Source organism: Pleurodeles waltl, chromosome 2_2, assembly GCF_031143425.1.
Source record: "Pleurodeles waltl isolate 20211129_DDA chromosome 2_2, aPleWal1.hap1.20221129, whole genome shotgun sequence".
NCBI lineage: Eukaryota > Metazoa > Chordata > Amphibia > Caudata > Salamandridae > Pleurodeles > Pleurodeles waltl.
Genome location: NC_090439.1, coordinates 1,159,857,982 through 1,160,146,339, shown reverse-complemented (window position 1 = coordinate 1,160,146,339; position 288,358 = coordinate 1,159,857,982). Strand labels below are relative to the sequence as shown.

At 46.5% G+C, this 288,358-nt stretch overlaps 2 protein-coding genes across 3 annotated transcripts in view; both read left to right on the top strand.

The window, feature by feature from the left end:
- The window catches only part of LOC138278868 (E3 ubiquitin-protein ligase TRIM39-like), a 154,790-nt gene extending 151,206 nt beyond the window's left edge, over positions 1-3,584 (top strand). The window contains exon 5 of the mRNA XM_069219361.1: positions 1-3,584. This exon is cut by the window's left edge and continues 828 nt beyond it. The gene's annotated coding sequence lies outside the window, so the exon portion shown is untranslated.
- Positions 3,585-54,214: 50,630 nt separating this feature from the next.
- Positions 54,215-265,505, top strand: LOC138282996 (E3 ubiquitin-protein ligase TRIM39-like). 2 transcript variants are annotated; one of them, XM_069221091.1, is made up of 6 exons: positions 54,215-54,966; positions 111,784-111,879; positions 165,886-166,116; positions 168,075-168,097; positions 236,652-236,755; positions 264,969-265,505. In XM_069221091.1, the coding sequence occupies exons 1-6, from the start codon at positions 54,556-54,558 to the stop codon at positions 265,475-265,477; spliced, it is 1,374 nt and encodes a 457-aa protein (XP_069077192.1). In that variant the 5' UTR covers positions 54,215-54,555; the 3' UTR covers positions 265,478-265,505. The 2 variants fall into 2 exon arrangements, with proteins under 2 accessions (XP_069077192.1, XP_069077191.1); XM_069221090.1 differs by having other exon boundaries at positions 165,886-166,131.
- The last annotated feature ends 22,853 nt before the right edge of the window (positions 265,506-288,358 follow it).

The window sequence follows — 288,358 nt, the reverse complement described above, 5'->3', positions numbered from 1 at the left end:
GTCTAATTGGCAGCACTTCTACAAAACACAGACACTCTTCACTCAAGCGCAGTCACTTCTGATTTAAAACACACGCACTCCTGGCCCCAAGAACAAGCAGTCGCCATTCAAAACACTGGTTCTCCTGGCACTCCAAGTACAGCCACTCGTGATTGATTCTAATCAAAGGCACTACTGGCTCACTTATAGATGACCCTGACTCGAGGCACAACACTGCTGACTCCAGGCACAGATACTCTTGACTTCACCACCACTAATCCTCACTTAAAGCACAAAAATTACTGACTCCAGCACACTCAACTCTAACTCGACGCACATACATTCCTGACGCAGGCACTCCTGATTTCAAGCATTTCCATTCCTGATTCAAATAAAGTTAATACAAGCATAGGCAATGCTGACTCCAAACATGATCACTCCTGTCTGCAGTACAGCTAATCACGATTCCAATCACAGTCGCTCTTGACTCTAATGCAGCTAGTCCATCTCCCACCGTACACCTCTGAACCCAAGAAGATCACCTGCAGCGTCCCCGAATGACTATCCCTCAGCCCCACCCTCTTCAACACGTACATGACCCCCTGGCCAACATTGTCAGATAGCACAGACTCAACATCATTCCCTATGCCAACGAATCCCAGCTCATCTTCTCAGTGTCAGAAGACCCCTCCACCACCAGAGCCAACTTCCACAGATGTATAATAAACGTCACCAACTGGAGGAAGGACAACTGCCTCAAGCTGAACAGACAAGACGGAAGTGCTCATCCTTGGGAACAGCCCCTCACCACGGAACAACACATGGTGGCATGCGGACCTCAGCCCAACCCCGCCCGACAGACCATGCCCGCAACCTGGGCATCATCTTGGACAGCAAGTTATCTATGAAGCAACAGGTAAACACAATCTCATCCTCCTACACCCTACGCATGCTCCGCCAGATCTTCAGGTGGCTCTCAATCGACATCAGAAAGACTGTCACACAGGCCCTTATTACCAGCAGGTTGGACTACAGGAACTCTCTCTACGTAGGAATCACCACACACTACAGAAGAGACTACAGACAATACAAAACTCAGTGACAAGACTCATCCTCGAACTCCCCCTACCGACCCACATCATATCCCACCTTAAGAAGCTACGCTGGCTCCTGATCCAAAAGAGATGCCAGTAAATACATTGACCTACACATACAAAGCCATGCACAACATAGGACCAACATGCATCAACAAGCACATGACCTTCCACCAACCAACCAGACACTTACAATCCGCCTCCTTTTCCTCGCAGATGGCTCTGGGATCTGCTGAGCCAACAGCAGAGGACACTCTTTCTCTCATCTGGTGGCTAAAACTTGGAACAGCCCTCCCCTGCACCTCAGAATCACCACATTGCTCCAGCAATTCAGGAAAGGACTCAAGCCCTGGTTGTTGGAATGAACTGATCACTACGCAGCAGCTAGAAACTCCAGGGCACGTGATTTGCCGCGCTTTACAAATGACTGATTGAACTTATCTTTTCAAGCATGTGAACTCCTCTTTTTAAGTACATGAACTCTTCTGAAGCACATGAACTCTTGTTTGCAAGCATGTGAACTTGTCTTTTCAAGCAGGTGAAGTTGTGTTTTTCAAGTACATAAACTCTTCTTTTTAAGCACTTTTCAAGCACATGAACTCTTCTTTTAGAGCATCCTCTTTTCAAGCACTTTTCAAACATATGAACACCTTTTCAAGCATATGAACTCTGTTCAAGCTCATGAACTCCTCTTTCAATCACATGAAAACCAACCCAGGCCTCCTGAGGAGAAGTGTGAACAACTCCCAGGAAACCCTACAAAGGGCCTGCCAGTAGAGGAGGTGTTATCAGCGTCTGGCAGGAAAAGCCACACAGGGTGTGAGCCCAAAAGGTGAGCTTCAGAGGGGAATCTGCCTTTGAAGGGCAGATGGCAAGCACACACAAGAGCTGCTCCTTTATTTAGGTAGGCAGGTGGGCATCAGGGACAGACAGGGAAAAACATTGGTTAAATGTTTTTTTCTGTTGTGTAGCCCTCAAGTAACCACAGCTTAGGGTGGGCTACCAAGCTCCCCACACCAGGAGAGGGGGTCAGCCATCTTGGGAGTGGGAAAAATAGTGAACTCTGGGATAGCTAGATGCCACACTTAACACGAACGTGTCATCTGGTGGAAGGGATCCAAGCAGCCCATTAGTAGTGACCACAATATCCCCTGTGAGCCTCCCTCCCCCTCCAGCCCCCAGATCTCAAATCACATCAGGACCGGAGAGAGGACCAAAGAAAGACTGCGCTGCTGACCCTGGATCCAGCAAAGAGAGGCCGCACCGAAGATTGGACTGCACCTGCTGCGTGTGCTTGTGGCGCCTGGCTTGTGTAAAAGTTCTGTCTGATCCCCAGACAGAAGGGGTGAACTCTAATATTCAGTTGGCTGACTTCCTGTGGCATTACAGGGCTACAAAAACTGAGAAAGTATACCTGTGCAAGTTGGTAGCCCAGATCAATGGATCATGGCTCCTCGCAGCAGCCTAGGAGACCGAGCCCCGAAGCTGAAAAGTTACCCCAAATTCTGCTGCACCTGGGCGAGCCTGCCTGCTTGAAGCCACAGCTTCCCAGGGTTGAACTAAGGTTTGACAAACAAACCCCATTCGACCCAAGATGGTATTCTAAGTGTACCACAGGGTGAAGTCTTGCAACCACACCATATTATACAGCACATTTCCTCACAGCGGCTAAAAAGTAAGGGCTAGAATTCTCAAAGGCGACGCAAAACCTACGCAAGATTTATCAAGACATGCAATAATTTTAAGAATGGTGATTCAAGGTCTCAGTCTCTAATTCTCTAAGGATCTTTACTCTTAATTGTGTCTACCACTTTGAGAATTGGATACATAATTCATTATTGTTCTATATATGTTGGTTGGATTTAACATATTATTGATGGTTTTATTTGTTCTGTATATTTACTTTTATGCAAATCTGGTTCCCACACAGGCATTGGTGCACTAAATAACATGCCAGGATCGTTTTGGGGATATTAATTTTGCACGAGTAACGGTGCTGTACCTTTACGAGTTCTTTGCATTGTCTTTACAATCATGAATATCCTTTGACTAGTCCGAATGTTTTGTCTTGGTTTTAGGGTGAGACCCATTATATGTTATGTAGGTTATGTAATCAAAGAATATTTCTGAAAAATCCCTTGATTTGAGACATTAAGATATGCCACGAGTTGTTGAATAGAGGACCGAACACAGGCTGTGAAAGCACTTTTGTCTGGATTTTTAGGTTTGTGCCTTTTTTCCTAATTTTGTGGGAAACGCATTAGTTAAGATACGGGGTGTTATCCTACCAATCTGGCAGTCACGATCAAGGACACTGGTGCACCAAATAACATGCTTTGGATCATTTGGTGAATTTAAATGTGTGTCAGTAACGTTGTTGTACTGTAGGGGGCTGAAAACTGACTACAACCTATGATTGGCTGGAAATGTACAGTATATTGAAACAAAGCTGTTGCAGTACCGGATGATCATGAAAAGTAATGGAACTGGCCAAGAATAAAAACATCTTTGAGAAGATCTAAACTGTTTGAGGACTTTCTGTGAAAGTGGCGTGTGCCCTAAAAAGTGCACCTGACCTACATCAACTGATTTGTCCGGGTGTGGCCCCACCACGCACCCCCACATTTTTATTGCACATGGGCCTTGTTTACTGAAACGTAGTGGTGAGATATACTGCTCCCATTCTGCCATACGTGCCGAACATTCTACTGCGTTGTCTTCCTGCACCCTCGGGCAACCTAACGGCACAAGGGTTAGACCCATGGGGAGAGCGGGAATTGACACTGGCTTGTTGTTTTACGATGGCATGCTGATGTCCTACACTGACTTCACACGGACTCCCCAAGACCCTATTTTTAACCCATGCCAGTCTGATTCCCTGTGTGCATTGGTGCTGGGCACCAGATGGGAAAGAACCAGTTACACAATGTTAAACCAGTCTGCTCTTGGCGTGGTTTCCCCTGTACTTTCTGCTTCTGACCTCCTGTTTTTGACCCTGTGCTGAATTTCGTTTTTGCTGACTAGTGCTAAAGTGCACATGCTCTCTGTCTAAATTGTATTGGTGTTTGGTATTTCCATGATTGGCATATTTGATTTACTATTAAATCGCCAGTAAAGTGCACCAGAGATGCTACTAGTGGGCCTGCAGCATTGGTTGTGCCACCCACATGAGTAGAACTGTAAACATGTCTGAGAACTGTCACTGCAGTGTCTATGGGGGTCATTCTGACCCCGGCGGGCGGCGGGAGCCGCCCGCCTGGAGGGAACCGCCAGAATACCGCTGCGCGGTCAAAAGACCGCCGCGGGTATTCTGGGTTTCCCACTGGGCTGGCGGGCGACCGCCAAAAGGCCGCCCGCCAGCCCAGTGGGAAACACCCCTCCATGAGGATGCTGAGCAGACACTGAAATTCAAAGTGGGGCCCTCTTACGGGGGCCCCTGCAGTGCCCATGCCATTGGCATGGGCACTGCAGGGGCCCCCAGGCGCCCCATGACACCCCTCACCGCCATCCTGTTCCTGGCGGTCGGAAACGCCAGGAACAGGATGGCGGTGAGGGGGTCGGAATCCCCATGGCGGCGCAGCAAGCTGCGCCGCCATGGCGGATTCCCATGGGCAGCGGAAAGTCACCGCCGACTTTCCGTTTCTGGCCGCGGCTGTACCGCCGCGGTCAGAATGCCCGGCGGAGCACCGCCAGCCTGTTGGCGGTGCTACCGCCGACCCCGGCCCCGGCGGTCCTTGACCGCCGGGGTCGGAATGACCCCCTATGTGTGCAGTTTTTAACTGCCAGTTCGACCTGGCAAGCATACCCACTTGCCAGGCCCAATCCTTCAGTTTTTCTACAGGCAAGTCACCCCTAAGGTAGGCCCAAGGCAGCCCCATGGGCAGGGTGTAGTATATTTAAAAGATAGAACATGTACTGATGTGTTTTACATGTCCTGATAGTGAAATACTGCCAAATTCGTTTTTCACTATTGCAAGGCCTATCTCTCCCATAGGTTAACATGGGGATTGCCTTGAAACTTCTTTTAAGTGCAGTTTCCGATTGGGAGCAGATAGAGATTTAAAGTTTAGGGTCTCTGAACTCACAATTTAAAAATACATATTTTGTTGAAATTGGTTTTTAGATTCTAAGTTTGAAAAGGCCACTTTTAGAAAGTGGGCATTTTCTTGCTTAACCATTCTGTGCCTCTGCCTGGTGGTAGATTACACGTCTGAGTCAGACTGACAGATGGGCAGGTTGTGAATTCACCCTAGACAGGGACACAAAGGAAGCTGTGGTGTGTCCTGTATATCCTGATGAGTCTTCCTGGGCTACAGTGAGAGGTAGGAGCTGACACCTGGGCCTGAAAGGGCTGTGCCTGTACTTACACAAGACAGTCTTCAACCACCTAGAGTGTGTCTGAGGCAAGGCAAGGAAGAAGCAGGTTCTTGTGCACTACAAAGACTTTCCTTTGATGTTTGCCTACTCCAAATGCAGAAATGAGTATAACTGTTGGACTGCTGACCCCACATCTTTAGAACACTTCCGGACTGAGGACATTCTGCCAGGGAGAAGAGCTGATTGCTGTAGGAGGAATTGCCATTCTGTCTGTTGCTTTGCTGTGCTGTCCTGCTGCTTGCTACTTCTGCCCTGGGAGTGAAAGGACTGGACTTTGCTTTCTACATCCTACTTTCCAGGGTTCTCCAAGGGCTTGAACAGAGCTTGCCTCCTGTCGTGAAGTCTCAGGGACATCAAAGACTTCATCTGCCAGTGCCTGGGCTCTTCTGTTGAGAGTCCTGACTTGCTCAGTCGTACCAAATCCAGTCCCTGTGCCCCTAGAAGTGGAAGCTGGTAACCTGAGTGAAGAATCATGCACTTAGGCTGTTGTGGCAAAAAATCGATGCAGCGCCTGCACCATAGCTGACAAATTGTAGCAGCGCCTGTCTCGCAGCTGTAGAATCAATGCATCGCCTGCTTCAGCGCGGATCAATCTCTGCCATGCGTCTGGATTTTCCACAGAGCATCCCTGGGCATCATTTTCTTCATCAATGCTGCACAGCAGTAAGGAATTAACGCATCTCTGTTCCGGCTGGAGAAGAATCCATGAATCGCCAACTGGACAGAGAGAGGAATCGACGCATCACTAGTCGGGCGAGAAAATAATCCACCCATCGCTTGCCCAGCATGGAAATAATCGGCGCATCGCCTGCTCTGCATTAAAATATATAACACATTGCTTACCTTTTTCCACGCATCACTTTCTATGCCGCCTGCGTCATCTTTATTTTTAACGAATCCAAGGTACTGTGGCCTAGATTTAAGAGGGCCTGCCGCCATTCCAACGCCACATTAATGCCATTGTTTGGACGCTAATGTGGCGTTGGAAGGCCAAAAATGTCGCACCATACTTACAAAGTGGCGCAATGCATGCATTGTGCCTCTTTGTAACCCCTTGTATTATGTTTGCGCCAGGCATAATGTATGCACAGGGGGCGTTCCAGCTCTAGGGGGGGCGAAAAAGTGGTGCAAAGAAATCTAAAAGATTTCTTTGCGTCATTTTTCCAGAATTTCTAAGTCCTGCTCAGAACGTTAAAAGGAGGCTTCCAATGGTTTCAATGGGCCTCTGGATGTTTTCCAGGATTAGTGTTAACATTTTTGATGCTAGTCCTGCAAATCGCTTAACTAGCATAAAAATTATGATGCCAGTTCTCTAACTACCGCCATGGACCACCACATTTTAAATATGGCGCACACATGGTGGTGTTAGGGGAACACTAAGGGCACAAGAAAAGTGGTGCTGCACTAGGTGCAGTGCCACGTTTCATAAATCTGCCGCTGTCTGTTAAAAAGATTTTGTCATTCTGGTCTTGTTTTACTCAGATTAATATTGGCTTATTATTCTAAACTGGTGTGGAGAACTTGTCGTGTTTTCACTGTGTTACTATGCGTCTGTGTAGAAATACTTTACGCATTGCCTCCGACATAAGCCTGACTGCTTGTGCCAAGCTACCAAGGGGTTGAGCAGGGGTTATCTTGGTGTGTGACTCCCTTACCCTGACTAGAGTGAGGGTCCCTACTTGGACAAGGTGTAAACTGACTGCCAACTAGAGACCCCATTTCACACACAAACTGCTACAAGCATTACGTGCCATGGGAAACTACAGCAGACATCTGGTGCGTTGGCTTTACCGTGGGATCAGGGTATATCTTAAGACCTCACTCACCTCCCCCACTAACATTAAATGGGAAAGAAATCTCAATTGTGATCTCTCAGATCGGGACTGGGCCCGAATATTAGAATACCCCCATAAAAGTCTCCAGTAATGCAAGATTCAAATTTATACAATTCTCCATTTTACATAGAGCCTACTTAACGCCCCACAGAATCAATGGTATTTTTTACACCACCTCCTCCATGTGTCCGCGATGCAAGGCTTTGCATGCTGTCCTCCGCCATATGATATGGTCTTGCCCTAAAGTATACCAATACTGGGCAGGCATTTCAATGGATCTGTCGTCCCTTATCGGCCTGGACTGATGGAGCACTATGATCATTGTCTTCTGGGCTTACACCACAGGCCCAAAGGCTCCAGAGTAATCATTAAGTTTGCTGATTTAGCCATGCTACTGGCTAAACTAGTCATGGCACAACACTGGAAATCCCCAAGAGCCTCTAGGGAGGACCATTGGCGAGAGGAGGTTGAACGCTGGGGTCTGCGGAGAGCGAAGCTCTGCATAGGGAAGAATAAAGTGGGTCTTCATAAGAAACCTATCTCGCTCGAATGGGATGTCCTCTTGCAGGGATTTAAGGCACTGGGAACGTCCTCTGATGTAGACACATAAGGTATATGACCTTGCCCAATGGGAATGGCCAAGGTCCCCATTCCCAGCTCCCCATTATGCACCCCAAGCACGCTCTCACACATTACACATGCCTCCACTCATACAAGCTCTAATTTTGTAGGTGGCATGTTTGGTTTGTTGGTGTAGGGAAGGGAGGATTAAATGTGATACACTATACATATAAACATTTTATACGCCGTTATATGTTTTGAATTTCCTGCAATAGGCTATGATGCTACTTCTTTGTTTAATTGATACTCTTTGTCTGCTGATCTGTCAAATGGATGTGATAACAAGTTTACCAAAACATACAACAAAGTTTGTGTTAAAAAAAATGTTACCAATATAGGATACAAACACCATCTAACCCAGAGATAGGGAATTTGCCATGTAGTGAGACCCACTCCAGATTAAGACAACTCATTGTGAGCTACTAAAGGCTAAACAACCTATACATTTTTTGCACGTAACGATATGCACAGCTACTTTTTCTTCATGCCTATCCTTGTTTTGCACCACATACAGTGACTAAGGGCAGTATGGGAGGGCTGCCATGTGTCAGTGAGAGCAGGATTTTTGGTGAGGTATGAACAAGTGTGTGTATTGTAATGGGACATACTTGTATGATTGAGAGTCTGTGCCATTTAAACTGGCAGCACAGGAAATACCTTTCCCCATATGTGGCACCATGACATGTTTTAAAACATACAGATATTCCTGTTTCAAAATATGGACTGTACGTTCACTAGACAGAACAGCATCAGACAACTCCATAACATTGATGATTCTACTTGGACTTTACATTTCTCTCATTTCAACATGGGCTGCATGTTTCCACTTAAACTAGTGGTTGAGTGCCTACTAACCACTTGAAGTAAGCAGTGTGCGTTTTGTCTCATTAAACTTGGAATTGTTATCAACATGCACTGAAAACTCAGGTAATTCTCGCAGGTTAATTTTTATTTCAATGCACAGACATTTCTAACATCCTCAAATAACACCTGGTAGCCAGTTAAATCGTTCAGTTCGGTATCCTCCAATCACAACACTTCAGTCATGAACAAAAAGTGACCAAATAGCCTGTGTACAAAGAGGGAACAAGTAGCTTTGGCAAACATTTCTCACTCAAACATGTACCTGTTCCTCTGTGGCCTCATACAGCTGGCTGTACGGGCACAGGACGTCCCTGTTGAGGAGATCCAGCTCCTCAGGGAAGAAGGCACCTGTCACCTGCGTTGCCCGGCATCCTGGCTCCCAGAGGTCAGTAACAGCAGCAAAAAATGAGGAGTCTTGTTTGGCTGCAGTGTTAGGAGGCTGGTGAGCTGTTTTTCAATACTCCACGTACAAGTCCATGACGGAGACAGACACAACCATTGGCTTTCGTGCGTAGCCGTCACACACAATAGTCCATGGCAGGGTCTGTCACTGACTGTTCAACCTACTACACTGACAACTTCCGCCGACGACCGTTGGGTAGCCGATGTCCTGAGGACAAGGTCAAATAGCTCCCATTTTAGGGTGTGAAGCTGTGTATTTTTGAATTGTTAGTGTGTCACCAGCACTCATAATGGAGGCTGCTGTATCTACAAATGTTTGATATGAACAACATTGTTTTGGGCAAGATATGGCACATTAAAAAGTGAACTGTGACTGTGTTTGACATCGATAGTGCCGCGGGGAATTGACACCTCTGTTGACAGTATTTTGGAGATTTTTTTTTTTTTTTTTAATTATGTGCAAATAATGCATTTCAAATGTCTTATTTGCACAAAATAAAAAAATTGACACATATAAAAAGTGATTTTTGGAGTAAAAAATAATTTTATAACTGTATGCACATATATGACACAATGAGGTTCCTAATGTTACCGAGACATACGATGTGTGTTGATTATCAAAGAATGGTGTGACCATTTAGGCTGATAGTTTCTTTTCCCCACATGCAGACATTGAACCCAGGCATGGGAAGGAGACGACAGCCTCAGGTCTTCAGACCATTTCCAGACCCTGCAACTGTAGAGGAAAGTGATGGTATTAGGAAGTTTTGGTCGTGTCACCAGCTGGAGCCTGGCCTCCTGCCTCACAAAATGAATACAACAGCAATCCCACCAATAGTGAACCTCATGGCAGTACTTCATTTTGTGGCCACTGGCTCTTTTCAGTGCACTGTGGCATCATCTGGAGGCATGTCCCAACCAACCTTCAGCGGTGTGTTGCAAGGAGTCCTTTCTTCCAAGCTGAGACATATTAACAGCTACAAGCAGGCCCATACTTAAGAAAAGTTTGCGCTGCCTTTGTGTCATTTGTTTGATGCAAAAGCGGCACAAACTTAACTTCCTAATTATATTTTGTAAGTTTGCGCCGCTTTTGGGTAAAAAGATTACACAAAGGCAGCAACAACGTGGTTGGAGCAATAGATGGCACACATATTGCCTTGGTGCCACCACAGACAAGGGAGACAAGAGAGCAGGTCTACCTCAATGGAAAGAAAATCCATTCCATCAAAGTGCAAGTTGTCCGATTACTGGATTTATACAACTCAAGTGTGCGTGCCCGCCTTCATGGGTCATTACATGATTCCTTTGAACTACAGAACAGCCCTATACCCCAGCAAATGTCACAACTGGGACCTGGCTTTTTGGTAAGTACAATATGACTTGAGGATGTTGATACGATATTAATCGAGTGATATATTGCTTGCATGTAGGACACTCAACTTATCCTAACAGACCATGGTTGTTTGCACTGTTGAGGAATCCAGCAACACCAGGGGAATTCTGCTTCAGTGAGGCCCATGGAAGAGCACAGAGGCCAGTGGAACAAGCTTTTGGGCTCAAGGTCAAGTTTAGGTGCCTGGACAAGACTGGTGGAGCTTTCCTCTACTCACCCGATAAGGTGTGCCAAATCACAGTTGCCTACTGCATGTTGCACAACATTGTCCTGCGATGGAACATCCCAATCATCGCAGAGGATAGAGATCAGGAAGACACCGGGTGAGGATGTTGAAATGCCCAATGAAGATGACAGTGGTGAAGAAGAAGAACTTGACCTTCTCCTTCATCTGAGTGTATGTGCACTTTTACTTATTGTAATCTCCAATGTCAGAACAACTTGTGACATAGTGAATATATCAGTCTGTGATGGTAATTTGGTAGGCATGGTCAGTTCATGAAATCCAAGGCAAAGATGTTTTTGGATCAGAGTTTCCCTACATTGGCTACTGTGGTTATTAACACAGATCGACTTTACTTGTGCTAAGTGTAAGTATCCGCCTAACTTATTATTCAAGTTAAACTGCATATGTGAAATCATTAATTCACCCTTGTTACTCTGTTTCAGGGTCCGTCACCATGTCATCTTCATTTGGACATTTCAAAGTTGTGACATTTGCAGTGAGATGTTTCTGTTGGAAGGTACAAAGTGGCCATGTGTTGATCCTGGGACGGATGACTACTTGGGACGGAAAGATCCTGTACAGTGACAACGTGCACTGTGATTGAATGGAAATTCTTGAGGTTATATCAGGCCAGCTTTCTATGGGATGTTGTCATCAAAGCAATATGTGCTAATTAACATGCTCAAACCACATGTGTATGTCAAGCCATAGCATACTGTTCTTCCTTCACATTGGCTAAATCTTCAATTTGTGTTCAATGTAGGTAGCTGTTGATGTGCCTCCCCATAGTTGATAAATGTTTTTTTAGCACACCACGGAATGGGGATTGTGACATTGCACAGAATACTGCCACAGTGTCCTGCAATGGTCATGTGGTCTCAAATTGTATAACTGCCATGATGTGGACTATTGGTGTTATTGATGTAGGATTCCTATTGTGAGAGCAGGAGGTCTGGCTCCAGCTGAGGTCATGCGTCAATGATAGTTTACCTATTCGATTTGATCCCATGTAATATTCCCTTTCTTCCATGGTGTCAAGGTCATGAAGTGTCCACTCCTAAATAGCAAAAAGTATTGGGGTTATGCATGGTTTGTGAAACTCAGCTCTGATTCTGTCTAAGACTTGTTACCTACATATGTATAACACCAATATATTGGGATTGTGACATTGCACAGAATACTGCCACAGTGTCCTGCAATGGTCATGTGGTCTCAAATTGTATAACTGCCATGATGTGGACTATTGGTGTTATTGATGTAGGATTCCTATTGTGAGGGCAGGAGCTCTGGCTCCAGCTGAGGTCATGCGTCAATGATAGTTTACCTATTCGATTTGATCCCATGTAATATTCCCTTTCTTCCATGGTGTCAAGGTCATGAAGTGTCCACTCCTAAATAGCACAAAGTATTGGGGTTATGCATGGTTTGTGAAACTCAGCTCTGATTCTGTCTAAGACTTGTTACCTACATATGTATAACACCAATATATTGGGATTGGGATTTGTTTTGTTTCAATGACATATGTAATATATTATGTCTTTGTCATATCTAATTTTCCTTTGCAACTAATTGTTAAACAGATTTGACAAAAGACAGACATAAAAAATTAAATGCCACAATAAATCCAACAACAGTCTCATAGTTTGTGTCCTTATCATTTCTTTACATGACACATAGGAACTGAAAGTGTTCCAAACAATAAAATAAAGAACAAAACAAACAAATAGTCTCATCATCAAAATGAGCTTTATTTGATTTTTACGTAAAAACAGTACATAATACATATCATACAATTAAAAAACAGACCCCAATAAATGTATATAAACATATAGCAACACCTCAGTGCAAAATTACAATATTGAAACCTCACACTCATAATAAAAATAATACAGTGAATAAAACAATCAGCAAAACATGACATACGAAGATTATGCCTATTTTAGTTCCTACGTTGCACATATTATAAGAACTCTTGCATGAGTAGCTCTTGAAACCTCATCATACAAACCCATGTAGCCAAAAGCAGATACAATAGCCGAATAAACATTTTAAAAACACCCTATTTCCCCACTGCTCGCCTAAGGCAACCCGCTGCAGAAATATACTTCTAAATCATCAAACAGATAAACTCAGATTGCAAAAGCTGGAGGATAAAAAGTGCTGGTCTGCACTGCCAAATATTTAAAAACCTCAACAGAGGCAATAAAAAAGATTTTCTTGGCATAACATAGAGCTTACAAAAGAACATAAAATGTAGCAGGGACTGGCAGAGACCGAATCCCATGGAAAAAGGGTCTAAGCTTGAATCAAGAGGTGCACAACTCCCAATCTAAATTTGATTAAAACGCTGGGCATGGAGTAAGGGGAACAAAAGGTAGGGCTCCATATGGTGTGTCGTGACCAAGGGAAGGCCATTCGCCACTTCCTGTTTCCCCGTTTCCTTTCTGCACCTGGGCTTTTCCCTCAGCGCAAAAAAAATCGCTCCTTAGTTGTTTTTTAGAGATGTTACATATAGGCCCTCATTCCGAGCCTGGCGGGCGGCGGAGGCCGCCCGCCAGGCTTCCCCCCTCCGAAATACCGCTCCGCGGTCGTAAGACCGCGGAGGGTATTCCGAGTTTTCCCCTGGGCTGGCGGGCGGTCTTCACAAGACCGCCCGCCAGCCCAGGGGAAAACTCCCTTCCCACGATGACGCCGGCTCGTAATAGAGCCGGCGGAGTGGGAAGGTGCGACGGGTGCAGTTGCACCCGTCGCGTATTTCAGTGTCTGCTTTGCAGACACTGAAATACTTTTAGGGGCCCTCTTACGGGGGCCCCGCGACTCCCCCTCCCGCCATCCGGTTCCCGGCGGGAGAACCGCCAGGAACTGGATGGCGGGAGGGGGAGTCGGAATCCCCATGCCGGCGCAGCATGCTGCGCCGGCTTGGAGGATTCCTTTGGGGCAGCGGGAAACCGGCGGGAGACCGCCGGTTTCCCTTCTCTGACCGCGGCTGAGCCGCCGCGGTCAGAATGCCCCGCGGGGCACCGCCGGCCTGTCGGCGGTGCCACCGCGTCCCACGGCCCTGGCGGACTTGTTCCGCCAGGGTCGTAATGACCCCCATAGTTTTTTAGAGATGTTACTCTATAGTTTTAGAGACAATCTTCTCTCCCCAAAAGGGAAAGCTGTTCCTTCAGATAACTCAACCATTTAAAACTTGAGGCCAGGTCAGAAGACAAGGCATCATTTATTATAGATTGGTTGAGCTGAGTTTCTTCCTTCACCCAAATTGCTCTCCATAGCAGCAGAGGTGCTAGTTTAACATGATCCCTAAAAGGAACTATCCCCAATTCAGGGTGGCATATTGTACTAGGGAAGCTATTTGGAAGTGAGAGAAAAGAAATTAAAAACTAATTTTCCCATACCATTGCTGTTACTCTGTCATGAATCTGGGCCAGAAAATGAACCAGAGCCGGAGCAGAGCCCAAATCAAGCATGATGGACCACAGCTTTCCTCTATCCACCCAATCAAAAGCTGCTGTGGGATCCATGAAGCCCAGATGGATACTCCCTCTATTTCCCATGGTGTATTTTGATAAGATATGAAGATTGAGGCATTGATCTACCCTTCCCAGCCCTTGTCTGAACCTGCACTGGATATCTGAAAAACAACCCTTGTCCACCACTCACATCTCTAATCTCTCCAGAATGCTACTCATGCGTTTAAATGTGGAGTCGATCAATGAGATCAGACGGTAGCAGCAAGGATCTAATCTGTTACCCTTTTCAAAGATGGCTATTATATTTGCGCTGCACCACACCTTAGGGGGACCAACTTTAGCTACAGAACTCAAAACATTTACTATCCATGGGGCCCACAAATCTTGATTGTTTAAAAAAATATGAATAGGGACCCCATCTGGGCCAGGGACCTTGTTTCTCCTAGATGGGCTGAAGGCAGAAACCACCTCTCCGTAGGTTGGCAGATCTAGCAGCAATTTCTCAGGGTTACCCTCAAAGGTATCCCTAAAAAGAGGATTACTGACTTCCTTACTACTAGAATAAACGGTTAAAAAATGCTCAACCCACTTTTGGGGAAGGATATTAACATCCATAGGGGAGTTATGTACAAATGGGTCATATACTGTTTTCCAAAACATCAAGGTGTCTCTGCTCATGCTTACTCTATTAAATTTATCCCAGGCATCTCTCACAATGTCATTTTTCCTTTGAGTTATGGCTTGTTTATATTCAGGGCAAAGACGCACCACCTACCCCCCTATCCCACGGGACCTGCTTCAGTGAACCCAGAAAATTTCTAAGGGCCCTCATCAGGTGCTATCAAGCCACAGCTGGAGTTTAGTTTCAGTCACTTTCTCCTTTGAGGTCGAAAGTTCAGCAATTCATTTGCTCACTATATGAAATGCACTTAGGACTTCACTAGGGAGAGGGCATTGTTTAAACAATCTGATATTTGATCCCCTAGCTCCTTCAATAATACCGTTTGGACAAAGGAGGAGTCAACAGTGGCCCATTTACAGGTAATACCCTTGTTTTTTTAATAACTAGCCAAAGCAATTGCCATAGTAGGGGGTTGTGACAAAACCTTACCAGTCTCCACATGAAGAACAAAGGATAATGATCACTCAGCCTATTTGGTAAGATTCCAAACCTGGTTTCCTGGTGCTTATAAGAACATGACACCGCAATAAAATCTATCATGCTCCCTTTCCTTCTTCCCAGAAAGGATATATAGGCCCTCATTACAACCCTGGCGGTAAATCCTGCCGACCGCCGTGCTGACGGGCGCCAATATACCGTGGCCTTGACGGAAATCCGCTACAGGTATTACGATCCAAATCTCGTAATCCGCCACAATACAGACACCCACACAAGACCGCACACCAAAGGTCAGTGATAAACTGGCGATAGCAAAACCCACACCGTTACGCCAACAGAAATACGCCCACACTATCATGACCCACAAATTAACGCAGCGGTCATTCAACCGCAGTAAATTATTGGCGGTACACACCGCCGCTCTCAAAATACACACACATCTACAAAACACAACCACATTGGACAATTCAAAAGACACACACCTGACACACATACACACACCACACCCACACACCCACAACACTATAAAACACACACCCACATTACTACGACATTTTTGAAGAAGCAGAGATACAGAGGATAGCAAACACAACACCACCACCCACAGGCACACAACACCATCACTCATACAACAGCCACGCACCTCAAACAACATACCCCAACACAACACATCACACAGCACAACAAACATCACCTCACACATCACTCACCCCACATTATGGCACCTCAAAGACACCCCAGGTTTTCTGAGGAGGAACTAGGGGTCATGGTGGAGGAAATCATCTGGGTAGAGCCACAGCTATTCGGATCACAGGTGTAGCAGACATCCATTACAAGGAAGATGCAGCAATGGCGAAGAATTGTCAACAGGGTCAACGCAGTAGGACAGCATCCAAGAACATGAGATGACATCAGGAAGAGGTGGAACGACCTACGCCGTAAGGTGCGTTCTGTGGTATCCAGACACCAGGTAGCTGTACAGAGGACTGGCGGTGGACCCCCACCTCCTTCCCAACAACTAACAACATGGGAGGAGCAAGTCTTGGCAATAATGCATCCTGAGGGCTTTGCAGGAGTAGCAGGAGGACTGGACTCTGGTAAGTCATATCTTTACTACTATATCCCCCACCCTACCTGCATGCCATCACAAACTTCTCCCCCTACCCTCACCCCCATCACTCCACCACCTCACAAATACCCCACTATCACAACCCACCCAGCCCAATACCAAGCCCTGCATGTAACACCAATGCATAGATACCCATTACACACCTGCATGGACGCCCATCACCACAGCATGTCCAAGGGAGAGACACACCCACGGCACACAACCAACACTTACACAAGGGCCAAGGCGATAGTGCAAGCACAGTAATGAAGAGAAACACACCCATTGCACAAGATGGCACACACAAATACAATAACAATGCATCTACACCCCAACAGGACCTCTACCCAACGTCACCGGACAGGAGGTCCCAACTACATCCAGTCCCCCCACAGAAGAGGCCCACAGTGACGACAGCAGCTCTGCACACCTGGATCAAGATGACCAGCCCGGCCCATCAGGGACCTCTGGACAGTCAGTTCCCCTACCACAGTCACAAACCACCACAGAACCTCCTCCCTCAGGAAACACCAGCACAGCACCCACCCAGCGAGCCCATGCCACTGTCCCCAGGACACGTCAATCAGCAGTGTGTCCACCACTACAGGCACCCCAGGCAACCCCACAGGCACAGGATGATCAGGGACCTGGGGTCAGTGGCAGTGGGCACACGGTTAAGGGGACAGAGGCACAGAACAACAGGGAAGCTGGGAGGACTGCAGTGCGACAGGGGGAGGATAGCCCCAGGAAACCCACTCTCCACGAGGCTCTTGCACGGATCCTGGGAGCATACCACCATTCCCAGGAGACCATGGCCACGGTACTGGCCAAGTGCAGGAGACCCAGCGGCTGCAGGAGGGACAGTACCTGGGGGTCAGGGAGGACTTGAAGGACATCAACACCACCATGGTCCCCATTGCAGGAGTGCTGGCTGACATAGCCACCACCATGAGGGAGGCAGTGGCACAACAAAGGGCCCCTGACACTAGCCAAACCGAGGAACAGCCTTCCACCTCCGCCGGCGCTAGTGGACAGGCGGCCCCGCCACAGGACCAACAGGACACCAGCACCCCACCCCCTGCAGAAGGAGAACCACCCCGCAAATGGACCCTGCGATCCAAACACAAGACGGAGAATATTGCCAAGACCCCGCCAGGAAATAGGACCCTCCTGATTGTCACCCTTCTATCCCACTATGTCACCTTGTCAACATTGAACTGCCATTAGCCCCCTTCCTATGCCCCTTTGGACAATGCACCTGTGATACCAATAGACTGGAATCTACTATGGACCTTCCTCCATCATCACCCCAGCCCCTTCCACATACCTCTCTACTTATTAGCACTTAAATAAACACCCTTGAATCACAAAAAGATCTGGAGTCAGTCTGTACTTTCTCAAATGTGTTATTACAACTTCTTCAACAAATATCAATGGCAATGTTCATTTGCACATACAAATGTATAACAGTTGTTGGGCAGCAGTAAACATAACAGAAGGCAGAATGTGGTATCCAGATCTGTGAAAAGGAAAGCCAAAGGGAACTGTCAGGGTCCATACACGGAGGTAAAAAGGAAGTAGTAGTCACATATGAGATGAGCTGTGCCAGTCTCTTACCTGTGTCTCACTGGAAGTATTGCATGATGATGTTGTTTCTGTTGTCTATATCTTCTTCTTCTGCCTCCTCTTCTTCACTGTCCACAAGCTCCACAGCTGCCACAAGACCAGCATCAGGCCCATCCTCCTGCAGAAAAGGCACCTGGCGTTGCAATGCCAGGTTGTGCAACATACAGCATGTCACGATTATCTGGCATACCGTTTTTGGTGAGTAGTATAGGGAGCCACCTGTGAGATGGAGACACAGGAACCTGGCCTTCAGGAGGCTGAGTGTCCGCTCTATTACTCTCCTAGTTCGCCCATGCACCTCATTGTAGAGTTCCTCTACCCTTGTCCTGGAATTCCTCACTGGGGTCAGTAGCCATGACAGGTTGGGGTAACCAGAGTCACCTGCAAAGATCGAGGGACATCGTTTAGACATACACAAACCCTTAGGGACTACCCCATACCCAGACACCTATTCAAATTGTGGGGGGCCTTTGCCTCACCTATCAGCCACACACGGTGCCTCTGGAGTTGGCCCATCACATAAGGGATGCTGCTATTCCTCAAAATGTAGGCGTCATGCACTGATTCTGGAAACTTGACATTCACATGGGAGATGTACTGGTCTGCCAAACACACCATCTGCACATTCATGGAATGGTAGCTTTTGCGGTTTCTGTACACTTGTTCAGCGCTGCGGAGGGGTGTAAATGCCACATGTGTTCCATCAGTGGCACAAATGATGTTGGGGATATGTCCCAGGGCATAGAAGTCACCTTTCACTGTGGGCAAATCCTCCACCTGGGGGGAAATGATGTAGCTGCTCATGTGTTTCAGCAGGGCAGACAACACTCTGGCCAACACATTAGAGAACATTGGCTGAGACATCCGTGATGCCATGACCACTGTTGTCTGAAATGAACCACTGGCCAGGAAATGGAGCACTGACAGGACCTGCACTAGAGGGGGGATTCCTGTGGGCTGGCAGATAGCTGACATCAGGTCTGGCTCCAACTGGGCACACAGTTCTTGAATTGTGGCCCGATCTAGTCTGTAGGTGATTATGATGTGTCTGTCTTCCATTGTCAACAGGTCCACCAGGGGTCGGTACACCGGAGGATGACGCCATCTCATCAACGGCCCCAGCGGATGGGCCCTATGGAGGAGAAGGGTGAGCAGAGGGTTATACACCACATAGGTAGCACAAGGGTGTCTTGCACTATTGTCATGTAATCGGAGTGTGGCGCTTGCTGTCCGTATTCCTGCCGAAAAGTGCTGTGACGCAGTTAGGTGCCCTGCCATGTGCCACCATGAAATGGCGGCTGCCTGTCCTGTAAGGAGGGACAAGGGGAAATGAGGTAACTGCGCTGGCGTTGAGCAGCGGCGTGGTAGGCGGTCGAAGACCGCCGCTCTATTCAGCATTGGTTATCATTGGGCCCTATGGGTTCCAGGAGCCAATGACGATGTACGCTGGTGGTGACGGTACGCACCGCCGCGGATGTGACCTCCATTTTCTATCTGTTCACTCACTTGATACCTGACCTTCAACAGGAGAGGACCTACACTGCAAGTGCTGCTGTGACCTGAGTTTGGAAGCGACAATGGCTCGTGTGTCTGGGGAAAGGGCCCGGCCTTCACTGTGGAGGAGTTGGAGAGACTAGTGGATGGGGTCCTCCCCCAGTACACGCTACTCTACGGTCCTCCAGACAAACAGGTGAGTACACTGTGAGCACGATGCGTGGGACATGAATGTATGGAGTGGAGTGGATGTAAGACACATGTTGGGGGGGCTGAGGCCTGCATGTGAGGATGGTGAGTGTATGTGTGTCGGGCATGGGTGGGAAGTGGGGGCAATGAGTATGTAGAACCGGACGGGGGTGTAATTCCCTTTCCTCCTGTACCTTTCCTGTAGGTCAGCGCCCACCAGAAGAAGGCTATTTGGCGTGCCATCACCGAGGAACTGCGGACCCTGGGGGTCTATCATAGATCAAGCACCCACTGCCGCAAGCAATGGGAGGACCTGCACCGCTGGACCAAGAAGACAGTGGAGGCCCAGCTGGGGCTGGACTCCCAACGTGGAAGGGGTGCCCGTCACACCATGACCCCCCTGATGTTCCGGATCCTGGCGGTGGCATATCCAGAGTTGGATGGGCACTTAAGGGCATCACAGCAGCCAAAAGGGGGTGAGTACAGTCTCATTCAGCTGACTCTGCGCACTTTACAAGATGTCTGGGAGGGGGATGTGGGCTGTGGGTTCGCCTAGGCCAGGGTGAACTTGCCAGGGTAGGTCCCTTGTTAGGCCAGGCACCTCAGGCCCAGCCCAAGTCAGTCCTGCTGCCCTCAGTGAGCCAACCATTCTGAATGCCATCCAGGGTGTCGAGAGGCATTTGCTGCAAACAAATGCATACCTGGAGGGCATTCATTCTGGCGTGGCGGCCCAACAGAGAGCATTTCAGGCTCTGGCCTCAGCACTGATGGCAGCCATTGTCCCTGTGTCCAGCCTCCCCCTCCAACTTCCACTACCCATACCCAATCCCCTCTACCTCAGCCTATCCCCAGCACACCATCAGACCAGCATGCACACACATCAACACACAAAAGTGGCTCAGGCAAACATAAGCACCACACTTCCCACAGGCACTCACACAAGCACCATACCCATGCAGACACCACAACATCCACTGCCTCCACTGTGTCCCCCTCCTCCATGTCCTCCACCTCCCTCCCTGTCTCATCTCCACTCACACCTGCATGCACTACATCCTCAGCCACTACCTCCATTACCAGCACACCCATCAACACACACCGCTCACGTGCAATCACAACCCCCACTACCATGCGCACGTCCCCTGTGTCCTCTCCCAGTGTGTCTGTGAGCCCTCCTCCCAAAGTACACAAACGCAGGCACACACCCACTCAACATCCATCCACCTCACAACAGCCTCCAGCCCATGCACCTTCACCCAAGCTCAGCAGACGTACACCTCCTGCAACCACTACCTCTTCCTCCACTCCCAAACCCCCTCCATCCTCCCGTCCCAGTGTGTCTAAAAAACATTTCCTCGCTAACATTGACCTCTTCCCTACATCCCCATCCCCGTCCTTCCCCTAGGACCAGGATGTCTAGATCCCAGCCCAGCACCTCAGCCAAATAAACCACATCCAGTGTGGTCCCTGCAAGTCCGGGAACAGCGAAGGTGCCACCCATCAGGGCTCCCAGTGTGCCACCTAGTGAGGCCAAGGACCACCCTATTCTGCCACCTGCCAAGGTAAAGAAGGGCCCGCATGCCGCAGAGAAAAGCCACAACACCCACCCAGCAAGGCCTCTTCCAGGACCAAAGAGGACAGTGGCAAGGTCCCAGCATCTACATCCAAGGTGGGGAAGGGACACAAGGGCAAAGGGAAGTCAGCTGAGGGCACGGAGCATCCAGGTGAGCATCCAGGTGAGGGACTGGTGTCACCCCCGGTGCAGGAGAAACCAGCAACCTGTATGGCGGTGGCCACTGCTGCAAAGACCGCCACTCGACCGCCACCAGCACCGCCACCTGCACGTCTGCTGCCTCTACTACAGTCACCAGCATTATCCCCAGTGGGCAGTCTTCTGAGACTGCAGGAGACGGCCTGGTGTCTCCCTCGACAAGTACTGACACTTGCACCACCGCCAGCATCTCCGCCGCAGACACCGCCGCAGACACTGCCGCAGCCACCACCGAAGACCACGCCATTGCCACCGCCACCCGCCTCGCGACGTGCCCAGCCAGTGCCACTACAGCGGACATTAGCAGCATCCCCAGTGGGCAGCCGTCCAAGGCTGCTGGAGACATCCTGGACCCTGCACACACTACATGAGGCACCACAACCAGCAATGGCACTACCAGCAATTGGCAGGCTATGTCACCGCAGGGTGGAGTGTGTGTCTGCCTCCATGGAGTATAATGCTACCTGTTCCCTGGAAATCTCGTGGCTCAGACACCCAGGTGAGCGAATGGGAATTGCCACACCCCAGGTACAGCATCACTGGGCACCAAGCCCCCTCCAGAACCAGTGGAGAACAGCATCCACTAACACCATCCTTGGCAGGATGAAGCACTCTGGGCACCAAGCCCCCTCCAGAACCAGTGGAGAACAGCATCCACTAACACCGTCCTTGGCGGGATGAGGCACTTTGGGCACCAAGCCCCCTCCAGAACCAGTGGAGAACAGCACCCACTTGAGAGACTGTGGCTTTGCACTCCCAGGAGCAAGCAGTGGGCAACGCACCCACTTGAGAGACTGTGGCTTTGCACTCCACAGGAGCAAGCAGTGGGCAACCCACCCACTTGAGAGACTGTGGATTTGCACTCCCCAGGAGCAAGCAGTGGGCAACCCACCCACTTGAGAGACTGTGGCTTTGCACTCCCCAGGAGCAGGCAGTGGGCATGGAGCCCCCTCGAGGAGCAGTGGTGTCATCCCATCATCCGGCTGAGGTGCCCCCCTTCCCCCGAGGTGCCTGTGTTTTTTTCGACCTGATGCCCCTGCAGTGTTCTCCCTGTTTTGAGGCAGGTGTCATGTGTGGGCTTGGCCCATGTTTTTTTAGACCACTGGACCACGGACATTTGATGGGACAGTGTACGGACTTGTGTACTTGCTGTAAATATTTGTATATACTGATCATTTCAAGTTATCCTGCCCTCTCTGTATTTTGGATTATTACACTTGTTGAACTCATTTCCTTTTGTCCTTGCGTTCTTCCAGTGGTTTACAGGGTATATCTGTAATGTTGTTGGATATGTGTGTATGTATGGTGTTGGGAGCGAGGGTGGGTGTGGGGGTGTTGCGTGTGTGTGTCACTCTCTTTTTCCTCCCCTCTCCCCTGTGTGCTAGGTGCAGTACTCACAGTGGCCGTCGCCGCCTCCTTTGGTGCTCCTGGTAGATGAGGAGGTAGACCAGCATGGGCTGCACCTGTAGTTCGGGCCCCATGGCTTCCTGGTTCTTCGTTGAGTGTGGAAAGGTGAGTGGTTTCCCTTCTGTGTACTGTTTCTGCCGTGCTTTTGATGTCGTTGGTACCGCCCCGGAAAAGGTGGTGGATTGGCCTGTTGTAATACCGTGGGCGGTACATTGTCTTCCGCCTGTGTTGGTGGTTACCGCTGCGGTGTTTGTTGCTACCGCTGTGGCGGTCGGAGTGTTAAAGTGGCTGTCTATGTTGGCGGTTTCCGCCATGGGCGTGATCCCATTTTTTTTACCGCCGGCCTGTTGGCGGTATTACCGCCGCTTTAACACCGACCGCCAGGGTTGTAATGAGGGCCATAATCTTCTTTATGTTAGTCTCTCAAATCCACTGTAAGAGAAAGGGGCCGTCTGCACAACAATAAATTGTATAGATCACTGCAGGGAGAGTGGTCAAAATGGGCGGGGTCTTCAGTGTCCCAGTCAGGGATACCACATACATTTTAATCTCCAATACAACACAGTTTACAATTAAAATCTCCACTCCAAATAATAAAATAATGAGACTTAAGTTTGTCTAAAACAGAGCTCAGAGTACTATCAAGTGCAGTAACAATATCCACATTTATCTGTTATTATGATAAAAATTAACTATAGCAAGTACCAGCTTATCACCAAATGAGGTGGTGATAATTTGAAAACGGGGGGACTCTAAATGGGAGTGAAGAATCCTCCTAGCTGAGGTAGTAGATAGCAGAGTAAGGAGCCCCCCCTTGTTGTGGCCACCTCTTGAGGTTCCAGCAGTGTATAGACAGAATGGAACCCGTCAATGCAGACCCCCCTCTCTGGACCACCTCTCTTGGAGGCACACACTGTCATACCCTGTAACTAGGTTGAGCCAATCCTGATTGTCAACCTTGCTTGTGACGCTAGCCACATTCCAAAATAAATATTTAAAATCATACCACTCTAAAAAATCTGGTTGTTGAGGAGGCTTACTTGGTGCTAATAGTTTTGGCATAACTAACACCTTATTGGTATTCGTGCTAAATGCAGTATTGAAATGTGAGTGTGCTAAGATACAAGGATAGGGTTGTCCTGCCTTCCCCATAGTTGCGGTAGAAAACCTAGAAGAAAATAGTCTATCATGGTGGATGGAAGTATAGGAGTCCAATATACAAAATACAACTGTCCTCAAAGAAGGTAAACATGTCCCTGAAATAGACCACAGAGTGAATGCTGGACACACACTGGAGGAAATTAGGATCCGTGTCTCTTTGAGGTGGTGGTCTTGCTATCTTCTCCTGAAGGTCCAGATGACTGTCCCCTCTGGGGAGGAGGGAGCGGCACAGGAGCAGGGACTGGGGTGGAAAGAGCAGGCTTCTCATGTAGCAGGGCCTCCCTGTCTGTAGCTGTCAGGGGTGTACTTGGTCCAGATGTAGAAGGACCACAGACAGGAGCAGATGGTATGGGAAAACCCCTGCACATGTGTGGATAGATATCGAAAAGCACCCCAGTCAGGGTGTTAGTTTTCTCATTATGGTTGCATATTTCTAACATGAGCTCTCTCTGTACCTCCTTAATCTCCCAGAACTCAGTTACAACCTGGCCCATCACATCTTGGGACTCTTGCAATGCTCCAAAGACTTGATCAATGGTGGTCTGGCTGACAATGACACCAGTGGCCTCACTTTGCTGGCCCACAGATTCCCTTCCACAACCCCAAACCCTAGTACCTTGCAGGGAGTGTGCCCCATCCCACTGGGTCCTGGGACAACTGGAGGTGGTGTTGGTGGTGTCTCAACAGCAGCCAGGACAGGGGGCACAAAATTTGTGTGAAGTTCCTCTGTACACAGGAAGTGAAGGTATCCATAGGCTGAGATGTGGTTGCAGCTGGGGTGGGACGTGTAGGTGTGGACTGAGTGTGACTCACTGGAGCTGTCTGACCAGACGGACCAGATGGACCAGGCCGCTCCCAATCACTCGGACTTGCAGGAGTTCAGTCTTCATTGAAGAGTTGATCCTAGTCTGGAGTGGAGGTGACTTGAGTGGCAGACGGTGATCCAGTGGCCCGGGGTGTTGGATCTGAGAAGTATGCAGACAATATGATATGACATTATGACAGTAAGATCTGGTTTGAACCTCATATGTGTCTTTAACTACAAATGAGGCAACCTAACAAAAGTAGAATCAGACTGATAGAATGATTAGGCTGTTGTGTGATTTTCATTCTTCAACACAGTGGTGAACAGATTATAGGGTACAAGACCATTCCAAGGCCTAGCAGCCTAAAATACCATTAGACAAATGGTGGTTCAACATAATAGAAAAACTGGCACTGGTCATCATATGGACAGTGCAAAGTAAATTGTGTGTGGATATTACTTCTATTCAGCATGCCACATAACATAGTAGCAAATCTTGGATTCAACAGACTATGAATTATGTGAGCAATTACATCCATTCAACGTAGCTAAGAGAAGGTGTCAACATGCTTGCTCAACACAACTGACATTTTCACCCACTGTACCATTCTATACAGAGGCCCGCTTTATACTCCTCAGGGAGACAGCCCATCTAGAGAGGCACAGTGGGTTTAAAATGATGGGTTAGAATGCTACCCTGGGTGATTGACAGTGGTTTTGCAAGCCTTCCTCCAGTGACCTTTGTGTGTTTGAAAACATTTTCAACAAAGATGCTGACTTTAACTTCACTCTCCAGGAGCCTGTGTTGAGTTATTCATAAATATGTACTAAAGCAACTTGGGAGCGTGGCAACCTTTCAAAAGCTCTAATCAGTAAAGAGTTACAGTAGAAAATAATGAAAAAAATGACAAAGAGAAGATAAAAACATTCATCAAAACCAAGATGTCAGAAACCAACTGATATAATGTAGGATATTGTGAACATCGTTAATACGTCACAAAGGTCACCACAGGAAGGCGTCACACAATCCCAGTACAAAGTGGTGGACACAAGTAAAGGTGGAGCTTCACGTTGTGTCATCCTCGTGGCTCTCTTCAAGGCCTGGTTCAACAGTAGAGACCGAGTGAAGATACCCTATTTGTACTCTGAAGATCTCCAGCTGGATCCCAAACGTGAGCAGGCACTGGAATGACCAGAATGCTGCTACGGCGGCCCGACGGAGTAAGCACCATCGGAGAAATGGCTACATGTCCATCCATCGAATTAGGATAGGTGGACATGTTTTTTACTGTTTGTCACCGGCAGATGAACCCTGGCGAGAAGGGACTGTAAATAGCACAAAATGCCCCTCTCACCGTGGGAGATGCCCCTCCTGCCACTTTCATGATGACTTGTAGAGAACGCTAGATGCTTCAATAATAAGTGTATTATTAGAAGACCTGAACACAGATATCACATACTGTGTGTACATCATTGTTAGACCGTACAGCCTTAGGGTGGTCATCCCCCAACTTTTTGTCTGCCTCGCTCCAGCTTATTGACAGTGTTTTTGCTGGTTTTAGGACTCTGAACACTTTACCACTGCTAACCACTGCTAAAGTGCATATCCTCTCTCCCTTAAACATGGTAACATTGGTTCATTTCCAATTGGCATATTTGATTTACTTGTAAGTCCCTAGTAAAGTGCACTACATGTGCCCAGGGCCTGTAAATTAAATGCTACTAGTGGGCCTGCAGCATTGATTGTGCCACCCACTTAAGTAGCCCCTTAACCATGTCTCAGGCCTGCCATTGCAAGGCCTGCATGTGCAGTTTCACTGCCACTTCAACTTGGCATTTAAAAGTACTTGCCAAGCCTTAAACTCCTCTTTTTCTACATATAAGTCACCCCTAAAGTAAGCTCTGGGTAACCCAAATGGCAGGGTGCTATGTAGATAAAAGGCAGGACATGTAAATATGTGTTTTATATGTCCTGGTAGTGAAAAACTTCTAAAGTTGTTTTCCACTACTGTGAGGCCAGCTCTTTTCATAGGCTAGCATTCGGACTATCAGCATGTACTTTTTGAGTGGTAGATTCTGATCTGAAAGGAGTTATGTGGTGATTAGAATGTTATCAGCTGAATGTAACGTTCTAATAAGGATGAATGGAATGCAGAGGTAAAACTTTAGAAGAGACTGTGGCGGTTGTTGGTACATGTCAGGCCGGCACTGCTTCTTTCATGGAACCTTAGTAAAGGAAATAAAGGAAATATACTGAACCTTGAGTTCTGTTCTTCACAATGGCGACGAGGCGGGCAGGAGCAGTGTCGGTGTAGTTTCCAACCATTGGATGACTGAGATTTATCTAAGTTGCTGACAGCGATCGACGGCGGTTCTTATCGTTTTCCGGCGGAGAGAAGAAGGTCCAGTATTGTTACGGTTTTAATCGTTTTCCGACGCTGAAAAGAAGGTCCAGTATTGTTTTATCCGGCTGTGTGATTTCAGAGTGGCAGGCCGGTGCACGTGAGGAGGACCGCGCGTCTGGTTCACATGAGGAGGACCGCTCGCTTACTCTGGAAGGTTACCACGCGTTTGCTATGAATATTAACAGCGCGCATTTTGTGAGGTTGCCACCACGCTGTTGTTTATGGGTAAATTCAGGCTTTGCACTGATCATAAACCACTGGTAAATATTCTGAGGTCGGGTGGAAAAAAATCTTACTTCACGATTAGCTTCAAAATTGCAAATGTATCATTACGATACTTTGCATCTTTCTGGGAAGAATAATTGCGCAGCAGATGGGTTGTCTCCATTACGTTTGGAAAATGTGAATATTCAGGAGGCACATGATAGTGAAAGTGATGTGGCATTTACTTATGATGACGTGAGGTTCCTGCAAAATGATAAATTGGATTTGGACATATCTGAGGAAGAGTGGATGAAGGAAATGCAGAAAGATGAGATATTATTGAAAGTAAAGGAACTTATTATGAAGGGGTGGCCATCAGAGCGGCTATTGCAAGGTGAATGTAGTACATATTGTAAAGTTAAGGATGAATTGGCAATCTGTAATGGAATTGTTTGGAGATGTGACAAAATTGTACCTCCTTTGGAATGCGAGAAACTATTGTTAAGTTGGGACATGAAGGTCATGGTGGTATGGCAAGCACCAGGAGGAAAATAAAGGAACATTTTTGGTGGCCAGGTCTGGATGGTATGGTGGACCGTTGGTTAAGAGACTGCAATGCATGCAAGTTGAGTGATAAGACTGTCAAACCCTTGGTAGTACCGTTGCAAGTGGTTGAATTGTCCGAAGGACCATGGCAGAAGGTGGCAATTGATTTTATGGGACCATTTGTCACATTACGTGCCAAAGAATCATTTTCTATTATTCTAATTGATTATTTCTCCAAATGGCCGGAGGTTTGCATTGTTATCCTGGATTAATAAGTAAAGGAGCTAATCAGTGGTCGAGTCCTATGAAAATTGTGAAGGTTTTGGATGGTGCTGTCAAGCTAGAAGATGGGAGGATACGTAATTTGCGGCTTGTGAGTTTGTGTAAAGGTATCAATAAATATGAGGGGGAAGAGCACAGAGGACAAGATGATGTTAATGGGTATTTATGGGGTAATGATTTCATGTTGTAACCAGATGCAGTGCATTTTGATATTGGTAATGATAGTGGGTCCGGGTCAGGTACTAAAGATGGTACCGGGAATGTACCTATTCGATGTGAGTTTCGCAAAAGTCAAAGAGAAAATAAATTACCGAAATACTTGAATGAATACGTAATAGGAGGTTATTAATTTAAGTTCTTGGGAAATGCTATTTTGCTATGTATTTGCGTTTATCTACTCTTATGTGTTTAGAAAAATAGAGCATAATTTATGTGATTAAAATAAGGTCAAAACGACAAAGGTCCAATAAGTACAAGTTGAAATATGAATTTCAGAAGTTGTAGGATAGTCTCTTTTTAAAGAAATAAACAGTTAATGCTTGATTTCACAAAATATCTGGTGTGCGTCAAAAAATTAAACGCATGGGGACCGCAGAGGAGGAGATGCGAGGAAACGATAGGGTGTGCATCAGATTTTCCAGCGCAGCACAGATGTTGCATCGTTTCTTTCCACGCAGTACGGTGTTTGCGTTGATTTTTGGTGCGCAGTCCGGGTTCCTCACTGTGGTGCAGGGCTCTTCTTTGACGCTCAGGGACGATGCAGGGAAATCCTTGACGTGCTGGAGAAGGCACAGGTGCTGCGTTGATCTGGGAAGGCGATGCGTCAAATTTTATGTTGCGAGGCAGATGCTGCATCGATTTTTCACCTGGGGAATCTGGCTGCGTCATTCTAGTTCAGCTGTGCGTCATTCTGGTAGGGCAGTGCGTTGAATCTTCAGTCGCAAAGCAGGTGCTGCATGGAATCTCCACTCGGGGGACCGGGCTGTGTTGTTCTGGTTCGGCTTTGCGGCAATTTTTCGGTCGCAAAGCATGCTGTGTGGCTTTTCCAGCAGGCCGTGCGCCGTTTGTCTGTGCACAAAGAGTTTCTGGAGTTGTTGAAGTCTTTTTGACCCTGAGACTTCAGGAAACAGGAGGCAAGCTCAATCCAAGCCCTTGGAGAACACTTCTCGGCAAAGGTCAGGAAGGCAGCAGGGCAACAGCACAGCAGCAGTCCTACAGAGCAAAGCAGGCCAGTTGAGTCCTTTGGGCAGCCAGGCGGTACCTCAGGTCCAGATTGTATTGTATTGTATTGTAATAGTATTTTTATAGCGCTTACTGCCACTGATGAGGCGTCGAAGCGCTTTTCAGTGAGTAGCACGCTACTCTGGAACCCAAATAGATTTAGTGATGGATTAGTATCGGGAAATATGAGTATAGTTTTAGTATTATGAGCTAATTTGAGCTGCGCATATGAGAGTTTGTTAGTTAGATTGACTGTAGTAATGGAGGGGTAGAAGAGGAAAGAAATCCAGAAGTGTTAATTGGGAGTATATCCCTCATTTACTCATCCCAAAGGCTTGGGATGAGTAAAGGTGGATGGAGGAGGGAAGAGTCTGTGGAAGGGTTAGGGAGATCATAGTAGCAGGGTGAGATAAATGAGGGAGAATTTAGTAGGGTTGTTTGGGAGGTCATGGTAGTAAAGTGAGGTTTGGTGAGTTAGATGTGGAAGCGGAGGGAAGAGCTTAGGCAGAGTTATTTAGGAGATGAAAGTAGTAGAATGGATTTGGGATGAGTCAGAGTGGGAATGGAGGATAGATTGATAGAGACATGACATATGATACAGCCATTTAAGCCCATAGCAATGTATTCGAGGCTATTAAAGTCTCTGGCTAAAGGGCCCAGTCTAGACTACCTAAATACATTAAAAGGTCAGCCCCTAAAAAAGATGGTAACTCACGTTGGTGCTGGGTTCCAGCATGCTGTCCCCGTGCCAGCCGGAGATTGGCATGAATGCCACTGTGGCTGGGTTGTAACCAATTTTCTTGATGTAGGTGCTGACTTCCTTGGTGATTGCTTCGAAACGCTTATGGGTGTAAGGGGGTTCGGTGGAGTCCATCTTGTTCACACCAATGATCAGTTGCTTCACCCCGAGGGTGTAGGCTAGGAGGGCGTGCTCGCGGGTCTGTCTGTATAAACTTGTACTGGCACACATTGCTATCAATGCAAGTTAAATACAGAAACCTCATGACTGATATATTTCTCTCGATTTACATATTGTATATAGACAGCAATAGAGATTAGGAAAGTGATTTCTTGTATCTAAATGTGCTTTACAGTTTTCATGAATGATTGTTACACTCAGTTTAAGAAAGAATCTTGAATATATTTCGAATACTGGATCAGTGAAAGAATAAAGCTAGTTCCAAAGACTTTAGACCTTAAGGTCATAGATAATGTTTGTGTTTCAGTTCTCAGGAATTTCTGAGTTCCACAACAACATGGAGTCTCATAAACACAGTGATCTTTTGAAGGTATATAATATGTAACAGAACGTTATGGATGTTGCAATACTAGTGATAAGATCTTTATCTTGATTTTAGGTAAAAGCTATACCACATGGCCCAGTTAAAGAAGATAACACATAGTGTGGGGTTTTATCAGTAACCCTCGAATAAGTGCTCTCTGAGGGATAAATAAACAAAACATTTCATTTCTCGTAGAGACAAGTGGATTTGTGGTAAATTAATTGCCAATCCTCCATAATACATCATTTTCCCCTATTTTTGGTAACTCTTTTTCTTGGAAGAGAAAAACATATCCTCAATTTCTTTGCATGCTTTTTTAAATTTTTTCCATTTTAACATTAGATTTTCTAAAAAATCTGCATTATTTTGCATGCATAATACCAATTTGATGTTATATAAATATATGTTTGTGTACATATTTTACCTAGTGACAGTTGTGACTAGGTAGTTATAGTTAGAACCATGTTTCCACAGAAAAAGCATTTTTTTGACTTGCCTATATCTTTGGCACAGTTTGACAAATCTTCACAACATTTCCCCCCCCCCAAAAAAAGTGTGCCTGTGTTTCTTGTTGTGCATGGGAAGTTTTGAGGTGATCTGTCAAGCGGGGGCCGAGAACAAAACGGAGAGAGGGTCAAAAAACGTGTTTCCCATGTTAATTCCCATAGGAGTTTTGAACATGACCACAGCCCAAACTGCTGCACAAAATTACACCAATTTTGGCAGAAAGCTAGATTTTGTTCTGCAGATTGTGCATTTTGGTAATTTGGTGTAAATCCGTTCAGTAGTTTTTGAGATATTAAAAGGGAAAACACATTTGTATAGCTAGGGCCACGGATACTCCCAGACAACTTTGTGAATAATAATAAGCTTGTGCACAGAGTTACGGACCTCTGATTGGCTGCCCACACTTCAACCAGGAACTGTTGGCAGCCATCTTGGAACTCTGCTTCAGCCGAGTCCCACAAAAAGTAAACAAATAAGACAAAGAGCCAGGGTAGAGTCACCTTGACCTCTTAGCTTTGATGCTGGGGTCCCAGAGGGACCACCCGGCCAGGGATAAAAATCACTTTTTTTAAACGTTTTGCTGTGATTTCACGACAATGTCGCAAATTTGCAGGACTTTTTTATTTTTAAAAAACAAGCGCAGTCTGCTGTGCTTCTTTTTAAGAAGCCCCTGTGTGGGCCAGGTCTCGGATGCAGTGACATTTTGAACACGGGGTGGACTGCCACCTTCATAGGGCACAATTTCTCATCAAATGTGGGAGGAGAGGGGTGCCCACCGACCTCCCCCTCCAGACCCAGGGACTGCCAAATCCCCCGCTCCCCCCCTGCAGCCCTGGGGACCACCACCTCCCTGGACCTTTAAATTAAACACATGTGGGGGAGCCACCCAACCCCCCCCCCCCCACAGCCCCGGGAACTGCCACCTCCCCAGGCCACAACTTCTATTGTTCTGCGGGGGGACACAGCACCCTCCTCTCCCCCCGCACCCAATGACAACAACTCCGCAATGGCAGGGGAGCGTTGCCCCGCTGGCTTAGAGCCAACAGCAAAAAAAAAGGAAACAATATTTAACTATTGTTTTATTTTTCCGTTGCTGGCTGAGGCAGGGACGGACAGGGATGGGCCATGGGGGGGGAGGGTGGGGAGGAGCGAGTGCAGTTAACTACGCATGTCTACTTGGCCGGCCGTTCTAGGGCGGCCAAACCGACATGCGCAGCCAGGTTTCTGCAACTGCATTTGACAGCCCCGTTGGAGAAACAGCACAGACTCCCTGAGAGGCAAACCAGACCAATCCTCGCGCTGCTCTCATGGTCATAGCAGGACAGCAACGCGGGGACTGCATTAGGAGTCTTTGGGACCAGGAAGCAGAGGAGTGCGAGGCGGCCGGCACCACCAGGTAAGTGTTTTTTATTTTTATTAAACTGCCCCCGTGTGCTCCCCCACCCCTATCCACCCATCCCACCACTTTTATTTTGTGTTGCACGCCACTGCCAGCACCACTGGGGACCACCACCTCCCCAGAGCTTTAAACAAATTGAATGTGGACTGCCTGTCCTCCGCTCCCCCACCATAGCCCGTGGACTGCCGTCTCCCCGGGGCACTGCTGCTAATGAAATGCAGAGGGGCCGCCCAGTTCTCCTGCAGCCCAAGGGACTGCCACCTTCCCATGGCACATCTTTTAAATCTAAAGGGGGAGGCAATTGTCCACCCCTCCGCCCGGGCCCCATTGCTAATTTTGAAAAAGATAGGGGAGCCCTGCCTCCCCAGGGCTATTTACGTTGGAGAGGGCCATGTGGCCCCCCTCGAGGAGCCTCTGATGGCCCTGGTGACCACCCCCCCTCCCAGGGCTGGCTTTTGATATGTACTGGGGTGCCCATTCCCAGGAAATAGCTGTTTACTCTGACTTGGCAGGAGGTTTGACAGCTCCCGCCAAGTCAGATCAAACACTTCACTTTCTGCAAGTGAGAGCTGTCAAACAGCTGTCACTTGCAGAAAGTGAAGTGTTTATCAAATATATGTGCAGGGAAATAGATGAAAACATTGCTTCCACAAGCAGGGAGCCGCTATTTAAAGCAGCTCCCTGCTTATGAGAGCAATGGCGGCTCCCCCAGGATGCAGGGGAGCCACCTAGGACCGCGGGAGCCTTGAGGCTTTCCTCATGGCCCTGTCACTCTCCCTCTCTCTTCCGCCCCAAAAAGGAATGGAAAAGAGAGATTCTCACTGCAATGGCCTCGTCATACAATGACTTCAAAGAGTCAGACTAGCACTATGTTTGGCACCAATGTTACAATTACATTTGGATTCAGAACAGAGTCACTTCCGGCCTCATGGTCAAGGTCTTGTGCTGTCACTCAGTAGGCTAATGGATTCAATCCTAGTATTCCTTGGCAGTGTGTCTGTTTATTTTCTAGTGTTTTCACTATTAAACATTCCTAGTGATGGAACACTGAAGTCTTTTTACCCTAAAAATCTGTGGGTTTAATGTCATAGTTATGTCTGGACACTGCACAGTAACGAGTCACCTCTGGCCCAGTAAATAAGGTCTCAGACATGCACACTAAAGGTTAAGGGTTCTAGTCTAGGTGAGTCTGAGGTTATTTATTGCTTTAGTTTCTTTTCAATTATAAATATTTAAGCTACGTACTGAAAGGTGATTTCACTCTCTTTAATTGACAAACATTTTTCTTTTCTATTTGTCCAGAAATATCTCATTCTAAGTACATCATTCATCAAAGCCTAAATCACTCTCTCTGGCTCTTAATCTCTCACTTTCTGTCTCTTTCAGGGCTAGGTGGTTAGGGAGGTTGGCTGCAGGGCCAACCCTACCGCACATGGCCATAGGCCATGAGACGCCCAGGGTTGGTTGTTTATAGGGTGTTGGTCACAGGGTCTGGCTGCTGATTAGGCCCTGCAGCCAACGCCGCCACAAAGGTGGTTGGATTAACGTATAGTAATAAACATTACTATACGTAAAAAAAAAAATAGAAATTCACTTAAACAAATCTAAGATTACAGGGACGTTATAGTTAAGCTCACATTTTAAACATACAAAACCATAGAGATGTACCTGTCACAGCTAGAGTTATCTCAAGTAACTATAACCCATGCCCTAAGGTAACTAACTCGCGCCCTTGCCAGGCACTGCCAATTACCCTACAGATTACTGCACTCAAGACACCTTTGATATCAATACAATATCTGCAGTAAACAGTTGTGACGGTAGTTCATTGGATACTAGAGGTAGTGATCTCTACAACCTACTTCATGTCAGAGAATGTAAATGGGTGGATGGACTTGTTGGACCGCACAACAAGTGGTCTCAATGATCTGTAGATTATCGGTCATGCAGCGCTGAGATTGATTTTCCTGGGGACTTCTGTTGAAGTGCATAATGAGTACATAGTTAACAATCTGATAGGGGATGTACCTCTATATATGTGTAAAGTTGGGATACTGACACCTACTGGATTTGGCGCTGCTCTATGTTCATCTTGCATTTCCCACACTGATCTGAGAAAACAATTTGGTTGTATTCAATTCCGTCTGCTCTGACTGAACAATGGCGATATATGTGGGATTAGGATCATCTGTCAGCACATATTGCTGAGTGGCTCCTAGACGCTGTGAGGGCCTTCTGTTGCATTAGCGCGATGGTGAGGAGTCACCAAGAGCTATGATTATTGATAACATTAGGACATTTATTGGAGACTGCATGTATTGGTTCCAACTTGCATACCTACACCTTTTGATTTGTTTATTTTAACCATGTAGTATTTGATGTTTTTGTCTATACAATATTAATTGGTTATTTGAGAGGGTGAGTGTATCAAGCTACTCATACACTGAGTGTTGAGTAGAGTGATCTTGGTTTAAACACTGTCATACTTGATAGGATATAGGGCTACGGATTGAGGTTTTCTTCTTTCTTCATGCAGGTGCGTTAATCAGATTAAAATGTCCTGATGAGACCATATCAGTCTTTCTGAAGCTATTGTTCACTGTACTGGGGACTGTACAGTGCCTTGTAATATATGTTACACATATATGTTCAGTAATTGAGCACTGTGTCACTTGATCAATGTTCTCATTGTAGATCATCGCACCGTGCCTTCAGACAGAAATTATTTAAACAAAAAAGTGTCCTGTACTTGTTAACAAGTGTTGTCATTTATTAACTAAACAGTGAATTGATTTGATTAGCTTAGAAGCTTTCAGTGAGGTATCTGACTGAGTTCCACAATACTACTGTTGCATTGTGACATCCTGCAGTTTGAGCAGCCCCACCTCTCTGCCAAACTGCAAACCCATCATCCCCCACAGGGCCATGCATAACGTTTTCGTACAATTTGTTTTGTTATGGACTTTTTCTAGGCAATAAAACTTACTTTGAATCCCCATTCCATCCACATAACATGCTCATGGTAAAACTGCCTGGCAAGCTCTAGCGACCTTAAATTGTAGAATTGGAGCAGCAGACACATCCTCCTATTGCTTTGCGTCCCATCTGCTCATTATCAATGAATGGTGGTGAGCCGACCCGGCATATGTTGCTGAGAGTGGGTGACAGGGCGCACAACTAGAGGGATGAAGGAAGTGGGACATGATAGGTATATCTACTCCGGGAGATGCAATGTAGGACACGGTCCTGAAATCCTTCCAAGAGCTTCAGCCGGACTTCTGCCTTCATCACATCCAATTCCATCGCTACCTGCAAATGTGTCATGCACTCGCCTCTTACATAGACAACCTTGACTCTCTTCCTGACTACAATCCCCAGGAAGGTGACCTTCTTGCAGAGGAATTAGGCGATCATACATTAGACACATTATATCATACACTACTCATACACAGCTCACAAACACTCTCAGCCGTCCAACTAACCTGGGGGACGGACCTTGGAACTCACGACAAGGACAGCTGGTCTGACGCTCTAAGATTGCCTCAGGTGGCGGCCATTTTGGCATGCCAGTGACTCATATACCTCACACCTGCGACTACAGGGTCTATTACACCGGATATTGCTTATGGCGCATGGGAGTGGTGGACCCTCCATTATGCCTATGCTGTCGTGCGGGGGACAGTTCCTTCCTCCACACAGCAAGGGATGCACTGTCTTGAGCAATTTCTGGGACAGGGCAACTTCCTGTCTTGGCAGGGGACTCTCCAGGGCAATACCTGTAAACCCAAAGTTGACCTTCCTGTATGTTACAGATGGCCTTGGGGGCAACAGGTTCTAAAGGGCGCTCCTGTTTTTAGGTCTGACCTTGGAAATAGAGATATTGCAAGAGAGTGGAAAGCCAAGGCCCCTCCATCCTTGGCAGTATGGAAGAGAGGTCTAGTTCACAGCATGGGCCTGAAGGTCATGGTATATTAAGACAGGGTTTGCCCTCAAAAGCGCAGCAAGGTCTGGCAGAGTTGGGAGGACTATGGGACTATTATTCTGCAGCCTGTCTGCATGGAAACCCTCCTTATTGAATGAAAGATTGGCTAGTACAGACATGTGAGTTGGAGAAACAAAGCAACAACACTAATAATATCTGAAATGCATACCACTGCTTACTGTTGGGTGGCGGGGTGGGGTGGGGTCGGATGGTTTCTCTGTTCATTTTGTGTTATTGTGGATATAATTTTGAGTTTCCCTCCTTTTTCTACACCTGCCGGCTAGTTTGCTATGATAAAACTCAATAAAATTTGTCATGAAAAAAAACACTTGGCAAAATCTTTAAAACATTCAACAAATACACATATACTGGGGGGAATCTAAGATCCCATGCGAGCAAATAATCGTTCACTTTTGCTTAATGTCCAAAAAAATCAACTGCCAAATGTGGCTGCACTAGACCTGAATGTGTATCCTTGGAAACACAACATCAGGGGGAAGAAAAACACAATGAAACTTTGGGGCACATGAACAATAGTTCACCAATCAATTTCAACCCTTTTTATTTGTGCATCTGTTCATTAACTGGGTAATCTCCGTATCAAACCAAAGGTGAAGTCCTACCAGTTCAAAGTTTAAAAGCCTTACATTCTTATGCTACTATCAGCTTAATGCATGTAAAAAACATACATCTACCTCTCCCATAAGATCGTGTTATTGAAAAGAGCCTGCGAGTTTTCCGAATGATGCGGGTGCCAAGGCTCTGTCACCACCTCTTTAAGATGACATTTATGAGGGATTAACAGTTAAAATGAACCGGTCATGTCTGTACATACGGAGGATCACCTGGCTTTCTGAATGTGTCAACACTGATAACAAACACAGTCCATTGGTTTGGCTGATCAGCCTTCTCAATTTGTTTCTAATCTCCATTTAGCTGCCCCTTTGTTTTCTGTACCTCCAAGAAGCTGACAAGCTTATCCACTCAGTTTGTGTAACTCACTCAACTGGCAAGATGGATACAAGGGGCGATATATATGAACACATTTTCCCATAGACACAGAATGGGTAAAACCCTTTGCTACATCTGGCCCAAGGTGTCATTTCAATCATGTAGCACGTGACAGAAGATCAAATATATTTGTTTTTGATTATTGCAACTGTGTGCATTACTTGAACACTTTAGTAAAGAAGAAAGGGCATACATAAAGAAAGCAGGGCCTTCTGCTCATACAATATTTTTATACAACATAACACTGGCACTTGACTGCTGAGAGCGAATCCTCAGCATCAGTTGGGCTCCGATTTCATCTCCTGAATATGTGAGTGACACAGCACATGTTGGTTGGACTCATGACGTATCGATGATTTGAGAAATGCTTTTGCTCTTTAGGGTTCAATTACAAAGGTAAGGAAACTGCGTGCAACCTGCAATATGCATTGCTTCCTGCTACACACTGTCAAACTTTACAGGTGTTTTAGCTATGTAAGTACTTCCCTGCGCTACACAAGCATGAATCATGGACTTCACAATTATGTGAGAATAAATGTTGCATTGAGGTAAACTGCTAATCTGGACGCATTTTCCCAACACTACATGTGCATACGCCGTGCATTGTGTATTGTACACGTGGGTTACAAAATTAGGAATGCTGTATTTTAACCACTTTATTTTTCCTTCCCTGAAGATCTTAACACAATAAATGCCTCCATTTACTACACACACACGCTGTGCACTCTAGAGCACTTCTCCTGCCTGAATCTTTCTGTGCATGTTGTAAGAGGGTGGACACTTCTAACTTCATTCTCACTGAAGCAGCATGGATGTTGAATAAAGACAGACTTTATGCTGAACCTTATGGAAGGAGACACAGGAGGACGCAGAGAGAACACATAAAATGATTAGATACAAAGGATTAAAAAAGATGTAGATCCAGGAGGTGTCTGAGTTGGTGGGGTTTTATGTCCAAAAATGCCTTTGAAGTTGGGGAGACTTCAAAGAGTGGTTTTGAAGTGCACCAGGTCCCCTTTCAGTAGAACCCTGTGTGCCAGGGTCCCAGTAGGAGGTTTGGCATTCCATTGTGTGAGGGCAGGACACTAACATTTGAAATGTAAGTGTCAGGCTCTCCATCCTTGCAGCCCAGGAAGACCCATCCAATATGCAGATGAGTGCAGGTGTGGCTGAGTGTCCTGTGTCTGTGGTTGAAAGGGTGAAATACACAAGGAAGCTGCCAACCAGCCCAGCCCAGACGTGGATTGCACAGAGGCTGTGAGGCACAGGATTTGAGTGCAGAGAACTGCTCACTTTCTAAAAGTGGCATTTCTAAAATAGTAATATAAAATCCAACCTCACCAATAAATAGGATTTTCTATTACCATTCTGGCCATACTAAATATGACCTGGTTACCCCTTTTAGATCAGGATTTACCACTCAAAATGTGTATGAGGGCCGTCCAAATGCTACTGTATGAAAGGGGCAGGCCTCACAGTAGTGGAAAACTAATTTGGGAGTTTTCCCCTACCAGGACATATAAAACACATTCGTACATGTCCTGCCTTTTGCCTACATTGCACCCTGCCCTACGGGATACCCAGGGCGTACCTTATGGGTGAATTATATGTAGAAAAAGGGAAGTTTAAGGCTTGGCAAGTACTTTTAAATGGCAAGTTGCATTGACAGTGAAACTGCACAAATAGGCCTTGAAATGTCCAGCCTGAGACATGGTTAAGGGGCTATATATGTGGGTGGCACAATCAGTGCTGCAGGCCCACTAGTAGCATTTAATTTACAGGCCCCAGGCACATGTAGTGCACTCTACTAGGGACTTACAAGTAGATTAAATATGTCAGTTGGGTATGAGCCATTGTTACCATGTTTTAGGGAGAGAGTACGTGTACTCTAGCACTGGTTCGCAGTGGTAAAGTGTCCAGAGTCCTCAAGCCAGCAAAAATTAGATCAGAAAGAATAGGAGGAACTGCGGCCACTGGTGCTGTTGGGCATCTGCACAGTCAAGTGCCGTTAGCTCTTCCTTCAAGTGGGCCTGACTGCTGCGCATATCGCAGAGTACTCCAGAGTGCTTAAATATGAAGATGCCATAGATATTTGCCTTGAAGGCTTCCACAGGGTGGTCGAGTGGTTACAGAGCCAGTATTTATTTCAAAATATTCCACTATTGCAGCACGTAATTTGGAGTGGAATACCTCATCATGCAGCGCCATGGCGGGGTAACACCATTGACTCCTTTGCCCCCCCAATCTGGATCAGCAATAGCAGTGGGGCTGGTGCATTGTCCAAGAGCATGAGCGCAAGATGTGAGATCGAGCGTTACTATGTGGTGAATGTGGTTGAGAAAAGCCAATATTCTATACGATTCCAGGTTTCATGTGGAGTGAAATAATGAGTACATGCTGGGGAAGAAGCATGCCTCAGACACCAGGGGTTGCAGAGGATATATGTGTAACGGAGCCCGCGAAGAATATGCAGTGAGCGTGGCTTGCATGCTGGGATAGTCACTGTAGGGTCTAAACGAGGGTCAATTAGCATTCTGAAGTCACGCCCCCTTTATGATATGGTCAGCCTCCATGTGTCCCACTAGTGACATAATCTTTTGAAAAAAGTTGTGTGCGTCAACGTTCAGGCGTAGATATTGACTAAGAGGACTTTCAGGCCGACCAATATTCTCGCCACATGGATATATCTTCCACCATCATACAGGACACTTGCGGTGAGGTGAAAGGAAAGGATTTATGTATCAATGTGCTAACACCTCTGGAGTAGGAGCTATAATTATAGAAGACTAGGCCCTATGTAGAGGCAAAGGTGTGGTCCTTTCCAGGAGTGAGGTGCATCTCTTGCAGAACGGCAATCTGTGTACTATAACGTGCAAGGTACTGTAATACTTGTTTTCCTTTGCAAGTGCTGTTCAAACCCTAATATTCCAGGTGAGGAATGCAAAGTCTATCTTCTGCTGCACCTTACAATGGGTCCCCATTAGGTTAAATCATACATATGTACTGCAAAATAGTATGAGTGTGTGCAGTGTCCTCAGACAATAAAAGATGCAGACTTTCATAACCAAACAACAGTTCCCTCTTCTCCCCACTCCCACACTGGGTGTTAAAGTATCCAGTGAGACTCAAAGAACATACCGAAACCAAACAAAACCTCATGGATACATTAGAGCGGTGTATACCACCCGGATGGAAAAACTGTGGCGGACGTGCCTCGCCATGTAGTACCGTAGAACAACAAGGGTGTAGGGATGGGTCCAACCCTGCATAGGTATGATGCATCAGTTCAGGTGTGTAGAATGCCTCTGTATGAGACGTATGTGGCTTCACTCTGGGGAGCAGAAGGGAATGCAAAGCTGTTCTTCAATCTGGAGAGACAGTTCAGCACCAGCCTCTAGGTGAAAGTCTAGTGGGGCGCACTCAGGTGTGGTACGTGTGTGGGAGTAGCGCTCTCTGAATTGCTGCTTGCAGAAAGTCATTGCATCTGTCAGGTTGTCAAAAAAACAAGCCCTACCATTGTTATCCACTCAGAGGCATGCTGGGTAGAGCATGCTGTAGCATAGTCCCAGTTTCCATAGGAATGACTTCAAGTCTGTGAATTTTCAGCATGCCTCCTGGACCGCAAGACTGAAGCACATGAAGATGGATATTGAAGCTCCCTAATAGAGGAGTGGGCCATGCTCACGGGCAGGTCGCAAGGCAGTGTCACGATCCCAAATGTTCAACAGCCTGGCCATGATTGACCGTGGAGATGCGCCTGGAGCAGTGGAATAACAAGGGCCCTGCAGCCATGTGGTGTGGGGGGTCTCCGACCTCAAGAGGTTCCCTTCAGCAAAGCACCCAGTGCATGGGTGGCAGGCCCCTGACTGGGTCCAGGGTGGAGGGCGCCCCCTCCAGGTACTTTGCAGGGGGCCCCCCTCAAGTTTCATTATGCCACTGGCCTGGAGGAGAGCATGGGTCGAGGAACCTATGAGCCCGTTCAACAATAAAAGTACAGGTAAAGTCCAGGTGATCAAAAAGTTCTGAGAGCATGCATTCTACAAACAAATCCATTCGATCTGTGGCGGTTGTTCCCACAACCCCCACTATGTGAAGATTGTTATGACGTCCCCGTGCCTCCAGATCCTCATTGTTAATGCCCACCATTCTGAGGCATGATTCCAGCTTTTCCAGTCTCTTGGGCAAAGTCGCAGAACCGTTCACCAGGCCAGATATACATTCCTCTGCGTTGTCAAGGCAAGTGCCCTGCCTGTGCAAGGGCTGCCCCCATACGATCAAGGCGGCCATTCAGGTATCATATCTAGCACTAATGACTTGGAAACCTGCCCTGAGTTCTGCCAGTATGGTATCAGAACCAACCAGGTGCAGGGCGGCGCAGACCACAACCACACCCTTCTCCATTGTAGATGCTGTCTCCGAAATGTCAGCGGCCTTATGTTTCTTAAATGGCAACTTTCTTTTTTTGGGTCCCCCCATACCATTGCTGTGCAAGAGACCCCGGTGCCAAGTGGGAGAGCAGTCGTAGGTGGAAGAAGGGCGACAGCGATGATGGTGCTGCAGGGCGTGTGACCGAAGCCGACCTAACAAATGACAATGATGGGGGAGCAAAGGTAGCTTGTCAACAGGTGTTAGAAGAGAGAAAAAGGCAGTTATGCTGCAATCAGGCCATGCAGATGAGGTATGACTGACAGTATCCTTCAGAGTGGTAACAACACCCGCAGACCCCATTATAGGCCAATGAGTGTCCACCCAGCAGACCAAGGCATATCCATGAGCAGAAAACCACACTGGGCGCAGTTCAAAATGTGCTGATCAAGCAGGAGGTAGCAGTCTAGGCCAGGGTAGTATGTGGCATGGCAGCACCACCGAAGTAGCTGAAACAAGCACCCCTTACTGTTGGTCGTTGAAGGTAGTACCGCAACTGCAGTGATGTCAGGTGGTTAGTGTGGTGAAGTAGCCCGTCTAGCCCAGATGTTCAATGCTGGCTCAACTCAAACTGTCTTCCCAAGCCTTCTCAGGGCAGCAGGGATATGGGCTGTGGTATAGTGGTTATGCACCCCGGGCAGCCCAACAGGGCCTGATGGCACTCGCCTCAGGCTCACCTGTAGCCCCTGTCACTGCAGAGCCTCGGAGTCATGGCTGGGCCACTGGGAGCAACAATCAGGAGGAGGTTGGTGTGATGGCCGTAGGCACCAGGCTCTTTGCCCACAGCAGGAGAGATCACCACCCAAGTGGTGGGAGCATGGATATCCTTGGTGGCATAGTCCAGCCCAGTCGGCCTTTGGGGTCTAGCGTGTTCACATCCTCCGTCACAGCAGGAGCATCCAAGGTGCAGCCAGGCCACCTGGCAGCCAGCATGTGGAGGTTCGTCAAGGTGGGCCTTAAGGAGTCCAAAACAGAACATATGCAGCCAACGCTGCCGCAGGATTGCTGAAGGCCATTCGGGATAGTCAGGGATGGCAGATGGGACCCATCTCAGCTGTGTCAGGGCCTGATTCGCCAGAGCTTCAGCACAGCGTCGCCATCTTGGTCGCCGGCATGGCCACGCCCCCAGCTTTTTGAGAAGTTGATATCGGACATGTAGGTTGAAAGGGTGGGAGAGGAGCCTCCTGTACCAGACAGACTAGACTAATATTACATCTAAGGTTGCACAGAGCATTCTGCATTGTTTAGCGCTTTGAAACTGGGAGGTTTACCTGCTCCCAGAGAACATCGATCCCTGATTGGTCCATTTGGTAGGAACTGATATAGAGTCTTCTAGAAGTTACTTTGCCTGCTTTAATTAAGTGTTCCTTAGTTTAGTTCAGTAGACTCTTCACTGAGAGAGGACTTCTTCTCTACTTCTCTACTCTGCTCATTCACTTCCCCAGAGTGTTGAGCGTCATGCTTGAGCTCTCATGCATTCCCCCTGAACCTTAATCTTTGTTCATCTGATGCTGACACTGTCTTCCTTATAGAAATCCCCTTGCCACTTTTGCTGCCTTATTTAGAATAGGCAAGCTTCTTTATGGAATAATTATTTTGGATATTTTCTCCCTCTTGTGATTATATTATTCATCTCTTTCCTTATAACTGTCAAATTTTGATTGCTTGATCATTTTATTATGTATGATTTGATGATATAATTAAATAACGTTTGCTAAATGGTTTGCATTGCATTATGGTTTGACTAATTTGCTCATAAATCTTTAGTGGTTTGGACACCGTCCTCTCTGTCATTTCTGTGGAGACACATTGGTTTCACTGTAATTGAAATGTATTGCTGATGTTAGCTCCTTTCTTACACTTCAGGTCGACAATCAAAGGTCCATCTGACCAGTAGGGTAACCTTTTTGATGACTTATCCCCACTCCAGCAAGTGTTAGCAAACCGAGGATCGTTTGTCATGAAAGTGTAGGGAGCTACAATACTCTAGAAAAGATCTCCTAAAGTCCTAAAGTCCATGGCCCAAGATGGGTGGTGTTTCAGGGGTCCTGAAGGTGCTCACTGTGGCTGAGTGTTAGAAATGGGGTCTTTGGTTGGCAGTCAGGTTACCCCCTGTCCAAGCAAGGACCCTCACTCTAGTCTGGGTAAAAGAGAATCACCCTTAGCTAACTCCTGCTTACCCCCTTGGTAGCTTGACACGAGCAATAGGCTTAACTTCAGAGTGCTAGGTGTAAAGTATTTGTACCAACACACACAGTAAGTTAATGAAAACACTACAAAATGGCACAACACAGGTTTAGAAAAATAGGAAATATTTGTCCAAACAAAACAAGACCAAAACGACAAATATCCACAATACACAAGTCAAGTTATCAACACAAATGCAAAAAGAGTCTTCATGTAATTTTAAACACACACTAACACCATTAGCGTGAAAATGTACCTTGAATGCGTCAAAAATAACCCTTCGTGGGCGAGTGTGCGTCAAAATCAGCTTGCAATGCGTTGATTTCACTCACGAGCGAGACCTTGCGTCATTTCTCTTTTCGTCGGGTCAGGGCGCATCGTTTCTTCTCTTCGCACGAGAGCGGTGCGTTGATCTGGTAAGAACTCTCGAGTCAGGGCAGGCCTTGCATTGTTTTTACATGCCCAGTGGTACTTGCGTCAGAAATCCAGCTGCACGATGATCTGAAAACCACACAGCGCAGGTTGCGATCTCACCAGCCTCCGTCAGCGATGCTGTGCGATGTTTTCTCCAGCTCTGTGCGTCGATTCTTCAGTCGCGTTGCAGGCGAGTGCCGATTTTCAGCCGTGAAGCCGGCAGTGCATGGATTTTTCAGCTGCAGATCGGAGTTGCGTCGATGTTTTCCACGCACGGAGTTCTGTGCGTGGATTTCTTCCTCTTAGGCTGCCAGCTTCTCCTTTGAGGGTCCCAGGAACTGGATGGGCACGACTTGGCAGAGTAGGTGTCTCTCTAGAGACTCCAGGTGCTGGCAGAGACAAGTCTTTTCTGTCCCTGAGACTTCAAACAACAGGAGGCACACTCTAAATCAAGCGCTAGGACATCTCCACAAGATGGAAGGCACACAGAGTCCAGTCTTTGCCCTGTTACTCTGGCAGAAGCAGCAACTGCAGGATAGCTCCACAAAGCACAGTCACAGGCAGGGCAGCTCTTCTTCCTCAGTTCTTCAGCTCTTCTCCAGGCAGAGGTTCCTCTTGGTTTCCAGAAGGGTTCTAAAGTCTGTGGTTTTGAGTGCCCTTCTTATACCCATTTTCTCCTTTGAAGTGAGCCTACGTCAAAGCAAAGTCTCTCTTGATTGTGAAATCTTGCCTTGCCCAGGCCAGGCCCCAGACACTCACCAGCGGTTGGAGGCTGCATTGTGTGAGGGCAGGCACAGCCCTTTCAGGTGTGAATAACCACTCCTCCCCTCCCTCTTAGCACAGATGGCTCATCAGGATATGCAGGCTACACAACAGCTCCCTTTGTGTAACTGTCTAGTGTGAGGTGCAACCAGCCCAACTGTCAAACTGACCCAGACAGGGAATCCACAAACAGAGTCACAGAAATGGTATAAGCAAGAAAAGGCTCACTTTCTAAAAGTGGCATTTTCAAACATACACTCTTAAAATCAACTTTACTAAAAGATGTATTTTTAAATTGTGAGCTCAGAGACCCCAAACTCCACATGTCCATCCACTCCCAAAGGGAATCTACACTTTAATCAGATTTAAAGGTAGCCCCCATGTTAACCTATGAGAGGGACAGGCCTTGCAACAGTGAAAAACTAATTTAGCAATATTTGACTGTCAGGACATATAAAACACATTACTATATGTCCTACCTCAACCATACACTGCACCCTGCCCTTGGGGCTACCTAGGCCTACCTGAGGGGTGTCTGACATGTAAGAAAAGGGAAGGTTTAGCCCTGGCAAGTGGGTACACTTACCAAGTCGAATTTACAGTTACAACTGCACCCACAGAGACTGCAGTGGCAGGTCTGAGACGTGATTACAGAGCTACCTATGTGGGTGGCACAACCAGTGCTGAAGGCCTACTAGCAGCATTTGATTTACAGGCCCTGGCACCTCTAGTGCACTGTACTAGGGACTTACTAGTAAATCAAATATGCCAATCATGGAAAGCCAATTACACATACATTTTACACAGGGAGCACTTGCACAGATTTAGCCTGTTTGATGCACTCATTCCACAATCTGTCACAGAGAAGAATGAGTTGCTGGATCCGCATCACAAAGGTGCGGGCCTAACAACAGCACTTTTCATTTTTGATGCTGCGTTGTTGCTCTGCTGCAGAAATACAATGTATCAGTGACACACTGGTCACCATAGCAACAGGCCTAGGCTGGCAGCAGAAAAGTAAATTCCCTGTTAACAACTTACTCTGCAAACTGATGCGTGGCCAGGATTTTTTTAATTAGTGCAGTTCCTCATGGTATTTGAAGTCAGATGAGCTGTAATGCGGGACTAATTCTTTTTTGTGCAATGATGCAGACACCAGCACTAAAATGTGTTAGTGTAGCGCAAGATGTGTGGTATGTGGCACGGCTGCAAAGACCAACAAAGGTTAGTAATAGCTGGAGTACTCATTCTTACTATTATAGTCATGGCCGCTTTGCTACTAGAGTTAAGTTCCCCTGATAACACTGCTCCCGTTAGGTTCACCCCTACACCCACTACACCCACTACACCCTGTAGAGGATGACAACAGCTTTGATGTTAGGATTTCACATCAGGATGCTTCAGGGGAAGACTTCATCACAAATGCTTTTTCTACCCTGCTTTACGGGTACACACATTCTATGCAAGCTAAGGACTGCTGTGTCTGTGCCCTCCTGCCTGCTTCAGTGGCTGAAGGCATAACATACCACTACATACCCCTTACTTATGGAAGCACATGTACTATATTGCTTAGCTTTTTATATAGGTACGTATGCCTTGAATATTTTTTTGATTAATGACCTAATACTTTCTGAATTTCCCCTTAAAAGACATATGAATCCCCATCCTCAGGCAGATGAGATGGGCACCACTAGGGATTTCTTTCAACCCCCTGTTAGGATTGCCACTGCGCATGCCAATAGATTGAACCTGACATGTCCCATGAGTCCTGTAGAGAACCAATTAGTTTGTGCTCCACGGGAGTGGAGAGCCAATGTGTACCGCGCATCCATGGGAGGAGAGGATGCCATGAAGAACATGCGGAAAAGGGAGGACACTTTAACATGAAACCGAACTGGCAGCCAAAGAGGACATTCTTTGTATACAAATGAACAATGTGCAAACAGGAATACACTAATGAGAGGAGGTGAGTTTGAAATAGTTTGAATAAGTTTGAAATTTTAGGCGGCTCAGCTCACATTCTTACGGGAGAAGATGAGGTGATTCCTGGAGTTTAGTTTGTGTATGGACGGGACGCTTATTTTAAGTTGCCAGCATGGGGCAAGTACTTGCTATCCTGCCTTGGTGTTCCTAGAGATCTATCATGTAGATAAAATAGATCCACCGGATCGCAGATCATCTAGTAGATCTAGACCGGGATGTCACGACCCCCGCTCCATCAGCGGGGTGAGGTTGTTACTGGGCTCATGATACCCCAGTGAATCAGGTCACACACACTGCAGTAGTCTCTCTGCAGTCCCTGCTTGCTCTGCAGGTCTGAATCCTCCTTAAAAAGAAGACTAAAATGAGTGCAATACTTTTTACAAGAAGCCCAAAATGAGTCCGCTGTCAAAAATCAACAAAAATACCATTAACAATAAAAAACGTATTTTCATGAGTGAATAAAACCTTTACATGACCTGCTTTAACACCATACTCATTATTCTTTGCAGACAGCCAAATACTCCTAGACGGCGGCACAGAATGTCTGTGCCACATCCTGAAGCCCCTGAAACTGAAGTTTTGATTCCTACATGGTTTATTTTAATATTAAAATAGCATAAATGTTTTAATCAAAATAGATGGCAGTGTTTTTGATCTGTAAACAACCTTAGTTCATGCACTTACTGTTGGACATACTTTTGTTCATGTGTGTATGTAAGGAAATGCCTCCTTGGCATGGTTACCCCCTGACTTTTTGCCTATGCTGATGCTATGTTTTGAATTGAAAGTGTGCTGAGGCCTGCTAACCAGGCCCCAGCACCAGTGTTCTTTCCCTAACCTGTACTTTTGATTCCACAATTGCAACACCCTGGCATCCAGATAAGTCCCTTGTAACTGGTACCTCTGGTACCAAGGGCCCTGATGCCAGGGAAGGTCTCTAAGGGGTGCAGCATGTATTATGCCACCCTGGAGACCCCTCACTCAGCACAGACACACTGCTTACAAGCTTGTGTGTGCTAGTGAGAACAAAATGAGTAAGTCGACATGGCACTCCCCTCAGGGTGCCATGCCAGCCTCTCACTGCCTATGCAGTATAGGTAAGACACCCCTCTAGCAGGCCTTACAGCCCTAAGGCAGGGTGCACTATACCATAGGTGAGGGTACCAGTGCATGAGCACTATACCCCTACAGTGTCTAAGCAAAACCTTAGACATTGTAAGTGCAGGGTAGCCATAAGAGTATATGGTCTGGGAGTCTGTTTTACACGAACTCCACAGCACCATAATGGCTACACTGAAAACTGGGAAGTTTGGTATCAAACTTCTCAGCACAATAAATGCACACTGATGCCAGTGTACATTTTATTGTAAAATACACCCCAGAGGGCACCTTAGAGGTGCCCCCTGAAACTTAACCGACTATCTGTGTAGGCTGACTGGTTCCAGCAGCCTGCCACACTAGAGACATGTTGCTGGCCCCATGGGGAGAGTGCCTTTGTCACTCTGAGGCCAGTAACAAAGCCTGCACTGGGTGGAGATGCTAACACCTCCCCCAGGCAGGAGCTGTAACACCTGGCGGTGAGCCTCAAAGGCTCACCCCTTTGTCACAGCCCAGCAGGACACTCCAGCTAGTGGAGTTGCCCGCCCCCTCCGGCCACGGCCCCCACTTTTGGCGGCAAGGCCGGAGGAAACAAAGAAAACAACAAGGAGGAGTCACTGGCCAGTCAGGACAGCCCCTAAGGTGTCCTGAGCTGAAGTGACTCTAACTTTTAGAAATCCTCCATCTTGCAGATGGAGGATTCCCCCAATAGGATTAGGGATGTGACCCCCTCCCCTTGGGAGGAGGCACAAAGAGGGTGTACTCACCCTCAGGGCTAGTAGCCATTGGCTACTAACCCCCCAAACCTAAACACGCCCTTAAATTTAGTATTTAAGGGCTCTCCCTGAACCTAGAAACTAGATTCCTGCAACTACAAGAAGAAGGACTGCAAAGCTGAAAACCCCTGCAGAGGAAGAACAGAAGACACCAACTGCCTTGGCCCCAGACCCACCGGCCTGTCTCCTGCCTTCCAAAGAACCCTGCTCCAGCTACGCTTTCCAAGGGACCAGCGACCTCTGAATCCTCTGAGGACTGCCCCGCTTCGAAGAAGACAAGAAACTCCAGAGGACAGCGGCACTGCTCCAAAAGAACTGCAACTTTGTTACAAGGAGCAGATTTAAAGACCCCTGCAACTCCCCGCAAGAAGCGTGAGACTTGCAACACTGCACCCGGCGACCCCGACTCGACTGGTGGAGAACAAACAGCTCAGGGAGGACCCTCCGGCGACTCTACGACTGTGAGTAACCAAAGTTGTCCCCCTGGGCCCCCACAGCGACGCCTGCAGAGGGAATCCCCAGGCTCCCCCTGACCGCGACTGTCTTAACTCCAATTCCTGACGGCTGGAAAAGACCCTGCACCCGCAGCCCCCAGCGCCTAAAGGAACGGAACTTCTGTGCAGGAGTGACCCCCAGGAGGCCCTCTCCCTTGCCCAGGTGGTGGCTACCCCGAGGAGCCTCCCCCTTGCCTGCCTGCATCGCTGAAGAGACCTCTTGGTCTCCCATTGAAAACTGAAGGAAACCAGACGCTTGTTCCCACACTGCACCCGGCCGCCCCCGCGCTGCTGAGGGTGTACTTTCTGTGCTAACTTGTGTCCCCCCCGGTGCCCTACAAAACCCCCCTGGTCTGCCCTCCGAAGACGCGGGTACTTACCTGCAGGCAGACTGGAACCGGGGCACCCCCTTCTCTCCATTGAAGCCTATGTGTTTTGGGCACCTCTTTGACCTTTGCACCTGACCGGCCCTGAGCTGCTGGTGTGATAACTTTGGGGTTGCTCTGAACCCCCAACGGTGGGCTACCTTGGACCAAAAACTGAAACCTGTAAGTGACTTACTTACCTGTTAAAACTAACAATATCTTACCTCCCCCAGGAACTGTGAAAATTGCACTGTGTCCACTTTTAAAACAGCTTATTGTGTTTTATGACAAAAGTATACATGCTAAAGTAATGATTCAAAGTTCCCAGAGTACTTACCTGCAATACCTTTCAAATGAGTTATTACATGTAAAATTTGAACCTGTGGTTCTTAAAATAAACTAAGAAAAGATATTTTTCTATAACAAAACCTATTGGCTGGATTTGTCTCTGAGTGTGTGTACCTCATTTATTGTCTATGTGTATGTACAACAAATGCTTAACACTACTCCTTGGATAAGCCTACTGCTCGACCACACTACCACAAAATAGAGCATTAGTATTATCTCTTTTTACCACTATTTTACCTCTAAGGGGAGCCCTTGGACTCTGTGCATGCTATTCCTTACTTTGAAATAGCGCATACAGAGCCAACTTGCTACAGTGTACATGTACTTTCTAATCCTTCTCTGACTTCCCTGCGCTCCCGTTACAAGATGGCCCCCGCCCTACCCTCGCCTGGAGTCCCTTTTCCATCATGTCCAGCAAAATCAAGACCTCCTTCACGCTATTTATCAAATAGAACATCATAACTATTATTTAGTCTGCAGCTGGATAAACAGTGAAATTTCAGATGGTTAGGAGGCCACTGGGTAAATAGCAGAGATTATGTACTATTTTGCTGGCCACTGGGTAAATAGCAGACATTATGTACTATTTTGCTGGCCGCTGGGTAAATAGCAGAGATTATGTACTATTTTGCTGGCCGCTGGGTAAATAGCAGACATTATGTACTATTTTGCTGGCCACTGGGTAAATAGCAGACATTATGTACTATTTTGCTGGCCGCTGGGTAAATAGCAGACATTATGTACTATTTTGCTGGCCGCTGGGTAAATAGCAGACATTATGTACTATTTTGCTGGCCGCTGGGTAAATAGCAGACATTATGTACTATTTTGCTGGCCGCTGTGTGCTGGAAATGGCCCCTCTGAAGGGTCACCCCCAAACTTTTTGCCTTCCTCCTCTTCTTTTTTTGACCTCATTTTTGCTGGCTTTAGGACTCTGGACACTTTACCACTGATAACCAGTGCTAAAGTGTATGTACTCTCACATGATAACATTGGCTCAAACATTCCCAAATGGCATATTTAATTTACTTACTTGTAAGTACATAGGAAAGTGCACTACATGTGCCCAGGGCCTGTAAATTGAATGCTACTACTGGACCTGAAGCACTGATTGTGCCACAAATATAAGTAGCCACATAGACATATACCAGGCCGGCCATTGCAAGGCCTGTGTGTGCAGTTTCAGTGTCACTTCAACTTGGCATTTAAAAGTACTTACCAAGCCTTAAACACCCCTTTTTGTACATATAAGTCACCCCTAAGGTAGGCCCTAGGTAACCCATAGGACAGGGTGCTATGTATGTAAAAGGCAGGCAATGACCTCGGCCTGCAACACAAGTCCGAAGGTGCTTCGACTCCGCTGACGTCACACAGGGTCATCACAACACTGCGAAGTCAACACATCATGTCTTGGTGGACCAGAACCAGAAACCCCGCTGGGTCACAAAAGATCACCGCATCGTGGATGACGCCGCTTCATCTCCCCCTGCCTCCGGACTGGATCGATGCGTCAGTTCCTCCTGCTTCACAGCACGGAACCAACGCCTCCTTCCTCTGACGCCGCAATGGACTGACGCCGCTCCGACTCCAGCTATGCCGCGCTCCGACTCTGTGCGGCACACTTGTTCTTCATTCGCTTCAATTTCACAAGGTTCTGTACCTGGGAGTCGGTGCGACTCTTTGCCCGACGCCCGTGGCATCGGATTTTTGAAAACTACTCTGTTAGCGACGCCGTGATAGCCCTAGATAGAGCTATTGTGTTTTCTCAGTGCTGTAGTTGGATTTAAATCTCAAATAACTCATAATTTGATTCCTGTACATTGATTTTGCATCTTTTCATCAATAATTTAACTAGATAAATATAATATTTTTTTTTAGCCTGTGTGGTGTATTTTTGAGGTATTTTCACTGTGTTACTGTTCGATTTATTGCACAAATACTTTAGACATTGCCTTCTAAATTAAGCCTGACTGCTCAGTGCCAAGCTACCAGAGGGTGGGCACAGAATAATTTAGATTGTGTGTGACTTACCCTGACTAGGATTGTGGTCCCTACTTGGACAAGTATGTATACCTCTGCCAACTAGAGACCCCATTTCTAACAGTGTGTAAATAGCAGACATTATGTACTATTTTGCTGGCTGCTGTGTAAATAGCAGACATTATGTACTATTTGCCTGGTGCCGGATAAATAGACACTAAAAGCTAAAGACACAACCTTTTAAAAGAACACTACACTACATTGTGATGCAATAAAGAGCACTGAAGCTCCGAGCCCAGCGGCCCCTGCACTGATGGTAACTTTGCCTTTGACCTGGACAGCTCGACGCTACATTCCGCCGGGTGTGCGCTGTACAAAGACCACACACATACATATAGATCTAGGCGGAGCTTTGATTTAGTAATGTTATGGTTCCCTTCGGTTTGGTATGTGACTAACCTGGGTGCCCTAGGCGGTTGCCTTGGTTGTTGCTGTCTGTACCTGTGATCCGTGACAGTCATTGTTCTGCGCATGAGCGGTGCTTGTACTGTTGCTGTCTGTGCTGTGCCCACCCCGTGTGACTGAGGGAAGCTTGCACAGCTGTTGTCCATACTCCCCCCGCACCTGCCAGGGGTCGATGCCATGGGTGACACCTCCAAGCAGACAAAAGGTGATGCGACGAATGCTTGTAATGTGTCTAACCATCAGCAATCGCTCGGGCGCACCCAACCCACCCTTCGTTTGTGCACTGTGCCACTGGAACCAAGCTGCACCCGACTGAAGACCCCGTCGGTGCGGGACCGGCCCTGGTACTTGTGTTCTGGTTCAGGGAGGACCTGGCTTGGCAGCTCGGGCTGGACTCTTCCTACCTGAACAGGGTCATGGCTGATGTGCACACGCTGGGGCCAAACTGAGGGGGCATCAGTGCAAAGGAGCATGGATTGGGTTAGATAAAGTGCACTCATTCCTCCCATCACTCCCATCACCCTCTGCGTGTCTGGCACCTCCAAGCAGTTCTGGCCTGTTAGCCAAGAGCTCTTACTGGCCATGAGGTTTGAGAGACTACTCATAATCTATAAAGATAAACTACAAGTCCCAGAATGCACTATGCCCGAAAAAAGAGCCATAGGCGCGCCTGTCTGTGCATCAAAGGACCCTTCTGTGGTAATGGACCGGTTTAGGGTCAGTTAATGGAACTTTGTGAAACTTTCAATTATGAAAAAACTGAGGCGTTTTCTATTCCTCGTCCTTCTCGTTTCTCCACCTCTGTTGCCTTTTCTCCTCTGACATGCTTTCCCCCCTCTCTCTGCCTTTATGACCGTGTGTCCTTGTCTTCCCCGTGATTCTTCACCCCCCCTTTGTTCCTCCCTCCCCCGCCCTATCCCTTGTTCTCTTGGACTGAAAGTCCTGGGGTCACTTGTAATTTCCTGTATTTCTCTCACCCTTCTTCCCAGAAATAAACCCCCCGGGGCCCAGTCTGGGGTTATTTACCGGCTCTGGGGCCGAGGCTGCTGCAGTCAGAGCTGAACTTGCACATTAGCGCTGCGATGCCTCGTCCTGGGCAGTAAGCGCTGTAGCCATGCAATTACAGTACAATTAGCGGCCTTATTTAGTGGAGCAAAGAGGAAAGGACAGCAGTGTTTGAGGGTGTTCACCTGTTCAGCAGCGACCAGGGAGCAACTTAGACAAAAAAAACTCAGATAAACTTGAAATAGGGAATCCGGGGACATTCAAGAGAAGACACAGAGACACCCCCACTTTATATAGAGATTGAACAAGGAGGTCCCAACACACACAGGAGGACGGGACACACAGACACCCCCACTTTACACTCAGAGAGAACCAGCAAGTCCCAGCACACACAGGAGACACACAGACCCGCCCACTTTACAAACAGAGAAACGAAACTTTCCTTCCCCTCCCTGCGTTTCCGGGCTCATGGCCGCAGCTCAGCTCACGGGTCTCAGAGATGAGGCCACTTGTTCCATCTGTTTGGAATATTTCACGGACCCGGTGTCCACGGAATGTGGACACGTCTTCTGCCGCTCCTGCATCACACAGAGCTGGGAGGGGAGAGATGGAAACTCCCCCTGTCCACAGTGCAGAGAGATATCTCCTGGGAGAAGCCTCCGACCCAACAGGCAACTGGGAAACATGGTGGAAATGTTAAAACAGCTTCACCTGCCCCCCGTGAAGCCCCCGGAGGAGAATCTTTGCGAGAAACACGAGGAGAGACTGAGGCTGTTCTGTGAAGAGGACCAGAGGATGATATGTGTGGTCTGCCGAGAGTCCAAGGACCATAAATCTCACACAGTGAGTCCCATCGAGGAGGCTGCAGAGGAGTGCAAGGTATGTCAGCGGGTGTTACGGGATCACAAGTTAAGTCACTCCCTGAGAATTATAGGAAAGCAGGCCTGGTCCTAGAGGTGAAGACAGGTGGGCCTGTCCCACCCAAGGAAGTGACTTGGTCCACCCTAGGCCATTCAGATCTGGAAATTCACTGTTTGTTGTTTGGTCACCGATTGTGTACTTAGGACTACAGTGAGAAGGTTGTCCATGAGTAGAAAGGTATGTCACAGCCCTGGAATCACAACCCCACATTGATCCCCCTAGAAGGGGCTGCAGATGTACAAGGTTTGTCTGTATCTATCCAGGTATAAGTTATTACTTACTAAGGGCTCCATGGAGATTTCTTCCCAGGAGCACAGAGTTGGTCTGGAGGAATTAAGAGATCGATTATTTCACTGCAAGTACACCATAAAGAATTCAGCACCAAGTGTGAACCCCATAGAAGAGGCTTCAGAAGAGAAGAAGGGATGGTATGTCTGTCACAACCCTGTGGTCACATGTCCCACACCTTGAGCCCCACAGACAGAAGATGCTTCAGAAGTGTACAAAGTATGTCTGTGGGTGTTTACGGTTTACCGGTGAAGTCACCCGGCGAGTCCCATAGATAATGCTGCAAAGCATGACAAGTTTTGTGCTTAGATGACTGGAAATACAAGGCATTCCTGAAATTCAATAGAGAGGGGTGACAAAGATCACAAGGTTTGTGAGTGGGTGTTCAGGGTTCATATATGAAGAGACACTTTGTGAGTTCATACAAAAGGCTGCAGAAGAACACAAGGTGTGTTGGCAGGAGTGCAGTGATCAGTCATTGCGTTCTGAGGGCTACAGAAAAAAGGCAACCCAACAGCAAAAGGCATGTGCGTCACATCTTTGAGGTCACAAGGCTCCCACCCCAAATCCCAAAGAAGAGGCTGCAAAAGGGCACAAGTTATGAATATTATAGACCTGGAATCACACATCCCACACCTCGAGTCTCATAGGTATGTCTTAAGGATGCCAAAGAGTACACTGAATGTCAGTGAGCTTTCAGGGATCCTGAGTGGTTCTATGAGCTTTATAGAGAAGAACGTCCAAGACCTCTGTCTATGACTCTTTTGGTTTCTCGAGCAGTGGTCAAAAGTCTATTAAGAAGGTGGCCCAGGTGTGCATAGTATGTGTACCCCAGGATTTCAAGCACTGTGGGTGCTTAGAGGTTTAAAGTGGTCCTGCCTGCTCTATAGAGAAGGAGTCCTGAGAGTACACATTGGGCCTTATTACAACTTTGGAGGAGGTGTTAATCTCTCCCAAAAGTGACGGTAAAGTGACGGATATACCACCAGCCGTATTACGAGTCCATTATATCCTATGGAACTCGTAATACGGCTGGTGGTATATCCGTCACTTTACCGTCACTTTTGGGACAGATTAACACCTCCTCCAAAGTTGTAATAAGGCCCAATATGTCTAACTTAAGCGGTGCTCTGTGCTCTGTAGAGAAGAAGGCTCAAGAGAACACGATGTGTCTTTGTGAGACCTCAAGGGCGCTGTGGGCTCTGTAGTGAAGGAGGTACAATAGTACACATAAGATGTTCTGGGATCTCGGACAGTTCCGGGGGCTCTATACACAGAGAGAGCCAGGAGTACAGGTTACGACTAAGTCCGATTCAGGATAACAGGTCTCAGACAGAGATCACAATTGAAGAAAGTGCAGAAGAACACAATGTATGGCTGTTGCAGCCCAGGGCCACTATCCACAAACTGGCCTCTGGCAAACCAACCCCCCATACACCCAACTCCACACTGTGCATGGCCTTTGGCCCTACGCGGTGGGAGTTTGGTGTTTGAATGGGTGTATTTTGTTTCCTAGTGGGCTTCAAATCTGCAGATCCATTGTGGATTTACACCAGGAGTCGCACTGGGTGTGAGGAGAGGCCTCTTTTTGACATGGTTAGCCCTGCACTTTTTGCTTGATGTATGATGTAGCCTAAAATTGCCCTGCTATTCAGGTGCCCTGGGTCAGAGCTCTTTCCCTAAAACTGTTGTGGTGCCCTGGCACCTTTAGCTACCACTATAAGTCCCTGGTAAATAGTACTTGGGTACCCAGGGCATGGAGTTCTAAGGGTAGGCCCCTCAGGGCAGCAGCACTGATTGTGCCACCCTCTAGAGCCATGCATTCCAGTACACCCAGCACTGCCATTGCAGGCTGTGTGCCGTGATGCAAACCTAAAAAGTAAACTCGACATGGCACACTGCCTGTGTGCCCTGCCAACTACACACTGCAAACATTATGGGTAACTCACCCCTCTGGCAGGCCTTCTAGACCTAATGCAGGGCACACCATACTGTATGTGAGGGCATAGCTGCATGAGCAATATGCCTCCACTATGTCCTTGTCAAATCTTAGGCATAGTGAGTGGACAGCGTAGCCATTTTAATACATGTGCTGGACACTGGTCAACACGGGTTTCTCAGCTACATGATGGCCACTCTGAACCCTGGGTTGTTTGGTATCAAACAATTCAGAATGATAAATCCAAACTGGTACCAGTATGTGATTTATCTCTAAGTGTACCCAGGGGTCACCTTAGAGTTGGCCCCTGCAAAAGCTAGCTATCCTGGCATGGTTGCCGACTGGTTCTATTCAGCTTGCCACCTCCAGACAGCCAATTTACAACCGTGGGGTGAGAGATTCTTCTCTCTCGGTTGCAAACAAAGCCTTCCTGGGTAGAGGTGCTTACGCCCCCTACCTCAGGAATGTTCACTGTCCTGGCAGAGAGCTGCAGAGGGCCTACCGCCTTTGAAACTCGACCCTGGGCCTGCTGCTAGCATCAGATGGCTGCCCCCATTGCAAACCCCCATTGCAAATCCCCACTTTTGGCAGGAAAAACAGTGGGAAACCACACCACACAAAGGACAGGAGGAGTGGCCCCACCTGGCATGCACCACCCCTAACGTGTTGCCTGTGAGGCAGAGCCTTCATTTCGTTTTTCCTCCATTTTGGATGGAAGGAAAATAGCCAGTCAGGTGTAGGGAAGTGACCTCTGCCCACCGGAAGTGGTCACTTAGTGGGTGTTATAACCAGGTTCTCCCTAAAACGCCTATTAAATCCAGTATCTAATGGGCATCCCTAGACCAGGAAATCAGATTCGACAGACAAAAATAGACCAGCACCAAGATGATCCAAAGCACAAGAACTGTTTTAGGAAAGTACCCTCTTTTTGACATGTTACCCCCAATTTCTGCCTGATGTCAGTGTGTTTGACTGTGTCACTGGGATCCTGCTAACCAGGACTCCAGTGCTTATGCGCTCTCTCCTCTCAAATCTGTCACTGCACACTGGTAACCCAGTAGTTCATCCCAAATTGGCATACTGGTGCCCCCTTGAGGGCATCAAGTTTCCAGGGGATCCCTATGGGCTGCAGAATTACTTTTGCTACCCATAGGGAGCCCATACAAAGGTGTCTGCAGGACTGCCAATACAGCCTGCATGAAATGGTGCATGCACCCTTTCACAGCCATTTTTCACTGCACCAGGTCACTTATAAGTCACCTATATGTCAGGCCTTCCAACCCTGAAGGCTGGGTGCAAAGTACCTGTGTGTGAAGGCACCCCTGCACTAGCAGAGGGGCCCCCATGTTGTCCAGGACCATTTTCCTGGACTTCGTGAGTTCGGGGACGCCATTTTACGCGTGCACTGGACATAGGTCAATACCTATGTCCAGCTTCACAACACAATGGTAACTCCGAATATGGCCCTGTAAGGTGTCTAACACCTGGGAATTGTATGCCAATACTGATTCTAGTATTGGTTGAACAATTCCATGCTGTAGGAAAGTACCATCTTGCCTGGCATGTTAGCCCCATTTTTACTTATATGTATGTTTGTTTTTGCCTGTGTCACTGGGATCCTGCTAGCCAGGACCCCTGTGCTCATAAAGTATGCCCTGTATGTGTTCCCTGTGTGGTGCCTAACTGTATCACTGAGGCTCTGCTAACCAGAACCTCAGTGTTTATGCTCTCTCTGCTTTTAAAATTGTCACTGCAGGCTAGTGACTAATTTTACCAATTCACATTGGCACACTCAAACACCCTTATAATTCCCTAGTATATGGTACCTAGGTACCCAGGGTATTGGGGTTCCAGGAGATCCCTATCGGCTACAGCATTTCTTTTGCCACCAATACAGATCTCAGACAATTCTTACACAGGACTGCCACTGCAGCCTGCGTGAAATAACATCCACGTTATTTCACAGCCATTTTCACTGCACTTAAGTAACTTATAAGTCACCTATATGTCTAACCCTCACTTGGTGAAGGTTAGGTGCAAAGTTACTAAGTGTGAGGGCACCCTGGCAATAGCCAAGGTGCCCCCACATCGTTCAGGGCAATTTCCCAGGAATTTGTGAGTGCGGGGACACCATTACACACGTGCACTACATATAGGTCAATACCTATGTGTAGCGTCACAATGGTAACCCTGAACATGGCCATGTAACCTGTCTAGGATCATGGAATTGTCCCCCCAATACCATTCTGGCAGCCCAGTCCCAGGAAGGCAGAACAAAGGATTTCCTCTGAGAGAGGGTGTTACACCCTCTCCTTTTGGAAATAGGTGTTAAGGGCCTGAGAGTAGTAGCCTCTCCTGGCCTCTGGAAATGCTTTGAAGGGCACAGATGGTGCCCTCCTTGCATAAGCCAGTCTACTCTGGGGCCCCCAGCCCTGCTCTGGCGTGAAACTGGACAACTGACCTGCACCTCCCCAGGCGAGGTGCCCAGAGCTCCTCCAGTGTGTCCCAGACCTGTGCCATCTTGGATGCAGAGGTGTGAGGGCACAATGGAGACCTCTGAGTGGCCACCTCCTGATAGGTGCTTACCTCTCTCTGTAGCCAATCTTCCTCTGAGGGCTATTTAGGGTCTCTGCTGTGGGTTTCTCTTCAGATAACGAATGCAAGAGCTCACCAGAGTTCCTCTACATCTCCCTCTTCAACTTCTACCAAGGATCGACCGCTGACTGCTCTAGGACGCCTGCAAAACTGCAACAAAGTAGCAAGACGACTACCAGCAACAGTGTAGCGCCTAATCCTGCCGGCTTTCTCAACTGCTTCCTGGTGGTGCATGCTCTGAGGGCTGTCTGCCTTCACCCTGCACTGGAAATCCTGAAGAAATCTCCTGTGGGTTGACGGAGTCTTCCCCCTGCTACCGCAGGCACCAAACGTCTGCTTCACCTTTCCTCTGGGTCTCCTCTCATCTTGACGAGCCTGGTCCCTGGAACACAGGAGCTGGATCCAAGTGACCCCCACAGTCCAGTGGTCCTTCTGTCCAAATTTGGTGGAGGTAAGTCCTGGCCTCCACACGCCAGACAGTAATCCTGTGTACTGCGTGAACTGCAGCTGCTAGGGCTTCTGTGTACTCTTGCAGGGATTCCTTCGTGCACAGCACAGCCCAGGTCCCCAGCACTCCGTCCTGCATTGCTCCACTCGCTGAGTTGACCTCCGACTTCGTGGGACCCTCTTTTGTGTTGCTGAGTCGACCGTCATGCTCAGATTTCTTGAACGCCTGTTCAAGTGCTTCTGCTGGTCCTGCCTGCTTCTGCGTGGGCTCCCTGTGTTGCTGGGCGCCCCCTCTGTCTCCTCCTCCAAGTGGCGACCTCCTGGTCCTTCCTGGGCCCGGGCAGCACCCTTTATCCTCAACCGCGACTCTTGCAGCTAGCAAGGCTTGTTGGCAGTCTTCCTGCGTGGAAACAACTCTGCATCCTCCAGCACGCCGTGGGACATCTGACCAAAGGAGAAGTTCCTGGCACCTTCCGTTGTTGCAGAATCTTTGGCTTCTTCCACTCGGAGGCAGCCCTTTTGCACTTTCATCTGGGGTTTAGTGGGCTCCTGCCCCACCTGGACGCTTTTGTGACTCTTGGACTTGGTCCCCTTCCTTTACAGGCCCTCAGGTCCAGGAATCCATCTTCAATGCTTTGCAGTCAGTTGTTGTCTTTGCAGGATCCCCAATCTCGACTTTACTGTCTTTTTGGAGTAGTAGGGTAACTTTACTCCTACTTTTCAGGATCTTGGGGTGGGGTATCTTGGACAGCCTTAGTGTTTTCTTACAGTCCCAGCGACCCTCTACACACTACACTAGGCCTAGTGTCTCTTCATGGTTCGCATTCCACTTTCAGAGTATATGGTTTGTGTTGCCCCTATGCCTATTGTCTCCTATTGCATTCTATTGTGTTCTACAGTGTTTGCACTACTTTTCTAAGTGTTTTACTTACCTGATTTTGGTTTGTGTATATATATTGTGTATTTTACTTACCCCCTAAGGGAGTATATCCTCTGAGATACTTTTGGCATATTGTCACCAAAATAAAGTACCTTTATTTTTAGTAACTCTGAGGATTGTGTTTCTTATGATATAGTGCTATATGATATAAGTGGTATAGTAGGAGCTTTGCATGTCTCCTAGTTCAACCTAAGCTGCTCTGCTACAGCTACCTCTATCAGCCTAAGCTGCTAGAACACTACTGATCTACTAATAAGGGATAACTGGACCTGGCACAGGGTGTAAGTACCATTCGGTACCCACTATAAGCCAGGCCAGCCTCCTACACATGCACTCTGGGGGCTCCACAGTGGACCCCCAGTAGTGCCATACCAGCCCTCTGAGGCTTTCCAGGCAGCCCTAGCTGCTACCACCTCACAGACAGGTTTCTACCCTTCTGTTTCTCTAGCAGCTTGAGCTCAGGAAGGCAGAACAATGTATTTATTTTGGGAGAGGGGTGTTACACCCTCTCCCTTTGGAAATAGGTGTTACAGGCATTTTGTAGCCTCCCAGAACCTCTGTAAATGCTTTGAAGGGTCACAGAGGGTGCCCTCCTGTCATAATCCAGTCTACACCGGTTCAGGGACCCCCAGGCCCTGCTCTGGCAACAAACTGGACAAAGGAAAGGGGATTGACCACTCCCTTGTCAATCACCACTCCAGAGGTGGTGCCCCGAGCTCCTCCAGAGTGTTCCTGGGTTTTGCCATCTTGGATTCCAAGGTGGTGGACCACTCTGGGAGCATCTGAGTGGCCAGTGCCAGCAGGTGACGTCACAGCCCTTCCCTGATAGGTGCTTACCTGTGTAGCTGACCAATCCCCTTTCAGGGCTATTTAGGGTCTCTCTCCTGGGTTCAGATTCGGATTGCATGACTCCAGCAGGAATCCTCTGTAGGAGGCCGGCATGGCTTGTAGTGGGTACCAGAGGTACTTACACTTTGTGCCAGGTCCTGTTATCCCTTATTAGTGTAGAAGAGGTGTTTCTAGCAGCTTAGGCTGATAGAAGGTAGCTATGGCAAAGCAGCTTAGGCTGAACTAGGAGACATGCAAAGCTCCTACTATACCACTGGTGTCTTATGCACAATATCATAAGAAAACACAATACACAGAAGTACTAAAAATAAAGGTACTTTATTTTTATGACAATATGCCAAAAGTATCTCAGTGAGTACCCTCAGTATGAGGATAAGTTATATTCACAAGATATATGTACACAAACCAAAATTAGGTAAGTAATAGCAAGAAAAGTAATGCAAACAATGTAAAGTTACAGTAGATTGCAATAGGAGCACATAGGTATAGGGGCAACACAAACCGTATACTCCAAAAGTGGAATACGAACCACGAATGGACCCTAAACCTATGTGAGCTTGTAGAGGGTCGCTGGGACTGTAAGAAAACAGTGAGGGTTAAAAAAAATAGCCCACCCCAAGACCCTGAAAGGTAGGTGTAAAGTGCACCTACTACCCCCAGAGAGCACAGAAGTCGTGATAGGGGGTTTCTGCAGGAGGAAAAACACCAGCAATGCAACAACAGTGGATTTCCGGACCTGAGTACCTGTAAGAGAAGGGGACCAAGTCCAAGAGTCGCAACAGTGTCGAGAGTGGGCAGGAGCCCAGGAAATGCCAGCTGAGGGTGCAAGGAAGCTGCCATCTGTTGGAAGAAGCTTGGAGTTCTGCAAGAACGAAGAGGACTAGGAACTTCCCCTTTGGAGGATGGATGTCCCACGTCGTGAAGAAGCTTGCAGCTGTGTTCACACGCAGAAAGACCGCAAACAAGCCTTGCTAGGTGCAAGGGTCGCGGTAGAGGTTTTTGGTTGCTGCTGTGGCCCAGGAGGGACCAGGATGTCGCCACTTAGAAGAGGAGACAGAGGGGGCACCCAGCAAGTCAGGGAGCCCTCACAGAAGCAGGCAGCTCCCGCAGAAGTACTTAAACAGGCATTTGGAAGGGGAGTGAACCGGAGTCCACCCGAAGTCACAAAAGGGAGTCCCACGACGCCGGAGGACAACTCAGAAGGTTGTGCACTGCAGGAAGGAGTGTCGGGGACCCAGGCTTGGCTGTGCACAAAGGAAATTCTGGAAGAGTGCACAGGAGCCGGAGCAGCTGCAAATCATGCAGTACCCAGCAATGCAGTCTAGCGTGGGGAGGCTAGGACTTACCTCCACCAAACTTGGACTGAAGAGTCACTGGACTGTGGGAGTCACTTGGACAGAGCTGCTGAGTTCCAGGGACCACGCTCATCGTGCTGAGAGGGGACCTATAGGACCAGTGATGCAGTCTTTTGGTGCCTGCGGTTGCAGGGGAAAGATTCCGTCGACCCACGGGAGATTTCTTCAGAGCTCCTGGTGCAGAGAGGAGGCAGGCTACCCCCAGAGCATGCACTACCTGGAAATAGTCAAGAAAGCCAGCAGGATGAAGCGATACAAGGTTACTAGTAGTAGTCTTGCTACTTTGTTGAGGTTTGCAGGCGTCCTGAGCAGTCAGCGGTCGATCCGTTGGCAGAAGGTGAAGAGGGAGATGTAGAGGAACTCTGATGAGCTCTTGCATTCGTTATCTGGTGAGATCCCCAAAGCAGAGACCCTAAATAGCCAGAAAAGGAGGTTTGGCTACCTAGGAAGGAGGATTGGCTACCAAGAGAGGTAAGAGCCTATCAGAAGGAGCCTCTGACGTCACCTGCTGGCACTGGCCACTCAGAGCAGTCCAGTGTGCCAGCAACAACTCTGAATTCAAGATGGCAGAGGTCTGGGGCACACTGGAGGAGCTCTGGGCACCTCCCATGGGAGGTGCAGGTCAGGGGAGTGGTCACTCCCCTTTCCTTTGTCCAGTTTCGCGCCAGAGCAGGGCTGGGGGATCCCTGAAACGGTGTAGACTGGCTTATGCAGCGATGGGCAGCATCTGTGCCCATCAAAGCATTTCCAGAGGCTGGGGGAGGCTACTCCTCCCCAGCCTTTCTCACCTTTTCCAAAGGGAGAGGGTGTAACACCCTTTCTCTGAGGAAGTCCTTTGTTCTGCCATCCTGGGCCAGGGCTGCCTGGACCCCAGGGGGGCAGAAACCTGTCTGAGGGGTTGGCAGCAGCTGCAGGGAAACCCCGGAAAGGCAGTTTGGCGGTACCCGGGTTCTGTGCTAGAGACCCGGGGGATCATGGAATTGTCACCCCAACACCAGAATGGTATTGGGGTGACAATTCCATGATTTTAGACGTGTTACATGGCCATGTTCGGAGTTACCATTGTGACACTACACATAGGTGGTGCCCTATGTGTAGGGCACGCCTGTAATGGTGTCCCCACACTCACAAAGTCCGGGGAATTTGCCCTGAACAATGTGGGGGCACCTTGGCTAGTACCAGGGTGCCCACACACTAAGTAACTTGGCACCCAACCTTCACCAGGTGAAGGCTAGACATATAGGTGACTTATAAGTTACTTATGTGCAGTGAAAAATGGCTGTGAAATAATGTGTGCATTATTTCACTCAGGCTGCAGTGGCAGGCCTGTGTAAGAATTGTCAGAGCTCCCTATGGGTGGCAAAAGAAATGCTGCAGCCCATAGGGATCTCCTGGAACCCCAATACCCTGGGTACCTCAGTACCATATACTAGGGAATTATATGGGTGTTCCAGTATGCCAATGTAAATTGGTAAATTTAGTCACTAGCCTGTTAGTGACAAATTTGGAAGTAAAGAGAGAGCATAACCACTGAGGTTCTGGTTAGCAGAGCCTCAGTGAGACAGTTAGGCATCACACAGGGAACACATACAGGGCACATACTTATGAGCACTGGGGCCCTGCCTGGCAGGGTCCCAGTGACACATGGACTAAAACAACATACACACAGTGAAATATGGTGGTAACATGCCAGGCAAGATGGTACTTTCCTACATCCTCTGCATCCTTTACTTCATATTCTACCGACGAAACTGCTTCTGGACCCTCCAGGAACTTTACAAACTGCAACAGAGAAGCAAAGATGACTTCTGCCACATTGTATCTTCAGCTTCTGCCAGCAACTGCAACTGTTTCTAGGTTGTGCACCCTCCGAGGACTGCCTGTCTTCAGCCACCACCAGAAGAAGCAAAGTAATCTCCCTAGAAGTGAAGGAGTCACTTCCCTGCTTCAGCAGGCACCCCTTTGCAGCGACGATCAGTGGTGTGGGTCCCCTCTCCTGACGACAAGCATTGATCCAGCAACACAGGTGGTGGACTAAAGTGACGCCTACCATTGACTTTGTGTTGCAAAACTTTGCACCTGGATTAGCTGTCCAGTGTTCACCAGTTACAGATTACATTTTGTATTCAGTTTAGCCTTAGATTCATTCTGCCTATTGACTTTATCGTAGTATTAGACACTGCCATGTTAAAGGCTGCACGTGATTTTCCACATTGTAAACTGTGCATTCTGTCTTGTTTCTGTCCTTTTTCTCACTCGGGGCTTTGGTTGATAAGGATGTACTCAGATGGCATGGAACGCCCTTGTTTATATTTGTCAATTTGGGATTATGGCCAAACCCCAACGTGTTATTTTGAAAGCATACCTAAACTAGCCAGCATGTTTGAATTGCGAAATGAGGGGTTTTTCCAGAAAGCTCCTTTTGATTTTTTAGGATATAAAAAGACCCAGTGCGACAGTGAGAGGGTCAATTGCCTTAATCAGGATTCTAGGCGTCAGATGCCTGATATCTTTCCAGTGAGTGTAGAGATCTCTTGCTGGCATGAGAAAGATGAAGCACCTGACAGGCCCTACGGTGATGCATTTTTAATTAATTACTTGCTTTGCATTAAAAAATAGATACATATATTTGCTATGTATATTGCAGTGGAGAATCATTTTGGTATGTTTTCCTTTCATTGCTGTGACTATTTTTAAACGTGTGCTTTCAACATGCTAATCTCCTTTTAGGAACCTCGTGGTGAAATAATAAATGTCTTCTTTGGATTAAGAAGTGCATTCCAGAGATTGTTTTCAGCTGGGTAATTAGTGAAAAGCAAAACACTTGGTCCCCTTCTTCCATAGGTCTTCAGGTCCAGGAATCCATTGATGGTGTCTTGCAGTCTCTTCTGGTTCTTGCATTATCTTCTATCACATGTTCTTGTGTGTTCCAGGAAATTTACTGTGATTTACTCCTGCTTTCCTGGGCTCTGGGGTGGGTTCTATTACTTACTTTTGATGTTTTCTTACACTCGCAGGGCCCCTCTATACACTACATTTGCCTTCTACTAATTTAGTGTATGGTTTGTGTTCACCCTAGGCGCATTCCTACCTATTGTGATTTTCACTATTTGCACTGTTTTCTAACTGTTTGTACAGCTATTTCTGCACTCGCGTTGTTGCCGGCACATTGTTTGGAGGGCAGGAGCCCTTGAAATCTTTCTCACGCTCCCGCCGTCGCGGGAAGCGCGTTGTTGCCGGGACATTGTTTGGAGGGAAGGAGCCCTTTAAATCTTTCTCGCTCTCCCGCCGTCGCGGGAAGCGCGTTGTTGCCGGGACATTGTTTGGAGGGCAGGAGCCCTTTAAATCTTTCTCGCGCTCCCGCTGCGCGGGACGCGCGCGGGCGGCGCCCGGGCCAAGGGCGGGCCCGTCCTTGCCCGTCCTTGCCCGTCCTTGCCCGTCATTGCCAGGAAGAGGCAGGGCAGGGCCACCCCCCTGACATTTTTCCAAAAAACCTTTTGGACATCGGGATTAGGCACCTTACAAGTGTTTGGTTGCCTGAAGGTACTGTGTTGATGCTCTGCCTGTTCCCCCTTGTTTTAAATATTTTAGTATTGAAGTAATCGTTTTTATGTACTTAAATATAGCCCCTTGAGTAATCCTGCCATTAAATTAATTAAATAAATTACATTACATTTTACAAGCATGGGTAAAAGGAAACACTCAAAACTGAACAACCCAATTTTAAAAGACAGTTCATCTATATTAAAATATATCTCTGGGGCGATGGGAATGATAGATAAGGAAATCGCTACTGTTGAAGGGAAAATGTCATCATCTAAAGAGCGCTCCCATGAATCACTAGGGTCCACACCATCGCAACACAACTCCCCATCCAGCGAACATGGGGATGGACATTCAAGAGTAAGGCTTACAAATGGCTGCGTTAAAGACTCTTCGAACCTAATTTACTCCATGGATGAAATATCCCCTGTCGCCAAGCGACCAAGAAAACCAGAGGTAACTCCGGTGGACAAGACCGCCAAAACAATGCCAGTGATAGACCCAAGAACTACCCCAACTAAAAAATATTCAAGAAAATCAACGCGGAAGAAATCCCTAACCTCAGCTGGAGACACTGTTCGGACTCTCCTTATAAATCTTCACGACACAGTGAACCAGTTGAAATCATCTATCGGAACCACCTTGGACTCTGTCGGAGCGCCTAAAGGGGGTGGAGTCTAGGCTTGAGGCAGGTCTTGTAATAATAAAATCCCTACAACAGGAACACATGATTACTCAAAGCAAGGACCCCAGAAGAACATCGCGCTCCCTAGAACGCGAGAACACCAGACACCGTATTCCACACAATAGGCCAATCAGTTCACACCAAACTATTCATCCTCAGACCGAACTTCATACTCAATCAATACCTCCCTCGCTGTATCACTCTATCCAAGCCTCCTTTCTATCTACTACACCACATAATCTTTCTCCAGATAACAAAATTCTAAACCCCACACTTCGCAAGACAGCAAGTAGTGCTACGCATAGGGCAGCAACTACCTATCACCACTCAAATCCAGGGAGAAACACAACTAGTAGGAACAAACCCCCGAATCATATCTTCCTCCCTAGCGACTTGCTACATCTCCCCCCGGAGGTCACACCATATGTTGTGGTCTTGGCTAATGTCCCACCGATAGACGATCAACAACATGAAACATGGTCGGCCTTGAGAAACAAGGCCCTCAATTGGATTGGGACCCGAATGGACCCTGGCTCAGTGAGGACCCTTTTTGATGACATAAAAATGGTCAGAAGAATTAAATGGATAGGGAACAGCATGAAAGTACTAACTGGAGATTGTGTGGTCCTTTCTTTTGGTTCACCAAACCTAGTGAATAGAATTATCCATGACTTAGGAGCCAGACAAGTTACCCTACAAGGAATCTCGCTACTACCCCTGGGTTATTTCTATCAAAGACCAACGGGGAATAACTTCATCCACCCACAGCGAGCTGTAGCATCCTCACCCAGCCCAGACTTATCTATAACATGCAATAGATTTTACCCCCTTTCAACGTTGGAAAATATAGATTGACTGGATATGAAACAGTCAGCCCTCCCTGAAAGAGCAGCCAAAACAACTTATATACCAGGGACGGACCCACATAAGGGAGCCATATCACACACTATGGTTCCTGTAAGAAATGAGAGTTTACCTTACCTAAGCCAGGCGATGATCCCAAACGTATACTAAACTCAACCAACAGCATTACCCCCCCTTCCCCCCCAAAGGACCAGCACTGTAACCCTAAGCAGTACCCTAATCAGAAACCGGAACTAGCTTTACTATTCTGGAATATTGCAGGCCTAGCCAATAAGCTAGACAATGAGATTTGGGCCAATTTTTTAGTAGATTACTCATGTGTTTGTCTACAAGAGACGTGGCTCCTAACTCCCGCCCATATAAATGGCTATAAAACATTTCATACTCCTGCCGAGCAGTCAAGGCATGGTAGACCTAAAGGGGGACTGTGCACATATATTTCCAACAAATTACCCCTACAGAATTTAGAGATGCAATTTACAAGTCCATATTACCAATTGATTGAGAGTAACCTGGACCACAAGACCCACTTAGTCATTATCAAGTTTTATAATAATGCTGTTCCAGGAGAATTCTCCAATATTTTAGTGGGAATGGAAAATGATTTAAAAAAAATATTCGGAAAAAACAATCGAGAGATCCTATTGATATGGGGGGGTGATTTTAACGTCCATCCGTGTGAAGAAATTTCAGATAAGATATGTGTTTGGGACTCGGAAGGCATAGGTACAAGCCTCCACTTCTCTCATAACGCTCAAGGAGAGGAAATGAACTTACTGGCTCAAACCTATAACCTCTAATTTGTAAATGAATTAGTTTTGGCCGATCCACAGTTTAAACCAACGTATAACGGAAGGGGCGCAAATACAGTGATCGATTATGTCCTAATGTCTACTCACTTCGCTCACTATCTTACAAACTACTCATTGCATGACATCGCAATTAGCGATCACTATCCTCAGAGTATGAATCTCTTAATATCTCCCCTTTTAGTAGCTAGGGAAGATAGTATTATACTGGCAGATGATATTGAACTGGCACCGCGCAATGGATACACTATGAAGTGGGCCCAGACAAACCCCAAGTCTTTATTGAAACAGGTAATACGCCAATGTAAACATGCCTTCGCAGACTGTCTAAGAGAGAACCCACATCCAGGGCAATGTCTAAGTGCGTTTACAACGATTACACAAACCATAAAAGAAGCCCTCATTATTAAAAGCAGTAAGGTAGAGAAAAAAAGGATGTGTGGATGGTTTGACCATAACTGCACCCAAGCACATAAGAGACTGAAAAAGGCCCTTAATGCCCCAAAAAGGTGCTGGAGTGATATATGCAAACGCAGACAGGAATATAAGACAGCAATAAAGAAAAGGAAATTGACTATAAAAACAAACTTGTGGGAAACCCTCCATCTAGCAAGTCGTAAGAAAGATAACATACTCTTCTGGCAGACAATAAATTCCCCCATGCTAGGGGACAGTGACATTCCTAGGATGGAAATTGCCATCTCCGAAGAAGACTGGGTAGCACATTTCTCTAATATATATTCCCTGTTGAGTGACACACTAGACCATACCCACGACCACGATGCACAGGAAAGTCCGCGCCTAATCATAACCCCCCAATTTAGCCTTCAGGAGGTAGAGGAAGCTATAATAGAAAGTAAATCAGGGAAAGCGCCAGGCCCTGATGGCGTTCCGATGGATATATTCAAGGCCAATGTTGAGCTGTGGGGGCCTGTACTGACGCAGACACTGAGGGCTATCTGCATATGCGGACCCCTACCATCTTGGAGAGACTCTAACATAATCCCAATATACAAAAAGGGTGACCGCCTTAATCCAGCCTGTTACAGGCCAATCTCCCTGCTGGACACAACAGCTAAAATAGCAGGGAGAATAATTCTGAACAGGCTACAAACATGGGCAGAGGAAAATAATGTTCTAACCCCGGTCCAGTATGGATTCCGAAAAGGAATCGGAACAGTGGAACAAAGTCTAAATCTAAGTCTTATTATTGCAAAGTATACTAAGATCAGAGCAGGCAACCTGTACCTGGCCTTTATTGACTTATCATCAGCCTTCGACTGTGTAATTCATGATAAATTATGGGATATTTTAAACAGCATGGGGGTGGAACCGGCCATAATTCAATTTATTCGTGAAATGTACACAGGGAGCAGAGCAAGAGTGAGGTATGGCCTAAAAGGGGAATGCACTCGCCCCTTTGGTCTATACAGAGGAGTGCGCCAAGGCTGCGTTCTTGCTCCGTTCCTGTTCTCAATGTACATAAACAACCTAGACAAAGAAGTGGCCACTAAATGTAAAGATCTACCCCAAATAGATAACCGACCTGTCCCAGCATTACTTTATGCAGACGACACAGTACTAATGGCCAGGACCCCAATAGCTCTCCAGAAACTCTTAACAACCTGCATTACATACATGTCACAGCTGGGTCTTACTGTCAACCGCTCCAAAACGTTTATCATGAACTGCGGTGGGAAGCGCGGCAAGTCTTATAACATCACTATTGCAGATAGCAAGGTCGAAACCGCACAATTTTTTTTCAAACCTGGGCATAACTCTTCATAAGTTGGGTTCCTGGGCCAACTGCAGGAAGATGAAGAGAGTGCACTTGATCAAAACAACAATGGCACTATGACACTTCTCCAAAAGGCTTGGGGGATTACACCAGCTAACATGGTAAAGATCTACAAAGCCAAGTGTATTCCAGCTGTTACGTACAGGGCAGGAATTTGGGGTCATACAAACTGTGATCTAGTTCAGACTGTGGAGAATGATTTCCTACGACATCTGTTGAGGGTACCAAAAGGCACTTCATCGTACGTCACGCACTCGGAACTTGGGGTTCCTTTTATTGCAGACCTGATAAAGATACAGCCATTGCTATTATGGCATAAAGTCTGGACCTCGGAGCACACCAGTTTTAATAAGGCCATTCTTACCGATTGTACGAAGTCATTATACACATCAAGGGTACCATGGTTAAAATACATCACGACCTTTTTTGAAAAATTGGGCAACAAAGACTACTACTCAAATCCAGCCTTGTTGCAGAAGATATCTAGGAAGGACCTGAGCAAACTGGCATTAAAACACCTAGAAGACATACGCTGGGGTGTGGAATCAAAAAAAACTTCAGTCATTCACAACCAAATAATTTTGACGGCGGAGGGCATGCAGCCTTACTTGGCAAATATGGTACTCCCTTGCCACCGTTATGTCCTTACTAGACTTAGGCTAGATACGTTTCATCGCCTAGTTTCATTTCCAACTATGAATGATTGGTCCATCTTGTTAAAACCATGCCCCTGTGATGCAAAAACACCGCAATCGACAATTCATGTGGTCTTATTTTGTAATTTTTACGCCTACCAGAGGAAACGTCTAGTTGTTCCACTTTTAAGGAAAATTAATCTCCCCCAATGTCGCACAGCCTACGCCTGTCTCCAGTCACTATCTTCCTTAGAGACGTGTGGAATTTTAGCAATTTTTTTATGTTCGGTATTAAAGATAAGGAAATCCATGGGGGAGGTGTTCAAAATATAATCTACTGTGATAGGTTTCTTTCATTGTTGTGTTTTTTTTTTGTATACATTTTTATCGTTTTATCTATTTGACTTTTATTCTTTATTGAAACACATGTATTATAACCAGAGATCTTTTTTATGACTGTTATGTCTTTTATGACTTGGTGAAAGTCGAATAAAGATTTTGTACTACTACTACTACTACTATTTCTGCACTCTAGTGTATATACTGTGAATATTACTTACCTCCTAAGGGAGTATAGTCTCTAAGGTATTTTTGGCATTTTGTCACTAAAAATAAAGTACCTTTATTTTTGTAACACTGAGTATTTTCTTTCATGTGTGTGAGTACTGTGTGACTACAGTGGTATTGCATGAGCTTTGCATGTCTCCTAGATAAGCCTTGGCTGCTCGGCAGCAGCTACCCCCAGACAGCCTGTCTTCTAGACCCTGACTACATTTCACTAATAAGGGATACCTGGACCTGGTATAAGGTGTAAGTTCCCTTGGTACCCACTACACACCAGGCCGGCCTCCTACATTGCTGGTGCAGCGGTGGGATAAGTACTTGCAATTGCCTTATCACTCTGTCACCGGTGCTTTCCACAGGAAAGTGTACTCTATAACTAGAGCTATACAAATATATACATAGTACAGGATCTAGTCTTTTACTTTCTTTTCTAAATGACTAGGGGTTAGGTGGAGTAGGTATTTTCTTACCTCTCACTCTACTCTAACACTCACTACGCTATGTCTTCCTCTGAGGCCACCCCTGGAGTCATGGGAACTCTCTATGAGAGCATGACTTTCAAAGAACTAAGGGGGCTTTGCTCAGAGAGAAGATTAGAGGTAGGGAAGAATCCAAACAAGAATTTCATTTTGAGTCTCCTTCTCCAGGATTACTAGTAGCAGTCTGGTAATCAGGAGGAGGAGAGGGAGATTCTAGCCCCTTAGGGTCAGGGAATCACCCTGTAGATTCAGGGGAGGGCTCTTTCTATGATCTTCCACCTAGCAGACCTACTAGAGTAGCTGGCAGTGGGAGGAGTGCACACACAAGTAGGGCTCCCTTGACACCTAGAGGTCAGGTCACTAGAGTCCGCTAAGCTAGGGAAAGATCTACCTCTGCCAATTCTCATTTCACCTCAGTTTCTGAGGGGTCCCACACTTCCACTCCAGGTGATGACTCCATAGACAGGGAGCTCAGAAAGCTGAGGTTGGACGAGGCCAAGCTGACGCTGCAGCAGCAAAAGCTAGCCCTCAATAGGGAGGCCTTGGCAGTGGAGAGAGAAAGGCAGAGGTTGGGGTTAGTTCTCCCTGGTGGCAGCAGTTTCAGGAATTATGGTGCTAGAGAGAATACATTTGATCCCAGGAACTTGCACAAAATTGTTCCCCCTTACAAGGAGGGGGATGACATCTACAAGTGGTTTGCTGCACTTGAGAGGGCCTGTAAAGTAGTACAGAGGGTCCCTCAGATGCACTGGGCTGCTATTATGTGGTTGTCCTTTTCTGGCAAGGGGAGGGATAGACTTCTCACTGTCAGGGAGGAATATTCAAATAATTACAATGTTTTGACGACAACACTCTTGGATGGATTGGCTTAACCACTGAACAATACAGAATTAAGTTCAGAGAGACCAGAAAAGAGTCTTTACAAGATTGGACATACTTTGTGGACTGTTCTGTGAAGGTTGGTTACATGGCAGCAAAGTGTCTGACTATGAGGGTCTTTATAATCTGATTTTGAGAGAGCATATTCTTAACAATTGGGTGTCTGACTTGTTGCATCAGTACTTGGTAGACTCAGATCTGACCTCTCCCCAAGAATTGGGAAAGAGGGCAGACAAATGGGTCAGAACAAGGGTGAGCAGAAACGCTCATACAAGGGGTGACAAGGACAAGAAGAAGGATGGTAAGTCACATGACAAAGGTGGGGACAGAGATAAAAAGTCCAAGTCTTCATCAGGCCCACAAAAATCCGCTGGGGGTGGGCATAAATACTCTTCCAACCAGCAGAAAAAGCCTTGGTGTTACATGTGTAAAAACAAAGGCTATTGGGCAAGTGACCCCACTTGTCCCAAGAAAAACACCGAATCTCCCACCACCACCACAATCCCCACTGCTTCCACTAGTGCCCCTAGTAATAGCTGTGGTGGTGGGAACAATACTACAAATAACCAGTCCAAGGGTGTAGCAGGGCTCACTCTGGGTTATGTAGTGGGGGTTGGTTTAGTTAGAAAAACCACTGAGGCTGTTTTAGTCTCTGATGGTGGCATTGATTTTGCCACCCTTGTTGCTTGTCACCGTAACATGGATAAGTACAAGCAACAACCCCTTATCAATGGTGTCCAGGTTGAGGCCTACAGGGACACAGGTGCCAGTGTCACTACGGTGATGGAAAAACTGGTAGCCCCTGAGCAACACCTACTTGGTCATCAGAACCAAGTGACTGACGCCCATAATAACACTGTTAGCCACCCCATGGCTGTTATCAATCTCAACTGGGGGAGGGGGGTTATGTGTTCAAAGAAAGTTGTGGTATCCACTGACCTACCTTTAGAATGTCTACTGGGCAATGATTTGGAGACTTCAGCTTGTGCTGAAGTAGAATTGGAGGTTTATGCAGCAATGCTAGGCATTCCTGGGGACATATTTGCCCTCACAAGGGCTCAGGCCAAGAAGCAAGGAGGACAGGGAAACTTGGGTCCTGGAACAGTGGACCAAGTACTCCCAAATACAAGGGGTAGAAAGGGTAGACCCTTATCCACTATCCCCCCCTCCACTGAAGATTCCCCTTTTGATGAGGAGGAGTCTACTCCCTGTGCAGAACCTACACCAGAGGAGCTCCAGGCTGACACAGCTGAGCTTTTGGGTGCAGAGGGGCCTGCCAGGGAGGGGTTGAGTGTGGCAAAGCAGACCTGTCCCACACTAGAGGGTTTGAGACAGCAAGCTGTCAAACAAGAAGCAGGGGATGTCAGTGACTCTCACAAAGTGCATTGGGAAAACAATCTCCTTTACAAAGAGGCAAGGGACCCAAAACCTGGTGCTACCAGGAGACTAGTCATTCCCTTGCATTATTGGGAGTTTATTCTCACACTGGCACATGACATTCCCCTTGCTGGACATTTGGGGCAAAACGAGACCTGGGACAGACTAGTCCCTCACTTTCACTGGCCTCATATGTCTGAAGACACAAGAGTTCTGTTGCTCTTGTGTCACTTGCCAAGCCAGTGGTAAGACTGGTGGCACCCCAAAGGCCCCCTTGATCCCACTGTCTGTGGTTGGGGTACCCTTTGAAAGGGTAGGGGTTGACATAGTTGACCCCCTTGACCCTCCTACTGCTTCTGGCAATAGGTTTATCTTGGTGGTAGTGGACCATGCCACTAGATATCCAGAAGCAATTTCTCTAAGGACCACTACAGCTCCTGCAGTGGCAAAGCCCTCCTAGGAATATTTTCCAGGGTGGGCTTCCCTAAAGAGCTAGTATCAGTCAGGGGTAGTAACTTCATGTCTGCATACTTAAAAGAAATGTGGAAAGAGTGTGGTATAACTTAGTAATTCACCACACCTTACCACCCCCTAGACAAATGGGTTGTTTGAGAGGTTTATTAAAACTCTCAAAGGTATGATCATCTGAAATGCTGAGCAGGAGAAGGGATGTCCTATTGCCATGCCTCCTTTTTGCCTACAGGTAAGTACCCTAGAAGGGAGTGGGCTACAGCCCATTTTAATTCCTTTTTGGTCACCCTGTTAGGGGTACACTTGCACTTGTGAAGGAGGGGTGGGAGCAACCCTTAAAGCCCCCCAAATAAGATATAGTGTACTGTGTACTTGGGCTAAGATCTAGAATGGCTGAGTATATGGAAAAGGGCCACCAAAAACCTTCAGGCAAGCCAAGAGTTGCAAAAACAATGGCATGAGTAGAAGGCTGTCCTGACTGAGTACCACGCAGGACAGAAGGTGTGGGTACTAAAGCCTGTGGCACCCAGACCACTCCAGGACAAATGCAATGGCCCACATCTGATAGTGGAGAAAAAGGGTGAGGTCACTTATTTAGTGGACCTAGGCACTTGCAGAAGTCCTCTAAGAGCACTTCATGTGAACCTCCTGAAACCCTACTATGGTAGGGCAGACTTAACCCTACTCATGGTCACTGATGAGGTACAGGAAGAAAAGAGTGACCCTCTTCCTGATCTCTTCTTCAACACTGCACCTGATGGCTCAGTGAAAGGAGTTGTTCTTGAAGATTGACTTTCAGAAGAGCAAAAGGAGGACTGCAAGAACCTCTTAGGCCAGTTTTCTGAGCTCCTCTCTATGACACCTGGTCAGACCACTTGGTGTGAACACACCATAGATACTGGATACAGTTTACCTGTCAAAAGTAAGATGTATAGACAGCCTGACCATGTCAGGGACTGCATTAAATCAGCTGTTCAGAAAATGTTGGACATAGGAGTGATTGACCACTCAGATAGCCCATGGGCCAGCCCAGTGGTGCTAGTACCCAAGCCTCATTCTCAGAATGGATAAAGGGAGATGAGGTTTTGTATAGAATATAGAGGGCTCAAAGCAGTCACAAAGACTGATGCTTACCCTATACCCAGGGCAGATGAGCTGATGGGTACGCTGGCATCTGCCAAGTACCTAAGCACTTTAACTTGACTGCAGGGTATTGCCAGATCAAGCTATCAGAAGAGGCTAAACCAAAGACTGCATTCTCTACCATTGGAGGGCATTATCAGTTTACTGTTATGCCCTTTGGCTTGAAGAATGCACCTGCCACTTTCCAGAGGCGGGTGAACACAGTCCTCCAAGGTCTGGAAGCTTTCAGTGCAGCATATCTAGATGATATTGCTATATTAAGCTCCCATCTGGGATGACCACCTGGTCCACCTATGGAACATTTTGGAGGCCCTGCAAAAAGCAGGCCTCACTATCAAGGCTTCAAAGTACCAGAGAGGATAGGCAAAGGTGGTTTATCTGGGACACCTAGTTGTTGGGGAACAAATTGGACCACTACAGGGGAAGATCCAGACTATTTTAGACTGGGCTCCCCCTACAACACAGACCCACGTCAGAGCCTTTCTTGGTCTCACTGGGTATTACAGGAGGTTCATTAAGAACTATAGCTCCATTGTTGCCCCTCTTAATGACCTCACTTCCAAGAAAATGCCTAAGAAGGTATTGTGGACAGCTAGCTGTCAGAAAGCTTTTGAGGAGCTTACGCAGGCTATGTGTACTGCACCTGTCCTAAAAAGCCCAAACTATTCAAATAATTTTATTGTCCAAAGAGATGCTTCAGAGGTAGGGGTTGGGGCAGTGCTATCACAACTCAATTCAGAGGGCCGGGATCAACCTGTTGCTTTTATTATTAGAAGGTTGACCCCTAGAGAAAAGTGTTGGTCAGCCATAGAGAGGGAGGCCTTTGCTGTGGTCTGGACACTGAAGAAGCTGAGATCATTCTTATTTGGGACTCACTCCATAGTTCGTACAGACCACAAACCTCTCTTATGGTTAAAACAAATGAAAGGTGAAAACCCTAAATTGTTGAGGTGGTCAATTTCCCTACAGGGGATGGACTTTACAGTTGAACATAGACCTGGGAGTAACCACCCCAATAGAGATGGACTCTCCAGATATTTCCACTTAGACAATGAAGACTCATCTGGGCAAGGTTCGCCTTATTGTCCCTCGTTTGTGGGAGGAGGGGGAGAGGATTTGTGTAGGAAAGCACCTTCTTTTTGGCATGTTACCCCAATTTCTGCCTGATGTCAGTGTGTTTGACTGTGTCACTGGGATCCTGCTAACCGGGACCCCAGTGCTTATGCCCTCTCTCCTCTCAAATTTGTCACTACATACTGGTAACCCAGTATTTCCTCCCAAATGTGCATACTGGTGTCCCCTCATAAGTCCCTAGTATATGGTACTTAGTTACCCAGGGCACTGGGGTTCCAGGTGATCCCTATGGGCTGGAGCATTACGTTTGCCACCCACAGGGAGCCCATACAAAGGCTTCTGCAGGACTGCCACTGCAGTCTGCGTGAAATGGTGCATGCACTCTTTCACAGACATTTTTCACTGCACCAGGTCACTTATAAGTCACCTATATGTTAGGCCTTCCAACCCTGAAGGCTGGGTGCAAAGTACCTGTGTGTGAGGGCACCCCTGCACTAGCAAAGGTGCCCCCACGTCATCCAGGACCATTTGCCCAGACTTCGTGAGTGCGGGACCGCCATTTTACGCGTACACTGGACATAGGTCAATACCTATGTCCAGCTTCACAATGGTAACTCTGAATATGGCCATGTAAGGTGTCTAGCACCTGGGGATTGTACCCCAATACTGATTCTAGAATTGGTTTTACAATTGCATGCACTCTGGGGGCTCCACAGTGGACCCCCAGTACTGCCATACCAGCCTTCTGAGGTTTTCCAGGCAGCCCCAGCTGCTGCCACCTCACAGATAGATTTCTGCCCTCCCGTTGCTCAAGCAGGTCAAGCTCAGGAATGTAGAACAAAGCATTTCCTTTGGGAGAGGGGTGTTACACCCTCTCCTTTTGGGAATAGGTGTTACAGGCATGGGACGATTAGCCTCCCAGAGCCTCTGGAAATGCTTTGAAGGGCACAGATGGTGCCCTGCTTGCATAATACAGTCTACACCAGTTCAGGGACCCCAGTCCCTGCTCTGGCGCGAAAATGGACACAGGAAAGGGGAGTGACCACTCCCCTGTCCATCACCATCCCAGGGGTGGTGCCCAGAGCTCCTCCAGAGTGTCCCTGGGTTTTGCCATCTTGGATTCGCAGGTGGTGGGGCACTCTGGGAGCATCTGAGTGGCCAGTGCCAGCAGGTGACGTCAGAGCCCTCCCCTAATAGGTGCTTACCTGTGTAGCTGACCAATCCCCTTTCAGGGTTATTCAGGGTCGCTCTCCTGGGTGTTTCCTCAGATTCAGATTACAAGACTCCAGCAGGAATCCTCTGCATCCTTTACTCCATCTTCTACCGACGAAACTGCATCTGGACCCTCCAGGAGGTGTACAAACTGCAACAAAGAAGCAAAGACGACTTCTGCAACATTATATCTTCAGCTCCTTCCGCAACTACAACTGTTTCCAGGTCGTGCATTCTCCGAGGACTGCCTGTCTTCAGCCTGCACCAGAAGAAGCGAAAGATTCACTTCCCTGCTTCATCAGGCACCCCTCTGCAGCGACGACCTGTGGCGTGGGTCCCCTCTCCTGACAACGAGTGTGGATTCAGCAACACGGGTGGTGGACTGAAGTGACCCCAACTGTCCCAAGGTGCAGCTGTCCAACTTTGCTGTAGGTAAGAGCTTGCCTCCCAACGCAAGACAGTACTCTCGTGCACAGCGTGATTTGCAGTTGTCAAGGTTTGTGTGCGACCTTCCAAGAAGTTCTTCGTGCACAGCAAAGCTCAGGCCTCCAGCACTCCTTCCTGTGATGCACAGCTTCCTGAGTGGTTCTCTGGCGGTGTGGGAATTCCTTTGTGTTGTGCTGCATGGGCCTCCATCTGCACCTTCTTTGTCCCCGTGCTGTGGGACTCCTGTGCGCACTGCCTGGTCTTCTGAGGCCTCTCTGAGTTGCTGAGAGACCCTTTTGTCTCCCCCTCCTGGGTAGAGGCCACCAGGTCCACCCTGGTGCCGGGTAGTGACATTTTCTGCTAACCGCGTGCTTTGCGTGTGCTAAGGCTTGTTGGCGGAATCCAGTGACGCAAACCAGACTGCAATCATCCATCTGGCGTGGGACATCATCTGCACCAACCAGGACTCCGTATCCATCTTCTTGGGTGCAGTACTGACTGTTGTTCTTCACCATTGGTTCTTCTTTTGCACCTTCATCCGGGGTAGCAGGGGCTCCTGTTCTCCCTGGACTCTTCTGTGCTTCCTGGACTTGGTCCCCTTCTTCCACAGGTCCTCAGGTCCAGGAATCCACTGTTTGGGTCTTGCTGTCTCTTCTGGTTCTTGCATAATCTTCTTTCTCATGTTTCTGTGTGTTCTGGTAAAGTTCTTATGTTTTACTCCTGCTTTCCTGGGCACCGGGGTGGGTTCTAGTACTTACCTTTGTTGTTTTCTAGTACTCCCAGCGACCCTCTACACTCTACACTTGCCTAGGTGGGAAACTGACTTTCGCATTCCACTATTTTAGTGTATGGTTTGTGTTCCCCCTAGGCCCTTTGCAACCTATTGTGATTTTCACTATTTGCACTGTTTTCTGTTTTCACAACTATTTCTGCATTCTAGTGTGTATATACTGTGTATATTACTTACCTCCTAAGGGAGTATAGTATCTAAGGTATTTTTGGCATAGTGTCACTAAAACTAAAGTACCTTTATTTTTGTAAAACACTGAGGTGGTCATTACAACCCTGGCGGTCGGTGTTAAAGCGGTGGTAAGACCGCCAACAGGCCGGCGGTACAAAAATTGCAATTACGACCATGGCCAACAAAGACAGCCACTTTAACACTCCGACCGCCACAGTGGTACAAACAAACAGCTTGGTGGTCACCGGCAACAGACAGGCGGAGGACAATGTACCGCCCACAGTATCACAACCTACCAATCTGCCACCTTTTCCGGGGCAGATTCACCGCGGACAAAAACACGGCGGAAACAGGACTCCGAAGGGAAAACGGTCACCTATACACACCCCACGAGGAATCCGGACTCCATGGAACCCGAGCACCAGATCCTGCCAGCCCTCATCTTCTTGCTCCTCTACAAGGAGCACGAACGCCGGAGGCGAAGACAACGGTGAGTACTGTACCTATGACACAGGGGAGGGGGGAGGGAAAAAACAGGGACACACACACACACACACAACACCCCCACCCTCACCCACTACAACACACACACACTAATACAGCATGATACATTACAGTTACACCCCCCAGACCCCCCAGAAGAATGCAAAGACAAAAGCAAATGAGTGTAACCAATGTAATCTATTAAAATCCAGGACGCAAAAATATATATACACCATTAACAAATATATACACCAAGAATAGTAGTCCAGGTAGTGCTCCATTGAAGTCCGTGGAACACTGGGCCCACACGGCATGGGCGAGTCCCACACTCAATCCCCGAACATGATGGAGAGAACACTGCAGGGGCATCAGATAGCAATAAAACAGGCACCTCAGGGGGTAAGGGAAAGGGGGGGCACCTCAGCCGGTTGAGTGCATGATGCCAAATCCACGAGGGGGCCACATGCCCACTGTTCAATCCTGGGGAGTGCAAAGCCACAGTCTCTCAGGTGGATGCCTTTCTCCACTGGTTCTGGAGGGGGCTTTGTGCCCAGAGTGCTTCATCCTGCCAAGGACAGAGGTAGTGGATGCCTTTCTCCACTGGGTCTGGAGGGGGCTTTGTGCCCAGAGTGCTTCATCCTGCCAAGGACAGAGGTAGTGGATGTCTTTCTCCACTGGTTCTGGAGAGGGCCTTGTGCCCAGAGTGCTTCATCCTGCTTGTGACGGACTCAGTAGCATCAGTGCCCTTGGCGCTCATGGGCCAGCGGTGCTTGTTGCGGCGGTGTCCTTGGCAGTGACTCAGTTGATGGCAGTCCTTCATGGCCCAGCGGGGCTGGTGCTGGCGGTCCTGTCTGTCCCAGCAGGGCTGGTGCTGGCCTCCTGGGCAGCAGGGCTGGTGCTGGCGGTGGCCTCCTGGGCAGCAGGGATGATGGCGGTGGCCACCTGGGCAGAGGGGATGATGGCAGTGGCCTCCTGCGCAGCGGGGATGATGCTGGCGGTGGCCTCCTGGGCAGGAGGGCTGGTGCTGGCGGTGGCCTCCTGGGCAGGAGGGCTGGTGCTGGCGGTGGCCTCCTGGGCAGCTGGGCTGGTGCTGGCGGTGGACTCCTGGGCAGCAGGGCTGGTGCTGGTGGTGGCCTCCTGGGCAGCGGGGATGATGGCGGTGGCCTCCTGGGCAGCGGGGATGATGGCGGTGGCCTCCTGGGCAGCTGGTCTTCTCCGCCATGCTGCTCTTCCCAGGCTTGCAGACTTTCTTGTGGCCCTTCCCCACCTTGGAAGGTGTCGCAGATGACTCCACACTCCCACCTGTACCCGTGGGAGCGGCATTGGTGGCTGGAGTCTTCCCCCTCTCCCGCCGGGCACTGGCCAACTTTTGATGTTTGACAGGAGGGGGGCTGTCCGTATTGTGGCTCCGTGCCACACTGGCTGCCCTGGTGGCCGGTGCACTCCAGGTTCCGGTGACTACAGGCACCACTGGTCCCGGAGATGTTGTGGCTGAGATGCTAGGTTGGGACCTGCAGAGTCGGGCCCTAGGAGACTGACTGGGTGGGGGAGGTGAGGGAAAGAGGTCATGGTTGGACAGGAAAGGTTTCTTGGGAACACTGGGACGGGTAGCTGGAGGGGGTTTAGAAGTGGAGGAAGGGGATGTGGTTGTAGGAGGTGTTCGTTTGGTGACTTTGGGTGAAGGTGCATGCACTGGAGGCTGTCGTGAGGTGGCTGGCTGTTGGGTGGGTGTGTGCCTGCGTTTGTGTATCTTAGGAGGTGGCGTCACAGACACACTGGGAGAGGACACAGGGGACGTGTGAATGGCAGTGGGGGTGGTGACTGTATGTGAGCGGGGTGTGGTGTTGTGTGTGCTGGTGATGGACGTAGTGGCTGTAGATGTAGTGCATGCAGGTGTGAGTGGATACGAGACTGGGAGGGAGGAGGGAGACGAGGAGGAGGGGGACACAATGGAGGCAGTGGATGTTGGTGTGTCTGCATGTGTGTGATGCTTGCGTGAATGCCTATGGGATGGTGGTGCTTATGTTTGCCAGAGCTTCCCTTGTGTGTTGAGGTGTGTGCATGCTGGTCTGAAGGTGTGCTTGAGATAGGCTGAGGTAGAGGGAATTGGGTCTGGGTGGAGGAAGTTGGAGGGGGGAGGCTAGACACAGGGACAATGGCTGCCATCAGTGCTGAGGCCAGAGTCTGAAAAGCTCGCTGAAGGGCCCCCTGACCAGAATGAATGCCCTCCAGGAATGCATTTGTTTGTTGCAACTGCCTCTCTGCACCCTGGATGGCATTCAAAATGGTAGACTGCCCAACAGTGAGGGACCTTAGGAGGTCAATGGCCTCCACACTGAGGGCAGCAGGGGTGACTGGGGCAGGGCCTGAGGTGCCTGGGGCGAAGGTGAGGCCCACCCTCCTGGGTGAGCAGGCACGGGGCAAAGGCTGAGGGGCTGCTGGGAGGGCGGTGCTGGTAGGGGGGGTGGCGGCTGTACCTGTAGATGCGGGGGGCACAGATGTTGCCGCCACCACAAGGGAGCTCCCATCAGAGGACGAGTCAGTATCACTGGTCTCAGCTCCTGTCCCCGCCGCGGAGCTCCCCTCGTCCTCCGTCCCACTTGTGAACTCTGAGTCCGTTGTCTCGCCCTCCAGGGCCATGTGGGATGCAGCTCCCTCCTGCTCTGGTGCCACTGCTCCTCCGCCTGATGATGCTAATGCACACAAGAACAGGGAGACCACAAAAAGGGGGGCGACAGAAGAAAGACATGTTGAGTGCATGCATTACCACTTACGTTGGCGGACACAACAGACACAGAAGCCCCCTGCAATACGCCGCACACTTGGAGTCCACTGTTCAATCCCTGGGACATGGCCTACAAGGCTATGGCCGACATCTGCACACATGGATGACAAAGGAGCCTGACTAGGTGTACTTGGCACTGTACACAGGTGGTGTGGGGTGCCACAGGGTCTGCCAGAAGAAGGGGACCTAACTAGCACACTCGCCCTGGCCTAGGGAAACCCACAGCCCACCTCCCCCACCCAGATACCTCCACTGCGTGCAAAATCAGCAGAATGAAAGTGTACTCACCCCCTTGTGGTTGCTGTGAGGCCCTTAAGCGCCCATCCAACTCCGGGTACGCCACCGCCAGGATCCTGAACATCAGGGGGGTCTTGGTGCGACGGGCACCCCTCCCACGTTGGGAGGCCATCCCCAGCTGGGCCTCTGCCGTCTTCTTGCTCCAGCAGCGAATGTCCTCCCATCTCTTACGGCAGTGGGTGCTCCGTCTGTGGTAGACCCCCAGGGTCCGGACGTCCTTGGCGATGGCACGCCAAATATCCTTCTTCTGGTGGGCGCTGACCTACATGAATTGTACATCCACCCCACTCCACACAGGCATAGCCGATACAGCATGCTCCCAGTGTACTTACCTGTTTGTCTGGAGGACTATAGAGTAGCGTGTACTGGGGGAGGACCCCATCCATGAGTTTCTCCAACTCCTCCGATGTGAAGGCAGGGGCCCTTTCCCCAGACGCACGAGCCATTGTCTCTTCCAGACTGAGGTCACAGCAGCACTTGCAGTGTAGGTCCTCTCCTGTCGAAGATCAGTTATCGAGTGATTGAACAGATAGAAAATGGCGGTCACATCTGCGGCGGTGCGTACCGTCACCGCCGGCATACATCCTCATTGGCCCCTGGGACCCATAGGGTCCAATGTTAACCAATGCAGAATTGTGCCGCGGTCTTCGACTGCCTACCGCGACGGTGTACAACACCAGCACAGTTACCTCACATCCCATTGTCCCACTTTACAGGTCAGGCAGCCGCCATTTCAGGGGCCCACATGGCTTAATTTCTAACTGCGTCACACTTACCTAGGCCTTGCCTCAACACTCATACAGGCCACATTTCGGGTTATGATTCGTGTTCTGTGTAAGCTGTGGGTACGTACCTCTGAGTTGTTTGAGTCTGTGCTCGCTGTTGTCCTTCATAGGCACCGTCCGCTGGGACATGTGAGGAGATGGCGGCATCCTCCGGTGTACAGACCGCTGCTGGTCCTGTCGACAATGGAGGAAAGATATGTGATTATCACCTACAGGCTTGATCGTGCCAAAATCCTCGCACTGTGTGCCCAGCTGGAGCCAGACCTGATGTCAGCTATCCGCCATCCCACAGGAATACCCCCTCAAGTGCAGTTTTTATCAGTACTCCATTTCCTTGCAAGTGGGTCATTTCAAACAACAGTGGCCATAGCATCAGGGATGTCCCAGCCTACGTTTTCCAACGTTTTGTCCAGAGTGTTGTCTGCCCTGCTGAAACACATGCAGACCTACATCATTTTCCCTCAGGTGGAGGATTTGCCTACAGTGAAAGGTGACTTCTATGCCATATCCCCAACATCATAGGTGCCATTGATGGGACACATGTGGCTTTGGTACCCCCCCGCAGGAGTGAACAGGTGTACAGAAACCGGAAGAGTTATCATTCCATGAATGTGCAGATGGTGTGTTTGGCAGACCAGTACATCTCCCATGTGAATGCCAAATTCCCTGGCTCAGTGCATGACACTTAAATCCTGCGGAATAGCAGCATCCCTTATGTCATGGGTCAACTCCAGAGGCACTGTGTGTGGCTATTAGGTGAGCACCTGGAAGTAAGTCAGTGGGAATGGTTGTCTGGGTCTGGGGATATCCCTACAGGTTAGTGTGTGTCTAACAGTTGTCCCTCGCCATTTGCAGGTGACTCTGGTTACCCCAACCTGTCATGGCTTCTGACCCCAGTGAGGAATCCCAGGACAAGGGCAAAGGAACGCTACAATGAGGCCCATGGGCGAACTCGGCGGATTATAGAGCGGATCTTCGGCCTCCTGAAGGCCAGGTTCAGGTGCCTTCATATGACAGGTGATCCCTATCCCTATCACAAGAAGGTGTGCCAGATCATCGTGGCCTGCTGTATGCTTCACAACTTAGCTTTGCGACGACAGGTGCCTTTTCTGCAGGAGGATGGTCCAGATGGTGGTGTTGTTGCAGCTGTGGAGCCTGTGGACAGTGAAGACGAGGAAGCAGAAGAAGAGGACATCGACAACAGGAACTCGGTGATCCAGCAATATTTACAGTGAGACACAGGTAAGAATACAAACCTGCTTACTACATGTACTTTAACACTACTACCTCTCAACTGTCTGTCGTTTTCACCCAGTGTATGGTCACTGAGTTGTCACTTTCCCTTACAATTTCACAGATGTGGGTCCCACTGTGTGACATCTGCTTTGTTTCCTCATGGACTAGATCTGTGTGACATAGGTATGTTGACATTAGATTTGAAAGAGCATTTTGACACTGTAATTGCTAATACACTATTTGGAAATCACAGACTGACTCCAGATTGTTTTGTGCTTCAAGGGTGTTTATTTAAGTGCTTAATATTGGAGGGGGTTGTAAAATGGTGAGGGGTGATGGTGGAGGAATGTCCATGGCAGAGTCCAGTCTATTAGTCTCATAGGTGTATTGCCCAAATGGGCATAGGAAGTGGAGCTGGGGCAGTTTGAGGATGGACAGGGTGACAAAGTGGGACAGATGGATGACATTCAGGGTGGTCTCATTTCTTGGTGGGGGTCTTGGCATCGTTCTCTGTCTTTGTCCTGGATCTCAGGGACCGTTTGCGGGGTGGTTCACCCTCTGCAGGGGGTGGGGTGCTGGTGTGGTGGTCCTTGTGGCGGAGCCTCCTGTCCACTAGCGCCGGTGGAGGTGGTGGGCAGTTCATCGTCCAAGCTAGTGTCCGGGGCCCCTTGTTGTGCCACAGTGTCCCTCCTTGTGTTGAGGACTTCCTTCAGCACCCCTACGACGGTGCCCAGGGTGGAATTGATGGATCTGAGTTCCTCCCTGAAGCCCAAATACTGTTCCTCCCACAGGCGCTGGGTCTCCTGAAATTTGGCCAGTACCGTTGCCATTGTCTCCTGGGAATGGTGGTAGGCTCCCATGATGTTGGAGAGGGCCTCGTGTAGAGTGAGTTCCCTTGGCCTGTCCTCTCCCTGTCACACAGCAGCCCTCCCAGTTCCCCTGTGTTCCTGGGCCTCCGTCCCCTGGACCGTGTGCCCACTGCCACTGCCCCCAGGTCCCTGCTGTTGTTGGGGTGGTGGGTTAGCCATGGTTCCCTGTAGTGGTGGACACACTGCTGACTGATGTGTCCTGGGGACAGAGGTATGGGCCCGCTGGGTGGGTGCTGTGCTGGTGTTTCCAGAGGGGGGAAGCTCTGTGGTGGCCTGTGACTGTGTCAGGGGAACCGACTGTCCAGAGGTCCCCGATGTGCCGGGCTGATCATCTAGATCCAGTTGGACAGAGCTGCTGGGCCTCTTCTGTTGGTGGTGTGGACATGTGTGGACCCTCCTGTCCGGTGACGTTGGGTAGGGGTCCTGCAGGGGTAAAAAAGGATGTTTATTACATCTGTGTGTGGCATGGTGTGCAATGGGTGGGTGACCGTGTACCCCAGTGCTTGCATTCTTGTGTAGGACCTTGTGTGATAATTTTTTAGGGGTGTGTGTGGGTATGTGCAGTGTTATGCATTGGTGATGGGTGTCCATGCTTTGTAGTTGTATGCAGGGCTTGGTGTTGGGATGGGTGGGTTTGTGATAGTGGGACATTTGTGAGGAGTTGGGGTGATGGGGTGAGGGTGGGGGTATGTGATAGCATGCAGGTAGGGTGGGGATGTAATAGTTAAGATTTGACTTACAAGAGTCCATTCCTCCATCTACTCCTGCGAGGCCCTCAGGATGCAGAATCGCCAAGACCTGCTCCTCCCATGTTGTTAGTTGTGGGGGAGGAGGTGGGGGTACGCCGCCAGTCCGCTGAACCGCAAGGTGGTGTCTTGAGACCACGGAATGCACCTTCCCCCGTAGGTCGTTCAACCTCTTCCTGATGGCATCCCTATTTCTTGGGTGCTGTCTCACTGCGTTGACCCTGTCCACTATTCTTCGCCATAGCTCCATCTTCCTAGCTATAGAGGTGTGCTGCACCTGTGATCCGAATAGCTGTGGCTCTACCCGGTAGATTTCCTCCACCATGACCCTGAGCTCCTCCTCAGAGAACCTGGGGTGTCTTTGCCGTGTGTTGGCGGTCTTCTGCACGGCGGTAAGCGGCTTTTACCGCCAATGTTGTAATGAGGGCCTTAGTATTTTCTTTCATGTGTGTAAGTACTGTGTGACCTCAGTGGTATTGCACGAGCTTTGCATGTCTCCTAGATAAGCCTTGGATGCTCAGCTACAGCTACCCCTAGACAGCCTGGCTTCTAGACACTGATTACATTTCACTAATAAGGGATAACTTGACCTGGTATAAGGTGTAAGTTCCTTTGGTACCCACTACAAACCAGGCAAGCCTCTGTGGACCTGCTGCACTAAAAAACGGCACCACACCCTGCCTGCTGCTCCCAGGACCCGACAATCACAGTTGAGGAGCTGCTGGAGAACTGGACAACTCTACAAAAACCCCAGAGGACCTCCAGGCTTTGCCACTTGCCGGAGAACTCCCTCCAGATTGGAGGTACCACTCTTTTTTTAAAAATTTACGAATGCTTTATTATATGAAAGTATGAGCAAAAAGGAACAAAATCTTTCAGAAAAATTATCAAAATTATTCCAAAAAGCAATACAGGAAAATTTAATATATACAGAGTTAAGGATAATGCATAAATATATTATTACTAGCTATAAATACTGAAAAATGAGCACAAAATTAACCACTTCTAGATTCGCAATTTATGTTTTCTGTTTCAGAAAAAGAAAAGAGAAGATATATGATAGATGCAGCAAAGAGAAATGAGAAGGAAAAAGATATAAAAAGAAGAAAAAGAGAGATGAATAGACGAAAAATGAAAATACATGTCCAGAACCAGTGATTATCATATAACATCAAACAATAAAAACAATCATTAAATAGTCTCTTAAACATGTACTATTAACATAATTTCATGGTGGCTGGAAGACAGAAGTGTTATTATGAAATTGAGATGGTGGGAGACATAAATAAGTCTTAAGAGGTGACCAAAATGAGTCTTTTTGAAGAAGTTGTTTCATAGAAATGGCAGATGCTCTGTCTAATCTATGATGATGACAAAGTAAGTTCCACCATCCATTAGAAGTGATCTTAGTAGCATCCTTCCAGTTTGACGTGATAACTTGTAATGCTAAAGCAATGAGCAAATCCACAAAACGGCCCACTTTACAGGGCGCCAATCCAAATGGGAGAGGAACTTCCTAAAAAGGTGTTGATAATGTCAAAAGGAAAATTAACATTGCATATCTGTGCAATTTTATTACAAATATTTCGCCAAAAAGAAGCAATAGCTGTGCATTGAGAGAAAGAGTGTAGGTAGGTGTCTGGTGCATCAGAACAGGTCCAACAAAAATCCGGAATGCTTGGGTTATACTTAGAGAGAGAGAGGGGAGTTTAAAAAAGTCTAAGATAGAAGTAATAAGTGGTTTGTGTAGTGCTGGCATAACAGGCTGTATGATGGATTTTGGACCAAATGCAATGCCATGTTTGAACAGAGAGGGAGCAATTGAGATCTGATTCCCAAGTAAACTCTATTTTATTTTTAACACAGCTTGGGAAGTGATAGTGTAGGTATTTATATATGTGAGAGGCTTTAATAGTGGTGCAGAGAGAAAACTGCATAGGAACTAAGGTTTGAGTGGGGGTTGGATCTAGCAAAAAGATATTTAGTTGTTGTGCCAGAAGGGTTATTAAGCTTTGATATTTTGGCATGTGGGTGGCTGATAAATTACATTTAATTTGGATTTCAGAAAAAGAGAGGTAGTATATGCACAAACAATTGTTTGTTCCTTTAATTATCCATTCTCTCCAGAAGAGAGTATGATTAGATAACTTGATATTTCAATTATGCCAAAAAGAGGAATCCAGGAATATATGTAAGGATGATAGTGGTTTAGTAAAGAATGGGTAAACACTTGAGATGGAGTGCTTAAGACAAGGAGATGAGAACCCTCTGGGAGAGTACGAAAAATACGATATTGATTGAAATGGAAAAGAAAAAAAAATAATAGCCTCCTCCAATTTATTCCAAATCGATGAGGGAATTTCTTGAGGAGAGTAGATATAAGGTAAAACTTGTTTCAATATAAATGAGGAATTATATTGGCGACGATTCTGAAAATTAACTCCACTTATATCCTTAGGTTTGCACAGTGAGGATAGAGCTATGTGTGCTTTGCGTCCATTCCATAAAATTTTTATCAATATGCTATTACCCAATTTCAAAGGTATTTGGACCGGTAACATAGACAGATAAAAATTAATCACTGGGAGCATCATCATTTTAATGGATTCCGACCTACGTCCCCAGGATAGATACAGGGGAGACCATTTGTCTGACATACTACAAATTTTTTTAACAAGATCAGCCAAATTAAGCTGAATAGTAGCCGGAACTGAAGGGGTGTACCTAATCCCAAGACATTTTATATGTGTGGGGGTCCATTTAAAGTCAGTTTCCGCAAACATATGTTTGAAACAGAATTTATTCAAAGGAAGAACTTCAGATTTATTTAAGTTTAATTTGTAGCCTGAGAGCCTAGAGTATGAGTTCAATAATAAATAAATACAGGTAACGATTTCTGTGGATTAGAAACATACAAGATATCATCATCAGCATAGGCAGTAAATTTGATTTGCAGATCTTTATGCACAAACCCTGTAAACAAATTAGATTGCTTCAGGGAATATAAGAAAGGTTCCAAAGATAAAATAAATAGTAAAGGGGATAATGGACAGCCCTGCCTAGTACCTCAATAAAGGGAAAAATAAGAAGATTGAACTCCATTTAAAAAGATAGAAGTCGATGAGGAAGAATATAATATATTAATGTATTTTAAAATTACCGGACCAAAACGTGCCATTTTAGGGCTCGCATCATAAAAAGCCAAATAATACAATCAAAAGCTTTTTCTGCATCCAGGGTAATGGCTGCCATTGGAATAGTACTTGTAGAAGCAAGATGTAAAATATTTAATAAGGCTCTGGAATGTTCAGTAATATATCTACCTTTAACAAAGCCAGTTTGTTCAATGCCAATTAAATCCCGTATAATCTGATTGACCCGAAGTGCTAATATATTAGCAAAAATCTTACAGTCTAAACTAATGAGAGAAATTGGTTGATAATTGGCACACAGAGAAAGGTCTTTATCTTTTTTAGGGATGAGGCAAAGCATTGCTTAAGAAAACGTACCTTGAGCCCTATCATTCTGAATAAATTGATAGTAAAGAGAATGCATTTTTTAAAAGCGTGCGTGAGGCCTGTTCAGTGGACTTCTTATTAAAATCCTGTTTGGATTGAATAAGGAGTTTAAGAGTATCATTATCATTTGAGGTAAAGTATTTATGTTCCAGAGTTTTAATAGATGATAAATGAAGAGCCGACTCTGTGAGAAGCTTTTTCTTCTTTGTGGCCACATAGTCAATAATGAAGCCACTAGCCAATGCTTTGAAAGCGTCCCAGATAACATAGAATTGCAAAGAAGGCGTGAGATTAAGTTCGAAATATTCCTTGAGAAATACTTCAAATTTATCTACAAAAACCTGATCCTTCAACAAATAGTTATTAAAGCGCCATCTCCTTGACCTTCAGTTTTTATGTCAATATCTATAAACATAGGTGTATGATCCGATATTAATACAGAGCCTATTTTAGTATGCACTATACCTGTAAGAAAGTGAGGAGTCAAAAAAATATAATCAATTCCAGTTTTGGAGTTATGCATGGAAGAATGGATGGTAAATTCTAAACTATCTGGATTTTTATATTCTCCAAGCTTCCGTCAAGCCTCTGGAGTGAATGGCATTCTTGAATGTTTTTTGCATTTTATTAGGGATATATCTGGAAAGGGATTGCCTGTCTGTAAAGGGATCCATAACCTGATTACAATCTCCACCCAATATAAGATTGTCATTCGGACAAGAACGTAAAACCTGTGAAAATGTTTCCCAAAATTTTAGATCAATACCTGTAGGGCCATAAATGTTGAGTAAGGTGTATGGGACATTATTGATAGTAAGTTGAAGAAGAAGCCACCTCCCTTCGTCAGCCCTCTCCTCCCTCTCTATCTGTATGGAGAGTGATTTATGAAATAAAATAAGAACCTCATTTTTATTGTGAAGTGCAGGAGAACAAAAAACATGACCCACCCACTGCCGCCTCAAATAATTAATTTCCTTATCAGAGGTGTGAATTTCTTGTAACATGGCAACCTTGCAATTTAGCTTGGAAAGATGTGAAAGGACTCTCTGCTTGTTAATGGGATTGCGTAAACCTTTCACATTCCAAAAAACAACATGCATGACTTTAACCATTTTGCGGAACAATAAAAAGATATTCCTGTAACAACATTTTCAATATAATATAAGTTTTATATGACAATAAATTAAAAACCACTGGATCCTATAGTAACAAAAGCTATGTAGTATGAGCAACCAAATCTCAGTTGAGTAAGAAAAAAGGAAGGAAGAAAAGAGAAAAGAAAAAAGAAAAGAAGAGCAAAAGGTGATAAAAATAGAGTAAATGGCTTGAGCCATAGTAAGACCAGGTTAAAAACAATACAGTGACAATAAAATGGGAGAGTGGGGAAGCACGAAAAAAGCTAAGATGGTCCACAACCTGAACTTCAAAGGAGAAGAAACAGAAGGTCACGAAGACACTATTATCAGGAAAAATATAGAAAATGGCATGAATATTAACAATATTGACTTACACAAAACACTTACCGACAACTGAGAACAAATGAAGACAGTGGGTCTGGAACATGAACATGAAACAGGAAAGGGACACATATCGGAGTTAGGGAAACAAATGAAGCGTGTGGTATCTGTAAAAATAAATAAAAATAAAAGTGATCAGTAATGTAGGACAATATATTAGCAGAGACATTCATAAGAACCAACAATGAATAATCAAGATTTGCCACAATCAATTTCTTCACTCTTGCATTGGCATGTAAACTTTTTCAGATCAGCAGGAGAGGCAAATGAAAAAGTACGATCTTTATAAGTCACTTTAAAGAAGCAAGGATGCACCACTCGATATTGAGCATTTAGAGTTCTCAACCCTGGACGCAGTGAAAGAAATTCTTTGCGACGAGCAGCCGTAGCATATGCCACATCCTGTAAGAAGAAAATCTTATGTCCTGACCACAGCATCTGTTTCATTTGCTTAGCTGCTGCTAAAACCATGAGTAACTCAGTATACTCCAAAAAAAGAACTATTATGCCTCTCGGTCGAACAGGTGAAGAGGCACCGGACGATTTGGGCCCCACACGATGTGCACGTTGTATATTAAGGGCAGTATCATCCTTGGGCCCAGCTATTTTTGGAATATGAATTTTCAGAAAAGAGATTATGTCATTGCCTTTGCCTCCTCGGGAATGCCATAAGTTCTAAGATTGTTACACCGGTTACGATTTTCCAAGTCCTCAGTTTGCTGCTTCAGAAGCGAAATTTCTTTAGACATGGCATCAGTCTTAGTAACCTCATCCTGCATATTGCTTATCCTTTGCTCAGCCTCCGAGACCCTGGATTTCAGATTTGACCACTTTTCTTCAATGCTTTGAAGGATAGCATTAATTTCCATCACAAAGGGCTTCAAGTGTTTTATTTCATCCATGAGATCTTCTAGGGTCAGAGGCAAGGTAATTTTTTCGGAGCAGAAGGATCTTTCTTTTGTCGTTTAGAGGTATTATTATAATCCTTCCGTGACAAGGACATAGCTCCAGAGGCCGTTGCAGCCGTTGGAGAAGAAGAGGAGGGAGGCTCCATATACAATAAGTATTTAAGAGAATAAACTCAAAGCTGGTAGATAATATAAAAATGATCTTAATTAAACGCACAATGCAGAAAATCTTCTAACCGGCAAAATTATTAATGAAAAATATAGCTCCTGAGGCTGTAGATGCTGACCATATCCCAATTATAAAAATAATATAATATTCATGCACCAACAATTAGAAAATATATTGACGGGATAAGAGTAACACATTTTTTTTTAAAAATGAGCTTCAGAGAATGCCTGCATCCTACAACAGTAAAGTATGCAGTTGTTTCTTTAAATCCAAAATGGCGGCCACCAAAAGCTGAAGAGGGGCCATATGAGCCAAAAAACACGACAAAACACGCTCCAAAATTACTCCAGCTGTAAAATACCTGTTGCCCTCATAGTCCCATCTCTATGCCTCTAATAATTACTGTCCACAGTGCCCAAATGCTGACAAACGAAGTGAAAACGTCTCTGACGACGCGGAGCTTCAACGGACTGTGGCCATCTTGCAGGTGTCTCGGCCCCCCCCCCGGAGGTACCACTCTAAAACTTCAAGGAACCAGCAAGCCAGTGAGGGTCACTTCACTGACCAGCTGCTAACTCCCAAACCGCATGCCACAGATGGACCAAACTACACTCCCAAAGAGGACAAACCCTACCAGTGTGCCACGTTTGGAGGCACTGCGCCCTCCAGTGGCCAATTTGTGCCAATAGCCGGGGCTGCAAAAGGACCAGGAGGAAGCCCCAGTCAAGAGACTTCAGGAGCAACCCAGACCTCCCGCCAGAGTGCCCCCGTTGTCCTGTAAACGACCCTTGAACCAACTTACCTCCTGCTCCTGAGGGCTTCCTTGTGCATAGCTCCTGACCCACCGATTCGCTCTGCACCCGGGCCAGCCTGTGCCCTGCACCAAAGAACCAACTGTGCCCTAAGAGTCCCCCACCCCTTGCGACCTTGACACTCCAAGGTGTCCCCCAGAATTCACAATTAAACTTCAAATCTTATGATCTTGGACTTAGAATGTATATAAAAATCTGAAATCTTTTTTTGGTCTTGAGTTATTCCTTTGAGAGTGTGAGTTGCACGATTGATGGTGTGGTTACAACAAATGCTTTGACTTCCCCAGGATTGGCATAACTGCTCGACCAAGCTACCCTAAAAATGAGAGCATTAGGTGGTCTAGTTTGTATCCTTGTAAACCAATATGTGATTGCCTGGACTCTCTGCAGTGTGCCTAGTTTTGCACACTACATAGAGAGCCAGCCTCCTACACTTGGGATTGGGCAAAAACAAATTTGGGGCACCTTTTGCCCATGAGGGGGTCCCTCAGAGACCACTCCATGTGTCCTAAGGGGTCAGGATACCTCTATCCTGACCCCTTATGTGGTTTTTATTTATGTTTTGTTTTCTCCTCGGGCCCAGCCGAATAACAAAACTGCGACCGTGCCCCCGCTATGCAGTTTTTTCATCAATAATTTCACTGCAAATGTTGCAGTGACATTATCAATTATGTCATAGGAGATGTCATGACTGATGTAAAATGTAGGGTAATTAGCAGTGCATGGCGAGGTCGTGACTTATTTTTACCTTGGGGCAAGAGTTACAGTAGTTTAAGATACTGTCGTACGTGAGTTAACGCACGAGGCCGGAGGGACAGAGCTAGTCTGTCTTCTATGTTTAGACGCCTCATGACGCCACGACCAATCTGTAACGAGGACGGTCGTGACGTCAGGGGGCGGCGCGGCGGAAAGGCAGAGGCGCGAAGAAAGCGCGGTGTTGCGGCCGGCCGGCTGCTCGTGGGCCTTATTTCTTGTGGCAAGAATAAAAGATATTAACATGAAATCTGCCTCCTTCGCATCCTTCATACTTGCCACTACAGATACCTATAAATGCTGAATTTCCAATCTTTTGTGTGTGTAAAATCCTAACCCCGCTATAGCGTCCCTGTAACCTTTGTGCACTTGAATAACATTTGCATATTGTGCTGCCTTTGAAGTGGTAAAGAATGTACCTGCACATTATTCACAGTCTGGGAGTGACGTAAACACATTGAATAGTAATCTACTGTGCAAAGAAACTCCCTATCTCTTATAGTTCATTTAAAGAATTTGTTATGTTATTTAAGTGCACTTTTTCTCCACAAGGTCAGAATAATATAACAGACATTATTAGTTTTACTTAAGAACGTTTCTGGTTACACACAGGGTGAAGATGTCCGCCATTGCCGTATTGTTTCTCCAAAAAGTTGGCGGATGTCGCACCAACTTTTAATTGGAACAGCGTGAAGGTGCCCAGAAATACGTACGAGGTCTATGCCCCTAAACGTGCTTAAACGTGTAAGGCTTGCATACACGACTTTGAAATCATCACAATATACGGACTATAGCTCTTAGGATGCATCGGGAAAAACAAACTTCAGCACTGTTAGGTGTATCGGAATAAGGTGTCTGAGAAGCGGAGTGAGATTTTTTTTCCTTGAGGAGGGTAGTATAAGCCCCAGCATGAAATTAACCCATGAGGTCGGTAATTAATACCGTGCATTTCATCCTCAGGATGTACCAGAAACAGATTAAACCTCAGCACTGTCAAGGTGTATTGTAATACAGTGGTTCCCAACCTGTGGTCCGGGGACCCCTTGGGGTCCGCAAAGCCTTCTCAGGGGGTCCGAGAGAGCCTAGAAAATTAAAAAAATATTAAGAAATATTGACAAATTAGGTCCCCAGCTTCCAGTAATGACTCAGGCGGGGGTCCCCGGATTCCCTTGATGATTCCGTGGGGGTCCCTGGGTTCCATTAATGTTAAAGTGGGGGTCCACAGAAACGAAAAGGTTGGGAACCACTGTTGGTAGTCTCGGATGACTGTCCTCTCAATTTATATGTGGTGTGACATTCTGTGCTGGGGACAGGATATTTATGAGCCCAACCGAGTTGAATCTGAGACCCCTAAAATAGAGTCAAGATGCTCATCAAATCTAATGTAATATCCGGATGACAACTTTCCCTAAAGGGTATATGCCACTCACTTTGAATTATGTTTGTTAAAGGAGCTTTAGGTTTAAAATAACTTTTTTTTAAATAAACTGCAAAACAGTGGAGGCGACTGTGTAAATGCGTGATCTGATGGAAGGGACTACTTGTCCCCTTGTGACGTCCGGCACTTACGTCACGAGGCGTCCTGTGGACTCCAGTTCACGTGGGGCTGGCAGGAGCGGAGCCCTGTACCTAAAATGGATGGTGAGGACCCAGTCAGGAGTAACGGCAAGTCCCATATCGCATAGGACTGCCGCCTCCTTTCACAGTCAAATGCACCTTTATTTTGAAGGTATGCGGATACTCTTTTTACCTTAGCACACAGACAACTAACACCACATAGGTTATTTTTTACCGGTTCTTTAGCACTCTTTTGCTCACAGAGGACGTTATCTTACATTTTGGAAACGTTGTCTCTTTTCATGCGACACAGAATTATAGTAATAAAAGGACGACTCAAGCCCCCAGTAAGTAAGACAATGGCATCTCACTTTTAATTTACTTTTAACACCGCACAGGTGTCCAATATGAGATCTATCTAAGAGAGCTCTACAGCTTCTTGATTAAAGATGAACCCCTGTCCAGACAATTAGGGCCATAATGGCATGACTCTTTACACCGCTTCTAACATATGGCATTCATGTTCCTACTCCATTTTTATGTTCCACATACAGAGTCCTTCTCAGCAACAAAGCACACAGCCCTGAGGAAGACCTTCATTTGGAGAATAGGCCCACTATGAAGGTCAAAATGCGCTGGTGTACTTTGAAGTACAGACTGAGGGCATATGCATTTATACAAAGTCGCAAATTATGATCATGGACTGAGAGGATTCACACCTGTATCTGCAACGCCTCCCTCTCCATATGACAAAATGGTTGCGCCCGCTTTGGTTACGGCTGGGGGTGCGCATGTGCAGGCCAGCCATTTTACGCTGTCTTAACTCAGCAAACCAGAGATTGATTTTTCAAACTGTGAGGTACCTCTCAGGAGTTGAGCGGGCCCTGACTGGTATAAGACTCAAATGCCGGCCCACTCCTCCCCGGCCACTGACCGTAACTGCTGTGCATACTTTTAATAACAAACCAAGGGCCAGATGTAGCAAACGGTTTTCCCCATTCTGTCTCTATGGGAAAAAGTGTTTGTACATATGGCCCTAAGTGTTTTTAATTAATGAAAGCGGATCCACTGAGCGGAAGCTTGATGCTCCTGTATTTCAACAAACACAGCAACACTGCAACTGGAAGGCGCAACTGTTGGGAGCACCGCAGCTACCATCCAATAGCTGGACTCCAGAACTAGCAAAATAAATGGGCACTCTAGAAGTAGCCTGGCTTGGCCCTGACGACTGTGGTGGCTTTAGCAAGCTGCTGTGTGTGTGTGCCCCAGCACCCTACGGAAGCGGATTGGGTAGCGCAGAGTGCAGCTTGCAGGGTGCTTGGTGAGCCCCACACGCCTGGGCCCAACAAAATCTCTACTTAATTAAATTAAATCTGTGACAACATCCTAAATGTCACAGCAGAGAACAGATGTCGGTGGAAGTGAGGTCAGGGCGGCCAAGGAAGTCCCCGTTGCAACCTAGCAGAAAAAAGAAGGCACTCCACAGTGATCCTGCCTTGGTGGATATTCAACCAACTAGAGCTCAAATGGGTCCTGGAGCAGGTACAGCAGGGATCACCGATCAACCTAAAATTTAAAAAAATCAGTTTCTGAAGGACGGAGAAGCCGCCATTTACTAGCTACCGCCCGAGCTTTGGTCTCTCAGTTCCACTAACACCCCTCGTGATACTCGAACCCGAGCCGTAATCCTCATCTTCACTTCCAAATGGCAATCCTAATATACAGCAGCACTTGGCTCCCAAGGTGTTTTGATGGAACAGAGACAACACCCAGAGACACAGCAACTGGCACCACAACCAGCTTTTGCCTGTACAAAGTTAGCCGCAAAGTCACCCTAGGGGGGACCAATTAAAAAAACCTTCAAATTCAAGATAAAAAAATCATGGATGAGGGCAATGAAGTAGGGGTGGCGATAAAAGGAGGGGCCTCATCCAGCGGGGCACACAAAAGAACTGCCTTGCTAGGAGTGCAAAATGACTGGGACGAAGCCACCCAGTCTAATTTATTCCCCCAGTAGGGGGCAGGATCCCCCAGGAGACCAATCTCAGGCAGACAACACACCAGCCCAAGACGGCTGGAACTTGAGCAGAACCAGCCAACCAGGAGAAAGCTCTTATTGCACCAAAAAAATGAGCAAAATGGAGCACAGCCAATATTATCTGCAACCAAATGCGGAACTGAGCCGGACAAGATGGGGAACTGCCAGACCGAAGCCGATCCTAAAACAGGGGTTGACTTCAATGACTTAACACAGGAAGAATGGAATGAGCTCCTCGCCTCATATACATCTGAGAAGGGAATTGAGTGTCCAACTGCACATCAGGAACCCTGCACTCCTGGCACTCTGGGCCCTCATCATAATCTCAGCAGTCTCTCTCCCGACAACCGTAGCGGATCCTCAAGCTGGGTGGGAGAAAGTGCTTGGCCAGCAATGCTCAAGACCATCCAGACAATGGCCAACGCACTCACCTATCAGTCAGCTAAGATGGATGTGCAAGTGGGGATCTCGAGCTCAGTGGCGGCCTATGTGCCTGGCATAGACAAGCGCATCGTAGAACTCAATAATCTCATCAAGAGAGTTCAAGAAGAAACCAAATCCAGTCTAGCAACCTCTAGAATAATGCATTATGGGCAATGTAGTACAGTGGTTCAAATATAGGCAAATGTTTATTATGAGGCATAAAACAGATGTGCGAGACTGACAGTATATCCCCTATGTCCCACAGGTCTCCCACAAGGCACCCCCATCAGCGAACAAATGCAGGGAGAGGAACATGGGCCTGCCAGTGACACAGCAGGGCCCAGCAGGACGCCACCACCCATGGAAATGCCACCAGAGTCCATGGAAGACATGGAGGCAGCAGGGGTAGCACCACGGCCCAGCCCCACAGAGATGCTGTGTGTGCTAGCAGCAGGAGCAGTGCGCAGACGCCAGCGCAGAGTGCAGTCTGTGCACAGGGATGATGTCGCAGACGTAGAGTTTGCAGGACTGGAGGCATCACTGGTTGAGGGTCAGCGCCTGCAAAACAGACAGTTGCGGTCAATAAATAGGAATCTTAATAGACCCGTGGGATGGTAAATGTGTACAGTCAGTTCCAACACATGAACCAACATCTGGGGAACCTGACACAGGCCAACAAACATTTGGTCAGGGAACTCGTGGCAGATAGGGCACAGGCAAGGTGCAGGGAGCGCAACACTGCCGCCCGGTTTGACAGGCTAGCAGCTTCCATTGGGCGCCTTGCTACTAACACCACATGCCTGTCAAGGCGCACTGTCAGCCTGCAGGTTGAACTAGGTCATTTCGCAGGGGATGTGGCACGGGGATTTGGCCGCATCAGCCATGCGGTAGACATAATGGAGACCAGGCAGGCTGCAAGGGGCACAGGGGATACCCCGCAGGACAGCGAGGAGGGCTCAACCATCAACAGTGTGTCTGCCACTGATTCCCGTGTGCTGCGGAGTAGCAGTGCACGGCAGGGGTCAGGGGACCCACCAGGATTGAGCCATGGTGGCCGCAGTAGGAGGAGGCTGTGAGCCACCAATATGTACTCTTAATAAGGCACAAGCAATTAATGTGTCTGATATGACTTTTGACAATTCAAGACTGTGACATACAGCACAATTCTAATTTTTTCATAGAGTAGAAATAAAAAGGTTTTGTTTGTTTGACTACACAACTGGGCTATGTGTGTCTGACATTAGTGAGTGTGGTCACGGTTGCCACGTACCTGCCAAAGTATTGGGTTGCAATGTGGTTCTGTCTCTGTCTGCCCTCATTTGCGATGCTTCTATCCCCAGGCTGTCAGTGTGGTAGCTCTTGCTCCCCATCCTCCATGTCTGTGTCTTCAGGGGTGAGATGTAGCCCACGTCTGGTGGCAATGTTGTGTAGGATGGCACAGGCGGCAACTATCTTGCATGCTGTTTCTGGGGAATACTGGAGTGCACCTCCACTTTTGTGGAGGCATCTGAATCTTGCCTTTAACAAGCCAACGGTCCTCTCCACTACAGTTCTGGTCCGCCAATGTGCACTGTTTTATCGCCTCTCGTTCTGATTGCCAGGTGTTAGGTACGGGATGAGTATCCATGGTCTCAGGGCATATGCACTGTCACCTGTTTGACAAAAAAGGCAAATTTAGCAGGGCATCACAGGGTTACACAGTGGCATGTATGTATCGCTTCAGGGTGTAGTCAGCAATACCTAATAGATATCCGTCTCCAAACTCCCCACGTTCTAGGCGTTGGTGTATCCCACTGTTCCTGAATATGTCTGAGTCATGTGTACTCCCTGGATATTTAGCTACAATGTCAGTAATGACATTCTGGGCGTCACATACCACCTGGATGTTTAGTGAGTGGGTACATTTCCTATTGCGGAACACATATTCCAGATTTGCTGGTGGGCAAATTGGTATATGTATCCCGTCCACACACCCTATTACATGGGGGAAGTTGGCAATTCTATAGAAGTCCGACTTGGTGCTGTTACTTTCTGCCTCATTCCTGGGTAAGTATATATATCTGGACATGAGTGTGAGTATGGCATCTAGGAAACATCTGAAGAATCGTGAGAGTGCACTTTGGGATACCCCACCTGCCACTGCAATCAACCCCTGATAGCTACCCGAGACCAAGAGGTGCAGTGAGCATAGCACATGAGTAGGGATGGGGCTGCCGCGCATTGTCTGTCGTTCAAGCTGAGGATTCAGTAGTTCAATTATTTCTAAGATTGCAGCACTGCTCAGTCTATATTTGTCATATATCTCCTCAGTTTGTTGAAATAGTGTCTGCCTGGTTCGGTATATACTCTCCTGTCTCTGCCTCCTCCTCCTGGGCGGCCTGGACTCTCCTCCTCCATGCTATCACGTACAGTTCAGCCATTTTGATTCACCCAGATGCCTTCTGGGTCTCCTTTTATACTTTGGTTCTGGTTACCACCTGCTCTGCATCAGTGGTAATCTGGGTGTGCAAAACGGGCTTTTTGCGACTAGTCGCAATTTGCATATGGTTTGTGACTCGCAATTTGCGACTTCCTGTTTGCGGGTCGCAAAATCAGGTTGCAATGTTTGCGACTCGGTGCTGTGTCGCATCGCTATTTGCTATTCGAAATGGTATTTTTGCATCCCATTTCGGATTTTGCGAGGTCGCAAATAGCGATTCGGGCCATTTGCGACTTGCAAAACCTTGCTACATCTGGCCCCATATCACAAGAAACACAATACTCAGAGTTACTAAAAATGAAGGTACTTTATTTTATAATGTGCCAAAAATATCTCAGAGGATATACTCCCTTAGGAGGTAAGTAAAGTGCACAAAATATATACACAAACCAAAATCAGGTAAGTAAAAGAGTCAGAAAGTAGTGCAAACACTGTAGAATACAATAGGATGCAATAGGCCTAGGGACAACACAAACCATATACTAAGAAAGTGGAATGTGAACCACAAATGGACCCCTAGGCTAGTGTAGTGTGTAGAGGGTCACTGGGAGTGTAAGAAAACACTAAGGGTGTCCAAGATACTCCACCCCAAGACCCTGAAAAGTAGGAGTAAAGTTCTACTACTTCCCCAGAAACACACTAAAGTCCTGATAGAGGATTCTGCAAAGACCACAACAGACTGCAAAGCACTGAAGACGGATTCCTGGACCTGAGGACCTGCAAAGGAAAGGGACCAAGTCCAAAAGTCGTGAAAGTGTCCAAGGGGGGGGGGGGGGGGGGGCAGGAGCCCACTAAACCCCGGCTGAAGGTGCAAAATTGCTGCCTCTGGATGGAAGAAGCTGTAGTTTCTGCAACAATGAAAGGCGCTAGGAACTTCTCCTTTGTGCAGACGATGTCCCACGGAGTGCTGGAGGATGCAGCGTTGTTTCCTTGGAGAAAGACCGCAAACAAGCCTTGCTAGCTGCAAAGGTCGCGGTTGAAGAAAAAGGGTGCTACCCGGGCCCAGGAAGGACCAGGACGTCGCCACTTGGAAGAGGAGACAGAGGGGGCCCTCAGCAACGTAGAGAAGGTAGCACCCACAGAAGTCCTTGAACATGGGTTTAAGAAGACTGAGCATGGCGGTCATCTCAACACTACAAAGGAGGGTCCCACGAAGCCAGAGGTCAACTCAGCGAGTTGAGCAATGCAGGGCTGAGTGCTGGGGAACTGGGCTAGGCCGTGCACAAAGGATTCCTTGCAAAAGTGCACAGAAGCCCTAGCAGCTGCAGTTCACGCGGTGCATAGGATTACTGTCTGGAGAGGGGAGGCAAGGACTTACCTCCTTCAAATTTGGACAGTTGGACCACTGTACAGTCCGGGTCACTTGGGTCCACCATCTGTGTTCCAGGGGCCACGCTCGTCAGGATGAGAGGGGTCCCAGAGTACCGGTGATGGTGAAGTTTGGTGCCTGCTGGAGCAGGGGGAAGATTCCGTCGACCCATAGGAGATTTCTTTGTGGCTTCCAGTGCAGGATGAAGGCAGGCAGCCCCCAAAGCATGCACCACCAGGAAACATTCGAGAAAGCCACAGGATTAGGCGCTACAATGTCGTTGGTAGTCTTCTTGCTACTTTGTTGCAGTTTTGCCGGCGTCCTGGAGCAGTCAGCGGTCAATCCTTGGCAGAAGTCGAAGAGGGAGATGCAGAGGGACTCTGATGAATTCTTGCAAGTCGTTATCTGAGGAAAAGCCCACTGGAGAGACCCTAAATAGCCCTGAGAGAAGGATTGGCCACCTAGTCAGGTAAGCACCTATCAGGAGGGGTCTCTGACATCACCTGCTGGCACTGGCCACTCAGAGGCCTCCAGAGTGCCCTCACACCTCTGGATTCAAGATGGCAGAGGTCTGGGACACGCTGGAAGAGCTCTGGGCACCACCCCTGGGGTGGTGATGGTTTGTCCAGTTTTGTGCCAGAGCAGGGACTGGGGGTTCCCTGAACCAGTGTAGACTGGTTTATGCAAGGAGGGCTCCATCTGTGCCCTTCAAAGCGATTCCAGAGGCTTGGAGAGGCTACCCCTCACCAGCCTTTAACACCTATTTCCAAAGGGAGAGGGTGTGACACCCTCTCTCAGAGGAAATTCTTTGTTCTGCCTTCCTGGGTCTGGGCTGCCCAGACCCTAAGGAGGGCAGAAACCTGTCTGTGGATTGGCAGCAGCTGTAGCTGCAGAGAAAACCCCAGAGAGCTTGTTTGGCAGAACCCGGGGTTCATAGTGGAGCCCCGGGGATGCATTTGATTGGAACCTCAATACCAGATTTGGCATGGAGGGACAGTTCCATGATGTTAGACATGTTACATGGCCATATTCGGAGTTACCATTGTGAAGCTACATATAGGTATTTACCTATTTGTAGTGCACGCGTGTATCAGTGTCCCCGCACTCACAAAGTCTGGGGAAATTGCCCTGAACTATGTGGGGGCACCATTGCTAGTGCAAGGGTGCCCTCACACTTTGCCCCTAACTTTCACCAAGTGAAGGTTAGACATATAGGTGACTTATAAGTTACTTAAGTGCAGTGTAAAATGGCCAAGAAATAACGTGTGCGTTATATCACTCAGGCTGCAGTGGCAGTCCTGTGTAAGATTTTTCTGGGCTCCCTATGGTTGGCAAAAGAAATGCTGCAGCCCATAGGGATCTCCTGGAACCCCAATACCCTGGGTACCTAGGTACCATATACTAGGGAACTATAAGGGTGCTCCAGTGTGCCAATTAGAATTGGTAAAAAAGGGTTACTAGCCTAGAGTGACAGTTTTAAAGGCAGAGAGAGCATAAGCACTGAGGTTCTGGTTAGCAGAGCCCTAGTGACACAGTTAGTCACTACACAGGTATACACATTCAGGCCACAACTATGAGCACTGGGGTCCTGGCTAGCAGGATCCCAGTGAGACAGGCAAAAACAAACTGACATACATATAAAAATGGGGGTAACATGCCAGGCAAGATGGTACTTTGCTACACAAATCGCCTCCCCCCAAACGAGGGACAATAAGGCTAACCTTGCCCAGACGAGTCTTCATTGTCTAAGTGGAAATATCTGGAGGGTCCACCTGCATTGGAGTGGGTACTCCCAGGTCTATGTTCCACTGTATAGTCCATTCCCTGTAGGGAGAGGGACTACCTCAACAATTTAGGGTTTTCACCTTTCATTTGTTTAAGCCATAATAGAGGTTTGTGGTCTTTCTGAACAATAAAGTGAGTACCAAACAGGTATGGTCTCAACTTTTTCAAGGCCCAGACCACAGCAAAGGCCTCCCTCTCTATGGCAGACCAATGGTTTTCTCTAGGGGTCAACCTCCTGCTGATAAAAGCAACAGGTTGATCCTGGCCCTCAGTGTTAAGCTGTGATAGAACTGCCCCTACTCCTAATTCAGAAGCATCAGTCTGGGCTATGAATTTCTTGGAGTAACAAGGGCTTTTTAGGACAGGTGCAGAGCACATGGCCTGTTTGAGCACATCAAAAGCCTTTTGACAGCTAGCTGTCCACAATACCTTTTTAGGCATCTTTTTGCTGGTGAGGTCATTAAGAAGGGCTGCAATGGAGGCATAGTTCTTAATGAGCCGCCTATAGTACCCTGTGAGGCCTAGGAAGGCTCTCACCTGGGTTTGAGTTGTAGGGGGAGCCCATTCCATAATGGTTTGGATCTTCCCCTGCAGTGGTGCAATCTGTCCGCCACCTACCAGGTGGCCCAGATAAACCACTTTCCCCTGCCCTATCTCGCACTTTGAAGCCTTGATAGTGAGGCCTGCTTTTTGCAGGGCCTCCAAAACGTTCCACAGGTGGACCAGGTGACCATCCCAGGTGGAGCTAAAGACAGCTATGTCATCCAGATATGCTGCACGAAAGGCTGCCAATCCTTGGAGGACTGTATTCACCAACCTCTGAAAAGTGGCAGGTGCATTTTTCAATCCAAAGGGCATAACAGTGAACTGATAGTGCCCTCCAATGGTTGAAAATGCTGTTTTAGGTTTAGCATCTTCTGACAACTTAATCTGCGAATACCCTGCAGTTAAGTCAAAAGCGCTTAGATACTTGGCAGAAGCCAGTGTATCTATGAGCTCATCTGCCCTGGGTATAGGGTAAGCATCAGTTTTGGTTACTTGATTGAGACCTCTATAGTCAACACAAAACCTCATTTCCTTTTTACCAACTTTACTATGAGGTTTGGGGACAAGCACCACTGGGCTTGCCCAGGGTCTTTCAGAAGGCTCTATTACTCCCAGATCTAACATTTTCTGTACCTCTTGTTTAATGCAGTCCCTGACATGGTCAGGCTGTCTATAAATCTTACTTTTGACAGGCAAACTGGCTCCAGTGTTGATTGTATGCTCACACCAGGTAGTTGTACCTGGGATCAGTGAGAAGAGGTCAGAGAATTGATCTAAGAGATTTATGCAGTTGTCCTTCTGCTCAGCAGTAAGGCAATCTGCAAGCACAACTCTCTCCACTAAGCCATCAGCTTCAGTGGTGGAGAAGAGGTCAGGGACAGGGTCACTCTCTTCCTCCTGTCCTTCATCAGTTGCCATGAGCAGGGTTAATTCAGCCCTGTCATAATAAGGTTTTAGGCGATTGACATGAAACACCCTAAGGGGACTTCTGGCAGTGCCTAGGTCTACCAGATATGTGACATCACCTTTTTTCTCAACAATGAGATGGGGTCCACTCCATTTGTCCTGGAGTGCTCTTGGGGCCACAGGCTCCAATACCCACACCTTCTGTCCTAGGTGATACTGGGTCAGGACAGCCTTCTGGTCATGCCATTGCTTTTGGAGCTCTTGGCTGGCCTGAAGGTTTATACTGGCCTTTTTCATGTACTCAGCCATTCTGGATCTTAGGCCAAGTACATAATCCACAATGTCTTGCTTTGGAGCTTTTAAAGGTTGTTCCCAACCCTCCTTCACAAGAGCAAGGAGACCTCTTACAGGGTGACCAAAGAGGAGTTCAAAGGGGCTAAAGCCCACTCCTTTTTGGGGTACCTACCTATAAGCAAAAAGGAAGCATGGCAACAGGACATCCCATCTCCTCCTGAGTTTTTCAGGGAGTCCCATGATCATACGTTTGAGAGTTTTATTAAACCTCCCAACCAGACCATTAGTCTGTGGATGATAAGGAGTAGTGAACTTGTAAGTTACACCACACCCCTTCCACATAGCTTTGAGGTATGCAGACATGAAGTTACTACCTCTGACACCACTTCCTTAGGGAAACCCACTCTGGAAAAGATTCCCAGGAGGGCTCTTGCCACTGCAGGAGCTGTAGTGGTCCTTAAGGATATACCTTCAGGATACCTAATGGCATGGTCTACTACCACAAGGATAAACCTATTGCCTGAAGCTGTTGGAGGGTCAAGGAGGCCAACTATGTCAACTCCTACCCTCTCAAAGGGCACCCCAACCACAGGAAGTGGAATTAAGGGGGCCTTAGGTGTGCCACCAGTCTTGCCACTGGCTTGGCAGGTCACACAGGAGCCACAAAACTCCTTGGTGTCCTCTGACATATGAGGTCAGTGAAACAATGGAACAAGTCTGTCCCAAGTTTTACTCTGGCCCAAATGCCCAGCCAAAGGAATATCATGAGCCAAAGTCAGAAGAAACTCCATATACTGCAAAGGGATGACCAATCTCCTGGCAGCTCCAGGTTTAGGGTCCCTTGACTAAGTGTAGAGGAGGTTATCTTCCCAATAGACTTTATGGCTCTCAGTGATATCCCCATTCTGCTGTTTGACAGCTTGCTGTAACCCTCTAGTGTGGGACAGGTCTGCTGTGCCACACTCAGCTCTTCCCTAGCAGGCCCCCCTGCACCTAAAAGCTCAGCAGTGTCTGCTGCTAGCTCATCTGGTGTAGGTTCTGCACAGGGGGAATCTTCTGGAGAGGGAGGGATAGTGGGCAAGGATTTACCCTTTCTACCCCTAGCGTTTAGGAGCACTTGGTCCATTTTTCCAGGATCCAAGTTTCCCTGTCCTCTTTGCTTCAGGGCCTGAGCCCTTGTGAGACCACAGATATGCCCTGGGATGCCCAGCATTGCTGCATGAGCCTCCAACTCCACTTCAGCCCAAGCTGATGTCTTCAAATCATTGCCTAGAAAGCAATCTACAGGTAAATCAGTGGCTACCACAACTTTCTTTGGACCAGTAAACCCCCCACCCCCCAGTTACAACATCATGGGGTGGCTAAGAGTGTTATGAGCATCATTCACTTGGTACTGCTGACCAAGTAGGTGTTGATCAGGGTGAACCAGTTTCTCAATCACAATAGTGACACTGGCTCCTGTATCCCTGTAGGCCTCAACACCATTTATTTGGGGAAGTTGCTTGTACTTACCCATATTAAGGGGACAAGCAACCAAGGCGGCAAAGTCAGTACCACCATCAGAGACTAAAACAGCCTCTGTGGTCTCTCTAACAAGACCAACCTCAACTACAGTACCAATGGTGAGCCCAGCTACACCCTTTGATTGGCTATTTGTAGTAGTCTTCCCACCACCACTGCTATTACTATGGGCACTAGAGGATGCAGTTGGGGTTGTGGTAGTGGGAGCCTTGGTGTTTTTCTTTGTGCAAGTGGAATCACTTGCTCAATTGCCTTTACTTTGACATAAATAACACCATGGCTTCTTTTGATTGTGTGAAGAGGATTTGGACCTACCTCCCCCAGAGGATTTTTGTTGGCCTGATGAAGACTCAGATTGCTTTTTATCTTTGTCCCCACCCTTGTCAGAAGACTTACCATCCTTCTCCTTGCCATCCTGGTCACCCCCTGTATGTGCTTTTCTGCTCACTCTTGTTCTGACCCATTTGTCTGCCTTCTTTCCCAATTCTTGGGGAGAGGTCAGATCTGAGTCTACCAAGTACTGATGCAACAAGTCAGACACACAATTATTCAAAATATGCTCTCTCAGAATAAGATTATATAGGCTTTCATAGTCAGTCACCTTACTGCCATGTAACCATCCCTCCAAGGCCTTCACTGAACAGTCTACAAAGTCTGTCCAGTCTTGAGAGGCCTCTTTTCTGGTGTCTCTGAACTTTATCCTGTATTGTTCAGCGGTTAAGCCAAATCCATCTAAGAGTGAATCTTTCAAGACTTTGTAGTTGTTGGCATCACTCTCTCTGACAGTAAGGAGCCTATCCCTACACTTGCCAGTGAAAGATAGCCACAAGATATACAGTGCATATGGGATGACCATAACAAAGGTTGTACATTGGAGAGGAATATTCTAGTACAAGAATTGTCATACATGACATTTGTATATGGTTGATACATCACACTTACACAGGACCTGTGTTTAAGTGGTATTCTTTGGAGAATGCACAGCTATATGATTGATTCAAAACCAAAATATCACAATGAAAACAGTAAAGGGGTCAGTCATGGTGGATGAAGTCATCTGGGTAGCTGCTACACCATTTGCAGACACAAGTCCAGTGTCCTTACACAATAGGAAACTGGAGTTAGGTTTCAGAACAGTCAACAGGGTGTATCTGTGGCACACAAGGGGAACTAATCAGAAGAGGTTCACTTCCTGGCAGTGGGTTTGGTCTTGGCATCTACTCCTCCTGGATGTCTGGGTGGATGTCCAGGTCTGTAAAGGGGGTGGAGGGGTGTTCTTCAACTTCAGAGGTTGGGGTGTCTGAGGCATGTCCTTTTCCTAGCAGGGCCTTTATTGCACTAGCTGATGTCGAAAGGCCCGATTAATCGTTACTAGTGAGAGAGGCCTGATGTTGGGTGCAAAACCTACTGAAGGTAGTGTCGATGTCCCTCAGCACCCCAGCAATGGAAGCCAGGATAGGCCTGCCACTGCTGCCTGGCTTCCTGGTGGTTGTCCCTCTGCAGCTGTTGGATTTCCCCCATCATAGTGAGTACCTGGCCCATCATGCCTTGGGAATTTTGGTAGGCTCCCAAAACCTGGGAGATGGTGTCCTGGTCAGTGGTATCCCTTTGAGCCCCCATCCTCTGGCCCACACAGTCCCTCCTATGCACCCTACCCCCACGTGCCCATGGCCCTGGTACAGTGTGCCCTCTCCCACTGGTGGCAGGACCATGATTGTCAGGGGTGACAAGAAGTGTCTCAGGTACCTGTACTGGGGGGCACATAATGGAAGAAACTGTCCTTGGGACACAGGTTTGGGGGAGAATGATTGCCAGTGATGTACATGCAAAAGGGCTGGGTGAAGTCAATGTGGGCAAGGTGAGGCTGATAGTTGTAGACTGACCAGGTGCCCCTGATGGGCCAGCTTTGGCATCAGTATCCAAACATCCAGGGCTGTTGTCCTCACTGGGGCCTTCATCCCTAGGGATTGTGGCAGTCTCTGGTGACCTCTCCATGGTGACAATGGCAAAGTGTGGTGTTTTGGTTGCAAAGCATTGTGGGTTGTGTAGGGGTGTGTTATATAGTGCAGTGTGTAGGTGTGTCGGGTGTGTGGATGTGAGTCAGGTGTGAGGTATTCAAACTGTCCAATGTGGTTTGGTGTCCTGTGTGATGTAAGTTCAGGCCGCCGTGGTTCGCACCGCCAATGGTTTTCCGCCATGGAAGAACCGCTGTTGTGATTTGTGGATCGTAATCTGATGGGAGGATTTGTATTGGGCTGGCGTTACTGGTGGTTGGACCGCATCTTTTCCGTCTTCCAGTGTCCTGGCAGTTTCGGAATTTTGGCTGTTTTTTGGCGGCCTTCGCTGTGTGACTCAATACGGCGGTCATATTACCACCAACATGGCGGTCTTTTGGCGGCTGCCACCGTGGTGGTCTTGCCAAAAGACAGCCAAACTCTCAATGAACCCCTTAGTGTTAGGTAGGAACCTCTAGAATGTTTAGACCCACATTCACCATGATGGGATTGTTTATCTTCTTTACCATATTTGTAATGCTGATTACCTTGCTTTTTATAACTTCCTGATTATCGCAACTCACTCTCTATATGCCAGTTTGCGAATGTTTCAATAAATGTATTTAAAAAGTATCTCGTTTCTCTTTGTGTCTCGCCTTGGCATGCATGTGTAATACCACAAAAGGGCACAATTTGTTTCCACGACTTCCCTGGGGAGTCAGAGTGTCATGTTCAGGTTGCCATAATAACCTTCCACCCTGGTAGGTTTAGGGGTTCTGGTGAGGCACTGTGAGCTAGCCATGAGTTGGGATGAAATTTACTGATGGTGTGGATAGACTCAGTCTCCCACATTCTGATGTTCTGCCACCCTAAATGTACATTCCTAGATCTGAGTAGGAACTATATAACAGGCACTTCTTTCTTTCTACTCACCTTTTATCGGCCCCTCTCAGTAGATTTTGCAAAAATGTGGACATCTAAAGGCACCTCACTGCACCCACCAGCCGGTTCTTCTAAATCCTCTATTCAAATAAGTAATAGTGTTGCCCACCTTCCTGGATCAGCCACCCCAAAGTTTGAAAATTCAAACACAATTGGGTCAAAGACTCGTGCAAATGCTGCATTTAAATGGGCAGGGATTAGGACTCTACATGATCTGGGATAAATCCACTCTAGTCCCACTGCAGGGGGGCTTAGCTATGTACCAGTGGGGTGACATGCGCATGGATTGAACCTGTCCTAAAGGCCCTTCCATCCTTCTAAATTCATACACAAATGGAGAGGCAACAACCACCAAAATATAACAGTTGTTTAGTCTAAATAACCAAGGAAGTCAGACTTTTTTTATAGATGAATTCTTTTTTCTTCTTCCAGTAAACAGCATAAGACTCATCAAGACAGCCAATGCGTTTCACTCATGTTTCACAAAGGAATAGACCTTTCAGAAGCTAAACAGTACAGGGTAAATCTATTATATCTGGTTCAAAAACTATTCTATAATACAAACATAAGATGTGTATGTGGGTTATGGTACTTACATCTCGTTAATTGTGGCTGATTGCTTCCAACTTGAAAAACTGTGGCTAAAAATTAAAAATCAAGATATGTGTGACTGGTAATTAAAATGTGTTTGTTATGTGGTGTCTATTATCAAATGATCGATTTGACTTTACAGATTGACAGTTGTCACTTGTGTGCTTTCCTCTCTGCAGGTGAAGCTCCAGGGCTGGCTGTGTCCTCTGAGGAAAGAGATGGAATATATTCTAGAGTCTAAACTCAGGGAAGAGGAACAGTGCAACACCATGAGGGTGAGTGGCAGCCATAAATCCTGTGCAGTTAAGTGCTATCATTTTGCATGTTCAGGTCTGTGCATGTGCCTGTCTAGGTTAGAGATGCAGGGAGGCCAATGGTTTACCCTCCATCCTGGGTTGTGCCTCCACCAGGTAAATATACTGTCTTGAAAGCTACAGTCCCGGGGTGTGGGGCCCAGATATTTCCAAGGGTCTTACTGAAAGAAGCAAAAACAAGAATTACTCTCCAAACCTGTGTCAGAGTAAGCATGCATGGATAGAAGGCACCTGGTTGTAAGTGTGTCCATGCAGATATTTGTCTATTTGTGTGCATGTGCCTGTTGGTATGTTTGTGTGTGCATGGCAACAATTATTTGTGGGAGTGCATGCACCTGTGTTTGTGTTTTGGGGGGGGGGTGTATGCATGTATGTGTATGAGTTTTGAGTTATCTCTTGGTGAGCAGGTACTTACCGGTATCTGTTTGTACATGTCTGTCTATAGGTTTTTATATAAGTGTGGAAGAATTTGTGAGTGTGTGCATTACTGGGTTAATTGGTGCATCTGTGAATGTGTGTCACTGGGTTTGTGTATGAATGTGTCTGGAATTATCTGTCAGTAAGTTTGAACATGTATATATGCAACTGAGTCAGAATGTGTGTATGCATTTGTTTGGTTTTGCGCTATTGTTCTGTCATAATCTGAATTCTAAAATGTCAACTATAACATTTCTTGATTCCAGAATCTTGAATACATTATTGGCGATGTGTGCTTACTATCGACTTGTCACTAGCCACAGAATCTTGTCTTTTTCCACATACCTTTGGATAAATGGTGTACTGAGCATGATGAGGGGAATGTGTTATTGTAGTCTGTATTGTGTTGTTGACCTCTTGTTGTGGAGATTTGTGCTTGTTGGAAAGCCCTTAAAACGGTAAATAGGGAGCAAGCAAAATCCTATCTAGTCCATTCAAATTGATTAAAAGACGCAGAAGCTAGCAATCGTAAAACAAACATACTCAAAGTCTACTGTGGAGACCTCATTGGTACACAAATTAGAGATCTCTAGAGAACATCTCCAACAACTGACATCAGACACAGCTAGATTAACACAGATAGCATCTCTATGAAGAGTTTACAAGATGGGGGACAAAACATATAGGGGTTCATTACGAGTCTGGGGTCACTAGACTGCCAGACTCGTGGATGGCTGTCGGACCACTGCCAATGCGGCGGTCCGAGTGCCCCACTACAACCCTGGTGGTCGGGCTGCCAAGGAACCTAATACAGGCAGCACTGCCCTGGGGATTACGACCCTCTTCTTCGCCAGCGGTTTCATGGCGGTACCACTGTCATTAAAATGCTGACAGAGAACGGGTGCAGGGGTCCCCTGGCCAGCACCATCGCAACAGTGAACATTGCGAGGGTGCTGGTGCACCCTGTAGGCTCCAGCATTGCCACCGGCTCGATTATGAGCTGGAGACAATGCTGTCGCCTGTTTCCCGCTAGGCCATGGAGCGGAAACTCAGGTGTCCGCCTGCTGACCTAGCGGGAAACTCTTAATGGGGTCGGTGAGGGGGTAGCTTGTGTGGTGGCAACCTCCCCATCGGAAGTTCGGCAGACAGTAAAAGCCATCAGCCATACTCATAATGACCCCCTTAAACTGTTATACTGGTTGACAAATAGATAGATCACCTCTAGACTATTCTCCTGTATCCAAGACACCCTTGAGATGGCCAAAGTATTCACAGACTACTGTCAATCCTTGTATCACTCCCGGCCCAGGTGACCTTCCCATTCAAGGTCTATCCAGTGAATTTCGGAATACACTTGACGCTCCACTCACGGAAGATCAGTTTGCCGGTGCCTTGGCTGGGATGAAAACCGGTAAGACTGCATGTCCAGACGGATTTCCTATGAAGTTCTTTCAGCAGATTGCATCGAATACGTCATCTCACCTGCTGTATGTTGTACGAAGCCAGGCTGGTCATGTCTTTGCCTGGCGATCTCCAATGAGCTACAGTAACAGCTCTACTTAAACCGGGCAAACCGTCCGGCATCTTTCAATTGTATAGGACAATTTCATTAATTAAGTTAGAAACCAAGGGCATTGCTAAGGCATTGGCTGACAGGTTGATGAGGGTAATTGGCTCCATGATATGAAGAGACAAAAATGGCTTCATACCAATCAGGGGCACTAGCCATTGCATCAGAAACATTGAGACTGCACTCACACGATTGCAGGACTTCTCTGGCCCCTGTGCACTAAGGCTCAACAATTTTACAAAGGAATTTGATTCTCTGGACTGATCACCCCTCCCCCCACCCCCATGCAGCATGTTCTTATTAGATTGAACTTCAGGCTGTACTTTCTCTCAGACATAAATTATGAAGAATCACATTTATCTGTATGCAGATCACCTACTCCTTTTTAGCGATCTATGCCAGGCGAATGAGTCGAAGACTCGTGCAAATGCTGCATTTAAATGGGCAGGGATTTGGACTCCGCGTGAATTGGGATAAATCCACCCTAGTCCCACTGCAGGGGGGACTTAGCTATGTACCAGTGGAGTTACATGCGGATTGCAACTGCATCAGAATTTAAATATCATGGAATACACTTGGCGTGTGATCCTGTAAGCTGCTAGGAATTAAACCTTGTACTTCTGAGAGACAAAATCAAAAAAGTAACAACCATTATGTGAGCAAACTACCTCTCAACATACTTGGGAGGAATTAACTTTATAAAATGATCCTGCTTCCTAAACGTCTGTATGTATTTCAGAACTATCCCTATGATCTCTCCAAAACGAATCTTGACAAGTTTTGATCCAGTGATCACTTTGTTAAACATTTGGGTAACCGGGACTACCCAGATTTTCACATCAAATGGACACTTCTGAAGGTATGGAGAACGCTACATTTGCTACACAGCCCCAAGGTACCTTTGGTTCACCTCCTCCACATTATAGCAGTTCTTAAATGGTGGTGTGAAGCTAGTCAATGGACTAAATGGCAGGGAAACCTTTGGGCCCCATTGCATATGTGGCAGTCTGAGGACCACAACGCTCGCCGTGACGGTTGGACCAATGCACTCCATGTGGTCCGACCGCCACATTACAACCCTGGCGGGGAGGCCACGGGCCCCTGCACTGCCCATGGCATGGGCAGTGCATGGGCCCCCCTACTCAGCACCTTCCGAATGTGCACTGTCTGCTTTCCCTGCGCATTACGATGGTGCTGGTGTGCTACAATATTGGTCTCTGCTCCCTTAAGGGAGCTGAGGCAGTATCATGGCACTGTTCCCGCTGATCGGCCAGGTGGGAACGTGTAATACAGTGTTCCTGCCGGTCAGCCCGGAAGAAACATTGTAATATGCTCAGAGGGGACACCACCTGTATGATGGTGGCGTCCTCCCCGCAAGTTTGGCGGTCAGCTCATCCAACCGCCAAACTCTTAATGAGGCCCTTAGACTGCAGGCACCCTTCTGTCAGAGAACATATATGAGGCATGATAAATAATTAGAAAACTTCAGAGCATGGGACAATCTTTGAATGTCTCAGTTAGGCAATGTACAAAAAGATTCTTACAGGAAATGTTTCTCCACCTGCAGTCTGAATTTACACAAGCTAACATGCATTTTTTTAAGTACCTCCAACGACATTACACCCTTGACGTTAGCTTCCCTAGGGATTGGTAATACCAGAGCACAGCCCTCGGGTGTCACAGCTACTCATGGGGAATATCGATAGAGTGCTAGTTCAAACGTTTTCTCATCAAGTAAATTGGGAGAAAATTCATGTTGATCTGACAAGGCAGGTTGGATGAACGCTTTTTTTGGCCATAGGGTGATAGCCATTTTCCCCAAACTTTGACTTATACAACTATGTTACTTATATAGAATTTGCTAAACTGGTAAACGTCTATGGAAGGTGGGAATAGCCTCCCTGGCTGTACTAGATGCCATAATGAACTAGCTGACTTGATGCACATGACATGCTCCTAGGCAAAAATTAAACCCATCGGTGTAAGAATCATGAGAACGTTATCCGAGGAACTTCAAAGTTCGATTGGACTCTTCTCTCAAGATGCGTTTAATTGGAAGTTCGGAGAAGGAGGGTGGTTTGAGAGGAGACAGTACACCGGTGGAACTTTGCATACTTCTAGCTAATTGGGACATCACTAAACATCAGAGAGCAGAGACGGCACCACCATGAGATGCGCTGCTGAGGTGGGTACAATGAGGAAGAGCCCTTTTATTTAGCTTGAGGATACCCCACCAAGCACAAAAAAATTGTTGGAACTACTTTCACCTGCTTACAGTGTAACCTAGAGCACGGTATCTTGGAACACCAAGTGGCCACAAAGTACCTACACATTGTATACTTTCCAGTTGGAAGATATTTATACATTGTATAAATTGTCTGGATGACAGACATTCTTTTTAAATGTTTTCTTCATGTTATTCCTCAGTTAATGTCTTTAATTTTTTATATTTATCACAAAACCTCAAACAGTTGCATAAAAAAGAATATTGTGAGACAAGAATACATGTGAAAGGAAGTTGTGAGAGAGGATAGTAAGATGTTGGTCCTGAAGAGAGTCGGGTGCGTGGATGTGAGGTGAGTTACTATTACTATAAAGTGACTGGAGAAGGGAGAGAGCAGGGTGTAAAGATGGAGGGAGATGGGGCATGTATATAAAAGTGTGAGAGGGGAAGGTATGCGAGACAGAGAAAGTGAAGGATGGAGAAGCGTGTGATTAAGAAGAGGAAGGAGGGATCTACAGGCTTCCTGAATAAAGATGCTAAGGTTTGGACAGATTAGGGAGATTATAGAAGAATTGCTGTGTGGGCGATGGGGTTGACGGGAATGTGGGGATGAGGGATATTCCTGTTAGATGATACTGTTATGTAACCCGTGTGCTGATCATGTGGTGATCTGTTCACTCATGTTTAAACTATGTAACTAATCCTATTCGTTGTGAAAGGGGGGTGTCAATTTAGGGGAATGTTTGAAATATCTGTGAAATTTCACTCAAAATGATATTAGGAAAAAGAGAAAGGAGAAAGAATGTAGAGAAGAGAGGATCAAGTTTTGCAGGAGAAATACTAAATGAATGCCTCGGCTGCCGCTAGCAGAGGATTTCATATCACCAGAATCAGCAGCAAATATGGCTCTGTTGCATGGGGGACGCAGGAATGGTAATCAAAGCTGGTACTTTTTCCAGGGTGGTAAAAATCCTTGCGCTGGTAATAGGAGGCGGAGAAGACGATTGAAGTAGGAGATAGGAGTGAGTAAGGGAAGAAATTAGTAGGACAGCAATTAAAAAGGAAGTGTGACACAGAAATGGTGTAAGAGATAGTATGGGACAGAAGAGAGTATGCAAGGAATAAATAAAGATTTTGAGAGTGACGGATAAGAGAAGAGCGTGACAACAGAAAAGAAGAATAAACATGAGAGGAAATTGAGAAAAGAGAGAAATGAAAGCAGAGGAGGTAAACACATGAGAGCAAAAAAGGAAAACAAAAACTCCAACTTGAGATTTCTTCTTGGAATCACTCTAGAACCACATGTGCCTAGTCACACCTGCAACAAACACACTTCCTCCAAAACTCCCCTCACTTATTCTTCTAGTGGCCTATTCCATTAGCCTCCCTTGACTGTCTAGGAATGATCAAATCGGCATGTTCACAGGAAGCCCAGCCCTAGACACTTCCGCTGCCACCACACAGTATTCTTACGTTCCAGGTGTCTTTTCCAGTTGCACCAGTCACTTTGAGATTACTCACAGGGGATTCATTCCAGATTGATTAACCTTGGACTGCTATTTTTTCTTTGTTTTTGCACAGAATTGTGACCATTTATCCCCAATTTTTCAGAATTTTCTAGTATGAGATTCCCCCTTTACCCCCTGTGCAGTGGTCTAACTCACTCCCTTATACTACGCTATGGGAGCTGATATGGCAACATTTTTTAGCTCCCAGAGGGGTCCTCTCACCTGTGCCTGTTATGTAAGGGAAGGAAGCTTGTAATGCGGCTATGCCTCATGTGTGCGAGAAGGAAGCTTCTGCACCTGTTGTATATGGGAGGGAAGTATGGAATGCTGCTGTACCTGTTGTGTAAGGGAGGGAATCTTGTAATGCTGCTACAGCTGTTGTGTGATGGAGGGATGCTTGTAGTGCTACTTTACCTGTTGTGTAAAAGAGGGGCGTTTGAAATGCTGCTGTGCCTGTTGTGAAAGAGAGGAAATTTCCAACCAATATCTTGTCCCTATACATAAAATGGAAATGAAACAAGAAAATCATTCAAAAGCAAGTAGAAATGTTATTTATTAATATACATACACTCTTTAAAGCAGTATATTTTAAATATAAAAAATATAAATATAATATAATTTAAAACAATGTTAAAAATTGTTTGCTAATTATTTCATATTATCTATATATGTAAATACACAGAGATACACATACATTTTGTATTTATTTTTCAAATAAATATAATTTAAAATGTTTAATTAAAATAATGTATTTGAAAACAAATAGTGCCTAAAATAAATATTTATACATTCAACTTAATGTTATTCAAAAGTTAAAATCAAAAATACAAATTAAAAATTGAATACAATTTGTAAATATATATATTAAATATATATATTTTATATACGTGGTGTATATATTTTAATAAATATACACAATTTAAAAATTACATAAATAATATAAGCACTGCAAAAAATTATTTCTAAACAGTTTTATTACAGAATTAAATAATGAATTCAACCGATACATTAAATGTTAAAATATTAAAATCCACAAAAAACACCTTTTACTAAAACTAATATACACTTTTAATAAAATAATAAAAATAAAAACACACTATTAGAAATAAACATATTAATACATAATAACTTAATTCTAGTTAGACCAACATAGCGAAAGTGATGGACGCAGAAGGGCTTAGATTTACTATTCCCTCTCCAACAGTATGGTAAGAGTTGGACTTTGAATGGGTTAGATTTATTATTCTCACTGCAGTTTATGCAACAGTAGGATAAGTGTTGGACGTCAAATTGGTTAGATTTACTATTCCCACTCCAATCTATGCAACAGTAAAGAAAGTGTTAAACTTCAGAGGAATTACATATAAGATTACAAGTCCTAATTATTTATTTATTTTTAAAATATATAATAAACAAATTATTCAATATTACTGTTACTTAATAAAATTATAAAATATTACCATTCACCTGGCTACCTATAAAAATGTTAAATATTAGAATAAGTACCAAATTATTTAATTTAGATTGATACATAAAAACAAATAAAAATTAGAAGCAAAAATAATTTCAGAAACAAAATTTCAAAAACACTTAACATTAATTTAATTATGACTTAAAAGACAAATAAGTAACATAATTACAAGATTAAAATTATACACAATTATCAACTAATGAACTAATTATAAATAAGAATTAATATATGAAATATTAGAACTTTAATATCGTACCACCCTATTCCCCCAAATAAGTAACAGTATAAAAAGATGCATACACAATTAACATAAAAACATTAAAATACATGTTAAAACAAATATAATACTACAACAAATAAAAATCACTTATTTACATAATTACTATTCACGTATAATGTAATTAACCTAAAAATACGGTAATATTAAATGTAACTACATTTTATTTTCAATAACTTCCCACCCTATTCCTGTACAGACCCAACAACTCACTACTAAAGTATAAATTAGCATTACTAATAATAACATTGAAACATATATAACAATTAACAAATAAATCTAAGAATATATAAAAATTTAATAATTTACATAAGGAATAATCAATTAAATAATTTGTGATAAAAAAGTATTTACTATACCATGAAATTATTCAGATTTTAGTTACCTTCCCATCGTATTCCCATAAATTCCACAACCTGCAACTACACTGAAAATGACTAATTAAAATCCAAAATAATTACTAAAACACATTAAATTTAAAAAAAAACAATATTTTTAGAGTTGTGTTAAAGAAACAGATATTAAAAACAACAATATGGCCTGATAATTTCATTATATACAAAAAAAACTATATTCTTGAGAACGATATTCTGTTCCATTATATATTTGGTAGTAATGATAGTTTTTAACAATATTTAAAATTAGATATTTTGTCCCAACACCCTGCTTTCTAAGCGGTATCTATTGTGTGAAGGAGGGAAGCTTGCAATGCTGGTTTCTGAGCTGTACCTGTTGTGCGAAGGGAAGACGCTTGCAATGCTGCTCTCCGAGCGGTACCTATTGCAAGTGGGAGGTAAACCTATTATGCTGTCTGGGTTTGGTTGATAAGCTATGTTGCCTACTTTGTATTTTTAGAACATAATGACACTATAAAACGCAATTGTTAGCAATGTTTCATGAGCTAACGGTGATTAATACTGTTTCCACTTCTATTTGGAGGGCCTGGCATCTTTATGAATTAAGAGAATAGCAATCATTGGTTGTACAGTGTTCAAAGGAGATTCATGTATTAAAAAAGTTAATTATATTTTTATGAGTGTGTTATTTTACATGCAGGAACGATTCAATGACTGAATCAAATGTTATATATAATGATGAGAAGAATATTTCCACACTCCTAGTTTTATAGTTGAAACAGTGTAAACAATGCTGTAGCCTTTTAATCTTCTAAAACATGGGAACTCCCAAACATTTTCTCAGGGGCCAAAAAGTTTGGTCTGTGATGTGCCTGGGGGCCGCATTGATGCCAGGGCAGTGGCGGTGGGGTGGGGTGGCTGGGGGGATTGGTGACAAGGTAGGTGTGTGAGAAGCAAATGATATACATCTAGTGGCTGAAATAAACAATGGGAAACCAGAAAACCTGGAATGAATCCCGGCTCACCCACTTTTCCAAATTGTGTGACCCTAGGCAATTGTTTAGTCTCACTTTCCCTCCTTTTCCTTCATTATCGCATTTAAGATGACCTCGAAATATATGATTCATGGTGTGCACTGCACAAAACCTGCTTCTATATTTGATTTGATAAACTATAATGTTGTTCTTGTATGGTAGGAACTCGGGCCACCCATAAAGTGCACATACCAAGTGACTTGCCGATTTAATTTACTATTGGTGGTGTTCTCATGGTAAGGGAAAGAATTAATGTTTCCAAATTTATGTTTGAAAACTATCACTTTTAAATGAATACATCTCAATGCACTGAAAAACTAAATTGTACTAAGGTGAAAAGGTTCTGCATGTTAGCTAAATGCACTTTTTAATTTTGAAGAGACTCTTAGTTTTACACTTGTGCTGCAAGATGTCTTTAAAAATGAATGTGTTTGTAAAGTTAAGTGCAGGAGTACCTAGTTACTTCCTTTCTTTAACACCAATTAAGTTTGAAATGAATAATTGTGTGTCTATTTTATATTTTTATTGCTAGTGCTGAGTCGAGCAAACAGCTGCCCAGTGCTCCTGTTGCCCAAGGGGCCACATGTAAAGGTTAGAGGGGCTGCATGAGGCCCCCGAGCCCTACTCTGAGTATCCATGTTCTAAAACATAATTGTTAACACTTTGAGTGAGGAATAGATAAGGCAGGATAGAACATTAATGCCAACATTTGGGAAAACATGAGACGGATTTAGAATAATATTGGGGACTTTAAACCATTTTTGTTTTCTAAAATCAAGAGTTTCACGCCTTATTCTGGGGTGTTGGAGTGTATGGAGAGGAGCTACTGAGGATCCAGAAGAGAGGTGGAGAACAAGGGGTCGTGGGTGGCCCCAGGCAAAATGTATGCAGAGGAATCAGATGTTCAAGGTTCCCGTGGAAGGAAGGTTAGGACATCACAAGAAGTGGGGTCCAAAACACTACCAGGCGGCAGGTGGAGGGAGGTCTGTGTGCAAGTACCTTATCTAGACCAAGCTTCTCTTCTCATTCTAGGGTCTGTGGACCAGTTCATCCCACTATTCATTCACCTCTTCCCAGGGCCAGAATTCAAAGAAAAGTATTGTTGGGGTGGTGCGCATGGCTCTCAATAGAGGGGGTAAAGCAGCTCAGAAAGTTGGACCCAGTGCATTAATTCATCTGGGCTGAATGGTGCTCAGCACTGGCAAAACTAAAACAAACACTGCTGAGACATGTTTCCTCAGAGCTCTTTTGTTCTGTCCATCAGCATAAAAATCCATAACATTCAACGAATCTGTAAGAGATGCTTGCTGGCTGTATCTGTCTGACCCTATGGTAGGTGTGGGGATAAGGGGGATGTGAGAGGAGACAGTGGAGGCCAGGGTGACCAATGGCACCAGGAGGTGGAGGACCAGTAGGGCACCAGCCAGAAATAGTTATAGTAGATCTAGTAGCAGGAGAGAGAGGGCCAGGAGAAAGACAGCCAAGAGGGTGAGGAAGAGCACCATTACAATGAGCAGATAGGCCAGGCTGGTCATGACATGAAGGAGATCCAAAGAAGGGCCTTCAGGATGATTACTAGGAACAGGAGCAAGGAGCATAAGGAGAAGAGCACTGGCCAGCACCAGGAGTACGGGAGGGGGATCAGGGTCAGGAGGCTACTGAGGGACTGCGAGGCCCTTCTGATCAGTCAGGAGGTCTAGCTGGGAGACTGAGGTCTGGCAGGAGGCAGAGGTTTGGCTGGTAGATAGCGAGATGTGACCAGTGGGCCATGATGTACGGTTTATGGATCATGAGGTCATATCATTGTGAGCTAAGGTCTACCTGCTGGAGGCAGAGATTGGCTAGTGGTTCCTGAAGTGCATCTTGGGGGTTGCAAGATCTGTTTAGTGGTTCACAAAGTCTGACTGTTGGACTTAGACATCATACTAGTGGGTTCAAGAACCAGCTGGTTGGTTCTGAAATCAGGATGGTGTACACTGCAGCCTGGCTGGTGTGTACTGGGCTTAGACTGGAATGTCTTGCGGCTGGAGACTCCTAAGGCCAGGCTAGTGTGTCATGAGCACTTGATTGTGGGATGAATGGTCCCGTTGGTGATGCTGACTAGTGGGTTTCGAAGATTCAGCTGGTGTGTCATAATGTCAGGGTAAAGTGTCCTGCTGGTTCACTGCAGGTCTTGACTGGTTACTGCAGAGAAAAGTGTCACTCTTGTTACAAAATTTGCTGAAACGTACATGAGGAACAGCACCTGGAAAACATTTTCCACATCCACCCATCAAGTAAAAACATCTAACATAAAAATTGAAAATGACAGTCTATCAAGCCAAGGCCCTTTATGTTTCTACCCCAGTTCGTATGAGCAGGGCTGGGCTGCATTCAGCCCTCGTTCAGCAGCAGAATATCACCAGTAGGGGGGGAACTTCCAGAGAGCGCACACAAGTTTTTCATGGAATTGTGCCTGGGCAGCATGTTACTTGGAAGGTCGTAGCAAGAGCGCCAGCTTCTGTCCGTGGTCATCTTATGGGTGGCTGGCTGTAGATAATGTCTCACTCTGGCACACTGGTGAGTGCTTGACTCATGACACAAGTGACTCACTCCAGCACTCAGGTGGGTATTTGACTTACGGTGTGGCTCACTCTTGACACTTTGGCTTCTTCTTGAGCATAAAGGCCACATGCCGCAGGTGATAAATCTTTTTTTTATATTCAATTTTATTTTGCATTTTGAAGGAAATACCATGGCACACAGTACAGTTCTGGATGAAGCAGTGAGAAAAGTACAATATGGGATGCAGAACTCATACACTCTCATCAAAGGCAATAGTTACATTCTTAATATAAACCCGTTCAGTCAGCACATACGAAAACCTCAAGACTCCTCCAAATGGCCCCAGTGGGCCGCATCAATCAAGTGGGGTATTCAGTTCCTAATGAGCTACCCTTCGCATCCAAAGAGGGCATAATATGGATTTTGTACGCCCTCAAACTCCTGGACATCGTTATGTGGAGCCCCCGCCCTTTGTAAACATCGAATGTAAGTAGTGAGAGGGTGCCTCGTTGCATCAAATTTGGCTATTTGGTCACAAACCTTTGCTGTTAGCTTTTCTATGGCATTGACCAGATCTTTCCTCACCACATGTTGAAGAAAGGGGGTTGTAGCTGTTTCCACATCTGGGCACACACAATTGGGCTGCTAATAAGAAGTGGTAAAACAACCCCCCCCCCCCCCCCCCCCCCGTGGAGTTGTCTTGGGGAAGAGTCTATCCGCCCCCAGATCTCCCAGGAGGGCCTAAGTGGAACAAGTGGCAGCGAGAAATGTGTATTGTGCGGAAGACTTTGACCAAGAATGTGCTGATGACTGAGCAGGACCACCAAGTGTGTAGGAATGTACTTCTCTTGCCACGTAAATCAGAACGTCCAAAGACTTTTGCAAGCCTAAAGGGAGTGAGGTACGAACGCATTGGTGTTTTATTGGTGTTCTCTTTGTAGCGAATACATATTGAGGATTTAAGGAGCTGTCTGCCATATGGCACTCCACCTGTTGTCTGAGATCTGTGTCCAATTTCCTCTCCCATTTATGGACGTATGCATGTTTTCTGGGGAGCGCAAGGTTAAGGATATGTTGATTTACCCATGTTATGCCTCTGCTGTGGGTGTTATTTAGGGGTGAGCGGTAAACCTGCTCCACTGGCGAAGTTCACAGAGATGTGTGCACTTCACTCTGCTCTTGGAGCGCAGCTTTCAGCAAAAACTGCGCAAACCGATGTGTGGTGGAGTTTAGCGCCAACCCCTAATTTATTCATAGTTGCTGTTTCAACCGTACACCGGTGATTAGAGTAGCAACTGGTGACAACGATTGGATAAAGTGCTAAAATATGCAGAGATCAGAGGGAGGTGTGTTTTCCTTTCAATGCCATGCTGAGTCTCCGGGCGGCGTGTGAGGGAGTGCGGGCCACGTGCTGCACTGAGCACTCAGTAGTGTCTGGGGGCTGGAGACACCCCAGTGTCGTGCGCGTGCAGCTCCCACAGGCACATCTTGGACTGAGCTCCCGGCGCGCGCTAGCCTGGCAGCTGCACCAAAATAGTCTTTGGTTAGCCCCCCCACCCTTCTGTGCTCCCTTGTCACCAGCTGCACTCCTGTGTTCTCCAACGGTCCTCACCCTTTGCCCATATCTGCCACCAGGCATCCGCCTGTAAATCAGTGTATTGAGGTTCAGTGTGATCAAGACTGAGCACTCCTCCTGTGCCCCCGCTGCCACACATTCACGAGGGTGTTTGGGCTCTTTCTACCCAGGCACTCCCCTCTGTTCTGTAACCGATCATAGATTATGCTCACCCAGAGGGGGTGTCCACCCAGGGGGACCACCTGTCCGTTGTCCGTGATGAAAGGCCTAACGGACACCATTTGTCCGTAATTTTAGCCTTTCAACCTAAAGGACAAAATATTATTACAGGCAGATCAGTCTCCCCAGCTGGGCTGGAAGGCAGGGGGTCTCCTGTGCTCTGAGGGAGGGAGGGGCAGACAGAGAAGAAAAGGCCTTCTTGCCAGGGGGTCTCCTTCCCTAAAGACATGCAAATGTGCTCAACTGGTAAATCTGCAAATATAAAGGGGCTTGGAAACCTGCATTGACTTTCATCAAAGGAGTCGCTTAAAGCTTTCTGATGACAGATATTTTCTTTTAGAGAGGTACTGTAAGGGTGTTCCAAGGTGAGCTGTGGAGTGTGTGGTTTTATTGCACTGTTATAAAAACATGTTACTACTAGGCATAAACTGTATAATATTCAAAGCTGTATTTTAGAAGGACTTTTTCTATTTAACAGAAATGTATTTGCACAATTTGTAGCAGCCTATATTATGATGTGTCTAATGCATGTTTAAAATAAGTGCTTAAACATTCATAGTTCTTTCAGGGACCGCAGTACCTCATCGTACTAACACACATTTGCATAGATGAGACCTATTTGCTTTGCCAGAGTTATTGCCTGTGCCAGTGTGTTTTAGCCATGTTATACACCGGAGTGGCTGCTGTTCAGCATGGCTAAAAGATAGTGGCATAGTGGATAGAGTGGCATAGGAGCAGTGGCGTAAAGCGCAGTGGTGAAGAGTAGAGTGCAGTGGGGTACAGTGCAGTTGTTTAGAGTGCATTGGCGTAGAGTGCAGTGGTTTAGAGTGCAATGGAATAGAGTGGCAAGGGGCAGAGTAGAGTGCATAGAGTGCAGTGGAGTAGAGTGGCATAAAATAGAGTGGCAGAGAGTGCAGTAGTGTAGAGTGGTGCAGTAGCATAGAGTGCAGAGTAGATTCGGGTGGCATAGAGTTCAGTGGCATAGAGTGGTGCAGAGTGGAGTAGTGTAGAGTGGTGCAGTGCAGAGTAGAGTATAGTGTTGTAGAATGCAGTGGCGCAGATTCGAGTGATGCAGAGTAGAGTGGCATAGAGTGCAGTAGTACAGAGTAGAGTGGTGTACAGTACAGTGGCAGAGAGTGCAATGTTGCAGAGTGGCACAGAGAACAGTGGCGTAGAGTACAGTGGTGCAGAGTAGAGGGCAGTGGCGTACAGTGCAGAGTGCATTGGCATAGAGTGGCATGGGGCAGACTAGAGTGGCATACAATAGAGTGGCAGAGAGTGCCTTAGTGTAGAGGTGTGCAGCAGCATAGAGTGCAGAGTAGACTCTTGTGGCATAGAGTGCAGTGACATAGAGTGGTGCAGAGTGGAGTAGAGTATAGTGCTATAGAGTGCAGTGGCATAGAGTGGAGTGATGCAGAGTAGAGTTGCATAGAGTGCAGTGGCATAGACCAATGGTTCCCAACCTTTTGGTTTCTGTGGACCCCCACTTTAACATTAATGGAACCCAGGGACCCCCACGGAATCATCATGGGAATCCGGGGACCCCCGCCTGAGTCATTACTGGAAGCTGGGGACCTAATTTGTCAATATTTGTTAATATTTTTAAATTTTCTAGGCTCTCGCAGACCCCCTGAGAAGGCTTCGCAGACCCCCAGGTGTCCCAGGACCACAGGTTGGGAACCACTGGCATAGACTACAGTGGCAAAGAGGGCAGTAGTACAGAGTAGAGTGGTGTAGAGTACAGTGGTGGGGAGTACAATGTTGCAGAGTAGAGTGTCAGTGCAGTGGTGTAGAGTGGCACAGAGAGCAGTGGCATAGAGTACAGTGGTGCTGAGTAGAGGGCAGTGGCGTACAGTGCAGTTTAGAGTGTATTGGCGTAGAGTGCAGTGGCATAGAGTTCCATGGGGAGAGTAGAGTGGCAGAGAGTGCAGTGGAGTAGAGTGGCATACAATAGAGTGGCAGAGAGTGCAGTAGTGTAGAGTGGTGCAGTAGCATAGAGTGCAGAGTAGACTTGAGTGGCATAGAGTGCAGTCACAGAGTGGTGCAGAGTGGAGTAGTGTAGAGTAGTGCAGAGTAGAGTATATTGCTGTAGAGTGCAATGGCGTAGAGTGGAGTGATGCAGAGTAGAGTGGCATAGAGTGCCGTGGCATTGAATGCAGTAGTACAGAGTAGAGTGGTGGAGAGTACAGTGGCGGAGAGTGCAGAGTTGCAGAGTAGAGTGTCAGTGCAGTGGTGTAGAGTGGCACAGAGAGCAGTGGCATAGAGCACAGTGGTGCAGAGTAGAGGGCAGTGGGATACAGTGCAGCTGTTTAGAGTGCATTGGCGTAGAGTGCAGTGGTTTAGAGTGCAGTGGCATGGAGTGGTGAGGGGCAGAGTAGAGTGGCATAGAGTGTAGTGGAGTAGAGTGGCATACAGTAGAGTGGCAGAGAGTGCAGTAGTGTAGAGTGGTGCATTAGCATAGAGTGCAGAGTAGACTCGTGTGGCATAGAGTGCAGTGGCATAGAGTGGTGCAGTGCAGAGTAGAGTATAGTGCTGTAGAGTGCAATGGCATACACTGCAGTGGCATAGAGTGCCGTGGCATAGACTGCAGTAGTACAGAGTAGAGTGGTGTAGAGTGCAGTGGCGGAGAGTGCAATGTTGCAGAGTAGAGTGTCAGTGCAGTGGTGTAGAGTGGCACAGAGAGCAGTGGCATAGAGTACAGTAGAGTAGAGGGCAATGGCATACAGTGTAGTTTAGAGTGCATTGGCGTAGAGTGCAGTGGCATGGAGCAGAGTAGAGTGGCATATAGTTCAGTGAACCGTGGTCCTGTGCAGCTGAATAATAGCGTTCTAAGTCCAGATGCCTAATCCACCCACAGTCACGGGTAGCTTTAGAGCGGAAAGAGCTACCCGATGGCACCCCAGCGACCAAATCAGATGTCTGGCATGTCTTAAGAAGGAAAGAAGGACGAGCAGGGGAAGGTTTGCAAAATAATACTATCATTGGGGTAGCACACCATCTTCACTAGTGCTATGTGGGCCATTACAAAAAGTAGAAGAGAAGAGCAAAAAGCAAACTGGGCTTGGAGGGACAATGACGCTCTGCCGAGATTTCCATCCTGCAAATCAGTGCAAGAATGGTAGACATTAATCACTAGGTATCGAAAGGTAACTGGTTCCCAGTTCAATCTGATGTCTACTTATTACATATAAAGTGGAAAACAGTGCCATGTGTTAAAGAAACACTAATTACATTTTACATTTTTTTCCATTTTGTTTGTATAATTTACATCCCAAATATTTTGAAGATTCTATGGGGGTCATTCCGACCCTGGCGGTCATGGACCACCAGGGCCGGGGACCGCGGAAGCACCGCCAACAGGCTGGCGGTGCTTCCTGGGCCATTCTGACCGCGGCGGTAAAGCCGCGGTCAGAAAAGGGCAACCGGCGGTTTTCCGCCGGTTTACCCCTGGCCCAGTGAATCCTCCATGGCGGCGCTGCTCGCAGCACCGCCATGGGGATTCCGACCCCCTTCCCGCCATCCTGGTCCTGGCAGTTTTTACCGCCAGGAACAGGATGGCGGGAACGGGTGTCGTGGGGCCCCCTAAGAGGGCCCCATAAAGATTTTCAGTGTCTGCTTAGCAGACACTGAAAATCGCGACGGGTGCCACTGCACCCGTCGCACCATCTCAACTCCGCCGGCTCCTTTCGGAGCCGGCTTCATTGTTGAGGGGGTTTTCCCGCTGGGCCGGCGGGCGGCCTTTTGGCGGTCGCCCGCCGGCCCAGCGGGAAAGCCAGAATGACCGCCACGGTCTTTTGACCGCGGTGCGGTCATACGGCGGTAACCGCATGGCGGGCGGCGACTGCCGCCCGCCGTGGTCAGAATGACCGCCTATGTGTACTTGACACTTAGGGATAACCCAGATCACTAGTTTGGCTTTTGCTCAATTTCAAAACCATTTTAAGACATGGACAAAGCAGGCAATTACCTGCCTTGCACAACCTTGCAAGGGGTCTGGCCCCTGCTCACCTTTCACAAGCCCAAACAGTGGACCATTGCACCAGAAGAGTTTGCCAAGGTGGGTGGGTGCTGCTTGTTCAACCACTGCAAAGACAACTCCCCAGGTACTCAACACCTTCCGATAGTCTTGGTGGACCCATCTTGTCTGATTTTAGGAATTGTCCCTCCTTGTTCTTCTCTTCCTTATTTATCCGGTTCTTAGCAACAACTTCCCATTTGATCTCGATTTCATCCTCCTCTTTTATTATCTTTGATTGGTAGTCTGGGCTCCCGGTTCTGAGATAAATGTAGAGTCCCAGACATACACTCTAGTGCAGTGAGACTACAGACACATTGTGGGTCGCCCACACCATCGGCCGTGCCTTGTGAAAAACAAATTAGGTTGAAAGTCCGTGGACGGTTGGGGTGAGACAGATGTTTTTGTTCAATTTGTTTAAACTAGCATAAAGTTAATTACCTTAATGTTTCCCAAACTGTTTGCCGGGCGTTTTAAAATGTTCAGAAACATAATCAAAATGTTGTTGTTTCTTTCTCTTTAAGAAAGATTGGGCAGATTTGGGTAGTGGTGATGGCCTTGACACAGTGCTGAAAGGCATAAATTTACTACTGAACAAGGACGTAATGTGATACCTGAATGTAGCAGAGCAGGAGGCAATCACAAAAACACCACAGTGAATAAATAGTGCTATGTTAAAAAAGAGTAAATAAGTGCACTGACAACATAGTGAGGCATGTCTGTAAAACTGACGTTTGTTCTTGAATTTTGACCCTTTGTCCTGAATTTTTGTCCTGAGTTTTGACCCTTTGCCCTTAATTTTTTACAGTCCTGTCTAGAATTTGCCTTAATGCCAGGTGGTCAGCCTAGGACCACCCTCTCACCTACCATCCCTAGCTCCCCTCATTTCAGTCTTGGAGCCCTACATTCTGACTACTTAACACCGTTATTTATTGGCTTGTCACGATTGAGAATCAAACCAGACGCTGCCTGTTGCATGCCTTAGTGCATGGATACTCAAAGTATGGCCCGCGTGCCTCATGCGGCCCCTCTGACCTTTACATGCGGTCCTTCGAGCAACAGGAGCACTGGGCAGCTGTTTGCTTGACTGCACCAACAATAAAAATATGAAATACACGCACAATCATATATTTCAAGCTCAATTGGTGTTAAAGAAAGGAAGTAACTAGGGACTCCTGCACTTAACTTTAGAAACGCCTTCATTTTTAAAGACATCTTGCAACTCAAGTGTAAAACTAAGACAGCCTCTTCAAAATTAAAAAAGTGTATTTAGTTAACATGCAGAACCTTTTCGCCTTAGTATAATTTATTTTATCAGTGCATTGAGATGTATCCATTTAAAAATGATAGTTTTCAAACATAAATTTGGAAACATTAATTATTACCCTTACCCTGAGAACACCACCAATAGTAAATTAAAGAGACAAGTCACTTGGTATGTGCGCTTTATGGGTGCCCAGGGTTCCTATCATACATGAACACCATTACACTTTAATAAATCAAACATAGAAGCAGTTTTTGTGCAGCGCACACCATGAATCATGTATTTCGAGGTCATCTTAAATGTGATAATGCAGAAAAAGGAGGGAAAGTGAGACTAAACAATTGCCCAGGGTCACACAATTTGGAAAAGTGGGTAAGCCGGGATTAGTTCCAAGTTTTCTGGTTTCCCATTGTTTATTTCAGCCACTAGATGTATATAATTTGCTTCTCCTACACCTTCCTTGCCACCAATCCCCCCAGCCACCCCACCCCACCGCCACTGCCCTGGCATTAATGCGGCCCCCAGGCACGTCACAGACCAAACTTTTTGGCCCCTGGGAAAATCTTTGCGAGTACCCATGCCTTAGAGGGAGGGGGTGAGTAGGCGTTCAACGAGATAACAGCCCGACAAAAAACTTGGGGAGAAAACTTGTTCCACTTAAACCCAAGGTTTACCGTTGTGGTCGTAGTTTCAATCGAGTGAGGGGGACAGTAATGCCTTCTGTACTTTTGGGGACCTATCTCCCCACACAAAGTCAAGCATTTTGGTGCAAATTTGTATGCAAGTTGTTTTGCGGATGGCCAAGGGGATGGTTTGGAGACCATACAGAAGACTGGGCAAGAAGTTCATTTTCAGGCTATTAAGCTTGTTCAGCCAGGAGATCGCCAGCTTACACCAGCAAAAAAAGCTCTTTAAAGAGAGAAGTAAAAAGAGGGGGCATTTTGCTGATAAGTCTCTTGTGCGTGGTGGTAGTTAGATAAGTAACTGCTGATGTCTCTCACTGAAGGCCACCTCTCTGGATGAGGACCCTAATGGTATTCTGGGACTCTGCCACTCCCATGGCCTGCAATTTTTGAATAGATGATTTTGAAACCTGGCGCTTGAGAGAAGGACTCGAACTCCCTCATCAGTGCCGGGATAGTGGTGTCTGGGTCAGTAATTGAGCAAAGAATATTGCGAGCAAAGAGAGCCAACTTATGCTCTCTGCCATCTATGATCATGCCATGGATTTTGGGATTGGATTGGATCCTGGCCAGTAAGCCTTCCATCGTGAGGTCAAAGACTCAGGGTATAAAGGATATCCATGCTGTGCGCCCCGGGTAAGCATCATCTGTGGGGAGAAGGAAGCATTGATTTTAAGCATGGCAGCAGGCTTCCGAAAATGAGCATGAATGAAGGCTTTCATCTTGGGTACTAAGTGGATCTCATCAAGAACCTTGGATAGGTACACCCAGTCAGCTCTGTCGAATGCCTTCTCCGCATCGAGGGAGAGGAGAGAAATTGGTTGCTTCTGCAGTTCGGCCACCAATGCTATGTGTGTTTTCTTATTTGCCTGTTGATTGCAAATGAAACCAGATTGGGATGGAGCGATAATAGGCCATTTATGGTGTAGATGGGCCACTAGGATGGAAGCAAACAGTTTCATGTCACAATGTAAACAATGCAATGGGCCTGTAAGATGAGCAGTGGGTAGTGGGTTTACCCAGTTTTAGCCGGAGCGTAATATGGTATTCCAACATGGTATTGGTAACCACTCCGGAAACCAAAAGAGAGTTGAGTACCTTAAGCAGGGGTTCTATCAAGAGGGAGGCATAATTGTTATAAACTGTAGGCAAGTACCTGTCCGGCCTGGTGCCTTTCTTGAAGGGAGAATATAATCTCCATCTGGACCATGAGCAGGGTGATGTCTTCTTCAGTGAGGCACAGCTCTATCTGGAGGGCATTGAAATGTTGGGCTTGGTAAAGAGTGGCATAGTAGTGATGAAAAACTCAAATTATATCATTTGTATCCTTTCGAAGACAGCCCTCAGCAGCTTCAATCTCCCTGAAGTGATTAAGTGTGGAGCGGATGCATAATTAAAGGCTAAATCGTCTCTGCCTTATCCCCACGTTCATAGTAGCTTTGATTATCGTAGAGCAGCTTCCAAGCCGCCTTTTTCATCAAGATATGCTTGTTTGCCCCAAAGTTGAAGCAAATCCTACAGAGTTCTATGGGAGCCTCCATCGCTGTGTTTTGCCTCCACTTGTATTTGTGTTTCCAATTCCTGTTTTTGGAGTTTGCCCACCCAATCAAATGTGGCCTAATGGCAAATGAGTTCCCCCCGAAAGACCGATTTTGCAGCGTCCCATAAGGTCACCGGCGACTCTTCGTCTGTGTCGTTTTCTGGGAAATAATGTTCAATAACATTTTTGATGCACTCACAAAGGGTTGGGTCTTGAAGCACAACCTCATTGATGACCCATGGACGAGGACTTGATTGCTGGGGGCACCTGGACTTAACGTTAACCAGACTGGGGCATGGTCAGTGTAGGAGGCCGGCCTGGTTTGTAGTGGGTACCAAAGGTACTTACACCCTATACCAGATCCAGTTATCTCTTATTAGTGAAATGTAGTCAGTGTCTAGAAGCCAGGCTCTCTAGAGGTAGTTGTAGCTGAGCAGCCAAAGCTGAACTAGGAGATGTGCAAAGCTCATGCAATAACTCTGTAGTCGCACAGTAGTCACACACATGAAATAAAATACTCGGTGTTACAGAAATAAAGGTACTTTATTTTGGTGACACAAATGCCAAAAATACCTTAGAGACTATACTCCCTTAGGAGGTAAGTAATATACACACTAGAATCCAAAACCAGGTAAGTAAACAGTCTGAAAACAGTGCAAATAGTGAAAATCGCAATAGATTGCAATGGGCCTAGGGGGAACACAAACCATATATTAAAATAGTGGAACGCAAAAGTCTGTTTCCCACCTTCGCAAGTGTAGTGTGTAGAGGGGCGCTTAGAGTGTAAGAAAACACTAAAGGTAAGTAATACAACCCACCCCAGAGCCCAGGAAAACAGGAGTAAATCACAGTAAGTTTCCTGAAGCACACAAGAGGTCGGGATAGAAGATCATGCAAGAACCAGCAGATACTGCAAGACACCAATGATAGATTCCTACACTTGAACACCTGTGGAAGAAGGGGACCAAATCCAAGAAGCACTGAAGAGTCCAGGGAGAACAGGAGCCCCTGCAACCCGGATGAAGGTGCAAAAGAAGAACCACAGGTGAGAAGACAAAGTCAGTTATGCACCCAAGAAGACAGATATGGGTTCCTGGTTGTTGCAGAAGATGTCCCAATCAGGATAGATGATTGCAGTTTGGTTTGCAACACTGGATTCCGCCAACAAGCCTTGGCACATTCAATACTCACGGTTAGTGGAAGATGGCGCTGCCAGGGACCAGGGGGGACCTGGTGGTCTCTACCCAGGAGGAGGAGAAAGAGGGGGCTCTTAGCAACTCAGAGAGCCCTCGGAAGACCAGGCAGCGTGCACAGGAGTCCCACAGCATGGGGACAAAGAAAGTGCAAATGGAGGCCCACGCAGCACGACACAAAGGGATCCCACGCCTCCGGAGAGGCACTCAGGAAGCTGTGCTTCGCAGGATGGAGTGCTGGGGGCCTAAGCTGTGCTGTTCACAAAGAACTTCTTGGAAGGTCGCACACAGGCCTTGGCAACTGCAAGTCACTGGGTGCACGGGGGTATTGTCTTGCGTGGGAAGGCAAGCTCTTACCTCCCAAAAAGTTGGACAGTTGAACATTGGGACTGTCGGGGTCACTTTAGTCCACCACCCGTGTTGCTGGATCCACACTTGTCATCTGGAGAGGGGACCCACGCCACCGGTCGTCGCTGCAGAGAAGTGCATGCAGAAGCAGGGAAGTGACTCCGTCACTCCAAGGGAGATTCCTTCGGTTCTTCTGGTGCAGGCTGAAGACAGGCAGTCCTTGGAGGATGCATGACCTGGAAACTGTTGCAGTTGCTGCCAAGAGATGAAGTTACAATGTTGCAGAAGTCGTCTTTGCTTCTTTGTTGCAGTTTGTACAGTTCCTGGAGGGTCCAGATGCAGTTCCGTTGGTAGAAGATGAAGTAAAGGATGCAGAGGATTTCTGATGGAGTCTTTCAGTCCGAATCTGACGAAACACCCAGGAGAGAGACCCTAAATAGCCCTGAAAGGGGAACTGGTCACCTATCCAGATAAGCACCTATCAGGGGAGGCTCTGATGTCACCTTCTGGCACTGGCCACTCAGATGCTCCCAGAGTGTCCCACCACCTTGGAGTTCAAGATGGCAAAACCCAGGGACACTCTTTAGGAGCTCTGAGCACCTCCCCTGGGGTGGTGATGGACAGGGGAGTGGTCACTCCCCTTTCCTCTGTCCAGTTGCGCGCCAGAGCAGGGACTGGGGGTTCCTGAACTGGTGCAGACTGAATTATGCAAGGAGGGCACCATCTGTGCCCTTCAAAGCATTTCCAGAGGCTCTGGGAGAGTACCCTTCCCATGTCTGTAACACCTATTTCCAAAGGGAGAGGGTGTAACACCCCTCTCCCAAAGGAAATCCTTTGTTCTGCCTGCCTGGGCTTGAGCTGCTCAAGCAACAGGAGGGCAGAAACCTGTCTGTGAGGTGGCAGCAGCTGGGACTGCCGGGAAAACATCAGAAGGCTGTAATGGCAATACTGGGGGTCCACTGTGGAGCCCCCAGAGTGCATGGGATCATACAACCAATGCTTGCAAAAGCATGGGGGTATGATTCCTACATGTTTGATACCAAACATGTCTATGTTCGGAGTTACCATTATGTAGCTGGACATAGGTAGTGACCTATGTCCAGTACACGCCTAAAATGCCGCCCCTGCACTCACGAAGTCTGGGAAAATGGTCCTGGAGGTCGTGGGGGCACCTCTGCTAGTGCAGTGTTTCTCTCAACCACAGGTACTCTGCACCCTGCCCTCAGGGCTGAAGGGCCTGCTATAGGGGTGACTTATAAGTGACCTGGTGCAGTGTAAATGGCAGTGAAAGGGTGCATGCACCTTCTCACGCAGGCTGCAATGACAGTCCTGCAGAAGCCTTTGCATGGGCTCCCTATGGGTGGAAAAAGATAGGCTGCAGCCCATAGGGATCCCTTGGAACCCCAATGCCCTGGGTACCTAGGTACCATATACTAGGGACTTATAAGGGAGCACCAGTATGCTAATTATGAGTGAAACACTGTGTTAACAGCATCCTAACAACCGATTTCAGAAGGAGAGAGCATAACTACTGGGGTCCTGATTAGCAGGATGCCAGTAGACACAGTCAAGCACACTGACATCAGGCAGAAAAAAATGGGGGTAACCATGCCAAGAAAGAGTCTACTTTTCTACAAGGGGCTTCTCATCTAGGAGTGCAATGTCTGTCTGCATTTGAGTGGGGTGTTCAAGCTTTGTACATTGAGGGAAAGGATGAGTAGAGTGGTCGTGGAAGTATAGATTGGTGTTCCCCCCACTTGTCAAATGCAAAGTGCCAGAGCATGACCCCTATCCTTTGAACAGGATCATGGTGCACATATGTGTCAATAAAAACAAACAAGATTGAAATAACAGCACAAACAAAGGTGGGGAGCCCAACATCTAGAGGCAACCTGGCCACCGGCCGACAAGAAAGTCCATATAACTTCATAATAAAGAAACTCAATAAGAAATGTCTTATGGAAAAATCAGCACAAGTCAACGAGGAAGGGGCAAGCTCCTGCAAAACCGATGAGGGCCCCCCTCTTTTGTACTCGCAGTCAGATTCATTGGAAGAAATCAATGTTCAACAGGGGATAGAAAACATATTAGCAGATCACTAATAAAGCAGTACCGCTCTGGACCCGCTTGCTCCAAGAAGGAGGTCAAGACAGAGGCCCTTATTACGAGTCTGGCGGTCCTAGGACTGCCAGACTTGCGGTGGTGGTTGCACCGCAGCCAAAGCAGCAATCTGGCCTCCGCATTATGACTGTGGTGGTGCCGGCGGTCGACAGCCTGGAATTGTCAGCGGTCTTTATCCGCCAAGGCAGCACTGCAAGCGATGCTGCCCTGGGGGATTACAAGTCCCCTCTCCGCCGGCTTTTGCATGGCGGTTCCAGCGCAATGCAAAGGCTGGCGGAGATGGGGTGCTGGGGGCCCCTGCACTGCCCATGCACTTGGACAGCCCCGTCATGCTTTTCACAGCCTGAATTACAAGCAGTGAAAAGCTCGATGGGTGCTATCGCACCCAGTGCACCGCAATATTTCCGCCGGCTTGATTACAAGCCAGCATCAGTGTTGTGGCCTGTTTACCACTGGGCCAGCGGACGGAATTGCTGTTTCTGCCCGCTGGTCCAGTGGGAAATTCATAATAGGGCCATCGGGCGGAAAGCCGGAGTGGCGGTTTTTCGTCCTAAAGAGTTTGACAGGCAGCCTCCGCCACCCACCAAACTCAAAATGAGGTCCTGAGTGTCTTTATCCGAGGAGGGGGTAAGATGTTCTCCGTCCACCTGTCACCTCTGTTTACCCAATTTCGTTTTGCTTGTCACAAAGTTTGGAAACGGCAACCACTCCCCATCAAACAAGGAAAGATCTCTAGGTCTCTAAACTTGTGAGGAAGAGGGGGCAGTACAAGAGCCTCATGGTCCTCCTGAGGCTTGTGGTCAGCAGTTCTCTTGGGCGTGAAGTGGATACGAAGCAGAAAGCCCCAGCGATATAGGATCTTATGTTGCTGCAGATATTGAGTAATGTCCTGGAAGTCTTTCTGACAAGCAATCGAGGAGCACCCGCTGGTCATCAGGCAGTTGGAGGAGATGTTCAAAAAGACAGAACAATTAGGTGCACTGTTCTGGAAAGAGTGCACCATATGTTCTGTATTTTACTGCTCGGAGACTGTGCACTGGACCCATAAAATCTCCCCTCGGTGTATGATGTACAGAAAGAGCCTAACGTGCTGCCAGATTAGCCTTTGGAATAGTGGATGGGAAATGCCTGATTCAAATGTTGTGCCTCAAGCGGTTTTCAACATCCTAAATCTGGTCAGGGAGCCCAGATTGCCCTCATTCCAACTTCTCTTTGTGAGCCATTTGATTGACATTATCAAGAATGTGGCCCATCACCATTGGTTCCATCATCACGAGGCACTTGTCGGGTTGACGTAAGGAATGGTCGAGATCAGTTAAAACCCTGGGGAAATCTTGCCGGAGCGAAGTGAGATCCTTGCGGAATTCAGCAAGACTAGGTTGGATGTCTTCTTTAGTCACTGGAGTATGGAATTCTGAACTCCCCCCGGGGCAAGAGGTTGCAGCGGGTGGGGATACCATCTCTGTTGGGCGAGGAGGGTCAGGTATTTGAAGCATGTCCCCTATCGAGGAAGAGCGGGGGGGCTTTGCCTTGTTCATCACCACTGTTCTGTGTGGGGCAAGAGAAGTTCGTACCTCGCGGGCCACACAGTGGGGAAAGCTGGGCCACAATGCCATCAGTCTGGGCTCAGGACATTACCCATGGTTTGCAGGTATGTGTCTGACCTTGCACAGCCTCGAGTCCGGTGCTAACTTAGGGGCCTGCAGTCGTCAACTAGAACTGCCCTACTTTACCCAAGAGAAGAATGTGCTCTTCTTGGCAAGAGTTAGCAATACTGCTGATTGGGGCAGTACAAGGAGAGATTGAACGTGGCTCAAAGCGAGAGATGTGTTTTGACTATCCAGCTGCTTATACGCGTTCACAAGGCTATAAGGGGTCAAAGCATGTGAGCAGGGCCTTAATTGGGGAGTGTTGACCATGCCTCCACTCCTGGGCCGCCGTCGCTGCAGGGAAGCAATCTTGACCTCAGGATTCTGTTCAAATATGGGAGGAGGCTCCTCCTAGCCAATTTCTGCAAAACCACCGCCTAGACGCACAGTGTCTCTCTAACATGCCTGCTCCTCCGCTGCGCTTGCTGATGTTGCTCCAGCCATGGCCCCTCAATGAGCAGCCGCGCTGCACTCAAAGCTGAGTCATGGGAACCCCCAAACAACCAAATTCTCACTGGTACACTGGAGCTGGAGTCTGACGTCTTCAAAGGGTCTTTGCACCTCAGACGTGCAACACGGGGGAGGCACAAGCCTGTGTTGTTTTCATGGCGCAGCATCAAGATGACTGCCGCAACTCTGTCGCTTGCTCAGAGCAGCGGAGTTATAGATGAAAGCTGCTGCAGAGGGGTTTGGTGGGGGCCCCAAGCACACCCCAACTCTGCCAGCAATGGGGGGGCTACAGATGGGCGTCTCTCCTGCCTGGGTGTGCCATTGTCAGAGGGGATTCAGAGCCGCGGAGCTCAGGGGAGACGCGTCTTGACGGGTCTCCTCCCTGGTCACGCCCCACACACCAGTGATGATTCTTTGACACAGCGGACTCCAGGCACTTTGTTAGCATGCATAGTCTCAAGGCAACAACCTGGAGTGTTATTGAGGTGCCCAAGGGGCACCTATGTGTTCACTTAGACTTCAGGACTTGTCCCGACCCAACAGCACACTTTGGCCATCCTGCAGTCATGCAGTCCACTTTGGGGGTGCACAGGCCACTAGCGGGCACTTATCCCAGTTTGAGTTGGGCCTGCCACACAGGCAAACAGCTCCAGGTGCCTTGGTTGCTTTGACAGGAATAAAAGACAAAGCTATTACTGCCAGGTCAGACAGTACGGCGAGTCCTTCAGTGCACTTGCTTAGTGAGTCTCTGTCAGATAGACCCTACTCCTGCGGCAGTATTCCACAATCAGCTCCTTTTACAGGGTTGGTTCTTCCTTCCCTCCTTTTCAGGCAGGATGTCTTGGGACCCAAACAGTGCAGTAATTCTTCCTTCAGATCGGAGTCCAGGTGATGTTCCCTCACCTCTGGGAAGTTGGCTGTTACTGCAACACAAAGTCTTGGCTGCTTAGTAGAAAGAATCACAACAACAAACGATGAGGCGTCTTGGGATTCCCACCTTTCTAACGGTTTCACAGAATGAGGACGTGTATTCCTGGACTGCTTCTTTGGAACCAGTTTAGGTAAGTTCCCCTTTCATATGTCCTGGCTAGGTCACCTTCCGGGTCTGGTGTTTGTCTGCAATGATGCTCTGCCCAGCAGGACAGTCTTCAGTGGAGTGCCCACCACAAAGGGGTGTTAGTACGCTTCACCTGGCTCACAGAGATCAGAAAGAGAGACAAGAATCTGAGCCTCTTCAAGGGTCTCCCTTCTCTATCAACTGACACCACAGCCCTCCCCCCGCACCCCGCACATCTCTTGCAGGAAGCTGCAACCTCTCCTCCATCTAGTACTCAATCAATCAAAATGGATCCCGCAGGCCTGTATCACTTGTGCACAGAACACTATCCATCCTGACATCATTCAGGATTCCTGATTCATCTTGAGCAGTGGAGCTTTAGATGAAGCGCCTGTAAGCATGTATTCATGTCTCACAGGTAAAAAGGCCTGTCCTTATAATTCAACATCCTTGGTATGCTGCTGCTACTATGCTCCTTGCATGAAACCCACAACACCAACAGTACACCGTGATTATGAGGGTGTGAAATTCAGAATAATTTCCCGAACCAATCATTGTCATAGAACAGGCCTAGATCACTGCATGCTCACGGGATCAGTGTGCTGTTTGACAAAAAATTAAAAAAGACGAGGTCACAGGTATATGCAGTTCGGGCATGGAGGGCAGAGTATACGATTGTACATCATGCAGGCGACATTCCCATCCCAACAGTGATGCAAATAAAATGTGGATAACAAGATCAAAATATAAACGCACACACAGTTCAATCACTAGAAACGCACAGGTGTTACCATTATCTTCCCCAAGAACCAAAGTACAGGCACAGGTTCACAACGTGATCTTGGACCCACACATCTTGAACAAAGAGCTAAATGTTTTCAACATGACACTGCGGTGCAGACACACACAAGACAACAACCCACATGAAATCAAGTCTCAGGAAAAGGACACTACTGAAGGACTACAGAAACAGACGCACAAAGGCTATTGTGATATAACTCCTACTGTTCACACAAACAAGACACAAAAGAAAAACATGTCTTACACAAGACGTGATGACCAATAGCAGCATCTTCGTCCTTGAGGTGCCAGCCATACGTGTAATGATGCCCTGAGAACACCAGTAACCGGCCATAGTTGTTTGTTTTGCCCTGGAAACATCTAACTGTAATAGCAGCCAGTGCTGTCTGTGGGGTAGTAGGCAGTAGCATTGTCATGGTATGAGGATTTCTGTTGCCTGCAGTTGGGGAGCGTGGGTAAGCCAGCCAGCATGGTGGCCGCATCTTGATAGAGCTCCACGGCTGCCAGCCGGTCAACCACATCCTACCTGACCGTGCGCCCCCCCTGAGAATTCTAGGTGCCGCAGAAGTGTAAGAGGGGCCTGAGGCATGGAGGGGATTCCCCCCGGTGCAGCGGGGTTGGGGGGGGGGACAGAGCCGGTGGGCAGCGTCTACCACGGGCCCGCCTGACCTTAAAATAGCAGGCGCCGCATAGAGCATGCTAGGGCCTAGGCGACCTGAACACAGATCCGACGTGGGGCTGGGGCGTCCGAGCCCCCCCTTCCCCAGGCACCGAAACGGAGAAGCAGAGGGCTGTCACCAGAATCCGGACCCAGCAGCCGCAGGTCGTGAATGGGAGACGAGGTGTGGAGCCCTCCTGGCCTGATGATGGCGGGCTCTGCATGATCGGTCCGGGCCCTGGAGCATGAGGAGGGTCGAAGAGGGCCGACACAGCTGTAGAGATCCGGAGGTGAGCAGGAGGGGTCTGATGGCAAAGTGTGGGAGGGTCCCTCCTATCCCCCTCCCCCCCCATGACAGTGGAGGTGGAGAGAGCCTGGTATCCCCCCGAGCAGTGCAGAAGACCCGGGGTGGAAATGACCTCCAGGACCTGGTGGACTGAGGTCCTCGGCTGTGGGCCGGGTGGACAGAGTTGGAGCCAGTGGAGTGCTTTGGGGCCGGTGTGGGGCACGGGGGGATTGGCCTCATCTTTGTCCCCCCCCCACCTCCCCATGGTTCGTGGCCTGTGGGTCTGGACCCACGGGCCCCCTCTTTCACATATGGATTCATGGGGCCACAAAGACCTACAGAGGCGATGAGTGATTGACGGCGGCCCGTGGAGTTGAGGCCGCTGCCATTGGAAAGAGGGGATCACCGTCTGGCCGCAGCTCTCCATACCGGTGGCCCTGTGGGACCGGACGGTGGGGCCATGGGCCGGCACTGCCTGCCCTGGCCCAGACTATAATGGACCAGTATACAGTCCCCACTCCCGCATTGGACGGTACGAGTGAAGCGGCTGGTCCTTCCATGGAGCCTGTGGCATCGCGGCCAGACCTTGGGGCCATCCTCAAAGCAATCCAGGACTCCCGAGAAGCTGTAGAGCAAAAGGTCGACGAACTCTGTGTGGACCTGTCCCTCATTCGGCAAGATCTGCGGGGGGGTCATGGGGAGAATCTCCGAAGTGGAGAAACATATTTCCACAACTGAAGACGAGATGGCCACGCTCTGGTACCAGTTTTGAAGCTCACATCTTCAGTGTCAGAACTGCACGAGCGTGCAGAGGACGCCGAAAACCAGGCCTGACGCAATAATCTGCGATTGGTGGGCCTGCCAGAGGCATTGGACGTTCTGGATCTGGCTGTGGCACTTGAGGCCTGATTTCGTACCTGGATGCCGGCAAGGAAGCCGTCCCCCCACCTTTATTATAGAACAGGTGCACTGCTCGCTGGCCCCGCACCTGCCGTGGGCGCACCACCCCGACTGATAATTCTGAGGATCCTTAACTTTAGAGACTGCAACGCAATTCTGCGCAAAGCCCGAAGCCAGCCAGATCTCCGTTATCAGAACTCCAAAATCCTGGTCTTCCTGGACTACTCCAGGGCAGTGCAGCAAACGCGCAGGTCCTGCGAAGCGGTCAAACGGAAACTGCGGGCACTAAACTTGTGTTATATGCTGCTTTTTCCCACCTGCCTCATAGCAATTTTTCAGTCCAACACATGCTTCTTTGACTCACCGGAGCAGACCTGGGAGTGGGTCGCCGAGAGATGTGTCCTGAGGCCCCTGGCACAAGAGGGGGAGCCAGGGGAAGGACCTGGAACCCTGGGTGGAGACCACCTACTGGCTCGCACGCAGAGTAAATGCTCCCGCTCCCGGAGATCGAGGGCGGTGGTAGGGGAGCTGAGGGAGCGGACAAGGGGCTTCGCTGTTACCTGAGCTGCCGGCGGACGGGGTGCCGGACACTGCCCTCATGGCCACCCTGGCCCTGTTTGCGTTGGCAGAATACCTTCCGACTCCCTCAGGGTGACTGGACTGGAGGGGAAGGGGCCTGGAACCTGAAACTCAGCTTGAAACGCTTGGCGGCAGCTGGCCTTTGGGCCGGTGATTGGCAGTAGCCTGGAAGGAATTTTTTGTTGTCATAGTGTTGGTCAGGTTGCACATCTGTGATCATGGCACTGCTACATCTTGAGGACCATCCCAATATTTCTTTGTTGTACTCTCCTAGGTTGCAGATGTGTTGGGTAGGGGCGACAGATGCTTCAGGGTAGAAGTATGGGGTTGGGGGGACGATGGGGGGTTTATGGGGAATTGTAGTTGTTGTACTAACTTTGTTCTTCTTCCACAGTGAGTCCCATGCAGACCAACCCGTTATCTCGGATTGTCCACGGTAGCCCTGGGTCTTTGCCACTCGGGCCTGATGGAGGACAAGCGATGCCTTCAGTACCATGACCCCAACCTCTACTATGTCTACGGTACTCTCCTGGAATGTGAACGGTCATTTAGAACGTATTAAGTGAGCCACGGTCCTACGTTACATTAGGAGATATTGCCCTGGGGTGGTCCTCTTGCAGGCGACCCACCTGGTGGGAACCCAGTGTCTGTTTCTCGGTCGCTTTGGTTATGACCACTCTGGGTTCATTAGGGGCTCCAGGGGGGGGCCCTCATGCTTCATAAGACGTTACCCATGCAAGAGGACAAGGTCCACACAGATCCCCAGGGGATATATGTCGGGGTGGAGGGTCGCCTCCGCAGCTCCTTCGGCCCACTCTGGCAGGGCTGCGTGCTTTGCTCCTGTCCCTACTGCAGGGAACCACTTCTCTTGAAAGTGACTTCAACATGATCACTGAGCTGGAGGTGCAAATAGCGAAGCTGGAGCATTGTGCTGGATGGCCCAGGGGGGAGGATGCGAGGTGGCAGTTGAAGCTTCAGCTTGCGGAGTTCAGGCAGGTGTACCTTGTGGAGGCTCGGCAGCATTGGCAGGCCTTAACCAAAAGAATATATGAGCTGGGTGACAAGACCAGAAAACTGCTCTACTGGCTGGCAACCCGCGAATCTCGCCCCTTATCAGGGACCGGGCAGGTGTAGCACAAGAGGACCTGCCAGCGATTGTCCGCAATTTCACCTCCTACTACGAGTGCCTGTACGCCTGAGTCCCACAGCCCATGGCGGAACGGGAAAACCCCATTCTGGGTGACATTTCGCTACCCTCCTGTCCGTCGTTCTTGGCAGCAGAACTGGACCTGCCGCTGTGGGAGGAGGAGGTGGGAGATGCCATCTCTACGCTTCAATCCATGAAAACGGTAGGGCCTGACGGATACCGGGTTGAATATTACAAGCAGTTTCAGTCGCACCTGATACCTCCCCTTGTTGGGGTGTATGAGGAGGTGCTCCGTCGTGGCTCCTTCGCTCAGGGGCAGGATTGCCCCACGATTGTGGTCATACATAAGGACGACCTGACCCAGGACCAGTGTTCGTCCTGTCGGCCCATCACACTGATTAATGCAGACATTAAGATAGCTGCAAAGGCCTTGGCGACCCGGCTGGTACAGACGCTGCCCCACCTGGTGCATCCTGACCAGTGTGGCTTCATGCCAGGAAGGAGCACGCATCACTGTCTCCGCCGGGTTCAGGCAAGCGGATCGGTTGGGAGTTGAAAGGGCACTTCTCCTGGTGAATTTTAGTAAGGACTTTGACACCCTGTATTGGAACTTCCTGGAGGGTGTGAGAAAGTAGCCTCTTTCTGGCATGGTTACCCCCACTTCTGGCATGTTTGTGAGTGTGTGTCAGTGTGTTTTTACTGTGTCACTAGGATCCTGCTAGCCAGGACCCCAGTGCTCATAGATAAACACCTATATGTCAGTGTGTTTTGCCTGTCTCACTGGGATCCTGCTAGCCAGGACCCCAGTGCTCCTAGTTTGTGGCCTAATGTGTGTATTGTCAGTAGTGCTTGACTGTGTCACGGAGGCTCTGCTAACCAGAACCTCAGTGCTTATGCTCTCTCTGCTTTTAAATTTGTCACTGTAGGCTAGTGACTTCATTTACCAATTTCAATCGGCACACTGGACCCCCCTATTATATGTTACCTAGGTACCCAGGGCATTGGGATTCCAGGAGACCTTATGGGCTGCAGCATTTCTTTTGCCACCCATAAGGAGCTCAGATAAACCCTTCCACAGGCCTGCCATTGCAGCCTGCGTGAAATAGTGCACACATTATTTCACAGCAAGGGTCAAGGGATCCTTGACCCTCAGGTAGGTCGCTTCCCCGCCGCTGCAGCTCCACCTGCCTAGGCCCCTGCCACTTGTGTGTAGGTCTTAGGTTCTACCTTTGCGCTTTGCATCTGATTTGCCCTTTTCTCTCCTGTTGCCTTTTTCTCTCCTGTTGTGCTTTGCTTCGGATCTGCCTTTTTCTCTCCTGTTGCCTTTTTCTATCCTGTTGTGCTCTGCCTCAGATTTTCCTCTTCTCCCCTGTTGCGCTCTCCCGCCTCCCGCTTTCCCGCTCTCCCGTCTCCCACTTTCCCGCCGCTGCCCCCGTGCGGCCCCGCCCCCCCTGTTCCCATTCGTTGTCCTCCCTCCCGCCTCCCAGCTGACCCCTCCTCCCCCCCTTCCCTCTTATGGCGGCCACTGCGCGGCAGAGACAGCGACCCTTGACCCTCGGGTAGGTCGCTTCCCCGCCGCTGCAGCTTCACCTGCCCAGGCCCCTGCCACTTGTGTGCAGGTCTTAGGTTCTACCTTTGCGCTTTGCATCTGATTTGCCTTTTTCTCTCCTGTTGCCTTTTTCTCTCCTGCTGCCTTTTTCTCTCCTGCTGCCTTTATTTCTCTCCTGTTGCCTTTTTTCTCTCCTGTTGCCTTTTTCTATCCTGTTGTGCTCTGCCTCAGATTTTCCTCTTCTCCCCTGTTGCGCTCTCCCGCCTCCCGCCTTCCCGCTCTCCCGCCTCTCGCTTTCCCGCTCTCCCACCTCCTGCTTTCCCGCCACTGCCCCGTGCGGCCCTGCCCCCCCTGCTCCCATTCGTTGTCATCCCTCCCGCTTCCCAGCTGACCCCTCCTCCCCCCCTTCCCCCACCTTCCCTCTTATGGTAGCCGCTGCGCGGCAGAGACAGCGACCGCATGCAGCGGGCGTGCCGTTGGCGCGCCGAAGGTGCGCCAAAGGCAAGCCCGTCTGCACCCGTCCGCGCCTGGACCGTGCCCAGCGCCAGAACCCCTGGCCCCCACTGCACTCAAAACACCCATCTAAGATACAAACCGCCTCCCTCAACGCTCTCAACCCCGGACGTACAGCCACCTGCTACCAAGCCAGCCCTAAACGCACTCACGGACCCTTCACCTGTCAAGCCTGCAAGTACACATTCCACCGAGCCTGCAGACCTCCTACCGGCACTCGCACCAACAACCACCTCAAGTGCATCCTTCTCAACACACACTCCATCCACAAGCACGCCATCGAACTATGGGACCTCCTGGACACAACAGCACCAGACGTCGCCTTCATCACAGAAACCTGGATGAACGCCTCCTCGGCTCCCGACATCGCCTTAGCCATCCCCCACGGCTACAAGATCGCCCGGAAGGACCGCGTCAACCAAATCGGGGGAGGAATCGCCATCATCTACAAGAACTCCATCAACATCACGACCACCACCGAAGACACCCCCCTCGCCGCCGAACACATACACTTCCAGATCCACACCGACCCCAGAACCACCCTCAGAGGAACTCTCGTCTACAGGCCCCCGGGCCCACGTGCCCTATTCAGTGAATCCATCACTGACTTCATCAGCCCGCACACTCTAGCCTCACCAGACTACATCCTCCTCGGGGACCTGAACTTCCACCTGGAGAAAAACAACAACAGCAACACCGCCACCCTGCTCGACAACCTCGCCAACCTCGGACTCAAGCAAATGCTGAACACCCCCACCCACACCGCTGGCCACACGCTCGACCCCATCTTTTTCGCCAGCAACCACATATCCTTCAGCCACTCCTCTGAACTACACTGGACCGACCACAGATGCGTCCACTTCACCTTCAAACGGGAGACCCATCATCATCGCACACAACAAATCCCCCGCAGACCCTGGAGCAAAATCTCCACAGAGCAGCTCCTCTCAACTCTGAACCAAAACCCACCAGCCATCACCACCTACGCCAACAACGCAGCCCTCAGCCTCACACAATGGATCACCAACTGTGCCGAAAACCTCGCAGCACTTAAAAGCCACCCAAGAGGGACCAACATCAGAAAACCCCTGTGGTTCAAAGAATCCAAGAAATCCTGCCGTACCCTCGAAAAAACCTGGCGCAGAGAACACACCGCAGAAAACATGTCAGCCCTCAAGATCGCCACTCGTGAACACCACCAGCTGATCTGCTCCACCAAAAGGGCATCTTTCAAAGAGAGACTTGACAACAACACCCACAACAGCAAAGAACTCTTCAACATCGTCAAAGAGCTCTCCAACCCCAGCGCCAGCTCCAACACCATCACGACCTCACAAGAACTCTGCAACTCCCTCGCTACTTTCTTCCATCGAAAGATCGCTGACCTACACAACAGCATCGGACCCCAGATCCCACCGTCCACCGCTGAACCAACAGCCCCCGCCACTACCCTCAACGCCTGGACCCCCATCGGCTCCGAAGAGACCAGAATCACCATGAACACCATCCACTCCGGCTTCCCCTCGGACCCGTGCCCCCATCACATCTTCAACAAAGCCGACTCCATCATCGCCCCCTATCTCCAGAGCACCATCAACAGCTCGTTTGCATCTGCCACCTTCCCCGAGAGCTGGAAACACGCGGAAGTCAGCGCTCTCCTGAAAAAACCCATGGCTGACCCCAACGACCTGAAGAACTTCCGCCCCATATCTCTTCTCCCCTTCCCGGCCAAGGTCATCGAGAAGTCCGTCAACAAGCAACTGACCAACTTTCTTGAAGCTAACAACCTGCTCGACCCTTCCCAATCAGGATTTCGTGCCAACCACAGCACGGAAACTGCCCTAATCGCAGTCACCGACGACATCAGAACTCTGATGGACAACGGAGAAACAACCGCCCTCATCCTCCTGGACCTCTCGGCTGCCTTTGACACCGTGTGCCATCGCACCCTAATAACCCGCCTCCGCTCCACTGGAATCCTAGGACAGGCCCTGGACTGGATCATCTCGTTCCTCTCGGACCGAACCCAAAGAGTCTACCTCCCGCCCTTCCGCTCAGAACCCACCGAGATCATCTGTGGCGTACCGCAAGGCTCATCGCTCAGCCCAACCCTCTTCAATATCTACATGAGCCCCCTCGCCAACATCGCTCGCAAACACATCAACATCATCTCCTACGCCGACGACACCCAGCTAATACTCTCCCTCACCAAAGACCCAACCACCGCCAAAACTAACCTACAGGAAGGAATGAAAGACGTCGCAGAATGGATGAAGCTCAGCCGCCTGAAGCTGAACTCAGACAAGACGGAGGTCCTCATCCTCAGACATTCCCCTTCCGCCTGGGACGACTCCTGGTGGCCCACAGCTCTGGGCATCGCACCAACCCCAACAGACCACGCACGCAACCTCGGATTCATCCTGGACCCCCTCCTCACTATGAACAAGCAAGTCAACTCCGTCTCGTCTTCTTGCTTCCACACCCTTCGCATGCTCCGAAAAATCTTCAGATGGATCCCCGCCGAAACCAGAAAAACAGTTACCCACGCCCTCGTCACAAGCCGCCTGGACTACGGAAACACCCTATACACAGGAACCACCGCAAAGCTACAGAAATGTCTTCAACGCATACAGAACGCCTCCGCACGCCTCATCGTCGACATACCATGCCACAGCCACATATCCGCCCACCTGAAACACCTGCACTGGCTCCCCGTCAACAAAAGGATCACCTTCAGGCTCCTCACCCGCGCACACAAAGCCCTCCACAACATGGGCCCCGAATACCTCAACGGACGCCTCTCGTTCTACACGCCCACCCGTCAGCTTCGCTCAGCCAGCCTCGCCCTCGCCACCGTCCCACGTATCTGCAGAACCACCGCTGGAGGTAAATCCTTCTCCTACCTGGCAGCCAAAACATGGAACTTCCTCCCCGACCACCTAAGAACTACCCAGGACCATCTCGCCTTCAGGAAGTGCCTCAAGACATGGCTCTTAGAGCAGCAGTAACCCTCCCCCCATCCCTAGCGCCTTGAGACCCTTGCGGGTGAGTAGCGCGCTCTATAAATGCATTGATTGATTGATTTTCACTGCTCTTAAGTAACTTATAAGTCACCTATATGTCTAACCTTCACTTGCTGAAGGATAGGTGCATAGTTACTAAGTGTAAGGGCACCCTTGCACTAGCAAAGGTGCCCCCACATAGTTCAGGGCCATTTCCCGGGACTTTGTGAGTGCGGTCAATACCTATATGTAGCTTCCCAATGGTAACTCTGAATATGGCCATGTAACATGTCTAAGTTCATGGAATTTTCCCCCCATGCCAAATCTGGTATTGGGGAGCCAATTGCATGCATCCGGGGGGCTCCACTATGGACCCCCAGTACTGCCAAACCAGCTCTCTGAGGCTTGCACTGCCGCTACAGCTGCTGCCACCTCACAGATAGGGTTCTGCCCGCCTGGGGTTCGAGCAGCTCAGTCCCAGGAAGGCAGAACAAAGCATTTCCTTTGGGAGCAGGGTGTTACACCCGCTCCCCTTGGAAATAGGTGTTACAGGCTGGGGAGGGGTAGCCTCCCCCAGCCTCTGGAAATGCTTTGAAGGGCACATGTGGTGCCATCCTTGCATAAGCCGGTCTACACAGGTGAAGGGACCCCTTGTTCCCTGCTCTGGCACGAAACTGGACAAAGGAAAGGGGAGTGACCACTTCCCTGTCCATCACCACCCTAGGGGTGGTGCCTAGAGCTCCTCCAGTGTGTCTCATACTTCAGCCATCTTGCTTGGTAAGGTGTGGGGGCACCCTGGAGGGCTCTGAGTGGCCAGTGCCAGCAGGTGACGTCAGAGACCCCTTCTGATAGGTCCTTACCTGATAAGGTGGCCAATCCCCCTCTCAGGGCTATTTAGGGTCTCTCCTGTGTGTTCTCTTCAGATTCTACTTGCACGTTTCCAGCAAGAATCCTCTGCAACTACTACTTCATACTCTGACCTCGGATCAACTGCAGCCTGCTCCAGGAACCGCTGTAACAGCAACAAAGTATCCACAAGGGATACTTTTCTTCTGCACCTTCAGCTCCAGAGAGCAACTGCAACAGTTTCCACAGTGTGCACGCTCTGAGGACTCCCTGTCTTCACCCTGCACCAGAAGGACTGAAGAAATCTCCTGTGGGGTGACGGAGTCACTCCCCTGCTCATGCAGACACCTTCTAAGTTGACGACCGGTTCTCTTGGACTCCTCTCACAATGACGAGCGTGCTCCCTGGAACACAGAGGGTGGACCCCATCGACACAGACTGTCCTGAGGTCCTGCTGTCACAATTTGGAGGAGGTAAGACCTTGCCTTCCCACCTGAACGACAGTAACCCTGTGCACTGCATCCTCTTCACCTCCTGAGGCCTCTGTGCACTATTTGCAAAATTCCTTCCTGCACAGCCTGGCCCAGGTCCCCAGCACTCTATCCTGCAACGCTCAACTCACTGAGTTGATCTCCGGCGGCGTGGGAACTTCCTTTGTAGTGCTGCACCAACTGCATTTTGCACCTCCTTGGTCCCCGTGTCCTGGGACTCCTTTGGGTGCTATCTGGTGCTCCAGGTCACTCCTGGGTCCATATAGCACTTAGCTGATGCAAAACGTGACTTTTCCAGAACCAAGGCTTTTTGGGGGAATCCAGCTCCAAAACTCGCCTGCATCCAACTTCACGACGTGGGACATCCAATGCATCATGCAGGAACCCGCTGGCATCTTCCTAGGGTGCATTTCTACAGTCTTCGTCCAACCGGGGACTCTTCTTTTGCACCCTCTTCTGGGTTGGCAGGGGCTCCTGTCCTTCCTGGAACTTCTTTTGACTTCTGGACATGGTCTTCTCCTTTTGCAGGTCTTCAGGTCCAGGAATCCTCAGGTTGGTTTTTGCAATAATTCCAATCATGAGGTGTAGTGTGTCCTAAGGAAATTTGCTGTACTTTACTCCTGCTTTTCTGGGCTCTGGGTGGGGTAATTTACTTACCTTTGCTGTGTTCTTACTCTCCCAGTGATTCTGCACACACTTCACTTGGGGGGAATTCGTGGTTCGCATTCCACTTTCCTAGTATATGGTTTGTGTTGCCCCTAGACCTATTTTCTCCCATTGCATTCAGTAGTATTTCCTATTGTTTGCACTATCCTATGTCTAATTACTTACCTTATTTTGGTGTCTAGTGTATATATTGTGTATAATACTTACCTCCAGAAGGAGTATTGCCTCTAAGATATTTTTGGTACTGTGTCACCCAGATAAACTACCTTTATTTTTGGTAACACTGAATATTGTCTTTACTTGTGTATAAGTACTGTGTAAGTATAAGTGAGATTGCATGAGCTTTGCATGTCTCCTACTTCAGCCTAAGCTGCTCTGCTACAGCTACCTCTATCAGCCTAAGCTGCTAGAACACTACTACATTTCACTAATAAGGGACAACTGGACCTGATATAAGGTGTAAGTACCCAAGGTACCCACTGCAAACCAGGCCAACCTCCTACGGAGGGGGTCCTGATACAGATGGGCTTTGGCCCGAAATTCAGGAGTATGATCCACCTACTGTATCATAGCCCCTCAGCGTGGGTGCGGGTGAATGGCATCCTCTCAGATCCCTTCCCAATCAGATGGGGGACACGCCAGGACTGCTCCCTTTCCCCCTTGCTGTTTGCGCTGGCCATCGAGCCACTGGCCTGCCTCATCCGTTGGGACCCCCTGATTGGCTGCAGGTGGGGCACCAGCCATGAGGATAGGGTGTATTTGTATGCAGATGATGTCTTGATGTTCCTTGGTTGGCCCCGGTGTTCCGCCCCTTGCTGCCTTGAGCTCCTGAAACTGTACGGCGAAGCCTCCAGGCTATGCTTAAACCCCATGAAGTCCCTGCTGGTGGAGGTGCCACAAGGTGAGCAAGCTGGTAACTGAACATCCCGGTAAGGCACAATGCCTTCAAATAATTGGGGATTCACCTCTCCCCGCTCCCTACTCTGGCATGGTAGTTGAATTTTCAGCCTCTATCCTGTGTGCACTGGGGGATGATCTGGCCCATTGGGCTCGATTGCCCCTGAACCCTCTGGGCCGAACCGCTCTTTTTAAAATGATCTGCCTCCCCGCTATTTGTACGCCCTGAGGGAGGCCTAAGTAGCACCAAGGGAATTGGCCATCTCCGCCAGATTAAGAATGATCCAGATAAACTACTTTCATATGTCAGACCTGTCCCCACGGAGACTCTGACATATTCACCCGGGTAGCCCCCCGATTTGTATGCGATGTGGTCAACCAGAGGTGCACCTGTGGCCTGGGAGTGTCCGGTGGTATGAACCTTCTAGGGAGGGGTGGAGCGGGACATTGCAACGGTCCTTGGTTGTCCTATTGAATTGAACGCAAGGGTGGCACTGCTGGGCCTTTTGGAGGAGTTGGTAGCACTGAGGGCTGATCGAATATTCATGGGAGTCGCCTGCCTGGTGGCTAAGAGAGACATTGCACAGCCCTGGAGAGGCTCAACGGTGCCGTCACTCTCGAAGTGGCGATACGGAGTGGACTGGTGCTCTCAACTGGAGAAGAAGATCTATGAGGCACCGGGCTGTTCCCGAGAAAATTTGGGAGAAGTGGCGGGCTTACAGGTGGCTAAGGTTATCACGCTCGGTTGGTGAAGGGAGGCAGGTTGTCATCTGCGGAAGATATTGCTTTGATTTAATTTGCAAGACTGTCATGTACTTACCGATATGTATGTGCTTTCTTTCATTTCTCTGTTGGGTCTACACACATTTAAAAAACAATAAAATTGGTTATAAAAATAAAATACTCACCTACAGTTAACAATGCTCAGGCTATAAATCATGTATATAGTGCTACATATCGAGACATCAATAGCTAATATAAAATGCAAAGTAGGGATCTTATTGATATGCATGGTAGATAAACACCTGCATGTTGTTGGACTACTTATGCTGGCAAAAGTGCATAGATGTTCCTGAAAACAGTACATCTAAAATTCTAAAACTTCATGTGCAATATTCCACTGCTTATTGTGGTAAGTATTATCTGCAGCCATATCTAAGAGATTTCAATTACTCGCAGTAAGTTCAAACGAGATAGCAAATAGTGGATAAATCACATCAGCACGTAACAATTCCAAACATCTTGTAAATCAACTCATAATAATACTATTTGTTGTATTATCTGTTGCCGTATTTAATTTAAGATTTCAATTACTAGTAGTAAGTTCAAGTCAAAGTAGGCTCATAAGTATCCAGTTTTTTTTGCCACAAGCTTCAAGTACTTTATAAAATTACTGTTCCTCGAGGTGTCCGATGTCTTAAAGCATGCAATCACTGCTTGCCTGCATCTGCGAATTCCCCGCTGATTAAAAGCTATTTTTTGTATTTATATTTGTTTATTAGTTTTCACATAAAGAAACTGCTACATAGATACAATACTATCATCACTAGATTTTACATGTATTTGGCAAGTAGCCTGTGTGAGTAGACCCCATGTGCATATTGCCATCAGTTGTGTTTGTGTTGGGGAAAACAAACATCACATATCCAAATAGCATGTAATGCAACCTGAACAAATACGAACGACAAGTTGCTAAACGAAGTGTTTCATCCTTCGCACACCCTCCCACATTCTGCTGCCCATCCCTCGTGTAAAGAAAGACAGTGGACACTGGAAGTACAGAATGTATTGGTTAATGGCACACATGGGATTGGAAGTATTGCGGGGGGTCCGTCAGATACTCCGACCATTGTGCCATGAGCCGTCTCGTGCTCTGGTATCTGCACGGATGGATAACTCGGCGTGGCACATCGGAGCATGTCTTTTTGCCACAGGACAATAGAGGGTGCCTGTGCCGCCTTCCATGATATAGCAATGCATTGCTTCGCTAAAATGAAGGCCACGTCTTGGAATTCCCTCAGTTGTTTTGTGGTGTTTGTTACCGCCCCCAAGTGAAGGAGAGACAGCTTAGAATCACAGGGCGTAACTGACGTTGTGATTGTAGAGATACGTGAGGTAACATTCTGCCAAAAGACTGTTATAACAGGGCATGACCACACTATATGGACATCTGCGCAAGTGGCATTAGCCCCGGGATACATCTTACCAATTCTGTGGGGGAAAGATAGGTATGATGTATCTAGTTAAACTGCACAAATCGAAATCGAGCATTTCGTGATACTGTCCTAACTGATCCTAAACATCTCCGCCACATGGATTCTTGTAGCACCGTCTCTGATTTGTTTTCCCACCACTCCTTGAGGATCAAGGGTGTCGTTCCTGCCCTACCTGGGCTCAGAACTCCATATATGAGAGAAACTGCGTGCCCAGCCGGGATGAGCATCAATCCCAACGGATTAGACTCTGAGGCTCGCTCTTCATCCATATTCCAGAGTGTCCCGGCCACCCTTCCTCAGTGAGATCCTCAAATGTTCTCAGCTCACCATCCTCCACCATGTCGCCCCGGGTTGTGTAGCCTGCTGAATACCATACTCCCGCTTGGAAACTGTCTTTTACTTGTTTACACACAGGAGGAGCCCACAGTGGAATAGTTGACGCTTAGGGTACTTTACTCCTGCGTCGTAAAATGTGTCTGCCACCAGTGCGCAGCCACCCGTAAAAGGGTCCTGTGAATCGAACTAGTCAGTGAGGCTCTAACAGTCAATCTACTAATGGAGTGATCTGGAAATCTACCCCCAATAACAATATCTCAGGACTCATCGTATTTTGAAGCCACCCGAGGGGCCATTGCAACTGAGCTGCTATATAATAACATTCAAAGTTCAGTGCTCCCAGCCCACTGCTTTCTTGCGTATTATGTAGAGTGAACAGTCAAAACGGGGAGCACCCTGTCTTCCATTCCAGCATTTGTGACCCCAAGGCATCATGGTAAATGCAGTCATTAGCACAAATTTGAATAGAGTTTTGAAAGTTTTTCACCATAAGTTGGTGCAGCGAGTGTAATTAAGGCTCCCGTGAGCCTCTGAGCTGACGAGCTCGGGTGAAGCACCTGTGCGCCTTCTTGAGTGGTACTTAAACCTGTGAATACTTTCAAGGCGGCATTTCAAGCAACCCCGCCAGCTACACGTTGCTCTTCGCTGATGACGGCCAAATAGCCAGAAACACGTGTCCGAAGATACGGCACTCGACGCACCAACTTATGGTGAAAAACGTTTAAAACTCTATTCGTGCTAATGACTGCATTTACCATGATGCCTTGGGGTCACAAATGCTGGAATGGAAGACAGGGTGCTCCCCGTTTTTACTGTTGTATTATGTGGAGTGCTCATCTAAACAATACATCTTTTAGTAGCCCAAACCAATTATGTCAATAGGCCCTGTAACTGTGTGAAAAAAGATGTTCGTAATATTACTGGTAGAGCTGCGAAGAAATATATATACGAGTCTGGGCAATACCAACATTTTAGCTATGGCTACCCGTCCCATCGGGGACAGTGGCAGCTGTGCCCAAAAGGGCAAGGACTGCTGAAATCTGAACAATGCTTTGCAAAGATTTCCATCTATTAAGTCCTGTTCCAAATGATATTTCTGAATCCCCAAATATCTAAATGTGTTGATTTTCCGTTGAAGGGGTGTGTTCCTGGGTGGAGGGGGTGGGCTGACCGATGTCTTCAACAGAAGGAAGAGACAAGACTTCCCCCAATTAATACGGAGCCCTGATGCATGGCTGAAGGCATCAAGTGCAGGCACGACTTAGAATAAAATCACATGATTCGCTTGTCGATAAATCAGAGTGTCGTCTGCATACATAGTGTCAATGGTGTTTTGCTTCACTATAGACCGAGATGAAACACACACACACACACACTGAAAGGAATTTCTGGTATTCAACTCTTAGTCTAGGAAATACATTTATTAAACCACTCTGTGAGGCTCGCAAAAAAAAGGTCAAAAGTGTACAACTGAAAATGCACGTTAAAAAATTATCACAGCAATGAAATAAAAACATGCACAAAGGATACTCTGCTTAAATCTATAAACAGCAAATACATATATATATAGGTATATATTCATGCATAATGCAAAGCAAATAACAAGAACTAAAAATGCGTCACCATGCGGCACAGTTGAATTTGCTTCATCTCTTCTGCCAGCAGCAGGCCGTTGCACCCGGTCAACCGTGAAGAAAGAGAGAAAAAAACTACCCTGACAGGAGTTTATGATGGACACAAGCGTCCCTGTTCCGCCAGAGCTCAATCCACTTCCTGGTCAATTTGGTCTCTGTCTCTTATGTACCTTAAACAAGCCAGAGAGAAGAATTCTAGAAAACCCCTCCCGCATAAGTTCTTGTTAGAAAATGGTGGCTATTTCAGGTCAGTTTTGAAAGGAACACGTTGGAACTGGCCAAGATCCCAAGGTGCTTCTCCAAAACCAAACCGTTCCCTGCTGTACCATAAACATCATCCTAGTACATCCTTATCTCTTTGACTCCCCCATGTTATGTCCTAGCCCTTGATGAGAAAGAACACGCAGAGTAAAAACATGGGCGAAAAACACATTGCGTAACATGGGCACTGAAAAATACCTGCAGCTTTTGCACCTCTAACGTCTGCACCTCTAACATGGCAGTGGCTAAATCTGAGTGAAGCAAAAAATGAAGTCAATAATCAAAATGAAGCTGTGGTCACCAATGTGACGGTGTGCAGCCAGGATAAGTGCAAGGTGGAGTCAGTGGTCAAACACAAATATCATTACATTAGGTTACCAGTAGTGCACCCCCATGCAGTCAGGGCGGTGTCAGGCATTGCTTCTAGCTATTCATGTGTTTTGCACAGTCAGCAATTTAGTTCCTTTGGGAGAATCATCCCAGTGTTTCCATTGTTATATTCTGTCTTCAGCTGGCAATGCTCCATCCAGCATGTGTGAAGCCTCCGAGCCTGACATGTTTGAGCTGTCTCCAACAAATTGTCCATTCCGTCACCTGTTTGTTGTGTTGATGCTATTTCTGCCACAGCCAATAGCGCAGCCAACCTTTCCTATTCCGTCTGAGAGGGAGAAGGTTTTTTTTCAGGAAGGATGTCTCTGCTCTGCCCCCAGTTTTTCTCCTAGATATCCGTCTGGATTCTCGAGAAGGGATGCTCCTGTTCTGTACGCATTGAGCCAAGTCCAATACTCTTCAGGTGTGTTGCAAAAGTGTGTGGTTCCATCCTAAATAATCCATAGTTTTGCTGGGAACATCAGCGAATATTGCAATCCTTCTTCCCGAAGGGCTTTCTTTACTGTTTGATAGGACACCCTTTGGGCCTGTACTTTTGTAGTGAAATCAGGGAACACCAACACCTTCCCATACCCCAGTTCATAGGGGCAATTGTTGCATGCATAACATCCCTATATTTGAAGTGCAGAAGTCACTCCACCACCTGACAAGGGGGACAGCCCGGGGCCACGGCTGCACTGGTACTCTGTGAGCTCTCTGAAGCAAAGAAGGGAGTGAGGGAGTCGGGCCTATCTCCGTTTGGAGCCAGTGTTCCAGAAATGCCACCATGTCAGTGCCCTCAGACCCCTCCGGTAACCCCACCAGTCGTATATTGTTGCGTCGATCATTGCCTTCTACATTCTCTGCCCTCTGTTCTAGCACTTTCACTCTCTCGGTGAGGTGAGGTGAGCCAAGAAAGCACGGCCTGTTCCTGTCCAATCTCTTCCACCGTAGTTTCTACAGTTTTGACCCTCTCAGCTAGCTTTTGGTGTTCCGCCAGCTGCAGACCTAAGCCCACTGAGACCGCACTGATGTCCTGTTGTAGCACCTGTTTGGTGTCCGTTATAGCGGCCAGCACTTTATCTAGGTACAAGTGTATGGAGATTTCACTGGTATCCCTGTTTTCCACTCCCTCCCGCAGTGGTGGAGGAGTCTCATCTGTGTCATGGGTAATGGTGCTCATTTTGTTCCTTGCTTTGCCCATGTTGTCCTCCCTGATGCATCAGCCAGCTCCCCTGAGGCCTAGTCCGTTCCCTTTAGTGGTGATTTGTAGGCTTATTAGGAGTCTGGGGGGGGGGGGGAGAGGAATTTCAATCCACACCTCATTTTGGGGCACAAGCACTTTCCAGCAAGGGTCCAAATTTTCAGATTGCCCTCGAGACTCAGCAGCCACGGAGGAGTCCCCCAAGCAAGCAAGAGGTTATAAAGTTCCACGGGGCGGCCAGCGACACAGGAGTAAATGCAGAATGACCAAGGCACTCAGAGGAGCAAAGTTCAGCACAGTTTGAAGGAGAAGGTATCCCTGGTCGTATGAGTCCAGAAGCGGAGAAGAAAGCGCTGATTCCAAGTTAATGTTGAGTGATGTCTTTATTCTTTGACAAAGTTTGTCATGGGTGAGATATGTCTTGCAGAGAAACAGCCAACACGTGTTTCGTCACACAAGTGACTTTATCAAGGCTGGGCCCGTCCGGCCAAGGAGAGTGAGACCGCAAGCGGTGTATGGGAAGTTAGTAGGTGTGCGTAGAGCCTGGCAAGGTCACTGTTTGATCTTCAAGCGATCGAAGAAAGAGACGAGGAAGCCCTGATAAGCCTCCCAGCAACGTCCTGAGTCGATTCGCAAGGCCCACCGATCCGTCCGTGTAAGCGCGTCTCAGTATCCTGTGAAATCATCCTTCATGAGCTGCTCCCAACGAGGTGTCTTCGATAGGCCGCAAACAAAATTTAGACCCACCTCCAGCCGGATGCCTCAGCCACCCCATGTAGGAAAGTACCATCTTGCCTGGCATGTTACCCCCATTTTTTACTTATATGTCAGTTTGTTTTTGCCTGTGTCACTGGGATCCTGCTAGCCAGGACCCCAGTGCTCATAGTTGTGGCCTGAATGTGTTCCCTGTGTGGTGCCTAACTGTGTCACGAGGCTCTGCTAACCAGTCCCCTCAGTGCTTATGCTCTCTCTGCTTTTAAAATTGTCACTGCAGGCTATTGACCATTTTTACCAATTCACATTGGCATACTGGAACACCCTTATAATCCCCCAGTATATGATACCTAGGTACCCAGGGTATTGGGGTTTCAGGAGATCCCTATGGACTGCAGCATTTCTTTTGCCACCCATAGGGAGCTCTGACAATTCTTACACAGGACTGCCACTGCAGCCTGAGTGAAATAACGCCCACATTATTTCACAGCCATTTTACACTGCACTTAAGTAACTTATAAGTCACCTATATGTCTAACCCTCACCTATTGAAGGTTAGGTGCAAAGTTACTAAGTGTGAGGGCACCCTGGCACTAGCCAAGGCGCCCCCACATCGTTCAGGGCAATTTCCCAGGACTTTGTGAGTGCGGGGACACCATTACACGTGTGAACTACTTATAGGTCAATACCTATGTGTAGCTTCACACTGGTAACTCTGAACAAGGCCATGTAACATGTCTAAGATCACGGAATTGTCCCCCCATGCCAAATCTGGTATTGGGGTGCCAATCCCATGCATCCCCGGGGCTCCAGCATGGACCCCGGGTACTGACAAACTAGCTCTCTGGGGTTTTCACTGCAGCTAACGCTGCTGCCAACCCTCAGACAGGTTTCTGCCCCCCTGGGGCCTGGGCAGCCCAGTCCCAGGAAGGCAGAACAAAGGATTTCCTCTGAGAGAGGGTGTTACACCCTCTCCCTTTGGAAATAGGTGTTAAGGGCTGGGGAGGAGTAGTCTCCCCCAGCCTCTGAAAATTCTTTGAAGGGCACAGATGGTGCCCTCCTTGCATAAGCCAGTCTACACCGGTTCAGGGATCCCCTAGTGCCTGCTCTGGTGCGAAACTGGACAAAGGAAAGGGGGGTGACCACTCCCCGTCCATCACCACCCCAGTGCCCAGAGCTCCTCCAGTGTGTCCCGGACCTCTGCCATCTTGAATGCAGAGGTGTGAGGGAACAATGGAGACCTTTGAGTGGCCAGTGCCAGCAGGTGACGTCAGAGACCCCTCCTGATAGGCTCTTACCTGGTTAGGTAGCCAATCCTCTTCTGAGGGCTATTTAGGGTCTCTCCTGTGGGTTTCTCTTCAGATAATGAATGCAAGAGCTCACCAGAGTTCACCAGAGTTCCTCTGCACTTCTCTCTTCAACTTCTGCCAAGGATCGACCGCTGACTGCTCCAGGATGCCTGCAAAACCACAACAAAGTAGCAAGACGACTACCAGCAACATTGTAGCACCTAATCCTGCCGGCTTTCTCAACTGTTTCCTGGTGGTGCATGCTCTGAGGGCTGTCTGCCTTCACCCTGCACTGGAAGCCAAGAAGAAATCTCCCGTGGGTCGACCAAATCTTCCCCCTGCTAACGCAGGCACCAAACTTCTGCATCACCGGTCCTCCGGGTCCCCTCTCATCTTGACGATCGTGGTCCCTGGAACACAGGAGCTGGATCCAAGTGACCTCGACAGTCCAGTGGTCCTTCTGTCCAAAGTCCTTGCCTCCCCACGCCAGACAGTAATCCTGTGCACTGCGTGATCTGCAGCTGCTAGGGCTTCCGTGCACTTTTGCAAGACTTCCTTCGTGCACAGCACAGCCCAGGTCCCCAGCACTCCGTCCTGCATTGCCCAACCCGCTGAGTTGACCTCCAGCTTCGTGGGACCCTCTTTTGTTGTGTTGAGACGACCACCATGCTCAGATTTCTTGAATGCCTGTTCAAGTGCTTCTGCAGGTGCTGCCTGCTTCTGCATGGGCTCTCCGTGTTGCTGAGCGCCCCCTCTGTCTCCTCCTCCAAGGGGCGACCTCCTGGTCCTTCTTGGGCCCTGGCAGCACCCATAATCTTCAACCGCGACTCTTGCAGCTAGCAAGGCTTGTTTGCGGTCTTTCTGCGTGGAAACAACTCTGCATTCTCCAGCACGCCGTAGGACATCTTCTGACCAAAGGAGAAGTTCCTAGTACCGTCCGTTGTTGCAGAATCTTCAGCTTCTTCCACCCGGAGGCAGCCCTTTTTCACCTTCATCCAGGGTTTAGTAGGCTCCTGTCCCCCCTGGACACTTGCGTGAGTCTTGGACTTGGTCCCCTTCCTTTACAGGTCCTCCGGTCCAGGAATCCGTCTTCAGTGCTTTGCAGTCAGTGGTTGGTTTTGCAGAATCCCCTATCTCGACTTTACTGTCTTTCTGGGGTAGTAGGGTAACTTTACTCCTACTTTTCAGGGTCTTGGGGTGGGGTATCGTGGACACCCTTAGTGTTTTCTTACACTCCCAGCGACCCTCTCACTACACACTACACTAGGCCTGGGGTCCATTCGTGGTTCGCATTCTACTTTTGGAGTATATGGTTTGTGTTGCACCTATTGTGTTCTACAGTGTTTGCACTACTTTTCTAAGTGTTTTACTTACCTGATTTTGCTTTGCGTGTATATTTTGTGTATTTTACTTACCTCCTAAGGGAGTATATCCTCTGAGATACTTTTGGCATATTGTCACTAAAATAAACTACCTTTATTTTTAGTAACTCTGAGTATTGTGTTTCTTATGATATAGTGCTATATGATATAAGTTGTATAGTGGGAGCTTTGCATGTCTCCTAGTTCAGCCTAAGCTGCTCTGCTATAGCTCCCTCTATCAGCCTAAGCTGCTAGAACACTACTAATCTGCTAATAAGGGATAACTGGACCTGGCACAAGGTGTAAGTACCACAAGGTACCCACTATAAGCCAGGCCAGCCTCCTACACCCCAGCAACCAAGGCCTGATCCCTCTCTCTTACCGGCAGTCAGGTAATTAACACCGGCAGCAGGTTGTCCGGGACAGGCCTCTGGCACGCTCGTGAGCAATCCAGGCAGCTCAGTCAATTTCCTCCCATTGGTCTTCCCTCAGCCATGCGGCAAGTCCTAGGTCACCCCCTGCCTCTCCTTGTGCGCACCCAGATATGGTGCCCCGCAGGTATCACTTCTGGGCTACTGGCTCCTGCGGCACTGCTTGTCCACCCTCTGACTGCTGCTGTCCTGGGTCAGTGAATTTGGCGCAGTGGTTCCTCCCACTATGGGCTGCCTCTGCCATTTTGCACGACTGATGCCAGTCTCTCTATCAACCATCCACGTTGTCCTCTGTCCGCAGTCCGGGAGTGACAATATTGGTGCGCCACAGAGTGCCTTTAAGACAAAATGTTGCACGGGAAGCTTCCCAAGAGTGCCTTAATGGAAATTGTGTAGGATTATTAGTTGGGCCGGAGCGAAGATCTCTGCTCACGTGTCCACCATTCCTGGCTTCCAAGCCACACCCCCCAGCAATACATATTTAATAAAGGATTTTCCAATTTTGGGTTTCCATAGGCTACTCTCTGATGATTCTTGTAATCATCACTCCATCAGTCCATGACATCTTCGCAGACCAGTAGTCATCTGCCTCAGATTTTTAGCTGTTGCCTATGCAACTCTTTCATCCCTTTGTAGAAGTTGTCTTGTAGATTCTCTAAGTCAACAACGGTTCATTTTCTCTTTATCCCAGTCAAAGTCCCTGATCCATGTTTCGTACAGTCTTCGTAACCAGTTGATAAAATGTATCCACAAAGTTTAAGTGAATGAATGACTCATGCAGTGCATATTATCATCACACGCAGAGGTATTAATAGCAGCTTGTGGACTCCTCCTCCTACACTACCTAGCCAAGAACCTACCTTAGCAAAACCCTTTAAAGTGGAATGAAAAAATAAACCTGTTCCTTCCAAGGCACCTGTCTCTTCTAAATCATGTAATTCAGAGGTCACATTTATGATAGTAGTATTGTAGGTATCAAGCTTATCCTGTACTTCAGGAATGTATGCACAACATTCAAGAGCATGAGTTATTCATCAGTCTTTGCCTTCTTTTGCTCAAAGCATATCTAAAGCAAGCAGATTTTGCAGGATCATGGCTCTCATTGCAAGCATCTCCTTGTTAATCACTGTTAAAGCACCAGCAGTTTTGGCAGCTAGGCGTCATTCAAAACTACTCCCATCGAGAGGATCAACGCTCACCCAATATCTGTCCAATACCTCTTATTTGGTATCAGGTGTGTCTCAAGTCAACTTTTTAGGTCATTTGTATGGAAAATCTTAGAAAACCCTAAGGCCACATAACAATTACCTACCTAATTGTGTGGCAACTGGACATAAGCTGATTCGCCACACACATAATATATTCCTTTAATACTTACATCTAATTCAGCAAATGTTCGATCTGATAATCATAATTATGATTGCACTCACTCCATTCAACATCTTCGCCGTCTCATTTCCTTCCTGTCTGTGGACTATGCAAACGTTCCTCTCTTTTCCAAGTCTAAAATCAGTCTCGAATGATCACCATCTTTGTCGCAGGGGTGAACACTCCGTGCAGGTGCAGTTGTCTGCTGATGGTGCCAAACTTCTTCCAGCACATATAAATTCTTTATGCCGAACCACCATGGTATTCAAAACGTCTTCTGATGCTTCTTTGTGTTAGATGGCACAGCGAACTGGTAGCTTGTTGAGTTATAAGACACTCTTGGCCTCAGGTGTTGGGAGCAGCCACCTTCACTGGGGAGACATCCCTGGGACCTCGGACCTCACCTGTAGTAGAGTGGTAATGACCTTGTCTTGTGCTACAATGTGGTCTTAAAATTGTCTGGCATCCTTTGCATCCCCTCTCTTTCTGATCCGTCTCTTTCTCGTACAAGGGCATCTCCAATGTCTCTCTTAAGTAAGCGTTCAGGTCACTTCTTCGAAACAGTGTCAAGCTCAGCCATCCTGGCAGAGTGGTCACATCTTCCCCATGCAAGGGGACTTGGCATTAGCTACTCCAACTGTGGTGTTCTAAAGACTCTCCCAATCATTACTTGTGTGTTGCCCCTGGTTTCTAGTCAGGAAAGATTGGCACAGTCACTTGAAGTTAGTTTTCCAAATTGCGGACAAGCAGTGTGTATTCTGGCAGATTAGTTCTAAGACTGGTTCTGAGCAGTTCTACAATTTTGCATTTTTCTGACAGATTTGTCAAACCATGGTCACAAAACCTCTTCCTGAAGTACCTTGGTAGGAATGATAAGAGGCTGTTGTTGAAAATACTTATCTTCATGGCAAATCAATGATTTGGTTGAGTCTTTAAAAACCTTTTGGAACTAATTGCGAATGAGCAAAACACACTTGTACAAATGTTTGTACAGCATCAGTTATTTGATTGGATTGAACGATTGCTTGAGCAAAGGTGACTTTGATATGAGTAATGAAGAAGACGTACTAACCAAAGCAGTGACGACTGTTCACACACTGTCAATTACAGAGGCTCTCTATGTTTCTATGATGGGTTTGAATCTCAAATGGTCTTGTATTCGGATTTAAGGATGTCTTCATTATGTTCAGATGAGTTTCATTGCAAGATGTTTTATGAGGTTGTGCAGGTCCGTGCACTGTCTTGTAGTGGGTTAGAAAGATAGAAGATCTGGTGTTCAAGTCCAGCCTAATCCTGAGTCTGCAAATCAGTTATCATTAGTCTATTCACTCCTATTATCTTCCTGAAACAGCTCATTATCATCAGAGCAAAGCAATCCATAATCAGATTTCTTATTAGACTCATCACCTTTCTTGAATATCTTGTGTGGAAAGGACGGAGGAGGGTTCTCCATCTTGGGTAATCGCTTGATAGAAGATATGCAGATCCTGTTAAGGATATAACGTAATAAATGGGCAAGGCAGTCCTCCTGACTGAGAATAGTTAAGGAAGGAGGACTGATAGAACTATTTCCAGCACCTTCCTCCCCACCAAAATATGCTTTTCAACCAAGACTAAATGCTCCGTCCATCAAATATAAAACTGTCAGTAATTTTATGTAGTTCCTACACACCGTCACAGATAGATCAATCTGTTGCAATGTACTCGGTGAAAGGGAGGCTTGAGGGGGCAGTGTTCAGCTCGAACCTGGCTTGTGTGGGTGAGCAGGGCACACCTCAGTGGGTTATGGGTTGAAAGTACAGAGTTCAGTGGGGAGCTGTGTGTGGGCAATGAACAATTCTATGCAGCAGGTGCTGCGTGGAAAGTACACAGCCTAGTGAGGTTCTGTGTGGGTGATCACTGGGAATGTAGGTGTGCAGTGCACACCCCAGTTGAAGGCTGTGTGGGTGGGCAGTGCTCAAGTAAGGGGAGAGCTGTGTGGATGAGCAGTGCTCAGGTCATTGGAGGGCTTCCTGAGTGGATAGTGCACAGCTCAGTCGGGCTCTTGTTGGGTGGGCAGTGCACAGTTTACTGTGCGGTTGTTGTATGCAGCTCAGTGGGTGAGGTTGGAGAACGGTGCACAGCTCAGTGGGGGCTGTGTAGGTGATAATATGCAGGTTAGTCAGGTGCCATGTAAGTGGATAGTAGGCAGCTCAGTGGAGGGCTGTGTGGGTGGCAGTGCCCAGCTCAGTGAAGGTCTGTGTGGTGACCAGTGCACAGCTGCATAAAGGACTGCGCGAATGGATAGTGCACAGTGCAGCGGTGGGTGGGTAGTGCACAGTTCAGTAAGGGGCCCTGGGGTCAATTGAGTGAGCAGTGCACAGCTTGGGGGAGGGCTATGGGAGCAGCACACAGCTCTGTTGGGTTCTGTGTGGGGTGTGCAGTGAACAGCTCCTTTGAGGGCTGTATGGGCTTTGAGGGTCAGTGGGGGTCTGTGTGGTTGGGCGTTATACAGATCAGTAGGGGACTGTGGGTTCCCTGCTGGTGGGCAGTGCACAGCTCAGTAGAGGAGGTGGGTGGGCATGGCACAGCTCAGTGGGGAGAGGGGTGTCTGTTTTGCTGGTCAGTACATAGTTCGATGAGGGAGGTAGGTGGTCAGTTCACAGCTCGGGGGGAGGTGGGTGGACAGTGCACAACCAAGTGAGGGGCTATGTTGGTGGGAGCAGGTAACTAAGACAGTAGAAGGGAAGGCAGTAAGAGTCTGCAGCTGCAACAAACATCTATTTCTTGTTTAGCTTTGCACCACCTGCGCCCCTAAATATGGCATCAGCTCTAGTTTTGTTGGTTTCTGTCAGAACGGCCTGTACCCCCCTCCACCCCAGCCTGTACACTGCATATAGTGGGGCTCACTGAAAGCTTCCCAGGATCTAATCATCATTTCTTTGCTCTGGCAGAGCAAGGTGAGAGCTGAGAAGCAGAATATTGCGACTCAGATTGAGCAGCTGCACCGGCTCCTGAGAGATGAAGAGCAGGCGCTGTGCCGGAGACTGGAGGAGATGGAGAAGACAATTACCATGATAGAAAATGCAAATATCTCCAAACTGTCCAATCAAATCACCTCTCTCAACGCCCTGATAACAGACCTGGAGAAGAAATGTGAGGAATCAGCCTTGGACCTCCTGAGGGTGAGACACTGCTTGGTAAATACAAGACAATACAGAAGTGCTACATTCATATGGTGTGTGAGGTGTTGGATGTAAGTGGAGAACATGTGTGATCAACAGACAGGGTTAATTCACACTGACCTCCTGTATTCTGACAACCCCACAAAATATACAGACAAGTTAAACTAATGGCAAATCCTTCTGCTCTGACAACCCAACCCAATGTACAGACTGATGCAGTACAGAGGAGCCTACTTGTGTACTGACAACCTGACACGCTATAAAGAATAGCTGTACTACATCAAATGATCCCATTCATAAAAACACCCTGTGCTGTGTCACGTGAACCCATTCAGAATATCACACTGAGCTGTGTGGAACAACCTCATTGAGAATATCACACTGTGCTGCGCCACATGACCTCATTCAGAATATCACTGTGCTGCGTCACATGACCCCATTCAGAATATCACACTGTGCTGCGTCACATGACCTCATTCAGAATATCACACTGTGCTGCGCCACATGACCTCATTCAGAATATCACTGTGCTGCGTCACATGACCTCATTCCAAATATCACACTGCTGTCACATGACCTCATTCAGAATATCACTCTGTGCTGCGTCACATGACCTCATTCCAAATATCACACTGTGCTGTCACATGACCTCATTCAGAATATCACACTGTGCTGCATCACATGACCTCATTCAGAATATCACACTGTGCTGCATCACATGACCTCATTCAGAATGTTGTTACAGATTATTTTTTATTTCTAAAAATCTCCTATGGAGGTCAACAATGACCTCCCATAAAACAGTGTAAAATATAAATACATTTCTGTTTTATTCCTAAACTGAAATATCATGATATTATAACATTTGATACATTTCTAATTAATGCCATTATCGATGGAAGTTAATTAAAAGTTACATTCATTAACTGGTTGAGACTCTGAATATAATTACTAAAGTGTGTGCAGTTTTGGTCCATCCGACCAGCACCATCCCTCCTCCCCTTATTTACATTTAACAACAAACCATGTGTGCACAGGGGAAGGAAGAGGTTTCTCGAAGAAAGGTCACATTGTGAAATATGGTTGCGTACTTTGGTGCAGCTGTATCAACAATAGGTTTCATGTTTTCAATAAGGTTCAGTTCCTTTTATCCAAAGTGTAATTAAGCTCCGATGCTCCAGCGAAGATTTCCTAAGCTGAATCACATCAGTCTGTTCATATCATAATTTGTTTTTCAAACTGGAACAATTCAGAGCAAAGGTCAATTTCTTTTTACATAGAATAGTGGTTCCCAAGCTTTGACTTCTGTGGACCCCCACTTCATCAATACTGGAACCTGGGGACCGCACTGAATCATTATTGGAATCTGGGGACCCCCCACTGAGTCATTACTCAAAGCTGGGGACCTAATTCTGTTAAAATTATTATATTAAATTTTCTAAGCAGTTGTGGACCCTCTGAGGAGACTTCGCGGACCCCTAGGGGTCCCCAGACCATATGCTGGGAACCACTGACATACAACACAATTTAATGACTGAGGCTGTTCTGGTTCAGATGTGCTCAATTCTCAGAGTGTAACACCCTGGTGTAGGAGACATTAGGCTTTTTTGCTGATTACTGGTTAACCCCAGTTCTAGTGCTGCAGCTTGCATGGATAGACACTTTCCTAACAGAAACAAGGGACTTGGGGGTCTTATCTGGTGCTTTATCAGAAATCCTTGTTTATTTACAGGCGTGCATATAATAGCATTAGAAGTATTTTGGTGTGGTATACTTTGAGTATGGTTACTGTATATCACCAATTACTCCTAGTGATGCAGGAGTTTTATCAGGATATGGCGCCCAATCTCTGTGTGGTTACATTAACTTGAATTGCACAACTAATACCTAAATGTCCGCGAGAATTTTGAATCGGTTGTGGAAACTGATGTCCTTCTGCCTGTTCTTCTGTTTTGCAGGATGTTAGAAGCGCCCTGGACAGGTAAGGTTGGTTTATTGTCCCCCCCTCGGTGTGTAAGGAGCAGGTCTGGCTGTAGTGCAGAAATATCATTACTGAGCTCACACAAATTCACTCTGCTGCCCGAGCAGTACTACCACATACAATTGTTATACATAACTCACCTCATAGCTACTCCTCCGTCTTTCAAACGGTGTTGAGGCCCCTTGTCTTGTTCTCAAAACATCCACAGACTTTAAAAACGTTTTCATTCTAAGAAACATTAGTTGAGTTTTCAAAAAATGACTTTGAGACTCCTCAAATTCCTAGTCTTATGAAAATATCCTCATGAATCCAGGGAAACTCTCCTGTGTCCACAGAAATCAGCTTTGTCTACAGAAAATACCTCAAGTTTACTCAAAACCTCCTTTAATACTTTCCTCCTTCACTTCTATGCAATGCCACTGCCAATCCTCAAATGTCCCTCTAGTGTTTTGAAACCATTGGAATGGTCTAAAACCCCCATCCTCTCCTAAACTTGCCTCATCCGTTAGTAAGGAGCCTGTGTAGGGCCCCAGATGGCTACGACTCTAGTTTTATGCCTATTTTAAGGAGCATACATAAGGTTTTGCTGGTTCCTATCTGACTGCAAGTGGCCCTTGCACCCAAAGTTAAATTAGTTATAAAAAATTAAAGTGGACTCAACTATAAACGTTTTTGGGGCAATTAGCAGCTATGTGCAAGCAGATAATTCTGAGATAATGACCTGCAGTTGGTTAAAGTGATGCAATGTAATGTAGTTGCAGATTTACAATATTATATATATATTTTTTGCAGTATCAGGTTTGTCGCCTGATCTCAGGAACTCTAGACCATAATACATGATGCATCCAGAATATATCAGACTGTACTGTCATCTGCCCCCGCTAGAATTTAAAAGATATGCTGCCTTGTGGGCTCATTTGGGATATCACAAACTGTGCTCTGTTATGTGACCTGTTCAACATATTACAGACTAAGGCCTTCATTACAACCCTGGCGGACGGCGGTATAATGGAGATAAGTACTGCCAACAGGCTGGCAGTACTTATCCCCATAATATGACATTGGCGGTTTGGCTCAAGCCAAACTGCCAATGTACCTCTCTGTCCGCCACGGCGGTAACAGCCGCCAGGCTGGAGACTTCCGTCTCCAGCCACGCGGCTGCCACTGGCCTGCCCGCGGGATTCTAACCCCGCCTACCGCCATGGTTTTCGTGGCTTCCTCACCGCCACGAAAACCATGGCAGTAGGCATTATCAGTGACAGGGAATCCCTTCCCTGTCACTGATAGAGGTCTTCCCCGCCCCCCCACCTCCCCAGGTTTCCCCCACATTCCTACTCCAGACCCACCCCCCAATATACACGCCCCTTCATGCACCACCGTACACACTCATACCCACATGCACCCACGCATGCATACATCCATTCACACATAAATCCAAACACACTGACACACATACAAGCACACACACATTCACACAACACAACATACACGTACTCACTCATCCACACTTGCACACTCATACAACACGCAATACACACCTGCATTCACGCACGTACAAACATACACACACACACCCACACACACAAAACACCCCCCAGCCCCCTCCCCTGTCGGAGCACCTAACTTACCTGATTTCAGGGGGTCTTCCGGCAGGAGACGGGACGGGCGCTGCTGCCAGCAGCAGCGTCCGCCAGCAGAACACAGCCAGGCTGTATCATGTGTCATGATACAGTCTGCGACGGTCTACTGGCGTGGCGCTGCTGCTGGCAGCAATGCCACCTTACCGCCATCTGCTGCCATGGCCGCAGCCCAAATTTTACCATCCTTCTGGCGGAATTCCAGCTACAGTCATAATATGGTGGGCGGCTGGTAGCCGCGGTGACGGTATTTTGGCGGCCGTTGCCGCGTCGGTAGGCGGTTTTTACTGCCAATGTTATAATGAGGGCCTAAGTGTGCTGAGGAGTGAGATTGCCACCCTAGTGTCTTCTTGGGTGAGATACTTGCATGTGTAGTTACATATTACAGGCTTATTATTTCACATTCAAAGGTTTATGCATGATGGTACATTCCACACAGATGCTTTGCGTTCAGGAAGCTCTGCTGAAACTGTCTTATCAACTTGTAATTAACATTAGGGCTTTCCCAAGGGATGAGCAAGTTATTAAAGTTTAAAGAAAACCTCTTCTTTCATGGTGATATGTTCACCTAACACATGTGTAATGCACTCTACCTCAGGCCATCAGTTTCAGCCCAAGTGCGGGATGAAAAGAAAAAGGTTTGTAAAAATGAGTAGTGTGTGGAATGCAACACTTGCTGAAAAAAGAGACAACCTAAAATGAGCATGGCTTATATCCATATCATTCAGTGTCAAAAAGTTGCACATGAAGTAATGGCACTTTGAGATACTACTCTGAGCTAGTGAAAGTAGCAGTCTGCACAGAAAGGGACTTGTTCCTGTCTCTGAGTCACACTGTCAAAATATAGGTATGAATAGGTCCAATCGGCATTCTAAAAAAATATATTTTATTGTTTCAGCACTGTTGCACTGATGGCCAGATTTAGGGCCTGACTAAAAGTTTGGCCATGTTGGCGGACCCAAAAAGACCGCAGCGCCGGCAGTCCCCAGATCACCGGAATACGATGCATACAGGGGCGGCGACTTCTATCTAAGTATTCCGACCTCCTCTGCTGCCAGCACCGCGGCCAACCACAGAGCCTATTACAAACACACAGTTGCTGTGGAGGTCCACGGATTGCAGAACTCGTAATGGTGCCCTTAGTTCCTTTAATATGGATGTTAATTCCTCTACTTTTTCAATTTGTGCTGACTTTTATTTTGCCTCAATCTTTAGTAATACCGCTCAAATCTTTAAAGGGCTCATCCAATCCTCATAAACCGAACTCTGTTTACAGATCTGCTCCTGGTGTAAAACAACCTTTCTTCATCCCTCCATTACTACCCTTCAGTCCATAGAATCCTTGGGGGTCGACATCAAATCAATCTTCAAACCTCTGAAAGTTTTCCAGAACCCTCACTGCTGGCATAAGAGAAGAGAGAAGAAGTCTAAAATATTCAGAGAGAAAGAAGGTGAAAAGAAAAAGAGGTGTAGAAGAAGAGACAAGGCAGTTGAACAGGAAGGGGATAAAATGGAGGGAGACTTGCAGAGAGTGGTGGAAACAGGAGAGTCACAGAACCATTTCACTTTTGGAGATGTCATAGAGTGAATATCTAGTGCATGTGGTTTACTGTAATTTGTTAGCATATGATTACTGACGGTGCACCACCCTAAAGAAATAAAAAGTTCAATTCATAGTATCAATCCATTCTGAATCTTCTCTTTCTTCTTCTTTTTCTTTTTGGAATAAACACATATTCATGACAGAAACAGCCAACGCGTTTCGTCCATACAACAGGACTTCTTCAGGGCCTTTAGTTCAATTTCTATAGATAAGCCATATCCAGAAGATATTCGTTATGCTGAACTAAGCATTGAGTGCACTTTGTTTGAACCTGATATCCAAAGACTTCTCTCATACATGGTGTTTGTAATTTATATCTGAATTTTGGATAAAAGGGAGATCATATATCAATAATATCCTACTTTGAAACCTCATGTTGAATGCAGCTTCAGCCAATTTCTCCTGGATATGGATATGTCAGTTTTTGCCTGTGTCACTGGGATCCTGCTAGCCAGGACCCCAGTGCTCGTAGTTTGTGGCCTGAATGTGTGTTCCCTGTGTGATGCCTAACTGTGTCACTGAGGGTCTGCTAATCAGAACCTCAGTGCTTTTGCTCTCGCTGCCTTTGAATTTGTCACTGCAGGCTAGTGACCATTTTGACCAATTCTGATTGGCACACTGGAACACCCTTATAATTCCCTAGTATCTGGTAATGGAAATAGGTGTTAAGGGCTGGGGAGGAGTAGCCTCACTTGCTGAAGGTTAGGTGCAAAGTTACTAAGTGTGAGGGCACACTTGCACTAGCCAAGGTGCCCCCACATCGTTCAGGGCCATTTCCCTGAACTTTGTGAGTGCGGGTTCACCATTACACGCGTGCACTGCATATAGGTCAATACATATATGTAGCTTCACAATGGTAACTCCGAACAAGGCCATTTAACATGTCTAAGATAATGGAATTGTCCCCCCAATTCAAATCTGGTATTGGGGTGCCAATCCCATGCACCCCCGGGGCTCCAGCATGGACCCCGGGTACAGCCAAACCAGCTCTCTGGGGTTTTCACTGCAGCTACCGCTGCTACCAGCCCACAGACAGGTTTCTGCCCTCCTGGGGTCTGGGCAGCCCAGTCCCAGGAAGGCAGAACAAAGGATTTCCTCTAAGAGAGGGTGTTACACCCTCTCCCTTTGGAAATAGGTGTTAAGGGCCTGAGAGGAGTAGCCTCTCCTGGCCTCTGGAAATGCTTTGAAGGGCACAGACGGTGCCCTCCTTGCATAAGCCAGTCTACACCAGTTCAGGGATCCCACAGCCCTGCTCTGGTGCGAAACTGGACAAAGGAAAGGGGAGTGACCACTCCCCTGTCCATCACCACCCCAGGGGTGGTGCCCAGAGGTCTTCCAGTGTGTCTCAGACCGCTGCCATCTTGAATCCAGAGGTGTGAGGGCACTCTGGAGGCCTCTGAGTGGCCAGTGCCAGCAGGTGATGTCAGAGACACCTCCTGATGGGTGCTTACCTGAATAGGTGGCCAATCCTCCTCTGAGGGCTATTTAGGGTCTCTCCTGTGGGCTTTTCCTCACATAACGACTTGCAAGAATTCACCAGAGTTCCTCTGCACCTCTCTCTTCGACTTCTGCCAAGGATCGACCGCTGACGCCTGCAAAACTGCAACAAAGTAGCAAGAAGACTACCAGCGACATTGTAGCGCCTAATCCTGCTGGCTTTCTCGACTGTTTCCTGGTGGTGCATACTCTGGGGGCTGACTGCCTTCATCCTGCACTGGAAGCCACAAAGAAATCCACTGTGGGTTGACGGAATCTTCCCCTTGCTCCAGTAGGCACCAAACTTAAGTGTCACCAGTACTCTGGGACCCCTCTCATCCTGACTAGTGTGGCCCCTGGAACACAGGTGGTGGACCCAAGTGACCCGGACTGTCCAGTGATCCAACTGTCCACATTTGGATGAGGTAAGTCCGTGCCTCCCCTCTCCAGACAGTAACTGCAGCTACAAGGGCTTCTGTGCACATTTCCACAAAATTCTTCATGCACAGCCAAGCCTAGGTCCCCAGCACTCTGTCCTGCGATGCTCAGCTCCCTGAGTTGATCTCCGGCGTCATGGACCCTTTTTGCAGTGTTGAGACGACTGCCGTGTTCAGACTTCAACCTGTGTTCAAGTACTTCTGCTGGTGCTACCTTCTTGTGCGTGGGCTCTCTATGTTGCTGAGGGCCACTCTGTCTCCTCTCCCAAGTGGCGACATCCTGGTCCTTCCTGGGCCCGGGCACCACCCTTTTTCTTCAAGGGCGACTCTTGCAGCTAGCAAGGCTTGTTTGCGGTATTGTGGCAAGGAAACAACTCGCATCCTCCAGCACTCCGTGGGACATCTTCTGCACGAAGGAGAAGTTCTAGCACCTTTCGTTGTGGCAGAATCTTCAGCTTCTTTCATCCGGAGACAGCCAATGTGCACCTTTATCTGGGGTTTTGTGGGCTCCTGCCCCCCTGGACACTTTCACGACTCTTGGACTTGGTCCCCTTCCTTTGCAGGTTCTCAGGTCCAGGAATCTATCTTCAGTGCTTTGCAGTCTGTTGTGGTCTTTGCAAAATCCTCTATCACAACTTTAGTGGGTTTCTGGGAAAATAGTAGTACTTTACTCCTACTTTCCAGGGTCTTGGTGTGGGGTATCTTGGACACCCTTAGTGTTTTCTTACACTCCCAGCAACTCTCTACACACTACACTAGCCTAGGGGTCCATTTGTGGTTTGCATTGCACTTTCTTAGTATATGGTTTGTGTTTCTCCTAGGTCTATTGCATCCTATTGTATTCTACAGTGTTTGCACTACTTTCTGACTGTGTTACTTACCTGGTTTTGGTGTGTGTGTATATTTTGTGTATTTTACTTACCTTCTAAGGGTATACTCCCCTAAGGGGATATTTTTGGCACATTGTCACTAAAATAAAGTACCTTTACTTTTAGTAACTCTGAGTATTGTCTTTCTTATGATATAGTACTTATATGATATAAGTGGTATAGTAGGAGCTTTGCATGTCTCCTAGTTCAGCCTAAGCTGCTCTGCTATAGCTACCTCTATCAGCATAAGCTGCTAGAACACTACTAATCTACTAATAAGGGATAACTGGACCTGGCACAAGGTGTAAGTACCTTTGGTACCCACTATAAACCAGGCCAGCCTCCTACAGCAGAGGCCTCTGCAAGCATCTGAGAGGCCAGATCAGGCAGGTGACATCAAAGCCCCCTCCTGATAGATGGTCACTTGGCTAGGTGACCAATCCCCCTTTCAGGGCTATTTTGGGTCTTCCTCTGGTGTGGGTCCTCAGATTCGGCTTGCAAGATTCCAGTAGGAAACCTCTGCAACCTCTACTTCGACTTCTGGCCTCTGGAATCGCAACTGGACCCCTCCAGGAACTGACAATCTGCATCCATGACGAAGACTCTGCTTGCAACACTGTTTCCACGGTTCCTTCCAGCTTTTGCAACATTTCCACAGCTGTGCATCCTCTGAGGGCGGCATGTCTTCAGTCTGCACGAGAAGGAATCTCCCTTGGAGTTAAGGAGTCCCTCGCCTGCATCCACAGGCACCAACTGCAACGACGACCGGCTGTCTGGATCTCCTCTCATCCTGAGCTGCGCGGATCCTGCATCATGTGTGGTGGTCTGGAGTAGTCCTCTTGGTCCTCTCTGCCAGCTGTCCAACTTTGGTGGAGGTAAGCCCTTGTCTTCCCACACAGGACAGTACCCCCCTGCACCACATCTCTTGCAGCTACCAAGGCTTCTTGGCATCTCCTCCAAGGGATCTTTAGGCTGTGTGTAGCTCCAGCTCCCAGCACACCTTCTCCAGTTTTGCTGCGTGGGCGGGTGGGTATGGGCTCCTGCCCCACCGAACACTCCTGCGATTTCTGAACTTGGTCCCCTTCTTCCACATGACTTCCTCTTCAGGAATCTACCACTGGTTTCTTGCAGTCTTGTCTGGGTGTCGCAGCAGCTTCTTTTTAGTCCTTTTGGGTGGTTTGGGGAAAATCCAGTAACTCACTCCTTTCTTCCTGGTCGCTGGGGGGGGGGGGCATTGTAGTAATTACCTTTGTGGTTTCCTAGTCCCCCCAGATCCCCTCTACACATTCCACTTACCCATGTGGGGGTCCTGCATTCACATTCCATTTTTTTTGTGTATGGTTTGGGCTCCCCCTAGTGTCACTAATGTCTATTGCTATTTGGACTGTTTTCTATTGCCATCTATGACTATTTCTGATTATTAGTGTAAATATCTAGTGTTTTACTCACCTCCTATTGGAGGATTGGCTCTCTACTACTTTTTGGTAATTGTGCCACTAAAATGAAGTACCTTTTATTTTTGTAACACTGAGTGTTTTCTTTCATGTGTGTAAGTGCTGTGTGACTACAGTGGTATTACATGATCTTTGCATGTATCCTAGATAAGCCTTGGCCGCTCATCCACAGGTACCTCTAGAGAGCCTGGCTTCTAGACACTGACTACACTACACTAATAGGGGATACCTGGACCTGGTATAAGGTGTAAGTACCTTAGGTACCCACCACACACCAGGCCAGCTTCCTACACAAGGACTCCACAGAACAGGAATCTAGAGATACCAAGATACACAGATCTAGGCATTCCAAGGTGCATAACTACAAAGATTCCAAGGAACATGACTCTAGAGATTCCACAGTTTAGGATTTCAAGGATGTTAAGGTGGAGGAGTTCAATGATTTGAAGATGCAGGGCATTTAATAATTCCAGGTTGAAGGCTTTCACAGGCAGGGTGGAGGATGCAGTACTTCACACACACTAATACTCAGCACTACTGAGATTTTATAGGAGGTCTAAACGGGAGAGGGAGAAAGCAAGAGAGAGCGAGGCAGAATGAGGCAGAGAGTTAGAGTGACAGATGCAGGAGATTTTGAGTAGTAGATTAGGAGGCAAATATATAGACACATACATTGACTGAAAAACCAAAGTATACAGGAACATTATAGTTAGGAAATAGAATTTAAAAAAACCCTTAGAAATTTTACACGCACAAAACTGTTATAGTTAGTTTTTTCAAGTAACTAAAACTCGTGCCTTGCCATGCAGTTTTCTCATCAATAATTTTACTGCAGATGTTACAATGATAATAGCAATGATGTGATGAGTGATATAATATCTGGGGTAATTAGCAGTGCGTTGCGAGGGTGCTTAGAGTACGAGTTATAGTTACTTGAAATAACTCTAAATAAAACAGCTGAATTTCTATGGTTTTGTGGTTGTGTAAAATCTGAACCTAATTATAACATCTCTGCAATCTTTGTTTTTTTAGTGAATTTCTAAGGTTCTTTTAATTCTATTTCCTAACTACAATGTCCATGTAGCCTTCGGTTTCCTCAATGAATTTCATTTTTTGTTTAATGTTATGTAAGATGCCCATAGCAATGTACGGAGGGGGAGAGGATGCATTGTGCTGCCCTCACTGAAGCTTGCCATCCATTGTTCAGGTCCATGCCCTGCTCCCCCATTACAACCCCGTGTGGCCGTTGTTCTGCATTGCCCTTTCTGCATGCCCTAAACCGCTTGCTGCCACATCCACGTCTTCCCTGCCCTCTGTTGTACGAGTCCATGCGACAGCCCCCTCCCTCCTGCCCTGCATGGTCTGATGTGCTGCCACGGCCCCTTGCTCTTTCCCCTCTGCTCTCTGCTGTCCATGTCCGTGGCCCTGTCCCCCCCTATTGCTTTCCGTGGTCTGCTGTGCTGCACCGCGATCACACTTCCCTATGCGGTGTATTGTGCTGCTGCAACCCCTGACGCCTGCCCTGAAGGTCATCTTAGTGCTCCTGCCCATCATCTGCCTCCCCTCTGTCATCCGAGTCCATGTCCCTACCCCATTCCTCCTGCCCTCTGTGATCCAATGTTCCATGCTTACCAACATTGTGAGCTTGGCAAGAGGGAGATTTAAAAAAAAAGAAGCCAGGTGAATTGAATTTCCCCATTGACTTAAATTGAAAAAGAGGAGATTTTAGGGTCTGTGGTACTGCAGCTGTTTCGTCTCTCTGCCCTCAATGGTCTGTTATATTGCAACAGCCTCTCCTGTCTGTCCTCCATGGTTGGTTTGTTGCCCCAGCCCCCTTTCACCTGCCCTCCATGGTCTGTTGTCCTGCCACTGCCCTCCCGCCTGCCCAGCCTGGTCAACTGCACCCTCCTCCCTGCCCTCAATTATCCAAGTCCCTGCCCCTGACCTCTGGCTTCCAACAAGGTTCTAATGAACAAATAGATTGCTAACATTCTATATTTATTACAAAGGTATGGCACACCTGACATTTCCTTTAGAAATGATAAAAAGCAGAGGGTCTTATCCTTGTAGAAAGTTGGTTAGTGATGTAAAAACTGAAATGAGAACATATTTTCTGAGTTCTCCAATAGCCACAAAACACTTTTAAATTATTTGCTTTCTTGGTCTTTTTTTGTCCAGCTGATCGTGTGATTATTTGTTGCTCTAGGGGGAGAGGATGTGGCATTACCCCCAGAGCTGCAGTCTTTGCAACTGGGGAACCAGGTTCAAGTTTCGGTGACAGCTTGACATCCTGTGATTCTGGGCAGCTCACTTAACCTCTCAATGCCTAAAACCAAAATTATTGAGTTTTTGTGTAATGTAATTGTTGCTCATGTAAAGCACTCCCATACCTTCGGGTCAATTCTGCACTATATAAAACTGCAAATAAAAATAAAATGAGGGGCATATTTCCAAGCCCCTAGCGCCACCGAAGCGTCACTTTTTGTGAAGCTCCGTTGGCACTGTGCACTATGCCATATTTACAAGGTGGCGATAAGCCACTTTTTTGTGGCATAACGCCGCCTTGTAAATATGGGCCCCTACAACGCAGTTTGCTGGGGCAGAGGGGCGTGCAATGGGTGTTGTTGTGGGTGTTCTGCCACAACACCCATTGCTTTTGACGCTGCCCCAGATTTACAAGGAAACGTAAATCTGAGGCAGCGTCAAAAACTTATGCCACCACAGTTGTGGCGTCAGCATGGTGCAACAAGGAGAAATACTTTAATCTCTCCTTGTTTTTGCTTTTCTATGTGTGCTGCATTCTGCAGCACACATAGAAAGATGAAAAGGCCATTAATGATTGTTTATGTGCAGGAAGATTTCCCTTCCTGCACATAAATAATCATTCGATAATGACAATTTGCTTCTTCTATGTGTGCTGCAATCTGCAGCACACATAGAAGTGCCAAATCGCCATTGTAGATTCTTTACGTGCAGAAAGGGACACCTTCCTGCACATATACAACCATACCCTTCAACGGAGACATCATTGCACTATGGTGCAAGGAAGCCTGCATTGGCACTGGCAGCTAAATTGAGCACCAGCGCAGGGGAAACACGGGTGCACAGATTTTTGTTAATACGCCGCATCGTTGCATTTCAGCACTGATGCAGTGCGGTGCTGCCATTTTTAGCGCAGCGCCGCACCAATTCATTGTAAATATGCCCCTAAGTGTTTTGCACACTTCTGTCATTGGGCTATACTTGGGCTACATTTCAGTGATGTATGTGCTACTTTTGGGCACTTTGTTCTCTGGTGGCCGTCTTGGGAGACTTATTTGTTATGAAGCTCCCTAATTTACTTATTTTTACTGCAATATCCTCAGTCTAAAATGCTTTCAGTTTTCCAGTTTGATTCCATCAAGATGGCATTCAGATGTGCCACACTTTTCAGAATACTCTAGTTGCTCATTAGAACACTGTAGTAAACTGCTGCTCACCAGGGATTTAGCTGATGTTGAAAGTGGATGTTTCAGTCTGTATGTCAGAATGTTTTAACGAAATAGAAGAGAAAGATAATTTGAGAACTCACTTAACATGTGTTCTTATTTTTCTTTCTACAGCACTAACCATAATTTCTGTGACAAAATGAGCCTCCTTATTGTGTTGCTTTCTAAATAAATGTTTTAAGTTTTATCAGTTTGAATCAAGATGGCTTTGAGGTGTGCCACACTTTTGTCATAAGTAAGACAGTTAGCGCTCTAGTTGTTCTTTAGATCACTGTGTGAGGCTGCAGTAGAACACAAGGGAATCAACTGACAGGCTGTTCCTCTTAGAAGCAGTGTTGCCAGAGTGGGCTATTCCCCACAAAATGGGTGATATTTTTCATATTAATGTGAGAAAAACCCAAATGACGGGTCCCTACATTTCGGGCATGTATTAGCTTGTGTGCATTTTTAAAGCCGCGGCGGCACCTCAGCATTGTCAGAATACCTGGCTCTCTCCTTTTTCATTTTAGTGGTGCAGTTGTGAATGCTGAATTTATTACTAATGAATTCACGTACTTTGGATTATGAATCTGCATGGAATTTGACTAGTCATAGAAAATAATGTGTGAAATGGAAAATGTGCCCACTTGAGTGGCCGCGATTAATCACGAAGTGTCTTTATTAAAAGGCTTATTAATATTAATTGAAGTATCTGCATTAAAAAAATGTAGTAGAGTGATGTATTAATGATTTTGCATTACGTATTAGCTTTATTAATTGTAGGCCTTAAGTTAGCACGGTTTTGGGCCTAGTGTGCACAGCCTCATGTTAAGCTGCACTGTTCAAATAAATTTGTGGGAAAGTATGACTAAGAGAAATTAATTCACGTATTGTTTTTCACTGAGTTGACCAAACGTTAGCAGATGTCTTTAACTTTCTCATGAGAACTGCTTGCTAGAATGTCGTTGATACATTGTATAGTTTGATGCGTGAGACAGTGGTTTTTCCAGGAGCTAACAATGGATGCACTCACTGGAGTACAGATGGATACAAAAATGTTACCTGACGAGCTTCAAGGTGGGAACAGGAGAAGAGGAGCCAATTATCGACATGTGAAAGACAGTTTAGTTATATGTTAAATTTGAGCTTTTATTTCTATTGCACTAATTGTAAACGTACAATTATTTGACCAATGGTAATGTGGGAAGTTCTTTATGTGATTTTATATTAGCCCAACTGCCCAGAGAGAAGGGTGCTCATTCCTATTTTGATTTTCTCCATAGAAGAGCCCATTCTATTCTCTCTGAGGAGCAGAACAGTTCCTGGTGACTTTATTTCTATTTTTAACTTTATTGCTTAGACTTTGATGTTGAATGCTGATTATTAGATATTGCTTTAAATAGTTTGGATAGCTTAGAGTCCCCATTTCTGAACCAATCCATGTCATGGCCCATTGCTGATGCTGACCGAACTGAAGTCCAACTGAAGAAGATAATCGTGGCTTGCTGATCTATATGAGGAGAGGTATAACAAAATGCTATTGTTCTTGATGTGAGTTGTCTTTTATTTCTCAGTTCCAACCGCTGTTTTGATAGAGCCATAGTGAGTTGTTTTCCAAATTTATGGTGACTAAATTGTTTTGCATGAAGTCCAGACATGCTGTCCTAATCAGAAGGTTAGTAAGGGAGACCCAGAGAATGTTAACAAATTATCAATAACAATTGATGTTGCTCAGTTGCTGAACCCAGTTGTATGCTATTTCTCTTGCGCAGTTATTCGTGCTAGTGATTTGTTCTGTAACTTGAGAATGTTTAGTGATAAATGCGTTAGCTAAATTGAGATTCTTTAGAAGGTTTGGTCAACAAGTGTTGTTCTTATATGCCTTTCATTTGGTTTTGAGATAAATTTAAGTGATATTAGTATTGTTAATATAGGGAAATAAACTTTCTAACTTTTACATAAAGGTGTGGTTATTTGTGGCCAAATGGGTCATGGTGTGTAAAGATTACTGACTCCAAATAATAAATGATGATGTTTATGGATTATGATGATGTATTGGCATTGAATTTGAGATTTATGGTGGAATCAATCTAAGCGTAGTCAAAAGGGCCATCAAACTTCTAACGCATCCCCTTATGAATTACACCATAAAAGACCAAATAGGGACATACGGGCTAACAGAAATGGTAGCAGAGTAGGATGCTTTGTCTCCTTAAGAGCCCATCATAAGGCCTGGTGCTTGGTTAGTCTCCTTAGGAGCCCATCATAAGGCCCGGTGCTTGGTTAGTCTCCTTGGGAGCCCATCATAAGGCCCGGTGTATGGTCAGTCTCCTTAGGAGCCCTTCATAAGGCCTGGTGCATGGTTAGTCTCCTTGGGAGCCCTTCATAAGACCCGGTGCTTGGTTAGTCTCCTTAGGAGCCCTTCATAAGGCCCGGTGTATGGTCAGTCTCCTTAGGAGCCCTTCATAAGGCCCGGTGTATGGTCAGTCTTCCTAAGAGCCTATCGCAAAGGTCCTTTCTTTCTTTCTAGAAATGAGAACTGAATTGAATATTTCGCCTCCTTTGAGTTCCATCATAGAGTCTTTGCACGGTTTGTCTCCTTAAGAGCCAGTCATACCAGAAATGATAGCAGGATATAAATGGTAAAAGAGTTGGATGAGTAGTTTCCTTAAAATATCAAAATAAGCTGCAGATTTGGTAAGAGAAATCGGTAAAGGTTAAGATTTTCAGATTTGATTATACACAGTGAAATGAAAATGTTGCCCTAAGAAACTACAATGGCTTTCCCAGAACCTTGAGCTTACCAGTGCTTGAATGAGGATGTTCTCAGCGCTCTAGTGACAGTGTGAATAAAATAGGTTTTGCGCTTGCATAACTTAAGCAAATCACAGGTGAATTGTGATGTTTGTGAGGGTTTAGGGAGTTTGCGTACACCAAACGAAGTTGTTGAAGGAGTTTGTGTACTCCGAGGTATGAGAATAGGGAAGTCGTCAAACTTCACATGTGTGTGGCGCTTTTTGCTCAAAAAGTGTCCACAGGGTTGTTGGTATACTGACCCTACGTGGTCTAATACTCCGGAGAAATGAAGTGTATGAGACACTTGGTTAATTGTTGAAATTTGTCTTGTTTAATAGGTTAATCAGGCGTGGTTGACAAACTCAAGAGTGTGCATTAAAGTGAGTGAAAGTTTTTTTTATTGAGATTTGGTGAGTCCTATGTGCACGACCAATTGAGAGTGAAATTTGCGGGTCAAATTTTGCTTGTTATTCTGGGAAACTCAGATAAAAAGGAGTATCTCTTAGAGCGAAAGGTCTAAGAGAAATCAGTAAGTTTTCTGAAGCGACTGTTACCCTGACTGTAGTAAGCAAACAAATTTGTGTATTGTATTTTACTTAGTGCTCTCAATATTTGGCATTAATTTTCTCTTGAATTTGAGTTGAGGAGGGCAAGCCGAAAGACTTTGTCAGCCACTGTACGTGTTAGTGTGACGTTGTTAGAGCTACACTGGGATAGATTGGTTAGTGAGAAATGTAGTGAATGGAATGGTGGACAACGTGAGGTGTAATTGGTTGAGAAGGTCGGCGAAAAGGATTTTGGGATTGAAAGTCACTTCCTGATTTGGTTGAAAGTAGCGTAAATTACAGAAATAACATTCTTCAAAGCTTCAAAGAGTGCCCTAAGGGGATATACGTTTCTTTGAACTAGAATAGGAGAAAGTACACCGCCAGAAGGTACACCCGCCTATATTGTATTCAAAGAACAAGGTGCTGTGCCATGTCTTTGGCTGAAATAACGGTGCAAAGAGATAGAGAAAGATGGGAGCTTAGCATTTCCTGCCCATGGAACATTTAATTCGAGGATTTTAGAGAATCTGAGGAGAGTTGTCTGATCTGAAACCTCCTTTTAGACCAGCAGAGTTTGAGACATTAGCGATTTGGGAACTAGCAGCTAGACTGCAACAACAACTGAAGTTTGAGAGAAGAGTTATAAAAGCTGAGAAGGCACTAGCAGCGGCTAGATGGGATAGTGATTAGAAATTCCGGAGACCTGAGACTTTACAGGGAATTAAGTTGTTTCCTGAAATTACACCGGAGAACGGGAATGAGGCTAAAAAGGGTAATAGAAAGAGGGATTATTACCCTTCAGATGAGAGAAAGCAGAAATCCACAGAGTCTAGGAAGTCTTTGACACACGATGAAGAGTCAGATGATGATGAGTTCATTTTACAGTTATTGAGAAATCGTTCCCCCACAATATGCAGCACATGAGATAAATTCAAGCAAAAGTGTAGTCCCTACAGCCCCGATACCAGTTAAATCGACCCAGAGCCAGATACAGGTTAGCCATAGTGGACCCAGTACTTCAGTGGTTCAAAGGCCTATGCCGCAGGTGGATATTCCCATAATTTATCCAGATGTACCTATTGTATATACCGCAACAAACGTGATAATGCCGACAGGACAAGTTTACCAGAAGCCGACTCTGATTCAGCTAGAGTCTATCCTGAATCTGATGTCCCTGATACAGACACAGACGATTCCAAGATACACCCCCATAACAGGATCACAGACAGAAACGTCTGCCTTGAAAAATCAGAATACAGGAATATTGTACCCTAGAGACCCAAAAGTCAGATCCAATCCAGATGAAGTGTCAGTACCAATACCATAGGTCCAGTCATACTGTTGTTTGCCCAGGGAAATAACAGAAACAGTGAGCAGAAAATCTAGAACCTAAACATAGCGAGGGAAAGAATCGGAGAGGGTGCAAGAATGATGACTCCAATGAGACCAACATTTGATGGAACAGGTCTGTTAATTGATTTAATTCCTTTCAGGACTCCTCCAAATAATGAGATAAGATCATACACAGGTCCAAATCCAAGCATGGTGACACCAGAGACCCCCAAACCTAACACTACAACAAGTGCCAGGTGTAAGCCATAACAACATTACATTACAAGGCTTGACAGCTCAGCAGTTAACTGAGTGGCTAGAGAAATTGAATAACAATATTTGTATTGACATAATTTACTCTAAATTGCGTTGTTTGGGGTTTACTTTGTCCTTGGGACAAATAGGCCCAACCCTCTGCAGCACAAGCCCTTTGGCTGCCTGTTTACAGAGAGTGGAACTCTCTGCAGTTGAGGTAATGTGTTTCCAAAAGATAAAGCTGTTTGAACTTGTATTTATGGTTCATTATTTGAAAGCCTTCATTATTAGGGTGAGTGCTGTAAATGTTTTAAGGTCACACTTCACTACTGATGTTGGTTCCAGTACAAAAAAAAAACATGTATACACATATTTGAAAAGTTTAGGCTATGAGGCTAAGTATAATGCTCCCAGAATGCTCTCTGATTAGATGCAAATGAAGTGTCATTTAGTAAAATGTGTTGATGCATGCTAGTATTTCCCAAAAATATTTCTAATGGAAAATCAGTGTAACCATTTTCTACACGATTATGGGAAGCATGAAAATAAACAAACACTGACAAAGCCAACTGATCTGACTTATTTTTATAAGTCTTTTAGTTTCATCAATGCGTGTCTTGTTTTGACATGGCTTTTGTAACACTTTATTGTTGTGGGAGCTACCAGGCCCTCAACATTGTAACAAACACTGGCAAAAAACCCCCCCAAAAAGGTTTTGAACTCTAAAAGCACACGTTGCCACCAGCGGCATAACAAAGGCCCCGCAGCCGCCCTCCAGGGGGCCCCGTCAGCACAGCACCTGCCCTGAGTGAGTCTGGAAAGGGGGCTCCTCCATGTTCTTTGCAAAGGGGCACCCTCCAGTTTCGTTACGTCACTGATTGCCACTGTAGTTCCTGACACTGAACAAAACTACTTTGTGTGGCAATATGCTCCTTGTGGAAGAGCAGAATGCGATCACTCACAGTAAAGCCGGCCGAAAGAGAGAGAAATAGAAGTTTAATAAAAACAAAATGTCTTTGTTCACACCAGACCTAATTAGGGACCAAGACCCACATGTAGGTAGCTTTTTGCATGTCGCCAACAGCGACTTTCGCTGTTTGCGACGTGCAAAAAGCACATTGAGATGCACAAACCCAGTTTTGCGATTCGGTAACCTGGTTACCGAATCGCAAAACGGGATTGCGACTCGCAATTAGGAAGGGGTGTTACCTTCCTAATTGCGACTCGCAGTGCAATGTAGGATTGTTTTGTGACCGCGAACGCAAACCAATCGCAGTTTGCACCCACTTCAAATGGGTGCAAACACTTTCGCAAAAGGGAAGGGGTCCCCATGGGACCCCTTCCCCATTGTGAATGTCACTGTAAACATTTTTTCAGAGCAGGCACACTGCCTGCTCTGAAAAAATTAAACAAACGTTTCATTTTTCGTTTTTGTAATGCATCTCGTTTTCCTTTAAGGAAAACGGGCTGCATTACAAAAAAAAAAAACTGCTTTATTGAAAAGCAGTCACAGACATGGTGGTCTGCTGTCTCCAGCAGGCCACCATCCCTGTGAGGGCCGCCATTCGCAAGTGGGGTCGCAAATTGCGACCCACCTCATGATTATTCATGAGGTGGGCATTTGCGAAGCCCTTGCGAATCACAGATGGTGTCAGGGACACCATCCTACATTCGGATTTGCCAAATTGCGAGTCGCTCTGACTCACAATTTGCGGGTCGCAAATCTAAACCTACCTACATGTGGCCCCAAATTCTTAAAGTCACAAAAGTGCACCCATGGTAAATGTCGTACCCCTATAAAATATTTGTGAACTGTATTTTAGCATGGGTAAATACGATGTGTAGATTTGCTCATGTGAAAATCTATTGAGCATTTGCAAGTTCATTTTCCCTCCAGCCACTTTCTTCCCAACCCTGGAAGAAGTTCTAATTCTGCCATTGTCAGGAGTAAATGTCCAACCTTTCTTATTATGGGAAAATATTAGAGAGAAGCTGGTGAAAATCTTTAAAACATGCAGGTTAGTAGGTTTGCAGACTCAAAGGCATTCCAGCCCTGGAACTATTGCTTACTGCGTCCTCCAGCCCCAGTATCCAGATCTGCAGAAAGGTGGCAAAATAAGGAAATTGCTACAGTAGGGATTGAAACTGCAAGTATTCAAGTCCTACTATGGTAGTAGCTCTGGCATAATCAGAGAGGCTATTATCAGAGCTCTTACATAATGAGATTGCTGCCATAATTTGTCGCCACACCACATGGCACCAAAGGGACAAGTAGATCTTTTTACAGGACAAGTAGATTTGAGAAGCAGCCTGTCCCCTGGACAAGTAGATATTTTAATAAATTCCACACCCCTGAAGCTGATTACTAACAAAGCAGGAATAATACATCAGAAATTGGCAGACGTAGCAGAGAAATATGACATAGAGATTGAGAAAACAAAGCACTTGAAGAGGAGTTACAGGTCAGATTTTGACTCAAAACATTTTGAAAACATTAGAGTCCCGGGAATGAAAATTCACCTTAGAGAATTAATTCAGAGCGTTTAAACATAGGGAGCCTTAGATAAATGGGAAGGCAGATGGGCAAAGAAAAGAGACAAGAGAAAAAGGGATTCTGCAAATCTTACTGCAACTGTGCAGCAGGTTGAGGACCCAGTGAAAATTCTACCAATGAGAGAGATTCCGGAGGGAATTTTGTCCAAGTCCCTGGGAGCAGAAGTAACATTCTGTTGTTTACAAATGATTATCCCAGGTTGAGAGAAAAGCCAGTAGAGTTGTACCAGCAAACAGACAGGTTTGTGAAACACGCAAAATGTCTGTGGGAGGATTTGAACACCCTGTTAGAAATAGTAGTTCCAGAAGGCTCATGGGTTAAATGCAAAAGGAGTGTAGATTGGCTGAGAAGAGCACCTCAGAGAGATCCAGCAACAGGTGCACCATCCCTTGATGTAATGAAATATTACTACAAGGTGACTGAATTTTTGAAAACGAGAATTTCACCCCAAAACATTGACTGGCAGAAAATAGACAGGACAGCCCAGGAAGCGAAAGAGTCAATACATGCCTACTATGAGTGATTATTGCAGGCGTTCAAACATTACAGTGGGACAGAAACAATTGAGCCGAAAGACATGATTCATTTTGTGTTCAGATTTGTGGAGGGTTTGAGACCTGAAATTAGCCAGATGATTAAGAGTCATTTGATTTGTTGGCAAGCGAAGCCAATTGATGAAGTAGTGCAATATGCAAAGTACTGTAGTGACAAGATTGAATTGAAACAAAGAAAGTTGAAAGAGAAGGCAATGGTGATGCAGAATAAAGCAGCACAAACAGGGATACACAGAAGTTTTCCGCAACAGCAGCAGCAGGGAAACGTGTTGTTTCAGAATCAAGCAAGAGGTGGAGATCGTGGTGGAACTGGAAACGTGAAACGTAGTCCTGATTTGAATACTGTGGTTATTCAGAATGATGTGCAAGTGATGAAGAGATAGTTGCCATGTGACGCTTGCAGAGGCCTTGGACATTGGAAGCGGGAGTGTCGGAATTTAAGTCAAGAAGGTGTTGTTCAGCAAACGAGCAAAATCAATTCTTTTCCAAATATGAGGGGACCGAGAATGAGAGGTCACAATCCAAATTTTCAAAGTAAAGTGAATCAGGTGCAATGTTTTCAGCCCATGCAACAGTTGCAAATGCCCCATTTGCAGATGGTCCAGTCACAGCAAATACAACCTCAAGTTCAAATGCTACATAGACAGCAAATCCAAATACCTCAAGCCACAATGAAGCAGCAGCAGGTGATGCTTCCTCAGCAGGTCAAAGGGCAAAGGTTTAATCAGAGCAATAACACAGTGCACCAATCCCGTTACACAGTGAGTATGGAATAAACAATGATTGGGTGAGGGAGAGTTTGGATGAAGAGGAATGTGTGTTAGCAACTTCATTAGAAGTAGATCAGAAAGGTTCATACGTGAAGGGAAAAGTAATGGGTCACAATGACTCATTCTTAGTTGACACTGGAGCTACACGCTCCACAGTGACAACTGCAAAAGTTCCAAACCTGCCCCTTTCAGGGAAAACTGTGCAGATTGTAGGAGTTGCAAACCAGTATTTGACAAACCCAGTTACAGAACCAGTTCAGTTTAAAATTGGCAACTTTAAAGGATTACCTAAATTCATAGTTTGTGACTCGAGTCTGATATCCTTACTAGGAAGGGACTTGTTGTGCAAAACGAGATGTTCAATTACTTGCTCAAATGATGGAATTGACATTCAGACAAACAGTGATGAGGAAGATGACTTGTCCACAGAACCAGACTGTGATACAGTGAATGAGGAGTACCCCTTGATTAGTTTCTTTCCATTTTTCACAGTGAGAGATCTTCCTTCTGACTTACAGGGAATAGTTCCAATGGAAGTGTGGGATTTTACATAGTGTAGGAGGCTGGCCTGGTTTGTAGTGGGTACCAAAGGTACTTACACCTCATACCAGGTCCAGTTATCCCTTACTAGTGAAATGTAGTCAGTGTCCAGAAGTCAGGCTCTCTAGGGGTAGTGTGGGGAAGCAGCTAAGGCCTAACTAGGAGTCATGCAAAGCTCATGCAATATCACTGTAGTCACACAGTACTCACACACATGAAAGAAAATACTCAGTATTACAAAAATAAAGGTACTTTATTTTGGTGACCCAAATGCCAAAAATACCTTAGAGAATGTATTCCCTTAGGAGGTAAGTAATACACACAGTACATACACTAGAATGCAGTAATAGCTGTAAAAACAGTTAGAAAACAGTGCAAATAGTGAAAATCACAATAGATAGCAATGGGCCTATGGAGGAACACAAACCATATACTAAAATAGTGGAATGCGAAAGTCGATTTCCCACCTAGGCAAGTGTAGTGTGTAGAGGGGTGCTAGGAGTGTCGGAAAACACCAAAGGTAATTAATAGAACCCACCCCAGAGCCCAGGAAAGCAGGAATAAATCACAGTAAGTTTCCTAGAACACACAAGAACACGTGATAGAAGATTTTGCAAGAACCAGAAGAGACTGCAAGACACCAACAATGGATTCCTGGACCTGAAGACCTGTGGAAGAAGGGGACCCAGTCCAGGAAGCACTGAAGAGTCCAGGGAGAGCAGGAGCCCCTGCTAACCCGGATGAAGATGCAAAAGAAGATCCACTGGTGAAGAAGAACAGTCTGTACTTCACCCAAGAAGACAGATGCGGGTTCCTGGTTGGTGCATATGATGTCCCACGCTGGATGGATGATTGCAGACTGGTATGCGTCACTGGATTCTGCCAACAAGCCTTGGCACACACAAAGCACACGGTTAGGGGAAAATGGCGCTGCCTGGAACCAGGAGGGACCGGGTGGCCTCTACCCAGGAGAAGGAGGGGGGGAGGCAGAGGGGGCTCTCAGCAACTCAGAGAGCCCTCAATAGACCAGGCAGTTCACACAGGAGTCCCACAGCACGGGGACAAAGAAGGTGCAAAAGGAGGCCCACGCAGCACTACACAAAGGGATCCCACGCCGCCGGAGAACTTCTCAGGGAGCTGTGTGTCACAGGATAGGCTGCTGAGGGCCGGAGCTGCACGGTGCACGAAGAACTTCGTGGAAGGATGCCAACAAGCCTTGGCAACTGCAAAACACACAGTTCATGTGGGTACTGTCTTGCGTGGGGACGCAAGCTCTTACCTCCACCAAAGTTGGACAGCTGGACCTTAGGACTGTCGGGACTACTTCAGTCCACCACCCGTGTTGCTGGATCCAAGCACTTCTTCAGGAGAGGGGGCCCAAACCACAGACGGTCATCACTGCAGAGAGCTGCCTGCTGAAGCAGGGAAGTGACTCCTTCACTTCAAGGGAGATTCCTTCGTTTTTCTGGTGCAGGCTGAAGGCTGGCTGTCCTCTGAGGATGCATGACCTGGAAACAGTTGCAGTTGCTGGCAGGAGCTCGAGGGTCCAGATGCAGTTTTGTCGGTAGAAGATGAGGTAATGGATGCAGAGGATTCCTGGTGGAGTCTTTGTAGGAGGCTGGACTGGCTTGTAGTGAGTACCAAGGGGTACTTACACCTTGCACCAGGCCCAGGTATCCCTTATTAGTGTATAGGGTGTCTAGCAGCTTAGGCTGATAGATAATGGTAGCTTAGCACAGCAGCTTAGGCTGAACTAGGAGACAAGTGAAGCTCCTACTGTACCACTAGAGTCACTTGCACAATATCATAAGAAAACACAATACACAGATATACTAAAAATAAATGGACTTTATTTGTATGACAATATGCCAAAAGTATCTCAGTGAGTACCCTCAGTATGAGGATAGCAAATATACACAAGATATATGTACACAATACCAAAATATGCTGTAATAGCAATAGAAAACAGTGCAAACAATGTATAGTCACAATAGAATGCAATGGGGGCACATAGGGATGGGGCAACACAAACCATATACTCTAGAAGTGGAATGCGAACCACGAATGGACCCCAAACCTATGTGACCTTGTAGAGGGTCGCTGGGACTGTAAGGAAACAGTGAGGGTTAGAAAAATAGCCCACCCCAAGACCCTGAAAAGTGGGTGCAAAGTGCACCTAAGTTCCCCAAAGAGCACAGAAGTCGTGATAGGGGAAGTCTGCAGTAAAGACCAACACCAGCAATGCAACAACAATGGATTTCCAGACGAGAGTACCTGTGGAACAAGGGGACCAAGTCCAAAAGTCACGATCAAGTCGGGAGTGGGCAGATGCCCAGGAAATGCCAGCTGTGGGTGCAAAGAAGCTGCCACCGGATGGTAGAAGCTATGGATTCTGCAAGAACAACAAGGGCTAGAAACTTCCCCTTTGAAGGATGGATGTCCCACGTCGTGAAGAGTCGTGCAGAAGTGTTTTCCCACAGAAAGACCGCAAACAAGCCTTGCTAGCTGCAAGGGTCGCGGTTAGGGTTTTTGGATGCTGCTGTGGCCCAGGAGGGACCAGGATGTCGCCAATTGCGTGAGGAGACAGAGGGGGCGTCCAGCAAGACAAAGAGCCCACTCAGAAGCAAGCAGCACCCGCAGAAGTGCCGGAACAGGCACTACGAAGTGGAGTGAATCGGTGCTCACCCGAAGTTGCACAAGAGAGTCCCACGCCACCGGAGGACAACTCAGGAGGTTGTGCAATGCAGGTTAGAGTGCCGGGGACCCAGGCTTGGCTGTGCACAAAGGAAATCCTCAGAGAGTGCACAGGAGCTAGTGTAGCTGCAAAACACGCGGTTCCCAGCAATGCAGTCTAGCGTGGGGAGGCAAGGACTTACCTCCACCAAACTTGGACTGAAGAGTCACTGGACTGTGGGAGTCACTTGGACAGAGTTGCTGAGTTCAAGGGACCTCGCTCGTCGTGCTGAGAGGAGACCCAGAGGACCGGTGATGCAGTTCTTTGGTGCCTGCGGTGGCAGGGGGAAGATTCCATCGACTCACGGGAGATTTCTTCGGAGCTTCTAGAGCAGAGAGGAGGCAGACTACCCCCACAGCATGCACCACCAGGAAAACAGTCGAGAAGGCGTCAGGATCAGCGTTACAAGGTCGCAGTAGTCATCTTTGCTACTTTGTTGCAGTTTTGCAGGCTTCCAGCGCGGTCAGCAGTCGATTCCTTGGCAGAAGGTGAAGAGAGAGATGCAGAGGAACTCTGATGAGCTCTTGCATTCGTTATCTAAGGAATTCCCCAAAGCAGAGACCCTAAATAGCCAGAAAATGAGGTTTGGCTACTTAGGAGAGAGGATAGGCTAGCAACACCTGAAGGAGCCTATCAGAAGGAGTCTCTGACGTCACCTGTTGGCACTGGCCACTCAGAGCAGTCCAGTGTGCCAGCAGCACCTCTGTTTCCAAGATGGCAGATGTCTGGAGCACACTGGAGGAGCTCTGGGTACCTCCCAGGGGAGGTGCAGGTCAGGGGAGTGGTCACTCCCCTTTCCTTTGTCCAGTTTCGCGCCAGAGCAGGGCTGAGGTATCCCTGAACCAGTGCAGACTGGCTTATGCAGAGATGGGCACCATCTGTGCCCATCAAAGCATTTCCAGAGGCTGGGGGAGGCTACTCCTCCCCAGCCCTGACACCTTTTTCCAAAGGGAGAGGGTGTAACACCCTGTCTCTGAGGAAGTCCTTTGTTCTGCCTTCCTGGGCCATGCCTGGCTGGACCCCAGGAGGGCAGAAACCTGTCTGAGGGGTTGGCAGCAGCAGCAGCTGCAGTGAAACCCTGGGAAAGGTAGTTTGGCAGTACCTGGGTCTGAGCTAGAGACTCGGAGGATCATGGAATTGTCTCCCCAATGCCAGAATGGCATTGGGGTGACAATTCCATGATCCTAGACATGTTACATGGCCATGTTCGGAGTTACCATTGTGACGCTATACATATGTCGTGACATTTGTATAGTGCACGCGTGTAATGGTGTCCCCGCACTCACAAAGTCCGGGGAATTTGCCCTGAACAATGTGGGAGCACCTTGGCTAGTGCCAGGGTGCCCACACACTAAGTAACTTAGCACCGAACCTTTACCAGGTAAAGGTTAGACATATAGGTGACTTATAAGTTACTTAAGTGCAATGGTAAATGGCTGTGAAATAACGTGGACGTTATTTCACTCAGGCTGCACTGGCAGGCCTGTGTAAGAATTGTCAGATCTCCCTATGGGTGGCACAAGAAATGCTGCAGCCCATAGGGATCTCCTGGAACCCCAATACCCTGGGTACCTCAGTACCATATACTAGGGAATTATAAGGGTGTTCCAGTATGCCAATGTAAATTGGTGAAAATTGGTCACTAGCCTGTTAGTGACAATTTGGAAAGAAATGAGAGAGCATAACCACTGAGGTTCTGAATAGCAGACCCTCAGGGAGACAGTTAGTCATAACACAGGTAACACATACAGGGCACACTTATGAGCACTGGGGCCCTGGCTGGCAGGGTCCCAGTGACACATACAACTAAAACAACATATATACAGTGAAATATGGGGGTAACATGCCAGGCAAGATGGTACTTTCCTACACAACCCCCCCCCCCCCCAAACGAAGGACAATAAGACTAGCCATGACCTGATGAGTCTTCATTGTCTAAGTGGAAATATCTGGAGAGTCCATCTGCATTGGAGTGGGTACTCCCAGGTCTATGTTCCACTGTATAGTCCATTCCCTGTAGGGATATGGACCACCTCAACAATTTAGGGTTTTCACCTTTCATTTGTTTTAGCCAAAGTAGAGGTTTGTTGTCTGTCTGAACAATGAAGTGAGTGCCAAACAGGTATGGCCTCAACTTCTTCAGTGCCCATACCACAGCAAAGTCCTCCCTCTCTATGGCAAACCAATGCTTTTCTCTAGGGGTCAACCTCCTGCTGATAAAAGCAACAGGTTGATCCTGGCCCTCAGAATTAAGTTGTGGTAAGACTGCCCCTACCCCTAATTCAGATGCATCAGTTTGGACAATGCATTTTTTGGAGTAACAGGGGCTTTTCTGGACAGGGTCAGAGCACATGGTCTGCTTCAGCTCCTCAAAAGCTTTCTGACAGTTTGCTGTCCATAATACCTTCTTAGGCATTTTTTTAGATGTGAGGTCATTAAGAGGGGCTGCAATGGAGCCATAGTTCTTTAGAAACCTCTTGTAGTACCCAGTGAGGCCTAAAAAGGCTCTCACCTGAGTTTGAGTTGTAGGGGGAACCCAATCTATAATAGTTTGGATTTTCCCCTGAAGTGGTGCTATCTGTTCTCCACCTACCAGGTGTCCCAGATAAACCACCTTCCCCTGCCCTGTCTGGCACTTTGAAGCCTTGATAGTGAGGCCTGACTTTTGCAGGGCCTCTAAAACTTTCCATAGGTGGACCAGGTGATCATCCCAGCTGGAGCTAAAGACAGCTATATCATCTAGATATGCTGCACTAAAAGCTTCCAGCCCTTGCAGGACTGTATTCACCAACCTTTGAAAAGTGGCAGGTGCATTCTTCAATCCAAAAGGCATTACTGTGAATTGGTAATGGCCTCCAATGGTTGAAAATGCAGTTTTTGCTTTTGCATCCTCTGATAATTTGATCTGCCAATACCCTGCAGTCAAATCAAAAGTGCTTAGATACTTGGCAGATGCCAGTGTATCTATTAGCTCATCTGCCCTGGGTATAGGGTGAGCGTCAGTTTTAGTTACCTGGTTGAGACCTCTGTAGTCAACACATAATCTCATTTCCCTTTTACCATCTTTGGAATGAGGTTTTGGTACAAGTACCACAGGAGAGGCCCATAGACTTTCAGAGTGCTCAACCACTCCCAGTTCAAGCATTTTCTGTACCTCTTGCTTTATGCAGTCTCTGACATGGTCAGGCTGCCTATAGATCTTACTTTTGACAGGCAAGCTGTCTCCAGTATCTATAGTGTGCTCACACCAAGAAGTGGTGCCTGGCACAGTAGAGAAGAGTTCAGAAAACTGACCCAGGAGATTTATGCAGTGGTCTTTCTGTTCAGCAGTAAGACAATCTGCCAGTACTACACCTTCCACTAGAGCATCTTGTTCTGTGGAAGAGAAGAGATCAGGGAGAGGGTCACTCTCTTCTTCCTGTCCCTCATCTGTTGCCATGAGCAGGGTGGGATCAGCCCTGTCATAGTAGGGTTTCAGGCGATTGACATGGAGCACCCTAAGGGGACTCCTGGCAGTGCTTAAGTCAACTAAGTAGGTGACTTCACCTTTCTTTTCAACAATTATGTGGGGTCCACTCCATTTGTCTTGGAGTGCTCTTGGGGCCACAGGCTCCAAGACCCACACTTTCTGCTCTGGTTGGTACTGAACCAAAACAGCCTTCTGGTCATGCCATTGCTTTTGGAGCTCTTGGCTGGCCTGAAGGTTTTTACTGGCCTTTTTCATGTACTCAGCCATCCTAGATCTTAGGCCAAGTACATAGTCCACTATGTCTTGCTTTGGAGCTTTTAAAGGTTGTTCCCAACCCTCCTTAACAAGTGTTACAGGACCTCTTACAGGGTGTCCAAATAGGAGTTCAAAGGGGCTGAAGCCCACTCCTTTCTGGGGTACCTCCCTGTAAGCAAAAAGGAGGCAAGGTAACAGGATATCCCATCTCCTCTGGAGTTTTTCAGGGAGTCCCATTATCATACCTTTGAGAGTTTTGTTAAATCTCTCCACCAGTCCATTTGTTTGTGGATGATAGGGTGTGGTGAACTTGTATGTCACACCACATTCCTTCCACATGGCCTTTAAGTAAGCAGACATGAAATTGCTTCCCCTGTCTGATACCACCTCTTTTGGGAAGCCCACCCTGGAAAAGATTCCTAGGAGGGCCTTTGCCACTGCAGGAGCTGTAGTGGTCCTTAGAGGAATTGCTTCAGGATATCTGGTGGCATGGTCCACTACCACCAAGATAAACCTATTGCCTGAAGCAGTAGGAGGGTCAAGGGGGCCAACTATGTTAACCCCTACCCTTTCAAAGGGAACCCCAACCACAGGCAGTGGAATAAGGGGTGCCTTTGGAGTGCAACCTGTCTTGCCAGGTTTCACAGGACTTACAAAATTCCTTTGTGTCCTCTGACATTCTAGGCCAATGAAACAAGGGAACAAGCCTGTCCCAAGTTTTCATTTGTCCCAAATGTCCAGCTAAGGGAATGTCGTGGGCTAGAGTTAGGAGGAACTTTCTGTATTCCTGAGGAATCACCAATCTCCTGGCAGCTCCAGGTGTGGGATCCCTTGCTTCAGTATACAAAAGGTTATCCTCCCAGTAAACACTGTGAGAGTCACTGACATCCCCATTTGCTTGTTTGACAGCTTGCTGCCTTAGACCCTCTAGTGTGGGACAGGTATGCTGTGCCACACTCAGCTCCTCCCTGGCAGGCCCCCCTTCACCCAAAAGCTCAGCAGTGTCTGCTTCCAGCTCCTCTGGTGTAGGTTCTGCACAGGGTGGAAATTCTTCTTCCTCAGAAGTTGAATCCACTGTAGAGGGAGGGATAGTAGGTAGTGTTTTACCTTTACTAACCCTAGCTTTAGGGAGCACTTGGTCCATTCTTCCAGGATCCAAGTCACCCTGTCCTTTTTGCTTTTTGGCCTGAGCCCTTGTCAAAGCAAAAATATGCCCTGGAATGCCCAGCATTGCTGCATGAGCCTCCAACTCCACTTCTGCCCAAGCTGATGTCTCTAAATCATTCCCTAATAGACAGTCTACAGGTAAATCTGAGGCAACCACAACTTTCTTTGGACCAGTAACCCCCCGCCAGATGAGATTCACAACAGCCATGGGGTGGCTAAGAGTGTTGTTATGAGCATTGGTTACTTGGTACTGGTGACCAAGTAGGTGTTGTTCAGGGTGGACCAGTTTCTCTATTACCATTGTAACACTGGCACCTGTGTCCCTCTAGGCCTGAACCTCAACACCATTTATTAGGGGTAGTTGCTTGTACTTATCCATGTTAAGGGGACAAGCAACCAAGGTGGCTAAATCATAGCCCCCTCAGAGACTAACACAGCTTCTGTGTCTGTGGTCTCTCTAATCAGACCAACCTCTACTAAATTACCAAAAGTGAGCCCATCTACTCCCTTGGATTGGATATTAGTAGGTTTGCTCCCACCACCACTGCTATTACTAGGGGCACTAGGTGTAGCAGCAGGGGTTTCCTGGTGGTGCATGCTGTGGGGGTAGTCTGCCTCCTCTCTGCACTAGAAGCTCCGAAGAAATCTCCCGTGGGTCGACGGAATCTTCCCCATGCAACCGCAGACACCAAAGAACTGCATCTCCGGTCCTCTGGGTCTCCTCTCGGCACGACTAGCGAAGTCCCTTGAACTCAGCAACTCTGTCCATGTGACTCCCACAGTCCAGTGACTCTACAGTCCAAGTTTGGTGGAGGTAAGTCCTTGCCTCCCCACGCTAGACTGCATTGCTGGGAACCGCGTGTTTTGCAGCTACTCCGGCTCTTGTGCACTCTTCGAGGATTTCCTTTGTGCACAGCCAAGCCTGGGTCCCCGGCACTCTAACCTGCATTGCACAACCTCCTGAGTTGTCCTCCGGTGGCATGACAATACTTGGGGTCCACTGTGGATCCCCCAGAGTGCATGGAATCATACAACCAATGCTAGAATCAGCATTGGGGTATAATTCCAAGATGTTAGACACCTTACATGTCCATATTCGGAGGTACCATTGTGCAGATGGACATAGGTATTGACCTATGTCTAGTCCCATGTAAAATGGCGTCCCCGCACTCACGAAGTCCGGGAAAATGGTCCTGGATGACGTGGGGGCTCCTCTACTAGTGCAGGGGTGCCCTCACACACAAGTATTTTACACCTACCCTTCATGATTGGAAGGCCTGACATATAGGTGACTTATAAGTGACCTGGTGCAGTGTAAATGGCAGTGAAAGGGTGCATGCACCTTTTCACACAGGTTTCCATGGCAGTCCTGCAGAAAGAAGCCTTTGCATGGGCTCCGTGTGGGTGGCAAAAGGAATTCTGTCCATGGGGATCCCCTGGAGCCCCGGTGCCCTGGCTATCTAGGTACCATATACTAGGAACTTATAAGGGGGCACCAGTATGCCAATTATGAGTGGAACACTGTTTTAACAGTATCCAACAACCAAATTTAAAGGGGAGAGAGCATAAGCACTGGGGTACTGGTTAGCAGAATCCCAGTGACACAGTCAAACACACTGACAAACAGGCCAAAATTGGGGGTAACCATGCTAGAAAGAGGCTACTTTCTCACAAAGATATTGGTCTAATAAAAGGAGCTGAGCGAGTTAAGGTTCCAGTCAAGCCAAATGCAATTTTTCCCTACATTGCTCTGCACCATATGACTCAGGACACAATTGAAGGGATTATATTCATAATTGCCGAGATTGTAAACCAGGGTGTTTTGAAAGAAGTGTTGAGCAATCCATGCAATTCACCGCTAATGGGATTGTAAATGACACTGTGATTAAGTGTTGCCCAATGGTGCCTAATCAAGCAGTGATTTTGTTTCAGATCCCATGCGATGCTCAATGGTTCACCGTAGTGGACCTGTTGCAAGCATTCTTTTCTGTACCTCTTCATGACGATAGTCAATTTCTTTTCTGTTTTAAATTTTTGGATCAAGTCTGCCGTTGATGCAGAATTCCTCAAGGGTTTTCAGAGTCACCATCCATTTTCAACCAGATCGTGAAAAAGAACCTGGAGTCATTGGAAATGCCTTTCCAATCAACGTTACTCCAGTACATTGATGATTTGTTAATTGCATCAAAGACAAGAGAGGCATGCAAGTATGATACTATTGCCTTACTGAATCATTTAGGGAAGAATGGGCATAAAGTGTCCCCAGCTAAATTGCAGTACTGTCCGAAAGAGGTGAAATATTTGGGACACCTGATTGAGAAGAGAACTAGGAAATTTTCCAGAGAAAGGGTCACAGCCATATTGCAGATGAATCCCCCAGTAACACAGAGAGATGTCAGGATGTTTTTAGGGTATGGTGAGCTATTGTCGTCAGTGGATTTCCAACATTTCAGTCATTTCAAAGCCATTGCAGAAACTGACACACAAAGAAATTACGAATCCCTTGGTGTTAGACCAAGCCTGTATGAAAGCTTTTACTGAGTTGAGAGAAAGTCTATGCAAAGCCCTGGCTTTTGGAATGCCTGACTACACAAAACCCATCATGTTGTTTTTTCATGAGCGTGATGCATGTTCTTTGTCTGTCTTGACTCAAGTCCATGGTGGTGTAAACTGCCCAGTAGCATATTTTTCAGCTATTTTGGACCCAGTTGCAGCAGCTTTACCAAGCTGTCTGCGAACGGTTGGACTGCGCCTTACTCAGAGTGAGAGCACTGTGATGGGACATCCTTTAACTGTTATGATCCCTCACTCCATTGAAGTTTTACTCACCAGAACCAAGACACAGTAGTTGACTAATGCCAGGCTGACACACTATGAAACTGTCATCCTGGGGTCCCCCACTGTGACGTTAAAAAGGTTTGCAGTGCTTAATCCAGCAACCTTACTTCCAAAAGAGAATATTGAAGTTGACAAATTGAAAGAAGTTGAACATGACTGCCTGGAAGTAACTGATTTGTGCACAAAACCGAGACCTGATATGTGAGATACCTGATTGGAAGAAAATGACCAAATTGTTTTTGTTGATAGTTCCTGTTTAAGAGATAACATGGGAACATTGAGAGCAGGATATGCTGTGTGCACACTTTCTGGTATACTCCGAGCGTCCTGGCTCCGAGGAGTGTATTCTGCACAAGTGGCGCAGTTGGTAGCCCTTATGAGATCATGCCATGTTTCTGCACAGCTTAAAGTTAGCATTTATACAGACAGCCAGTATGGATTTGGAATAGTCCATGACTTTGGCCAGCTGTGGTAACAGAGAGGTTTCCTGACCTCTTTGGTTTCTCCAGTTAGAAATGGTGAGAGAATTCATGAGTTGTTGCAAGGTTTTGCGCATTGAACTGTATATCATTCAAAGATAAGTGGAATTGGTACCTGAAGATGAAACGTGCCCAAGTTTTGTATTGCATGTTATAGATACCTTGGAAGAATTGAAAGCGTTGCAGGAGAATGTTGACAAGGATGAGAAAAATATTTAGGGAAGGTCAAAATGTGTCCGACACGAAGATGACATCTGTGTGTCCAGGGAGGGACAAGTGGTTCTGCCTAATAGTTTATTGAGTCAGATGGATAGGTATTACCACGGTCAAGCACATGTTGGGAGGGATGCCATGTTCTGAACGTTCAAGCAATTCTGGTTCAATCCGAAATTTAGACAGGTTACCAAAGCAGTTTGCCATCGATGCGTCGTCTGTCGGCAGATGAACATTGTAAAGGGACTGTGGTCAATTTGAGTCACATTAGAAGAGTGGGAGGTCCATTTAGCAGAATGCAGATGGAATTAATTGAGATATGTGTTGGTGATTGTTTACATCTTCAGTCATTGTATTGAAGCTTACCCTACACGAAGAAATGACAGCCTCATAGTAGCAAAGTTACTGCTTAGGGAACTCATACCACGTTTTGGGTTTCTGGTCTCTAGAATCAGATAGAGGAAGTCACTTCAACAATGAAGTAATCCAATTACTATGTTCAGCTTTAAACATTGAGCAGAAGTTGCACTGTAGTTACCGCTCTGAAGCCTCAGGACTTGTGGAGCATATGAGTGGTACCTTGAAATCAAGAATGGTGAAAATGTGTGCATCCACAAATCTGAAATGGCCAGACGCACTGCTTTTAGTTCTGATGAGTATGAGAAACATATCCAACAGGAAAACTGGATTGTCGCTGCATGAAATCCTCATGGCAGAGCAATGAGGTTGCCAGTGGTTCCTGCTAATGCTCTAGTGAACATGACAGATGATGTTGGATTGTGAACGCTGAATTTATTACTAATGAATTCATGTACTTTGGATTATGAATCTGCATGGAATGTGACTAACTATTGAAAATAATGTGCAACATGGAATATGTGCCCACTTGAGTGGCTGTCATTAATCACGAAGTGTCTCTTTTAAAAGGTTTATTAATATTAATTGAAGTATCTGCATTAAGAAAATCTAGTAGAGTGATGTATTAATGATTTTGCATTATGTATTAGCTTTATTAATTGTAGGCCTTAAGTTAGCAAGGTTTTGGGCCTAGTGTGCACAGCCTCATGTTAAGCTGCAGTGTTCAAATAAATTTGTGGGAAATGTATGACTAAGAGAAATTAATTAATGTATTGTTTTTCACTGACTTGACCAAACGTTAGCAGATGTCTTTAACTTTCTCATGAGAACCTCATTGCTGGAATGTCTTGTATTAGTAGTTGATACATTGTATAGTTTGATGCGTGAGACCTCTGTGTTCCCAGAAGCTAACAATGGATGCACTGACTGGAGTACAGATGGATTCAAAAATGTTACCTGACGAGCCTGACGGTGGGAACAGGAGAAGAGGAGCCAATCATCGACATGAGAAAAACAGTTTAGTTATATCTTAGATTTGAGCTTTTATTTCTATTGTACTAATTGTAAACGTACGATTCTTTGACCAATGGTTATGTGGGAAGTTCTTTAGGTGATTTTAACTTAGCCCAAATGTTCGGAGAGAAAGGTGCTCATTCCTATTTTGATTTCCTCTGTAGAGGAGTTCATTCTATTCTGTCTGAAGAGCTGAACAGTTCCAGATGACTTTATTTCTATCTTTAACTTTATTACTTAGACTTTGATGCTGAATGCTGATTATTAGGTAATGCTTTAAATGGTTTGGATAGCTTAGAGTCCCTATTTCTGAACCATTCCCTTTCATGGCCCGTTGCTGATGCTGATCGAACTGGCGAAGATAATTGCGGCTTGCTGATCCACATGAGGAGAGGTATAACAAAATGCTGTTGTTCTTGATGTGAGTTGTCTTTTGTTTCTAGGTACCAACTGCTATTTTGATAGAGACATAGTTAGATTTTTTCCAAATTTATGTTGATTAAATTGTTTTGCATGAAGTCGAAACATGCTATTCTAATCAGAAGGTTAGTAAGTGGTAAGATGGGTGTGGGGGAGGGTAGGAAAAACCTAGCAGCGAAAGGGTTAAAAGTTTGAGAACTCAGAAAATATGTCCTTATTTTTGTTTTTTAGAACACTAATTTCTATGGGAATAAGGCCCTCTCATTTTTATAATTTCCAAAGGAAATGCTTTAGGTATTACAGTTTTGAATAGATCAAGATGCCGTCAGGCATGTCACACTTTTGTAATAAATATAGAATGTTAGCAATATGGTTCATTAGAATACTATGGGAAGGCAGATGTCAGGGGCACAGACTCGGATAACTGAAGACATGGAGGAGTGTGCAGAGATACAAGTTAACCACTCTGGGCAGGCAGGAGGGGCACTGGCAGCACAACGGACCATGGAGGGCAGGTGAAAGAGGGGCAGGGCCATAAACCAGCCACACAGCACAGGCAAGAGAGGCTGTGACAGACCATTGAGGGCAGAAGGAAGAGAAAGTGGCTGTACAACCATATATGCCAACAGACCCAATTCAGGCAGGAGACTGCCGATGTTTTTAATCCCAAAATAGCTTTATTTTATCTGCCTCCTCCCTAAAATCTCCTCTTTTTCAATGTAAGTCAATGGGGAGGATCAATTCCCCAGGTTTTGTTTCCAGAATCTCCCTCTTATCAAGTTCAAAATGTTGTCAAGTATGGTACGTTGAATCACAGATGGCATGGACTTGGATAACAGAGGGCAGAAGGGAGAGGGGCAGGGGCACCAAACTGACCTTACAGGGGTTGCAGCAGCACAATACACCACACAGGGCAAGCTGGACAGCAGTGCAGCACAACAGACCGGACAAGGCAGGAGGGAGGTAATAGGGGCCAATACATAGAAAACAGAGGGCAGGAACAGTAAGATTACCATGTAGGGTAACAGTGAGATTATAATAGCATATACACAAACAACGGAGGGAAGGTGGGTGTTGGCCAGGGGCACCAAGCTGACCACACAGGGCACGTGAGAGGGGTGTGGCAGCACGGAAAGACATGCATGGCAAGCAGGAGGGTTAGTGTAGGAAAGTACCCTCTTTCTTGGTATGGTTACCCCCCTTTTTCTGCCTGATGTCAGCGTGTTTGACTGTGTTCACTGGGATCCTACTAACCAGGACCCCAGTGATTATGCTCTCTCTCCCAAAACTCTGTATTTCATCCCACAATTTGCACGCTTGTGGCCCATTATAAGTCCCTAGTATAGGGCATTGGAGCTCCAGGGGATCCCTATGGGCAGCATACATTTTGCCACCCATAAGGAGCCCAAGCAAAGGGTTCTGCAGGACTGCCATTGCAGCCTGCATGAAAAGGTGCAAGCACCCTTTCACTACCATTTTTCACTGCATCAGCTCACTTCTAAGTCACTCCTATGGCAGGCCTTCCAGCCCAGAGGGCAGGGTGCAAAGTATCTGTATGTGAGGGCACCCCTGCACTAGTAGAGGTGCCCCCATGAACTCCAGGCCCACTTTCCTGGACTTTGTAAGTGCAGGGTCGCCATTTTACGCGTGTACTGAACATAGTTCAATACCTATGTCCAGCTACATAATGGTAACACCGAACATAGGCATGTTTGGTATCAAACATGTTGGAATCATACCCCAATTCTTTTGCATTGATGTATGATCCCATGCACTCTGCGGGCTCCTTAGAGGACCCCCAGTATAGCCATTACAGCCTTCTGAGGGTTTCTAGGCAGCCCCAGCTGCTGCCAACTCTCAGACAGGTTTCTGCCCTCCTGTTGCTTGAGCAGCTCAAGCCCAGGAAGGCAGAACAAAGGATTTCCTTTGGGAGAGGGGTGTTACACCCTCTCCCTTTAGAAATAGGTGTTACAGGCTTGGGAGGGGTCGCCTCCCCAAGCCTCTGGCAATACTTTGAAGGGCACATTTGGTGCCCTCCTTGCATAAACCAGTCTAAACCTGTTCAGGGACACCCACTCCCCGCTCTGGCACGCAACTGGACAAAAGTAAGAGAAGTGACCACTCCCCTGTCCATCACCACCCCAGGGGTGGTGCTCAGAGCGCCTCCAAAGGGTCCCTGGGTTTGGCCAACTTGGATTCAGGGTTAGCAGGGAACTCTGGGAGCATCTGAGTGACCAGTGCCAGCAGGTGATGTCAGAACCCCCTCCTGATAGGTGGTCATGCAGCTAGGTGACCAATCCCCCTTTCAGGGTTATTTAGGGTCTCTCTCTTGGGTGGTTCCTCAGATTCGGATTGGAAGGCTCCAGCAGGATTCCTCTGCATCCTCCACTTCGACTTTTGACCGAAGAAACTGCATCTGGACGCTCCAGGACCCGACAAGCTGCAACAAAGAAGCAAGACACCTCCTGCAACATTATATCCACGGCTCCTTCCAGCAACTGCATCATGTCCCCGGTCGTGCATCTTCTGAGGACAGCCTGTCTTCAGCCTGCACCAGAAAGAAGAAGGAATCTTCCTTGGAGTGAAGGAGTCACTCCCCTGCTTCTGCAGGCACCAACTGCAATGACGACCGGCTGCGTGGATCCTCTCTCCTGCTGAGCAGCATGGATCCTGCATCATGGGTGATGGGCTGAATTGGTCCGGACGGTCCTCTCTTTCAGCTGTTCAACTTGGGTGGAGGTAAGCCCTTGTCTGCCCACGCAGGACAGTACCCCCGTGCACCGCGCCCTTTCAGGCTTCCAATGCTTGTTGGCATCTTTTCCAAGGGATCTTCAAGCATCTCGAAGCTCCAGCCCCCAGCATTCCATCCTGCGATGCACAGCTCCCTGAATGGCTCTCTGGCAGGGTGGGAGCCCTTTTCGTAGTGCCTCATGGGCCTCTTCTGCGACTTTCGTGCCCCCGTCCAGTTGGACTCCTGTGGATGATGCCTGTGCTTCTATGGGCTCTCTGTGTTGCTGAGGGCCCCCTCTAGCTCCCCCTACTGGGTAGAGTCCACCTAGTCCCCGGCAGCTCCACTTTCTGCTAACCGCAAGTTTTGCGTGTACCAAGGCTTGTTGGCAGAATCTGAAGACGCAAACCCGACTGCAATCCTCCTTCCGGCATGGGACATCACCTGCATCCTCCAGTAACTCGACTTTGTCTTCTTGGGTGCAGTGCTGACTCTTCTTCATTGTCTACTCAGATCTTGCACCTTCTGTCTGGTGGGTAGGGGTTCCTGCCCTTCCTGGACTCTGCTGTGCTTCTTGGACTTGGTCCCCTTCTTCCACAGGTCCTCTGGTACGGGGAATCCACTGTTGGTGTCGTGTAGTCTCTTCTGGGCTTTGCATTATTCTTCTTCTCTTCTAAGTGGTTGTTCTGGGGAATTTACAGTGATTTACTCCTGCTTTCCTGATTGCTGGGGTGGGTTGTGGTACTTACTTTTGGGCTTTCCTAGTTCTCCCAGCTCGTCTCTACGCACTCCACTTTCCTAGGTGGGGGACTGTTTTCTAACTGTTTTCATGACTATTTCTGCTTACTAGTGTATATCATTTGTGTATTACTTACCTCCTAAGGGAGTATAGCCTCTATTGTATTTTTGGTATGTGTTTCATCAAAATAAAGTACTAAGTGTGACTACAGTGGTATTGCATGAGCTTTGCATATATCCTAGATAAGCCTTGGCTGCTCATCCACGGCTACCTCTAGAGAGACTGGCTTCTAGTCACTGCCTACACTACACTAATAAGGGATACCTGGTATAAGGTGTAAGTACCTTAGGTACCCACCACACACCAAGGCAGCCTCCTACAGTTAGTGGCAGCACAACGGCCCTGGTGGGCATGAGGGAGGGGGCAGGCACATACACAAAGGACGATGGAGGACAGAAGGGATGGGTAGGGGCTGGACAGAAGCAAGAGAGGGAAGGCGTAGGGGCTTCAGAAAAGACCACACGGGGTAGGCAAGATGAGCAGTACAGCACAACAGAGCATAGAGGCCAGAAGGGAGTGGCAGCAAAATGGACCATGGAGGACAGGAGGGAGGGATAGGGGCATGGAACTCGGACAGACAGGGTGGAGGTGGCAGGGACAGGTGGCAGCAATTTGACCATGCTAGGCAGGTGGGAGGGGCAGTGGTTAGCTCAACAGAACACTCAGAGTAGATAGGAGGGGCAGTGGCAGGTCCATATAACAGGGTGGTCAAAAAGGAGGGAGCAGGGGCATGCCCCTGATATCCGAGGTCAGGGGGAAAGGGGTAAGGGGTATGGGCAGCAAGCTAAGGACAGAGGCTAAGCAGTAGGGCACTGATGGGGCATGGAATTGGGCAACAGAGGGCAGGAGGAGTGGGTAGGGGCATCTAGCTAAATGGAGGGCAGTGGCAGTACATCGAACCTTGGAGGGCAGTAGAGAGGGGGCTGGTTCATGGACTCGGACAACAGAGGGTAGGGAGGAGCAAGCTAACTATTCAGCGCAGATGGGAAGTTTGGGTGTGGGGAGCACGTTGTAGTTAGTTTAAGATTTTACATGCATAAAACCATAAAAATGCAGCTATTATTGTATTGTATTGTATTGTAATCGTATTTATATATAGAGTTATTTCAAGTAACTATAACTCATACCCTCGCCATGCACTGCTAATTACGACAGATATTACATCACTTATGGCATCTTCTATCTTCTATAACATCCTTGATAATATCACTGTGACATTTGCAGTACAATTATCGATGACAAAATTGTGCCTGACGAAGGTGTGAGTTATAGTTACTGTAGGGCAGGATTTATAGTTCCTTGAAATAACTCTAACAGCTGAATTTGTAAGGTTTTGTGCGTGGGTAATATGAACCTAACTACGCTTTATAGATGACCTATTCCTAATCTGGGATGGTGAACAGGATGAATTTAAGGTATGTCTAAACTCCTTAAAATATAATCTGCTTGGATTACAATTCACATTTGAACCAAGCAAAGAAGAAATTACTTTTTGGATATAAAGGTTTACATTGATTATAAAAAAGTATGCACACGATTATATCGAAAACCTACTATTTGCAATAGTATTTTATTTGCAAACAGCTCACATCCCAAAGCACTCAAGTAAAGCGTGTCTTGTGGAGAATTTCTAGGAGTCAGGAAAACGTTTTTGGAGCTGAATGACTTCAAGATACAGGGTGACGAGATGTTCTCAAGATTTGTAAGACGAGGATACCCTGTATCCGTACTAGAGGATGCCATGAAGACAGCGATGGAAAAAAACAGAGAGGACTTATTTTTCTCAAAAAGTATGAGATAGTGGAAAAGGGATCAGGAAAACATCATTAGATATATCATGGACTATAACCACTCAGATAAGGAAATCAGAACAGCTCTCAGAAAAAACTGGAGAGTTATCAGAAAAGATGATGAGCTGAGAGATTGGGTAAGACAGTATCCAAAAATAACATACAAAAACACCATCTTTGAATGATCTGCAAGATAGAATCTACTTATCTGTACAAAAAAGTGGGATAAAGAACTGGCTCCAAAGTAAAGGCTTTTTCAAATGCTCTAAATGTAAGTCCTGTTGATATGGCAAGAACATGCAGAGTTTAATTGCCTTGCTGGGTCCATACAGAAAATTGGAGAACGGATATCATGCGACACCTCATTCGTAGTATATTTTCTGGAGTGTGGCTGTGGCAAAAAGTACATAGGAAGTACTGTAAACAAGTTGAAACTATGTATATTGCAACATCTAAGAGTAATAACGAAGAAAGATTATTCTTATGTGATTCTAAACATATTTGGGAACAGCACCCTGGGGAGTATAACAACTTGCGTTATTATGGGATCCATCATGTTATGGCTAATATGAGAGGAGGAGATCATGAATTGGCCCTTAGAAGATCAGAGTCAAGGTGGAAAATAACAATTGGTACAGAAATACCTTGGGGTTTGAATATAGACACTGAACTTTATGTACATCTTTGAGTTCATCCCCCCTTTTTTGGTTCTTTGAGCTTTTACTTTGTGGGGGGCTGATATTTTGAGACTTCGAGTTTAGAATGAAATAAGATGAATTTCCATATTTTGTTCTCTTTTTGTCCTCTCCTGCCTCCTTTGTTTACCCTTTTTTCTCCCCCCTCTATTTTCCCCTCCTACCTCTTTTTTTGTTCATTTTCTGGTAATGTATATTGTATTATTATTTTGGTCATTAAGGATGTCATTTGAGTGCTATATAGGATTCAAGGGGGTCTTGCATTGATAGATAATGGGGGATAATAATCTGAAATATTGGCATCAAAACCAGACTATGACCATGGGTGTATATGGATTGATATATGGGACTTTGTGGTTAGATATCTCCAGTGAGGATAATGAAATGAGTACTGGACTAATGGGTTGTGGCTGAACTTTTGTATCAAGACCCTTTGGGTTAGAAGCATTCTTCTAGACCATAAACTATATAGTGTAAAGTCCTGTATCATCTAGGTGGGGCTCATTATAATACATTGCATGGGATTTGATTAATGTGTATCAATATCTTTGTGAGATCAATAGAGGACCTTGGAAAAGGATGGCGATTGGGGAATATTCTCTTGCTTTGGAGGGTCGGCTATATAATGTCATTTAGTACTGTATATAGCACTTTATATATATTGCACATGAAGCACTTTAACTTTTGCGTATATTTGACATTGGACTTTAGTAGGAATGAGTACTTTACTGTGATTGTTGTTTGAGTCTTTGGTAATTTAGGAAGTAGAAAATGGTCTCTAGTACTCTACTGAGTTGAATTTTTAAATATACCTGAATAAGTTAGAGAATATAAATGTGACAACTGGGTAAATATTTGATGAACTATATTACAAATATATTATTTGTATTTGATGTTGAAACACAGCTTGATTCCAAAGACTGTACTTATAATAATGAATGGTATTTTTTGAGGTCTGTGTATATATATTTTTTTAAATAATAGGTGTGGGCATAAGGAGGATATGCCTTTAAATAGGTATTTTGCACTGCATCACTTGATGGCCCAGTCGAAGGCTTTCTGCCAAAACGTGTTTGCTTGAGGCACCTCACTCTTTGCATTTTCAAAATAGAAGTATGAAAATTATTTATTAAAAAAAAAAAAAAAAATAGTTTGTACCGGTTTGTGCTGTCTCTGCCCAGGCGAACGGATTGTTGATTGGGCAGGCATTCTCAGGAAAGAGGATCATATATATATATATATATACACACACATTTATTTATATATTAGTGTAGTTATAGTTAGGACCTTAATTCTATATAAAAAGTATTGTTTACTTGCCTATATCTTTGGCACCACTTGACAAATTCTCACAAAACTTTCCAAATATATTTGCCAGTCATGTCATCTGCGGTCTGGAACGTTTAGGGGTGATCTGTCCGGTGGGGGAGGCCGATAAAAAGGGGGAGTCCTAAAACACGTTTTCCCCATTCATTTTCCATAGAGATTTTGAACAGTGATAGCACTGAAACTACTGGACTGAATTACACCAAATTTAGCAGAAAGGTAGGTCCTGGTCCAGAAAGTGACCTTTTTTGTTTTGGTGTGAATTAATTCAGTAGTTTTTGAGAAATTAAGGTGAAAACAAATTTGTATATATATGTTGGGATACTAAAAAGGATCCCTATCAATAAAACAGCAGTGGCTAGCGTTGTCGCCCCAAATTCAAAGAACCTGAAAAGAAAGAAAACTAATAATTGGAGACTGAGCTGGCAGCATTGGAAACTCAGTGTCTGTCAGCTCAGTCCCTCCTGCAGCGCACTAGTAGTTTTTTCCCCTGATGCAAAATTAAAATGTTGAGTGCGAGTTGCCTGAAAATCGCGCACATTGAGGAATCTTTGGAAGAGAGCAGCTTACCAGAAAACTCCGTCAGGTTAGTCTAGTCAGGGGAGTGGCGTCATCATTTTTTACATCATAATGATGGCTTTGGTCTCTGGTTTCCTTGTTTCTTTCGGGTCTTTGAGCTGGCTCAGGGAATTAGTCTCTCTTCCCTGAGTGTGCCTTTTACAAATGTAGTGACTTGTTTTTCGAGTCTGTGTGAGAAAACCTAATCTTCTAATGGACACTACTCAGTTTCACAGCTATCTCACCACCGATCAACAGCAAACAAGCTTAGAATTTCTACATCTGCAGAAAGAATAAATATTGGAAGACTAGAAGAGGAAAAGAAAACATAGAGCCTTAATTAAAGGTGCACTTACCAGAGAGTCAAGAAGACTTAGCAATTCCAGGTTCTCATCATTCCGCTGCACGCTAGTACCATCTAGAGAAAAAAAGAGACAATTAAAAAGATGAATGTGTTAAACTAAACATTTAACCAGAGTTAGAAAGAAAGAAGAATTACAGCATGTTTTAAGAAAAGAAAAGGAAAGTATTAACCAGAAGAGAGGCGATAACCTGAGGCAGGCTGGGTAGGTGATTTAGGAGTAAATATAATAATAGAAGTATTAGCATAGAGTAGAGAGGATGCAAAATCTTTGTGTTTTATATTTTACAGTATCATAACATCCATAAGGAAGGGCTTGCTAAAACCACAACACTAGCGGGTAGAAGATACCAAACACTTCAAGAGAAGTTAACACTCTGTCTACAAGCTGTCTCTTCCTATCCCAATCCCCTTTCCCAGTTGGGGCACCTCTGTCATCCAGATAGATATTAAGGAGACAGAAAGTGACTCAGGAGGGAATTGGGAACTGTCATCCTTCTGCTCCCGTGCAAGTCATATGTAAGAACTCCCTTACAGAGTGAAGTGCCCATGTGCTTAACTTGCACCCGAGCAGACTGACTGAAGGCCTAGATTTGAAAAAAATTAGAGGGAATCTTGGAATGTATACAAAGTGAGTTAATGTCTGTAAGGGAGGATAACAAAACCTTAACCAATAAATAGTTAACTCTTTAGATTTTAGAATCTTGTGAATGGAACGTTTTCTGTCGGCTTACGATCAGAAGCGTTTTGTTCGTTAGGAGCGTGTGTGAGTGCTCCAATAAAGGTTACTTGCTTAAGGACATCGTTGTTCCTGGTGTCATTTGATTACAACATTTTGGCGACGATTTAAAAACCAGGAGCACTCACCACAGACTCGAGGATTTTCACAATATTCAGCAATTTGTAGATGGCAGACGGAGACGGTTTAGGAGTGTTTAGGAGTGTTCCTGCATTCCGGTGATGTTGGATTTCTAGGAGGATAGATTCAAAACTTTCAGGAACTGGAAGTGGTGAGGCAGAACATTTTTTTTTATTTTTTATTTTTGACTGAACTGCATACTATTTCTCAGAATTGGCAGTTGTTTGGCAGCCATCTTAGAGACAGTGTTGTTCGTATGAAAGATTAGTAAGAGAACAACGTCATGAATCGGCGGCCATCTTAGGTTAACAAGTTTTTTTTGTTTTTTTTTGCAATTTCAAAGTGAATTTAAAGGCACATTATCGCAGTTTAAAAATAAAACAAGAAGAAAAACTCTCATTTATATTTTCTATCCTTGACTATTCAGTCATAATGAATAACATTTGTGGTAATCCTCCTCCGCCATTTTTAAACTCTGCTAATGAGGCTACTATGAAATGGGAAAAATGGTTCAGACATTTTAAAAACTACATGTTGGCAATTAATGGAGATTCTTTTGAATCACACAGAAAAAAAGCGTTACTACTCAACTTAATTGGCTTGGAAGCTGAAGACATCTTTGAGCATCTACCTCCAGTTTTACCACCATCTGGCACAGACGCTAGAGATTATGACTGTTTTTCAGAAGCTGTAGATAGGTTTAAAAAAAGGTTTTCAGAGGAACCACACATTGTTATGGAAAGGTATAAGTTTTACACACGTCATCAACAACTTAATGAGTCAGTTGACTCCTATATTTCTGCTTTACGAATTTTGGCTGCAGACTGTGAATTTGGAGAAACAGCGGATATTTATATTAGAGATCAGTTAATTATTTTCTGTTCGAATAAAAAGATTCAGGAACAATTGCTTAGACAACGCAATCCCACTTTGAGAGAAGCAATTGACACGGCTAAGAGTGTTGAATGTACAATAAAATCTTTCAAAGCCATTAATGTGGATGACATTAACAAAGAGATTGCAGCTGTAGCTTTAAATGATACAGAGAAATATGAGGCTAGTAACAAAGGAAAATTTTCTAAAGGAAAACAAGTCAGTATTAACAAACAAATTTCAGGATACAATGTTAGTAAGACATTTTGTGATAAGTGTGGTTCCAAAACACATGCATCTCAATTCAAGTTTTGCCCAGCCAAAGGCAAAGAATGTTTCAAGTGCAAGAAGATTGGTCATTTTGGCAATTTTTGCAGATCGGTAGCCAACAGAAGAATATCCACGCTGGAGGAATCAAAGTGTGATAAGGAGATGGAAGATCATTTCGTTCTCAGTCTTAAGGAAAAGGTTTCATGCACAAATAAGTTTGATACAGAAAAGACCAGGAAGGGTATTAACTGCACTAAAATTGACAAAGAACCCTATATTCCACCTGATTGTGAAATCGTCATTGATGGATTGAATGTGAAAGTTTTGGCAGATTCTGGATCACCATATACTATCTTATCAGATCAGTTTTTTAATGAAAACTGGGATGATAAAAAGTTAGAACCAAATGATGTCAAAGTATATGGTTTTGGGGGCAAAGAGATTGATATGCTTGGATTTTTCATAGCGGATATCAAATTTTTAAACAGGTCAATTATTGGAAAAGTATATGTTGCCATTGATGGGTTACATGTTATTGGTTGGCGTCATCAAAAGAAAATGGGAATGGTGCTCAATCCAAATGCCAAGAACCCAGTGTATCTGTCTGATAATATACAGTCTGTCCAAGTTTTGAACACAAGTACAGATAAGTTGGAGTTGTTATTAGACAAATGTAAAAATTTGTTTAGCAAAGAGTTAGGTAAGGTGACAGGATTTTCACATCACATTCAACTTAAAAAAAATGCTGTTCCTATCAAACACAAATTAAGGCATGTTCCACTGTCGGTCAGTAAGGAGTTATCTGAGATGTTAGTCAGAATGTGTAAGGAGGATATTATTGAGCCTGTTGATGCTGCAGAATGGGTTTCACCAATTGTTCTGGTGCGGAAAAAAATCAGGAGATTTGCGTTTGTGTGCTGATTTAAGATCTGTGAACAAGCAAATTTTGGTGGATTGTTTTCCACTTCCACGCATTCAAGAGCTTTTCACAAAGTTAGAGGGTTCTAAAAAATTTTCAAAGATTGATCTGAAGGCAGCATACCACCAAGTAGAGTTAACTCCCGAATCTCGTTGCATTACCACTTTTATTACTCCAGATGGTGCTTTTCAATATAAACGCATGCCTTTTGGTTTGGCATCAGCTGCTTCTGTTTTTCAAAAATTGATGCATTGTGTATTTAAGGATGTTGGGAATGTCATTGCTTTTCAGGATGATATTTTGATCTACACAGCTACAAAAGAGGAACACTATACGAAGTTGGACAAGGTGTTGTCAATCCTTAGTGATAGGGGTATGACGATTCAATTCGACAAGTGTACATTGTTAACTAATGAAATAGACTATTTAGGTCATTCTATTTCAGGAAAAGGTATCACACCTATTAAGAATTCTCTACAGGTGATACAAAACATTGAGGAACCCAGAAACAAAGACCAGGTTCATTCCTTTTTAGGCCTATGTGAGTACTATGCTAAATTTGTCAAAAATTTTAGCGATTTAGCTATGCCTTTACGTGTATTACTTAAGAAAAATGAAACATTTAGGTGGTCTAATGATCAGGTTGATGCTTTCAACAAGTTAAAGAAGTCTATTGTAAATTCGAAACCACTTTCTCCATATTCTGGTGATGCAGTAAATGTTATTACTGTGGATGCAAGTTCAACAGGATTAGGAGCAGTATTAACTCAAGTCAAAGGGAATGTTGAACAAACCATTGCTTTTGGTTCTAGGGCATTGTCTGAAGCTGAGTGTAGGTATTCAACTATTGAACGTGAGGCACTTGCCTGTGCGTGGTCCGTTGAACACTTTAAAATATATATATGGGGGAAACATTTCAAATTGAGAACTGATCATAAACCACTGATTTCTTTATTATCTAAAAATGGCATGGGTAGAGCGTCTTCAAGACTCATACGTATTTTAGCAAAATTGTATGAATACAATTTTACTGTGTCTTATTTGCCAGGTACACGGAATACCAGAGCGGATTGTTTTTCGAGATTATCTGGCAGTAAGGAAATGTCTACAGATTCTGAAGTGATTGAAGAATGTGTTGTTGCAAGTGTGAGAGATGCAGTAGTGTCAATTTGTGAAGTCATTTCAGAAAAAGAATGGGTTTCAGCATATGACAAAGATGAAGTTCTTGGAATTGTGAAGGGTTTTATCATAAAAGGTTGGCCACAAGAGAAATCTTTAACAAAGGATTTACAAGTTTTCTGGAAAGTTAGAAATGAATTGTCCATAGAAAATGATTTGTTACTTAAGGGTGAATGTTTTGTACCTCCTACAGAAATAAGAAGAAAGTTGATTTCTATAGCTCATATTGGACATTTAGGACAATCTGGAACTATTAAAAAATTGAGAGATCAGTTTTGGTGGCCGTACATGGATTCAGAGGTAGTTGTTTTCATTAAGAATTGTTTGTTGTGTCAGGATTCTGATAAAGTTTTGAAGACACAGAAAACTGAGGTTAATGTATTACCTTTTCCAGAACAACCATGGAAGGATTTAGCTATGGATTTACTTGGTCCTTATGAAGGTATTAGTTTGGAAAAAGTGTATATATTGGTTATTATTGATTATTTCTCCAAATGGGTTGAGTATAAGTGGATTGAGCGACCCAGTACTGATGAGGTAATTGAGTTTCTAAACAATTGTTTCAGAAAAGAAGGTTATCCTGATAGTATCACTACTGACAATGGTACACAGTTTACTTCTTCTAAATTACAAGATTTCTTGTCTAATTTAGGGGTTAAACATAAACGAACTGCTTTATATGCACCCAATATGAACGGTTTAGTTGAAAGATTCAATAGAACTTTAGTAGAGGCAGTGCAACTGGCTCTAAATGCTAAGATTAATGTTAAGGAACATGTTGCACAAATGATTTGGTCTTATCACTGTACACCTCATTCTTTAACTAAATTTTCACCGTTTTTGATGTTGAAAGGAAGGAAACCAAGACTAGGTCTAAATCCATCTTGGTTGCAAAACAATGTACAGATTTATGATATGAATAGGATATACAATGAGGCCAAGGTGAATGTTGAGTTTAGGAACAAAAATAATTGCAAGGAAAATGGACAAAGGAGTCTAAGTTTAAATGTTGATGATTGGGTTAAGATCAAGCTTCCCACACATGTCAGAAAGGGACAATCAAAGTATTCAAAACCTTGGAAAGTTATTAGGGTTGGGAGGTCTTCAGCTATGTTGAGTAATGGTTCATGGTGGCATTGTTCCAGATTAGCACGTGTAAACTTTGAAGGCTGTCACAAGTTAAGTCATCTATCTGATCCTGATTTTGGGTGTGAATCATTCAAGGCTTATTCAAACAGTAGAACAGGTTATACCGACAATACTTTGTTGGGTCATCGTGAAGAATATAGTTCTTCAAATGTTAATATGAATGAGTTTGGTGTCAGGGCCAGCAGACATAAAAAAATTGCCAAACAAATACAATGATTACTTAATGTATTAGACAACTTTTATTTAGGGTTTAAAAAAAAAAAAAAAAAATTATATTACGAGGTTTTAAGAACGTATATTACAAAGTTTAAGGCAGTTTTTATTTTTTATTTGTTTGGTTTTATTCACTTGTTTATTTCATCTTGTTTGTTTGAAAAGAAGGAGATGTGTAATAGTGAATTTAGATTTTAGAATCTTGTGAATGGAACGTTTTCTGTCGGCTTACGATCAGAAGCGTTTTGTTCGTTAGGAGCGTGTGTGAGTGCTCCAATAAAGGTTACTTGCTTAAGGACATCGTTGTTCCTGGTGTCATTTGATTACAACATTTTGGCGACGATTTAAAAACCAGGAGCACTCACCACAGACTCGAGGATTTTCACAATATTCAGCAATTTGTAGATGGCAGACGGAGACGGTTTAGGAGTGTTTAGGAGTGTTCCTGCATTCCGGTGATGTTGGATTTCTAGGAGGATAGATTCAAAACTTTCAGGAACTGGAAGTGGTGAGGCAGAACATTTATTTTTATTTTTTATTTTTGACTGAACTGCATACTATTTCTCAGAATTGGCAGTTGTTTGGCAGCCATCTTAGAGACAGTGTTGTTCGTATGAAAGATTAGTAAGAGAACAACGTCATGAATCGGGGGCCATCTTAGGTTAACAAGTTTTTTTTGTTTTTTTTTGCAATTTCAAAGTGAATTTAAAGGCACATTATCGCAGTTTAAAAATAAAACAAGAAGAAAAACTCTCATTTATATTTTCTATCCTTGACTATTCAGTCATAATGAATAACATTTGTGGTAATCCTCCTCCGCCATTTTTAAACTCTGCTAATGAGGCTACTATGAAATGGGAAAAATGGTTCAGACATTTTAAAAACTACATGTTGGCAATTAATGGAGATTCTTTTGAATCACACAGAAAAAAAGCGTTACTACTCAACTTAATTGGCTTGGAAGCTGAAGACATCTTTGAGCATCTACCTCCAGTTTTACCACCATCTGGCACAGACGCTAGAGATTATGACTGTTTTTCAGAAGCTGTAGATAGGTTTAAAAAAAGGTTTTCAGAGGAACCACACATTGTTATGGAAAGGTATAAGTTTTTCACACGTCATCAACAACTTAATGAGTCAGTTGACTCCTATATTTCTGCTTTACGAATTTTGGCTGCAGACTGTGAATTTGGAGAAACAGCGGATATTTATATTAGAGATCAGTTAATTATTTTCTGTTCGAATAAAAAGATTCAGGAACAATTGCTTAGACAACGCAATCCCACTTTGAGAGAAGCAATTGACACGGCTAAGAGTGTTGAATGTACAATAAAATCTTTCAAAGCCATTAATGTGGATGACATTAACAAAGAGATTGCAGCTGTAGCTTTAAATGATACAGAGAAATATGAGGCTAGTAACAAAGGAAAATTTTCTAAAGGAAAACAAGTCAGTATTAACAAACAAATTTCAGGATACAATGTTAGTAAGACATTTTGTGATAAGTGTGGTTCCAAAACACATGCATCTCAATTCAAGTTTTGCCCAGCCAAAGGCAAAGAATGTTTCAAGTGCAAGAAGATTGGTCATTTTGGCAATTTTTGCAGATCGGTAGCCAACAGAAGAATATCCACGCTGGAGGAATCAAAGTGTGATAACGAGATGGAAGATCATTTCGTTCTCAGTCTTAAGGAAAAGGTTTCATGCACAAATAAGTTTGATACAGAAAAGACCAGGAAGGGTATTAACTGCACTAAAATTGACAAAGAACCCTATATTCCACCTGATTGTGAAATCGTCATTGATGGATTGAATGTGAAAGTTTTGGCAGATTCTGGATCACCATATACTATCTTATCAGATCAGTTTTTTAATGAAAACTGGGATGATAAAAAGTTAGAACCAAATGATGTCAAAGTATATGGTTTTGGGGGCAAAGAGATTGATATGCTTGGATTTTTCATAGCGGATATCAAATTTTTAAACAGGTCAATTATTGGAAAAGTATATGTTGCCATTGATGGGTTACATGTTATTGGTTGGCGTCATCAAAAGAAAATGGGAATGGTGCTCAATCCAAATGCCAAGAACCCAGTGTATCTGTCTGATAATATACAGTCTGTCCAAGTTTTGAACACAAGTACAGATAAGTTGGAGTTGTTATTAGACAATTTAAAAATTTGTTTAGCAAAGAGTTAGGTAAGGTGACAGGATTTTCACATCACATTCAACTTAAAAAAAATGCTGTTCCTATCAAACACAAATTAAGGCATGTTCCACTGTCGGTCAGTAAGGAGTTATCTGAGATGTTAGTCAGAATGTGTAAGGAGGATATTATTGAGCCTGTTGATGCTGCAGAATGGGTTTCACCAATTGTTCTGGTGCGGAAAAAAATCAGGAGATTTGCGTTTGTGTGCTGATTTAAGATCTGTGAACAAGCACATTTTGGTGGATTGTTTTCCACTTCCACGCATTCAAGAGCTTTTCACAAAGTTAGAGGGTTCTAAAAAATTTTCAAAGATTGATCTGAAGGCAGCATACCACCAAGTAGAGTTAACTCCCGAATCTCGTTGCATTACCACTTTTATTACTCCAGATGGTGCTTTTCAATATAAACGCATGCCTTTTGGTTTGGCATCAGCTGCTTCTGTTTTTCAAAAATTGATGCATTGTGTATTTAAGGATGTTGGGAATGTCATTGCTTTTCAGGATGATATTTTGATCTACACAGCTACAAAAGAGGAACACTATACGAAGTTGGACAAGGTGTTGTCAATCCTTAGTGATAGGGGTATGACGATTCAATTCGACAAGTGTACATTGTTAACTAATGAAATAGACTATTTAGGTCATTCTATTTCAGGAAAAGGTATCACACCTATTAAGAATTCTCTACAGGTGATACAAAACATTGAGGAACCCAGAAACAAAGACCAGGTTCATTCCTTTTTAGGCCTATGTGAGTACTATGCTAAATTTGTCAAAAATTTTAGCGATTTAGCTATGCCTTTACGTGTATTACTTAAGAAAAATGAAACATTTAGGTGGTCTAATGATCAGGTTGATGCTTTCAACAAGTTAAAGAAGTCTATTGTAAATTCGAAACCACTTTCTCCATATTCTGGTGATGCAGTAAATGTTATTACTGTGGATGCAAGTTCAACAGGATTAGGAGCAGTATTAACTCAAGTCAAAGGGAATGTTGAACAAACCATTGCTTTTGGTTCTAGGGCATTGTCTGAAGCTGAGTGTAGGTATTCAACTATTGAACGTGAGGCACTTGCCTGTGCGTGGTCCGTTGAACACTTTAAAATATATATATGGGGGAAACATTTCAAATTGAGAACTGATCATAAACCACTGATTTCTTTATTATCTAAAAATGGCATGGGTAGAGCGTCTTCAAGACTCATACGTATTTTAGCAAAATTGTATGAATACAATTTTACTGTGTCTTATTTGCCAGGTACACGGAATACCAGAGCGGATTGTTTTTCGAGATTATCTGGCAGTAAGGAAATGTCTACAGATTCTGAAGTGATTGAAGAATGTGTTGTTGCAAGTGTGAGAGATGCAGTAGTGTCAATTTGTGAAGTCATTTCAGAAAAAGAATGGGTTTCAGCATATGACAAAGATGAAGTTCTTGGAATTGTGAAGGGTTTTATCATAAAAGGTTGGCCACAAGAGAAATCTTTAACAAAGGATTTACAAGTTTTCTGGAAAGTTAGAAATGAATTGTCCATAGAAAATGATTTGTTACTTAAGGGTGAATGTTTTGTACCTCCTACAGAAATAAGAAGAAAGTTGATTTCTATAGCTCATATTGGACATTTAGGACAATCTGGAACTATTAAAAAATTGAGAGATCAGTTTTGGTGGCCGTACATGGATTCAGAGGTAGTTGTTTTCATTAAGAATTGTTTGTTGTGTCAGGATTCTGATAAAGTTTTGAAGACACAGAAAACTGAGGTTAATGTATTACCTTTTCCAGAACAACCATGGAAGGATTTAGCTATGGATTTACTTGGTCCTTATGAAGGTATTAGTTTGGAAAAAGTGTATATATTGGTTATTATTGATTATTTCTCCAAATGGGTTGAGTATAAGTGGATTGAGCGACCCAGTACTGATGAGGTAATTGAGTTTCTAAACAATTGTTTCAGAAAAGAAGGTTATCCTGATAGTATCACTACTGACAATGGTACACAGTTTACTTCTTCTAAATTACAAGATTTCTTGTCTAATTTAGGGGTTAAACATAAACGAACTGCTTTATATGCACCCAATATGAACGGTTTAGTTGAAAGATTCAATAGAACTTTAGTAGAGGCAGTGCAACTGGCTCTAAATGCTAAGATTAATGTTAAGGAACATGTTGCACAAATGATTTGGTCTTATCACTGTACACCTCATTCTTTAACTAAATTTTCACCGTTTTTGATGTTGAAAGGAAGGAAACCAAGACTAGGTCTAAATCCATCTTGGTTGCAAAACAATGTACAGATTTATGATATGAATAGGATATACAATGAGGCCAAGGTGAATGTTGAGTTTAGGAACAAAAATAATTGCAAGGAAAATGGACAAAGGAGTCTAAGTTTAAATGTTGATGATTGGGTTAAGATCAAGCTTCCCACACATGTCAGAAAGGGACAATCAAAGTATTCAAAACCTTGGAAAGTTATTAGGGTTGGGAGGTCTTCAGCTATGTTGAGTAATGGTTCATGGTGGCATTGTTCCAGATTAGCACGTGTAAACTTTGAAGGCTGTCACAAGTTAAGTCATCTATCTGATCCTGATTTTGGGTGTGAATCATTCAAGGCTTATTCAAACAGTAGAACAGGTTATACCGACAATACTTTGTTGGGTCATCGTGAAGAATATAGTTCTTCAAATGTTAATATGAATGAGTTTGGTGTCAGGGCCAGCAGACATAAAAAAATTGCCAAACAAATACAATGATTACTTAATGTATTAGACAACTTTTATTTAGGGTTTAAAAAAAAAATAAAAAAAATTATATTACGAGGTTTTAAGAACGTATATTACAAAGTTTAAGGCAGTTTTTATTTTTTATTTGTTTGGTTTTATTCACTTGTTTATTTCATCTTGTTTGTTTGAAAAGAAGGAGATGTGTAATAGTGAATTTAGATTTTAGAATCTTGTGAATGGAACGTTTTCTGTCGGCTTACGATCAGAAGCGTTTTGTTCGTTAGGAGCGTGTGTGAGTGCTCCAATAAAGGTTACTTGCTTAAGGACATCGTTGTTCCTGGTGTCATTTGATTACAACAGAGTTAATGTCTGTAAGAGAGGATAACAAAACCTTAACCAATAAATAGTTAACTCTAGAAGAGAAACCTCGGATTTGGCAGTAAGGGTAAATGAAATAAAGAAGATTATTTCACCAGAACCCACAAGCTCAACTGCAACCCTTATACCACATGCACCTACCACCCAAGTTATACACTCGCCCTTCCCAGTGATACCCTTAGCCCCCCAGTACCGTTTTAGTGGAGACCCTCAAAAGGCTCAAATTTAACAAACTCAATGTTTCCTACATTTTATGTGCCATCCTACGATTTTTATTGATGCGAAATCTCAGGTATCTTTTATTTTGTCCTACCTAAGTGGAGACACAGCATCCTGGTCCATGCCCTTGGTGACTAGAGATGATCCAATATTGTATAATTTTGAAGAATTCAAGAAGGAATTTCTCTGGATTTTCAACAGGCGAAGAGCATCATGAGCCATTGATAATGAACTATTAGAGTAAAAACAGAGAAATTGAGAGTTAGTAGCATATCTAACTCAGTTTAACAAACTGGTGACAGAAACAGAGTGGCCGGAGAATAGAAGAGCAGCCGTCTTCTACAGAGGTCTAAAAGATGAACTGAAGGACACTCAGGCACACATTCCTAATAGACCAACAGAACTCAGCATTGGTAGATTTAGTATTAGAAATAGATTTGTGCCAGAATGAAGGAAGAGGGGAAAAGAAAAAAGAATTTCGATCCAGTGTACCGAGGTTCGATAGAATAAAATCAGAAAATACTAGAGTAACTGACAACTCGTCTGGTGTGGAACCCATGCAAATAGGTACAATTAGAGGTCCATTGTCAAAAGAAGAAAAAGAAAAAAGAAGGCAAAACAAACTGTGCCGCTATTGTGGGGCAAGTGGGCATTATGTGAAAATGTGCCCAAAGAATCCTAAGCAATCATTGAAGGAAAATTCACAGCACCACCAGTAGAAGGAGTTGGACTGGTGAGTGAGGCTCAGGAAACAACGGAGAACCATCTGGTGGCAAATACATTACAGGAATCATCCCCTAATCTAGTTCTTTCAGTGGTTATGAAGTTTAGACACAATGTGTAAAAGGAGATAACAGTGATGATTAACTCCGGGGCCACTGGAAACTTTTGTGAACTGAAGTTTGCAGACCCGATGAGGTTAAAGGCGATAAAGAAAAACCAAGAGAGACGCAGTCCGAGCTGTTGATGGCACCAATTGATCTTCAGGACCCATTGTAACCCACACTGAACCAATAGAAATAATACTGCAGCAAGGACATCAGGAAATTATCTAATTTAATTGTATTGATGTATCTCAGTTTCACCTTATGTTGGGGCATCCATGGTTGACAGAGCACAACCCCACAATAGATTGGAGTGCCAGGACATTTGTGATGGATTCAGAATATTGCCTAGAAAATTGTTGCAGAAGGAGTGAACCATGTTCAGAATCTAATGCAGAAACCTTTTTTGTGAAGGAGGAGGTTCAGTTTGCATTATCCAGACCAAGGAGATACTCGAAGAATACAGAGACTATGCTGACGTGTTTAATGAAGTGGAAGCTGAGAAACTTCTCCCACATAGATCTTATGATTGCAAAATCGAATTAGAACCAGGATCCAATTTACCCTGCAGTAGGATGTATGCATTGACCAAAAAGGAAAATCAGCATCTGAAGGATTACATTGAAAAATATTTATCCAACGGATTCTCCTGTCTCCTCGCCTCTTTTCTTCGTATCTAAGAAGGAGGGTGATTTGAGAGCTTGTATTGATTACAGAGTAATAAATCAGACCACAGTAAAAAATTGTTACCCCTTATTTCTGTACTTTTGGACCAAATAAAAGGGGCACAAATTTATACAAAACTAGATCTCTGAGGGGCTTATCACTTGATCCGAATGAGAGAAGGAGACAAATGGAAGACTGCTTTCTGGACAAAATATGGTCTGTTTGAATAGCAGGTAATGCCTTATTGGCTTTGTAAGAACCTAGCAGCCTTTCAGTACTTGATTAGCAATGTCTTAATTGAGTTCACTGATAAATATGAGAACGTCTAAATAGACCATATCCTAATCTATTCCGCCACTCGAGGAAAATATGGGAAACAAGTCAATGCCGTACTTCAGCGACTTAGAGAGAACAAGTTATATGTAAAATTGAAAACAATTACCTTCAATACTGACACAGTGGAATTTTTGGGGTTTGTACTCCCTCCTTCAGGGATAACTATAGATGAGAAAAAGGTGAAGGCAGTTATAGAATGGAAGTCACCGACAACAGTGAAAAAAGTCCAAAGTTTTATTGGTTTTGCCAATTTTTATTGCAGATTCATTTACAAATTTTCTCAAAAGCTCATACCTCTCACATGATTGTTGAGAAAAGGTGTGCCCTTTAAATAGTCAGAGGAAGCAGAAGAAGAATTCAGCTCCTTAAAGAAGAGCTTTACCACGACACAGATCTTGCTTCACACAGAACCATTCTGTTTGGAGACTGATGCATCAGATTTGGCCATTGGAGGAGTTCTATCGCAGAGGCATAAGGATATGGGACAACTGCATCCAGTGGCTTATCATTTCTGGAAACTAACCCCAGCGGAGGTGAACTACACCATAACAGAAAAGGAATTACTTGCTATAAAGGATTCCTTTAAGGAATGGAGACATTACTTAATGGAAGCTAAACACACCGTAACAGATTTCACTGATCATAGAAACTTGAAGTTCTGGAAATCAGCCACAAACCTTAACCCCATGAAAACTCAGTTGGTCCTTATATTGTGCTGATTATGATTTTCTTATCACTTACAGACCACAGACCAGGAAGCAAGAATGAAAAGGCCGATCCCTTATCAAGGGTGGACACAGAAGGGCAAAAGAACTCAATTGAAGACCAAAAGATCATTCCAGAAAGAAAGATTGTAGGAGCAATTTCCACAAACACGATGGAAAAACAAATAGTTCAGTCCATGAGTCCATAAGTCCAATTATTGTATCATGATGGAGCCCTGTACCTACCAACCAAGGCGTTACAAACTAAGGCTCTATATGAATGCCATGATAGCCCTTTGGCTGGTCATAAAAGAATCTTGAAAACTGAAGATCTTGTAAAACTGAATTTTTTGTGGCCAGAAATGCACAAGAATATTCACCAATATGTAACTAGCTGCGAGATTAGTGCTCAGGGAAAGTCAGAAAGACAGGCCTTTAAGGGACTATTACAACCCTTAGCCACACCACCTTACCCTTGGCATACAATATCCCTAGACCTCATAGTAGAACTACCTTCCAGCCAAGGATATAACACCATTTTGGTCTGTGTAGATACGTTTACAAAAATGACACACTTTGTAGCTCTAATGGGTCTTCCAACTGCAAAACAATTGCCTTAACATTTAAACCAACTAGTAATAAGAATTCATGCCATACCCAAGGTTGTCAGTTTATATCTAAATTTTGGAAGGCTTACACTAGCAGGTTAAATATTGAAACTAGATACTCAACAAGTTTCCATCCACAAACAGATGGACAGACGGAGAGAACAAATCAGGAATTGGAACCATAACTCAGGTTATTTCTGTTAGATCAAGAAGGGGACTGGCCACATTATTTGTGGACAGTAGAGTTTGCTCTCAGTAATGCAAGAAATGTCTCTACTGGTTACTCACCTTCTTACATGACAGAAGGTGTCTCAGGAGGGCATTGGGAACTGTCATCCTTCTGCTTCCATGCAAGCCATAGGTAAGAACTGCCTGACAATATAGGGACGCAAAGGATTTGCGACCCCTCCCAATCTTGTGCTGAGATCTGATTGGCTGATAAGTCTTCAACAAGGAACCCGTTGAAGTGTTGTCAGCCATGTTGGGATTCGGCTTCATCCAAGTCCCAAAAAAAAGGTAAAAAATAAAGAAAAGGGTCCAGAGTACAAACACCCTGACCCCTTAGCTCTGGTGCTGGGGTCCTAAAGGTAAATTTTTGCCAAATCATGATGGGGTCACAAATCTGTGGGACGATGTTTTTAAAAATTGAAGCATGGGCCCGCGCTTCGTCATTTTAAAACCCTGGGTGGGCCAAGTCCTGTGCGCATTTTCAAAATAATGCAGCACCTCCTGGCCCCCTCCCTCTGTCCTGGGGCCCGGCAGTTCCCCGGGGCTTATAAATAATATGCAGGGGAAGCCACAAGCCCACCCCAGCCCCAGGGAACACCACCTCCCAGGGGCTATAAATAGATATAATGCTGGGGAGCTGCGCGCCGTCTCCCTGGCCCGGGCATCACCACCTCCCCGGTGCCATCAATAAATATAATGCGGGGCGCACCCCGCCCACACTGCCCCAGGGATCACCACTACCTCCCCATCAAGCCACAGCAAACATATATATATATACATATATATATATACATATAAATATATGTCACCTAGTGGTGTCGCCACTAGATAGTTATAGTTAGGACCATGTTGCCATTGAAAAAGCATTTTTTGACTTGCCTATATATTTGACACTGTTTGACGAATCTTCACAAAAGTTTCTAAAAAAAGTTCCTTGTGATTCTTGTTGCACTTGGGAAGTTTCGGGGCGATCTGTCAAGCGGGGACTGAGTAAAAGGGGACTCAAAAAACGTAGCGTTTCCCATTTTAATTCTCATAGGGCCTGCAAACATGTCTACAGCCCGAACCACTGAATGGAATTACACTAAATTTGGCAGAAAGCTAGCTGCTGGTATGCTGATTGTGCTTTTTGTTATTTGGTGTAAATCCGTTCAGTAGTTTTTTAGAAATGTAAGGAATTAAAAATGTGTATATCTATGGCGGCAAAGTATTTGCGAATAAAGTCGAGCTCATGCAGGGCAAAATGCAGAGCTCTGATTGGCTGTCAACACTTCAAACCAGGAAGTGTTGGCAGCCATCTTGGGACTCAGATTCAGCCGAGTCCCATTGAAAAGTAGAAAAAAAAGAAAAAGGGCCGTGGTAGGGACAGTCTGACCCCTTATCTCTGGTAGAGAGCAAAAAAGCATTTTTGATATTGTTTTTTTTTGCAGCACATTTGCATTATTCATGGCAAAAAAGTTTAAAAACAAGTGCGGTCTCCTGTGCTTGTTTTTCATAGGCCCCCAGGTGGGCCAAGTCCTGGGGGCATTAACTGTTTTGAGAGTGTTGGGGCCTCTGGGCCCCCCCACAGCCCTGGGGACCACCACTTCCTTAGGGCAAATTTTGTTAGCTGTGTGGGGGAGGCCCGTCAGCCTCCCCCACAGCCCTGAGGACCACCACCTCCCTGGGCATATAATGAATGTGGGGGGTGCTGGAGGGCCCCACTAGCCCAAGGGACCACCACCTCTCCGGGGAAATGTTTAATTATGGTGCGGAGGTGCGCAGTCCCCCTCAGCCCTGGGGCTCACCACCTCCCCGGGGCTAACAATAAAAAAATGTTAATTGCTTCTATTTTGGACCCTCTTAGCCCCAGGGACCACCACCTCTCTTTAAGGCTCATACTGAAAGGTTATGTTACCGCTGTTAAATAACAAATACATTTTCCTTTTTAATTTGTCCAGAAAAATCCCAGTTTAAGTAAGTCATATATCAACGCCTAGAAAAACTATCTCTCCCTCTCACTCTCTTTCTCTATCTCTTTCAATCTTTTACCATCTCACACACCCAGTCAGACCCTCACGCACACACTCACAGCCCAGTCAGACCCTCACGCACCCATTCACAGATCCATTCAGTCACTTACGCACCCACTCACACACCACTCAGACTGTCTCACACACACACTCACAGACCCACTGACACCCTCATGCTCCCACCGACAGACCCACACACATAGTGATGCACCCACTGAAACAATGATGTACACACTCTCAGACACAGACAGTCACTCTGGCAGCCACTCTTACCCCCAGATACACCTTCTCACACCTATTCTCACACCCAAAGAAGCCACTGCCAACTTCCGCCATGCACCTTTGGCCGTGCACGGCATGGTGTTGGATGGCTAGGGGGTTGGCTTAAGAGACTAGCTACAGGCCAGCCCTTGCGGTCAATCCCTACTGCTCACGGGGGAAAGCTGTGCACTGTGCAAGGTTGGATGCTTACAGGCAGTTGGCTCCCTGTGGCCAACCGCCTTTGGCTGTGCGCGGTGGTGGTTGGATTAACGTATAGTAATGAAAATTACTCTACATTAAAAAAAACATAGACATTCACAGAAAAAAACAAAGGTTACAGGGACATTATAGTTAGGCTCAAATTTTAAACATATGAAACCATAGATATTCACCAGTAGTAGTTAGAGTTACCTCAAGTAACTATAACTCGTAACCTAAGGTAACTATGACTCGAACCCCCGCCATGGAGAGTTTGTTCATCAAAAATGCTACTGCAGATATTACATTGATATTATCAATGATATCAAAGATGTACTGAGTGCTGTAATTTGTGGGGTAATTAGACGTACATGGCAGGGTTGCAAATTATAGTTACCTTAGGTCACGAGTTATAGTTACTCAGGTAACTATAACTATAACTGTTGCATTTCTATCATTTTATAATTTTAAAATGTGAGCCTAACTATAACGTCCCTGTAACGTTTCACCTTCTTAAGTGAATTTCAATGTTTTTTTAAAATTCTATTTCCTAACTATGAAATACCTGTAACCTTTGTTTATTTCAGTGAATTTCTATGTTTTTTTTAACATATAGTAATTTTAATTTACATATGTTAATCCAACCACTGCCAATGGCCGTGAACGTCAGCGGTTGGCCGCAGGGCCTGGCCTGTAGCCAGTCCCTGACGGCAACCCGCTATAAGCACCCAACCTTGCACCATGCACGGCCTTCGCCTGAACCTCCAGCCAGACCCTGCCACCAACCCGCCCTAACCACCCAACCCCGTCTCTCTGGGTGTCAGAATAAGTGTGAGGGAATGCACCTGGGGGTGAGAGTGGCTGTGAGAGTGTCTGGGTGTGAGAGTGCGTGCATCAGTTTTTGAATGGGTGCTTCAGTGTGTGTCTGTGTGTGCCTGTGAGTGGGTTTGTGAGAGTAAGAGGGGGCTGTGAGTGGGTGCACAAGGCTCTGAGTGGGTCTGCGTGTGGGTGCATGAGTGGGAGAAATTGATTGAAAGAGAGACAGAGAGAGAGAGAGAGAGAAAGTGAGAGGGAGAGTTTTTTAGGTTTCAATGTATGATATACGTAGAATGAGATATCTCTGTACAATTAAAAAAATGTATTTGTCATTTTTAAAAATTAAAATAATTTGTATGAAAAAGAAATATGGAAGTGAGTCCGGCACCCTGAGTGCTTAGTGTGCAACCGTAACACTGGGCTGTTGCTTGCTTTTTTATTTTTATTCTTTAGGCCTTTTTGGGACTCGCGGTCCCTAAATATTAATTAATTAATTTATTTATATATATGTTTTATTTGTTCAGAATGCCCTTTACTGACTTTCTGACACCGCAGGGTAAACCTCCAGGCCTACCTCACAGTGCCATTCCTTCAGCATGAGGGGGCTGCTTGTAACAGCAGCTCCCTGCTTGCTGAAGCTTTTCATCTCTGTTCCCTGCACGCGTTCCGCTGTCAAACACCCCATGGGAACAGTCCAGCCCGAGCTGCCAGGCCAGGTCTTCCCTGGATTGGAAACAAGCATCTTGGGACCGGTTTCAGAGTAGCACCCCTCAGCCAGGCTAGCTTGATTCAAGTGGCATGAGGAGCACGGGACCCACGTCTGGGCATACCCTTCCCACTTAGGGCGACAAATGCAAAAAGAACAAGTGATGGACGGAGTGTTGAACTATGTCAAATACTCATCCCCAGTCGCAAAGATCCCGGTCCCAGGATGCTTGTTTCTGGTCCAGGGAGGACCTGACTTGGCAGTTCAGGCTGGACTGTTCCCATGGCGTCACGACTGATTTGCATATGGCTGGGTCCAAACTGGAATGGCATGGCAGGTACAAAAACTGATGGATTAGACCCAGATCTGTGACGGGGGTGAATGTTTGATTTGTTCTGCATTCCGTCCATCATCTGTTTTTTGACTGAGCTGCCCAGACCCCAGGAGGGCAGAACCCTGTCTGTGAGGTGGCAGCAGCTGGAGCTGCAGTGCAAGCCTCAGAGAGCTGGTTTGGTAGTACTGGGGGTCCATAGTGGAGCCCCCAGGATGCATGGAATTGGCTCCCCAATACCAGATTTGGAATGGGGGGACAATTCCATGATCTTAGACACCTTACATGGTCATATTCGGAGTTACCATTGTGAAGCTATATATAGGTATTGACCTATATGTAGTGCACGCATGTAATGGCATCCCCACACTCACAAAGTCCCGGGAAATGGCCCTGAACTATGTGGGGCCACCTTTGCAAGTGCAAGGGTGCCCTCACACTTAGTAACTTTGCACCTAACCTTCAGCAAGTGAAGTTTAGACATATAGGTGACTTATAAGTTACTTAACTGCAGTGAAAATGGCTGTGAAATACTCTGTGCACTATTTCACGCAGGCTTCAATGGCAGGCATGTGGAAGGGTTTGTCTGAGCTCCTTATGGGTGGCAAAAGAAATGCTGCAGCCCATATGGATCTCCTGGAACCCCAATGCCCTGGGTACCTAGGTACCATATACTAGGGACTTATAAGGGGGGTCCAGTGTGCCAATTGAAATTGCTAAATGAAGTCACTAGCCTACGGTGACAAATTCAAAAGCAGAGAGAGTATAAGCACTGAGATTCTGGTTAGCAGAGCCTCAGTGTCACAGTCAAGCACTACTGACAACACACACATTAGGCCACAAACTATGAGCACTGGGGTTCTGGCTAGCAGGATCCCAATGAGATAGGCAAAACACACTGACATATAGGTTTTTATCTATGAGCACTGGGGTCCTGGCTAGCAGGATCCCAGTGACACATTAAAAGCACACTGACACACACTCACAAACAGGCCAAAAAGTGGGGGTAACCATGCTAAAAAGAGGCTACTTTCTCACAAGCAGTATTCACAAAGTTTTCACAATCCTATATATACAAATGTGGATTTACTTTATTCTCTTAAACTACTGAACTGATTCACGTCAAATAAAAACACAGTGATCTGGGAACCAAAAGCTGCCTTTTTTGCCAAATTTAGTGTAATTCCGTCCAGTGGTTCAGGCTGCTGGCGATGTCTAGAGTCTTTGGGGAATTAACATGTGAAACACACTTTTTTGGTCCCCCCTCCCTTTTTCCCTGCCCCCGCTTGACGGATTACCATAATTCTTTCCATGCACAACAGGACCACTGGGCACACTTTTTTGGCAAATTTTGTGTAGATTCCTCAGATGACGCCAAAGATATAGCCAAGTCAAAAAATACTTTTTTAAGCCGGGGGAGGCTTGGGTTTGGGTGCATGTGGGAGGGTTGGCTGTTACCCCCGCAGTGCAACTGCAATGGTTATATTAACGTGCATGTGTGCTAAAAAAGCATCGAATTTCACTGAAAAAACAAAGGTTTCAGGGAGAGTATAGTTAGCTTCAGAACTTACTCGCACAAAACCATAGAAATTTAGCCGTTATAGTTATGGTTAACTCAAGTAACTAAGGCAATTATAACTCACTCCTTCGCCATGCACAGCTAATTACCCCCATATTACATCATTGATGACACCTTCTATGACATCACTGATATTATCACTGCAACATTTGCAATAAAATTTTTGATGAGAAAACTGTGCATGGTGCATGGTGGGGGCGCAAGTTATAGTTACCTTAAGGCGCAAGTTATAGTTACTTGAGTTAACCATAACTAGAACTGCTGAATTTTTATGGCTTTGTGCGAGTACATTCGGAACCTAACTATAACGTCCCTGTAACTTTTGTTTTTTTAGTGAATATATATATATTTATATATATATATATATATATCTATCTTTATATGTGTGTACATGTGTATGTATATATATGTATAATATAATAATACATATATATATATATATGTTCGATGGCATGTGTAGCTGCAGATACACATGCTGTGCACATCCCGCCATCTGGTGTTGGGCTCGGAGTGTTATAAGTTGTTTTTCTTCGAAGAAGTCTTTTCGAGTCACAAGATCGAGGGACTCCTCCCATTTCGACTCCATTGCGCATGGGCGTCGACTCCATCTTAGATTGTTTTTTTTCCGCCATTGGGTTCGGACGTGTTCCTTTTCGCTCCGTGTTTTGGGTCGGAAAGTTAGTTAGAATCTCGGAAAAATCGTCCGGTATTGTTTGCGTTCGGTATCGGGTTAGTTACAACAGATCGACACCGACATTTGAAGAGCTCCGGTGGCCCTTCGGGGTTTTTTCGATCCCCCGTCAGGGCCTGGTCGGCCCGGCCACGTGTCTCTTCAAGGCTGATGGAACGAACCCCATTCCGCTTCTGTCCAAAATGCCATAACAAGTATCCATATACAGATCAGCACCTGGTCTGTAACTTGTGTTTGTCGCCAGAACACAAGGAGGATACTTGTGAAGCCTGTCAAGCGTTTCGGTCCAGAAAGATACTAAGAGACCGAAGAGCAAGAAGACTGCAAATGGCGTTGGCGCCGACAGGACAAGGGCGTTTCGAGGAGGATGAAGAAGCATTCTCCATCCACGAATCGGACTCCGATGAGGTCGATCCCGAAGAAACGCCGAAAACCGTGAGTAAGACGTCGAAACAAAAAACTCATGAAAAGACTACTAAAGCCCAGGGGACGCCACCGCCAACAGGCCATGGCTTAACCCAAAAAATAGGTGACCGATCATCGGCACCGAAAAAAGGGCACGCTGGTGACGAAGTCATCCGACTCCGGTCGAGATACCGCCACGCAGCAATCTCGGGCCCGAGATAGAGCAGATTCGGCACTGAGAAAGCTGCACCGAAATGGGTACGCACCGAGAGACCACGACGCCGAAAGTAAAGGGAATTTCGTCGGAACCGAAAAAAGCAGCCGAAAAGGTTTCGATACCGAAACATCCGGCCTCGGAACCGAAAACAAGTTCCTACACTGAGGAACAAGGACTGTCCACACAAATGAAGACACATAGATTTGGACAGGAATTGGAGGCAATAGAGCCGGACTACACACAAAGAAGGCTCCATATCCAAAAAGAAACAGGGAAAATCAGTACTCTCCCTCCAATTAGAATGAAACGCAAACTTGCCTTCCAAGAAAAAGACAAGCAGCCACAAGCAAAGGTGGCTAAAAAAGTAACCCCGCCACCATCTCCACAACGCTCTCCGCAACCATCACCAGTAGTCACTCCACCAATGATGCAATCACCAACGCATACAACAATGAGTCAAGATGATACTGACGCATGGGACCTTTATGACGCACCAGTGTCAGATAATAGTCCAGAATGTTATCCAGCTAGACCATCGCCACCAGAGGATAGTACAGCATACGCACAGGTGGTGTCGAAAGCAGCGGCATTTCATAATGTCAGCCTGCATACAGAGCCCATTGAAGACGACTTCCTTTTTAACACACTGTCGTCCACACACAGCCAATATCAGAGTCTCCCCATCCTCCCCGGAATGTTAAAACACTCCAAACAAGTGTTTGAGGAGCCTGTAAAAGGAAGGGCCATTACTCCAAGAGTGGAGAAAAAATATAAACCGCCACCAACAGACCCCGTTTACATCACACAACAGCTAACACCGGACTCAGTTGTAGTAGGGGCAGCGCGCAAGAGAGCGAACTCACATATTTCAGAAGATGCACCACCTCCAGATAAAGAAAGTCGAAAATTTGACGCAGCAGGCAAAAGGGTAGCAGCGCAGGCAGCAAACCAGTGGCGTATTGCAAATTCACAGGCTTTGCTGGTCAGATACGATAGGGCCCATTGGGACGAAATGCAACACTTTATAGAACATTTGCCCAAGGAGTTCCAAAAGCGAGCTCAGCAAGTTGTAGAAGAAGGACAGACTATCTCCAACAATCAGATACGGTCAGCAATAGATGCTGCAGATACAGCTGCTAGAACTGTCAACACAGCTGTAACAATAAGGAGACATGCATGGCTGCGTACATCAGGATTTAAACCAGAGATACAGCAAGCTGTGCTGAATATGCCATTCAATGGACAGCAGTTGTTTGGGCCGGAGGTGGACACTGCGATTGAAAAACTGAAAAAAGATACGGACACGGCCAAAGCCATGGGTGCACTCTACTCCCCACAGAGCAGAGGCACATTTAGAAAGACACAGTTTCGAGGGGGGTTTCAAAGACAAAGCATAGAACCCACAACCTCACAAACAAGACCCACTTACCAGAGCCAGTATCAGCGGGGAAGTTTTCGGGGACAATTTAGAGGGGGACAATTTCAAAGGAATAGAGGAAAGTTCCAAAGTCCCAAAACTCCTCAAACCAAACAGTGACTTCCAAGTCACAAATCCCCAACACACAACACCTGTGGGGGGGAGACTAACCAAGTTTTATAAACATTGGGAGAAAATAACAACAGACACTTGGGTCCTAGCAATTATCCAACATGGTTATTGCATAGAATTTCTCAAATTCCCTCCAAACGTCCCACCGAAAACACACAATATGTCGAAACAACATATAGATCTTCTACGACTAGAAGTTCAGGCTTTGCTACTGAAAGAAGCAATAGAATTAGTACCAAACCAACAAAAAGGGACAGGAGTTTACTCTCTGTATTTTCTCATACCCAAAAAAGACAAGAGTCTAAGACCTATTCTAGATCTCAGAACATTAAATACTTACATCAAATCAGATCACTTTCACATGGTGACATTACAGGACGTAATCCCACTGCTCAAACAACAAGACTACATGACAACACTAGACTTAAAGGATGCATATTTCCATATACCAATACATCCTTCACACAGAATGTACTTAAGGTTTGTATTCCAAGGGGTACATTACCAATTCAAGGTGTTGCCATTCGGAATAACAACTGCGCCAAGAGTTTTTACAAAATGCCTGGCAGTAGTAGCTGCACATATCAGAAGGCCGCAAATACATGTATTCCCGTACCTAGACGATTGGTTAATCAAAACCAGCACGCTACAGCAGTGTTCACAACACACAAAGTACGTCATAGAAACCCTACACAAGTTAGGTTTCTCAATCAACTACACAAAGTCACACCTTCTGCCGTGTCAAACACAGCAATACTTAGGGGCGACAATCAACACAGCAAAAGGGATTGCCACTCCAAGCCCACAAAGGGTTCAGGCTTTTCACAATGTAATACAGGCCATGTATCCAAAACTAAAGATACAAGTCAAAATGGTGATGAAACTACTAGGCATGATGTCCTCATGCATAGCCATTGTCCCAAACGCAAGGTTACACATGAGGCCCTTACAACAGTGCCTAGCGTCACAATGGTCACAAGCACAGGGTCAACTTCTAGATCTGGTGTTGATAGACCGCCAAACATACACCTCGCTTCAATGGTGGAACAGTATAAATTTAAACCAAGGGCGGCCTTTCCAAGACCCAGGGCCACAATACGTGATAACAACAGATGCCTCCATGATAGGGTGGGGAGCACACCTCAATCAACACAGCATCCAGGGACAATGGGACAATCAGCAAAAACAGTTTCACATAAATCACTTAGAACTGTTGGCAGTATTTCTAGCGCTGAAAGCATTTCAACCCATAATAAGCCACAAACACATTCTTGTCAAAACAGACAACATGACAACAATGTATTACCTAAACAAACAGGGAGGGACACACTCAACACAGTTGTGTCTCATGGCACAGAAAATATGGCATTGGGCGATTCACAACCACATTCGCCTAGTAGCACAATTTATTCCAGGAATTCAGAACCAGTTAGCAGACAATCTCTCTCGAGATCACCAACAGATCCACGAATGGGAGATACACCCACAAATACTAAACACTTACTTCCAGAATTGCGGAACACCACAAATAGATCTATTTGCAACAAAAGAAAACGCAAAATGCCAAAACTTCGCATCCAGGTTCCCACAAGATCAGTCTCAGGGCAATGCATTATGGATGAGCTGGTCAGGGATATTTGCTTACCCTTTTCCCCCTCTCCCACTCCTTCCATATCTGGTAAACAAATTGAGTCAAAACAAACTCAAACTCATACTAATAGCGCCAACATGGGCAAGACAACCGTGGTACACAACACTACTAGACCTCTCAGTAGTGCCTCATGTCAAACTATTAAACAGACCAGATCTGTTAACACAACACAAACAACAAATCAGACATCCAAATCCAGCATCGCTGAATCTAGCCATTTGGCTCCTGAAGTCCTAGAATTCGGACACCTAGACCTTACACAAGAATGTATGGAGGTCATAAAACAAGCTAGAAAACCTACCACTAGACATTGCTATGCAAATAAGTGGAAAAGATTTGTTTATTACTGCCATAATAATCAAATTCAACCCTTACACGCATCTGCCAAAGACATCGTAGGATACTTACTACATTTGCAAAAGTCAAAGCTAGCTTTTTCATCCATAAAGATACATCTTACCGCAATTTCAGCTTACTTGCAAATTACACATTCAACTTCACTATTTAGGATTCCAGTCATAAAAGCATTTATGGAAGGCCTAAAGAGAATTATACCACCAGGAACACCACCAGTTCCTTCATGGAACCTCAACATTGTCTTAACACGACTCATGGGTCCACCTTTTGAGCCCATGCACTCTTGTGAAATGCAATACTTAACATGGAAAGTTGCATTTTTAATTGCCATCACATCTCTAAGAAGAGTGAGTGAGATTCATGCGTTTACCATACAAGAACCATATATTCAAATACACAAGCATAAAGTAGTTCTACGGACAAATCCAAAATTTTTACCAAAAGTTATATCACCGTTCCACTTGAATCAAACAGTGGAATTACCAGTGTTCTTCCCAAATCCAGATTCCGTAGCTGAGAGAGCACTACATACATTAGACATCAAAAGAGCGTTAATGTACTACATTGACAGAACAAAACTAATTCGGAAAACAAAACAATTATTTGTTGCTTTCCAAAAACCTCATACAGGAAATCCAATTTCTAAACAAGGCATTGCTAGGTGGATAGTTAAGTGTATTCAAACCTGCTATCTTAAAGCAAAAAGAGAACTGCCTATTACACAAAAGGCACACTCGACTAGAAAGAAAGGTGCTACCATGGCCTTTCTAGGAAACATTCCTATGAGCGAAATATGTAAGGCAGCTACATGGTCTACGCCTCATACATTTACCAAGCACTACTGTGTAGATGTGTTAACTGCACAACAGGCAACAGTAGGTCAAGCTGTACTAAGAACATTATTTCAAACAACTTCAACTCCTACAGGCTAAACCACCGCTTTTGGGGAGATAACTGCTTACTAGTCTATGCACAGCATGTGTATCTGCAGCTACACATGCCATCGAACGGAGAATGTCACTTACCCAGTGTACATCTGTTCGTGGCATTAGTCGCTGCAGATTCACATGCGCCCACCCGCCTCCCCGGGAGCCTGTAGCCGTTTAGAAGTTGATCTTGAACATTTGTAAATTTGTAAATATATTACTTTAAACTACATTATGTATATACGTATTCACTCCATTGCATGGGCACTATTACTAGTATACACAACTCCTACCTCACCCTCTGCGTGGAAAAACAGTCTAAGATGAAGTCGACGCCCATGCGCAATGGAGTCGAAATGGGAGGAGTCCCTCGATCTCGTGACTCGAAAAGACTTCTTCGAAGAAAAACAACTTGTAACACTCCGAGCCCAACACCAGATGGCGGGATGTGCACAGCATGTGAATCTGCAGCGACTAATGCCACGAACAGATGTACACTGGGTAAGTGACATTTTTCATATATATGTTTGTTCACTGGAAAAACCAGAGGTTACAGGGACGTTATAGTTAGATTTTACCCACACACAACCATAGAAATTCAGCAGTTATAAGTATACTTATAGTTATACCTATGTTAAAAAACAATAACTCATGGCCTAAAGTTACTTAATGGCACTAGTTATGGTTTCTTCAGATAAGTATAACTTTGAGCATAACTATAACTGCTGGATGTCTATGGTTTTGAGTTGTTAAAATGTGAACCTAACTATAAAGGAAGAAAGAGTTATACATGTAATGTAAGATAAATAAACCGAAAGGGAGCTGTAGAGAGAGCAAGAATGGCCTCCTCCGAGATCCTCAAGCATGCATTGTCATGTGCTAAGTTTCTGAGCAGAGGATCGTTCACAGTGGAAGGAATATGTGTGATATTTTCTGACTCCTGTAATTGCAGCATTTTATTTCTAAGCTCTGTTACACTGAAATTATTTGTGTGTCCTTGCAGGTGTAAGAAGGTGAAGTTTCAGGGTCCAGAGCAGGTGAAGAGAAGAAAGGTAAAAGACATTATGAAAATTCAGACCCCTGAAGAGGAGATGAAGAAATATAAAGGTAAATAGAGTTGACCTTAATGTAAATATATTTTGGTATACACCCTGAAACATTCAGCGGGCTTCCACCAGCTACAATTACTGCTTTACGGTGGAAAGACTTGATCACCCAATTGGCGTTGGCAGGGTTACACGCTGATCCCTCATTTGTGCTAACTCCTGCACACTGCTGGTGGACCCTTAGCAGTACAAGAAGTTCCTCCTTAACCTGGCTCATTATATCCCCTTGGCTGGGCATGTGGGGGTGACCGATACCTGGGAGAGGCGGGTCAGTCACTTTTACTGGCCCCAGATTACTGAGAAGGTCAAGGAGTTTTGCCGCTCCTGTGTGACCTGCCAGTCCTGTGGCAAGGCAGGAGGCAAACCCAAGGCTCCCCTGATACCACTACCAGTGGTGGGGACACCTTTTGAGAGGATAGAGATTGACATTGTTGGACCCTTGAACCTTTCCATAGCTTCAGGGAAATAGGCTCATCTTAGTGGTAGTGGACCATGTCACTAGATCTCATGAATCAGTTCCCCTTAGGTCAGTCATTGTTGCTGCAGCGGCTAGGGCCCTCTTTGGAATCTTTACCAAGGTTGGGTTCCCTAAGGAGGTTACCTCATAAAGGAGAACACCTTTTATGTCTGTCTATCTGAAAATCATGTGAGATAAATGTCACATGTTCACCACCCCATACCATCCCCAAGGGAATGGGTTAGCTGAAAGATTCACCAAACCACAAAACCCTGAAAGGCATGATCATGAGGTGGACTGAAAAATGCAGGAGGAGGTGAGACATCCTCCTCCCATGCCTACTATTTTCCTACAGGGAGGTCCCCAAAATGAAATGGGCTTCAGTCACTTTGAGCTACTATTTGGACATCCTGTGAGAGGTCCACTCAGCTTGGTTAAGGAGGGGTGGGAAAGATCCCTCAAGGAACCTAAGCAGGACATAGTGGTCTCTTCTCCAGGATGGTTAAACACATGAAATACTTAGAAAAATGGAGGCCAGCCAGGAGTTGTCAAGCACTGGTATGACCAGAGGTTACTGTGGGTCTTAAAGCCTGTCACACCCAGGGCCATACAGGACAAATTGACTGGTCGCTACCCCATCTTGATGAAAAAGGGAGAAGTCACAGCCTTAATGGACACGGGGCTTCCTGGAACCCTCATAGGGTTATCCATGTCAACAGTGAACACTGAACCTCTCCCAGACCTCATATACTCCAGTGCCCAAGATGGAACTGTGACTCTCTCCCCTACAAAGGGACTGCTTCCACTTGTTGAGGCTGTTTGTTGGACTATTTTCATTGATCCTAGGTCTGACAACATGGTGTACCCATAATGTGGACACCAGTGACAGCTTGCCTGTCAAAAGTAAGATTTACAGGTTGTCCGATCAGGTGAAGGATAGCATCAAGGCTGAGGGTGCCAAGATATTGGAGCACAGGGTGATTGACCCATCTAGTAGTGCTTGGGCCAGCCTGTGGTGCTGGTACCCAAACCCAGCTCACAAGGAGGGAAACCTAACATGAGGTACTTTATGGACTTCAAGGGCCTACTGTAGTCACAAAGAGTGACTCACACCCCATTCCAAGAGCTGATGAGCTCATAGATAACTTTAGGATGCTAAATATCTGAGTACCTTTGACCTGACCTCTGGTTACTGTCAGGTAGCCCTCACTGCTGGAGCCAAAGAGAGGTCAGCTTTCTTCACACCTGAAGGTCACTTTCAATTTAATGTGATGCTCTTCGAGTTGAAGAATGCCACTGCCACCTTCCAGAGGTTAGTGAATCATGTACCTTGAGGGCTGGAGAGTGTCAGTGCAATTTATCTAGATGATATAGCTGTATTCAGCTACTACTTGGAGAATCACCTAGTCTGCTTCAGGGAAGTGCTTCAGGCCTTGCAACGAGCAGGCCTGACAATCAACGCAAGCAAATGCCAGAAAGTGCAAGGATCTGTTCTCCAGCCCAAGATCCAAACCATTCTGGCTCTGGGGCCTCAAACCCAGGTCAGAGCCTTCTTAGCCCTTATGGGACAGTAGTGGAACCATCAACTGACTTGACCTCCAAGAAACAGCCCTGAAACTTCTTCTGAACTGAACAATATCAGAAGGCTTTTGACACTCAAATAAGCTCTGTGCACCGCACTTGTCTTGAAGTCATCTGATTTGAGTAAAGAGTTCATTATCAGATGCTTTTGAGGTTGTGAGCGCTCAGTTTTAGTTCAGGTAAATGATTTGGACTGGGATAGGCCAGTGTCCTTCATTAGCAGGCAACTTCTTCGTAGGGAGCAGCGTTGGACTGCCATTGAGAAGGAAGCTGTTGTGGTTTGCTCCCTGCGGAAGCAAAGACCCTACCTGTTTGGGATTCACTTCAAGGTTCAAACCAACTTCAGACCCCTCAGGTGGCTAATGCAGATGTAAGGAGAGAACGCAAAGTTGTTGAGGTGGCCCATCTCCCTTTAGGGTATAGACTTCACAGTAGAACACAGATGTGGGCTGGCCATGCCGATGCAAATGGACTTTCCAGGTTCCTCCACTCAGATGATGAGAACCACCAGGACAAGAGTTAGTTGCACATCAAGTGTTGTCTGAAAAGGTGGGGGGCCTGTAAGGAAATGCCTATTTTTTTATGGTCACCCACAAGTTTTTCAACTGATGCTGCTGGTTTTTTAAATCTGAGAGTACACTGAGGCCTGCTAACCAGACCTCAGTGCTATTGCCCTGACCCTAAAGTGTTTGTCGAATTGGCTGTACCAAACTGGATATGTCTAACATACCTGTCAGTCCCTAGTAGATGGTACCCTGGTACCCAGGGCATGTACGTTACAGCTGTACCCCAGGGATTGCAGCACTAGGTCTGCCACCCTGGAGATCCCTCATTGTAGGAAAGTGCCTCTTTTGACATGATAACCCTTCCTCCACCACTTTTTTTCCTGGTTTCTGGTGCAGTTTTGACTGAACGTGCACTTGGTCCCTGATAAACAGGTCCCCAGTGCCAGATCTCTTTCCCTAAAACTGCACAGTCGTTTCCCAATTGGCAAATCTTTAGCTACCACTATAAGTCCCTACTAAATGGTACCCCTGGTACCTTGGGAATGGGATACTAAAGGAAGGCCCCTGAGGGCTACAGCATGACTTATGCCACCCTCAGGGACCCCCCTCACTAAGTGCACACAGTGCTGCTTTCGCAGGCTGCGTGTCTTGGTGCAAAACAAAAATGAAAACATGGTATGGCACAGCCTGCGTGCTCTGTCCCCTTTACACTGTATGCAACATATGCAAGTCACCCCTCTTGCAGGCCTTCCAGTCCTAAAGGCAGATTGCATTATATTACATGTGAGGACACACCTGCATGAGCAGATATGCCCATGCTATGTCGTTGTCAATTCTCAGACATAGTAAGTGAACAGTGAAACCATTTTAAGTACATGTGCTTGCCACTGGTCATTACGAGTTCCCCAGCTACATGATGGCTTCACTGACAATAGGGATGTTTGATATCAAACATCTCGTATTAAGGGGGCATGGCTTGGAGGCCATCAACAGCGGACGCGCGAGCAGAGAGCACCACTCTGGCCTAATCCTTAATCCTGAAAAGAGGTGGCTGAGGCTGGCGTGGGAGGTGCCCCTGCATGGCTGGATCCCCTAATGGGAGCCCGCAGTGCCTGAGAGCTGATACCTGGCACCGGAACCTGCGACCGACCCACCCCCCCCAGCACTCACCCGGACTATCCACGACTAGTCCACGCTCACCACAGAGGAAACAGTCAACATCATTAACAGTACCCACTCCGGAGCCGCCTCGAGGCCCTGCCCGCACCACATATACAACAGAGCCAGCGCATCCATCGCCCCGAGCTTTGTAACACAATCAACTGCTCCATCAGCACGGGCACCTTCCCTGAGGACTGGAAACATGCCAAAATACACCCTTTCTTGAAGAAACCTTTGGCCGACCCATCAGAACTAAAGAATTTCCGGCCCATCTCGTTGCTACCCTACCCCGCAAAGTACTAGAGAAAGCAATCAACGCACAACTACGGAATTTCATCAAGGCTAACAACTCCCTGGACAGCTCCCAGTCCGCTACCGCAGCAATCACAGCATGGAGACAGCACTCCTGGCAGCCACCAACGACATCCGATGACTACTAGACCACGGCCACACCGCAGCAATCATACTCCTCTACCTCTCAGCACTCTGCGCACCAGACTCCATGACATTGGAATCCGTGGAAGAGCCCTGGAATGAATCCACTCCTTCCTCTCAGGGAGGACGCAGAGGGTCAGACTCCCACCCCACACCTCCAGACCCACAGGAGTCAACTGCGGAGTCCCACAAGGATCCTCGCTGAGTCCCACACTGTTCAACGTATACATGACCCATCTTACTGCCATTGTCAGAAGCCACGGTATGAACATCGTGTCATATGCTGATGCCTGGATGAGAGAAAGCTCCCTGAAGCTCAACTCGGTCAAGATGGAGCTCTCTATCTTCGGAAACGCCACCTCAGCTTGGGACGACTAATGGTGACCCACATCCCTCAGCGACCCCCCCCGCACCGACCGAGCACACCGCAACTTAGGAATCATCCTCAACTCCTTCCTTTCCATGACCTTTAAGGTAAACCCTGTGACCTCCTCCTGCTGGCACACACTCCGCAAACTCCGGAAGATCTTCAGATAGATCCCAGCAGACTGTCGCAGGACAGTCACCCACGCCTTAGTCATGAGGAAGCTCAACTACAGTAACACCCTTTATGCCGGCATCTAAACTAGGAACATCAAAAAACTTCAACTCATCCAGAACGCCATCACCAGACTCATTCTGAACCTCCCTTGCCAAGAACACATCTCCGTACACCTGAGGACCCTCCACTGCCTACTGGTCGAGAAGCAAATCACCTTCAAGCTTCTCACCCACACGTACAAGCCCATACACAACGCAGGACTAGCCTACCTGAACCACTGCGTCTCCTTCCACACCCCGCCAGATCCCTCTGCTCTGCCCAGATGGCCCTAGCCACAGTCCCTTGCATCTGCAAAACCACCACCAGAGGACGATCTATTACCTACACTGCAGTGAAGAGCTGGAACAACCTCCCCCTGTACCTCAGACAAAGCTTGCCGCTCACCATCTTCTGGAAGAACCTCAAGACCTGGCTCTTCGGATGAGGCCGAGCGCCTTGGGAACCTCACGGGTGAGTAGCTGCGCTTTACAAATACTGATTGAATGATTGATTGAGAGCTGCGGTCCCTGAGCCGCGGACGGCAGAGACAAAAGGAGTGGTGCCCTGGCCCACACAACGGCAGTAGCGGCGGGCAGGAGAAAAGAAGGCACAGCGGCTTTGTGGGCCTCGGAGCAGAGGAGTCCTGCGGCCAGTGAGGAGATCTTTCTGAGAGGCAGCTGCCAGGTAGAGGATTGAGCTGGATGACCGAGCTAGAACAACGGCGCGGTAAACAGGCAGTGCAAGAGGCTGGAAGCCTGGCCACTAACGAGCCCATATTGCGAATACTGTGTGTCCTGTTGCGCAGCAGGGCTGCCCCCACACTCCTAAGTGACTCCTGGTCACAGCAGAGGTAGCGGCGGACAGTCGGTAAGCTGGAGGCCCAAGCCATAGTTGGCAAAGATGTCTGGTGCAAAAGGGAGGCCGGGGGCCCGAGCTGAATTTGCGACCCAGGGGAGACGCTTTGAGAGAGGTGGTTGAATTTGGGAGGACGCCCCTATGAGACAGCGGAAGGGGAAAGAGGCACATTGGTAGTGATCAACAGGAGAAGACAGTGGCTGGTGGTCCCTTTCTCTCCCGCTGGTCCTCTGATAAGCCTTGGCGTCGGCACCGGCGGGAGCGGGCCGGGCCTCAGGGGAACCACCACTTTGCAGCAAACACTATGGGCAAGGCATGGAATAAAACAAACATGGCTGCCCAGGAGCCGGAGGAGTCTCCCCTGAGGCAAGAGCCAGGGGGAGATACCCAGGGCAACAATGAGGTCTCCATCCATATTCCTCTAGATGAAGTGTTGGCTGCCACTGCAAACACTAAACAGGCACTGCAGCAAGACATCAGTGCGGTGTCAGTAGGACTAGGTCTGTTGCAAGCGGAACACCACAAATTGGCAGAGAGGGTCAACACTGTAGATACCTCGGTGGAAGAGATTAAACCAGAACATGCTGAACTGACTTGCACTGTTTGGGGCCTAGGAAAGAGGGTGAAAGTCTTGGAACAAAGGGCAGAGGAATGCTGAAGCTACAATCGTCACAACAACATGCGACTAGTAGGACTGCTGGAGGGGTCTGAAGGCACCAACGTGATGTTTCTGGAGCAATGGTTACAGACTGAGTTAGCGCTGGGCTGCCTCACTCCCTTCTTTGCCATGGGCACCGGGCCGTCCACCACGCCCGGTGTTGGCGCGATTACTACATTTCAAAGACCGAGATGTCATACTCCGTAAAGCACGCAACAACGGACCATACACAGTGGGGAACGGGAAGGTGTAGGGTGTTCCCGAACTATACTGCTACAGTGCAGGCACAAAGGGTGAAGAAGACCCTCAGGGGGGAAGGATTGCAATATTCGCTGATGTTCCCGGTGAAATTACGGATCATTCAAGATGGAACCACACACTTCTGTGCTTCGCCCGCAGAAGCCTGGACTTGGTTTGATGCCAGGTAAGGCGGGAGTACCATACCAACGCCCAAAAGCAAACCTCAGTTGCCCAACAGACGACCCAGGAAGAAACCTAAAGGCAGGCGTAGGGGGTCATTCCGAGCCAGGCCTTCTTCCTCGCAGGCGGAATGGGAGAGATTGGTGGCGCTACAGGCTGTGGCTGAACTGGCGACAATGCTCGGAGCGGACGGCAAATCAGACTACGTATTGGACCTGGGCGTAAGCGTATCTGGCTCTGGGTCCTCAGGTTTACTAGAGGAGAGATTGCCGGTTGTGACTCCACAGACGGCTGAAGACTTTATATGAGGGCGGAGATACCGGACTGCTTCCCTTGGAGGGCTGGGTGGTCGCTGCAGTTGTGCCCACAGACAAAAAGGACCTATACCTGAAGCTGTGTCGAGGGTGCGTCAATGGTAATCTGGATCCTGAAACACCAGATAAAGTCTTTTTTGTGTCATTTGAGGCTGGAGTGGAATGCTTATTTGGGACTTTCCTTGCTCCCCCCAAAGGAAGGTTTCCATCCCAGGGAACTGGAAGTGGTGATCTTCAAATAATGTTTTTGTTTTCTAGGTTTGGAGGGTCAGCTGTTGCTGGACTAGCCCAGGGAGAGGGATTTCACTGTGGGAACTGTTATTGCAGGTCCTGGGGGTCACAAATGCATAAGAGTAATGCACAGGGCAGAGTGGGAAGCTTGCTGGAGAATATCACACTCACACATGTCTATGATGATAATGGATAAACCAGGGCCTAAAATGTCATTTTTAACCTGGAATGTCATAGGAATGGGATCGGCTGCTAAGAGATATTGGATCCACAGATACTTAAAAAGCAGTGGGGCGCAAATAGTTATCTTGCAGGAGACCCACTTACTACAGGGTAAGGTTGAACGGCTACGCCATCGGTGGCGGGGTCATATATGAACGCCGCAACATTTTCCGCCTACTCAAGGTGAGTGCTCGTATGGGTAAGGGAAGGGGTCCCGTTTGAACACATGTACACACTGATTGATAAAGAGGGGTGTTATGTTCTGGTTGAAGGCAGGCTTTTGGGTAAAGAAATAATCATAGGATCCATGTATGCCCCAATCCAAGACCAGATGCTGTTTTTTAATGAGTTGTCGAACCCCTTGGCTACCATGGGGGGCTGGAGATCTACTCCTGGGTGGCGACTTCAATTGTGTAGTAAACGTGGAACTTGATAGATATGCCTCTCCACTATCGGGGGCCCTGGAGTTGTAATTATCTGAAGGCCTGTGACAGTGGTTGACCCATCGGGACCTACTAGAGATATGGCGAGCACACCATGCCCAACTTCAATAAAACTCTTATTACTCACCGGTCTACAAATTACACACTAGGTTAGATTTTTTTAAGTTCCTCCCCATTGGGCCATTCAGCACTATACACGGAGTATTTGGGGCGCACTTTGTCAGACCAAAGCCAGTTGTTACTAAAACTTTGCCCATTGCTGGAGAGGCCAGCAATACCCCTCTGACATCTTAACCCTCTGGTGCTTGAAGATATCCCTTGAGGGAGTCATTAGAAAAGGCCATTACAGACTTTTTCGATCACAATCAAGGAACAGCCATTACCAGGCTAACTAAATGGGAGGCCCTGAAGGTGGTGATCTGAGGGCACTGCATAGGCCAGAGGGTGGGGCCAGGAAGGGGCTCGAGGATTAGCTCAAGGGTCTGGAGGATAGACTTCAGGAGCTAGATAACCTTCTGGGACTCGAAGATGGGGTAGGTGACCTGCATGGGGACATTAGAGCAGATTACTTTAAAACACTAGACCTCCTCTGTTGTTTAGATTACAATGATTACTAGGTGAAACCACATGATGAGGAGGGCAAAGCAGGGAGGCTGCTTGCCTGGTTAGTTGCATCCCCAACTAGGGGTAAACCCATCACACAACTGTTGAGGGACTATGGACTTCTAGTGTATTCGCCAAGGGATATAAATGAGGTATTACAAATATACTATGAACGCTTATACTGCTGCCCTGAGGACCTTGCTGAGATGGAGACATCTGACTACCTGAATCCCATCCATCTAAAAACAATAGATCCTATCACACAGGGCACATTGGGTGGGCCATTGACAGTGCAGGAGATTTGGGTGGCCATCAAGGAGATGGCGCATTGGGAAAACCCCTGGCCCTGTTGGGCTGCTGGTGGAATTTTATACCGCCTTCTCTACGACGCTCGCTCCCAAACTGGAAATACTATATGCCAAATCATTTAAACTGGGGCAATTCCCAGTCTCTACCAACGACACACTGGGTGATACCATTGCCCAAATCAGAGGGTCTGGAAGCCCCAGTCTCAGTGTCGTCCCTCTTTCCATGCTCAACATACACTTCAAAATACTGAGTAAGGTCTTGGCCATGAGACCCTGATTCACCGGAATCAGAATGGGTCAAGAAACACCTCCCTCAACTTATGTAGGGTGTACCATGTTATGTACCACCCGGGAGTGGAGCTCCACCCGAATGAATGTTAATGTCCATCGACCTTGAAAAGGCATTTGAATCTCTTAGATGGGACTTCTTAATTGCTGTTATGCGTCAAATGGGGTTGGGCGAAACATGTATGAAGTGGGTAGGGCTACTTTATGCCTGTCCCACGGCCAAGGTGCGGACGGGCGGAGTGATCTCCTCCCAATATGCAATTCACAGAGGCACTAGGCAGGGGTGCCCGTTGTCGCCCCTACTTTTGCACTAGTGATTGAGCCACTGTGGCGATATTTCACCAATGAGAGGCGTAACAAGAACTCTCACTGAATGGTCAAGAGCATATTATGTCCTTCTATGCTGGCCACTTGCTCCTCTATTTAAATGATGGCTCTCACGGGATGGTGAATGCAATGTCTATATTGGAGGACTTTTCTAGATACTCCAGCTTATGAGTTAACACCACCAAACCATATTTCTTCACCATCGGGGCGGACACCCCCAGGCACCTGGAGTCCCACACAGGTTGGCCTGGGCCCCTGTTTCCTTTAAATGCCTGGGTATTCAGATGTTCCACTCCCTGACAGACCTACAGGATGCCAACCTGGGCACCGCCCTAAGGTCGCTCAGATCTTGTGTGTCCTTCTGGAGGTCCCTGAAGTTACCACTAATGGTTCGGATCTCCTTAACCAAAATGCTAATGCTACCCAGACTGCTATATTATTTTGTTAATCTACCGGTTAAGATATTGGCTGCATGGTTTAAAGAGTTCGACTCCCTGCTCTGTGACCTGGTCTGGGATGGTGAGCGAAATAGAGTTGCACTAGAGATCCTTCGCAACCCCCTAGATGAGGGTGGGTTGGGAGTGCCGGATTTCGAGATATATGGCGTGCGGGCGCAGCTGCAGTGGGTGGCAGAATGGCTGGGGGCGCTAACCTTGGGGAGCCTGGGGTCACAAGGGGGTGACAGGACCAGTGGCCGCTTCTTTCAAAACTACACAGCAAATCAGCAGTAGCGGCCCCTCATCCGCAGATACTGTTGAAAGTTGCCTGTGGAGCTGGAGGAGATGCCTTAGTTAATCAAAGGGGACTCCTGTGTACGCGCCGGCAATGCTCTTGGTGGGACTACCGCACGGGGACCCACTAACCATGTTTGAGCGGAGGCATCTGGCGTTCTGGACTGGGGTGGGATTATCAAAAGTGGGGGACTGCTTTCAACAAGGGACTCTTTTGCCCTTCGTAGATCTAAGGGAACAGCATGGCCTACCCCCAGGTCAGTTTTTGACGTATGTCCCGTAATTCATGAATTCTGGGAAACTGTTGTTGACATGTTGAATGAGGTATTAGGTCGTAGTCTTTCATGTACCCCGGAGACCTGCTTGCTGGGACTGTACCCTAGGACTGGACGGAAATAGATTTCTGGATATGGCTCTGATAATAGCCAAATGAAGCATAGCAAAACAGTGGATGTCCGGGACGGGTCCACAGGTTTTAAGCTGGAAATAAGAAGTAACAAAATGGGCTAGAGGTGCAGAACGGGCACTAGTCCAAGATGATAAATGGGGGATAAGGAGACAGTCGTTGGCGTGGCCTTGGTCAGACATTTTGGGAACCTGGGAACAACAAGGTGAAGATACTTGGACAGAAACAAGTTCAGTTGCCTTTCCTAAGAGACATAGCTAGCTGATAACACTAATTGGGACCGGCGGGCTTCGGGATATACGTCTGCAGTCCAGCAGTTCTTAGAGCCCACATAGAGGAGGCAGATGCCGTCTGAAGGCAAGGTGGGGAGCACCCACTGGCCAGACCTTCTCCACACCTGGGCCCCTGTATGCTGACACAGACAGGTGAGAATCAGATCAAGCCCTCAGACAAAAAAGTTCACTGAACATATACGATTATGATAAAAACAGACCCCCTGGAAGGACCCTAGTTTGGTTTGAAATGTTATTGGTTTGTAATACAGTTCTATCAATATGGGCTGCCGTTGAACCTAGTTGATGAGAATAGCTCAAATGGATGACATACAGAGCATGCCCGCTACTAAAATATTGCATGGTTTCTCATAATGGGACACAAGCGATCATCATGTGTGGCTTATGTTTAAACCACAACACAACTGGAATTGATGCTGTTTATGAGTAATACTATTGTTTGATGAGATACAAACCTGTAATGTTTATGATACATGACTTATGTAAACAATCAAATATGGATTAACCCCTTGTGTGCTTTGGACATAACAGTTACGTCCTGGGCAGGACCGCTCGGGTGCCCAGGACTTAACCATTATGTCCTGCACCCGGCCCTTGGTGGAGGTGCTAGCGCTCCCCCCGGGGCCTCCCGTCCCTCTTGCATGGGCAGGGCTGGAGGGGAAATCACTTCCCCTTCCACCCCGACTGCCCCCTCCTCCAGGGTGTCTGATGACATCAGCGTGCGATTGCAATCTGACCTCATCAAAGGTCGCCTCCCTTCGCGCTTGAAGCATGGCTTCCAGCGCGACTGAGGAGAATCAAATTAGTTTCTTCTCTGTACAGGGGCAGAGGAGGTCAGGGAGGCATGAAAAGGGAAGGAAAGGCTTTTCCTTCCCTTTTCATGTCTTTCTGAGCATGTGCTGCAGGAATGCCACTAGACACCAGGGATTTTATTTTTGTTTGATTACTTTTTTAAGGGGAGGGACCCCTTAGGCAAGGGTCGCTCCCCAGTGGGGCATTTTTATTAGGCCTTTTCTGCCATCCCCTGGGGGCAGATTGACCTATATCAATTAGGCCAATCTGCCCCCAGGGGTGGAGGGCAGAAGCCACCAAGGATTTTTTTGTTGTTGTTTAGATTTATAAGGGAGCCACCCTTTAGGCAAGAGTCCCTGGCCATACCCCCACCCCAAATAAATGGGGACAAAGTTGTTCTGCCAACCGGTGACCAGATGGGACAAAACAAAAATAGTGGGGTGGTGGCTACCAACCATATGGGCATGGTATGCCCCCACTCCAACTGAAGGGGGTAACAGTCTTTCAGCTCTCCCCCCGCACACTAAAAAATCTTGTCCCACTGCAAGCAAGAGGACATTTGATTATTTTGGGTTTTGGTTTTACATTTGGGCCATGAAAGCTTGTCTAACTCTCAAAATCGTCCCATTTAGAATGGTGAGGGAAGCACTTTTTGGAGTTTGGAACAAAGCCATGTAGAAAAATCTACGAGACCTAGACACATCTTGTAGGAGGCTGGCCTGGCTTATAGTGGGTACCTGATGGTACTTACTGTGAGAAGGTAGCCTCTTTCTAGCCTTGTTACCCCCACTTTTGGCCTGTTTGTGAGTGTATGTCAGGGTGTTTGTCACTGTTTTCACTGTCTCACTGGGATCCTGATAGCCAGGTCTCAGTGCTCATAGTGAAAACACTATGTTTTCAGTATGGTTGTTATGTGTCACTGGGATCCTGCTGGTCAGGACCCCAGTGCTCATAGGTTTGTGGCCTATATGTATGTGTCACTGGGACCCTGTCACACAGGGCCCCAGTGCTCATAGGTGTGCATGTATATGTTCCCTGTGTGGTGCCTAACTGTCTCACTGACGCTCTGCTAACCAGAACCTCAGTGGTTATGCTCTCTCATTACTTTCAAATTGTCACTAACAGGCTAGTGACCATTTTTACCAATTTACATTGGCTTACTGGAACACCCTTATAATTCCCTAGTATATGGTACTGAGGTACCCAGGGTATTGGGGTTCCAGGAGATCCCTATGGGCTGCAGCATTTCTTTTGCCACCCATAGGAAGCTCTGACAATTCTTACACAGGCCTGCCACTGCAGCCTGAGTGAAATAACGTCCACGTTATTTCACAGCCATTTTACACTGCACTTAAGTAACTTATAAGTCACCTATATGTCTAACCTTTACCTGGTAAAGGTTAGGTGCAAAGTTACTTAGTGTGAGGGCACCCTGGCACTAGCCAAGGTGCCCCCACATTGTTCAGAGCCAATTCCCTGAACTTTGTGAGTGCGGGGACACCATTACACGCGTGCACTACATATAGGTCACTACCTATATGTAGCTTCACCATGGTAACTCCGAATATGGCCATGTAACATGTCTATGATCATGGAATTGCCCCCTCTATGCCATCCTGGCATAGTTGGCACAATCCCATGATCCCAGTGGTCTGTAGCACAGACCCTGGTACTGCCAAACTGCCCTTCCTGGGGTTTCACTGCAGCTGCTGCTGCTGCCAACCCCTCAGACAGGCAGCTGCCCTCCTGGGGTCCAGCCAGGCCTGGCCCAGGATGGCAGAACAAAGAACTTCCTCTGAGAGAGGGTGTGACACCCTCTCCCTTTGGAAAATGGTGTGAAGGCAGGGGAGGAGTAGCCTCCCCCAGCCTCTGGAAATGCTTTGTTGGGCACAGAGGTGCCCAATTCTGCATAAGCCAGTCTACACCGGTTCAGGGACCCCTTAGCCCCTGCTCTGGCGCGAAACTGGACAAAGGAAAGGGGAGTGACCACTCCCCTGACCTGCACCTCCCCTGGGAGGTGTCCAGAGCTCCTCCAGTGTGCTCCAGACCTCTGCCATCTTGGAAACAGAGGTGCTGCTGGCACACTGGACTGCTCTGAGTGGCCAGTACCACCAGGTGACGTCAGAGACTCCTTGTGATAGGCTCCTTCAGGTGTTGCTAGCCTATCCTCTCTCCTAGGTAGCCAAACCCTCTTTTCTGGCTATTTAGGGTCTCTGTCTCTGGGGAAACTTTAGATAACGAATGCATGAGCTCAGCCGAGTTCCTCTGCATCTCTCTCTTCACCTTCTGATAAGGAAACGACCGCTGACCGCGCTGGAAGCCTGCAAACCTGCAACATAGTAGCAAAGACGACTACTGCAACTCTGTAACGCTGATCCTGCCGCCTTCTCGACTGTTTTCCTGCTTGTGCATGCTGTGGGGGTAGTCTGCCTCCTCTCTGCACCAGAAGCTCCGAAGAAATCTCCCGTGGGTCGACGGAATCTTCCCCCTGCAACCGCAGGCACCAAAAAGCTGCATTACCGGTCCCTTGGGTCTCCTCTCAGCATGACGAGCGAGGCCCCTCGAATCCAGCAACTCTGTCCAAGTGACCCCCACAGTCCAGTGACTCTTCAGCCCAAGTTTGGTGAAGGTAAGTCCTTGCCTCACCTCGCTGGGCTGCATTGCTGGGAACCGCGACTTTGCAGCTACTCCGGCCCCTGTGCACTTCCGGCGGAAATCCTTTGTGCACAGCCAAGCCTGGGTCCACGGCACTCTAACCTGCATTGCACGACTTTCTAAGTTGGTCTCCGGCGACGTGGGACTCCTTTGTGCAACTTCGGCGAGCACCGTTTCACGCATCCTCGTAGTGCCTGTTTCTGGCACTTCTCCGGGTGCTACCTGCTTCAGTGAGGGCTCTTTGTCTTGGTCGACGTCCCCTCTCTCTTCAGGTCCAATTTGCGACCTCCTGGTCCCTCCTGGGCCCCAGCAGCGTCCAAAAACGCCAAACGCACGATTTGCGTCTAGCAAGGCTTGTTGGCGTCCTTCCGGCGGGAAAACACTTCTGCACGACTCTCCACGGCGAGAGGGATCCGTTCACCAAAGGGGAAGTCTCTAGCCCTTTTCGTTCCTGCAGAAACCTCAGCTTCTTCTGTCCAGTCGAAGCTTCTTTGCACCCGCAGCTGGCATTTCCTGGGCATCTGCCCATCTCCGACTTGCTTGTGACTTTTGGACTTGGTCCCCTTGTTCCACAGGTACCCTAGACTGGAAATCCACAGTTGTTGCATTGCTGGTTTGTGTCTTTCCTGCATTATTCCTCTAACACGACTACTTTGTCCTTAGGGGAATTTTAGTGCACTTTGCACTCACTTTTCAGGGTCTTGGGGAGGGTTATTTTTCTAACTCTCACTATTTTCTAATAGTCCCAGCGACCCTCTACAAGGTCACATAGGTTTGGGGTCCATTCGTGGTTCGCATTCCACTTTTGGAGTATATGGTTTGTGTTGCCCCTATCCCTATGTTTCCCCATTGCATCCTATTGTAACTATACATTGTTTGCACTGTTTTCTAAGACTATACTGCATATTTTTGCTATTGTGTATATATATCTTGTGTATATTTCCTATCCTCTCACTGAGGGTACACTCTAAGATACTTTGGCATATTGTCATAAAAATAAAGTACCTTTATTTTTAGTATAACTGTGTATTGTGTTTTCTTATGATATTGTGCAAGTGACACTTGTGGTACTGTAGTGGCTTCACACGTCTCCTAGTTCAGCCTAAGCTGCTCTGCTAAGCTACCATTATCTATCAGCCTAAGCTGCTAGACACCCTATACACTAATAAGGGATAACTGGGCCTGGTGCAAGGTGCAAGTACCCCTTGGTACTCACTACAAGCCAGTCCAGCCTCCTACACTTACACCTTGTGCCAGGTCCAGTTATCCCTTATTGGTAGATTAGTAGTGTTCTAGCAGCTTAGGCTGATAGAGGTAGCTATAGCAGAGCAGCTTAGGCTGAAGTAGGAGACATCCAAAGCTCCTACTATTCCACTTATATCATATAGCACTATATCATAAGAATCACACTACTCAGAGTTACTAAAAATAAAGGTACTTTATTTTAGTGACAATGTGCCAAAAATATCTCAGAGGATATACTCCCTTAGGAGGTAAGTAAAATACACAAAATATACACACAAACCAAAATCAGGTAAGTAAACAGCTAGAAAAGTAGTGAAAACACTGTAGAATACAATAGGATGCAATAGGCCTAGGGGCAACACAAACCATATACTAAGAAACTGGAATGTGAACCACTTAGGGACCCCAGGCCTAGTGTAATGTGTAGAGGGTCACTGGAAGTGTAAGAAAACACTAAGGGTGTCCAAGATACCACACCCCAAGACCCTGAAAAGTAGGAGTAAAGTTACCCTACTACCCCAGAAAACACTAAAGTCGGGATAGGAGATTCTGCAAAGACAACAACTGACTGCAAAGCACTGAAGACAAATTCCTGGACCCGAGGACCTGTAAAGGAAGGGGACTAAGTCCAAGAGTCACAAAAGTGTCCGGGGGGGGGGGGTGGCAGGAGCCCACTAAACCCTAGTTGAAGGTGCAAAATGGCTGCCTCCGGGTGGAAGAAGCTGAAGATTCTTCAACAACGGAAGATGCCAGGAACTTTTTGTTTGCACAGAAGATGTCCCACGGTGTGCTGGAGGATGCAGAGTTGTTTCCAGAAAGACAGCAAACAAGCCTTGCTACCTGCAAAGGTCACGGTTGAAGAAAAAGGGTGCTGTCTGGGACCAGGAAGGACCAGTAGATCGCCCCTTTTAGGAGGAGACAGAGGGGGCGCGCAGCAACACAGAGAGCCCACGCAGAAGCAGGCAGCACCTGCAGAAGCGCTTGAACACAGGTTCAAGAGAACTGAGCATGGTGGTCGTCTCAACACTACAAAGGAGGGTCCCATGAAGCCGGTGGTCAACTCAGCGAGTTGAGCAATGCAGGACAGAGTGCTGGGGACCTAGGCTATGCTGTGCACGAAGGATTCCTTGCAAAAGTGCACAGAAGCCCTAGCAGTTGCAGTTCACGCAGTACATAGGATTATTGTCTGGTGTGGGGAGGCAAGGACTTACCTCCACCAAATTCGGACAGATGAACCACTGGGCTGTCGGGGTCACTTGGATCCAGCTCCTGTGTTCCAGGGACCACGTTTGTCAAAATGAGAGGGGGCCCAGAGGACCGGTGAAGCAGAAGTTTGGTGCCTGCGGTAGCAGGGGCAAGATTCCGTCGACCCACGAGAGATTTCTTCTTGGCTTTCAGTGCAGGGTGAAGGCAGACAGCCCTCAGAGCATGCACCACCAGGAAACAATAAAGAACGCCGGCAGGATTAGGCGCTACAATGTTGCTGGTAGTCTTCTTGCTACTTTGTTGCAGTTTTGCAGGCGTCCTGGAGCAGTCAGCGTTCGATCCTTGGCAGAAGTCAAAGAGGAAAGTGCAGAGGAACTCTGGTGAGCTCTTGCATTCGTTATCTGATGAGAAACCCACAGGAGAGACCCTAAATAGCCCTCAGAGGAGGGTTGGCCATCTAGTCCGGTAAGCACCTATCAGGAGGGGTCTCTGACGTCACCTGCTGGCACTTGCCACTCAGAAGCCTCCATTGTGCCCTCACACCTTTGCATTCAAGATGGCAGACGTCTGGGAAACACTGGAGGAGCTCTGGGCACCACCCTTGGGGTGGTGATGGAGAGGGGAGTGGTCACTCCCCTTTCCTTTGTCCAGTTTCGCAAGAGCAGAGGCTGGGGGATCCCTGAACTGGTGTAGACTGGCTTATGCAAGGAGGACACCATCTGTGCCCTTTAAAGCATTTCCAGAGGCTGGGGGAGGCGACTCCCCCCCAGCTCTTAACACCTATTTCCAAAGGGGGAGGGTGTAACACCTTCACTCACAGGAAATCCTTTGTTCTGCCTTCCAGGGACTGGGCTGACCAGACCCCAGGAGGGCGGAAGCCTGTCTGTGGGTTGGCAGCAGCAGTAGCTGCAGTGAAAACCCCAGAGAGCTGGTTTGGCAGTACCCGGGGTCCATGCTGGAGCCCTGGGGATGCATGGGATTGGCACCCTAATACCAGATTTGGCATGGGGACAATTCCATAATCCTAGGCATGTTATATGGCCATATTCGGAGTTACCATTGTGAAGCTACATATAGGTATTGACCTATATGTAGTGCACGCGTGTAATGGTGTCCCCGCACTCACAAAGTCTGGGAAAATTGCCCTGAACTATGTGGGGGCACCTTGGCTAGTGCCAGGGTGCCCTCACACTTAGTAACTTTGCACCTAACCTTTACCAAGTGAGGGTTAGACATATAGGTGACTTATAAGTTACTTAAGTGCAGTGTAAAATGGCTGTGAAATAACGTGGACGTTATTTCACTCAGGCTGCAGTGGCAGTCCTGTGTAAGAATGGTCTGAGCTCCCTATGGGTGGAAAAAGAAATGCTGCAGCCCATAGGGATCTCCTGAAAACCCAATACCCTGGGTACCTAGGTACCATATACTAGGAAATTATAAAAGTGCTCCAGTGTGCCAATCAGAATTGGTCAAGATGGTCACTAGCCTGCAGTGACAATTTTAAAGACAGAGAGATCATAAGCACTGAGGTTCTGGTTAGCAGAGCCTCAGTGACACAGTTAGGCACCAGACAGGGAACACATTCAGGCCACAAACTATGAGTAATGGGGTCCTGGCTAGCAGGATCCCAGTGAGACAGGCAAAAACAAACTGACACACAAGTAAAAATGGGGGTAACATGCCAGGCAAGATGGTACTTTACTACACAACCCCCCTCAAACGAGGGACAATAAGGCTAACCTTGCCCATATGAGTCTTCATTGTCTAAGTGGAAATATCTGGAAAGTCCATTTGCATTGGAGTGGTACTCCCAGGTCTATGTTCCACTGTATAGTCCATTCCCTGTAGGGAGATTGTCCGCCTCAATAATTTAGGGTTTTCACCTTTCATTCGTTTAAGCCATAATAGAGGTTTGTGGTCTGTCTGAACAATAAAGTGAATACCAAACAGGTATGGCCTCAACTTTTTCAGTGCCCAGATCACAGCAAAGGCCTCCCTCTCTATGGCAGACCAACGCTTTTCTCTAGGGTTCAACCTCCTGCTGATAAAAGCAACAGGTTGATCCTGGCCCTCAGTGTTAAGCTGTGATAGCACTGCCCCAACCCCTAATTCAGAAGCATCAGTCTGGACTATGAACTTCTTGGAGTAGCAAGGGTTTTTTAGGACAGGTGCAGAGCACATGGCCTGTTTTAGCTCATCAAAAGCCTTTTCACAGCTAGCTGTCCACAATACCTTTTTAGGCATCTTCTTACTAGTGAGGTCATTAAGAGGAGCTGTAATGGAGCCATAGTTCTTAATGAACCTCCTATAGTACCCTGTGAGGCCTAAGAAGGCTCTCACATGGGTTTGTGTTGTAGGGGAGCCCATTCATTCCATAATGGTCTGGATCTTCCCCTGCAGTGGTGCAATCTGTTCCCCACCTACCAGGCGGCCCAGATAAACCACTTTCCCCTGCCCTATCTGGCACTTTGAAGCCTTGATAGTGAGGCCTGCCTTTTGCAGGGCCTCCAAACCTTTCCATAGGTGGACCAGGTGCTCATCCCAGGTGGAGCTAAAGACAGCCATATCATCTAGATATGGTTCACTAAAAGCTTCCAAACCTTGCAGGACTGTGTTCACCAACCTCTGAAAAGTGGCAGGTGCATTTTTCAAACCAAAGGGCATCACAGTGAACTGATAGTGCCCTCCAATGGTAGAAAAAGCGGTTTTAGGTTTAACATCTTCTGATAACTTAATCTGCCAATAACCTGCAGTTAAATCAAAAGTGCTTAGATACTTGGCAGAAGCCAGTGTACCAATTAGCTCATCTGTCCTGGGTATAGGGTAAGCATCAGTTTTGGTTACTTGATTGAGTCCTCTGTAGTCAACACAAAACCTCATTTCTCTTTTACCATCCTTACTGTGAGGTTTTGGGACAAGCACCACTGGGCTAGCCCATGGTCTTTCTGAAGGCTCAATCACTCCTAAGTCCAGCATTTTCTGTACTTCTTGTTTTATGCTATCTCTGAAATGGTCAGGCTGCCTATAAATCTTACTTTTGACAGGAAAACTGTCTCCAGTATTGATTGTGTGCTCACACCAGGTAGTCGTACCTGGTATCAGTGAGAAGAGGTCAGAAAATTGGCCTAGGAGATTTATACAGTTGTCCTGCTTAGCAGGAAGGCAATCTGCAAGCACCACTCCCTCCACTAAGCCATCAGCTTCAGTGGTGGAAAAGAGGTCAGGGAGAGGGTCACTCTCTTCTTCCTGCCCCTCATCAGTTGCCATGAGCAGGGTTAAGTCAGCCCTGTCATAGTAGGGTTTTAGGCGATTGACATGGAGCACCCTAAGGGGACTCCTGGCAGTGCCCAGGTCTACCAAGTACATAACCTCACCCTTCTTTTCAACAATGAGATGGGGTCCACTCCATTTGTCCTGGAGTGCTCTTGGGGGCCACAGGCTCCAGTACCCACACCTTCTGTCCTGGGTGGTACTGGGTCAGGACAGCCTTCTGGTCACGCCATTGCTTTTGGAGCTCTTGGCTGGCCTGAAGGTTTTTACTGGCCTTTTTCATGTTCTTAGCCGTTCTGGATCTTAGGCCAAGTACATACTCCACAGTGTCTTGCTTTGGAGCTTTTAAAGGTTGTTCCCAACCCTCCTTCACAAGTGCAAGGGGACCTCTTACAGGGTGCCCAAAGAGGAGTTAAAAGGGGCTAAAGCCCACTCCTTTTTGGGGTACCTCCCTGTAAGCAAAAAGGAGGCCTGGCAACAGGACATCCCATCTCCTTCTGAGTTTTTCAGGGAGTCCCATAATCATACCTTTCAGAGTTTTATTAGACCTCTCAACCAGACCATTTGTGGATGGTAAGGAGTAGTGAACTTATAAGTCACACCACACTCCTTCCGCATAGCTTTGAGGTATGCAGACATGAAGTTACTACCTCTGACACCACTTCCTTAGGGAAGCCCGCTCTGGAAAAGATTCCCAGGAGGGCATTTGCCACTGCAGCAGCTGTAGTGGTCCTTAAGGGAATTGCTTCAAGATACCTAGTGGCATGGTCCACTACCACAAGGATAAACCTATTGCCTAAAGCTGTTGGAGGGTGAAGGGGGCCAGCTGTGTCAACCCCTACCCTTTCACAGGGCACCCCAACCACAGGAAGTGGAATTAAGGGGACCTTAGGTGTGCCACCAGTATTGCCACTGGCTTGGCAGGTCACACAAGAGCAACAAAACTCTTTAGTGTCCTCTGACATGTGAGGCCAGTGAAACAATGGAAAAAGTCTGTCCCAAGTTTTACTCTGGCCCAAATGCCCAGCCAAAGGAATGTCATGTGCCAAGGTCAGAAGAAACTCCCTATACTGCAAAAGGATAACCAATCTCCTGGCTGCTCCAGGTTTAGGGTCCCTTTACTCAGTATAAAGGAGGTTGTCTTCCCAATAGACCTTATGGCTATCAGTGACATCCCCATTCTGCTGTTTGACAGCTTGCTGTCTCAGACCCTCTAGTGTGGGACAGGCCTGCTGTGCCTCACTCAGCTCTTCCCTAGCAGGCCCCCCTGCACCCAAAAGCTCAGCAGTGTCTGCTGCCGACTCATCTGGTGTAGGTTCTGCACAAGGGGGAGGATTCCTCTTCCTCAAAAGGGGAATCTTCTGGAGAGGGAGGGATAGTGGGCAAGGATTTACCCTTTCTACCCCAGCTTTTAGTCCATTGTTCCAGGATCCAAGCTTCCCTGTCCTCTTTGCTTCTTGGCCTGAGCCCTTGTCAAAGCAAAGTTATGGCCAGGAATGCCCAGCATTGCTGCATGAGCCTCAAACTCCACTTCAGCCCAAGCTGATGTCTCCAAATCATTGCCTAGTAAGCAATCTACAGGTAAATCAGTGGCTACCACAACTTTCTTTGGACCAGTAACCCCCCCTCCCCAGTTGAGATTCACAACAGCCATGGGGTGGCTAAGAGTGTTGTTATGAGCATCAGTCACTTGGTACTGCTGACCAAGTAGGTGTTGATCAGGGTGAACCAGTTTCTCAATCAACATAGTGACACTGGCTCCTGTATCACTGTCGGCCTCAACCTCAACACCATTTATTAGGGGGAGTTGCTTGTACTTACCCATATTAAGAGGACAAGCAACCAAGGTGGCAAAGTCAATACCACCATCAGAGACTAAAACAGCCTATGTGGTCTCCCTAAGAAGACCAACCCCAACTACATTACCAATGGTAAGCCCAGCTACACCCTTTGATTGGCTATTTGTAGTAGACTTCCCACCACCACTGCTATTTCTAAGGGCACTAGAGGACGCAGTTAGGGTTGTGGTAGTGGGAGCCTTGGTGTTTTTCTTTGGACAAGTGGAATCACTTGCCCAATGGCCTTTACTCTTACATAAATAACACCATGGCTTCTTTTGATTGTTGGAAGAGGATTTGGACCCACCTCCCCCAGAGGATTTGTGTGGGCCTGATGAAGACTCAGAATGTTTTGTATCTTTGTCCCCACCCTTGTCAGAAGACTTACCATCCTTCTTCTTGCCATTCTTGTCACCCTCTGTATGTGCTTTTCTGTTCACTCTTGTTCTGACCCATTTGTCTGCCTTCTTTCCCAATTCTTGTGGAGAGGTCAGATCTGAGTCTACCAAGTACTGATGCAACAAGTCAGACACACAATTATTCAAAATATGCTCTCTCAGGATTAGATTATACAGGCTTTCATAGTCAGTCACCTTACTGCCATGGAACCAACCCTCCAAGGCCTTCACTGAACAATCTACAAAGTCTGGCCAGTCTTGAGAGGACTCTTTTCTGGTATCTCTGAACTTTATCCTGTAATGTTCAGTGGTTAAGCCAAATCCATCTAAGAGTGCATCCTTCAAAACTTTGTAATTATTAGCATCACTTTCTCTGACAGTAAGGAGCCTATACCTACCCTTACCAGTGAAAGATAGCCACAAGATAGCAGCCCACTGCCTTTGAGGGACCAACTGTACTATATAAGCTTCTCAAGTGCAGCAAACCACTTGTTAATGTCATCCCCTCCTTGTAAGGTGACTATCTTATGCAGGTTTCTATAATCTTGTTCTCTTACAGGATTACTATCAAAAACACTTCTGCTGCCACCATGGGGAGCTAACCCCAACCTCTGCCTTTCCCTCTCTACATCTAGAGATTCCCTGTCTAAGGACAACTGTTGCTGTCTTAGCTTCAGTCTGGCCTCTTCCAACCTCAGCTTTCCGAGTTCCCTTTCCATGGTGTTATCCTCAGGGTGGGAGTCTTGGGAATTCTGAGACACAGAGGAAATGTGGGAATTGGCAGAATGGGACCTGTCTCTAACTAGCTGGACTCTAGTAACCTGGCCTTTTGGAGTGAAAGGTGCCCTACTAGTGTGTGACCCCCCTCCCACTACCAGTGTCACTAGGAGGCCTGTTAGCTGGCAGGTCCTTGGATGAAACCTCCCCAGAGTCCTCAGGGCTCTCCCCTGACTCTTGCTGGGTACCTCCCTCCTCTACCTCCTGATCCTGGGATGGGCCAGACTGGTTCTGGTCACTTTCTAGTAGAAGGCTAAGGAGAAGATCTTTGGTAGGGTTCTTACCACTGCTTAAACCTCTTTCTATGCAGAGACCCCTCACACTTTTAAAGTTTAAACTACCATAGGTTGCCTGGACAACTGTGGGAGTATGTTCTACTGCAGACATGTTTAGAAAGGGTTTAGGACAGAGAGAAAAAAGTTTGTAGAAACTTTTTAAGGAAGAGAGAAAAACTTTTCAAACTTTTCAAAACTTTTCAAAGTTCAAAACTTTTCAAAACTTTTCAGAAACATTTTAGAAAGTTTATAGAAAGAAAGTTAAACTGTTTAGGTTATCTGTGTTTATTTTTAAGTATTTGGTATATGTTTTTCTTACGAAAAGCACCAATGACAAAGTGGTAAAGCAGTTACAAGTACTTATCCCACCGCTGCACCACCAATGTAGGAGGCTGGTCTGGCTTATAGTTGGTACCTAATGGTAGTTACACCTTGTGCCAGGTCCAGATATCCGTTATTAGTAGATTAGTAGTGTTCTAGCAGCTTAGGCTGATAGAGGTAGCTATAGCAGAGCAGCTTAGGCTGAACTAGGAGACATGCAAAGCTCCTACTATACCACTTGTATCATATAGCACTATATCATAAGAATCACAATACTCGGAGTTACTAAAAATAAAGGTACTTTATTTTAGTGACAGTGTGCCAAAAATATCTCAGAGGATATACTCCCTTAGGAGGTAAGTCAAATACACACAAACCGAAAATCAGGTAAATAACAGAAAAGTAGTGCAAACACTGTAGAATACAATAGGATGCAATAGGCCTAGGGGCAACACAAACCATATACTAAGAAAGTGGAATGCAAACCACTTAGGGACCCCAAGCCTAGTGTAGTGTGTAGAGGGTTGCTGGGAGTGTAAGAAAACACTAAGGGTGTCCAAGATACCCCACCCAAAGACCCTGAAAAGTAGGAGTAAAGTTACCCTACTTCCCCAGAAACACACTAAAGCCGTGATAGGAGATTCTGCAAAGACAACAACTGACTGCAAAGCACTGAAGACGGATTCCTGGACCTGAGGACCTGTAAAGGAAGGGGACCAAGTCCAAGAGTCACGAAAGGGTCCAAGGGGGGCAGGAGCCCACTAAACCCCGGATGAAGGTGCAAAATGGCTGCCTCCTGGTGGAAGAAGCTGAAGATTCTGCAACAACGGAAGGTGCCAGGAACTTCTCCTTTGCACAGAAGATGTCCCACTGAGGAGGATGCAGAGTTGTTTCCATGCAGAAAGACCGCAAACAAGCCTTGCTAGCTGCAAAGGTCGTGGTTGAAGAAAATTAGTGCTGCCCGGGCCCCGGAAGGACCAGGAGGTCGCCCCTTGGAGGAGGAGACAGAGGGGGGTGCTCAGCAACACAGAGAGCCCCCGCAGAAGCAGACAGCACCCACAGAAGCACTTGAACATGGGTTCAAGATAACTGAGCACAGCGGTCGTCTCAACACTACAAAGGAGGGTCCCACGAAGACGTTGGTCAACTCAGGAAGTTGAGCAATGCAGGACGGAGTGTTGGGGAACTGGGCTGTGCTGTGCATGAAGCATTCCTTGCAAAAGTGCACAGAAGCCCTAGCAGCTGCAGTTCATGCAGTACACAGGATTACTGTCTGGCGTGGGGAGGCAAGGACTTACCTCCACCAAATTGGGACAGATGGACCACTGGACTGTCGGGGTCACTTGGATTCAGCTCCTGTGTTCCAGGGACCACGCTCGTCAAGATGAGAGGGAACCCAAAGGACCGGTGAAGCAGACTTTTGGTGCCTGCGGTAGTAGGGGGAAGATTCCGTCGACCCACCGGAGATTTCTTCTTGGCTTCCAGTGCAGGGTGAAGGCAGACAGCCCCCAGAGCATGCACCACCAGGAAGCAGTCGAGAAAGCCGGCAGGATTAGGTGCTACAATGTTGCTGGTAGTCTTCTTGCTACTTTGTTGTGGTTTTGCAGGCGTCCTGGAGCAGTCGGCGGTCGATCCTTGGCAGAAGTCGAAGAGGGAGATGCAGATGAATTCTGGTGAGCTCTTGCATTCGTTATCTGAAGAGAAGCCCACAGGAGAGACCCTAAATAGCCCTCAGAGGAGGATTGGCCACCTAGTCAGGTAAGCACTTATCAGGAGGGGTCTCTGACGTCACCTGTTGGCACTGGCCACTCAGAGGCCTCCATTGTGCCCTCACACCTCTGCATTCAAGATGGCAGAGGTCTAGGACACAGTGCAGGAGCTCTGGGCACCACCCCTGGGGTGGTGATGGACAGGGGAGTGGTCACTCCCCTCTCCTTCGTCCAGTTTCGTGCCAGAGCAGGCGTAGACTGGAAATGCTTTGAAGGGCACAGATAGTGCCCTCCTTGCATAAGCCAGAGGCTGGGGGAGGCTACTCCTCCCCATCCCTTAACACCCTCTCTCAGAGGAAATCCTTTGTTCTACCTTCCTGGGACTCTGCTGCCCAGACCCCAGGAGGGCAGAAGCCTGTCTGTGGGTTGGCAGCAGCGGTAGCTACAGTGAAAACCCCAGAGAGCTAGTTTGGCAGTACCCGGGGTCCATGCTGGAGCCCCGGGGGTGCATGGGATTGGCACCTCAATACCAGATTTGGCATGGGGGGGACAATTCCATGATCTTAGACATGTTACATGGCCATATTCAGAGTTACCATTGTGAAGCTACATATAGGTATTGACCTATATGTAGTGCACACGTGTAATGGTGTCCCCGCACTCACAAAGTCCGCGGAAATTGCCTTGAACTATATGGGGGCACCTTGGCTAGTGCCAGGGTACCCTCACACTTAGTAACTTTGCACCTAACCTTCACCAAATGAGGGTTAGACACATAGGTGACTTATAAGTTACTTAAGTGCAGTGTAAAATGGCTGTGAAATAACGTGGACGTTATTTCACGCAGGCTGCAGTGGCAGGCCTGTGTAAGAATGGTCTGAGCTCCCTATGGGTGGCAAAAGAAATGCTGCAGCCCATAGGGATCTCCTGGAACCCCAATACCCTGGGTACCTAGGTACCATATACTAGGGGATTATAAGGGTGTTCCAGTGTGCCAATCAGAATTGGTCAAAATGGTCACTAGCCTGCAGTGACAATTGTAAAGACAGATAGAGCATGAGCACTGAGGTTCTGGTTTGCAGAGCCTCAGTGACACAGTTAGGCACCACACAGGGAACACATTCAGGCCACAAACTATGCTAGCAGGATCCCAGTGAGACAGGCAAAAACAAACTAACACACAAGTAAAAATGGGGGTAACATGCCAGGCAAGATGGTACTTTCCTACACTGGGGGCACCCAGCTAGGGCAGACCCAGGCAGACTTGGAGCCTGTACAAGCTCTCCTCAGCCCGGCCACACAGTGCCTGCCTGGAGAGAGCACAGTGCTCGTGTGTTTTGCAGACCTGAGACAGCCAGCCAAACATACATGCGCACTGAGGGGAGTGCACAGTGCACTCACCTCATCTCCGTCATCCCCTATGGCCTGCCCCTTTCACAATGAAAGGATAATAAGCATATTTTATTATCCTCTTTTGTAAAAGGTTTGCAGCGGCTGCTGCTGGTGGGGGAGGGAGGGGTGAGCCTCCTCCGCCATAGCAGAGGAGAGCCCCTGGACCTCATGCAGTGTACTGGTGTTCTGCCACAGAGCACAGTTAGCACTTTTGTGCAGTCTACAGTCTAGGACAGTGCACTGCTACTACAGTGGCTGCTGTATCACAGTGTTTAGTACAGCGGGCTCTCTAGCACAGTGTTCTGTCTAGTTCACTGGGGGTACTGTAGCACGGTGTACTGTCTGCAGTGTGCTGTATAGTACAGTGAGCTCTCTAGTGCAGTTTGCCATTTAGTACAGTGTGCTGGCTACTACAGTGGGTGCTCTAGCGCAATGTACTGTTTGGTACAGCAATATTCTATCCAGTGCAAGGGGCGCTCTACTGCAGTGCACTTTATGCCTAGTGCAGTCTACTTTGCAGCTCAGTGCACTATACCAGTGGTTCCCAATCTTTTGACTTCTGTGGACACCGACTTTATTATAACTGGTACACGGGGACGCCCACTAAATAATTATTGGATTTTGGGGTCGCCCCCACTGAGTCATTACTGAAAGCAAGGGGCCTAATCTGTTAATATTATTTAATTTATTATTTAATTTTCTAAGCAGTCGCTGTCCCCCTGAGGAGGCTTCGCGGACCCTCAGGTGTCCCCGGACCACAGGTTGGGAAACACTGCACTATACTGTTCCCTACAGTGGGCTCTCTAGTAAAGTGTATTGTCTAGTACAGTGGGTACTGTTCCACAATGTACTCTCGCATTTTGGGCTGTCTAGCATAGTGTACAACATCTAGTACGTCACTAGTACAACAAGCTGTCCAGTATAATTAGCATTTTACCATCTAGTACAGTGGTCATAGACCATTCTAACAGTTTTCTGTCTAGTATAATTGGCGCTTTAGCATAGTGCACTGATAAGTGCTGTATAGTGCAGTATATTGTACAGTACAGTGTGCTCCTTTCTGATATGTGCTGAGTAGGGCGGTGTAAAGTACAACGCAGGCCTTTGTGACAGGAGCTACTGTGTGCAGTACAGTGAGCTCCTTCGAGGTAGGTGCTGTATAGCCCAGTATATTGTACACCACAGGTAGGTGTTGTATAGTACAATATATCATACAGTATAGTGTGCTGCTTTCAGAGAGGTGTGCAGTACAGTGAGCTCCTTACTGATAAATACTTTCTAATGCAGTGTGCACTACACAAAATATTGCTTCTTCCAGATAAGTGCTCTCTAGTGCAGTATAGTGTGCTCCTTCCATGGAGTTGCTGTATAGTACAGTCTTTTGTACAGCACAATGTGCAGAGGTACTGTATAGATAGTTTTGCCTTGTGTCAATAACCTTAATATACAATCTAAACAACAGTAATATACATTCTGAGTGCGCATTAACTCTCTAATTCTGATTCTCTTCCCTGCAGTAATGGTGACTCTGGATCCAGACACAGCTCATCCTCGGCTCCTCCTGTCTGAGGGCAGGACAAGTGTGAGCGGGACAGACAGAGCTCAGCCCCTGCCGGACACCCCCAAGAGATTCACCTCCTGGGCCTGTGTGCTGGGGAGTGAGGGGTTCACCTCAGGCAGACATTACTGGGAGGTGCAGCTGCTGCAGGGGGAGGAGGGTTGGGCTGTGGGGGTCGCAGCAGAGTCTGTGGAGAGGAAGGGAGGGATCATATGGTCACCTGAGGGGGGTGTCTGGGCTGTAAGGAGGTGGAATGATCAGTACTCGGCTCTCACCTCCCCTGAGACCCGTCTGTCCCCTCGTGAGAAGCCCCTGAAGCTGGGGGTGTATCTGGACTACGAGGGGGGGCGACTTTCCATGTACAATGCGGACTCCATGGAGCTTCTCTACACTTTCCCCCAGGCCCGCTTCACTCGCAGGCTCTTCCCGATCTTTTATGTCTGGGGCGCGGAGCTGAGGCTGGTGTAGGAACTGCAGTCTCCCCCCCTCCCCCCCCCCCCCCCCCAGGAGCAGAGCTGGGGCTGGTGTAGGAACTGCAGTCTCCCCCCCCCCCCCCCCAGGAGCAGAGCTGGGGCTGGTGTAGGAACTGCAGTCTCCCCCCCTCCCCCCCCCCCCCCCCAGGAGCAGAGCTGGGGCTGGTGTAGGAACTGCAGTCTCCCCCCCCCACCCAGGAGCAGAGCTGGGGCTTGTGTAGGAGCTGCAGTCTCCCCCCCCCACCCAGGAGCAGAGCTGGGGCTTGTGTAGGAGCTGTGATATTTGAAACAGGTAATGTTCAATGCACGCGTCTTCCTGCTAATATACGCAAATCGTGACAGACCATAGAAATAGTGTGCGCCTGAAAACACTAGGGGCCAGATGTACCAAACTTTTTGCACATCGCAAACAGTGAATTTCGCTGTTTGCGACGTGCAAAAAGCACATCGTGATGCCCAATCCCTGTTTTGCGAGTCGGTAACCTGGTTAATAAATCGCAAAATGGGACTGTGAGTCGCAATTAGGAAGGGGTGTTCCCTTCCTAATTGCGAGTCGCAGTGCGATGCTGTATTGCTTTGTTACCGCGAACGCGGTCGCAAATCAATCACTGTTACCAGCAGTGTCACACTGGTAGTAACCCATTTGCAAAAGGGAAGGGGTCCCCATGTCCCTATGGGACCCCTTCCCCTTTGTGAATGGCCTGGAAAACATTTTTCAGAGCAGGCAGTGGTGCTATGGACCACTGCCTGCTCTGAAAAAACGAAACGAAAATGTTACATTTTTTCGTTTTGTAATGCAGCTCGTTTTCCTTTAAGGAACACGGGCTGCATTACAAAAAAAACATCTGCTTTATTTAAAAGCAGTCACAGAGATGGTGGTCTGCTGTCCACAGCAGGCCACCATCCCCGTGAGGGCCACAAGTCTCAAGGGGGTCGCAAATTGCGACCCACCTCATTAATATTAATGAGGTGGGCGTTTGCGACCCCCTTGTGAGTCACAGATGGTGTCAGGGACACCATCCTGCATTCTCAATTGTGACTCGCAAATTCAGAAACTACGTACATCTGACCCTAGGTTTCTGTTAGTGCCACAGAAAAGGGAAACCCCAGTTAGATATGTGCCACCGTGAGGAACTGGTACACTGCATGCCCAGGCAAAAACATCCCAGAGCTGGCACAATTGGGTTAAGTCACCAAGAGGGGTAAACTAGATAAAGACGGCATGCCTAGGGGTCAAAACCTAAAACCAATTCTAACCGCTCACCGTACAAGTCAGAGTACGCGATACTCAGGCTGAGCACCGGCTTTAGGTACTATTTTCAAGTACTGTGAACCCTGTATATAAGATCCCTGTAGAGTTCATTAATCGTTGAAAAGGGCTAGAGATATTAGAAATCTGTTCACTGACCTGTGTCCAACCGATCCGGCAGATCCTTTCTGGAATGTCGTTTTTGACATTGAAAACGACTCCCATCCAATGGGTGTTTAACATTCTTCGTCTTGATAACCTTAGAGGGTGCACATGTTTAGACAATCATAGTGTACAGTTTTTGGAGCCTGTAACTCTGCCAGAGTGTGTATCAAACAGAATTGCATCCTCAACAGGCACTATTTATGTACATATTGTATAGCACTATCGCACCGCATGCCCACTCACCTCACATTCACTGCCCCGTTGGGTCATTTGGCAACCCCATTCAATTTCAAATGCCTTAAGAAAGAGCCTAATGAGTTCTTCTTTTTGGATTTTAAATGTTGAACCATTGAATAAAAATATACTTCTTCTAGTAAGTCGAAATGCATTGATGGTTATTTAGTAGTTACCGAGGAAGTTGCATTCCCCCCTTCAGGGACATTTGTTTCCTTTGCTGCAAGCTCAGGAACTCCTGATTCAAAGCGCACACGTTTCTCCCTTGAATACAAAGAATCCTGACTCCAAACACAAGTGTGGCTGACTCCAGTACAGCTAATACCACAGCCAAGCCCTGGCACTCCTGGTGCCAAGCACAGGCACAGCTGCCTCCAAATAAAGGCACTGCTGACCCAAGCATTAATACTCCTGAGTACAGTGCAGGTAACACTGACTCAAAGTCTATCACTCATGGCTAATCCTGATTCCAATCAAGGTGATGTTCCACAGCAGGCATAGGCACTGCTCACCGGAGCACAGGCACTGCTCACCGGAGCACAGGCACTGCTCACCGGAGCACAGGCACTCCTCATCAGAGCACAGATACTCCTCATCAGAGCACAGGCACTCCTCAACAGAGCACAGGCACTGCTCACTGGAGCACAGGCACTCACTCCTCATCGGAGCACAAGCACTCCTCATCAGAGCACAGGCACTCCTCACCACAGCACAGCCACTCCTCAGCACAGCCACTCCTCAACAGAGCACAGGCACTGCTCACCAGAGCACAAGCACTGCTCACCAGAGCACAAGCACTGCTCACCAGAGCACAGGCACTGTTCACCACAGCACAGGCACTGCTCACCGGAGCAGAGGCACTCCTCATCGGAGCACAGACACTCCTCACCGGAGCACAGGCACTCCTCACCGGAGCACAGGCACTGCTCACCGGAGCACAGGCACTGCTCACCGGAGCACAGGCACTCCTCATCGGAGCACAGGTACTCCTCATCAGAGCACAGGCACTCCTCACCACAGCACAGGCACACTTCACCAGAGCGCAGGCACACTTCCGAGCACAGGCACTCCTCATTGGAGCACAGGCACTCCTCACCAGAGCACAGCACATCACCACAGCACAGGCACTCCTCACCACAGCACAAGTGCGTCTGACTCCAGTACAGCTAATCCTCAGACACAGGCACTGCTGATTAAAAACAGGAACTGTTTACTCCGAATACAGACACCTATGATTCAAAACATGTACAGCTGAATTAAAAAACAGGACCTGCTTACTCCAAGTACAGGCATCTCTGTTTCAGAACAGGCACTGCTGAATCAAAATGCAGGCACTGTTGCCTGCAGTCACAGGCACTCCCACATAAAATACAGGCACTTCAGATTCAAAGCAAAGGCACTGATGGTTCCAGTCACAGGCACTGTTAACTCAATTATAGATAGTCTTAACTCCAAGCACTGGCAGTGTCTACTTCAAACACAGGTACTTCTGGCTCCACGTACAAGCACTTCAAACTCAATCATTGCTAAACATTGATGGACACTGTTGATACATGACACAGGCACTGTTGATTTAAAAAAACGGAACTGCTGATTGTCATGAACAGGCACTCCTGTTTCGAAGGACAGGTGATGTTTATTTCACATACTTTGATTTTAGACTTAAAGCTAAATCACTCCTAACTCAATTACAGATAATTGTCACTCCAAGATCTGGATCTCCGGACCCAAAGCACACACATTTCTCACTCAAATACAAAGAACACAGACTCCAAACACAAGTGCTCCTGGCTGCAGTACAGCTAATCCCGGCTCAAGCACAGGGATTACGGATTAAAAGCACCAGCACTGCTTGCTCCAAGTACTGGCATTTCTGAGTCAAACAGGCACTGCTGAATCAAAAACACAGGCACTGTTGCATCCAGTCACAGGCACTTCCACATAAAATACAGGGATATCTGATTCAAAGCAAAGGCACTGCTGAATCCATTCAGAGGTGCTCTTCACTCAGTTACGGATAACCTTGACTCCCAAGTATTAGCAGTGCCTACTTCAAACACAGGTACTGCTAACTCATAACTTCAGGCACTCCTAGCTGACTCAATTACAGCTCACCGTCACTCTCAGGACAGGCACAGCTGGTTCAAAACAGAGGCACAGACTCCTATCATTGGTACTGCTGACTCAGTTCCAGATAGCACATATTTCAAGTTCAGGCACTGCTGAATCCAGGCACTTCTAACTGAAGCACAGGCATTGCTAAGTTCAAGCACAGGAAGTTCTAATTAAAAATCTTGGCACTGCTGAATACAAGCCCAGGCACATAGGATTCAAAACACAGGCACTGCTGATTCTAAGCATAGGTATTGCTGGCTCCAAGCACATGCAGTCCTGACTCCTAGCACAGGCACTGCTGAATTACAAATTATCCCCTCTCTGGGCACAGAGCACTCCTCACCCAAATATATTTACTGCTAAATCCAGGCAGCCTTCTTCCTTAATGGACCATAAGGCAGCGAGAATTTGTGTAATGTTTTCTTGTGGAATTTTCGTTGAATTCTACTAAAATCTTGGATATCTACACTTTCGTAGTGAAATGTGTTTTTTTTCTATATTGCATCAGTTTTTCTGTGCACACTTCGAATTAAAAAGTCTTGATATAGCAGCAAGAGACCGGTTTGACTAGAACATGTCTCTCTACTAGATATCTTCTACTTAAACCAGTCTCTGGCTGATTTTGCATAAGAATTTGTGGAGATGCTCACTGTGGAGGAAACCAGGAGCAAGTACCATTGTGAATGCAAAGTTTGGGAACTTCACCAGCATAATTACAATTTCTTCAGGGGATAATTAAAGGTAACTCTGAATCCAATCTCCGTTCTACTGACTGCTAAAAGGGCTGCTGCTGACAGAAGACAGAGACCCTGCTGACAAAAAACACTAACACAGGCACTGCTGACAAAAAGCACAAACACAGGCACTGCTGGCATAAAGCATAGGCACTCTTTATTCCAAACACAGGCTCTAGTGAGTCAAAGCATAGGCACTGATGACTCCAAACAAACACTGCTGACTAACAGACAGCTATTGGATCCAAGCAAATGCACTATTGGTTTCAAGCACAGGCACTGCTGATTCAAAGCACAGGCACTGCTGATTCAAAGCACAGGCACAGCTTTCTACAACCACAGTCACAGCTGACTCCAAACACATGCTAGTGACTCACTGAATTACATATAAACCTGACTTTCAGCACAGACACCCCTGACACCAGTACATCTAATGCTGACCCCAAGCACTGGCACTGCTGGTGCCAAGCACAGGCACAGCTGCTTCAATATAAAGGCACTGCTAACCCAAGCATAAATGCTCCTGGGTTCAGTACAGTTAACAATGATGCAAAGTCTATCACTCATGGGCAATCCTGATTCCAGTAACAGCCAGGTCACACAGCAAGTAAAGACACTGCTCACCAGAGCACAGGCACTACCAGTCCTCATCAGAGCACAGGCACTGCTCAACAGAGCACCGACACTCAACAGAGCACAGGCACTTCTCACCGGAGCACAGGCACTTTTCACCACAGCATAGGCACTCCTCACTAGAGCACCAGCACTCCTCACCAGAGCACAGGCAATTCTCACCATAGCACAGGCACTCCTCACCAGTCACTCCGCACAGACACTGCTCACCAGAGCACAGGCAATTCTCACCATTGCACATGCACTCCTCACCAGAGCACAGGCACTCCTGATTTAGGTACAGTTAATCCAAGCTCTGGTCCTCCTGGCTCCAATGCGGCTAATCCTGACTCCAAGCATAGACACTCCTGACTCAGGGACAGTTACTCCAAGCATGATCCTTTCTGACTCCAGTACGGCTAATCCTAACTTGAAGCATTGACATTCCTTCCTGATTCCAAGCCCGATTACTTACAGGCACTCCTAAGTCAAGCACAGGCACTCCTGCCTAAAGCACATTCACACCTTAGTCCAGCACAGCTTGACTCCAATATAGCTAGTACAGACTCCATGCACAGACACTCCTGACTTCAGTGCCTCTAAATCTTGTGTCAAAGCACTTGACACGGGCTCCTGAACAGGTAGTCTGACCTGAACTGAAACACGGCCATTCCTGAGTAAGAATCAGTAAATCCTGACTCCCAGTGTGCACTCTGGTACCTGAAAGCACAAGCACGCACAACTCTAATATAATGAAGCACTTGAGACTCCAGGCAGTGACACTCCTGACACCTAGGACAAGGACTCCTAACTACAAGCACAGGCACTCCAGAGTCAAATTCAGTGAATTGTGACTCCCAGAATACACTGCGATCTCAAAGCACAAGTCTTCCTGACGCCAAGCATGAGTACTTAGGACAATCATTTTTAAAACATCAACTGGAGCATTCATCAAACAATAAATATTTTACAATTGCTGCTACTCCAGACTCCAGTACGGCTACTCCTGTCTTCAATAACAGATGTTGCTGACTCTGGTACAACTAATGCAGGCTCCAAACAGGCACTGATGACTCCAAACAGAGCACTCCTGACTCCAGATACAGCTCTCCTGATTCCAAACACAGCACTCCTGACTCCATATACAGCACTCCTGACTTCACATTCAGCACTCCTGACTCCAGACACATCACTCCTGACTTCACATTCAGCACTCCTGACTCCAGACACATCACTCCTGACTCCAAACACAGCGCTCCTGATATCAGCAATAATCACTCCTGACTCCAGTGCACTAAAGTCATGGTGCATAGAATGTTTGTGAACACGTCCTGTTACAATGATATCTTTCGATTTTTCTTTTTTAGGTATGCCCCATGATATTTATATATTCAGTGATCGAAATGCAAATTCTTTCCATTATGGATGCACAGCAGTTAAAGTTGTTTAAATCATGATCTCATTGCAAATGCAATCATTTAGCTTTGCTCAAATGTGTTCCTTTATGTTTATACTTAATATGGCTTGATATCTCATTGTTCAACTTATGGTTTTTTAAACAATCAACAAGGTTTCACTGGAAATCAAGCAGACGGGACGCCAATGTGGGGCCTATTGTTAATTTTAGAGGCATTTGTAAAAGACATGCAACTAAAAGGTATAAAGGTGCCTATGAGCATTATTATACTTCGTTCCAGAGATCGCTAAGAGATCACGCAGGAGGCCAAGGGCTGCCACATCGAGTGAACCTCCAGGTGGGGTTATCAGCCGGCAAAGGACACAGAACTGTTGAACAAAGGAAAAAAGACAACAGCTGGTTTCATACAGAACAGTAATTCCATTAAGGTCTGCAGTTGTGGTGGGCACGGCCTCCCAAGAAACGTTCAAGCTATCTCTCGTGCTAGTGTTAGCCGACACAGAGGATGGGAAGGAGACTTTGGAGGAGAATTAACCCCTTCGCTGCCAGGCCTTTCCCCCTCAAGTGCCAGGCCTATTTTTGGCTATTTGGGGTAGTTCGCGCTTAGGCCCTCATAAAGTTTTGTCCACATAAGCTATCCATGCCAAATTTGCATCCTTTTTTTCCAACATCCTGGGGATCCTGAAGGTATCCAGAGTTTGTGGTTTCCCCTGGAAGAGACCACGAAAAAAGCCAAAATACAGCTAAACTGTGTTTTTTGGGGTAAAAATGGGAAAAAGTGCTGCAGAAGAAAGCACATGCTTTTTCCTGCAAATGGAATCAACAAAGGGCTTGCAGTGGTAAAATCACCATCTTCCCAGAACAGGCAGACTTGAATTGATCAAACAAATTTTTCAACACCGTTTTGGCATTTTAATGGGACATTTTTGTGCTTTCAGCCTCCTTTCAGTTAGTGACAGAAATGGATGTGAAACTAATAGTGGATCCCAGTCAGATAAGCATTTCTGAAAAGTAGACAAAATTATTAATTCAGCAGGGGGTAATTTGTGTAGATCCTTCAAGGTTTTCTCATAGAACGTAACAGTTGAAATAAAAACAACATTGAAATTGAGTTAAAAAAAAAGAGCCATTTCTGTCTACCTTTTCTCCTATAACTTTTTCAAGCTATGGTAGATTTTTTAAAGCAATATACCATTACGTCTGCTATACCCTTCTGGTTGCGGGAATATATATATAGGGCTTGTAGGTTCATCAGGAACCCAAGGTACCCAGAGCCAATTAATGAGCTGCACCATGCAATGGGTTTTCATTGTACACCAGGTATAGAGCAATTCATTTGGTAAAATATAAAGAGTGGAAAATGGGTATCAACGAAAACGTTGTATTTCCAAAATGGGAACAGGATAAGGAGTTTAGAAGTAGTAGTTATTTGCACATCTGTGAATTCGGGGGTCCCCATACTAGCATATGAATTATTTGGCATTTCTCTAAAATGACTTCTTTCTTACACACTGTCTTATATTTGGAAGGGAAAAATGTAGAGAAAGACAATTGGCAATAACACTTGTTCTTCTGTTCTGTGGTCCCCCAAGCCTCCCAATAAAAATGGTACCTCACTTGTGTGGGTAAGCCTAGTGCCCGCGGCAGGAAACGCTCCAAAACGCAATATGGACACATCACATTTTTACATTGAAAACGGATGTGTTTTTTGGAAAGTGCCTCGCTGTGGATTTTGGGCTGTAGCTCAGCGGCTCTTAGGGAAACCTACCAAACCTGTACATTTTTAAAAACTAGACACGTAGGGGAACCCAGGATGGGGTGACTTGTGGGGCTCTCCCCAGGTTCTGTTACCTAGAATCCTTTGCAAACCTCAAAAGTTTGCAAAAAAACAATTTTTCCACATATTTCGGGGATGGAAAGTTATGAAATCTGAGGGGAGCCATAAACTTCCTTCCACCCAGCATTCCCCCAAGTCTCCCGATACAAATTGTACTTCACTTGTGTGGGTAGGCCTAGTACCCGCGACAGGAAATGCCCCAAAACACAACGTGGACACATCACATTTTTTCAATGAAAACATGTGTTTTTTGCAATGTGCCTAACTGTGGATTTTGGCCTCTAGCTCAGCCGGCACCTACAAAAATCTAGCAAACCTATACATTTTTGGAATGTACACATCTAGGGAAATACAGAATGTGACACAATCAGTGCTGCAGGCCCACTAGTAGCATTTGATTTGCAGGCCCAGTACATACATAATGCACCTTACTAGGGACTTACTAGTAAATCAAATATGCCAATCATGGAGAAACCAATCACCAATACAATTTACACAGGGAGCACTTGGACTTTAGCACTGGGTAGCAGTGGTAAAGGGCCCAGAGTACTAAAGCCAACAAACACAGAGCATAAACAATAGGAGGTAGAAGGCAAAAAGTTTGGGGATTACCCTGCAGAAAGGGCAAGGTTAAACAATTGCATTGTGCGGAAAGTTGCTAAGGTGTGAACATTTTGTGTACCTGTAAAAAGTGATATTGAAAACAATACTTACTCGTTAACGAAGTTCTTGGTTTCAAAACATATATACAAAGAAGTGTCATTTTTCTAAATTGTTCTCAGATTTATTCTTAGTGTCTCGTGTATTGCCTCTGTGAGTACAACAAATGCTTAGCAATGCCCTCTGATAAGCTCAACTGCTCGCCCACAATACCACAAAGAGAGCGTTAGTATTATCTACTTTTGCCCCTGTCAATCAATTGGAGATCCCCTGGACTCTGTGCACGGTGTACTTGTAGTTCACCATAAAGAGAGACAGCTTTCTACACTAGACCTATGTGTAATTTTACTACTTTTTGGTATTCAGAAAGGTAAGTTACTCCTAGTAACTTTACTACTAATAACATTATTAGTAATAAAGAATTAAAGTAGTAAACTTACCACTAGTACTAAGTTTACTAGTAGTGATTAAACTTACCACTAGTACTAAGTTTACTAGTAGTGATTTTTTTTGTGAAAACCAAAGGTAGTAAACTTAGTAGACTTATGTCTAAGTTTACTACTTAAGTCTAATTTTAGTACTTTTTTGTACGCACAAAGGTAAGTTACTACTAGTAACTTTACCACTAGTACATTTTCTAATAGTAAAGTTACTAACAGTAAAGTTACAACTCATAAATATCTTTGTGAATAACAAAGAGTAGTAAACTTACACTTAAATCTAAGTTTACCTTTCTGAATTGGGTCGATGATCTTTTTTTCATCTGGTAATTACCTTTATTCATAGATCTTCATTAGGTTTTCGGCTTTCAACTAAATAAAGATAACTTAGCACACAAGTGTAGAAGTCCAAAAGTAAGAGTGAAAGTCCATCACATAAGATTCTGTAGGCTGTAGTTTCAAAATAATACATTGATTGTGTTGTATAAAACTCTGTGGATTCCAATATACATCACGTCACAATAACAGCCAGCCAACGTGTTTCGGCAGGATAAGTGACCTTTTTTTAAGCTAATGTAAATGTGTTGAAGTAACAAATCTGAATAGAATAAAGCAAGTCATTGAGTAAATTTTGATCTAAGTAAGTCTTGAAAGGTCGAACACATAGTAAAGTAGTCTCAAGTGTTGGGTCCTATGGGAGGGAACTAGGGGTTGGGCAAGTCATCCAAGAATATACAGACTGATGGAAAGTAGTTGTAAGGTCCAAGTAAATCTGGGTTGGGTCAGAAGAAGCAAATCAGAGGATATGGCGGCGCTCCCTGAAGGAGTTCATATTGTAGAACTTTACAGTAAAAAACTGTATAAGCTACCAACCGCATATATATTTGGAGTCATCAAAATAGTTTACGTCGTACGGCCTCCAATATGCATGTAAAGCTAGGAGCTCAAGCCATGGTAAGCTCACCACTGGTTATTGCACGTTACTGGACACGGCTGCAGCAGTTCCCACTGCGTATAGTTATGTCAGCATTTCCATAAGGAATGCATTTTTTGTGTTGCTAATAATTTTGACGCTGTTTGACGAATAGCCACAAAACTTTCCAAAAAAGTGCTCTTTTTCACCTAGTTTGTGCATGGAAAGTGTTGCTGTGATCCGTCAAGCGGAGGCTGAGAAAAAAGAGGGTCCCGAACCACAATATCCCCCTGCATTTTGCATAGACCTCTTTAGGCAGGGCTGCAGCAACAACTGCTGAACAGAATTACACCAAATGTGGTAGGAAGCTAGCGCTTGGTCCACATATTGTGCTTTTATGAGCACTGTATTTGGGATCACCTTTAATCCCAGTTAATGTAATACAAGAAACAAACACATCACAGATGCGCGGTACCTTGTCCACGATGCTCTCGTCACAAGCGATGCTGGAACTAACAAACACATACCCGGAGTCTGAAATGAAAAAAACACTGAAAATACTGCTTTCCCTTTAAAATTATTATATTATAATTGACCATTTTAATATCTGTGTGACTATTAATAGGAAGTAAGCTTCCTGAGAGTGTATTTGCCCCTGTGCTGTCTGAAGTCATATGATGGGGTCCCTTTATTTGCCTGGTTTGCTTCCCACTGATGCTACGTCATAAAGAGTCCCGCGCTGCTACGTCACAGCTCTGAGACCGCGCGCACGGGCCGTAGCACAGCTTCGGGAGCGGAGGAGGTGAGACGCCAGAGAATGTTTTGGGAGCTGGTGGCAGGAGACCAGGGTTAACATATGGGAGGGCCCGGAGAGGCCATGCTCTGGATGGCTCCCCCATTATTTCTGTCTCCCTGTGTAACACATATATGCACGTGAAGATGCTTTGGGTGGGCCATGTATAACTTAAAATTAAACATAAATTTAACATAAAATTAAAGATGTGTAAAAGTGCGTGAAAGGTGCTTTGCACCTCGGTTTTCTGAGTGATGATATAGACAACTCGATCTTCACTCTTGAAGCTGTTTCACAGTCGGTCCAGTCTTGTGTTGTGCTAGTTTATCTAATGTGAATCTTAGCCCTGCCTCTCTCCCTTTGGGTTCCAGCAGGTGGGCTTTATGCTGTCCTATTGCTTCAGCTTTCACCCCTACGGGTTTATAGGACAGGGCGCTTGGCATTGGATAGAGTCCCAGTGTCCAGGTACTTGAGTTTGGCTTTGTGTGGAGTGATTGTTCCCAGAGGTGCTTCTGTTTACCCATCTCCAAGATGTGCCAATACTGGGCACCGTACAAGCATTAGGCAAGAATGCCCAGGTTTTTCATTAACTGGTCTTGTGGCACCTACATACAATTTTTAATGAACTATTTTTTCTTGTTCAACACTATTGAATTTGTTGCCTGTCTCATAGCTCTTTTTAATTCCTTTTTTAGCCTTAGAATTGCCGTAGACCCTGAGTTATGATTGTGGGGAGTTCTGGCTCTGTTGTTCTGTCTGCATGGAGTTGTTTTCTGTTCTGTGGGCTTTGTCAAGTGAGCTACCAGACTCTGCTCTTGTAGGGAACAGGCCTGAAGATCTTCAGATTTAAGGTTCATCCACTCGGTGACGTTTACCTCCTCTCTTCCTGAGCATCTCATGCCTTTTGCTTTGTTGTCAGTGATATCATTTACCACAGTTTTGGCTTGAGGCAGGGTGTAGGTATTGATTTCCAAGGTTGTTTTTTTGGGCTAAATAGAGAGATCTGGTACATAGCAGTCAAGCGTACCCACTGTAATCCTGGGCTTCTTTGCATTGACAGTTGACATATATGTTGAGTATTAATAGTTTCTGAGACCCCTTCATTGGAAAGGTTATAACGATTCCCGAAAGCCATGTGTGGCCGGTATTCAGCTTCTTAGGCCCAAATTTATGCTAAAGTGGCGCAGTGCGCCAAAAATATCAGTGCCGCGCTGCACCACGTTTGAAACGCAGGGGTGCGCCGTGTTTAGAGGAATATGGCGCACCCCTGCGTTTCCCCCTGCGCTGCTGCTGAATTAACCAGCCTAGTGCCAGCGCAGACATCCTTGCACCATAGTGCAAGGATGTCTGCATTGAGGGGATAGATTCTTTATGTGCAGGAAGGTGTCCTTTTCTGCACGTAAACAATCGTCCATGGTATTTTGCAAAATGCAGCACACATAGAAGTACCAAAGCGTCATTTTGAAATGATTGTTTATGTGCAGGAAGGGGGTCCCATCCTGCACGTAAACAATCGTTCATGGCATTTTGCTTCTTGTATGTGTGCTGCAGGATGGGGCAGACAGAGAAAAAGCACAAATCGAGGCGGAATAAGAACAATCCTCCTTGCTTTGCCATGCTAACGCCACCTCTGGGGTGGTGTTAGTTTTTGGCGCTGCCTCAGGTTTATGACAACTCGTAAATCTGAGACCGTTTCAAAAGCAAAGGGTGTTGCCCACAGCAACACCCATTGCACGCTCCTCTGACACAGAAAACTGCGTCGGAGGTACCCGTATTTACAAGGAGGCGTAACACCACAAAAAAGTGGCGTTACACCTCCTGTAAATATGGAGCAGTGCTTAGCACCACCGGAGCATCACAAAACGTGATGCTCCAGTGGCGCTAGGGGCTCCTAAATATGCCACTTAGTTTTTACTTTTACGCTTTTCCTCCCTAAGAACCACAAGCTCCCCCCGACAGCCGTCCGTTGAGATGATGTCAGTGGAGGCGCATCACACGCGCCACATCTACTAATTCAGGTGCTTTCGATTGCCATGTCTCCTACAGACCTATGATGTCCAAATGTGTTTAATGAGAGAGTGCATCATCCTGCAGGTGACATTGTTGCCTTCCAGATTTGCTCCTGAAGCCTAGCAGGAGGTGCAGACTGAGCTGTGTTTTCCTATTATGGTGGATCGGCCTCTGGAGGCTGGGGCTGCATGACTTGCAAGCCAACTAAGGTCAAGGGCGGGACTTCCAGGTCACAATAGGCAGTGGAAATATGTAAACAATGGAAAGGTGAATGGAAGCTCCTGGGCAATTTTCAGTCTTGCACTGGTGTTTTGATTGCTGTTTATTTCGATCACCTTTCCTCATCCCTTACCTCTTATTATTTTTTTACCTCCGTGGTTTCTCCAGTTTTGTGACCTCTGAATTTTTGATTTTCATTTCTGCACATCATTTAGGCTTTGTCATATTTCTGTATAATATATCCTGTTCCCTTCATTTTCCAGAAGTTCTTTGAATTCCTGTTTGATTGCTGATTTGTCTTCCTTTCCGCATGGCTTAGGTCCACAGTGGTCGTATCCCAGATGTATCTATTGGAGAGCGAGTGCGCATCTCCAGGCTGTAGGATGAGACTTACAATCTGAGATGGTGCCTAAGAACACTGCAGTGGGTTGGGATTTTCTCTCTCCCTCTCCCTTTCACTCTCTCTTTCTCACATTCCTCCTTTGTTTCAAAATCTTGTTCTGCTTTTTGCTTTCTCATCCATACAGGCAGAATCGCATCCTGAGGGAAAGAGTGTATTGTCAGCCAACAGCTGCAAATCTGGACACTCTCTCTGAAAATGCCTCTGCCGGGTCTTCTTAACCTGTGGTCTGGGGTCCCCTGGGGTCCGCGAAGCCCGCTCAGAGGGCCCACGACTTCTTAGAAAATTAAATAATATTAACAGATTAATAAAGTGTATATCAATAGAAAAGAAAATGTACAATTGCAAAATGTAAAAACATTCTGTAAATGAAGGAATTTGAAACTGGAATCTAAATACTTAGTGAGCATCGTGAGGTGGATTCAGGGGAGCAGAGCAAGTGCACTCAATGGAATCTAGACACCCTCCAACCTTCCAGTTCAAGCTTAGATTATTATATTTGTTTGTGAAATAAATGACATATTTCCTCATTTGTATATTTGTTTGAATGCTTGTTTCAGTATTTGTATGTAATGTTTGAGGTTCAAAGTATAGAAAAGCTTAAACAGGACTCAAGTGCTTCCAGTAGTTACATAACGAGGGGTCCCCAGGTTCCAGTAATGGGTAAGTGAAAAGTTGAAAGGTTAAGAACCACTGGCCTATGGTATATTTTCATATTACAAATGTGTTCTGTCATAACACACATGTGATGAGACTATGCCACAAACAGGCTTCAGGAAACATCACAATGTTGTGCCTCTGAAAACGTGGATGCGGTGGGTCTGGAGAATAATGACAGTCTTTTGGAGTGTGTGCTGATAGGTTTATGTGCTGTTTCGTTTGGGCTAGAGTGAGACTGACTTCACTGGCCTAATGTTGAATAGGCTGCAGAACAATAAAGTGTTTGGGATTTATTCCAGACTTGTTTAAATATCCTTCACTTCCGGTGTAGAGGTTCCTTCTAAGTAAGCATCTTGTAATGTAAAACATGTCTATACAGCTGCCTTTATTAGCAGGACACCTTCAGTGCTGCATCTCCTCCCTCTCCGACACCTTGTACACAAACATTGGCCTTTCACAAGCACCGCTGCACAGCTCATGTTCAGAGTGTGCAGAGAATCAATAGGGACCTGACCCTGGGTGGCTCAAGGAATCGTGCTGAGCTGTGCAAGACCTTCCTGTCTTCCCCTGAGCCAGGTCCTCTCTGGGTTTCAGAGACAGCCTCAAAACCTCAAAAGTCGTTCTTCACTGTAGCAGGCTAGCTCTCCCGCAGGCTAACCCTGTTTTACACTATGATATTTAATAAGTGCTAAATTCAGTTTTGACTAAATTTAATAGTGATTTAAAACCAAACTTAATGAACAGGTAAAATTTAATATTACAATTCTGGACATGGCACTTTTAGAAAGTTGACATTTTTCTGCCTAGTGTCTAACCGTCACCTGACCCCTTATGGCTCTCCTGTGGTTAGATGTGCATTGTTCCCAGACAGTGGGAAAAGCCTCTGGGTGTGGGGAGGGGCCTCCTCCTTTGACAGGATGGCCTGAGGATTGTGCCCAGCCCCTTCCTGAGCTTCAAATGATGCCCATCCTATCAATGACAGATGAAGCTAACTCCTTGGCCTTCCTTCATTTTGGTTCTCTAGTCAGGCTAACTTAAATCCCAGAGGGTAGGAAGAAACTGACCAGAACTTGTTTAGGGCGAGAACAAAGGAGTGTCCATGGGCTGGCACTGGGTATACATGTATCCCACAGATCTGTCGTCACAATACTCCGGACATGCGAAGAACCAGAAGGAGGACTGCCCTGCTGTCTGAAGAACCTGAAGGAATCCTGAGCCTGCTTTCCTTAAACCCAGGACCCCAGATGTGACTTCAAGGATCAGTTGTCTGACCTTCTGTTTGAGCTACATGGATACACCAAGCTTCAAAGGCCTCTCTCCTTGCAAATGCCCGCTGACCAGTTCCAACTAGATTTGTCCTGATCGCTGCTGCTGGCCCCAAGTGGAGCCACCCTTCGCTTATGTTAGAGGGTGCTCCTCTTGTCGTCAAACTGCAAGAAATTAGGGCTTCAAAACTTTTTGTCAACTTTCTGCTTAGAAAACTGCCAGAGACCGGGACCAACAGTGAAAATGCCGTCACAGACATCAAAGCTCCAGTCAGATTCAACCTGCAGGTTTTCCCCACTGAATAAGAACCAACTTCCAGAAAGGTTTTTAACTCCAGACCTAGAGCTCCTAACCGGGAGCGACTCTGAGCCTTGAACTGCTTGACTTGCACTACCGCTAGGAGTCAAGTGCTGAAGGGGTCCTTGGCATTAGCCAGAGCCCATTATGGGTCGGGCCCCTGGACATCAGGAGTAAACAGCCTCGACTGCAACGGTTTGGCCCTTAGTCGTTCTGAAAGGGGATCTGACACTTGTCTGTTTACCTCAGTGTTTCCCTCCTTTGCAGCTCTTTTATATGAACTGTCTTCAGTCACTGAAGCAGAAAGTAACATCAGAGATAGAGATCTTCCTCTGATGCCTCCTCTGGTATCCGCTTTTAGTAGCAGAGGTGCATAGTCAGAGCTTAAATGTTCTTGGTTGAAAGTGAAAGATAATGTAGACTTTTTCTTTGGCTATTTGGTGGTTCAGTGAATCTCTGATTATCGCTTCCATGCTCCACTGATGTCAATTCCTGATTTAGAGGCTGAAGTCCATTCAGAAACTGGGTGACTGCTTCAATGAGAAAACTCTTCAAACAACGATTAGCTTCCGAAGCGAAGCCTATCAGCTGTGCCACTTCTTTTCTTTGGTTAGTTAGCTGTGGTGAATGCACATGCCTATGCAGCACACATGGGCATCAACAGCGGCAATTCTTGAATGCATTTGTAATGTTATACCAAACGCCATGCAAAGATGGCAACCTTGAATGCATGTGCTAAGTGGCAGCCATCTTTAAATGAATGTTGGTTTAGTGAATCCTGTTCCAAGATGGCTACTGACTCACCAAAATGAAGCAAAACCTTTCAAATGTACCTTCAACGCATTGTGCACTTGCACTTGGCCATCTTGAAATGATCACAAAAACATTTTAAGATTGCTTCCTGCCTCACCGTTGGCATGTGGCAAACAGTGATTACAAAAACAGCACCAAGAGGGGAGATGGTAAGAAAGGGTCTGGTCAGTGATGATGTGAAGATGGCGAACAGGGAGGGAAAATAGTCTCGCTAATGTGCTGGAAAGCAAGGATTGACTTCAGCAATGGAAGAATTTCTATCCTGGGATATCGCGCCCTGTGATCCAACACCCACAAAACTCAGGCGATTTTGGGTCAGGCAGAGCAGTATCCCTCCCCTCCTGGCTCGTAATCAGGATTAAAGAGTATTTAGTGTATTGTAAATAATAGGTCCCTCCAATAGGCAGCTAAAGCTCTCTTTTTCTGATACGTAAAGATGCAAATAAGATTGTCCAAGTTTGTGTTTTCAAAAGAACCAGAAACATAGCTGGGTTCCTGTGAATAAAGTTATGCAGTTTAAGACTTTGAGAGTGCATTAGTGCAGTCACTAAATGTCATCTAAATAATATTCCCCCTAAACCTCTTAATTTGTAGGCAGTATAAATGTCATGAATTTGCTGTACCTCATTGGGAATCTTCTCCAACTCGGAGAAGGGAGAAGAACGAGCTGAAATGAAATCCTGGAAAAATAATAAAAAGAGAGTTCCAAAGACAAATCCCATTTGTTAGAAAACCAATATATCGTCCTATGCTAGCTGCTGTCAACATTGTATGATTATGAAAAATGACTACTTTTCCTGTTCATTGTAAAGCCAATTACAAAAGAGTAACACTTGTCTTTACAATGTAGATGTCTGTGATGCTTTTTCCATACTCTTACTGGATCCTTGCCGTGGTTGATCTAAAAAAGTTCAGAAAATAGCCTCATAAATGAGTCAATTACATTTTAAAGCTGTATTGAGACGATTCCTTCTCAAACTTAAAGCTCTGTACACAAATAAAAAGAATCATACAGCGCCATGACACCCTTAGTGGTGCTATTGTGGAAATCACAGACCAAATCATATTAATAAAAAATCATGCAGAATTCAAATACAGAAAAGTCATGAGAGGGACCTGGTGGCAGTGAAATTAACCATCTATTAATATTATGTATATATATGGAATATATGATGGAATATTATTATACAGGAACCAGATATAAATTGCTAAAAAAATAAATGATGCCTCTTTAGCTTCATCCATTATTGCAAGCATTAAAAAGATGCTCACAGATACCAGGTGATCTCATCAACCAATCAAGCGCCCGTAGATCATTTGATGGCAATAGAGCGAGTGAGTGAGTGAGCGAGTGAATGAGTGAGCCAGTGTTGCTATGTTGACGCTCCATGAGCCATAAAAGGTCCAAAATATAACATTCATATCAAGTGAATAAAAACCAACAATTACATAGAAATGCATTCTAAAAATGTGTTAAAAACATCCATTCTTCACAATACAGTGCAGGAAAAAGTTTGTAACTAATAAACTTTTGCTAACAGCAGCCATGACCCCTGAATCTAATAAATGACTTTATGCGTACAAGGCCGTAAATGTAGAGGAGCAACATTTACTTCTTTGTTAAGGTCTTTAATCTAAAGTGCCATTTGATGCAATATTGTACCACACAATCTTATTAAATCATACAATGCATTTGAGAGATCCAACCCTGCCTCTTCTTGGTTGCTTCCCATCCTAGGGTTGTTGGTGCATCACTCAGACGCATCATTCTGGGTCACAGAGCCAACAAGAGAAATACGTACCGTCTGAGCCTTTTCTGATGTTGTGGCATGACTACTACTCATGTTAGAACATGTAAACATTTCAAATATGCTTTTTGAGGATTTTTTTAGTCTATTGAGTGGAACTTTGTGCCGTGGGTAGTGGGACAGCCATTCAGGGTGCTCAGAAGGTCGTCCATAGCTAGAGGTACAAGCTGTGAGACCAGGGTCTTTCAGAACTGACAGCTGTCTGAGACAGAATATATATCAGCCCTGGCACACTCGTGCTAATAGCATCAATGGGCAGAAAGCCTGCAGATAACAAGAATTTGTGTTGTAACATCACACGCCTGACAGGAGTCGATATCTGAGATTATTGCTTTGTTTAGGGGCCGACAAAGCTAATGTCTACTACATATGTAGCTAATCTTTATATCCGGCACCTTACGTTATACCGCAAAGTTATCAGTCACCAAAGTGATAGTGATGCTGTGATTCACAACTCAAACAATAGATAATCCATGTTAAAGATGTAATTCTACCTCTTGTTCATAGTTGTCCAATGCAGGTGTGCTTTTAGGGCACATCGGAAACATATTCTAGGCCCAACCCAACCAATCGCTCCACTCACATCAATTTATCACTGCCAGACAAGGGCCCATCACATTCATATGCCACAGAACAGAAGAAATTTGACTACATTTTACCACCTGTCAAGTAACCACCACCTTCTTTCTGAACATTACCGAAGGCATGCATAAGGAACCTTTACTAATGGCTCTCATGACAGCCACCGGAGGCTCAGGAAGACGTTTTTCATACACCTTTAGCACTCACTGTGCTAAATCCAACTCCTTCCAGTTTGTGGATGCAAGCTGGTGGTGTCCGCAAAATGCCTTGTGAGGCCCATTCATCGAACCAAGTGAGCATATCTGCCATTTAAACTAAGGCACACATGCTGGGGAATTTTCGTGAAGTTTCCTAAAGAGAACGTCTTAAACTATGAAGAAAGGCAGTGTTTGGCACACAGGGTAGTCTGTGAGAATGTAGCATATGTCCCAGCCACCGTTATGTGCAGTGCTGTGACTGTAATGCATTTATCATACAGCAAATTGAACATCTACTAAGTTCTGAGGGAGAATGAACAAGGCAAGCAGGTCAAACACTGACCCTTAAGTGTCATTGTCCTTTGATGCCAGCGTGGCACCAATGAGTTTGAATCCTTAGGTGTAGATGGTGTGCATCTGTACTACCTTTACTATCTGCCTTCCATCCGTGCAATATCCCTGGGAAAGCACACCTACCATAAGCTTTTCTTACCCGTTCATGTCTCTGTCCTCATCAGAGTCCTGACTAATCCTGTATAATTGTCAAGTGAACCTATGCTATTTACTTCTGCCATCATCTACTTGAAGCTCAAGAAAACATGCCTTGCATGTGCCATCACACACTTACTGTGCTAGATCCAACCCCTTCCAGTTTGTGGATGCAGGTTGGAGGTGTCGAGTATGCCTTTCGAGGCCTATTCCTCAAACTGAGTGAGCATATTTACAGTTGAAACTAAGGCTGACATGATGGTAAAAACTACTTAAGGTCTCTAAAGTAAAATTTCAAATATCCCATGGGACTCATTCACCAACACTTCTACTTTTGCTTTGAAAGTGAAGCTACAAATTGAGTTTGCACACTTTCAAACAAGTTGAAATGTTGGTGAATATGTCCGACAGGACATTTCTTTGACTTATTACACTTACTCTGGTTCTCGTTGGCTATCATGGGAGTCCTTGTGTAGCAAGCTCTTCAAAATTCAGTCACACCTTTAACATTTTGCCACACAGGGTACTCAGTGACAATGTGGCATATGTACTGTTCACTAGTATGTGCAGTGTGGGGACTATAATGCATGTTAATTTAACAGAACGCCTATCACATTCTGACGGCAGATAAAGATGTCGAGCAGGCCACAAGGAAGTCCATAGTTTTCTGTACTTTCTGGGCTACGGAGCTCCAAGTAAGTAAATGAAGTACAATTCTGTGGCTCCTTGCCTAAAGAAGCAATGGACCTTGAACGTTCGTTATCCATGCCCTGCCACTGAAAGGATTACCCAACGGCAGCGCCACCTCAGTCGATTTCCCTGAACTTTGCGTTAATATGATATAACGTAAAGCAAGTAGGGAAACTTGCTGAGATGGGCACTGGGGACAGTGAACACGACTCCCCTGTCTCTTTCCTGGTCCGAGCACACTTTACATCAACCACATGGTTGATACTTTTTGGGGGTTTTAGGAATGCGATCAGCAAAGTGTAGGCCCAGATCTGATACTGCGAAGGTGCTTGTATACCTTATTGGACTATGTAAAGTGTTCTTTTGTTCACATCCATCCAGGGGGAAAACCTGGAATCTTACCCGACTTGGAGCTCCATAGCCCTGGGTAGAAGGAGTGACTTTTCCCTCTTGGAGCTGAAACACTCATAATGTGGAAAGCATTACTAAAACAGGTGCCTGGAAGTTATAAGTGGGCCAGAGACACTGCAGGCCCAGATCTGATACTGTGAAGGTGCTTATGTACCTTATTGGACCATGTAAAGTGTTCTTTTGTTCACATCCACCCAGGGGTAAAACCTGGAGTCTTAACCGACGGGGAGCTCCATAGCCCTGGGTAGAAGGAGTGACTTTGCCCCCTTGAACCTGAAAAAGTACAAATGTGACAAATATTAGTAAAGCAGGAGCCTGGGGGTTAGAAATGGTCCAAACACATTGAAGGCTCAGATCTGACACCCTTTTTGGACCATGTGATGTGTTTTTTTGTTCCCAAGGGAAAACATGAAACTATACCCCACTCAGAGCTCCAAGGCCTAGGCACTGAATGGTGGGGTGGGGAGGTTAAGCCCAGCCCATACCACAACCTCTCCCCAGGGGCCTGCGTGCCCATCATCCACGACTATTAAGCCCCCCACGAAGTGGGGGCTTACAGCACCTAGAAGGAGGACAAAAAGCAAGTTAGCCCGGCTGGCTGGCTGTCCGGCCATCTGGTCGACCTCGTGTGCAACCAGATGGCCCAGCGCAATGTGCGACCAGATGCCCGGACAGCCAGCCAGTGGGGTTAACTCGAGTCTTTGTTCCCCACACAGGTTCTGTAAGAATACTCGAGAATATGGGCAGGCAAAAAGAGTGCGTGGAGTGGGCCTACACCTCCCTGGTTTCACAGGAAAAGGCTCCAAGAAGGTGGAAGCCACTCGGCAAAGGCAGCACCCTCAACCCACGGCACATAGGTGTGTCACTTCCCAGGGTAGGGCACTCTTTCTCCCCCAGACTTGGTTTGGGCACATCGCATAAACCAGCCCAGCATGAACGCCAAGACCTCTCTGCTCCCCAAGACTGGGTGTAGGCCGAGAGAGCAGCCCAGCCCGGCAGGAAAAATGTGAAAAAAATGGTGTTGCATATACACAGCTCAGTTATGACCCCTTGGGCGGCGCTGAAAAGGGCCTTTCAGGTTGGTGTTTTTTTACTTTCTCGGCGAGTAGCGTTTAACCGTCAAATCCGTAGAGAGTACGTCCCTGGCGCTTCAGGGCGTAGACCACATCCATCTCTGTGACGGTCTTTCTCTTGGAATGCTCGGTATAGGTGACGGCGTCCCGGATTACATTCTCCAGGAAAACCTTCGGTACACCGTCGGTCTCCTCGTAGGTGTTCAGGCGGCACAAATGGAACAGTGAAAAACACACCACCCCCTCACTGGTTATTCTGGCCTGAAGTAAACCTAACCTTGATAGCCTGAGAGAGAACACTGCCCAGGATCTGTTATTCACTCTGTATGAACAGCCTGAGAGAAACCGGTGCACAGGATCTGTTATTCACTTTACCTGCATAGCCTGAGAGAAACCAGTGCACAGGATCTGGTATTCACTCTATCTGGATAGCCTGAGAGAAACCAGTGCTCAGGATCTGTTATTAACTCTATCTGGCTAGCCTGAGAGAAAACAGTGGCTGGATAGTGTGAGAGAAACCAGTGCACAGGGTCTGTTATTTACTATATCTGGATAGCCTGAGAGAAACCACTGCACAGGATCTGGTATTCACTCTGTCTGGACAGCCTGAGGAAAACCGGTGAACAGGATCTGTTACTCACTTTATCTGGATAGCCTGAGAGAAACCAATGCACCGGATCTGTTATTCACTGTGTCTGGATAGCCTGAGAGAATCCAGTGCACAGGATCTGTTCTTTACTCTATAATGATAGCCCGAGAGAAACCAGTGCACAGGATCTGTTATTCACTCTA

Coding starts and splice junctions, on each gene's coding strand:
- LOC138282996 (XM_069221090.1), top strand. CDS start 54,556: ATGGCCGCAGCTCAGCTCACGGGTCTCAGAGATGAGGCCACTTGTTCC. Junction 54,967..111,783: donor AGGCTGCAGAGGAGTGCAAG/GTATGTCAGCGG, acceptor TCCTCTCTGCAG/GTGAAGCTCCAGGGCTGGCT. Junction 168,098..236,651: donor GTTAGAAGCGCCCTGGACAG/GTAAGGTTGGTT, acceptor GTGTCCTTGCAG/GTGTAAGAAGGTGAAGTTTC.